The sequence below is a fragment of the Nyctereutes procyonoides genome, unplaced genomic scaffold, assembly GCF_905146905.1.
Source record: "Nyctereutes procyonoides isolate TBG_1078 unplaced genomic scaffold, NYPRO_anot_genome, whole genome shotgun sequence".
Taxonomy (NCBI): domain Eukaryota; kingdom Metazoa; phylum Chordata; class Mammalia; order Carnivora; family Canidae; genus Nyctereutes; species Nyctereutes procyonoides.
Window position 1 is genome coordinate 45,294,427 of NW_026575131.1, and position 243,793 is coordinate 45,538,219.

General features: G+C 52.1%; 11 protein-coding genes and 1 non-coding gene across 14 annotated transcripts in view; 6 read left to right on the top strand and 6 right to left on the bottom strand.

The window, feature by feature from the left end:
* MAP1S (microtubule associated protein 1S) overlaps positions 1-5,794 on the bottom strand; it is a 14,985-nt gene extending 9,191 nt beyond the window's left edge. The window contains exons 1-5 of the mRNA XM_055344719.1: positions 5,666-5,794; positions 4,248-4,349; positions 2,708-2,790; positions 1,755-1,895; positions 1-1,079 (exon numbers count right to left, since the gene is read on the bottom strand). The exon at positions 1-1,079 is cut by the window's left edge and continues 1,256 nt beyond it. Coding sequence (XP_055200694.1) covers positions 1-1,079; positions 1,755-1,895; positions 2,708-2,790; positions 4,248-4,349; positions 5,666-5,789 — 1,529 coding nt within the window. The 5' untranslated portion in view covers positions 5,790-5,794. The remainder of the gene's footprint in view (positions 1,080-1,754; positions 1,896-2,707; positions 2,791-4,247; positions 4,350-5,665) is intronic.
* A 17,312-nt stretch (positions 5,795-23,106) lies between these two features.
* Positions 23,107-87,704, top strand: UNC13A (unc-13 homolog A). The gene is made up of 45 exons (XM_055344298.1): positions 23,107-23,128; positions 32,473-32,502; positions 33,152-33,251; positions 35,112-35,229; positions 36,728-36,851; positions 37,503-37,576; positions 38,566-38,620; positions 40,765-40,800; positions 43,713-43,920; positions 47,771-48,310; positions 48,546-48,654; positions 51,220-51,266; positions 54,105-54,183; positions 54,345-54,350; positions 54,799-54,870; positions 55,151-55,370; positions 55,871-56,098; positions 57,013-57,154; positions 57,286-57,455; positions 58,042-58,157; positions 59,229-59,392; positions 59,792-59,942; positions 60,539-60,607; positions 60,932-61,021; positions 61,238-61,372; positions 63,142-63,275; positions 64,575-64,660; positions 64,848-64,974; positions 65,740-65,836; positions 66,203-66,346; positions 67,116-67,199; positions 67,702-67,779; positions 68,002-68,090; positions 68,553-68,705; positions 69,826-69,949; positions 70,882-70,887; positions 72,663-72,701; positions 73,831-73,860; positions 75,252-75,308; positions 75,669-75,749; positions 76,543-76,690; positions 77,687-77,743; positions 80,463-80,555; positions 81,263-81,422; positions 82,879-87,704. The coding sequence occupies exons 1-45, from the start codon at positions 23,107-23,109 to the stop codon at positions 83,177-83,179; spliced, it is 5,193 nt and encodes a 1,730-aa protein (XP_055200273.1). The 3' UTR covers positions 83,180-87,704.
* A 6,166-nt stretch (positions 87,705-93,870) lies between these two features.
* LOC129522647 (U6 spliceosomal RNA) lies at positions 93,871-93,977 on the top strand. The gene has a single exon (XR_008666946.1). It is a non-coding gene; the product is annotated as a U6 spliceosomal RNA (small nuclear RNA).
* Positions 93,978-96,832: 2,855 nt separating this feature from the next.
* COLGALT1 (collagen beta(1-O)galactosyltransferase 1) lies at positions 96,833-118,578 on the bottom strand. The gene is made up of 12 exons (XM_055343934.1): positions 118,259-118,578; positions 116,796-116,906; positions 115,481-115,598; positions 110,855-110,989; positions 109,498-109,702; positions 107,449-107,568; positions 101,869-101,945; positions 101,684-101,790; positions 101,353-101,485; positions 100,036-100,163; positions 98,724-98,930; positions 96,833-98,515 (listed from the first exon to the last, which is right to left on the bottom strand). The coding sequence occupies exons 1-12, from the start codon at positions 118,519-118,521 to the stop codon at positions 98,248-98,250; spliced, it is 1,872 nt and encodes a 623-aa protein (XP_055199909.1). The 5' UTR covers positions 118,522-118,578; the 3' UTR covers positions 96,833-98,247.
* A 2,165-nt stretch (positions 118,579-120,743) lies between these two features.
* On the bottom strand, positions 120,744-136,643 carry NIBAN3 (niban apoptosis regulator 3). Its single transcript, XM_055344299.1, has 15 exons — positions 136,568-136,643; positions 134,854-134,984; positions 132,549-132,674; positions 131,884-131,998; positions 129,888-130,055; positions 129,190-129,305; positions 129,012-129,116; positions 128,636-128,798; positions 127,856-128,046; positions 126,617-126,775; positions 125,498-125,614; positions 125,302-125,409; positions 124,146-124,257; positions 122,643-122,758; positions 120,744-121,281 (listed from the first exon to the last, which is right to left on the bottom strand). The coding sequence occupies exons 1-15, from the start codon at positions 136,620-136,622 to the stop codon at positions 121,060-121,062; spliced, it is 2,004 nt and encodes a 667-aa protein (XP_055200274.1). The 5' UTR covers positions 136,623-136,643; the 3' UTR covers positions 120,744-121,059.
* A 3,205-nt stretch (positions 136,644-139,848) lies between these two features.
* Positions 139,849-147,560, bottom strand: PGLS (6-phosphogluconolactonase). Its single transcript, XM_055344925.1, has 5 exons — positions 147,032-147,560; positions 143,236-143,343; positions 142,686-142,787; positions 142,259-142,399; positions 139,849-140,209 (listed from the first exon to the last, which is right to left on the bottom strand). Exons 1-5 carry the CDS (start codon positions 147,317-147,319, stop codon positions 140,072-140,074), a joined length of 777 nt encoding a protein of 258 aa, XP_055200900.1. The 5' UTR covers positions 147,320-147,560; the 3' UTR covers positions 139,849-140,071.
* Positions 147,561-156,404: 8,844 nt separating this feature from the next.
* Positions 156,405-187,533, bottom strand: SLC27A1 (solute carrier family 27 member 1). 2 transcript variants are annotated; one of them, XM_055343668.1, is made up of 13 exons: positions 187,337-187,533; positions 185,747-185,914; positions 169,922-170,316; positions 169,601-169,762; positions 169,434-169,503; positions 168,588-168,679; positions 168,407-168,516; positions 161,804-162,013; positions 160,429-160,555; positions 160,203-160,340; positions 159,964-160,128; positions 159,423-159,569; positions 156,405-157,813 (listed from the first exon to the last, which is right to left on the bottom strand). In XM_055343668.1, the coding sequence occupies exons 2-13, from the start codon at positions 185,911-185,913 to the stop codon at positions 157,656-157,658; spliced, it is 1,941 nt and encodes a 646-aa protein (XP_055199643.1). In that variant the 5' UTR covers position 185,914; positions 187,337-187,533; the 3' UTR covers positions 156,405-157,655. The 2 variants fall into 2 exon arrangements, with proteins under 2 accessions (XP_055199643.1, XP_055199642.1); XM_055343667.1 differs by lacking the exon at positions 187,337-187,533 and adding an exon at positions 186,132-186,412.
* Positions 187,534-195,378: 7,845 nt separating this feature from the next.
* On the top strand, positions 195,379-197,944 carry NXNL1 (nucleoredoxin like 1). Its single transcript, XM_055344301.1, has 2 exons — positions 195,379-195,704; positions 197,614-197,944. The coding sequence occupies exons 1-2, from the start codon at positions 195,379-195,381 to the stop codon at positions 197,942-197,944; spliced, it is 657 nt and encodes a 218-aa protein (XP_055200276.1).
* A 1,606-nt stretch (positions 197,945-199,550) lies between these two features.
* On the top strand, positions 199,551-206,263 carry TMEM221 (transmembrane protein 221). The gene is made up of 3 exons (XM_055342679.1): positions 199,551-200,031; positions 202,193-202,278; positions 205,312-206,263. Exons 1-3 carry the CDS (start codon positions 199,712-199,714, stop codon positions 205,779-205,781), a joined length of 876 nt encoding a protein of 291 aa, XP_055198654.1. The 5' UTR covers positions 199,551-199,711; the 3' UTR covers positions 205,782-206,263.
* Positions 206,264-212,816: 6,553 nt separating this feature from the next.
* MVB12A (multivesicular body subunit 12A) lies at positions 212,817-217,449 on the bottom strand. The gene is made up of 9 exons (XM_055342620.1): positions 217,282-217,449; positions 217,095-217,193; positions 216,868-216,964; positions 214,863-214,989; positions 214,228-214,347; positions 214,047-214,153; positions 213,757-213,818; positions 213,388-213,444; positions 212,817-213,206 (listed from the first exon to the last, which is right to left on the bottom strand). The coding sequence occupies exons 1-9, from the start codon at positions 217,369-217,371 to the stop codon at positions 213,144-213,146; spliced, it is 822 nt and encodes a 273-aa protein (XP_055198595.1). The 5' UTR covers positions 217,372-217,449; the 3' UTR covers positions 212,817-213,143.
* Positions 217,450-231,357: 13,908 nt separating this feature from the next.
* On the top strand, positions 231,358-236,801 carry BST2 (bone marrow stromal cell antigen 2). Of its 2 annotated transcripts, XM_055342699.1 has the most exons (5): positions 231,358-231,686; positions 232,508-232,583; positions 232,879-232,939; positions 233,243-233,385; positions 234,388-236,801. In XM_055342699.1, exons 1-4 carry the CDS (start codon positions 231,384-231,386, stop codon positions 233,364-233,366), a joined length of 564 nt encoding a protein of 187 aa, XP_055198674.1. In that variant the 5' UTR covers positions 231,358-231,383; the 3' UTR covers positions 233,367-233,385; positions 234,388-236,801. The 2 variants fall into 2 exon arrangements, with proteins under 2 accessions (XP_055198674.1, XP_055198675.1); XM_055342700.1 differs by lacking the exon at positions 233,243-233,385.
* A 2,399-nt stretch (positions 236,802-239,200) lies between these two features.
* Positions 239,201-243,495, top strand: CCDC194 (coiled-coil domain containing 194). The gene is made up of 4 exons (XM_055344844.1): positions 239,201-239,524; positions 240,613-240,709; positions 241,097-241,229; positions 241,731-243,495. The coding sequence occupies exons 1-4, from the start codon at positions 239,201-239,203 to the stop codon at positions 241,879-241,881; spliced, it is 705 nt and encodes a 234-aa protein (XP_055200819.1). The 3' UTR covers positions 241,882-243,495.
* The last annotated feature ends 298 nt before the right edge of the window (positions 243,496-243,793 follow it).

Below are 243,793 nucleotides of genomic sequence, written 5' to 3' on the forward strand. Positions count from 1 at the left end.
TCAACTCGAGGCGGGTCCTTCCGGGCCACTCCAGGGCGCTCCTGGGAAGACCTGGTGAGTGCTGTTATCCGGCCTTCTCTTCTTAAGCTGTCCCGGGAGCCCACGCTTTCCTTGCTCTCAGCTCTTCGAGGCCCCGCCAAGTCCTGGGGAGTCACCACGGGCTCCCGCAAGAATCCCAAGTGCTGCAGGCGGACCAGGCCATCCAGGAGGCGGGCAGGTGGTGTGCAGCCAGGGAACAGCACGCGCACCACCTTCTCAGTGGGGCCTGCGGGGTGCCACACTAGCAGGGCGCACACGGAGGCCAGTGTGTGCTCAGCCCCAGCAGCAGGGGGGTGCAGTACATACATGTCGAGCCGACCCACGCCCATCTTCTGAAAGAGCACAGTGGGCTCAGCCGGGAGCGGCCCGCGGTTCAGAGTCAGGGGTGTGATGCCCAGCCGGGCCAGGAGGCTCAGGGCCAGCTCTGCCTCATCCTCACCGCTCACCAGACGGGAGGTGGCCACGCGGGCATTGAGGAACACAACCCCCAGGTTGGGGGAGATGAGCCTGCGCAGCCGGTCATCCCCGGAGCCCCCACCAGCCGCTGCCTCCTCACGCTCTGCCAGCTTGCGCCGCAGCAGACTGTTGAGGCCTGGGAGGCTGTCGGCGCCTGCATGGGTCACCAGCACAGCATCCACCCGGTCCAGGTGCCGCACCAGCTTCCAAAAGCTCGACTTGGGGTTGGAGCCACCGTTGACCAGCACTGTGAAGCCATTGACAGCGAAGAAGGCCGCATCGCCGAGGCCGCCAGGGAAGATGTAGCAGCAGGGCCGGGCGAGCCTGAGGAAGCCCACAGATGCCGGCGGCTCAAGCAGCTCAAAGGGAGATGGTGGCTCCAGGGACTCTGACACATACTCCAGGAACTCACGTAGGCCCTCGGATGCCGGCAGCTGCATGGGGGGGTTCCATTGCAGCTGGAGTGCGCTCTGGAGGCCAGGCACTTCAGGTGCCAGCTGGGCCCAGTCACCAAAGGTCGGGCAGGTGATAGTCAACTTGGGCAGGTCTGCAGGTGGGGGCGAGGATGCCAGGAGATCCCGGATCTGCAGGAGGTAATGATTATTAGCCCCTGGAACCAGGCAATACCCAGCCCCTTAAGAAAACTAGGCCAGGACACCCCCATCCTGCTGCCTCCTGGGGCGGACAATCCCTTGCCCAACCCTTGTCACCCTTAGGACAAAACCCAGCCCTCCCCCAGGTCCACAGAGACACATGGGCCTGCCTCACCATCTACTTCCCTCCCTACCCTTTCTCTTACTCTCCCTACCTCAGGGCCTTGCACTTCCTGTTCTCCTCCTACAGCACAGCTCCCTCCAGGGAGACCTTCCATGTCCCCTACCTCTCTCTGTATGCTGTTCCTATCTCACCATCATTTTGTCATTCTCTATAATGGGAAAAGATGGTTTACCAATTATTTTTCCTCATCTGCTCCACCCAGACTAAAGACTCTAGAAAGGACCCTACCCAACTGAGGCCTAGAGCCTGGGGTGCCACTGAAGGTCTCTGGGAGGTCTACTGATCTACAGGCCTAGCGTCAAACCATACACTGTGGTGGGTGAGGAAACTGAGCCCCCCAAACAGAAGGGACATGTATCACTGCTACCATTCTACAGAAGAAGAGATGTGATGCAGGGGAGGTATGTCCCTAGGGCCACACAGCCCAATGGGTAGGAGTCAGGATTCAGAGCCAGGGGAAGCAGGATGAGAAGGTGGCTTACCTCTTTGTCCCCTAGGACCTGGAGGAAGTGGCGGGGTGAGAAGCCCCCCGTCTGGAGCAGCAGCTCCCCTGTCTCTTCCAAGCAGGGCCCAGCCAGCACCAGCAGCTTGTGAGGGGCAGGGTCAAGCAGAAGATTCCGGAGCTGAGGACGGAGACTGTTAAAGCCCCTACTCTATGCGATGACAAAGCCTGTACACACACCCATGCCGGAATGGACCCCAACCCCAAATTTACATATAACCACCCCAGCCCAGCACTCAACTAGAAGCCAGAAGCATACCCTCTGGGTCTCCTGCTGAGCCCTGCTCCCCTCACCCCCCTACCCTGCGGCTCATCCTACAAAGCCATGCTCCAGTGCCTCCTCTTCTTAGAAGCCCACCATACCCTTTCTGGACTCCCTGTAGCCCACTTCTCTCTCTGGCCCAGCCTCAATGCCACAGGGAAGAGAGTATCTGTGTCTAGCTCTATCTCCTTCAGAACTCCTCAAGGACCATTTCTGATCAAAGGGATCAACCCGAACCAGGTTCTCTAGAGGGGTGTCCTGGGGCTCTAGCTTGTCCATCTTTCCCACGGATAACTGGAAGAAAGGCATAGTGTCCACAAGCTACAAGTATTAAGAAGTCAATCCACATAATTCCTGGGGCCCAGCCACGAGGGAGGCATAAGATGCAAAAGTCAAATCCTGACTTCCAGCCTCCAGACATTCCCCACTCTGTTCCTCTGTTCCTTCCTCCCAAACTCTAATCTTTCCTGACTTCACCTGCTCCCACCATCGCCCCTGAGGAGGGAATAAGCTGCATCTGGGTCCACCTGGGGAGGCTTCCTGGAGGGGGGTGATGCAACGGGGTGTCAAGAGGATTTCCAACAGCACAAAGTCAGGGAGGCAGGAAGTCAGGACTTGGGATGGCTCTGGTCCTGGCAGCCTACTCCCTACAAGAGACAACTATTTCATACCTCATCACATAGGGACTTGTCTGATGGATTTAGGAGGACCAGGGTCTCCAGGGTGTCTCCACGGTGGTGCAAACTCCGCTGGCCTGCGAGGAAACAGGGCACAGTAAGTCTGGGGCTGGGCCATGTGTACCGGGCCAGGCTGTCCCGGTGTTGAACCCTGACTCCCTGTGTGACTCCAGGCAGCCATAAACCCCTCCAGAACTCTGCTTCTCAGGGTCATCTGAGGGTCAACAGCACACGGTAGAGCTATAGGTCAGGATGAGGCAAGAACAGGAAATCTGCCTTGGCAGGCCTCAAACTGGAAACAGCAATGACAACATAGACTCTACTGCTTGCAGGCCCCAATTCACAGCAGTCAGCCCTATGGGGGATGCCACTGTCACCCCCATTTTATAGGCAAGAAGCCTGAACCCAGGGAGGAACAATGAGGGATACCAGGAAGAGGGGAGAACATGGGCAAAGGCTCTGAAGCAGGCCTGGGCTCCAAGTGTCTGAGGATCGCAAAGTGGCAGGTGAGGCTAGAATAGGGGAGCATGGGGGCAAGGGGGCCATGAAGAGGGGAGTAGGGATGATTCTGGAATCTGAACCTGGTCTGCCCCCAGAGCCCAATGTTTCAAAAATGGAGCACCAGGACTGAGGCTGGAGAGGTAAGGACCTTTTGGCACTGGTCAACTTTTTATCAATTTATCACATGCTTATTATCATGTACGGATATTGCCCCATTCCGGTGGGGAAACCAAGGCATAGAGAGAGGAAATGGCTGCCATGGTCACACAGAGCAGATAGGATTTCCAGCCCCCCCCATCTCATGAGGTGTCAGGAAGCCACCAGGAATGGTTAGGACAATGAGGCGAAGGACACTTCCTTCCTCTCCTGCAGCAGCCTGGAGCTGACTCAACGGGCTGGCTGAGGCAAGAGGGACTGCAGGACACACCTGGAACCCGCCCAGCTGCTGCTCTGTGCAGTGGGTCACCCTGCACGGTGCAGAGGTGGTCCAGGCATCCCGACCCCTTTCTCGATCTTGCTCCTTTCCCAGCTCCCCATCTACTGAGCACCTACTGTGCACCCAGTCCTGTACAGGGGTCACAGACACAAGCCAGACCCAGTCCCTGCCACACGGGGCCCACACTCCACCCTCCAGGGCCTCTCAAGCAGCCCCTCACTTTCCAAATATCTTCTCACCTCACCTAGGCCCCTCCCTCCACTTGACACACCAACCCCAGATGCCTTTCATCCAAAGAACCCACTTTTGGAGATCCCCCCCGGCCCCTCCCACTCAGTTGCCTCATCTGCAAAATGGGGAAAAAACAGGAGTTCCTGTCTTGTGTATAACTGATGTCCAAGGGAGTTAGCACTGGGTCAGGGCCCACCCCTGCTCTGCACTCTGTAGAGCTGAGCTGTATTACTGCTGTTTTTTACAAGTGTACCTGACCCCCTCCTTCCCCCCAATGCCTGTCACAGAGCTCACACTTGGAGAACATATGCCTGGTGAAGCATATGGAAGGGGAGCAGCTGAGGCATGCAGGGTCCCCAGTCTCACCTTTCACGATGCTGGAGAAGGTGGCAGAGTGCCGGGACACAAAAACCTTGAGCTGCTCGTCAAGGTTGCAAATGCTAGGGTCAATGTCCCAGGACCGGATGCCTGTCATGGGGGGAAAGGGAGAGCAGGAGAAGTGAGAGAGGGAATCAGCTGGGCTCCCCAGCTCCCCTGAAATCTCAGTACCTAGCATCTGGCAGGTGGGAGCAACCCCAGCCCCTCCCCTCAACCCGCCCCCACTATGCAACAGCCTGGAGTTTCACAACTACCCAAGGTGCCCCTGCACCCGCATCAAGGAACCCAAAGCGTAACTCAGCATTTCAGAGAAGAGTCACATCAGTACCAAAGCTCCCACCTCCTATTAAACAGTCATCTCCTCCCCTCCATCATCTCCCCGACCCCCGCCACTGGTCTCACAGCTCCTCCATCCTGCCAGACAGGCTCCTACCTCTTGGCTTTTGCACCAGCTGCTCCTGCTCTCAGGAGGCCCTTCCATCTGACTCTCTACCCTTCAGGTCCTCAGCCCCTTGCATCCTTCTGAGCAGTGCTGACAGCTTGTGAGCTTAAAACCTGTTCCACCTCCTCACCCATTTTGGGTCTATCTCCCTACCAGACTGTTGGCCCTGTGAGAGCAGAGCTGAACCTGCCTGTGGTCTCCACACTATCCCTGCGCATGGGCCAGTGGGGAGGGAAGGAGGAGGACTCGGGCGCAGACTGACGACATTCCGGAGCACCAGAACAGAAGTGCGCGCTGCCTTCCCATTTTACAGGCGCCAGACCGCAGGCCCTGCCCATCTGATTGGGGGGGATGAATGGCCTCCAAACACGGTGTGGGGTGCACCACGCCCGAGCCCGCCGGTTCCACCGTGCCAAGTGGCTGCAGGTGAACCTTGCAGGTGCACCCATGACTCACCTCCCCAGATGCCAAATCCCCCGGGCAGGCCGCGCCCGCCCACACCCCAATTAGCAAGCTCCCTGTGGAGCAACGGAATATGGGCCCCGCGGCTGCGGGCCCGGCCTCTCCACCCCTGCTCCGTCCACGACGTCTAGTCTGCTAAGACCAGGGGATTCGAGACGACCCCCCCTCCCCTCGGCCGGCTCGCTGGGCGGGAAGCGGAGCTATGGTCCGCGCTGCCCAATCACGCGGGTCCTAGAGCCCGGCTCGAGTCCCATCCCTGGGCTGCACCCGAGTCGGGGCGGGGCAGCCCAACAGGCCCGGGCGCCGCCCCCTCCGTGGGCACCCAAGGCCTCAGCCCGCGCCGTGCGCCTAACACGGTGAGGAGGCTCGAGCCTCCCGGCCTCTGGATCCCGCCGCCCCCCCTCCCCTCCTCCCCCGCCCCCAGCCCGGCCGCCCCACCCCCCAGCCCTCGGGCCCAGGCGCACGGCCGCGCCCGCCTCCCGCGCCCCCAGGCCGGCCCGACCTCGCTCGAGCTCCTCCAGCACGTAGGCAAGCAGCCCCGAGCACCCGCACTCGCCGCCCACCACGAGCAGCAGCGAGCTCGGCGCCAGGGCAGCCCCGGGACCCGCCGCCGCTGCCGCCGCCATCTTCGCGCCGCACTGACGCTCCGAGCGCCCACCCGCTGGCCCCGCCCCTTAAAGGGGCCGAACCGGAAGAACTGGAGACCCCGCCCGGAAGCCCCCTCGCCCCTCGCCTGCCCCCGGCCGCCCCCCTTCAGGTCTTGGCTGCTGGGGACGCGGGTACCTAAGTGGATCTCCACTTTGGCCACCCCGCCCCAACTGACCATTCCTTCGTCCATGCGTCCTTCATTCATTCAACAAGCTTTAACTGCATGCCTGCCACGTGCCCTCCGGGGGCTCATGATCGCAGGGGCCCCAATCGGAACCAGGCCCACATGCTCCTAGCTCCCTGGGTCAGGGCTTAACAGAGAAAAGAAAGGTATCTTATAGCTAGGGTTTTAAGGGATGTGTAGGAGTTTGACAGGTGTGAGTGGTGGGGCCAGAGCATCTGAAGCAGAAGTTAGAGCATGTGCAAAGTCTTAGAGGTAGGAAAGTACGTTTGTGTTTGGGGCATATTCCAGAGCACTCTGAGCCCTCGAACAGGGTGACACGTTTGCACCTATGTGCCAGGCATTTTACTGCATTAGCTCATTGAATAAATTTATGAGGTAGGTGATGTTATTATGCTCATTTCAGAGGAAAAGAAACCGAGGCTTGGAGAAATTAAGTCACCAGCCCCTTAAGTGGTAGAGCAGAGTTGAAGCCAAGTGAGTCTGGTTCTAGAACCAGCCTGTGGCAGGCACTGACTGCCTGTCTCACATGGGTACCCCTCCCTTCCCCAAACAATCTCATTCAGCCCTTGAAGCTATGGTGGCCACTACATAAAAATATTTTATTGCATCAAACTTTTCGATGGTTGTCTGTGCCCAGGGAGGGCTGAGCTGTCTCTCTTGGAAGTGAGGTCTCCATCTCTGGAGGTATACAAGACAAATCAAGACAGAAATGGAAAGGCCTGGGAAACAGGATTGGCCTCCTGCCGCCCTTCGTTATCTGGGGTTGTTTAGCCCAACTTCCTCTCTGGTCAGTGTGTAACAGTCACTGGCCACGTGCTGTCTAACGTTCCAGTACTCCACTTCCTCTCCCTTTTTGGCCCTGGCATTCTTCCTCTATCCCAGTCCCTCCTTCTTAGCTCCCTCCCCCGTGTCCTGGCTGCCTGTGATTTCTTACATTATTGCTCTGAGCAATAATAGGACTGGGAGTGTCTATATCAGGCTCTATCTCCCCTACCAGGCTGGGAGTTGGAGGCCAGGCTAGTTAGTGGCCTCTCTGAGCCCTGGCCTTTTGTAAGACAAGGCTGAGCATCCTGGAAATGCATGATAAAGGCTTGTGGAATGGAGATGAAAAGCCCATTAGTCTACCACTCATTTATTACTTATTCCTTCATGTATATTTACTGGTTAAGACTTGAACCCACACAACAACAACAACAACAAAGACTTGAACCCAGGACCTTCTGACTGAAGTCTATGGTCTTCCTCCTTCCTACGGCTGTGAGTTATGACTGTTGCTATCAATTCTAGTTTGTCTTAAAGGGCCCTGATGTGTGAGGATGTGTCTCCACCAGGGTGTCTGACTTGGGAGGAAAGGTCCTCCCTAAGGACTGTGGGGGCTGATGTTCTGAATGTTCTGGAGTCCTAAGGTTTTTCTGTCATCCAGGTTGATGATGCTTGTATGGGAAATGTGGGGAGCATTTCCCCAGGGATGAAGCATCTGTGTTATCATCTCTGAAATCCCAGGAAGCAGACTCCGGTTACTTCCTTCCTGCCTTTGTCTCCACCCAGCTCTATGCCTGTTTCAAGGTCATCTGTCCCTAGAGGGATCAGATGATACCATTTGTGGGGAAAAATGGAACTCTTAGCCTTCAGGACTGCTGGGCACTTTTGTTTTCTTACCCTGGTAATTCTTTTCTCTTTTTAACATTTTTCTTGAGGCTTAACATAAGGCATGGTCAAGTTCACAAGTGTCAAAAGTGGTGGTTGACGAGGGCAATGGCCCTCTGGTCAGGATCTAGGACATTCCCAGCTCCTGGCAGTTCCTTAGACTCTACAGTTGACACTCCCCTCTCTCAAGGCAACCACTGCCCCAACCTCTGTCATCATAGGTGAGTTTTACCTGGTTCTAAACTTCACATAAATGGGATCACAGAGGGTGGCCACTCTTGATTCTGGTTTCTCTTAGGTGAGGAGCACACATTGGTCCTTTTCATGGCTGTGTAGCATTCTTAGGGAATGCTTTTTTTTTTTAACTTGTGGTAAAATACATATAATATATAACTTCTTTTAATCATCTCAAAGTATATAATTCAAAGACAATACAATGTCATGCAACCTTCACTAATACTAGCTCCAAACAACTTGCATCCTCTTAAAAGGAAACCCTATTTCCATTCCATTCCCTCAGCCCCTGGCAACCACTATTCTACTTTCTGCCCCTACAGATTTATCTGTTCTGGACATTTCATACACTGTGTGGTCATTTCTATCTGGCTTCCTTCCCTCAGCATATTGTTTCAAGGTACATCCATGTTGTATCCATGTCTGACTACTTTATTCCTTTGTATGGTTTTACTACATCTTGTTTATCCATTCATACATTGGTGGATGCTGGAGTTGTTTCTGCCTTTTTGCTATTGTGACAAGTGCTGCTGTGAACATTCATGGATACGTTTTTGTTGAATACCAGCTCTCGGGATCCCTGGGTGGCGCAGCGGTTTGGCGCCTGCCTTTGGCCCAGGGTGCGATCCTGGAGACCCGGGATCGAATCCCACATCGGGCTCCCGGTGCATGGAGCCTGCTTCTGCCTGTGTCTCTGCCTCTCTCTCTCTCTCTCTGTGACTATCATAAATAAATAAAGAAAAAAATATTAAAAAAAATACCAGCTCTCCGTTCCCTTGTGTATAAGCCTGGGAGTGGAACTGCTGGGTCACATGGTAATTCTATGTTTAGTTTTTTTGAAGAACTGCCAGAGCATTTTCCACGGCGGCTGCACCATTTCACATTCCCGTCAGCAATATATGAGAGTTCCAATGCCTCTGTGTCCTTGCAAACACCTGGATTTTATCATCACAATCGTTACTATTATTGTTATTAAAACCTCTGGGTACCAGTTTTTCCCTGTTTGTCCATTTCCCCTGTCGGTGGACATTTGGGTTGTTTCCAATTTGGGGCTATCATGGATAAAACGGTTTTGAACCTTTTTTGTACATGTCTTTTAGTGACTATACCTCATTCTCTCCCAGTAAATGCCTAGGGGCAGGATGGCTGGGAGATGGGGTAAGAGATGGCCAGACTGTTTTCCCAAGGGGTTGGTGAGGAAGTCTGTGCTACATCCATCCTCACCAATATTTCAATTTCAGCCTCTTTAGTATTTGCCTTTCTTTCCTCCTCCTTTTTTTTTTTTTTTTATGATAGGCACACAGTGAGAGAGAGAGAGGCAGAAACACAGGCAGAGGGAGAAGCAGGCTCCATGCACCGGGAGCCCGACGTGGGATTTGATCCCGGGTCTCCAGGATCGCGCCCTGGGCCAAAGGCAGGCGCCAAACCGCTGCGCCACCCAGGGATCCCTCTTTCCTCCTTCTATCCCTCTCACCAGTGCTGTACATCTGTGGCATCCATTAAGCATGTGTGTTGAGAACCCTAGTTCTGGGTGCTGGGAAGGGGATCATAACTGTTGGTCCTAGGTGCACATCACTTCCAGTCTGGGCCTGAAGGGAGCCTGAAGTCCCTGGGACTGTATACTTTATGTGTTCATTTCACCCTTGCAACAATTTGTGTTTACTCTCTGAGTAAACATATTTAATAAATGGACAAGTGAGATTTGGAGAGGTCAAGGAACAGATTCAGTGTTCAGCACCCTGGCCGGGATGTGAAACCCAGGACCTCTGATGTCAGGCCCTGCAATATTCATTCATCATTCATTTGTTCATTCATCTTCTCTGCAAGCACTTTTTAACAACTTCCTGTGCCCCTGAGAGGTCTCAGTCCTGGTTCCCAAGGAGATCTCAGTATGCCAGAGGAAGAGCTATCCACAGATGTTCTCCCAGCCCTGGGGCGACAGGATTCGGCTGAAGGGTGGGTCCCAGAGCTGGAAGGGTTAGGAGTAGAGAAGTGAGGGCTTTGTCTGGGGAGACAGGGAAGGTATCCTTGAAAAAGGGACATTGGAGCGAGGCTTTTGAGGAGTGCACATAAGGCAGATGATATATTCATTAGTTCAACAAACACTTCAGCCTGAATCCTCTGGGCCAACCTCACCCCAGCCTGGTCCCAAGGAGTCCCCAGGCTGGAGGAGTCAGAACCAGACACAGACTCCCCAAAAGGTCATGGATGAGCTGCAAGGAGAGGTGGAGTATAGAGATGCCCTGGAGGGGAGGGACATGGGTGCTTTTCAGGGGCCAGCAGGTGTCTCCTGGATAGAAGCTGTGGCTCCAATTCGCTCTCCCAGAGCAGAAGCAGCCGGTACTCAATGTTTTTACTTTGGAATATATTGCTTGGGTTAAATGAGGCCAAGATGACATGATTCTGCCCAAAGAGATGCTTGGGCCTGTTCCAAACCACTTCCTTGCAGTGGAGCTTGTTTCCCCAGGTGAGATATGTGGGAGGAAAAACAACTTTCCCCACCCCCACTCCCATGGGCCTGGTGGAGTGGTGGTGATGGAGGACTGATTTGTTGCTTGTGGATAGAGGTCCATGCATGTGAGATATCTGAGACCTGTGAATAGAACAAGGAGGTCCCAACCAAACCTGGAGTCATCTAGGAGGACTTCCCAGGGGAAGCAACACTTGAGTCAGAACCTGATGGAGGAGGAATTGGGACAAGTATGGGACAGTGCAAGGAGCACCTGGAGGAGGAAGAGCATTTCCTGTGGAGGAAAACAGCATGTGCAAAGGCCCAGAGGCCAGAACAGACTGGGTGTGCAGGAAGACTAAGAAGACCACAGAGTGGCTGGATGGGGTAACTAGGAAATGCAAGAGGGTGTGGCCGGGGAGGCTTGTGGGGGTTGGGCCACACAGGGCCTCCGGGTCACAGGAAGGTGTGTGGATTTTAGTCTGAGGGCTCTGGGGACCCATGGACAGTGTGGGGGCAAAGGGGACGTAGAATGTGAACTGTAAAAACAATCATCAGCTGGTTCCAAGCATTTTATGAGATCAATGCGCATCACTACCCATTCCGTTGTACAGGTGAGGAAACAGGGCTAGACAGGGTAAGTGACGTGCCCAGCATCACACAGCACGTGGCATACCTAGGATTTGAATGCCCTCAGTTTTGGAGGCTGGCTGGGCTCTTGAACACTTAGCTGGGAGCAGCCCGGTCCAGATGGTGGCCCGCTTGCCATCAGTTCATCGTGCCAAATCGCCAGGGTGCGGCGGCGGGAGGCGGGGAATTGTGAGTGGGGGAGGCTGCATTTTGTTCGTTCCTAGCCCAGTCCTCCGCGAGGACCCTCAGCCCCACCCGCAACTCCCCCGATCCATGCAAAGGCGCCTCCAGAAATGGCGATTTCCTCCGCTCCGCTCCCACCTGCCCCGGGCGCGCCCTAACTCCGCCCCCAGGACGGATTGGACGAGGCCGCGCGGCGGGCGCCCAATGGTGGCTCAGGATACGAGTTCCCGCCCCTTCCTCTCCCTCAGGCCACGCCCCCAGCCCCGCCTCCGGGCCGGCCCTCGGTCGTGAGCGGGTGGAGGGAGGTGGCTGGTTGGACCTGGTTAGGTCCCTGGGGGCTGCAGAGGACCTTGGAGTGGTGCTCCGAGCCAATATTGAGCACGTCATCTCCAGAAATGACGTGTGTCCCTTCCCTCCTCCCACCCACGTGTGTGGAGCGCACCCTGCTTGCCAGACCCTGTCCCAGGCCAGCAGCGGCCCTGCCTTGAGGAGCTCCCAGCTCAGTGTTCTCAAGAGGCCCGAGGGCTCCCTAATTTTTAATACTAGATTCATTCATTCATGATTCCGCTTGACATGTATCAGGAGCACCTAAGCACGTACTAGACACCAGGCAAAGGGGAGACAGTATTTTCTGGGATCTCGTCCTGGCTTTTAAGGAGCTTGCTGACCTGATTGGGAGACAGACAAGAAAACTGGTATGAAGTGGAGAACACAGGGAGTTCTCCACCCAGCCTTGGGGGTCAAGGAAGATTTTCAGGAAGAGGGGGCATTTCAGCTGAGAGCAGGAAAGAAGGCAGCTCATCCAGGAGAAGAGAGAGGAAGGGGGTTCCTGGCGGTGGGAACAGCAGCGTGCAAAGGCCAGCAGGAGAGTTGTGTCGGAGGAATTAAAGACATCCAGGGAGGACAAGTCTGGAGGAGGATGCTAGAGAAGATGGGGAGGCCAAGGCAGAGGGGGCGAGGCGGGGCGGGAGAGGGGGGGCACAGAGCGACCAGAGCCTGGTGGGCGGGGGTGGGGGTGGGGGGGGGGAGAGGCAGAGACACAGGCAGAGGGAGAAGCAGGCTCCATGCAGGGAGCCTGATGTGGGACTCATCCCAGGTCTCCAGGATCACGCCCTAGGCTGAAGGCGGCGCTAAACCGCTGAGCCACCGGGGCTGCCCTTTTTTTTTTTTTTTTTTTTTTTGGTTTCTTAAGATTTTATTTATTTATTCATGAGAGACCCAGAGATAGAGGCAGAGACATAGGTAGAGGGAGAAGTAGGCTCCCTTTGGGGAGCCTATGCGGACTCAATGCCAGGACTCCAGGATCACCACCTGAGCCAAAAGCAGAGGCTCAACCACGGAGCCACCCAGTCGTCCCTGAATTTCATCTTTGAAGCCCCCCCGATCTGATCCAGAGCAGGAGGTGACCTGCCTGGGTGGCTTGCAGTCTTGGGAGCTGGTTAGAGGGGACAGAAATGGGTCCACCAGGCTTCCCACCCCAGGCAACACCATGTCCTTACATCCACACCCGAACCAAGTCAGACAGTCACCGTTGTACTCGCATCTCCCATCCCACTAATGACTGGACAGGAAACACAAGGCTGAGGACAACACGGAGGTCAAGGGTTCAGACCCCAAGCCTGGTGGGTTTCAAATCCCAGCTATGTCCCTCCCCAGCTTGTGACTGCTCCGTGCCTCAGTTTCCCCATCGTTTGAACCCCTATCGTAACCGCCTTCACCTAGGAGGGTCTCTGTGGAGATTAAATGATTTAAAACGTGCAGGATCCAGCCCAGCATGTGCTAAACTCTCACCTGGTTAGCTATCCTGTAATTTATTGTTTTCCTTTGGAAATCGACTGGCCACAAGTAGCTCTCTTCAGTAGACAGGTGGCAGTGACCCAGCTGGGGTCTTCCCAGCAAGACCACATCCCACCCCAGACCTGTTTTCTGATGCATCAACTTTAATCCCAATAAAGCTGACACCCTGTTCCTGAACATAATTAAACATTGATTCATTTGGACTTTGCAGTTTACCTTTTGCATCCCGAATCAGTGTGTATGAGTCTCAACATTTTCAGAGGACCCTAGAGTCCTTGGGAATTCTGGGTGAGAGGGGTTGACACAGCCCTGCCTGACAGTGCCTTCATGGTATTCCTAGAAGCACGAGAGCCCAAAGCCCTGAGTTCAAGTCCAGCTGTGCCTTATATTGCCTGTGTATCTTGGGCCAATACCTTGGTGTCTCTGATCTGCAGTTTTCCCATTTGTCAAAAGTGACAGCATCAAGGCCCCTAGTCGAATATTCTTAGCCCCTCATACCCCCCACCCCTCCACATCTGGGTACAAGTCCAGGTCATCTGTGGTGGGAAAACAAGATCCGAAGGGGTAGCATGAATGAGGGTGCAGCCCTGGTCTGGGGCATGGCAAGGGATTTATTTGGGAGCAGTGGTGGCTGTGGGGGTTTGGAGGCTGGAGAGGGCAGAGGCTCTAGGTTCCTACTGATCCCTCCCCTGAGCTGGACCCAGGGCCAACAGTGGACGAGCCTCACATACTCTTGACATTCTCACATTGGGCATAGGACCACCTTGGCTCCCAGAGTCCTTTCTTGGTGCTTCAGTTTTCCTCATCTGTAAAATGGAAATGATTGTACATAGCTGGGGGATGGCATGTAAGGTACACAGGAAGAGCTCAATAATTGTTGAAGGGAGTCCTTGTTTTGTTTTAAACTATCATTCTAGGAGGATTTGGGAGTATAGGGATTAAGGATCCCAGTGACCTGCCTAGATTTGAATCCCAACTCTGCCTCTCACCTGCTGTGTGACCTCGGGCACATGGCTTACATTTTTGCTCAGTTTCCCTCTCTGTAAAATCGGTTAAGGGGATTAAAGGAGTGAACACTGGTAGAGTTCTGCGCAGTCCCTGGCTCCCTTTGAGAGGGTCCCTGACTCCCCTTGAGAGGGTCCTTGCCTGCAAGTGGCCGGCATGCAGCCTTGCGACCGCCCTTCGGCCCAGTGCTGCCACCTGCTGGTACTCTGGAGGTTTGAGCTGAGCCCACCTCCCACTCCCTCTGGACCTATCGTATCTCTTGATCCAATCATCCTTTTATATTGTCCGCCCTCCTCAAGCCAGTCCAATTCCTTGCTTCTCTGAATGAGTCCCTTGCTAGAGCCTGGCAGTTCATGGCTGGGACCTTGCAAAGGGCCAGCACTGCCCTCGTCCCATTAGTTCTCTAGAAAATAATTACTGTTTTTAATCCCTGTTTTATGTGATAAACTGAGGTTGTCCTCATTGATTTCTCTTTGTGACCACTGGCCTGAGGGTCCCAAGTAGATCCAGCGAGAGGTCCAGCCTCAGAGCATTTGCATTCACAGTGACCTTTGCTGGGAATGCCTTTCCTCCAATTCCTATTGTCCTTAGCACGATGTCCTTGATGTCCTCGCTCTACAGCTTCCACTCTTCCAGCAATAGTTTCCCAACATCCCAAGCAGAGCCTCCTTCCCCCTAATCCCTCTCCCTTCCTTTGTCCATGCCCTGCCCTTAGAGATTGGGTTCTGTTGCCCCACATCCGCTTCCAGACTTCAGATGGTTTCCCAGACCCTGGGCATTACATGCACACGGGTATGGATCCAGGTTGTGTTCGTTGAATGAATGATTACACAAATAACTGTATTAAAGAAATGGCTTATTCTGAGAGTTGGTACAACTCATTTCACACCCTTCCAACCTCTCAGGAACTCGGTCTTCCTGTCTATAAAATGAACATGCTATTGCACCCACTTTATGTTTCAAAGGATTGGGGGAAATAGCATTTATCAGGCATTCAGCGCATTGCTAAGTGCACAGTAGGCTTTCTGGAACCATATGAGTACTGCCTTTCTTTCCACTCAGGAGAGCCTTGAATGCAGCATCACCTACTTCTATCTACTTCATCTCCCTCAGTACTCCTCCACCCCCACTCACTCCACCCCAGTACCCTAGGCCATTGACCACAGAAATGTGGAGAGAAGAAGATAAGAGGATATGGTAATCCCAAGGGCTCTGAATTCCATGTTCCCTGCTCTTACCATTGCCTGTTGCCCTGATATCAGGGACTACAGTTGGGTATGGACAAACATGTGGAAGTGGACCCTTCGGTTTGAAGACTTGGTTTTGGTCCTGGAGGCCAGGTGGCCCTTCATGCTCTGTCTACACTCTGGCCCCAAGTGGCCACACTCTGTCTCATGTTGCTTCCATCCCATTTATATCACCAGCCCAACCTATCCTCTGCGTATCAGACTCAAATATCCAACTGTACTGGGTATTCTCATTGGGCGCCTTGAAGGCATTTCCAGCTCAGCAAGTCCAAAGTACAGACCTGTTTTTCACCCCAAGATCTGCCACTTCTCCATCAATATGATGGATGGCTTCACCATCTCCCAGCCTCCCAGACCCCAAATCTGAACTCATTCTTGTCACTTCTCTTCCCTTATGCCTGCATGTACAGTTCATTGGCTGGTTCTTTAGGCTCAGATTCCAGAATGAACCTGAACCATCCCTCATTCTCATAGGCCCTGTCATCTGCCATCTGGATGCTGCCCTGGCCTCCTGTCACCCACACTCCTGTCCCAACCATCCCTGCTCCCTTGGCAGTCTCAGACGGATTTTTTTTTAATTCAATTAGCCAACATATAGCACATAATTAGTTTCGGATGTAGAGTTCAGTAATTCATCAGTTGCATATAATAGCCAGTGCTCATCACATCTCATGCCCCTCCTAATGCCCATCACTCAGTCACCCCAATCCCCCCCAACCTCCCCACCTCCCCACCTCCCCAGGGATTCTTTTTTTTTAAAGATTTTATTTATTTTTTCATAAGAGACACACAGAAAGAGAGGCAGAGACGTAGGCAGAGGGAGAAGCAGGCTCTATGTAGGAAGCCCGATGCAGGACTCGATCCCGGGACTCCAGGATCATGCCCTGGCTCAAAACCGCTGAGCCACTCAGGGATCCCCTGGAATCTTAAATCATAAATCAGATTGTGCTCCTTCTCTGCTCAAAGCTCTCTCATGGCTCCCATTGCCCTTTGAATAAAACCCACACTCTTCCCTGTGGCCAGGAGACCCCACATGATCTGTACCTCTGTATCCCTGCCCATCACCTCCTCCTTCCTTTCTCCCTCCCTCCCTCTGACAGACTAGCTCATTCACATTTATGAAATACCTACTGTGTGCTTAAACCATTCTTGGTACAGGGTGGTCGTCGCCCCCCCACCAGTGCAGGTGGGGCATTAGTAAGGAGTCCGGGGGTGGGGGAGACATGGGTGAGAATGAGGCTTCAGTGACAATAAGATGCCTATGGAGCCTCAGGTTCTGCTGGATTTATGTTCTTCCCTAAAGAGTAAAGGCCCAATCTCTCCCTCTCATTCATAGTCTCTCTCTCTCTTTATTTCTCTCTCTGTCTCTGCATCTTAGACCCTTACCCATACCCCAAGCCTCTCACTCATCTCCCTTTTCTCTCACTCTGTTCCAGCCACACCAGCTTCTTTGATATTCTTCTAGTACACCAAGCATAGTCCTACCTTAGAGCCTTTGCACCTGCTCTGCTGTCTTGAATGACCCTCCCCCATCTCTCCCCAGGCCTGGTCCTTCTCCTTTGGGCCTCAGCTCATGTGCTATCTCCTCCCCAAGGCAATTATCCCATCCTCCACCATTCCTTTCTATCAGGGGACCCTCCTCATATTCTTCATAATTTTCCTTGATTTCTTCTGTGTATGTTTATTTGTTTGTTTCCAACTTTTGTGCTAGAACCCATGTCACTCAGTGGAACCTGCTGATAAGAGTAATTCTCAGCATCCAGATGGTGCCAGCAAATGCTTGCTGAACAAATTGATTGACATCTGATTCATATCTTTCCCCTCTGTGGAGCTTTGTACAGTGCCAGAAACATCAGATATACCCAGTAAAGATTGGGAATTTATTCGATGACCAAGCATGGTTGCCCTGGGTTTGGGGCTCTAGAAGCAGCTCTGCTCATTCCCCATTAAAAAGTTGAGCTCGGGGGGCAGCCCCTGGGGCGCAGCGGTTTAGTGCCGCCTGCAGCCTGGGGTGTGGTCCTGGAGACCCGGGATGGAGTCCCACTTCGGGCTCCCTGCATGGAGCCTGCTTCTCCCTCTGCCTGTGTCTCTGCCTCTCTCTCTCTCTCTCTCTCTCTCTCTCTCTCTCTCGTGTGTGTCTCTATGAATAAATAAATAAAAATCTTTAATAAAAAAAAAAAGTTGAGCTCGGGGATCCCTGGGTGGCTCAGCCGTTTGGCGCCTGCCTTTGGCCCAGCGCCTGCCTTTGGCCCAGGGCGTAATCCTGGAGTCCCGGGATCGAGTCCCGCGTCGGGCTACCGGCATGGAGCCTGCTTCTCCCTCCTCCTGTGTCTCTGCCTCTCTCTCTTTATGTCTATCATAAATGAATGAATAAATAAATAAATCTTTAAAAAATAAAAATAAAAAAATAAAAAGTTGAGCTCAGTAGGTGCTGTGGGTGGGGCACTCTCTCATCTAAAGCTCTTGGCATAGGAAATGGACAAATTTGGGCTGTTGGGGATTGCCAGGAGCTCACTGGCTGGGAGGTGTGTGTGTGTGCGCGTGTGTATGTGCGCGCATGTGCACGTATGAGTTTCTCCCTTATGTGTGTGTGTGGTGTGGTGTGTGCATGGAGGGGAGGGAGGACTTGTATTTCTCACCAGTCTGTGTACTATCTGCCATTATATGTGTCTTTCAATGACTTTTCTCTGTGGATTCCATAAGATGGTAAAGAGAGTGAAACATCAGAAGCCAAGAGAAGAGAGATGGAAAGACAGAGAGTAGTATGAATTTGCAGAAGATCTGAGTGTAGATGCATAGTAAGAGGAGCCAGGGAAGGAGGGGGCTGCAGAGAAGAGAGTGCAAGAGAAAGATGGAGGCAGCATGGCATAATTAAATAGAGGGCTGAGATAGCTCAAATAAATAGCTTTGGAAGTAACAGAGCTGTCGGTGGGAGCAAAATGGGCCAGTGGGGTTTAAAAATTAATTGGATCCGAATGATCAATTTATCAGAGGCTTTGGCAGATAAAGGGAGATAACTTATGAGTAAAAGAGAGAACAGGAGAGATTAATGCATATCAAACATATTGAGAGAATATAATTCACATTAACAGATTAAAGAGGAAAAGTTATACAGGCAACCCAATTGATTCAGGAAATGTAATTGCTAAAATTTGCCACCCGTGTTTGATAAAAGCAAAAAATCTTAGCAAAATGGAAATAGAAGTGGACCTCTTTAACTCGATTTTCTATTAAAACCCCCCAGCAGGTATCACATTTAGCAGTGAATATTGAAATGTTCTCTTTAAGCTGGGCAGACAAGGCAAGGATGTCAGTTACCATGGTATCTGAGATTGTACTGAAGGCACTGGCCTGCATCCTAAGGCAGGAAAAAGAAACGAAAGTTCCAAGAACTGGTATAGAGGAAATAAAATTGTCTTTTATTTTCTTAACTGCAAAGGAAAAGATTAAGTTGAAGAATTTTATTTATTTACTTATTTATTTATTTATGATTATTTATTTGACAGAGAGAAAGCATGAGCAGGGGGAGGGGCAAAGGGAGAAGCAGACTCCCTACACAGCAGGGAGCCCAATATAGGGCTCAATGCCAGGACCCTGAGATCATGAGCTGAGCTAAAGGCAGATGCTTAACCGACTGTGCCACCAGGTGCTCCTAAACTGAAGAATTTTAAATTAAATCCATAGACACAGAAAGCAGATTGGTGGTTGCCAGGGCCTGGGAACAGGAGATGGGTAGAGACTGCCAATGGGGATATGGTTTCCTTTTGGGGTGATGGAAATGTTTTCTTACTAGGTAGAAGTAGTGGTTGCACAACACTATAACTGTAAAAAATTGTACACTTCAAAATGGTTAAAATGGTAAATTTTGTTATGTGTATTTTACAGCAATAAAAAAAAATTTTAAATTAAGTGCTTCCTAGATACTCCTGCTCCAGGAAATGGAGCATAATTCCTCACCATGAGGGTGGGCTGGGATTAGTGATTTGGTTATAAAGAGCAAAATAGGAAAAGATAAAAAGAATAACTTGACAGTGGATAAACTTGGCAGACAGCATGGGAGATGGTCTGCCCAGCTTGGCAAATGATCAAAGTTAACATCCCCTGTGATGTCATGTAGGCATCAGGGACCTTTGGTGACAATGAAGGAACCTGATCTCTGTGATCTTCCCCCTAAAGTCCATAACCCCAGTCTAATAATGAGAAAATATTAGATAAGCCCAAATCAAGGGGCTCTCTGCAAAATTCCTGACGAGTACTCTTTAAATACATTGAGGTCATAAATGATAAGGAAAGACTAAGAACTCACAGATAGGTGGAGACCAAGGAGATAGGATAATTAAATATAATGTAGGACCCTGGATTGGATGTTGGACTATGAAGAGAACATTAGTGGAATACTGTGAAACACAAAGTTTACAATTTAGTTAATAATAAGTGCTAATGTAAATGTTTTACTTTATTTTTAAATATTTTATTTATTTATTTATTTATTTATTTATTTATTTATTTGAGAGAGAGAGCACAAGCTGAAGGAGAGGCAGAGAAAAAAGCAGGCTCCCTGCAGCCCCCACAGTGTGGGACTCCATCCCAGGACCCTGGGATCATGACCTGAACCGATGGCAGATGCTTAACCACTGAACCACCCAGACATCTCTAAATTTTTCCTTTTGACATGTATCTCCTGTAACCACATGTTAGATGTCAACGTTAGGGCAAGCTAGGTGAAGAGTATACAAAAACACTCTCTCTATATATTTTTTAATTAAATATTTTATTTATTTATTCATGAGAGACACGGAGAGAGAGAGGCAAAGACACAGGCCTAGTGAGAAACAGGCTCCATACAGGAAGCCCGACGCGGGACCCGATCCCGGGTCCCCAGGATCACACCCTGGGCAGAAGGTGGCGGTAAACCACCGAGCCACCCGGGCTGCCCCAAAAACACCCTATACATTTTTACAACTCAATACCTCTACAACTTTTCTGTATATCTAAAATTTTTCCAAAATATAAAGTTTATTTTAAAAAATTAAGAGCTTTTGTTTAGAAAATGATACCAGAAATAGAATGAAAACAGGCCACAAAATTGGAATTTTTTTTAAAAAAGTACACATTAAACCAACAAAGGATTCATATCTTTTTTTAAATTTTATTTATTTATTTATTTATTTATTTATTTATTTATTTATTTATTTATGATAGTCACAGAGAGAGAGAGAGAGGCAGAGACATAGGCAGAGGGAGAAGCAGGCTCCATGCACCGGGAGCCCGATGTGGGATTCGATCCCGGGTCTCCAGGATCACACCCTGGGCTGAAGGCGGTGCTAAACTGCTGAGCCACTGGGGCTGCCCCAGTAGGAAATTATAATCACATTTCATTTATTTTTTAAAGATTTATTTATTTATTTATTTATTTATTTATTTATTTGAGAGAGAGTGAGAGAGCATACAAAGCAGGGAGGGGCAGAGGGAGAGGGAGAGAGAATCTTAAGCACACTACCCTGCTGAGCTGGGAGCCCAGTGATGCCGGGCTCGATCTCACAACCTTGAGATCATGGCCTGAGCTGAAATCAAGAGTCAGACGTCCAGCCTACTGAGTCACCCAGGTGCCCCAATAGTCGCATTTTTAAAAATGGATAAAAAGGGGCGTCTGGGTGACTTAGTTGGTTAAGACTCCGACTCTTGACTTTGGCTCAGGTCATGATCTCAGGATTGTGAGACTGAGCCCTGTGTCAGGCTCCATGCTCAGCATAGAGTCTGCTCCAGATTCTCTCTCTCTTTCTCCCTTTCCATCTACCCCTTCCCCACTCTGCTCACATGTACTCTCTCTTTCTCTAAAATAAATAAACAAATAAATAAATAAAATCTTTTTAAAAATGGATAAAAAACTTGAACAAGCATTTCACCCTAAGTAGAAATCAATAATCACGTGAAAAGGTCCCTCTCAAAAACAATAAGAAAGCAAATCAAAACCAAAATGAAGCACCAGTTCTCCCCCTCCATTTTGGCATGATCCAAAAACTGAGAGTATTCCAAGTGTTGATAAGCGTGTGGAGCAACTGAATGCTTATATGGTACGGGTGTGATAAAAATAGTTGGAGGCATGTCAAAAAACAATTTGATGTTATCTCGTGAAGCTGAGCGTGTGGGTGTCCTATGATCTAACTGTCTAATCCATGTGCACCAGCCTACATTTCTGAGAATGATTATAAAAGTTTTTTTCTAAATAAACTCAAAGTGGAAGCAATCTTAAGGTTCCCCAACTGGAAGATAGATAAATAATCAAAAGTATAGTAAATCCAGAGGATACTGTAAAGCAGTGAAAAATTCATGTATTACAGCCACATGCAGAAATGTGGATGAATATCAGCAAAATCATGTTGAACAAACAGAAAAGGTTAGTAAGATATGTAATAATTTTATTCTAGTTACATAAAGTCCAAAAACACACAAAACTAAACCACGTGTTGTTTGTTGATAAATATGTGGTAAAACTGTACAGAAAAATAGAACAAAAAACAAAATTTGGGATAGTTCTTTCTGAGAGGAGGGACAATGAGATAGAGGAGAGGCCATGGGGTCTTTGTGGTGATAATGTTCTTTATTCAAGCGTGTCATTGCTACCCCTTATTCCTTACCTAGAGATAATTGATACGTAATAGAAATTGAAAAAGCAGTGAGAGTAAACAATAAGTGACAATATACATTACTATTCCAAGTTCTTTCAGGTACTAGCTTACATAACATCTGTAATTCTGTGAGGCAAGTCCTTTTATTGTCCCCATTCTGTGGATAGGGAAAATGAGGCATAGAGTGGTCACATGACCACTTGCCCAAGATCATTTTAGGGATTAGAGTCAGAGTTGGGTTTTAAGTATAGGCCTCATTTGCAACTGACAAGTCGTATTCATTCTGTATTCATGAATTCATGAAGCTCCTTCACGGGTGCTGGGGGCAAAGGACTCCGTGGGGTTCAGCTTCTAGTGCCATTCTACATAATGAAGATGACACAGTGAACAGGTTTGTAGGACACTGGCACACATGGAACTGCCCAGGTAGATAAGTGGGGACAGGGCTAGAGAGCAGAGATGTGTGTGGGTCAGGGCTGAGCCAGGGGAAGAGTTGGGGGGCTGGGCGAGTCCAGAAGATAGGGGGGTCAGTGTGGGGGAGTCAGGGAAGGCTTCCGGAAGAGGGGGTGTTCAAACTGGGTATTGATGGATGAATAGGAGTTTGTTAGTTACACAAGGGAGTGAAGGATGGAATCCAGTATGAGTGTGTGCAAAGATCCACAGGCTGAGTGGCTTAAAGAGTGAAAGATACTCAGAAGGAGACCTAGACAGGGAGTGGCAGAGACAGAGACTGGATAGAGAGAGGCTCAGAGGGAGACACAGGACCAAAAGAGACGAGGAGACAAAAAGAGTAACAGAGAGACACAGGGAGAGAAAGAGAGAGAGAAACAGGCAACAAGACAGCCACAGAGTTAGAGACAGAGGAAAAGAGGGAAAGCCAAGAGACAGCAAAAGACTCAAGAGAGAGCCGGAGAACCCACAGGGAGACTCCAGGAGAGATGTTGCCATCTGCCAACACGCAGAGCCAGTAGGGAGGCTGAGTGGGGCCGTTCTCTGCCCTTTCGGTCCCGGAGCCCTGGGGGCGGGGAGCCCCCACCCGGCGCCGGCCCTTTAAAGCTCCCCCAAGCCTGCAGCGCCCCCGCCCCATCAGGCGTCCCCGGCTCCGCCCGCCGGCCCCACAGCGGCACCACGTCAGGAGCTGTCCGCACCCCCGGTGCTGAACCAAGATGGCCGGCGGCGGAGGCCGGGCCCCGGCGTGAGCTGAGCGCGGGCGGCAGCCCCGGCCATGCCCCAGCCCTGGGGCTGCTGAGCTCTACCTGACAGAGCCGGCCCGCCGGCGACCCCGGAGAGATGTCTCTACTTTGCGTAGGAGGTAGGAGGCGAGGCCGTGGGGCTGGGAACCCGGACTGGGCTCGGGGTCCGTGTGGATGCGGCTGGGCTCCGGAGGGGATGACCCGAGTCCACGCGGCTGGACTTTTGAGAGGGGCGCTAACCCTTGTAGACGCGTCAGGGCGCCGGAGGGGGTGATCCGTGCAGATGTAGCTGCATTTTCAGGGGGTCCTGGTGGGGGTCGCTGGGGGTCCTACGGACGTGGCTGAACGCGGAGGCCCCTGTGGACGCCAGCAGGCACCTGAGCCTCTATCCGGATCCCTAGTCTAGACTGGGGAGTCTGTGTAGACCAGGTGTGGAAGAGCTGGGTTGGGTAGTTCGAATGGGTCCTGTAGGGTACTTGGAAGGAGTCCTGTGCGGTGAGCTGGGCTGTGGGTTCTCAGCGACGTGGACTGGGCTCCGAATTCGAATCCGAAGAGGAGTGCGGAGGGAGGGGTCTCCAAGCCCTGAGCACGTAAGATTGGGTAAGGAGACTCGACCATCAGGACCTCGGGGAGCTCTAGGAATCTTCCAGCCTTGGGTGTGAGGAGTCCTGGGGAGGGGCTGGGGAAGACCCCTCCGTCCTGAGAGGGTTGTGATTGGGGTCTGGGGGCGCTTTTCCCATTAACTCTTTGGACTCCCGAGTGGGGGCTGGGGAAATCGCCTGAGGGCCTCCCCACTGCCCGCCCCCTCCAGCACTCCGGGAGCGCGTACCGGGCGGGCCTTCGTCGTCGGGAGCCGACCCCTCCAGGGTGCAGTGCCCGTCTGCGCCCCTCCCGGCATGCTCACCTCACCCACTTTGCGCCGAAGGGAGGGAGGGAGGGAGGGAGGGAGAGGTGGGGTGGAGCTATTTTGGGGCCTGAACGCCATCTGCACCGAGGCCCACGCCCAGGCCCACACTCTGCGTTGGGGTTGGGGGGAGGAGAACGACACCGGAGGGGGGCATGATCCCTGCCCCTCACTTCTGAGGCTGCAGTGGCAGTGAAGTCAGCCCACCGGTCAGGCGTTCCGGGCATTCCTGCTGAGAACTCAGGCTCTGGGAGACCTTAGGCGGCGGCGGCGGTGGCAAACAGGGGCTCAAAGCTTATAGAGGTCTCAACCTTGGGTTTCGAGGACTGGGGTCCATCCCCCCTCATTCACACCTACTCCCCCCAAGAAGGCTGAGGTCGGGAAAGAAGTGTGATGGTCAGGCCTGAGATGTCAGGCTTTGGGGGATCTTAGGCAGCGGGGACTGGGTTGAGACAGAGAGAAAGAGAGAGAGAGGCAGAGCTGAACCCCGGTTTCCGCCTGGACCCCAGGGAACAGGCCCAGAGCTGGGAACCGCCCCCGCCGCCCCTCCTCCTTCCTCCCCTCCCCCTCTGTCGCTCCATTCACAAACCCGGCCCCGCCCGCCGGCTCCCTGCCGCGGCGACTTCCAGAGGGCTGCCGCGCGGGGCTGGGCAGGCGTGGACGCGGGTGTTCTTAAAGGGACAGGGACCTGCTTTCCCTGAGCTCATTCCTGACCGTGGCTGATGGCGACAGAAGGGCCCATAGATTGAAAGCAAACTACCCCCTGACCTATGGAGTTAAGGGAATGGGGAGGCGGAGAGGACCCCCTGGAACCGCCACGGGCTAGGCCTAAGAGAAGGCCGAGGTGAACGTCCAAACCGTGTTTTGGCCTCTTCCCCTCCTCTAAGTCGTCTAGCAGGGAGGGCGGGGCGGGGCGAGGGGCTGGCCCCGGAGGAGGGGGCCCACGTGAGTGTTCCTGGCTGATTCTCTCCTCTGCTCCTCCCACCCCACCCCATCCTGCCTCACACCCTCCAAGTTGGGTTCCTCTGGAAGGTTTGCCTAGTTGTGTGTGTGTGAGGGAGGGTGAATCTCACCCTTCACTCTGACGCAAACTGGAGGCTGGACTGCGGGGGTGGTGCGAAGGGAGGGGGGAAATAAGAAGAGTGAGGCTTCCAGAAATGGAGGCCTGGGGGAAGAATTGTGTTGGATGATTCTGTGGAACTTACAGGAAGGGAATCACCAGCAGAGTGGAGGGGTGTTGCTGGGAGGGGCAAGGCCATGGATGGGGTGGGAAGTAAAGCCCTGAGATACATGAGGGATGGAATAACGCTGGGAGAAGCAGAAGGGGAGATCAGAGAAATGGAGAGAGGGTGAAATACAGGGAGGGATGGTGCCCAGAGTGGAGAGGCCAGGGGGCTGAAGGGGTGAATGGGAAGGGAGAGGGGGTAGGGGAGCAGTGGAGCTGGGCTGAGAGGGCTTTCCATGGATCTGAGCTTATTCTTGGGGATGGGGAAATACCTACATCCCCAACCAGAGGCCCAATTACGTTTGCCCATATCTATATACACATGCACTGAAACATTCATACACACACTTATTCCATGTGGACAGAAGTGCCCAGGATCCACTAAGGCTCCAGGAAGACCACATGCCTGTGAATGCAAGCTCATGGACACATGTACACATTCATATGTGAACACACACATCTATACAGGACACAGCCATTCTCCCACACAGACATGGTCCCCAAAATATATGCATGTGTGTCCACATGCATGTTTGAGGACATGGATGTATCCAAACATGCTTGATCTACTCATGCCCTGACATACAAGCATGTAAACCCGTTAGGGCCCCCAATCCCAAGAAATACACATGTGTACACACAAGCACATGCCAAGGCCACATGTATATATGCATGATGACACTTGCCTGAACATTCAAAGCAGCCCCTTTGAGCAGGTGAACGATGATGTATACACACAAGTAAATAAATACACTTTCGATACAAGTGTATAACACAAACATATACACACACCACGACATATGTTTCTAATTAACATATCACCTGCAAGCCCTCACATACCTAAACTCATGCATACTAGCATGAGTCCCACATACTGTCCCAAATACCACACCCCCTGACACATGTACAGATCATCACCTGCATTCAGAAGGTATAGGTAAGGTTATGACCTTATACACACACACACATGTACACATACACATGCCGGCCCTGGTAACACTAGAAAATACACACAAATGCAAACTCTTGCATACATACCTGACACCAACACATAGGAGACCACATTTTACAGGTCTTGCAGGTCTGTCCCCTCTCATTTGTCTACTTGGAGTCCCATTGCCTCCTCCTCCCACCATCCACTTGCTAGGGCTTGGCAGAGTCCTGAGGCTGCAAATACCAAGTGTCCCTGGTTCCTCCACGAATTCATTCATATATTTACTCAGCAAGCATTAGTTGAGCACCTACTCTATCCTAGGCACTGTTTCTGGAGACCCAGTGCTATTCCTGGCCTCATGCTGGAAGGGTCAGAGTGGGAGGGACAGGGACAGGCTGAGGGAACCAGGGAAGGTGGTGTCCAGGGTTCTGTTCCTTTGGGAAACCTCCTTTTACCCACTCCACCCCCACCCAACACTTGCCTGTGTTTCAGAAGATGAGGGGAAGCTAAGCAGAAGGGACATGGTGCTCTAGGTGGAGGGAATGGCACACACGAAATCACAGTGGTGGGAATGTAGGTCTAGAGCTTCCTATGTGCCTTACAGCATTTTGCCGGGCCACTCAACGTTTTTAAAGGCTCCATAAATATTTGATGAATGAATATTGCATATAATTAGCAGATGCATGTGAGGGTGAGTTTGCCTCAAAACTAATAATATCAACAACAAGCCCCATTTATCCAACAGTCTACAAGTATGGTGTTGACGACTTTAATCCCCATTGCCTTCTTTAATCCTCACAGACACCCGTTTTATAGATGAGGAAAACTGAGGCTCAGGGAGGTTCAACAACTTGCTTAGTGCCACAGAGCCAGAGAGGTGCTTACTGGGAGTTGGGGGTGAAGGTTGAGCTTCTTCTTGGAAGAGGGAAGCCAAGTAAGTCCGTTTCATGGGGTAAGAATCTGTCCTGGAATCACCTTCCTTCACCCACTCAATAAAGAGACGTGTCATTTCTCCCCATTCACTGTGGCTTTTCCTCTCTCCTCTCCCGGGAAGCCTTCACAAATCCCTCTGTCCCTGGCTGCCCTGTTTATGATACCACCTAGCCAGGGGAGTGTGTATCTGGGTCTTTGCTCTCACTATACTCATAGGATAGTGTCCAGGGTTGGCTCTGATTCATCTTCAGGGCTGCAATCTTAGCCCCTTCCCTAACCTGTACCTCGCTTTCCTCCCACATATAATGGGCTTTCTCTGTGAGGTGCCAACCAGTATATCCCTGATCCAGAAGGCCTGGGTTTGAATCCCTAAAATCACCACTTCCTGGCAAGTCCTGTATCCTCTTCTTGCTCAGTGTGCCCATCTGTAGATTGGACACACTAATAACACCCACTGCCTAGGTTTGCTAGAACTCTCCAGTGAGATGAGGCACACAGAGCCCTTGGCCCAGTGCCTGGCCTGTGGAAAGGTTCCGCAAGTGTGAGCCAATGACAGGAAAAATCAATGATGGTATTTTTATTAATGGGGACTAAAAGCTTTCTGGAAGGAGGTCCGTGGGCGTAGGACATTTCCTGAGAGCTCACTGCGTTCTCAGGCCTGAGGAGAGCTCAGTAGTATACAGGAGATAAAAAGGCGTGCCAAGTTCATTGGAGGTAAGCGGGCGGGGCCGGGGGTTCAGCACCGTGGACAGAGCAGGGACAGCGTGTGCTGCACCGTGGACAGCGCCCGCCCCGCCCGTGCAGAGGGGTCAGACCTCAGGACAGGGCCGCTGGAGGAGGAAATCACGTCATTATTTCACTGAACGCTATTTAATGAGCACCTACTATAGGTCAGGCTTAGTTCTAAGTGGCGGCAGCTGGTAAACAACACAGAAAGAAATCCCTGTCAAGGGTCTTGGTGCATTTGTGTTTTACACTGAAGTCTTCTGTCGGGCTCTGGCTTATTTCTGTCAATGGAGGGTAAGAGTCCTTGCTCTCACATGAAAGCCAGTAGGGCCAGTGTCCTTATCACGAAGCTCATGTAGGCCATTGACATCACATATAAAACGCCTCAACATCTTAAAATCAATTTCTAAATTCTTTTTTTTTTTAAGATTTTATTTATTTATTCATGAGAAACAGAGGGAGAAAGGCAGAGACACAGGCAGAGGGAGAAGCAGGCTCCATGCAGGGAGCCCGACGTGGGACTCTGGGACTTGATCCCTGGTCTCCAGGATCACGCCCTGGGCTGAAGGCGGTGCTAAACCGCTGAGCCACCCGGGCTGCCCAATTTCTAAATTCTTGATGTTTCCCTTCCCTCCTCCCCAGTCTTGTGTCTTCCGACACCCCATAAGCACATCACGAAGGGGGGCTTTCAGATGCTTCCCTCGACGGTTGGAATCTACTCTTCACCCGCCCCCATCCCAGACCTGGCAGGTCATCGAGGAGGTGCCCAAAGACCGGAATTCACCTCAGTTAGAATCCAGTGTCATCCAGACCCGGGGCACAACCAAATAATACAAATAGTAATGATCCTGGTAATGGTAATGGTAATTGTAAATATAGTGTCATGAGAGTATGTATAATAATGCCGGTTCTAATAATGATGAAAAATAGAAAGGGGAGCAGGAAGAGGAGAGAATAAGAGGGGAGGAGGTAGGGATGAAGGCTCTGCTTTGCTCCATTTCCCAGATGCAGAAACTGAGGCCCAGAGCCTAGCAGAGCCTGTGGGAATCCCGGAGCCTGATCCCCTGCTCCCACCTTTCACCAATTCTGCCCTGGCCAGCAACTGCCTGTGTAACCACGTTAATCAGTCCTAATCAGTCCGCGCGCGGCTGCTAATGGGCCCCCCAGGGCCGTGCAGGCAGTGGGCACCTCCCCCACCCGCCACTCCCAGCTGTCGCGTCGCCCACGCCCTCTGTGCCCACTTTATAAATAGCCCTGTGCGTGTGACCAGGAGCTCGCGGGGGGGAGGGGTGGTGCTTCCGCCCGGTGACCCCGATACTGCAGCTCCGTGCCAGCAGCGCCACGAGAGCGAGCAGGGGGAAAGTGGTAGGGCAGAGATGTGACGACTATGGTGGTGAAGGCGACAGTGACTCCTTTGCTGACAAGGAAGACAGAAGGAGAGAGACTTGGTTCCTTCTCGGAGCCCCACCAGCCCTTCCCTGAGCCCCCTCCTTCCTTTAAACCCCCTCCTCCTCTGAGCCCCTCCCGGGATGACACCCGCTCCTCTGCCTTCCTCCACCAAGACCTTCCTCCAGCTCCGGAGCTTCCTTCCCTAGTCCTCTGCCCTCCACCCCTTGCTCCATACCCCACACCCCCTCTGCATCCTCCTCCCCATGCTGCTGAGCCCCTTCCTCAATTCCCCATTTCTCTCTGAGGTCCTCTCTCTCACCCTGAGTCTCCCCCTCCTCCCTCTGAGCTCCCAGTGATGAACATACACTGATGTCCTCATCCTGGACTCACTGAAGCAGCCTGGGAGCTAGAGCCTGGCCTCAGCTGTCAGAGCTAGAGCCCCCCCGCAATCACTCCACTGCTGGTGGGCCCCCGTGGAGCTCATTACCCTCTGGTCCACTGAGGCTTAAGGAGGAGGAAAGTGGGTAATCTGAGGGAGTGAGGACAAGACAGAGACCGAGACAGATGGGGGAGAAGGGGAGGAAGAGAAACAGAACCAGGAGGAGGGAGACAGAGAGAGACACTCCATCCCCCACCAGGAGGAGATGGAGGACAGACCTTGAATGACTGACCTCCGCTTTGAGCTCTATCCCTGGTCTGTAAAAAGGGACACAGAGCAGGAGCTGCAGGCCAGGGCCCAGGCCAGGCCAGGCTAGACACCAACCAGCCCCTCATCTCTCCCTCCAGCCCTTGTCTCCCAACTCTGCCTTTCCTTTTTGCTGGCCCTCCCTAGTGGACATCTCAGTGTCTCTCTCTTTCTTTTCTTTCTTTCTTTCTTTCTTTCTTTCTTTCTTTCTTTCTTTCTTTCTTTCTTTCTTTCTTTCTTTCTTTTTCTCTATTTCTGGTTCTCATGACTTGTCTACCCCCTCCTTCTCCTCCCTCTTTTTATTTCTTTCTGCATGTTGATCCTTCCATGTGTTTGTGTCTTCCTCCCTGCCTGACCCCTGCCTCTGCACCACCATCACTTCCACTTTCACAGTCACCAGGTGTTATAAGTGGGAGCTCCCCGAGAAGGGAGGTCTGTAGTTCCTGCTGGGTACAGTCCTAAGGGTCCCTGAGCTTCATGCAGCCCCAGGGGTGAGAGGCTGGGTGCTTGAGCACCCTATGGGCTGAGTGGGGCTGAGGGTGTGAGGGGAGGCCAGTGGGATAGGAGCTGAGCGTGCCTTCAAGAGAGGAGCCTTTGCACTTGCAGCTATGTACCTTGAATGAGAAGGTGAGGAAGACAGCACATGGTGACTGATTTTCAGATGCGAGAGAAAGGGAGACAGAGACACAGATATAAAATACAGTGGGAGATAGAGAGGTAGAGGGAAAGCTAGATCTAGAAAAACAGAGAGAGATGGAGTGAGAGAGAGATGGAGGCCCATAAAGGAGGATTCACTTGCCTAGGTTCACACAGCACTATAAGTAGAACCTGGCTTCACCTGATTCCATGCTGAACCCACGCTCATCTCTCCCAATGTCCAGCCAAGGGCTCCCTCTGCACGCTAACCTCCCAAACCCAAATCTGGATGTGAGAATATGATGTACAACCCATTTGCATTTCAAGTTTAGGTCTTCTTGGGAGGAGTGTTGGCATTGACATAGAAAGGTGATCGTTCTCTTTCCTCTGCAACACTGGGGAGCTCACTTGGTGCTTCTGGAGGCCAATCCCCCCCCACCCCACCAGACACACACACCATCTGTCCCGCAACAGGAACAAACAGTATTTACTGAAAAGTATTTAGAACTACTCTATGTCCCCCACCCTTGATGGGAATTCTCTCTTCACCGGTTTCACTCGGGTGCTTTTCAAGACAGAAATTCAAGCAACGAGGACAGACAAATGAACTCAAGATGGGAAGCCATGGCATTTGCCCAGAAAAGTGCTGAACTTGACTCTCAAAAGAAAAGAAAGAATGGAAACACAATTTTGCTTCCAGGATTTTATCCTTCAACTTACTTGCACGTACTCTTCAAGACACACCAAAAAACAGAACGTTTCCACAAAGCGTGTAGAATACTGTCATTTGTGTAGGAAATTACGCACACATGCATATGCGCTTGCTGAATCAGAAACTGTCTATCTCTAGCACTACGAGGAGCTGGTAATGCTGATTGCACAAGGTGGGATCTTGAGGGTTGGGGTAGAAAGAGCCTTATTCTCATCGTATGCCGATCTCGTTTGCCTTGGCTTTTGTGAAATGGGCGTGTATCGCCTCCCCAAACAAAAATGTTCATTGAAAAGGAGAAAGGGAGATGAATTGTGGAAAGCAGGAGAAAGAGCTCGGTTTGGGAGCAGATACAGAGTGAGGGGTGGAAAAAGATGCTGGGGGCAGCTGCAGGGTGCAAGAAATGTTGAAAGTTTAATATCCTGTGAGAAAAGCCAGTAAAGAGTGGAATTGCTTTAAATCACTTGGGACTGTGGGATTATGTGAACAAGACTGGACCACGTGGAACCCTGACATATATTTGGATTTTGCCTTTCATAAGCAAGTTGGGCTGGGCAGGCTCTAACAACCTTCCAGCCAGGGCTGGGATGTCTCTGTGTGTGCTATGGAGCCACCTCTCTGGGCTGCTCTGTTCCACCTCGCCCAGTCCCCTATGAATATTAGACCTCAAACTCCTGGAGCATTTGGTAGGACAAACTGAGCTGGATAATTGGGGGAGAAGTCTCACTGGCCTGACAGGGGGAGGGGGTCACTGGAGACTGTCTTTCTCCTCTCTCTCTCCACCTCTTTCCCTCCCCAGCTGTTCTTTCTCTCTGATGCAATCCTGGAGGACTTCCTGTGGGAGGCCTCTCCTGTCCCCTACCCAGCTCCTTCTTTTGAATCCTGTTCACTTGTGGGTAAAGACACAGCTGGAGGTGGGGGAGCTTTGGAGGAGTTTGATGGGGAGGAAGGAAGGGCAGAAATTACTCTCAGGGCCCAAATTTCCTTCAACCCCTAGGTCTGCCTGTGCTCATCTATCTGATGATTTCTTTTTCTCCCTCTCATCCCTGCCTGTCTCTTCTCCTTCCTGTTTCTCCTCCTCTTCTTGTCTCTTTGTCTCTGTCTCTGATCTCATCTCTCTATCTTGCTTTTGTTTTTGTTTTCTGTTTGGTCTCTTGATCTGTCCCTTTACTCTCTATCTTTGCCTTTCCTCTTTGTCTCTTTGTTTCTATGTCTCTCTCCTTCTGTCTCTCTTGTTATATTTCTATTTTGGTGTGTCTCTGTCTCTCTCTTCTCCCTACTCTCTCCCCATCTCCCTTCCCTATCTCTATCTCTCTCCACAGTCAAAAAAGCCAAGTTTGATGGTGCCCAAGGTAAGTGGCCTCCATTCCTGCTCTGTCCTGTGTTGTCTGTCTGTCTGTCTGTCTGGGTCTTAGAGAGATAGGGGAGGAGGTCTGAGCCAGTGACAGGGGACTTGGGCTACATGTCTTCTGAGCATCACAGAGTGTCAGACTTGGCCTATGATCCCAAAGTCTCCCCAGCCATCTCCTGGAGAATCCAGCGGAGTGGTGCTCACCCTGAGTCAATGGCTCTTCCCAGGATCCTAAGGGACAGAGTGGGGGCTCTTAGATCAGGCTACAGGTGGGAAAACTGAGGCTCAGAGAAGTGAGGGGAGTTTCTCACAGTCAATTTTCTTCCACTACCTGGGGCCTGTCTTCCCAGCTAAAAACCAAGGTCATTGTACATAGTCATTTCTAAGCAGCAAGATTAGGCATCCCAAGAGTCCACATCTTCCTGAACTGAGGCCCTTCCCTTGTGCTCTGAGGGACTGATGGGGAGGGACTTGGGGAGCTGGCCTGGGGTATAGGCATAGAAACAGCTCAGTATATTGGATCTGGTTATTGGACTGTGGTCCCAAGCACTCAGAGATCCTGAGGGATCATAGCAGGGTCATCTAGAGCTTAGGAAGGGGCATGGGGGGTCCCTGAGCTACTGTACTGACTCCTGTTCTCACCACCACAGAGAAATTCAACACGTACGTGACCCTGAAGGTGCAAAATGTCAAGAGCACGACCATCGCCGTGCGGGGCAGCCAGCCCAGCTGGGAGCAGGATTTCATGTTGTGAGTCTGCAGTGACCAGGCTAGCATGGCCTGGCACCTCGATGGTCCCACAGAGCAGAGCTGGACACCTGCATGTCGTCTGGGACTCCACTTCCTCCTCCCTCAGTCCCATGTCCAGCCATCAGCTTTGCCTCCAAAGCACTTCCTAAAGCCAGTTGCTTCCCTTTATCTCCCTGGCCACCAGCCAGGTCCCCGCTGCCCGCCAGCCTCCGCCCCTGGCCTCCTGCTGCTGCCTGCCTCCTGCCTCCTAGCAATCTGTTCTCCTCCAGGCAGTCAGGGGGATATTTTTAAAACTGCAAATCACATCCTGTCACTCTCTAAACTGGCTCATGGCTCATGGCTTGTGAACCTCAGAACAAAACCCACACTCCTCTCCACGACACCCTCTTTCTAGGCCTGGCCCCTGTGACGTGCCAGTACCTCTCTCCATCTCTCCTGGCTCACCTGCTCCAGCCACCTCCACCTCTGGACCATTCCTCCTACATGTCCAGCTTGTGTCGGTCCCAGGGCCTTTGCACTTGCTCTTCTCACCTCACCCCCTCCCAGCAGGCTCCTTTTCATCCTTCAGGTCTCAGCTGTGTCCCCTCCTCAGGGAAGCCCTCCCTGACCACCATCCCCAAAGTGCAATTAGAGAGTAATTTCAGCCCTAGTCACCAATTATTATTTTAGTCATCTGTGTAATTTCTTGACACATTTCTGGCCTGTAGCCATGGACTGTGAGCTCTAGGAGGCTAGGGTCCAGTTGGTCTCTGTCTCCACTGTGAGTCCCGCTCCACATGCCAAGGACAAGGCCTGGCACACAGTAGGTGGTTCAATAAATATTTGCCTGATAACTAAATGAATTCATGACCTGGACCCTCCCCCCAGCCTGGAGCCACTCACGGCCTTGTATTACATCCCATCTTCTCTGATGATGACCAGCAACCTGTGCCATGTCTTCTTCTAAGGCTTTAATTAAATCAAACTTTCCCACAGCCCTGGGAGGGAGGATGCTATTCTGATCCTCATTTTAAGGAAGAGGACACAGAGGGCCAGAGAGGCAAAGCCAACTGCTCAGTGTCACACAGCCTATACTTGGCAGAGCTGAGATTTGGACCAGGCATCCCTCAAATCCATCCCTGAGCAGAGTTTACCTGGGCACTAGCAGTGGTGGAGGCCATGAGACAACTCAGTTGGAATCTTAGAGCAAATTGGGGAAAGAGGGGAGGAGTTGGCCCTACAATTTTAGGGAAGATGTGAAGGGAGAGAGGCAATGTGGTCCCAACTCCCTGAAAGCCAGTTACTGAATGATCAGGTCATAGGTATATGCAAGGAGAATATTCCTTAAGGTAAATCTTTGGTAAATTGGTGAATTCAGTGAACTGGACGTTCACCAAGGATTTCTCCCAAATCTGCATATTTCCAGGGTGTGGAAAGTGCTTAGAGGTGGTATCATTCATGTTCTCAGGAATGTCCCATGTGATTGGATAGAGATGAGCCTGGGAAGGTTGGAGGCATCCTGAATGCCCTTATCCTGGGGTGACAGGGAGCCACAGGGGGTGTTTGAGCCTCTTCCTCACTGAGGGCTCAAGGAAGGGCCAAGGGGAGGTGGGGGTGCAGGAGATGTGTGATATCTTCCCCCACTCCTTCCTCCCAGCTTGTAGTCCTGTTCTGCTGTGATACCCTGAGCATGTAACTTAACCCTTTGGCCTCAGTTTCCCTCTATAAAACAAGAACCACTGTGTTACCTTCCTGATAGGACTCACCCAGGCCTGGGTTTGAATTCCAGTTGGCTGTGTGTGCTAAGGCAGGTGAACTGACCTTTCTGAGACTTCACCCCTTCACTCCTACCTCTTCATGCTCCTCCCCGTCTCTCCACAGTGAGATTAACCGCCTGGATTTGGGGCTGACGGTGGAGGTGTGGAACAAGGGTCTCATCTGGGACACAATGGTGGGCACCGTGTGGATTCCCCTGCGGACCATCCGCCAGTCCAATGAAGTGAGTGGTGGACCAAGGGTTGGGGAGGAGTGACTTGGAGGAGCCCAGAGGCCAGTGGCCTACACAACACGAATGTGTATCTCTATCCTCCAACAACATTTGTGATGGTGGCTCTAAAGTCACCAGGGCCTGAACTCCTTCCATCTTGTTGCTCTGCCTTTCTCCCTGGGCAGCTCAGGATGACTGCTGGAGGATCCCCATGACATCTGCATTGCTGTCGAGGGAAGAAAAGGTGGCGGGGGCCGGGGGCGGGCACACTCTTGGTTAAGGACCTAACCTGGAAGCTGCTCACGGCACTTCACTCACATCCTATTGGCTAGAACTTAGTCATGTGGACACTTAGCAGCAAGGGAGTCTGGGAAATGTAGTCTTAAGCTACACAGCCCTGGGTCCAGCTAAAAATGTATTTCTATGTAAGGGAAGAGAAGGGATATTGTGGGTAATTAACACTTTGTGCAGGGGGAAGGCTACAACAGACTGAAGGTAGTAGACAATGACCTTGGCCTCCTCTCTGGCCTCCTGGCCTTTCGTTTCACCCCTTCCACTCAGCCCCTTCATGCTGAGCTCAGCAGGATCTTACCACTCTAGGACCTTTCCTTGCTGTCCCTGTTCATCTCCTTTGGGAGGCCTTCTTGATGGCACTCGCCTGCTTTGCCAGCCTCTCTCCACTCCCCACCCAACATTCAACCTTTGTAGGCCCCAAAGATGGCCTCTGAACCTTCACATGTGCTGTTCCCTGGGCTTTAAGTATCCCTTCCATCATCCCCTGAGCCCAGCTCCCGTGCTTTCTCTTCCAAGAAACCTTCCTTCATTTCCCTCTGAATACCCCAATCCCCTTCCTCCCTCTGGTTCTGTCCTGACCTCTCCAGGCTGGAGGTATCTATATCATGCTCTGTCTCCTGTGACTGCAGGACTGGTTTGTTCACTTGGAGTGGGGGGTTCTCCCCTGGATGGAGATCAAGGATTTTATTTGAAGCCAGGGTCTCGGGATCCCTGGGTGGCGCAGCGGTTTGGCGCCTGCCTTTGGCCCAGGGCGCGATCCTGGAGACCTGGGATCGAATCCCACATCAGGCTCCCGGTGCATGGAGCCTGCTTCTCCCTCTGCCTGTGTCTCTGCCTCTCTCTCTCTCTCTCTCTCTCTCTCTCTGTGACTATCATAAATAAATTAAAAAAAAATTGAAGCCAAGGTCTCATATGTCCATGAGAGATGAGGAATGGCTGTGTAAGCTTGGGACTACCCCTTTATGGCCCCACAGGGCCTTCTCTCTGGGTCCTTGCCTCTGAGTTCCTTGGATTCACCATGTGGTCCTGGACTGGAACCTTCTCTCTGAGTCTCAGTTTCTTTGTCTGTAAAGTGTGAGCATGACCCTGCCTCTTGGGGTGTGGGTGAGATGAGGGGAAAGGCATCTTCTGTGAGAGTAGGGGCCCTGTCAGCATGCAGCAGATCCCTGCTCCCCCCGGATCACTTTGGACCCTGTCACCCCACCCCAACTCCCAGGAAGGCCCTGGAGAATGGCTAACATTGGACTCTCAAGTCATCATGGCAGACAGTGAGATCTGCGGCACCAAGGACCCCACCTTCCACCGCATCCTCCTTGACACCCGCTTCGAGCTGCCTTTAGGTGAGTGTGGGGCGCACAGGACCCTCACTAGACCCAGGAGCATGGCCAGGCCTGAATGGGTTCAGATTGACCTGCATTCTGAGGACAAAGTTTCTTGTCCCCAGAGGAGAGAGTTTCCCAGCTGCAGTGAGTCAGCGGGTCATGAGCCTGCCATGTGCAGAGTACACTCCAGCCACCCCCCTCTGTCACCAACAGGCAGCAAATGCTTCTTAACCCTTGGGGCTTAGGTCTGAGCAGCCCTGGGCTGATCTTTGGTGAGGTCTTAGGCTGCGGGGTCAGCTGGGGGTAGGACAAGAGGCAAACAGGGACAAAGAGACGTGTAGAAATAAACAGAGGCAGAGACATAGAGAGGCCTATGGAAGCAGCTCAGTTCTCTCCACAGCATCTTTCCAAGAACCCATGGCTTCCCCGCCCTTGTAATGCTAGGATCTGGCTCCTCTCTCATCCTCTCTCATCCTCCATGCATTCCCAAGGCAGCTCTGGTGGGGCGGTGGGAGAGGGGGGGTGAGGGGGGGGAGTGGGACACCACGCTGTCCTCCCTTCCTCTTCCTCCACCCCCTTGAGACCAGCCCAGAGGCCCGCAGGATGCACTGGATGAAGGCTGAGGGGCAGGGAGGGGTTCCGGACTCACAGCCAGGGCTCTGCTTCCAGACATTCCTGAGGAGGAGGCGCGCTACTGGGCCAAGAAGCTGGAGCAGCTGAATGCCATGAGGGACCAGGATGAGGTGAGCATTGGAGGGGGGAACGCTTTTCTTCTTGTGCTTATCTCTCTGTCTCCCCATGTCCTCTACTCTCTGTATCTGCTTCGCTCTCCACTTGTTGCCCTCTGTCTGTGTCTCTAACTGGACTAAATCAGGGTCCCATCTCAAAGCAATGATGGCGTCAGAGAACATACAGTCCACCACGGACAAACTATTTCAATCGGCTCAAGTCCTGCCCTTCCCAGGTACCCTCATGGAGACACAGGGGCCCCACACCCCTCAACTCCTTGAATTTCACTTTCAGATTTTTTAAAGATTTTATTTATTCATGAGAGACACACACAGACAAGCAGACACATAGGCAGAGGGAGAAGCAGGCTCCCTGCAGGGAGTCTGATGCAGGATTCAATCCCCAGACCCGGGATCATGCCTTCAGCCAAAGGCAGAAGCTCAACCCCTGAGAGACCCAGGCGTCCCCCACTTTCAGACTTTTTAAACTTCTCCCCCACCAGCCCTGGCCTCTGTACCTGTTCTTCCACGACATTTCCCTTCTTCTCCTTGGCTCTGGATCATCACAGGGCAAAGACCCAGTGGGGCCAGAAGGCAAAGGCCAGGAAGAAAGAAAGGCAAGACCAGAGCTCTCTTTAGTGGGAGTTGGAGTGTCAAAAGGCAACACTCACATGATAACAGAGCAATTTTTGTCTAACCTCATTTCTGACCTTCTTCTTTATGCTGCTCCCTGCCTCGTTTACCCCGCTGCCCTCTCTTTCTCCTACTTCTATTTGTTTCTTTCCTTCGTCCGTGTTTCTCACTGTGGTGTGTGTGTGTGCGTGTGTGTGTGTGTGTGTGTGTGTGTGTGTCTTTCTCTGTGGACATCTGTATCCCTTCTCCTGCAGACAGAGCGGATTTGGGAGGCAGGGGGTAGTCAGGATGGAACAGAGCAGAGGACCATCTTGGTCCCCTGCACTCTGGCCCCTCCTGAGAGGAACCCTCCCTCCTTCCCTCCCTCTCAGTATTCATTCCAAGATGAACAAGACAAGCCTCTCCCTGTCCCCAGCAACCAGTGTTGTAAGTACCTCTTGATTCCTCCCTGGGCATCAACCGAAACCTCCTCCCTCCCCCACCCACGAGGGTCCTATGTAACAGGCCACTCCCCTCCAGAGGAACAGGTCCTAGGATTGCACAGCATCTGCTCACCGTGCAGTGGAAAGAAAAGATCTGGGGCTTGAATGTGAGTCCTGCCTTGCTCTGTGGTCACAGCCATGCCAGTGTCCCGCTCTGATCCGTAGGGTCCCCACTCTGAGAGCTGTTGAAAGGAGTCCTTCTAGATGTTTGAAAAAAACTTTGCAGACTCTTTAATTCCATTCATCAGATCCTGGATGAGGACCTGTAACTCATTCAACAAGCTTTCATGGGGGTCCGCACAGACTCCCCCAAGCAGCCCACAGTCAGATGGTGCAGACAATCCTGCTAACACAGGTACAATAGGCACACCATCCTGGTGTGCAGTGGATGAAGGCTGTTTCATTTGCCTGTTTTCTTAGATAGAGAAACTGAGGCCCAAGAGGAGAAGCGACTTGCCCAAGGTCACACACCCAGTAGGAGGCAGAGCTAGGATTTGAACTCAGGTCTGAAGGACTCCAACTGTGCTTCTCTTTCCACTGCTCTGCATCTATTGATAATGATGATGATGATGATGTTCCTCTGACTGTCCCTCCATCGAGGCTAAAGTTTTCAGGAGTGTTTATCTTCCTTGGCCTTGTGGATACTCCAACGCACCTAGACCAGTTCTACATGGGCCAAGGAGATGTCTGTCCTCCGAGTCCTCCGGAGTGGGAAGGAAGTGTCAAACCAAACAGTCTCAGGGCAGAGCCCCCACTCCCAGACATTTTGACCCCACCCCACCTTTCGACCTCTTTCTCCTCTTCCATTTGCTTCCCCATCCCCCTTTCATCCCCCTTCACAGTCTCCCCTGTATCCATTGTCAACCCCCCCACATGCCCAGGATGGTAATGATGGAGCCTGGTGGGTGGAGGAGCTGGGGGACTGCAGTTGAGGGGCCCCGTTTCTACCTTAATATGGGGGTACTATTGAGAAAGTCCTCTGACTTCTCTACCGGGGAAGGAGTCCTCACTGCCCTGAGTAATTACTAATCCCCTCCCTGGTGAGTGGAGTCACTGAAGGATTGGGGTGGAGACAGTAAGAAAGTGGAGGCAGGAGCAGATGACAAAGAACAAACACCTGGAGAGGTGGACTGAAGTGAGTGGTGGGCTCAATTTGAGAATGGAGACCTCCTCCCAGCATTTACCTCTGAGTTCTTTCAAGAATGTTTCGTCACCTCCATTTCTATTTTTTTTAAAGATTTTTATTTATTCATGAGGCACACACACAGAGAGGCAGAGACATAGGCAGAGGGAGAAGCAGGCTCTTCACAAGGAGCCCGATGCGGGACTCGATCCCGGATCCCGGGATCAGGACCTGAGCCGAAGGCAGATGCTCAACCGCGGAGCCACCCAGGCGTCCCTCGTCACCTCCATTTCTTGGAGGGGGCAGCCAAGCAGCAGAGGAGATAGGATTCCAGTCCAAGGCATTTTTTTCCCCCAAGATGCCAGGTTCTGAGGATGAACAGACGGGGGAAGATGTGGTCCTCTCCCTGGCCCTGATGCTTGAAGGCTGTGTGACTTTAGGCTGCTCACTCTACCTCTCTGGGCCCTGTTTCTTCACCTGCAAAAGGAGCAGAATGATTACAACCCACTCATCATGGGTGTTTCCAAGTTTTTTTTGTTTTGTTTTTTGTTTGTTTGTTTGTTTGTTTGTTGTTTTTTTTGTTTCCAAGTTTAGATCACCAGTTCAGTGTTTCTTTCCTTGTATTCCAGAAAGGGCAGGGAAAGAGTAGGGCCTGCTGACTCCAGAGTTCAGAGTTGGAAAACCCTGCACCCAAGTGCCCCCTTTATTACTTTCTGGCTGAGCTTGCAGCCTCTGTGCAAAATGAGGCTATTCTGACTCCCTCCCAAGGTGATGATTGAAGGTGTCACAAATGTCAGGAGTTGAGGTGATATTCTGAGAAGATACTCAGGGCAGGAGGGGATCGGGGTCCTGGGGTTTGAGGAGGAGATGGGGAAAATGAGGAGGATGGGGGAGTACCCCTCCCCATTCCCCCCCCCCCCCCGCTTCCTGCTCCCTTTTATTATCTCTGCCCCTTCTCTTTGTAGGCAACTGGAATTATTTTGGCTGGGGTGAGCAGCAGAGTAAGTACTCAGTTTGATGTTCTGGGAGGCCGTGGGGAAGTGGGTGCCTTGGCAAACCTGAGGCCCCCGTCCCGCCACCGGGGAAGCAGGGAGTCTATGGTGTGCACACCAGGGCCTGACGACTGGCAAGGCCCCTCCCGTGCCTGCCTGTCCCCTGACCATTAATGTCTGTCCTGAGGGTCCTGCTTTGTTTGGTGGGGAGTGGGCACTATTACTGGGGTGGAGGGATTCAGCTGGGAGGAGTGGGCATTTAGACCAGAGACCTGCCTGTCTCCAGCTGGGCGCTGTGACCCCTTCTCCCACTCCCACCCGCGTTCCCCATGTATAATGTCATCTCCTCTCCTGTGACTCCTTCCTCTTTTTGTCTCCCTGTCTTCCTCCTCCACCTGGAAATGAGCTCCAGTGTCACTCAGAGGGTGGTAGATAGGGAGTGAGAGGGTCTCAGAAGGAGCAGCCGGGCAGGGACCAGCAGGCACATAGCATTCCAGAGACCTCAGCTCCCAAACCACCCCCACCCCATCTTCCTCCAATTTAACCCCAGAGGAAGGAGACAAGACACCCCCTACCCCACAACTGGAGGCTCATTTACCTCCCTGAGGAATCGCTCCCTTTTATCCATGTCCTGCTCTTCCCAGAGAAATCCAGTCTTCTAGCCTGAGCATGAATCTTCCTCCTTCCCTCTACCCCACCAGCTGGGAGCTCCTCCACCCGGTGCCCCCTCCCCCATATCCTGATGGACAACCTCCACTATGCCCTCCCTCCAGGACCAGGGAAACTGTTCACAAATACTTTGATACAAAACAATTTGTCAAAAACCGATTTAGCCAAAATAGGCATTTGGTAAACAAGAGGGCTTGGTAACAAACAGTTTGCCACCAACAAATAGTACAGTTAAAAACGAAGACAATTTTGGCTGAAACCAGTTTGGCGAAAGCTGATAAATTGGATCAGGAAGAACAAAGACAATTGGGTCAAAACAAGAGTGGTTGAAAATACCTATTGGGAAGCAGACAATTTGGCAAAAAGCTATTTGGTAAAAGAAGCAGAGTCTGGGTAGAAGCAGAAAGAATCCAATAGGAAGCAATTTGCCCCCAAAACAAGACAGCTTGTCAGGAAAAAATTAATAATTCGGTGAACACACCCACAGCCTCATGCAATTTGGTTGGAAATGTCTTGGCCCAGTCAACAACAGTTTGGTAGGAAGAATGCCCATTTGCCTAAAGACTATACACCCAGGCAATTGGATAGAAAACCAGTTGGTCAAGGGAACAATTTGGTGACACTGACAAATTGTCCAGACTTCCAGGGGGTACTGTCTGGGTTTCAGATCCCCCACTTCAGGCTTTTATGGCCTCACAGTTCCACCCCAATGCCTGCGGGTCTGAGCCATGGAGATTCACATCTGCTTCTGCCTAAAATGCCAGCACTGATGATGGCACAGAGCGCATCAATCAGATGCTGGCCACGTATGACAGGGACAGGATAAAAAGCTTGTAGGTCACAGTGGTCCAAGTCAGATGAGAAACCAGGAAGCCAGAATCACCTTGGTAAGGCCAGCTTCACTAGCTGAAAATGAATGTAAGGTTTCTCAGAATGCTAAATAAATAAATAAATAAATAAATAAATAAATAAATAAATAAATTTGATGTGGTAAACATAAAAAAAAAAGGATCTACTTGTCAAATATATAGAAACAGACACGACTAGCTGGAAAAAATTTAGAAGGTTAAAATAATAAGGCAATAAAAGCACACAAACATCTGGGAAATGAGCCAAAAAAACTTAACAGGCATAAAAAGGGGCAAGCAGCCCTCTTGGTATTTAATATCACCAGTAAATTGATGCCATTGCTGAGAGTACCATAGACCACCCAGTCAGGGGTTTAATTTAATTTTTTTTTGCAGCCCATTTATTTTCAAGTATTGCTTTCTATTTTTTTTTTTAAGAGAGAGCATGCACACGCACACGTGCCCAGGGTGGTGGTGGTGGGGGGGTTGGTGCAAGGAGGAGCAGAGGGAAAGAATCTCAAGCAGACTCCCCACTGAGCCAGACACAGGGTTTGACCTCACAACCCTAAGATCATGACCTGATCCAAAATCAAGAGTGGGGTATTTCATGACTGAGCCACCCAGGTGCCCCTCAAGTGTCACTTTCTAAATAAATGGAGTCTCTCCCGTCCCACTACAATCTAACATCCTTCCACACTGTTCTCTTCTTATCAAGGAAAATAAACCAAACTAAAATGTCCCTTAATTCTCATAAAACACTTGAAGTTCAGCAATTCCACCCTTTTCCATTTTAGTGATAGATTCTGAGTGTGTGGCGGTCTTGCTAACTAAGAATGCAATCCTTTTTGAGGACTATAGTATCTGTCGGAGCCCCTTCTTTCTTCCCACACGTGTGAGTTCAGACCTAAGATCCACACCCTTGGATATCAGGAAATCTCTGAGAGTTAAAGGAAATTTATACTCCACCTTGTCCTCCTGACTTCCCTCTAAACTTTTCCCTGAGTGTGTGACTCCTGTTATGGGAAGCTCACCGTCTGATGGAAAAACTCCTCTTGTTTTCAGAGAGCTTGGACTTTAGCAAAGTCCGTGCTCACATTTGAGCTGAAGGACACACTCCAATTTGTCCTTCTCCTTCTCACATTGTAGGACCTACTTTGGACCCCAAACTCTGAGTCCAGTCCGACTGGCAAAGCAGAGTTTTCCCCTCCCTTATCCTAAAGCCTCTACTTCTATTAACAGGACCCAAGGTCTTTTATTCATTCTGGCCAAGATTCCCCTGCTTGGGTTAGCAGCCACTGAAGATTTCCCTAGTCTGAGGAGTCTGAGAGATTGGGATTGGCTTTCATTGTGTGTTCTCTCTCCCTCCCCTCCTCGCTCTCTCCCCTCCCCTCCTCTCTGTTCTAGATGATGACCCTGACAGTGCAGTGGATGATCGTGACAGTGACTATCGCAGCGAGACAAGCAATAGCATCCCGCCACCCTATTACACTACATCCCAGCCCAATGCCTCAGTCCACCAGTACTCTGTCCGCCCGCCACCCCTGGGTTCCCGGGAATCCTACAGTGACTCCATGCACAGTTATGAGGAGTTCTCCGAGCCACGGGCCCTCAGGTAAACACCGCGGAGAAGGGGATCGATGCGTGTGCATGTGCGTGTACCTGGCTCTGGGCCCCAGAGTGGAGAGAGGGGTAGGGGACTCAGGGAAGCTGGAGATGGAGGTAAGTGGGTTTAGGAAAGCAGCATTCATACTTTCTGGTGGGTAATAGAGCCTTTCTTTCTTTCTTTCTTTCTTTCTTCTTTCTTTCTTTCTTTCTTCTTTCTTTCTTTCTTTCTTCTTTCTTTCTTTCTTTCTTTCTTTCTTTCTTTCTTTCTTTCTGTTTTAAAGATTTTATTTATTTATTCATGAGAGACACAGAGAGATAGGCAGAGACACAGGCAGAAGGAAAAGCAGGCTCTCTGAGGGGAGCCTGATACGGGACTCGATCCCCGGACCACAGGATCACGACCTGAGCCAAAGGCAGACGCTCAACCATTGAGCCACCCCGGTGCCCTAATAGAGCCCTTTCTTTACTCTTGATCTTGTAAGAAAATCTCATACACTTGGTAAAAGACGATCCGTTTTGGCTGAAGAAAGAGGGCTAAGTCAGAAGGCCCCTGAGAGCTGCCCCTGAAAATGGGGGTGCCGTGGCGCTCCCTTTAAGGGCACTGGTTTCTGTGTGCTCTCTGACTGGGCAGGGGAGGGGCGGGTGGAGGAAGAGACAAGCATTCGTGGAGGGTGGTGAAGCATAGTGATGTTGGAAGGACGCCCAGCAAGCAGCCAGCTGGTGGTCCTGGCATGGTCCTGCCCAGCCCTCCCTAATGGCCCGACTCTGGGTTTCTGAATGGGAGCCATGGGCACGGTGACTTGGAGCTGCCCCTGTTCAGTCTAGCCATCATCACTAGTCCCTTGAAAGTAGGCTGTCCTTAGATCTGTTCAGTAGGTGAGTCCCCTGGTGCTCATGGACCATGGCACATCTCAGTGCAGGTGCTGGTCCTCAAGCCTGAGAGGCTGACTCTTGTGTGGGCCCTCCTTCCTCGCTGACCTGATCACCCCAGCCCTGGTTTCCAAACTGAATGATGACAAACATGATATCAAGCAGTTTGAATATTTGTAAATATTCCACTTAGGGTGGTGTCTGAAAGTGCTACACAGTGACCGTTAGGTACACAGCACAAATAATGGAGTTTGGAGCTAACCATGTGCCCAGTGCTGGACCAACGCACCTTCCCTTTGTCATCTCGCTTAATTCTCTGAGTGGGAATACTATTAGTCCTATTTGGCAGATGGAGAATCAAGGCACAAGGTTAAGTCCTTTGTTTGAGGTCACAACAGCTGGTAAGTCATAAGGACCAGTGTTTATTTTTTTTAAAGATTTTATTTATTTATTCATGAGACACACAGAGAGAGGCAGAGACATAGACAGAGGGAGAAGCCTCTCCTGTGGGGAGCCCAATGTGGCACTGGATTCTGGACCCCAGGATCACACTCTGAGCAGAAAACAGATGCTCAACCACTGAGCCACCAAGGTGTCCCAGGACTAGTATTTAGGGTGAACCTACTGGGTACCAAGTAATGGCCTGGTGTGATTTTGGGTTGTGGGTCTTTTTCCAAAATATTTGTTCCCCGAAGAATACATTTCCTTCACTAAAAGCATCACTCGCATTCATTTGCATACTCGAGCTGGCTTCGACATAAGCAATTATGGGAACAAAGTTTCAACGTGTTGGAAATAGCTAAGAGTAAGATATCAAATATTAATAAACTATTAACTTTTTAGAAGAAGGAAAAGTCTTGTTTTGGAGAAAAAGCGCTGGAGAATGACCCTAGCAGCAGACCCAGAGAAAGTGCCAGGAAGTGATTGGTTGGAGGAGTCTGTCTACTGTGGGCATTCCTAGGATGGAATGGAGGGGTGAGGTTGGGGAAAGAGAAGTCCCCTCCTCTTGTGCTGTGGTCAGGCCACACAGGGATGAGGGAGACATTTCAGAAGGAGAGGATGCAGAGGCGGAAATAGCCTGCGTTCCCTTGAGAGTGACTCAAGCTGCACTCCCCAGGCATCCTGGCTGTGCTGCCTGGTGCTGGGTGATCTGAGAGGCTGGGGACACAGGGCCAGACACAAATATCCCAACCCACAGGTCAGGCTTGGCTGGAAGGAGGGACAGGAATGGACACTATAGCAGTGGGCAACGGTAGGGAGGGCTTCCTGGAGGAAGGTGCCTGGGAGATGGTCCTTGAAGGATGAATGAGAAGTCTGATGAAGGGAATTTCAGGCAGAGGAAACCTCTCAGTCACAGACTGGAGAGATTCGAGGTGCCAGATCATGCAGAAGATTCGAGTGCCAGATCATGCAGAAGGCCCTTGGGTGGCTAACTCAGGGGCATGGGAGCCAGGGGAAACATCCGAGTGGGGTGAGAGCTGTGTTGGGACTCAGTATGTCAGAGCCAGACTGCGAGGATGAACCCAAAGCCACGCCTGGGGCAATTTCTGTGGTGCCTAGGGTTGCAGGTGGACCTCAGGGGTATTCATCAGCAGAGAGAGCTTGGAGTCCTTTCCAGCAAGGAAATACCTGATGATCCCCCACCTGTCTCCTGCCATCTACAAGGATGGGCACTAAGAAGCAATCAACTAAACTCATAAATTAGCAAACAATAGCTAGAGGGAGAAACCCCCTTTTGATTCCACAGCATCCCTGGAACTGGGAAAGAGGTCCCAGTCACTGAGAGTGGAGGAAGTATTTAAGACAAGGAATGATGCCTGTTGAGTGACTGAATGAATGATTAGATGGATGCATGATGGCCCATGTGTCACGCTGCCACCCTCAGGCAGAGATAGATGTTTCTTCTAGTCATGTCCCCACGATCCAGGGGGCATATTAGGACCTGACTTGGCCAGAGGGTGGGGGAAACTCTCTCAAAGAAGTGACATTTCGATGGGCACCAAAGGATTTTGCCAGATAAAGCAGGTGAGGAGAGGGGTTCCTGGCAGAGGGCACAGCCAGGGCAAAGGCCTAGAGAGGGCCATGAGTGTAGGGTTTTGGAGGAACAGTGAGAAAGCCGATGTGGCTGGAGCAGAGGGGAGGGCAGGCAGCACTGAGAGAGATGATGTGGGGAGGCTGGAGGGTTTGGGCCACACTGGGTGTGGGGCACGGCACAGATTTTATTCCCAGGGCTCTAAGGAGCTACAGTGGGGTTTGGGGCAGGGAGGTATGCGATTGCGCTTGTGATTCCAAGAAGCTCCTCTGTGGTTCCATGGGAAGCAGGTCCTGTTGGGGGCAGGAGTGGACGTTGGGGCTGCATCTGGTGGAAATGGCAGAGCCTGGACTAGGGTGGGGCCCAGGGCGCCAGACAGTGGCTGCATTTTGCAAATGTTTTTGAGGTGGAGCGGAGGAGCTAGACTGCAGGGTGGGCTGTGAGTGGAGGTGGAGGCAAGGAGTAGAGGCAGGGAGGCATGGGTCCCTGGTGAATGGAGGAGGCTTGGTGGTAGGAGGACCGGGTTGAGGTTTGGGGACATCAGGAGCCAGGCGTGGCATGTTGAATTTTCATCAGGAGCACGAAGCCTCCAAAGACTGGAGGTGAGGGTGCTGAGTGGGGTCCCCAGCATGTGAGAGGAGCATTTGCAGCCTCCACAGTGCGTGGACAGGAGTGAGGCACCGTGGGTCATCAGTGATCACTGATGTCATCCTTACAGTTTACTGCCTGTACCTCCAGAGGGGGAAATGCCAGGAGTTTTTGTTTCTTTTGTTCATGGCTGTGTCCGTGTCCCCCCACCCCCACCTCCCAGTGCCTAGGGCACAACCTGGTGCACAGAAGGTACTTAACCGATGCTGAGTGGATGCCTGGGTGACGGAACCTCAGGGTGTTCCCTGGGGCTGGGTCAGGAGGTGGCTCCGTGCCTCCGCCGCTGAGCCCTGGCTCGTCCCCACAGCCCCACCGGCAGTAGCCGCTATGCCTCCTCGGGAGAACTGAGCCAGGGCAGCTCACAGCTGAGCGAGGACTTCGACCCCGACGAGCAGAGTCTGCAGGGCTCCGAGCTGGAGGACGAGCGGGACCGGGACTCGTACCACTCCTGCCACAGCTCGGTCAGCTACCACAAGGACTCGCCGCGCTGGGACCAGGACGAGGAGGAGCTGGACGAAGAACTGGACGAAGAGCTGGACGAGGATCTGGAGGACTTCCTGGAGGAGGAGGAGGAGCTGCCTGAGGATGAGGAGGAGCTGGAGGAGGAGGAGGAGGTGCCTGATGACATAGGTAGCTACACCCAGCGTGAAGAGGTGGCCGTGGCTGAGCCCAAGGACTTCAAGCGTGTCAGCCTCCCGCCGGCGGCATCTGAGAAGGCGGAGAAGGCTCCAGCTGTACCTGCTGAGGCCCACGACGTGCCCAAGGCGGCCCCTGAACCAGCGGCACCGGAGGAGGTGCCCACAACTGAGCGGGCACCTGAGCCGGAACCCCCCAAGTCCGAGGAGAGGTAGTGAGAGGGGACCGAGGGGCTGTCGCGGGGTCAGCGGTGCTGCGATGGGGTCAGCATGGACCTGGGGAGTGGAGGGGAGTTTGTCACGGGGTCATGGGTTGGGGAGCGGAAGGGGTACTGAGGCCCATCACAGGGGAAGGGCCAGAGAGGCCACGGAGGGCCTGATGTCACTCGGAGGGCGGAAGGTCAAGGGAGGGCCGTTCCCGGAGCCTCACGACGCCCCTTGCCCCAGTTTCAGGCGACGAGAGGATGAGGAAGGCCAGGAGGGTCAGGACTCCATGTCCAGGGCCAAGGCCAACTGGCTTCGAGCCTTCAACAAAGTGCGGCTGCAGCTGCAGGAGGTGAGTGAAAGCAGCCGCCTGCGGGGTGGGGCCCATGCCCGCCCACACCCGTGCGGGGTCGGGGTGGGGGGTGGGGGGGTGAGGTGGGAGGTGGGGGGGTGAGGCTGGGGGTAGGGGATCAGTGCTCCCACTTCTCCACCACGCCCATCATCTCCGCCCCCCCTCCTTTCCCAGGCGCCGCCCACACGAGCCATGACACGCCCACGGAGGGCTTGGCCACGCCCACTCCCGCGCCCCACTCTGGGCTTTCTATGGCTCCACCCATGCCCACCTGGCCCCATCCACACCTGTCCTAGTCGTCCCCCCATTCCTGGCCCAGCCCCTGTCCGATCGGACCCCTCCCTGGCCCTAGCTACACCTTGGCTTCGTCTGTTCTCACCCAAGCCTGCCGGTCCTCTTCCCCAACTGCCCCCACCAAGGCCCAGCCCAGCCTCCCCCATGCCATGCTGGAATTCTGAGTGGGGAAGAAGAGTTGAGCTGGAACCTGGAGCCAGGTCATAGTTATGCCATTCAGAGGTCCAGTTCATGGATAGGGGTAGAAGTTAGGGATAGGAATAGAGGTCAGAGTTAGGGCAGCTGTTCGAGATCAGAGGTCAGGGTTAAAATTGGTGTTAGGGGGAGGAATCCATGCCTGAGGTCACATTGGGTACCAGTGTCAGGGTTGGGGAAAGGTCTGCGGTCTGGTCAGAGAAGAAATTAAGTGAAAGATTAGCGTTAGAGTCAGGGTGACTGCTCAGATGGGCAGGAAGATTGAGGCCATTCATATATCTCTTCAGTTGCTCAAGCCACCCTGGGTTGGCGCCAGATCAGTGCCCTTATGCAAGGGGACCTTCCAAACTAGGGTGGGGGTGGCAATAGGAGGTTCTAAATAAACTCCCAAAGTCCTAGACCATCAAACATCAAAGCTACATGGGATCCCTGGGTGGCGCAGCGGTTTAGCGCCTGCCTTTGGCCCAGGGCACGATCCTGGAGACCCGGGATCGAGTCCCACATCGGGCTCCTGGTACATGGAGGCTGCTTCTCCCTCTGCCTGTGTCTCTGCCTCTCTCTCTCTCTCTGTGACTATCATAAAAAAAAAAGATTATTAAAAAAAAACATCAAAGCCACAGAAATTTCAAGTCAAATTTCTTACTTTTTTAAAGATTTTATTTATTAATTTGAGGGAGAGACAGAGATAGCGACAGAGATAGTGACAGCATGAGCAGGGAACAGAGGGAGAAGCAGGCTCTCTGCTAAGCAGGGATCCATCCCAGGATCCATCTCAGGATCCCGGGATCATGATCTGAGCCAAAGGCAGACGCTTAACCCACTGAGCCATTCAGGTGCCCCAAATTTCTTATGTTTTTTCTTAATTTATGTTTTAAAACTGAATTTTAGGGGTACCTGGGTGGCTCAGTCAATTAAGTATCTGTCTTTGGCTCAGGTTATGACCCCAGGGTACTGGGATCGAGTCCTGCATCAGGCTCCCTGCTCAGCGGGGAGCCTGCTTCTCTTTCTCCCTCTGCCATTCCTCCTGCCTGTGCTCTCTGGCTCTCTCTATCTCTCTGTCAAATAAATAAAAATATCTTTTTTAAAAAACCCAGAATTTTATTTTTTAACTAAATAATAGGTTCACATGATTCTAAATGCAAAGGGGAGAAAAGAATACACAGCATAAAGTCTGTTGAATAACTTTCATTAAGTCAGCAAATTAAGTGAAAAAACAGCAGCTACCCTTGTAATGAAATCAGTAATATGACAATAAATAAATAAATAAACATGGGCAGCCTTCTGGGTTTCACAGAAGGGGTGTAAAGCTATTCCAAGGCAATCAGGAAAACTTCCTGGAGGAGGTGATACCCAAAATACTTCAATGATACTTCAGAAGAGAGAGCTGGACCCTTCCCACTCTTCCATCACCCTGCCACCCTTTAGTTACATAGGAGGTGGGGAAGTCAGCCCTGGGTCTACACTGAGATACGAATGATAAATGGAAGCTGGTCAAGTGCAGTAGGTGGGAGGGCATATAAAGAGCTAGCACAGGGACACCTGGGTGGCGCAGCGGTTGAGCATCTGCCTTTGGCTCAGGGCATGATCCTGGGGTCCTGGGGTCAAGTCCTGCATCGGCTCCCCGCAGGGAGCCTACTTCTCCCTCTGCCTATGTCTCTGCCTCTCTCTTGAATAAATAAATAAATCTTAAAAAAAAAAAAAGAGCTAGCACAGTTCAGGCAAAGGCCCTGGGGTCTGAGATCAGATGAGCAGGTGAAGCTGGAAGAATGACAGACTCTTATGAGTACTTGAGCCAGCCCCGGAGAATCCCAGGAATAGAGAGCAGGAGCTCTTGTTGGAGTTGATACCAACACATCCCCGTTCTGATAGACAAGGAGACCGAATTCTACTGAGATTGGTGATAAAGAGGTGCTCTTCTCTCCCCATTTTACAGATGGACAAACTGAGGTCCAGAGAAAACTTAAAAACACACAATGAGGACTAGGACCCAGCCCAAAGGGGAGACAAAAGTGGGTGGGGAGCCTAGCCTGGCCTGAGGAGAGGCTGCCACACTGACCATATCTGTCTGTCCCACAGGCCCGAGGAGAAGGAGAAATGTCTAAATCGCTGTGGTTCAAAGGCGGGTGAGTAACGGAATTGTGGGGGTAGAAGAAACTTTTGAACCTAGAGCTTGAGACTGCTTTACCTCATAGCCTCTGCCCCATGAGGGCAGCAAGGGGTTCCATTTAGACAGGGGACAGACCAAGTGACAGGTCAGGTGAAATAATGTGCCTCTATCCTAAGACATTCACTATAGACAGAAGCCAAAGACAGTGACACATTAAATCCTCATAACACACCCACGGGAGGCCGGCTACTCCTATTTTACAGGTGGGGAAACTGAGTCCAAAGAGGTACATGCCTCACCCCAGCCGCTTGTATTACTCAAGACCATTCTCCCCTAGAAATAAATATAAGATAAAGGAGGAGCCTATTTCCGGCGGCAATACCTCTGTAATCCTGGAGTGCATTTTTTGCTTTGATTCCGGTTTTTAAATATCCCAGATCATCGCTGTGGTTGCTGGGTCTTTAATGAGAACCATTTGGGCTTCCATGGAGCATTTTGTCATATCTGACTTCTTAAGTTTCTAATTTTCGGGGCTTTCTTTTCTTTCAGCATCTGAGTGGTGAGGTTAGAAGATGTAAAAGATATTTTTAAATTCCACTAATGTTTTAAAATTAGCAGCAGGAGGGTGACCGCCTTCCCTTGTACATCCTCTGCACACAGAGGCGCGGAGACACAAGCTGTGACTTCCAGATGAGCAGGTGTGCTGGGTGGGGAGCCCCGGAAGCAGGGACCGACACGGGGATACACACATGATTTATGGAGGAAGCACCCTCAAGAGAAATGTGTGAGGCAGGCAGGGGGAGGCAGGAGGAGCAGCCAAGCACGGATGTCATGTCGTTCAGGAGTCACCGTGCCTCTGCCTGATTCTGCAGGGAGCTCTGGCACGTGAGTAGTACCCCAGGGCTTGTCCAGAGTCATTGGCTGCCAGGCACCTCTCTCACCGGCCCATGGGAAGCTTCTGGAGAGGAGCCACCCCTGAAACTTCTTTGGGATGAGAGCACCTCTCAGTAAAGTGAATTTGTACAGGCCACAGTGGCCTCCGCCGCAGGGCTCATTCAGATCCACCAGCTACGCCAACACTGCCAAGAGGCAACAGCGCACATTTCCAGCTCCCTTGTTCCCATCAGCTTTGAAGTCACTCCTTCCAGAATAGATTTTAAAATTTCATTTATTTATCTGAGAGAGAGAAGGAGAGAGCGAGCATGAGGGGTGGGGGAGAGAGACAAGCAGACTCTCCGCTGAGCAGGGAGCCCGACGTCTGGGGATCATGACCTGAGCCGAAGGCAAATGCTTAATCGACTGAGCCACCCAGGCGTCCCGTTCCAGAATAGATTTTATTTATTATTTATTTATATATATTTTAAAGATTTTGTTTATTTACTCATGAGAGACACACAGAGAGAGGCGGAGACACAGGCAGAGGGAGAAGCAGGCTCCATCCAGGGAGCCCGATGTGGGACTTGATCCTGGGACTTCAGGATCATGCCCTGGGCCGAAGGCAGATGCTCAACCACTGAGCTACCCAGGCGTCCCTATTTATATATATTTTTAAAGCTTTATTTATTCATGAGAGACAGAGAGAGAGAGAGAGAGAGGCAGAGAGAGAAGCAGGCTCCCCGCAGGGAGCCGGATGTGGGACTTGATCCCGGATCCTGTTATCATGCCCTGAGCCAAAGTCAGATGCTCAACCGCTGAGCCACCCAGGTGTCCCCCAGGAGATTGTAAATCTACATACCTATTTCCAATTTTGAGCAGAGGGAAAGACTTCATGAATATTTTAGTATATTATTTAGATTTGCTTTAATTCAAATTTTCATTAAACTTGGGCAACTGGGGCACCTGAGTAGCTCAGTGGTTGAGCGTGTCTGCTTTTGGCTCAGGTCGTGATCCCGGGGTCCTGGGATCGAGTCGCGCATCAGGCTTCCAGCAGGGAGCTGCTTCTCCCTCTGTCTATGTTTCTACTTCTCTCTCTGTGTCTCTCGTGAACAAATTTTTTTTTTCGTGAACACATTTTTTAACAAATTAAAAAAACAAAACGTGGGCAACTGCATCATCTCCCATTTCCCAGATGAGGAAGCTGGTGTCCAGTGTCTTCATCTCCTAGGGCCACTAGGACAAACTATCACAAATGAATAGCTTAAAACAACAGAAATAGGGACGCCTGGGTGGCTCAGCAGTTGAGCGTCTGCCTTTGGCTCAGGGTGTGATTCCGGAGTCCCAGATCGAGTCCCACATCGGGCTCTCTGCGTGGAGCCTGCATCTCCCTCTGCCTGTGTCTCTGCCTCTCTCAATCTGTGTCTCTCATGAATAAATAAAATAAAATAAAATAAAATAAAATAAAATAAAATAAAATAAAATAAAATAAAATAAAATAAAATAAAATAAAATAAAATAAAAAGAAATAGATTCTCTTATAGTTCTGGAGATCAGAATTCCAAAGTCAGTTGTTGGCTGGCCCACACTCCCTCTGACACCTGTAGGGGAGAACCCGTCTTTGCCTTGCTAGCTGCTGGTAACTGCTGGCAATCCTCAGGGTTCCTTGGTTTGTAAATGTGTCACTCTAATCTCTGTCTCTTGTCACATTGCCATCTCCCTTTTTATAAAGACACCAGTTATACTGGATAAGGGGCCCACCTACTCTAGGATGACCTCATCTTAACTAATTATATCTGCGATGACCCCACTTCCAAATAAGTCCACATTGTGAGGTTAGTGGGGGGGGGCTAGGACTTAAATGGATCTTTTCCGGAAATACGATTAATCCTGGGGGAGATCAAGTAATGTCCGGGCCTCAAGTGATGTCTATTGGAGGAAGAGGGAAGCCTGGGTTCTTGACATCCTGTGTGTGTTGCAGCCCTGGAGGTGGCCTCATCATCATTGACAGCATGCCAGACATCCGCAAGAGGAAGCCCATTCCACTCGTGAGCGACCTGGTGAGCCCCTGGCCCTCTCCTCCCCCAGCAGAGGAGGACTGCCATAGCAGTACTCAACCTATACAACTGCCCATGGCAGTCCTGGGACTGGGAGCTGGCAAAGTGTTCTCTGGAACTAATGTAATCTGATTTCTACCCTATCTGCTGCACGGACACCTTAGGCCATGGTGAGTGATGGTAACCTGGGCTTCCAATCTCCATCTCTTCCCCAGACCATCCACCCTGCCACTAGGATCTTTCAACTGGCCCCAACCCATGGGTTTTGGGGAGAAGGACCCTCCATATCCTAAAGTTTATGGGTGGGGGAGAGAGCAGGTGATCCCTGACTTTAGTTCATGGGGTGGCTGGTAGTTTTGTTCTGTGGCTGGCAATCACGCCAAGTGCAGCTCTTGAGTCTGGTGGGGGATGGGTGAGTCAGGGGTGTGAGGCTGCACACTTCTAACCCAGAACCTGTAAAACTTTCCAATTCTTTCCTGGTTCTGCTCCTGCTGCTGTGACCTGTTTTTCCTATTCGCGGCTGTGGCCCCAAACTATGGCTGTGGATTCTGCTTGTGGTGACAACCCCTTGGGTGTGAATCCACCCCTGTGACTCCCTGGATGATCTCCCTGCCCCAGTCCCTGGTCCAGTCCAGAAAAGCAGGCATCACCTCAGCCTTGGCCTCCAGCACTTTGAACAACGAAGAGTTGGTGCGTGGGGGGCCTCCCCTTCCACTGGTTGAGGGCTGGGCTGGGCTGGGGGCTCCTGGAGGAGGAGGAGGAGGAGGAGGAGGGTGTGGCAGAGACGCGCATTCCTCGCTCTCCAGAGTCTGGTTTCCAGAATTGGGTTGTGCAACATCTTGCCAACTCGATCTGTGCAGGGAGCCGTGGTCGCACAGGCAGGGGGAGGGACTGAGAGTTGACTATACTCAGCAAGGGGATGAGCGTGAGGCAGGACAGAGCCCCACGCCTCCCCCCTCCCTCCCCTCAGAAAAACCACGTTTACAAGAAGACCCTGCAAGCCTTAATCTATCCCATCTCCTGCACGACGCCGCACAACTTCGAGGTGTGGACGGCCACCACGCCCACCTACTGCTACGAGTGCGAGGGGCTGCTGTGGGGCATCGCGCGGCAGGGCATGCGCTGCACTGAGTGCGGGGTCAAGTGCCACGAGAAGTGCCAGGACCTACTCAACGCAGATTGCCTGCAGCGTGAGCGCGGGGCTGGAGGGGCGGGGCCCCGCGGAGGTGGGGGCGGGGCTTCCTGACTGCAGGATTGGGGGGCGGGGCCTCCTGGCTGCAGGATTGGGGGTGGGGGAAGGTTTGTGACAGGGTCAGAGAGGGATGGGGCGGGACCCAGGAGCTAGCTAACCTGCAAGGGATGGCCTTACTGAGAGTCAGCGGTTCCCCTGGAGAAAATCGGGTTAGGGTTAGGGTTGGCTCGCGAGGAAGGGGGTTCAGAGTGTGGGGGGGAGTCACAGAAGGGGTGGGGTCTTGGCAGGGGGGACTGAAGGGTGGAGGGGTAGAGAATTCAGAGAGCAAGTAGAAAGCTCTAGAAGCTCCAGCTTTGGAGTGAGGGTGAGTCACCTGAGCCCCCATGGATTAAAGCACCCTTCGCCGCTGCCGCCCGAGGAAGCTCTGGAATGGGAGTTGGGGTTCTGGCTCCCGAGAGGGAGCGCGCTCTGGACGGTGAGTGCTGTGTGCGTCCGCAGGGGCTGCAGAAAAGAGCTCCAAGCACGGGGCGGAGGACCGCACGCAGAACATCATCATGGTGCTCAAGGACCGCATGAAGATCCGGGAGCGCAACAAACCTGAGATCTTTGAGCTCATCCAGGAGATCTTCGCTGTGACCAAGACCGCGCATACACAGCAGATGAAGGCGGTCAAGCAGAGCGTGCTGGACGGCACATCCAAGTGGTCGGCCAAGATCAGCATCACTGGTGAGGCCGCGGGGGCTGGGGTGGCCACAGGCTCCCTTCTTCTCAGTCCCCTGTGCGTCCTCCTATGGCTCCTTTGCTGAGTGTACTCGAATGTGTCCGTGTCTTTTCCCATGTCCATATGTGTGAGTGTTTGTGCTCACAGCGTGGGTGGGCATGAATGCCTCCAAATGTGAGTGCATGACACTCTGGATGAGTCTTGGTTGGTGCCTTCCCAGAATCAGACCCCGAAAAGAGGAATTGAGGGCACATTGTTAATTTGGGGTAATGCCATGGGAGTTGAGAAGTGAGCCTGGGAGGGAAGGAGACGAGACCCACACAGGGTGCCAATGATCAGGCAATGCTGTGGAGGATTGGGGCTCAGTTCCCCCGGGGACCACTGGGTGACAGTGTGGAGCTCACACAGCGGAGTGGTCCTACCCAGGGGTGGGAGTCTTACCCCATGCCCATGCCCAACCTTATTCAAATTTCCCTGAAAGCAGACCTCGAGATGAGGATTTCAGGGCAGATGGATATCCAGGAGGTGGCCCCAGGAAGCCGCAGTGCTAGTGGAGACATGAGTCTGGGAGCAGGAAGGGAAGGAGCCCTGCAGGGGACACCAGTAAACAGGTGACTCCATGAGCAACTGTAAGCTCAGTCCTGCTGGAGATTTCAGGACAATGTATAGAATGTCCTACCCCGGAGTGATCCTGGGGCACCTTCGCATTCTGCATCAGCTGAGGGTTCCCTGAGTGTTAACTCTCTACCATGCCCTTCACGTCTTGTGGGTGTCCCTAAGGACTCCTTTGATCAGAACAAAGCCCTCAAGCCATGTCACAGGTGTCCCCAGTAAGCAGCCTGAAGCCCATGGCAGTGACTGTTCTCAGCATGTGTCACTCCTTGAGCTGATATTTGTATTTGTCCTTTGTGTCTTACAGTGGTCTGTGCCCAGGGCTTGCAGGCAAAGGACAAGACAGGATCCAGCGACCCCTATGTCACTGTCCAGGTTGGGAAGACCAAGAAACGGACAAAAACTATCTATGGGAACCTGAACCCTGTATGGGAGGAGAACTTCCACTTGTAAGTGCCTGGTTAAACCCCTGGCCCCCTCAGCGGAGCTCTCTGCTGGGGCAGCTGCAGGGGGCTCCAAGAGCAGCGTATGCCGTATGCCGGCCACCTGACTCCAGCCTCTGCCTCCCCCCACCCTGCAGTGAATGTCACAACTCCTCAGACCGAATCAAGGTGCGGGTCTGGGATGAGGATGATGACATCAAATCCCGTGTGAAGCAGCGGTTTAAGAGGGAATCTGATGACTTCCTGGGACAGACGATCATCGAGGTGCGGACACTCAGCGGCGAGATGGACGTGTGGTACAACCTGGGTGAGCATGGGTGGTGTTCTGCAAGGGACAGGGAGGGTGTCCCAGAGAGCCAAAGAGGGAAACCAGGGTCAGGAGGAGTTAGTTTAGGAGCCCAGTCTGAAGAGGGAGGCAGGGTCTATGAATCCCAATCTGATGTGGGTGGCAAGGACTGTGAGGCCCAGTCTGATGGAGGAGGCAGGGTCTGTGAACCCAATCTGATGGGGCAGAAAGCAAGACCTGAGGATCCTAGTCTGAGGAGAGAGGCTCCAGCCCAGGAACCCTGTCTAAGATGAGTGGACTCTGCAGATCTTGATCTAATGGGAGAGTCAGGGCCTGAGAGCCCAGTCTGGGGGGGAGAAGCAGGGTCTAGGGCTCCTGGTTAAAGAGGAAGATGAGGACTCAGGAATTTAACCTGAGCAAGGAAGAAAGATCTGGAGTCCTAGTTGAAGGAAGAGACAGGGCCTAGTGAATTCTGGGCTAATGGGAGAGGCACAAGCCTAGAAAGCCAATCTGAGAAGTTACCCAGGTCTTAATCTCATGCATACATTAAAATATCCTAGGCCCAGATTGGAAAGTTCTGATGCAGCCATTCCTTTCTGTTCTACAGACAAGCGGACTGACAAATCCGCTGTATCGGGTGCCATCCGGCTACACATCAGTGTGGAGATCAAAGGGGAGGAAAAGGTGGCCCCCTACCATGTCCAGTACACTTGTCTGCACGAGGTGAGGCCCACCGCTCCTCCCTGCCTTCAAAGTTCACTAGAATCTCCCACATTGCTCCCACTTGCCATTTCTGCCTGCCCTAGCCCCACTTTCCTCTTCCAGCCACACCATCTACACTCCCTGGGCCTCCAAGACTGTCCCCCATGCCATTCCTTCTGCCTGGAAAACTCACCCCCATCCATCTAGTTTCAGGGCTGCCTCCTCTGGGTAGCCTTCCCTGACCTCTAGGCAGACTCTCACTACCCAGCTCCAGGCCTTCCATCTGTCCCAGACCCGAACAGGGGGCCTCTGGAGAGAACTCAGTTTGTTGAATGAATAAATGATTAAATGGACAAATAGATGATGAGTGGTTAAAAGGATAAGTGGATGGATAGATGTGTGGTTGAACTATTGGAAGTATAGATGGATGGATGAGTAAATTTGGGGGTGGTTGGATTGGTAGTTGGGTGGAAAGATAGATGTCAGATGAATGGATGGAGGGATGGATGGATGGATGGATGGATAAATTGATGGGTAGATAAGTAGGTGATGGATAGTTGGATGGATTGATCGCTGAATGGACAGATTAAGTTGTGGATAGATATATGGAATGGATGGATGGTGGTTGGATAATTAGAAGGGAGGATTAGTGCATGGATGAAGTTTTGGGTAGATGAATGGTGGGTGGGTGGATGAATGGATGAATGGGCAGGCAGACAGATGGAAGTTTAAATAGATGGGTGGGTGGATGGATGGATAAAAGGATGGTTGGATGAAAGGATAGAGGAGTGGACAGGTGGATTTGGGGGTAGCTGGATCAATGGGTGAATGAGTAGATGGATAGATAGATGGATAGGTGGGTAGGTGGGTGGACAGACGGATGGTTATATGGTTAAAGTGTTACAAGGAGTGAGTGGATGGGTGAAATTTTTGGTAGTTGAATGAATTGGTGGGTGGTGGATAGATGAAAGAGTAGATGAATAAATTAATGAATAAGTGTATGGGTGATGTAAGCTGCCCTGGACCTGGGATCTTTCTAACCCCTTGTGCCTCAATGCACTCTCCATGATGCCTTCTCCCTCTTGGTGGCAGAACCTGTTCCACTTCGTGACAGACGTGCAGAACAATGGGGTTGTGAAGATCCCAGATGCCAAGGGTGACGACGCCTGGAAAGTTTACTATGATGAGACAGCGCAGGAGATTGTGGATGAATTTGCCATGCGCTATGGCGTCGAGTCCATCTACCAAGCCATGACGTGAGGCTGCAGGCTGGGGTGGACATGAGGGCCAGGTGCAGGAAACTGGGGTGAGGGGGTCACCAAGTAAACATTGGCAGATCTAGTGGTGGAAGGGTTCTTGGGAGAAGGATCCAAAGAGGGTGTGGGTGTGGTGGGCATTCTGTAATCCCTTGGAGGTTAGGAAAGTACCATTTCTGGGAGTTGAAATAACAGTGTGAGAATCAGAGTTAGAGGCAGAGATAGGGCAACTCATAGAGGAGACAGAGAAACTTGGAAAACAATCGGCCAGAAAGAATGGTTTGGAGGTTAGAGGGGGCCCCTCACAGATGCTGTCTTGGAGGTATTCTGGGGGGAGGGGGGATCACTGCCTGTCCTGGCTGGATGCCAGGCCTAATTTCTCCCATTCCCTCCCACCAGCCACTTTGCCTGCCTCTCCTCCAAGTACATGTGTCCTGGGGTGCCCGCCGTCATGAGCACTCTGCTTGCCAACATCAATGCCTACTATGCGCACACCACCGCTTCCACCAACGTGTCCGCCTCTGACCGCTTTGCTGCCTCCAACTTCGGGGTCAGTCCCAGAGACCAGGGCTGCAGGAGGAGGGAGAGCCCAACGCTGTGCTGGTCATACCCTGTGTGACTCCCTGGTCTCCAATCTGGACCTGACTTTTTGTGTGACTTTGCACCAGCCACTTGTCCCTTCCTTCCTTCCTTCCTTCCTTCCTTCCTTCCTTCCTTCCTTCCTTTCTTTCTTTCTTTCTTTCTTTCTTTCTTTCTTTCTTTCTTTCTTTCTTTCTTTCTTTTCTTCTTTCTGTATTCATGAGAGACACAGACAGAGAGAGAGAGGCAGAGGCACAGGCAGAGGGAGAAGCAGGCTCCATGCGGGGAGCCCGATGTGGGACTCGATCCCGTGACTTCAGGATCATGCCCTTGGCCAAACGCAGGCGCTAAACCACTGAGCCACCCAGGGGTCCCTCACTTGTCTTATCTAAGCCTCAATTTACCCCTCTGTAGAATGGAAATGAATATTACAGGGGTTCAGTTCTATGGTGGTTGGGGGGCACTTAGTATATAGTAAGTACTCACCCAATAGGGCAGCCACTTTTAGCTGCTACACTTGACCCCCATGTCCCTGCTTCCATCCGTCTTTCTCCTCTCCTTCCTCAGAAAGAGCGCTTTGTCAAGCTCCTGGACCAGCTGCACAACTCCCTGCGGATTGACCTCTCCATGTATCGGGTAAGAAGTGCATGCATGATGACTTTCTTATTCTTACACACATGTGTGTGCCCACTGGGGAGAGCTCCCATCAGGTGTGTACATGGGAGGACCCATATTAATATGTGGAATGTGTTCCTTTGACATTTGTACACATATGTGGGCAGCATCTGCCCAACATGCTAGATACATCCAACCAGACTCCCCCAGTTGCTTCAAGATGTTCTCATGGACCTTCACATATTTCCTGAAACTTGGTGGGGGGGGCTCTTGTGTTTCCCCTAAAACACTGCTACCCCACCCAGCCTTCTTCCATAATCTTACCCCTCTTCTCCCTTCCAACAGAATAACTTCCCAGCCAGCAGCCCAGAGAGACTCCAGGACCTCAAATCCACTGTGGACCTTCTCACCAGCATCACCTTCTTTCGGATGAAGGTAAGAAGAAGACCCAGTCCTATTAGCCCCCTGAGGGGCATTTTCTAGCACTCCTAGCTCCTAATCAAGCAACATTTCACCTGGAGAGTAGTGCCCTTTTTCAATGACCCTCTGCTTTCATGCTGCTACCTTTCCTTAAACTCATAACCACTTGTAGCCACTTCCTGGGTCCTCCTGTCCCAGATGGGCCAACTTGTACCTGTTTCCCTCCTCTAGGTGCAAGAACTCCAGAGCCCACCCCGAGCCAGCCAGGTGGTGAAAGACTGTGTGAAAGCCTGCCTCAACTCTACTTATGAATACATCTTCAACAACTGTCATGAACTCTACAGTCGGGAGTACCAGACAGACCCGGTAAGGACTCCAGATAAAGCAGAAAGGAATAGGGGTTACCAACCAGACCCCAGCCCAAATCCCAGGTCTGCCCCTTCTTAAGTGATTTAACTGAGCCTCAGTATCTCCCTCTGTAAAATGAGGTCATGAATCCATATCTCTGGATTGAGGAGAAAATTCAAAGATGCTATCTTTAGATAAAATGAAGGTAAGTGCTTAGCACCTGATAGACAACAGATGCGCAATAAATTCAGTTTTAAACTCAGTTGAGTTTGGCATACAGTGTGCTCCCATAGAATCACTAATGGAATCACTATTCAATAAATGTTGAATTTAATTTCTTGAGTAGAGGTCAGTTTTCGTCATTTCAACTCAATTTATTTGAAATCTTTTTTTTAAGATTATTTATTCATAAGAGACAGAGAGAGAAGAGGAGACATAGGCAGAGGGAGAAGCAGGTGCCTCATAGGGACCCCAGTGTGGGACTCGATCCCAGGACTGGGATCACACCCTGAGCCTAAGGCAGTTGCTCAACCACTGAGCCACCCAGGAGTCCCTATATGAGATCTTTCAACATGTGTTTATCTACACATATAATTCCAGGATTGTCAATAAGGTTTTGAGGAGCTTATACCCTTTTAGAAGGAAAAGATAAATAGATTGAAACTCAACCCAGGGTGATTAGCCCTGGATGGAGGAATTGCAGGAGACTGTGGGAGCTAAGGTGGCCCCTTCCTCACCTTGGGTTTCTGATAGGAGATAACACATTAGCTCAATTTAGTGAGATTTTATTTCATTCTGTTCATTTACACTCAGGTTGACTTCAAGTTGAAGTCAACCTGAGTTTAAATCAAGTCACTTTTAACTGAATTGGGTTGAGGTGCAGTGAATTAAATTGGGTTGGGTTTAGTTCAACTATAAAGAGTTGAGTCCCATTTATTTCTATTCAGGTGACTCAACATTGCTCTTGGCTAATTACTGAGCAGAACTGAGTTGGATTAGCAGGGTTTAATTGAATAAAAATCCATTTATTTCTATTCAGTTGACTTGAAGTTATTCTTGACTGGGTTGAGTGGGCTTGAGTTAGGATGAGATGGGTTGTTAGGTTAGGCATAGTTGAGTTCAAATTAATTAGTTTGAGTTGGACTCATTTCAGTTGAATTAGCTACATTCATTTTCACTGATTGGTTAAAGTTGCATTGAACTGGCCTGAGTATGTTAGATTTGGTTGAGTAGATAGCATTGGATTGGATTGATTCAGTTGAGTTGAATTAGATTGTTAGGTTGGGTTGAGTTCAAGTCGATTTATTTCTATTATTCTGACTTAGGATGATGTTGATCTTGGATGAGTTGATTAGGTTCAATCCAATTGAATTCATTTGAGTTTAATTCAATCCAGTTAAGTTTAATTCCACTCCATTCAGTATAATTGGCCCAAGTTCAGTTTCATTGAATTAATTCTGAGAACCTCCATCTGTTAAGCTAAATGGGCCTGATTGGCATTCATTTCAGCCCCATTTGGTTTAGTGGGCTTCAGTTTTTTCCAACTAAATTCAGTTCTATTCACTTTTATGAGTTGAGTCTAATAAAGCTTTGTTGAGCTGCATGGACATGACCTCTGTTTGGGCCAGTTTACATGAACTCAGTTCCTTTTCATACAGCTCTCCTACCTGAACCACACATGTGTTAATGGGATCCCTTCCTCACTAACCTCCTGTCTCACAATAATGAACTAACCAAGGCACCTATCCCTGAGCCCCTTTGGCCAATGTCTACACTGCCCCTTCTAGGCCAAGAAGGGAGAAGTTCCCCCAGAGGAACAGGGACCCAGCATCAAGAACCTTGACTTTTGGTCCAAGCTGATCACTCTCATAGTGTCCATCATTGAGGAAGACAAGAATTCCTACACTCCCTGCCTCAACCAGTGAGTTGTGTTATCTGTGCAGTTAATTTTCCGGAGGTCATTATGTGCGTATGTGTGTGTGCACAATTTTGTGTCTTATGTGTAAAGATGATCATGTCTAATTACACATAATATGATGTCTATCTAAAAGCAACTGTAGGTATGGTTGTGCCTGAATGAAATATGGCATAGTTTACAAACATATACATGAAACTGCGTGTATGTATACAATTGCTGGTGTAATCAGGCATATATTTTGTATGTATTGATTTGTGTGAATAACAATGTGTACATATGTATATAATTTTGAATGTGTGTGTAGGTTCATAAGTAACAATAGACATGTTGCTCAAGTATTTACTATATGCTAGATACTCTACTAAATGTTTTACATTTAAATTGCATTATATCTTGTGTGTAGATGTAATTCATTGTATATTGTAGCCTATGGGTTTAATTGTATATATGCATACAATTGTGGAATGCACTTCAATATACAATATTGTATATTGTGTAATTGTGTGTATGTACATAGTTTAGGTTTGTAGATTTATACGTTTGTAGAGTTTTCATCTGTGTTAGCTAAATTAACTGCTGTGTCTTATTTCTCTCTGAGTGCTAGAGGGGCTCCTAACTCTGGTGTGCCAATATCTCTTGGTTAGTTAGATATTCAGTTAAGATCAGGGATTTGGAATGGATGGGCTAAGGGTGGATGCATGTATGGGCAGATGGATGGAGATATGATTGAATGGAGAGATGAACAGATGGGTGGGTAGATGGTTGGATGAATAGGTGGATGGATGGATGGATGGACTGGTTGATGGAAGGATGAATGAGTACATAAAGGAATGGATGGATAGCTGATTGGATGGAGAAATGGATGGATAGATGGATGGATGGATGGATGGATGGATGGATAGATGGGTGAGTGGGTGAATAGGTGGATGAATGGATAGATTGGTGGAAGGATGAAAGGGTAGATAAAAGAATGGATGGCTGATTAGATGGAGAAATGGACTGATGGATGGATGGATGGATGGATGGATGAGTGGATAGACAGATGAGTGAGAGAATGGATAGGTAGAAAGGTGGATGACTGGGTGAATGAATGGATGAAGGGATGGAGAGATAGATGGGTGGAGGCTCATGGAGAAGCACAGCTTCAGTTCAGAGTCACTCAGCAAGTCAGTGGCTTTGAGGGAGCTTGAACCCAGATCCCCCTGTCTATCCTGCACTACTCTCTGGGATGGGAAGGCCAAAGCAGCCTGTGCCATCTTGCTTCCATCTGGCAAGGTTTCATTATTCTACGACCTTCACCAGGTTTCCCCAGGAGCTGAACGTGGGTAAAATCAGTGCCGAAGTGATGTGGAACCTGTTTGCCCAGGACATGAAGTATGCCATGGAGGGTGAGTACTCTCATCCCCATGTCTGCCAGCCTGGCTATAAAGGTAGTTGTGCTTCAGTAGTATCCCCTCTGAGGCTGTGAGCACCCTCAGGCTTGAGGTTGGACACCTGTGATGGCCAGAGTAGGTGCTGCCAAGACAGAGGGTGGAGACCCTCCTGACTGAGCCACTTCCATTCTCACCCTACCAGAGCATGACAAGCATCGCCTATGCAAGAGCGCTGACTACATGAACCTACACTTCAAGGTTAAGTGGCTGTACAATGAGTATGTGGCAGAGCTTCCTGCCTTCAAGGACCGCGTGCCTGAGTACCCTGCGTAAGTCCCTTGCCCCAAGCCAGAACTATAGCACTGACCGATAGACTGAGGCCCAGGGATGAGAGCTGACCTACTCAGGGTTCCCTGGGCATCAAGGGTATAGTGGGGTTCAAACCTAGTAGTCTCTATTTTCAGCCATTGGACTATGGATTCCTATAGCCCTGACAATTAATATTTATAAGTATCAGAAACTGCACTGAGCGGTCCTATGTGCCTTTTCTCATTTAATCCTTTTGACAATTCTATAAGATGGGAGCATTATAATTCCCATTTTGGGGATGAGAAAATGGAGAGTTTAATGCTGAAGGACTTGCCCAAGGTGACATCCAATAAGTGACGGAGCCAGGATTTGAACTCTGGATGTCTGACTCACGGGCTGTGTTGGAGAGCAGGATGGTGGTCACCATTTACCGAGGACCTACTATGTGTTGTGTCATTCACTGCTCACAGCAGCACTGTGGGATAGATACTCTTCTGTTGTACAGGTAATGGGATCCCACAGAGGGAATCCACTTGCCCATGGGTAGTTTATCTGAACCATGAACCCTGCGAGTATGAGCCTTGCCCTGACAGTGGCCACGAGGTCCATTTTGTGGCTGAAGTAACCGAGGCCTGGTGGGTTAGGGAAGCAGGGGGGTACCCACCCAAGGCCACAGGATGAATTCAAGGGAGAGAAGGACCTGCCCAAGTACCGTTAAGGACCAGGCAAAGGAGAGGGTCAGGGGATGAGAGGTGGCAAGACCCCACCCCTGCTCTCCATTCCAGGTGGTTTGAGCCCTTTGTCATCCAATGGCTGGACGAGAATGAGGAGGTGTCCCGGGATTTCCTACATGGGGCCCTGGAGCGAGACAAGAAGGATGGGGTGAGGATACTGGCCCATGATCAAGGCCCTAGTGTGCCCACAGTGGTCTCCCTCTGAGGCCCATTGGGATCCAATATGAGGTCAAAAATTGCCCTTGGGATGAAGCCAGTCTGAAAGATGGTCACCATTTTCGTCTTGTTCATAGTGTTGAAAGTGTTCATTCAACAAATGATTGAAAATTCATCAAGCTGGAAGCCCCACACTCCCCATAGCCTCTGTGTCCACATCTAAGTCACCCTTGCAGACTATTCATCTCACTCCAGGGCAGTTGGTCTCTGACTTTCCCCATGGAAAGCAGGGGGGTTGGATGCTGGGACTGTCTGGTTCTGACCCCTCTCTTCCTTTCTGGCCTGCCTCCCACTACAGTTCCAGCAGACGTCAGAGCATGCCCTATTCTCCTGCTCTGTGGTGGATGTCTTCTCCCAGCTCAACCAGAGCTTTGAGATTATCAAGAAACTCGAGTGTCCTGACCCCCAGATTGTGGGGCACTATATGAGGCGCTTTGCCAAGGTACGGGAGTGCAAGTGGGATTAGGGATGGAGTCCAGATGAGGAATTGGGATAGGGTCAAGGTTGAGGTTGCAGTTGAAATTGCTATTGGGATCAAGGTCAAGACTGGGGTTAAGGTTGGGATTGAGGTCAAAGCTGGGGTTGGTGATATCAGTGAGATAGAGGTTGAGGTTGAGATCAATGTTGGAGTTGTGATTGGGAACAGCATTTAGGTTGAGTTTGGAGTTGATGTCAGGGCCGTGGTTAAAGTTGGAATTGAATTTGGAGATGGGGTCAGGGTTGAGGATGGGATTGAGCTTGGGTTTGGGTTTAGGGTTACTATTAGTATAGAAATTCAATTTGGCATTGAGGTTGGAGTGAGTGTTGGGATTAATGTAGAATTATGGCGGGCCTTGGGGTGAGGTTGGAGGTCGGGACCATCTAACTGGCATTGAGGGTTCCAGCTAATTGGCTTTAGGCTGAGTTGAACTTGAGGACTGTAAGTAGGAATTGGGATTCTGTCTGGGATCCAGTCATGCTTGTTCTTGGAGCTGGGTTAATATGATGGTTGATTGCTCTGTGAAAGAGCTGACTCTACATAAAATAGTCATCCTTACTTGGTGGTGTCTCCTCTTGGTTGTGAGGGTCATCTTGGGTAGAGAATTCACCCATTCAAATGGTCCATCTTAAGTTCTCTTAGGGGTTTGGGCTCATCCCTGATCTCACTAGTGACTCTTGATGGGCCTGCCCAGCCCCAGCCCCCATTCTCACTCCATCTGTGTCCTCCCCAGACCATCAGTAATGTGCTCCTCCAGTACGCAGACATCATCTCCAAGGACTTCGCCTCCTACTGCTCCAAGGAGAAGGAGAAAGTGGTGACCTGTGGGGGACCCTATCCTGTCCCTTCTCAGCCCCATTCTGTACCCCCAAGGCTCCATCCTTCCCTGGGCTCTGTGTCTATGTGTGTCCAGCTGTGTGTCCGTGTACCTGACTGTGTGTGTCTGGGGGGATCTGGAGGTGAGGGCACATGCCTTCAGTGTGTCATTGTTGTGAATGAAGCTTTCAGGGTGTATGGGTGTAAGTGTGCAAAGCTTTGAGCCCATGTGGGAGAATATGGGTGTGTGACAGGAACTCTCCCCCTTCCTGCTACTCCCAGAAGCCTAGCCCACCCTAGGGAAGTTACTTAGCCCTGTTTCCCTCTGCCAGTCTCGAGACACCCCCTTCCCCAACATTCCCAGAAATCTGGTCCCAAATGCTGTCTTTCATTCTTCCTCCGGACTCAGACCCTGAAACCATCCTGGGGTCCCTGGCAGTGGATGGGGGAGGCTCTGGGGAAGGGTACTGAGCCCTGACTCCCTGCTCTTTTTGCATCCCTAGCCCTGCATCCTCATGAACAACACTCAGCAGCTCCGAGTGCAGCTAGAGAAGATGTTCGAAGCCATGGGAGGGAAGGAGGTGAGGTGAAGCCCAGGCAGGGTCATCACATACCCTGCATCCCTGTAGGCCCTTGATGAATTCCCGCTCAGCTACTCCCTCTAACCCAAGCAAGCAGCTTCACCATCTGTACCTGTTTCCTCCCCAGCCCCTTGGGATCTCTTTCCCTGTGTTGGATGGGTGAATACCCCATTTATGTGGATGCTCTATAAACCTGACCTGCTCTCCTTTTTCCCTCCTCAGCTGGATGCCGAGGCCAGTGACATCTTGAAGGAGCTCCAGGTGAAGCTCAACAATGTCTTGGACGAACTCAGCCGGGTGTTTGCTACCAGGTGGGGACATCTCCAGGGCTGGGAGCAGACAGGAGGGGGTAGCCCCCACACCTCTAAACCTGGGGCATCCAGAGACTCAGCAGATGTAGTGGTGAGGACTTCAGGCTCGGAGTTAGAGCTGAGTTCAATCCTGGCTTCACCACTTACTAGCTATGTAGCCTTGGGTGAGTCATTTAGATTCTCTGAACCTTAGTTTACTCATCTATAAAATGAGGATGATGATAGTAATAGTACCTGGGTAGGACTGTGCAGTGAGATAAATAGCACAAGTGAATGTCTCAGCCCAGTGCCCAATTCTGCTATTACACACCACGTCATCCCCTGCTCAGTTATATGCCATGGCTCCTTGATGCTCAGGATAAAAACATAAAGGTCCGCGGGTCAGCTTTTAAGACCTCATTTGGCCCTTTCTCTGGGAGGCCTGAAGAGTGTGGTCTGAGCTCCTGCCTTCTATGCCCCCAGCTTCCAGCCACACATCGAGGAGTGCGTAAAGCAGATGGGTGACATCCTCAGCCAAGTGAAGGGCACAGGCAATGTGCCAGCCAGTGCCTGCAGCAGTGTGGCCCAGGATGCTGACAATGTGCTGCAACCCATCATGGACCTGCTGGACAGCAAGTAAGCCAGGCTGGGTAGACTAAGATGGCCAGGAAGAGTTCAAGGATGGGGCCTCAGAGACCTAGGGCTGGCCTGGAGAGGACATTCAGGGCATGTTTGCTGGGCAGTGGTTGTATGGTTTGGATGGGTGGGTGGGTGGAGGTATGAAGGTATAGAAATATGGGTGAGTAAATGGTTGGAAGGACTGTGAGTAAATATTTGTATGGGTGAATGGACAGTGGTTGGATGGATAGATGACATGAGAAATGAGTGTGCTGATTGATGGGTAGATTAAAAGATAAATGCTTGGAAGGCTAGATGGAGGGTAGATGGATAAAAGGAGGGATGGATGGGTAAATGAATAGTTAGGTAAGTATTTGGATGGATGGATGAATGGATCAATAGATTGAAATAAGGAAAAATGGATGGAAGTGTAGATGAGAGGATGGATGAATGGGTGGAAGGGAGGGAGGGAAGGAAAGAGGGGATGGAGGATGGATAGAAAGTTGGCTGGGAAGGAGGGAGCAAGGGAGGAGGGGAGAAGAAAAAAGATGGAGGGGTCATTAAATTTGGGGGAGGGATAGTTTGGAGGATGGGTGTGTCAGTTGTTGGATGGATCATGGTGGATTGATTACTCAGTCTCCTCGAACCCTCATATATCCAGTCTCGACTTCTTGTTTTCCCTCTCAAGTTTGCCCTCTTCCTATACCATCCCTTCCCCTCTGCCTGAACATGGTTCCAGCCCACTCACAGTCCCTAGTCTCCAGCCTTCCTCTTCCAGCTTACCCTCCATGCTTCTTTGGAACAGAAAAGTCTGACTATGTATCTCATGAACACTCCATGGTTCCTCACTGCCCTCATGCTGAGGCCCAGGCTTTCCTCCCAGGTGTTGAGTCCCCTTCCAGCCTGGTCCCTGCTGACCTGTCCAGTCACCATTTACTCCTCATGTGTGTCATGCTTCATAGCCCCATCCCCATCAGATCATTCTGGTCAATGGGATCCATCACGCCCCATTCAGGGGTCCCTGTACAGGCTCTGTGCCCTCTGGAGCATTTTCCCACCTTGCCCATTGGTTGAGGAAAGGGGGCTCTGCAGGTTAGAGCCAGCTGGGCCATCTCTCAGACCTGCCTTTCATCTCCAGCCTGACTCTCTTTGCCAAAATCTGTGAGAAGACGGTGCTGAAGCGGGTGCTAAAGGAGTTGTGGAAGCTGGTCATGAACACCATGGAGAAGACCATCGTTCTGCCGCCCCTCACTGACCAGACGGTGAGGCCCACAGGGGGCCAGAGGGGATTCCTGGGCAACCTCCCCTGTGGGAGCCCAGAGAACTTGATGCCAAAGGCAATGGGGCTCAGAGGTCAGTGGGGCCATTCAAAGATTAGAGAGGGCAAAAGTCACCAAAGAGTCAAATAGGTCATTCATGGGTCAGATATATAAATGTCAAAGAGGTCACGTAGAGTTGAGATGTCTAAGGGACACAGAAGTCATATGTGGATCAATAGGGCATACAAAGGTCGGAGATCACACAGAAAATAAAGAGGTCAACTTGGGGATCATGGCATCCATGGATCACAGAGGTCATATGGGTCAGTGGGTTCATCAGAGGGCTCTTTGGGGTCAATCACGAGACAAGGAGGGGAGATACCATGGACTTGGAAGGTCAGAGACCAATAGAACACAGGGCTCCCAGAGGTCAGCCAGAGGTTACAGAGAGCATCCAAGGTCAGAGAGGTCAAGCAGAGGTCACCATTCATCTACAGACCAGGACCATGCCTCTAGAACTCTTTGGGAAAACCCCAGAGACCGTGATCCCCAGGGATCAGGTTTCCAGGTGGGATTGGGTGAACCACATCTGCGGAGGGGTGTGGCTGGGTGTGGGTTCCTCCAGGGAGGTGTGCGGGCCTGAGGACGGCAATGGCACATGGGTTGATGGCACAGTACAGAGTGAGAGGACGTTCCTGGGTGGTCGGGGGAGGCTCGGAGAGGGTGGGCAGGGCCGCCAAGAGGCACTGATGGTGGGGGATGGTGGGGGAGGCTTTAGACCTCCCATCACCTGTCACCTGCCTGTCTCCTCTGGGCTGGGCAGGGGCACGGTCCGCCCCTCGGTGCCGTCTCCGCCCCCTCCCTGGCCTTCCTGGGAGACTCATGGTGACTTATTCCCCCCTCCCCCACCGCCCCTCCCCCATCTCGGCTGACAGATGATCGTAAGTAGAGGCCCTTCTGTCCGTCTGTCTGTCCGTCCGTCCTCTCTGTGTCTGGACTCGGCCCACCGCGTGGCTGTACCCACCCCACCCAGTGCCCCCTCCTCACCCACCGGCCTCCCACCCACTGTCCCACTTCCCGCCTAGATGTGCCTGTGTCTGTTTGGGGCGGGGCATGGGGAGGGGCGGGGCCTGGAGGGAGGGAGGCCACGCCCGCCCACCCCGCCCATTGTTAAGTACCCAGGAGGTGCCTTTGGGCTCCCAAACCCGGAAGCCTAAGGCCAGCATCTTCACATCTGACTTCATCCCTTACTTGGGATTCACCCTCACCCCCATGCTCAGACTCCAGCAGGATACTGGTCCCTCTCTGAAGCTAGAAGGAGGCTAAAAGTCAACGGAGTTCTCGAACGTCCTCACTGGGCTCTCAACTGTTAACAGCCACACAAAATACAGGCCCCCACCCCCCGAGTCCCTACTCAGCTGTTAGGCACAGACCCCCAACCCCCACCACCACCACCACCCCTGCCTTCCCACTCCACCGCAGGATCACATGAATCCCAGACACACACCCAGGCACCCAGGTGGGAGACAGCATTTGTGACTTTGGTGGCAGGCAGACCTGGCGTCAAATCCCAGCCCAGCCACTCGTGACCTTGGGAAGTCACTTCACCTCCCAACCTCCGGTTCCTAGTCTGGAAAAAGAGGTTACCTGTAGTAACTCTCGGAGGGTTGTTGTGAGAACCAAACGGGATGATGCATTAAAGTCTCATCTCTGTGACTACCTGAGGCAGTGCTCACTAAATTAGAGCTGATATTGTTGGTGATGGTAGTAATATGTAGACACACAGGAGGGCAGAGATCAATAAAACCACTTCAGAGTCCCCCCCCCCTTTGTGGACAAGACAATTATAAGATTTCACCTGTCAAAAGTTCACGAGCGTTCATCTCACTTCTTGGTGGCTGCAGTCTGGGTCTTTGGCTGTAACCATCTGGTGGCAGGATACCCAACAACAGTGTGTTTATGGGCAAGGAGCTAAAGGGATTCACATTTATTGATGATTCTTTGTGGGTTTTTTGTGTTTTTTTTTTTCTTTAAGATCTTATTTTTGTTTATTCACGAGAGACAGAGAGGCAGAGACATAGGCAGAGGGAGAGAGGCACAGGGAGCCTGATGTGGGACTCGATCCAGGGACCCCGGGATCACTCCCTGAGCCAAAGGCAGACGCTCAACCACTGAGCCACCCAGGCGTCCCTATTGATGATTCTTTGTATTCTCGACCTCGTAGCTGCTGTACAGCCTACATTCATGACAACCCTTTGAGTGAGGTGGATATTATTATTCCCATTTCGCAGAAGAGGAAAGCTGAGGCTCAGAGAGGAGGAGTCACTTGCTCAAGGCCACATAGTAAACATGCCAGAGTCAGGTTCCAAATTCAGACCTACCTGAATTTGGAGCCTATTTGATCACCTGTTGACCCAAGAAACAAGATCCTCATATATACAGTAAACATAAACGGATCATACTTTGGCAGTGACTTCTTTCTCTCTGGCTCTGTATTTCTATTTCTCCTCTTTCTCTTTCCTATCTCTCTGACTCATAGCTTTTAAGAGTTGGTCATTAAGGTACACACACATTCCTCCATGCAACCCAGCCATCAGCGCCCTGTGCGGTATAGATGCCCCTTACCTCCTGTCCCCGTGAGTACATGTGTGATCACCCTGGGTTCCCACCCCACATGGCTTGCCAGGTTGATCACCCTGTGACGTTGTCTCTGCAGGGCACCCTCTTGAGAAAACATGGCAAGGGATTAGAAAAGGTAATGAGGGCCTCATCTGTGCTGAGGTCCTGAGCTCTGGTGTCTGGGTGTGTGTGTGCATGTGTGTGTCCGTGTACATGGGTAGGAAGGCCAGCTGGGATCACAGGTAAAGGCAGGTGTCCTAGCCAAGTCCCAGAAAACCAGAAGTTAGAGATGAGTTGATTCTCCAGGGTCATGGCTTGGAGTAGGTGTCCATGTGTGAACAAACATTGGCACAAACGGCTCCCACCCTCTTATAACAAAACCCAACGGGCTTATCTCAGCCCTGGGCTCAGCTGAAATTCTGTGGCTTTGAGTAGGGCCCGGACCCTGGACTACTGCCCTGGACTGAGACACCTGTTGTTTTTCACGTAGATTTTTTGTTGTTGTTGTTCTAATGGGTATTTGTTGTGAGGAGATGGGAGCTGTGGCAACACATGAACAGTTGCCCTTGCTGTGCATTCATGTAGGAACTATCATACCTGTGAGCACACAAGCTTCCCTACTCACTCATTTAGCCCTTTGAGGAGGGGCGCATATTCAATGTGCCAGGCACCATATACATGTAAGTGCATCCATGTAAGGGTGAGTGTGTGAGCTTATGTGTGTGACTGTGCACACATGTGGAAGTGTTTAGGGGTCCATGTGTGTATTTTAATGTGTGAGTTCTTCTGTGTGTATGTGTTTTTGTGTGCTGATCCAAGTGTGTATGCGCATGTGCGTGTAAACTTTCTGCACCTGTGTGGATGTGCTCGGGTGTGTGTCTCCACATTGAGGGAACTTGTGATACCTATAAGTACATTTCTTTTAGAAGCAGCCCTGTGGGAAAAAGTCTTGGGAGTTGGGGGAGGAGAGAAACCCAAGCCTTTCTCTTCTCTCCCCCTCTCCAAGGCACCCCATCCCTAGGCAGGCTGTCCCCAGGTGATGGGCTGGTTGTAGCCTCCTGGCAGTCAGGGAGTCCAGCCAGAGCCCCCAGTGGGAGACAAGGGAAGGTGCCTAGCTGGGGAGGGGGCCCAGTGTTAGACTCAGGACCTGGGGGGCAGCTTGTGGGCTGGGGAGCGGGACTGTGCTTTGAGTGGGCAGGGAAGCCCCAGTGAGCATCCTCCCAACAGCCACCCAAACTCTGACCTCCGCCTGATTCTCTCCACAGGGCAGGGTGAAATTGCCAAGCCACTCAGATGTAAGACCAGCCTCTCACTGTCTGTCTGGCTCCCACCCCCGTCCTCCTCCCCACCCCGTGCCTCCTTCCACCTCTGTGGTCCTTGCTGTCTGGGGGCGCACTGTGAACCCATCTGTGGTCTCTTCTTCCTTTGTCTGTCTGGTTTGCTCGTGAGGGTGGTGGGTGAGGGGAGGCAGGAGGGGAGGAGGGTGTGGCAAGGGAAACTGAGGACCAGATAGCTGGGCTCCTAAGTCGCTGTGCTTCAGGACAGCCTCAGGGAATCACAGACAAGGAATCAAAAAAGGGGCCACAGCCAGGACGATAGTAAGGATGTTAGTAGGGGCAGCTCCCACTGGCCAGCTGGTAGACCGTCAATGTGATTCCAATCATCTCAGTTGTAAATGGGCCTCCTTCCTGCCTAGCCCTGCTCAGGACCCCAGACCACCCCAGAGCCCAGTAAATGCAGGACCTCATCGATACTTAGGCCTACCCCAGCCCCCGAGCTAGTGTAGGTGCCCGTTAACCAGCGAAGGAAACTGAGACCCAGAAAAGTCTAAGGACATGCCTCAGGTCACCCAGTACAGTGATTGGAGGAGGCAGGACTGTGGCTTCCAGGCCGATCATTGCCCCCAGCACTGCTCATGACCTTGAGGCCAAATGATAATAACGACTGCGAACACTGAACAAAGACACATTTAGCCCCAGCTAAACCATGAAGTAGATATGATTTCCCCCAACTAGATGAGAAAGCTGAGGTTCAGAGAGGTTAAGTGACTTGCCCAGGGCCACATAGCAGAGCTGGGATTTGAACGCAGGCCCACCCAGGCTCATTGGAGCCATAACCGGGATGCCATCTTGCTGGTGTCTGTTTTGGGTGGGTGGAGGATGGGTACTGAGGTGTGTGTTGCTTGGGGAGGATTCTTCCTTTTACAAGGTCATACTAACAGCCACCCAGATTACTGGGGGGAAATTCTCCTACAGGAGCATGGGGCCCGGGGAGTGGTGGTGCTGGGGTCACTAGAACCCATCCCACAGTTTTCTTGAAACCCCCTGACTTTGGGCTGCCCAGCCTGTCCCATACTGACAAACACCATCTGGGGCTCCCTGCACCCATGGCTCCTCACTGCCTGCTCTCTTTCTTCTCTGTCCCACAAACCTGGGGTCCTGGTAGAGGTGAGAGGGTGGGTAGTGCCCCCAGACTGGGATTTGCAGGGACAAAGTCATCACCTCCTCCCCCTCAGCACTTCCTGAGGGGAAGCTCCAGATCTGTCTCTGGGACATAACCATTGCCCTGCCCAGAGCTTCTGGACAAGAACCAAGGTGGTGTCCGGGGCTAGGATGTCAGTAGGGCTGTGGGGATTGGTCTGGAGGACCGCCCCCCTCACCTTGGCTGTGACTGTTGTTACCTGCAGGGAACCCAGATGATCTTCAATGCAGCCAAAGAGCTGGGTCAGCTGTCTAAACTCAAGGTGAGGCCAAGGGTGGGGGCAGGAGGTTGGGGTGGGGACGTTTCCTGGGGAAGAGGTCCCAGAATGGTGACATGCTCAAGGGACAGAAGCCCCACTCGGACTAATTTAAGCACAATTTATTGGCTCCAGTGTGTTGGAAAGATGTGCAAAGTTCAGCTTCAGATATAGCTTGATCAAGGGTACAAATCGTTTATTTGACAAATATTGAGCACCTGCTGTGTGCCAGTCACAGGCAAGGCACCAGGCACACAGCAGACCCACTACCCTACTTGTCAGTTTTCCATGAGGCCCACCCCATACAGGCATATCCCTAAGGTGGGGTCTGCTCTGCCCACCTGGGCCCTCTCTCCATCCATCCAGGACCACATGGTACGAGAAGAAGCCAAGAGCTTGACCCCAAAGCAGTGTGCAGTCGTCGAACTGGCCCTGGACACCATCAAGGTGAGAGGTCCCACCCCTGTCCCTTCCCAGGTGGAACAGGCAGAGGGTGTGACTGGTGAGGACATGGACCTAGACTCCCAACCCACCTTACTTTATTCAATTTATAAACACTCCCTGATGACTCCTCTGTCAGTTCCAGGCTGGCTGATGCAGGGTCCCGTGGAGCCCTAGGTTCAGGGGGCCAGCCAGATAGACACCCCCAGCTCTGGGGTGTCAAGCTCTGGGTCTTGAGGAATGCATAGGATTTCCAAGCCAGAGCAAACAAAGCATTCTAGGTAGAGGGCCAGCCCATGCAAGAACCCGGGGGCGGGAGAGGGGGCATGAAAGGGGCCTTGGTCTCCAAGAAATGAAAAGCATGAAAACTACTCTGAAGGCAATTTTTTTGCTGAAATAATTATAGCAAAATAGGGTTGGCAACGTATTAAGGAGGGTGGTCAAGGAAAGCTCCTTGCGATCATAACCAACGCAGGGAGGACAGCGAGCCAGCCACGGCAAAATTAGGTGTTTGACTTTGGGAGGGAGGCTGTCCCATCAAGGAGCGCAGGAAGTGCAAAGACCCTGAGGCAGGTACCACAAGGGGCTGGAGGAGAGGCGAGAGGCGTGGGTGTTATTTTGAGAGTGCTGTAAGCCGCTGGCTTTGGGGGCAGGGCTGGAGGTGGGGGAGTAGCAGAGCCGACCAGTGTTCTGAGGCCCCGGGTCATCCAGCACGTCACCACTGGAGGGCAGCGGGGGTGGGGAGGGGGTACCGGGGCTGCCTAACTAGACTCACCTCTCCCCGCCCTGTCCTCCACAGCAATACTTCCACGCAGGTGGCGTGGGCCTCAAGAAGACCTTTCTGGAAAAGAGCCCGGATCTGCAGTCCCTGCGCTACGCCCTGTCCCTCTACACGCAGGCCACTGACCTGCTCATCAAGACCTTCGTGCAGACGCAGGCGGCCCAGGGTAAGCGGCGGCCTGCTAGCTGCGGCCACCCAGCCCCTAAGCCAGTGAGGCTGCCACCGACTCACCTCCTCTGTGACGTCACGGGCCGGGGCAATTGACAGCCCCCGGGAGCCCCAGAGCTCCGCGCTGGCTCGGGGCCAACGAGTGATCGCCTACTCGTGGGGGCGGGACCTCGACGTCACTGGGCCAGGAGGTGATTGAAAGCTGTGGGGCGGGACTCTTTGAAGGCCAGGCCCCGGGAGTGATTGAAAGCTCTTGGGGGCGGGACTTGGAAGGATGGGATCCAGGGAGTGGTTGACAGCTCGGGGGAGGCGGGGCATATGACGTCATGCGGCAAAGGAATGATTGACAGCCCCGGGGGATGGGAGGGACCCCCGACCGGGAGGAGCGGACCGAGAGGGAGTTTCCATTTCTCAAATTCTGTCTTTCTCTCTCTCTTCTCTTGCCTCTGTCTCCTGTCCCTCTCTGAGTTCACGCACAGCAGCTGGGGCTGGGGAGAGCAGGACTCTAGGGTCCTAGTTCCCCTCCCTGGGGACACCCCCCGCCCCCCCCATTCAAAACTGGCCCTAAGACGCGGGAGAGAAGTTTGGCCGCTGACCCAGGCGTAGTTCCGGCAGCGGGGTGGGAGGGAGAGCGGCCATCCGGCCAGAAGCTGGGGGGAGGGCAGCGCCCCCTACCCCCCACCCCCCACCCCGAGTCAGCCCAGGGCCTAGGGCCCTCCCTGGGCGCCGGGCTTCCGTGCTCAGCCTCGTGCCCAGTCCAAGCTGCTGCTTTTAGTGTCCCTGGTGTCCCCCCCGGAGCGGGAGGCTGTCCGTCCGTCCGTCTGCAGCTGACATTTCTCTCTCTCTTGTTTCTCCTCCCTCTCACTCGCCGCCCCCTCTCCGCGCCTCCCCTGCTCCCCGCCACGCACACTCGCCCTCCATCCTCGCCTCTCGCTCGCTCGTCTCTCCCCCCACCCCTCCCTCCCCTCCTTTCTCCACCTTCCCCCGTGATTAGTCCATGGTGGAAAAGGGACTAGGTTTACCCTTAGTGAAGACATTTATCCTGAGAAGGGTACGTGCCTCCGCCGCCCGCCCGCCCGCCCGCGCCCGGTGCCCGGTGCCTGCGCCCCTCCCGGCCCGGCTAGTAAAAGGCCCGTCCTTCCGCCTCCCGGCCGCGCCCGGGCCGACCGGCTCTGGGGGCCTAGTGGACGAGGGGGAAGGACGGCTTGCTGGTTCCACGGGGGGAAGGAGAAGCGATTCGAGTCAGAATCCGCTTCGCCCTAGGTGCACCTCTTAAGCAGGATCCCGGGAGCCCCGGACAGCGCCTGCACGGCTAAGAGTGGGCTCGGGTTCCAGTGGGCCCCTCCCCAGTGCTGCCTCTCTGGCGGCTGGGCGCCTGCGGGAGTAGCTCAGCTTTCCCATCTGTAAAATGGGAACAGTCAAGGGCCCTCATACATAAGGTTATTTTTAGGATTAGCTGAATTAAATTTAGAGCAGTTCCCGACCTGTAATACATGTGGTAGCTCCCAGGAAGTGTATTGTTGCTGTTACTTTATTATTATCACTAATGACTATTATTACTGACGTCATGCTTCCAAGCATAGAAAACGAATTGTTTTCAAGCTCTAACTCTGAGCCAGCGCTTGTGTCAAGAAACATTTCTCAGGGATTTTTTAGAAAAGATTTCTCCCAATTGCCCCACAGGGCAGTCCATCATTCCACAGATGAGGAAGCTGAGTCTCAAAGGAGATTAAGCCATTTGCCCAAGGAACCTTCCTTTATGAAGGGGCGGGGGGCAGGGACTCAGGGAGGGGTGGGATTGGGGTAAACAGAGAGGCCCGAGAAAGACCCTTCCCCTTGGAGCCAGCAAACCACGGGATGGGGGCGCCCAGCAATGCCCTCCTCCCCCTTCTTACTAGCTTTGGCCATGGTCTGACCCCTCACCCCACCCACCACTGTCCAACTCCCCACCTGGCAGCCTTAGTCTGGCCCGGATTGAGCTTGCTGTGAAGCATCAGCCTTGGGGTGGGGGGAGGTGAGGCTGAGCATGTGACTGGTTGGGGGGAGGGGGGAGCCGGAGCCTGAGATGACAAGGAAGGTGGCCTGGGGTGGGTAGTGAGGATTTGGGGGGGGTGCACGCCCCAGTAGTGGGGTGATGGGGGGGTCTCCAGGCCTCTCTGTCCCCTGAGCCTCAGTCACTTTCCACCCAGTGCCAGGTAACCCTGATTAACCTTGGATACCCACCCCTGACTCTCCCCCTTCTTCCCCCTATGCATGGGGTGCTCAAGATGTGGGGAGCTTTCTGAGGGGCAAGGGAGGGGCCTGGTGGGGGTGCTGGCGGTCACAGGTCCCCAGGCCCCACAGGATGCCCTTTCCAGAGCCACAGAAAGAGGGACAGGGACAAAGCTTTTAGGTTGCCCCTTCAATGACCCACCAGAACGAATCAGGGCATCGTGGTGGCCACAGAGACACACCTTACCCAGGCTCAAGCAGACTAGGGAATTTGTGGGCCTGGAACTGAAAGATTAAGGGCTGTGTTGACATCCCTAAAGCTGGATCTGCGGTATTGGGCAATGTCATTGGTCACTGATCTCTGTTAAGACATCTGTGACAAAGGCTTTCCCCTCGTTGGGCAGAGATGGACTTGCCAGCTTAGCACCAAAGACTCTGTCCTCAGAGTTATGGCCAAAGTCCCAGGGCTAACTCTGATTGGCCCAGCATGGGTCACATGACCACTCATGACCCAATCATTGCAACAGTGGGCAGGGCATGCCCTGACTGGGCAGCCGTGGTTCTTATTTCGCCATGTGTGCACGATGGAGCCGCTAGGCTTAAGATTCTTGCCACTTGAGATTCTCTATGGAAAGAGGAACAGCCTTGAGGCAGGGAAAATAAAGATATCCCTACAAGCTGTCGCTTCAGAAGAAGTGAGGACTCTGGGTCAGGTTCTCACAGTGTTTTGGAGAAGCAGTGAAGGAGCCTGTGTGGCTGGAGCAGAGTGAGCGAGGGTGAGCGTGGACAGAGGTGACGCGGGAGAGGTAATAGTGAGGATGCACTGGGAGGGACATGCAGGTCACCAAAAGGACTTTGATTATTTCAGAGGGATTTGGAAGCCACGGAAGTGTTTTGACCAGAGGAGGGAAGTGTGCTAACCTAATAGGATTTCTGTGGGTGGTGTATGGAGAGAAACTGAGAGGAGGATTTGGGGGACAGGGTATGGGCTACTGCAATAGTCCAGGCGTGAGATGATGGGGGATGGAACCAAGGAGGTGGGTCAGATTCTGGATGTATTTTGAAGATAGAGCCAGCAGGCTTTTCTAGTGTGTACTTAGAGAGGGAGTGAAGACCGAGAAGGGAGTCCGAACAGTTTGAGGATTGAAAGAGAAGGTGACAAAAGAGGGTGAGAAGGAGCGGCTAGTGTGTAGGAGGAGAACCTGAAGAGTGTGGCATTGGTGCAAGCAAGAGGAGAAATGAAGCCCCGGAAGCCAGGATATGTAAGATGAGGACTGAGTTTTGACAACGTGGCTGTCAGCAGAATGAGAAAAATGGGGGGGCAGGTGCATTAAGCTCAGAGAAGTTAAGAGATCATGCAGCAAGGTAGTGAAAGGCCAGACCCCAGCATTCTTGGCCTCCTAAGACCATTTGCCATCCCTGCCCTACCCTCAGTGCCACCCTGTCAGGGCTGATGACCTGGTGCCGCCAGCACATGGTGGGTGGGAGGCGGTCCAGGTCCCTTAGAGTGGGTGGGAAGAATGGAGCTCATGCCAAGCATCCTCCCCTTCCCCGCCCAGGCTCGGGTGTGGAAGACCCCGTGGGTGAAGTTTCAGTCCACGTTGAGCTCTTCACTCATCCAGGAACTGGGGAACACAAGGTCACTGTGAAAGGTGAGTAGTCTGAGTTGGAAGGGGGCATGGCTTCACCAGGATTCACTAGGTCCTGTGACAGAAACCAAACTCAAACTAGCTTAAGCAAGAAAAACATTTTTCATTTAAAAAAAAAAAGTTTTCATAAAACTGAAAATTCCAGAAATACATTACCTTCAGGCATGGCTGGATCCAGGGGCATGAACAGTGTTATGGGACTTAATTCCACCTTCCCTATCTTTCAGCTCTGCCTTCCTTTTATTGGCTTTTTTTTATTATTAGAACACAAATTGAGCTGTTTCATAAGCCCTAAAATAGCAATGGCTTAAACAAAATAAAATAGAATGAAATTTCCTCTGAGGTAACTCCAAGAACAGTCATCCCAGAGCTGACAGGGAGACTTCACAAATTTGGGGGCTCCTGTCATCTTATGTTGCACTTTCACCCCCAATATGCTTTCCTCCTCTATAGGGTACCAAAGAACTCAGTACCCACCAGCATCCCAGCCAGCAGCTGGGAAGGAGAAAGTTAAGGCCCATTCTCCCTGCCCTTTAAGCTACGATCTGAAAGTTGTACAGATCACTTCCTTTCACTGAAATTTCATTGGCTGGAACTTAGTCATATAACCACACTTAGCTATAGGAACATTCTAGGAAATGTATTATTTCAGACAGACTTCGAAAACCACAGCTTCGTAGACAGTCTTACCTTCTACTTCTCCTTCACAGTCGTGGCTGCCAATGACCTCAAGTGGCAGACTTCTGGCATTTTCCGGCCATTTATCGAGGTCAACATCATTGGGCCCCAGCTCAGCGACAAGAAACGCAAGTTTGCAACCAAATCCAAGAATAACAGCTGGGCCCCCAAGTACAACGAGAGCTTCCAGTTGTGAGTCTAAGGATGGTTTGGGGAGCATGGGGAGGGGACATCTGCTAGGTGACCTCAGGATCCACCGGAAGAGGGATGTCTGGTGGCCAGTGATACCTGGATGCAGGAATGAGAGGGGTCACATCCTAGGTGAGGGCACTGGGAAGGAAGGCATCTTAGTGCAGGAGTGACCTTGGTGAGGGGATGGGATGAGTGATCACTTTGGAAGACAAGCAGTGAATGTAATGTAACATGTTGATGAAGCTTGTGAAGAGGAGGGGAAGTCTGGGCAGAGGGGGCCTGTTGGGCACAGCCATTTCTGGGGCTGGAGACTCAGGTCTGGTTAAGGGCCATGAGTGGTCATGATGCGGCAAGGAAGGTGTGGGTGAGGTCTCGGGGGCGTGGGGGCGGGTCTCCTGGAGCCAGCACTGAGCCCTGTCAGGGCTGTCGGGGCAGGTCTGGAGGAGTCACCGGCAGGGGACAGGAGTGGTGTGGTCCAGGGCTAGGGATGCCTGTCCAGTGGGAGAGTGGGGTCACATCCATGTGGGACTTCCTGGTGAGCATAGTCGGAAGCATCAGGGCCCCAGAGGAGCAGATGACCTGGGAAGCACAAATACGTCTGATCAAGGTGTTACTTGGGGTGGGCAGATATTTGGATCAGGTGCAAACCTCACTGGGGCAGGTTATGTTGGGAGGTGTTCTCGGGGGACAGAAGAGCAGAGGGGTAGGGGGGCATGAGAGCTGGGAGAGGACAAGAAGAGGGCTCTTGGTTAGAGGATTTTGGAGAGGTAGGACAACTGATGCAATGCTTGGGAGCAGGGGCTTCCTCTAGTAGCAGCGCAGGTATCTCCTAGGGTGGGCGGAGTACAGCGGGAGCGGTGTGGGCGTGGCCCTCCAGGACAGGTCCCCTGGGGACAGAGGCCAGCACTGGGGACAGAACTTGGGGGCTGGGGAAGGCACACTGGAGTGTGTGTGTGGGGGGGAGTTCACTCGTGATGAGACATGAGGCAAGTCGTGTGGAGAGAGCACCTGAAGGGTAAGAGAGGTGGGCTAGGGAGTATAGGGGAGGGGCCACGTCAAGGAGAGAGCTTGGGTTCAAGGGGGAGCCCGGTAAAGGGGCTTCTGGGCGCGATATCTGGGTTAGGATGGTGGGAGCAGCAGCTCATCCGGCCAAAGGTGCGGGCGCCCATATCACGGGGCGGAAGCATGGTCTAGCCAGGGGGTCTCGGAGGTGTCACCTGGGTGGGGGCGTGGCTTGGCCTGGGGCTAGCAGTAGGACGGTGGGGGTGCTGTCGGCTAGAGATGGGGTGGGGGGCAGAGGGGAGGAAGGAGAGACAAGAGAGATATTCCCGAGGGGGGCAGAGGTGCGCATCCGGAAAGATGGGCGTGGCCCCGCTCTGGGCGCCCTGGGGGCGGGGGCGGGGCGGGGCCACCGGTGGCGGTGGGCGGGGCTGTCCTCACGCCCCGCCCCCCGCAGCACGCTGAGCGCCGACGCGGGCCCGGAGTGCTACGAGCTGCAGGTGTGCGTCAAGGACTACTGCTTCGCGCGCGAGGACCGCACGGTGGGGCTGGCCGTGCTGCAGCTGCGGGAGCTGGCCCAGCGCGGGAGCGCCGCCTGCTGGCTGCCACTGGGCCGCCGCATCCATATGGACGACACGGGCCTCACAGTGCTGCGCATCCTGTCGCAGCGCAGCAACGACGAGGTGGCCAAGGAGTTCGTCAAGCTCAAGTCGGACACGCGCTCCGCCGAGGAGGGCGGCGCCGCGCCTGCGCCCTAGCGTGGGGCGCGCGGGCGGGCAGCGTTGCGCCTGCGCACGGGGCGGGGCGACGTCTGCGCTGGGGCCTCCCAGAGGGCTCCGCGGAGGGCTGGCTGTGCCTGCGCCCTTGGCCTCGCTCCCCCGTCTAGGGAATTGTGAACGGACGACGCCCCGCCCCCTCGAGAGGCCACGCCCTCGGGCGCGATGAAGGAAGAAGCCACATCCCCTACTCGAAGCCAAGTCCCCAGCGCCTAGGGGACCTTTGGAGCTGGGATGGGAGGAAATCCCGCCCCCTGTGGAGGAGGCCAGGTCCTGGGGCTCTGGTACGGGGAGGCCCTGCCTCCTGTCCCCTGGAAAAGCCATAAGATGGGTCCCCAACCCCTGGGGCCCAAGACCAATTGCCAAGTATGGAACTCTCAGCTCCCTGGAGGGGCGGGCCCTGGGCGAGGGGCGGGGCTTCCTGGAGCGCCCCCTGGGGTGGTCTAGGGGTTGGAGGCACTAGGATGCAAGTTGGAGGGCCCAGGTTGGACCAGAGTGTCTTTTCGTGTTTGTGCAAAAAATAAACGGGGAGGGAGGGTAGGATGGGATTTCAAAAGCACATGCGCCCTCGGGCGCCCAAACCCTGGGGGCCAAGTGGATGGCTGTGAAGCACCCGCGCTGCCCCCACTTCCCTATGGGGGTTTGCCTCTCCTGTTCCCCCAATATACCCCATTCTCATATCATAGAGTTCATCCACCCATTTAACAGATGGCAAAACTGAGGCCCAGAGAGCTGCTTGAGACTTTGCCGAAGGTCCCAGTGCCATACCCTCTCCCCACTCCCTTTGGCCTGTGTGCCCCATTTAAAGGTGGGCTGAGATCGGATGACCGACACAGCTCCCCATTGCTGCTAACCCCTCCTCAGGGGACCTCCCCCAATCCTTACAAGGGATGGGGGTTCTGGGCCAATCCTCCACTGCCCCCCCCCCCACGTCTGGCTGCCAAGCAAAACCCCTGCCCTCAGCCCTTTCCTCCTGGGACCCTGTGGGGAGGTTCCCTGAGAACTCTTGACCTCCCACCAAAAAAAAAAAAAAAAAAAGAGGGAGGATTTGGGATTCCCTGGACACAGGCAGTCCCCGAACCTCTTCTCCGGGCAGGCAAGAAAGAGACCAGAAACTCGAGGTGTGTGTGTGTGTGTGTGTGTGTGTGTGTGTGTGTGTGTGTGTGTAAATACACAAACATGCTCGGAGCTTAGTCTCCAAAATCTCATTCATTCATTCAAACACCAAGCCACAGGATACCCCCGGTGGGGCCTCTACCTGCCAAAAGCTCTTCCTCCAGCAGGCAGTAGTGGGGCGATCTGGCCAGAGTCAAGTTTCCCCATTTTAGTTCATGCAGGCAGAACCTTTTGGGAAAGTTTGTCATGGCTTGACTTTGCCCAGAATCTGCTTTTCCATATTGGACAGGTGCTCGTGTGCCATTTTTTTTCCTGCCAGATTAGCAAGTACAGGATTCTCTTGTGCTAGGAAGAAACTAAAACAAGGGTGAGGTGAGGAGTAGCTGGGCTACTGGAGTGGTGGGGGCTGTGTCAGACGGGAAAGCAAGGGAGGGCTTTCTGAGGAGGTGAGAAATGAGAAGGAACCGCCCATTCGAGAGAAGAAAGCTCCAAGCAGAGGGAACAGTAGGGGCAAAGGCTGAGGTGGGCAGGCTTGAAGCACAGTGAGGTCCATGTGGCTGAAGAGGGGGACAACAGGGAGGAGGTGTTGATGTCGGGCAGACCTGCAGAGATATCAGACCAGGCAGGGCCCTCCGGAGTTTTTATTTTACGCTAAGAGACTTGGAGAGCTTCAGGAGATTTTAAAGCCGAGGAGAGTCTGGATTTCAGGTTTTAAAACCTCCATCTGGCCACCTTATGGAGAATGGACCAGTGCAGTTTGGGGGAGAGACAATGTGCTTTTGGGACACTGAAATTAATTCCTGGAGGGATTTTAGAAGATCTATTTTAAAAGAAAAAAATAAACCCACCCCTTAGATGAGCCCTGGGCCACTGGGTACAGTTGTCCCCGTTGTGCACTGCCCAAGGGTTTGACACTTCTAAGGAAGCCATGTGCAAATCCTAGGGATTGAGAGTTGTATTTTTATATTGATGGTTTCCTGGCACTATTTTGTAAGTTACCCAGAGGTGCTCTATGTCCTCTGGATTTAGGCAGGTTCAGGTACCTGGAGGTTCTGAACCAGAGATTAAGATGCAAGTTCTCCTACAGGTAGGTGGGGGAGGGGGCAGGGCCAGGGGCAGGTTGGGAGGTGGCAAGGAGGGAGCTTAGCATCTCTCTCACATGAACTGAGAGGCAGATTTTAAGTTCGGACCATCCATGGGCTAGGTAGGAGTGAGGTGGATAGAGGATTCAGGTTGAGAACACCAGCAACACCCAAAGGGGAGGTAATGTGACCTGCGGTGAGCCCTGAAAGATTTATGGATGACTAGTAGGAAAAGAGAAGAGGGAGCTGAGCTTTTGTCTGAGAGAGCAAACTTATTTCCCAAAAGAGTCCTTGGGAATCCCTGGTCAAGGCCTGCCAATGTGTGTGTGTGTGTGTGTGTGTGTGTGTGTGTGTGTGTGTGTGTGTGTTTAGAGTTCCCCAGCGCCAGCCCAGGCACATGGAGGGAGCTTCAGGGAGTATTTGTTGAAAGACTTTTTCTGACTCCCAGGCTAGAACTGTTTTTGGAAATTTCCTCCCTCTTCTTTCCCCCAGAGAACTCCTATTTATCCCTCAAAACCCATCACAAATATCCTCTCCCATAGAAAACCCTCCCTGCGCCTCCTCAGGACTTCCCCAGCCTCTGTCCCCGATGCCTGATGCCCAGGGGCTGGGGGTGTCTGCGATAGTCCCCGTTTCCCCCAGACTGGGGATGTGAGGCCTCTAGAGGGCCCTAAGTTCACCTAGCACAGACGGTACGGGAGGATGATAGGGAAGGTATGCCTAGTTGAATTACATCTTGGGGTCGGGGGTCCACATGTGTGTCTATCCGTGTCTGTTCCTAGCAACCTTCCCTTCCCACATAGACCTGGGCACACAGAAGGTGTTCTAGGCAGACTGGCTGAGTCACAGGACACGGCATGGAGAGAGGACGAGAGCAGACGAGGAGACAGGGAAGGAGTCTAAGGGGCTGGAAGCCTTTGAAACTAGGAAGTTCCTGTATTGGAACAAGGCTCAGAGAGGAGCAGGGTCTTCCACAAAGCCTCTCCCTGCCTCACCTGGGGTACCCCAAGCTCTGAGCCTTGGTGGGGTCTCAGGGTTGTATTTAGACCTCATTTCATGCCAGGAGCTGGCCCTAGATTTCCATGGTCAGAGAACGGAGGAGGTAGGGTTGGCCCATGGTGGGGCAGGGAGAGTGCGACATTTGAGGGGCGTCTTGGATAGAGTCGATCCCCTCTTCCTGCGCGCCCACCCCACAAGAGGCACAGTGTCCCAGAGTAAGGACACGAAGAGAGAAGAAGAGGGAAGGTTGGAGAGAGAGAGAAGGGGAGAAATCATGAGGGTGAGATCATCCCCAGGGAGACCTTGAGGTAGAGAGAGAGACTCAGAGATGGGGAGATGCAGGAACAGAGGGGAAACTGAAGCTGGGGATCTAGAAGGAAGAGGAACCCACCGTTCTCTCTGGCTCTCCCCGTCCATCCTGGAAGGATTTCTGTGAAAGGAGCAGGTGCCTGGCCGCGACCGCAATCCCTCTCAGGCTCCAGTCTGAAACCTCACCGTGCCCCCATCAGAGATGCAAAAAACTTAACACCCAACTAGAAATCTTTGGGACCTCAGAGACCTTTCTGTCCCCCACACCCTGCGCTGTTCATTTTGCAGATGGGGACACCGAAGGGTGGGGCAGAGCAGGGACAGCCCAGAGTCGCCCCAAACTCTGCTGCCCCTGTGGAGCGGGAGGGGAGCTCATTGGGGGTTTGGTTCGGATCACGACACCGTCTGCCCCCCCTGAACATCCTTTCCTAAGAATTGTCAAGGACCAAAGTCGTCTTCGCTGACACGTGTTGCTTTTCTCTTTGCCTTTTTTGTTTTTTTATTTTAAAGAGAGAAATCAAGTTGACGCTGTCGAGTAAGACCTCTCCCGATTGCCCGGCCCCCGCCTAACCATAGTGGCTCTCTTGAGGCACAGGTCACAGGCGGAGGTCCCCCCTCACTCTTCGCTCCCATGCATCCCAGGCCATGCAGCCAGGGGGACTCACACTTCACCCCTGGCCCCGGCCCCCTGGGAACCCCCCCCCCCCTAAAAAAAACCCGGCCACAGTCCAGGGAGGTTCTTCCTCCACACACCTTCTCTTAGCATGTGATTGCAAATGTGAAATCAAATGCTGTTTGTTTGTTTGTTTGTTTGTTTGTTTTAACTCCATCCCGTTGGCCTGGCATCTGCACAGATGCCCCCATTTCTCTGTAAATATGTGACTTGGAACAAATGTTTAAAACCAACGAGAAGTGGTCATGAATGCATGGTGTTGAGATGTTTTGCACTATTCCAACTTTTTGGTCTCTGTAAAAATATTTTATTAACAGCAGACATTAAAAAAAGAAAAAGCACACAGCCTCAGATGCGTGGTGGCTTCCTTGCATCCTCATATTGGCGAAGAAACTCACATTGCCCTTAATACCCGCAGACGCTGTTGGACGCACTTCCTACCCATGAACACAACTCATCCACAGGTAGCTTCGTAGAAGAAAAAGGGAGACCCAGAGAGGTGAGGTGGGGGGGGGGGCAGAGGGAGCCAGAATCTGAACCTAGGACTTTCTGCAGCTGTTGCTCAGCTCAAGCAAGTTGGGACACGCTCATAGTCAACCTACAGCCCCATGTGTGTCCGTTTTGTTTTGTTTTTGCTTTTCCCGGCTTAAGTATAAATTTATTGAGAATTCCTGGGCTGGTGGTTGTCACCTCCCAATGTGGAGGGAGGACTCAACACTAGGAAATTTTTTTTTAAATTTTTATTTATTTATGATAGTCACAGAGAGAGAGAGAGAGGCAGAGACACAGGCAGAGGGAGAAGCAGGCTCCATGCACCGGGAGCCCGATGTGGGACTTGATCCCGGGTCTCCAGGATCGCGCCCTGGGCCAAAGGCAGGCGCCAAACCGCTGCGCCACCCAGGGATCCCTCAACACTAGGAAATTACTCAGAAATCACACTGTCCCAACACTTCTGGCCAAATGGGAAGGAGCAAAATCGTTCCCCACCCCCCAAATCGGTCAGGCTTTTGTTCATCCAAGAAGGGGTGGGATGACAGATGCAGAAGGGACCATCACATGGATGGGGGTGTGCAGGACCCCAAGCCGGCTCCTCAAAACCCAGGGGAGGAACGCCTGGGTGGCTCAGTGGTGGAGCATATGCCTTTGGCTCAGGGCATGATCCCAGACCCTGGGGTCTTGGGATCGAGTCCCGCATCGGGCTCCCTGCATGGAGCCTGCTTCTCCCTCTGCCTGCGTCTCTGCCTCTCTCTATCTCTCATGAATAAATAAATAAAATATTTTTTAAAAAAGTCTTTTCTTAAAAAGAAATTGCATTCAGCTGCAGAAAAACTAAGTTTTATTCTTTGCATCTTTATTTTTTTTTAAGATTTATTTTTATTTATTTATTTATGATAGATATATATAGAGAGAGGCAGAGACGCAGGCAGAGGGAGAAGCAGGCTCCATGCCGGGAGCCTGACGTGGGACTCGATCCAAGGACTCCAGGATCGCGCCCTGGGCCAAAGGCAGGCGCGAAACCGCTGAGCCACCCAGGGATCCCCCTCTTTCCATCTTTAAAATTAAGAAATGAGATTCTCACCTGCGACATTAAAACAAACAAAAAACCAGGTGGGGACCAGGGTGGCACTAGGCTGGAGGTCTCTGAGCACAGTTTTGGACTAACAACCAGAGAAGAGCTAGAATAGTAAGGATGGGGCCAGGGGTTGAGACCTTTCACCCCAACCTGCTCACCTTGGAGGAGCCCTGAAGAACGCTGGCTATACCCAGGTGCGCAAGATCCACACAGGGAGCCTGATGTGGGACTCGATCCTGGGACTCCAGGGTCACGCCCTGGGCTGAAGGCGGCACTAAACCGCTGAGCCATCCAGGGCGCCCCAGATTTATTTATTTTAGAGAGAGAGAGGGAGAGCATACAAGCGGGAGGGGCAGAGGGAGAAAAAGAGAGAATCTCAAGCAGACTCTGCACAGAGCTGGACACGGGGCTCAACCCCACAACCCTGAGATCATGACCTGAGCCAAACCAAGAGCCAGCTGCTTAACCGAATGAGCCCCCCAGGCGCCCCTCGAGCTGAATTTAGTTTCTGTTTTGAGCCCCCATCCCTCCAGGGAGCAGAAACGGCATCTCACTCAGCTCAGCGTTCCCTCTTCCCTCGGGGGAGATTCAAGGATCCCCCGGCCCAAGATCTGGGACCAGGGGTTTTCCATTTGAGTGGCCAGGGCAGGGGCCATGAGATCCACCACCTGTGGGAGTGGCTTCACTGAGTGCTCTTAGCTACAAATAACAGCAGAAAAAAAATGACAAACAGGACTACAAGTGATTAAACCACGGGGGTGACCTATACTCAGAAATTCTCCTACGAGTACACCCTCCAGAGAGTCTTGCGCGTGGCTAAGGAGGCTGGAAGCAGCCTCCAGCTGTGGGGACAGATGAGCCGGGGCTGTGAGCAAGGTGGCAGAGACACAGCCCACCAGGGGCCCTCACGTCCTTGCTGACTGTGCCAGGGGGCAAAGTGGCGTGACTTCTCCTTCTCCTCCACCACCTCCTCCTCCTTTTCCTCTTCTTTTTAAGGATTTTATTTATTTATTCATGAGAGACACACAGAGAGAGGCAGAGGGAGAAGGAAGCTCCATGCTGGGAGCCCGATGTGGGACTCGATCCCAGGACCCCGGGATCACAACCTGAGCCAAAGGCAGCCGCTCAACCACTGAGCCCCCCAGGCGCTCCCTGACCCAGGGGACCCGGTTTGTTCCCCACTTGCTAGGAAAGGTGCTCCGCCCACTGGCCCACTGTGGGCTCCATCGTGTCCCTCTGGAGCCACTGAGTCTCCTGGTCAACACCACACCTGGGGGCGAGGGGCAGGCTGACCTCTGCCCTTCTGTCTGGAGGTAGGGAGGCTTTTCTCTGACAAAGGATGAGAATGAATGTTAGACGTTTGATGTTGACTGAAAAAAAGAAAGTCTTCTACATCTTCACAGAGCATGAGCCGTGTCGATCCAGCCCAACAACTAGCTGTATATATTTCCACACAGATATAGTTTCAGGATACATAGGTGTGAATAATAATAATAATAATAATAATAATAATAATAATAATAGGTGCCTGGGTGGCTCAGTGATTAAGTGTCTGCCTTCAGCTCAGGGCATGATCTCAGGGTCCTGGGATCGAGCCCCATGTTGGGCTCACAGCTCAGGGGGAGCCTGTTTCTCCCTTTCCCTCTGCTGTTCCCCCTGCTTGTGCTCTCATTCTCTGTGTCAAATAAATAAAATCTTAAAAAAAAGATAAGCACAAAATTAAGGATTAAAAAATTGAGAATTCTATCTCATACCATCAAGATGACTCCTATCAAAAAACCCAGAAGGCAGCACGTGTTGAGGATGTGAGGACATTGGAACCCTCGTGTCCCGCTGGTGAGAATGTAAGATGGTGCAGCCTCAGTGGAAAATGGGAGGGAGAGTCCTAAAAGGATTAAAAATAGAATTACCAAGTGACCCAGCAATTCCACTTCTGGGAATATCCTCTAAAGAATTGAAAGCAGGAAAAAAAAAAAAAAAGGAATTTAAAGCAGGGTCTCGAAGAGGTACTTGTTCACTCCTGTTCAGAGCTGCATTGTTTACAATAGCTGAAACATGGAAGCAAGCCAGTGTCCATCAACAGATGGATGGACAAGCAAAATGCATCTTGCCCACACACGAGAATATTCTTCAGCCTGAAACAGGAAGGAGATTATTTTTTTAAAGATTTTATTTATTTATTCATGAGGGACAGAGAGAGAGACAGAGACACAGGCAGAGGGAGAAGCAGGCTCCACACAAGGAGCCCGATGCAGGACTGGATCCCAGGATCCCAGGATCACAACCTGAGCCAAAGGCAGATGCTCAACCACTGAGCCACCCAGGTGCCCCCAAGAAGGAGATTCTGACCCAGACCACAGCATGGATGAACCTTCAGGACTCTATGCTGAGTGAAAGAAGCCCATCACCAAAGGACAAATACTATATGATCCCACTTGAAGGAGGTCGCTGGAGTAGCCATATCCATAGACGTCCGTAGGGGCCAAAAGTAGAACCGCGGGCGCCAGGGGCAGGAGGAGGGAGAGGGAGTTTGTGTTTAATGGGGACGGAGTTCCAATTTGGGAAGATGGAAAAGTTCTTGAAGTGGTTGGTGGTGACGGCCACACCACACTGAATATACTCAATGCCATGCGATTGTCCACATGCATACGGCTATGTTTACGTTATCTGAATTTCATCTCAATTTTATTTTATTTTATTTTTATTTATTTATTCATGAGAGACAGAAAGAGAGAGAGAGAGAGAGAGAGAGAGAGAGAGAGGCAGAGACACAGGCAGAGGGAGAAGCAGGCTCCATGCAGGGAGCCCGACGTGGGACTCGATCCCTGGTCCCCAGGATCACACCCTAGGCCAAAGGCGGCGCTAAACCGCTGAGCCACCTGGGCTGCCCTCAATTTTATTTTTTTGATTTTTAAAAAAGATTTATTTATTTATTTATTTATTTATTTATTTATTTATTTATTTATTTATTTATTTATGATAGACAGAGAGAGAGAGAAGCAGGATCCATGCCAGGAGCCCAACGCAGGACTCGATCCTGGGACTCCAGGATCACGCCCTGGGCCAAAGGCAGGCGCCAAACCACTGAGCCACCCAGGGATCCCCTCATCTCAATTTTAAACATTAAAAAGAAAAGCAGGTGACCAGAGGGTCTCAGGCCCCCGGGCCAGAGTTTGCCCACCTCTGACCTAACCCATTATTCAACTTGCCCTCTGGCTTCTCCTCACCTCTCCTAACTGGAGGCTAAACTCCAGCACCATCCTCATGCTCACCCCACCCTCCACTATCCCTGAACCCCTGGTCTCAACCTTACCCTCCCCCTGCTCTCGCCTTCTACCCAAATCCCACCCCTGTTTATGCACACCCCCTGCTACCCAGGATCACCCAGGGAACATAAACAAGATAAACAGTTTCCTGGAGGATATAACACAATTATGTGATTCATGATCTATGTAAGATTACATTTCATTACATAATTTATTATATCGCATGATAATTACAGTGTTCCTAATCCTGCAATTACATATAATAGGTTCCACGATTATGCATCCTACAATTACACAATCCCTCTTACCATCACCATAAAGTACAGTCATAAATGAGGAGGAAGTGGTGGGTTGACATCAGAACCCGCCCTGATCCAACCCCTTTCCAGGCAGAGGCTGCAAAGCTGCAGCCACGCTCACAGACTTTCTTGCAGCTGGGCACGGGCTCAGGCCCACCCGTGGACATGCCTGGGGAGTCTGGGAGGCACAAGAGACCACAGCTGTCTAGATTTTTGCTTCCCCTTCTCTCGGCCAGCAGCCAGGCATGGGAACACCTGCTGTTCTGGAATCTGTATTCCTTTGTCCAGTGAAAAGCTTGGTGGGCATTACAAAGCAGTTGTGGCAGACACAAAGGTGGCATTCTGTTTCTGAATCACAGCTACAGGGTGTATGCCCAAAGTCAGAGGTTTCAAAGACCTCCTGATTCCCTGCCTTGATTTTGGGGGAGCTTCCCCCCCCTCCCCTCCATTCTGCAGAGTCACTCCTGTAGGATCAGTCCTGGTCTCGCTCCTCTGCAGTAGGAGTGGCAAACTGCCCCCTGGACTCACCCAGCCCACTGCCTGTTTTTGTAAATAAAGGTTTTATTGGCACAAGGCCGTGCTCATTCATTCATTTATTCATTCAGCTCAGTCTGCGGTTGCTTTAATGCTACAGCAGCAGAGTTCAATCATGGTGAATTTCCTGTGTTACACTCTGTGTTAAAAGACCTCAAGTGGTTTTTTGGGGTGCCTGGCTGTCTTGGTCAGGAGAACGTGGCACTCTTGATCTCAGTGATGAGTTCAAGCCCTGCACTGGGCACACAGTTTACTTAAACAATAAAAAATGTAAAAGACTCCAAGTGGCTTGTTTCCCACTCCTTTTTTTTTATTTTTTTTATTTATTCATGATAGTCACACAGAGAGAGACAGAGACACAGGCAGAGGGAGAAGCAGGCTCCATGCAGGGAGCCTGACGTGGGATTCGACCCCGGGTCTTCAGGATCGCGCCCCAGGCCAAAGGCAGGCGCCAAACCGCTGCGCCACCCAGGGATCCCTTGTTTCCCACTCCTAAACCTGACTGCTATGCCACGTTATGATACATAATAAACTATGATACATCCATAGATCCAGCCTCAATAACAGCCTGCTAAAAGGATGAGTATGTTAGACTATATAATGCTTCCACCACAGATGTCCACATTCCATTGCCCAGAAACTATGAATGTTACTTTTTTAAGTAGGCTCCATGCCCAGCACCCAGTGTAGAGCTTGGAGCCCAACACAGGGCTTGACATCACAACCCAGAGATCAAGACCTGAGCTGAGATCAAGAGTCGGATGCTTAACTGACTGAGCCACCCGGGTGCCTCTGTGAACGTTGCTTTAAATGGCAAAATGGGTGCTCGCTTTGGCAGCACATATACTAAAATTGGAACGATACAGGGAAGCTTAGCATGGTCCCTGTGCAAGGATGCACATAAATGGCAAAAGGAACACTGTAGATATAATTAAGGATCTTGAGCTGATGGGAACATTATCCTGGATTATTCAAGTGGGCCCTAACTGTAATCCCAGGGATAAGAGGGATAGCAGAAGGTAGGATGAAGAAGTGGGAGATGTTATGACAGAAGCAAGGGGTGTGTGTGTGTGGGGGGGTTACAGGAAGTGGCTGTGAGTCAAGGAATGCTAGCAATCTCCAAAGTTAGAAAAAACAAGGACGTGAAAAAAAAAAAAAAGAACAAGGACGTGGATTCTCCCCTAGATTCTCTAGAAGGAACCAATCATGCTGACATCTTGATTATGTCCAAGTGAAACTGATTTCAGACTTCTGAATATATTTATACACACACACACATAGTCGTGGAAACATGGAACTATATATATCAAATGACGTGTGTGTGTGTGTGTGTGTGTGTGTATTCCAGAAGGAAGATATGACTCTTCTGGAGATTTTATTCAGAATAACATTGGGACTCCCAGGCACCACCCCTAAACTTCTAACCCCTTCAGTCTGGGGCAGAGCCTGAGAATCTGTTTTAATCAGAGGAATTTCATAGCACAGGAAGCTTTACTTCATGCCACTGAAAAGACCCTTCTAGAGACCCATGTCCTCAAAAGGCCCAATGAGATTGGTGCAAGATTCTCAACCACAGCCCTGTGGACTTTTGGGACCAAATCAGTCTTTGTCACAGTGCACTAAAGGACATGCAGTGACATCCCTGGCCTCTGCCCACCAGATGCCAATAGCACCACCCCCAGTCACAACAACCAGAAATGTCTCCAGACATCACCAAATGTTCCCGAGGAACAAAAATACCCCAGCTGAGATCCACTGGGTTAAAATAAGATTTAGAAACATCACACGTAACTGGAACAGATGAGAAATGACTGCGATGTTCTATGAGAGGTTAATAAGCTTGCGTCACCCACCTCCGTAAACATGGTGAGCAGTTGGAACTGAACCAGAAGAGTAAATACAGTAGCCGCATGAAATGAGACAGGCGCACACACGTTAATCCAGCAATTGCACCTGCGCTGACTCACCCAACTGCAAAAAGAGCTCAGTAGGAAGGATGTGTCACGTAACACGGCTGGCAGTCGCGCTGTGCCACTCTTGGGTCAGCAGGGCCCCGTGAATGGTGGTCCATCACCATCACCAAACACTGAACTTGACAACCCAAAAAGAACCGGTACACATCTGCACTGATTAGAACATCTACCATCTGTTGTTAAATCTAAAAAGAAAATTGCTGAGGTGCCTGGGTGGCTCTGTTGGTTAAGCGTCTGCCTTCGGCTCAGGTCATGATCTCAGGGTCCTGGGATGGACCCGGCATCGGGCTCCCTGCTCTGCTTCTCCCTCTCCCTCTGCAGTTCCCCCTGCTTGTGCTTTTGTGGGACCCAGGAAATCTAACAAAAATCCCCTACCCCTGGACAAGCAGAGCAGGACTAACTCCATTCTGTGCTACACCCGCCATCTCATGTAAACCCCCCCACACGACCTGCCTATTGTTTAAGGCACTCCCTCACCCTAGTTTAGCTATTAAGCACACCCTTATCAGAAACTAGCACACATAGGAATGCGGGACCTCTGACCTTTAACCGCCAAGGAGCGAAACCCCTCTTTTGCCTGCCAAACCTGCGCACCAATTCTAACCAGAAGAATAGGCTAGTTCAAATGGTCACTATAGGGTGAATCGTAATTCAATTGGCCACCTGCGTGTGGACCGACATGGCTGTGCAACTTTCTCCGTATGTTACAATCTCATTGGCCACGGACCCCTATAACACTGCTGTGCTTCTTAGTCTCGGGGTCCAAGTCCCTGCTCTGCTGCATGGAGTATACTTCGACCCAAGCTCGAGCTTGTAAAGAAACCCTCACGTACTTGCATCGGGGTTCGCTCCATGGTGGTTTCTCGGATTCACAATCTTGGGCACAACACTTTCTCTCTGTCAAATAAACACATAAAAACTTTTAAAAATAGTAAAATAAAGAAAATTGCTGAAAAACCGGCTGCCATGTGATTCCACGTTTATGGAATAAAAATGTGTTGCATTGGTAGGGGGTGGGGGTGGGAGGTTGCAACAGTTTATGGAACATGATCCTCTTTTAGAAAACGTGTATGTATTTGCACCATGCACATGGGCGAGACTGAAAGGTTTTTCACCAAAATGTTAATTGTTGTCTCTGAGGATAGAGGATTTAATTCTGCCTTAGCGGCATATTCTAATTCTCCCACAAGGATCACACACCACCTGTGCTCTCTTGTAAAAGGCTTGGGTTTGTACCCAAGCCTTCCAAGGCCTTAGAAATCTTGAAAACCTTTAAGTGTTGGACGAAGAACCAGGTGTGGATGAACACTTGACCCCCATCACCTGAGGTGGGACCATTCCGCGGCGCAAGCTCAGTGCTGTCCCCTGATGCCCCCAGCGGCCCAGCGTCAATTGCTCATTGGCGCCTCCCGCAGGGGCTCCGTCCCTGTCTCATGTCCCCACCCTCATGGGCGGGCTTCCTGGGGTCATCTCTTGGGACAATTCAAATCCTCATTTTGGAGTCAGTTTTCTGGAGATTCCAAAACGTAACAGCTTCTCATTCTGTCATCTAAGACCACCCTGCAGCTGACCCCCGCAGGAGACAGTGCGGTTGGCCATCTGTCCCTGGGCTATTTCAGGGAAGATTTATGGGGTGGGCCGGGTGGGACACGAGGGACTCTCACTACACACCCTCACCCCCACTCCCTCCAGGGTGGGCTCTCCTCCAGCACCTCATTTCCTCCCACATCTTGGTGGGCGGGGGATGGGGGGGGGGAGTGTGAGTGTGTAACCATGGTAAGCAGAGCAGTGGAGCAAGAAGAGAATACAGGTTTATGTGAAAATCAACCAGGAACCTTTAATAAAAAAATAAGCAGATTATCCAGGACCTGACCCAGTGAGCAGTTATCCCTAAGTGAGCAAAGCACCACTGACTGGCTCTGACATTCATTCCAGGTGGGAGGCACAGCAAGTCCTCCAGCCCCTGCAGGGGAACGTCCTGCCCAGGCCACGGGCTGTGCCCTGGTGCAGCTGAGCCCATGCAAGCCCCCCCCCCCCAACAAGAGTCCCACCAAAGGCTTGGCGGTAGGAACCCCACGGAGCAAGCAGAGCTCACACCTGAGACGCAGGCCAGGGAGGTCAAGCACACAGGGTGACAAGTCAACACGGGAGCAGGGGTGAGCACAGGAGACCCAGCCCCTGTCTTCATCCCTGGCCCCCACCAGGGGGGCAGGGTCCAGGGGAGCTTGCCTGTGGCCACATGGTCACTGGGCCCAGCTGCCCCTGGTGGGGGAAGAGCCACCCTCCCTCCTGGGTGGTGGGGGGATTTTGTCTGCACACAGCTTGGGTGACCAGGGGGCGGGGGAGTGGGGGCAGGCAGGGATCAAACTCAGCCAACCATTCTCATCCCACTGGGAGTCCATGAGGTCTGGTACACAGTAGGCGCTCAATAAACGCCTGCTGCATGGAGAAGTAAAAGACTCATCTTGGTGGCCAGCACTTAACACATGTCCCAGCACACACGTAGGTGATCCAATGCTGGCCGAGCAACTGCCATACTGCTTGGTATCACTAATGCCCGGCACACAGTAGGTGCTCTTTAGGTGTGTGGGGAAGAAACCAATTGAAGAGTGGAAAGCACCTTGCTTATCTTCACCCCCAGCACCAATCTCAGTTCCTAGCATATAGCAGGCACTCAACAAATGCTCTAAGTCAGTGAGAACTTATCTTTGTGTCACAAGTACCAGGCACATAGTGGGTGCTTCATAGGTGTTCGAAGGAATGAACGGGAAGTGTCTTGTTTATCTCAATATTCCCAGAGCCTAGAATGGTTGGTGCCCGACATACAGTAGGCATTCAATAAATACCAATGAATTAAAACAACGACTGTTTCACTAGTGCTGATTCTTGCAGGGTGGGAATCAACAAAAGCTTGATGGCTGAATCAATCCCTGACGGAGGGAGTAATTATGCATCACTCAGTGCCAAACATAGGAGCCTGGTACAGGGTGAGGACTTCAAGTGTTCGGAAGCCACTGACGGTGTCTGGGTCCCGCTGATCCCCCTGGTGCCAAGCCCTGTTCCCGGCATACAGTAGGCACTCCATGAAAGCTGCCTGCGTGCACGTGATTGCGGAGCAGAGCTGGCTGGACACCGCCTTGTGCGGACAGCCCAGGGTGGCCTGCCGGGGGTCTGCAGGATGGGGCGCGGGGGGCGCGGCAGGCCCCGGGGACACGGCCACTGGCCCTCAGAGCTCGTCACGGGCAGCGCTGTCCAGAGGGGACTGCAGCACGTCAGAGTTCTTGGCCTCACGGCTCAGCGCCTGCTGCTCCCGCATCTTCTGGGATTTGGCACGGTCCCAGTCGGTCTTGACGTGCTCATTGTTCCACACGACGGAGGTCTCCGTGTCGCTCACATACCCGTCGTCCCCAGTGTAGTGCGTGGGGTAGATGAGCAGGGGCTCCACCGAGAAGGCACGCAGGTCGCGGGGCGAGAAGTGGGCCTTGTACTCGGACCTGGGGGGAGGGAGGAGGGGCAGCGTGGGTGGGGAGGAAGAGGCAGATGGAGGGAGAAGTGGGCAGGGCAGGGGCGGGTGGAGGGGATGCATGGAGGAGGGAGGAGACAGGTAGACACATCCGTCCCCGGGGTCTGCCAGCCCCATGCTGGACAGGACAGACACACAGTGAGACCCCGGCCCGGGCGCCCACTGCAAGCCCCTCTCACACTGGGTGCTTGTCAAACATGACCGGCAGGAACTCGTCAACAGGAAGCATTTTGGAGAGAGGCTGGGCGGCCAGCAGCTTGCGGGCGCCCTGCAGGGAGATCACGTAGGCCAGCGTCCAGTAGGAGTAATCCGCCTCCACCAGGTTCCTCACACGGGGCACAGCCTTCTCCGGGTGCTCCACCTGCATCCGCTTCCGGCCCACGTAGCTGCGGGGGCAGAGTTTGGGCCCTGTCACCCTCGTCCCACCCGCTGGAGAATGCTGACTGAGCAAGTCGGAGATCGGAGATCGAGTGAGCCTCCATCAGGCCCTGGGGTGGGAGCGGGCTTGGCGGGTTTGGGGAGCAACGAGGAGGCTGGTATGGCTGCTGGACCAAGGAGGACCACAGGGGTCTGGGATGTGCAGGGAGGAGACCGAGTTTTTTCCAAGGGCACTAGGGAGCCATGGGAGAATTTGGAGCTGGGAATTTGGAGCTGGGAGAATTTGGACACTCTCTGAGGCCAGGAACGCGCTAGGAAGGAAGCTGCTCTGAATTCAGAAGACTGTGGGGCAGCTGGGCAAGGTGCAGGAATGGTGAGTAGGTAGGGATGAAGGGATATGGCTACTGTTCCTATTACTATCATGGTCCAGAGTCTGCAGCCTAGAACCTACATCAGGGCTCTGCAAATAGGAGGAGAGAGAGAGATGGTGGGAGGACAAACCAACTCACCTACAGGAGATTCCAAAAGGCTGTTCCAGAAATACGCTAGCCACATCCTACCTAGTGCTGGTCTAAGACCCAGGCTCCCTGGCAATGCCCCATACTCAGCCATGCCCCGGATCCTGGGCACACTCCCAAGCCCTGACCACACCTACCCCAGGCCACACCCCAAGATCTCCAGCCATGCACACAGGCTTCCAGGTCAAATCTCTGCCACACCCCATCTCCTACAGGACTTAGCAAGTCTCCAAGCCCTAACAAAGCCCCGTCCCCACAGGCCAGGTCCCTAGATTTCCCTGTCATCCTCACAGATTTCCCTGTCACATCCTCACTGTGGCCCTGCCCCCCAGGCCTTAAGTCAAGCCCTGACTGCTCTCAGATCCAGGGACCACAGGGCCCCTCACACAGGCCACACCCGAGTCCCCTTTAGCCACAACCCCAAGAGCTGACTAGCCTATTAACTTGCAAAGGTCCTCATGCCTACAGGCTCTGGGCCACACTTCTAAGCTCCAGGCTCCAGCTTCACCCTGCTCCAAACTGCACCCCTGAGCCCCGGCCCCACCCCAGCACCACCCAGGTGCAGATCACACTACCAGCCCTGCCCCAGACTCACATGAGGTCCCAGTCGAGACCCTCCCGCTCCACGTCCCGCATGAGGTTCAGCAGGCGTCTCTTGAAAAAGATCTCAAAGCGCAGGTCATCCTCGAAGACCAGTGACTTCTGCAGCCCGCGGTCCACGACCTGAGGGGGGTGCCCTGCCCACATCACATGGAGGCCAAGGCCAGACCTGACCCTGACATCAGCTCTGCTTAGGCCTGGGCAGCAGGAGAGAAGCAGACACAAGCCCTCCTCGCCACCTACTGGATCCACCTCTTGGCCATTGGCTCCTCTCACACGTGGCAACAGGTGCCCTGGCCTTGGCCTTGCCTGAGCTGCTCCTTCCCACCCCAGGGCCTGTGCCTGTGCTGACACAAAGCACCCCTTGTCATGGCAGCAGGCAAGCACCCAGCCTTCAGGCCTCAGCTCAGATGTCACCCTCCCCAACCACTGGCCAAAGCTGTCAGCTGAGGACAATTCATGGCCCTGCTGCGGGTGCATCACACTTGGTTTATTGTGGTTTGCCATCAGTCTCCCCACTTCCCTGGGCTGTGAGCCCCCTGCAGGGGTATGCATCTGTCTTAGGGGTTGTCACGTTTCCAGCACCAGCACTAGGCCAAATGCACAGTAGGTGCTTGGGTGCTCCCTGAATGCACTTGAGAGTCCTCAAGACTGAGGAGGGTGACTGTCATCTGCAACAACAGGGACCCTCCTTACAGAGCTTACCCCTCTACGAGGTAGGGCTGGACTTGACACCAAGTCCTGGCCCCCTGAACACAGTAACCTCTGCCCCACACCCTCTATGACGAATCTCACTCAGGGAAAGAACACCCGTCACCTCAAATGCCTAAATGCCCTATCTGGCCTCATGCTCCATGGTTCCAGGTTTGAATCTCAGTCCCCACCTATCACAGCCCTCCCTTCTGAGGGTGGCTGGCAAGCCCCTGGCATGGGGTTAGCATTGCTTACTGTCCCCATGGCCATTACTCCTAATGGTTGAGCACAGAGTCCGGGTTCCAAAGACATGTGACAGCAGTTGGGTGGGAAGAGGCCCTGCTTGGGAGTCCTGGGCCTGAGACCCCACCTTTTTCAGGAGTCAGGCTCATCCCACCCTCCCTCCCTAGTCTGCTTCCCCATCCGCATAATGAAAGGACAGCAGCTGCCCCAGCCAGGGTGCAGGTAACATGCAGGTGAAGCGTTCTCTAAAGACAGGCCCTGCGTCCTGCTGAAGTCTCAGGGTCCTGCAGGGGGCGCCCGTGAGTCCCTCCCTGAGTGGCCAGTGCGGGGACCGCCCAGTGCGGGGACCGGCCCTGCCCTCCCCTGCCAGACCTACCTCCTTCCAGATGTTATAGTGGCTGAGGAAGCAGCCCAGCTCGCCCTTGGTGAGCGGCCGCCCGTGGTAGGGGTCCCGGTAGCCGGGCAGCATCTGGATGCCCAGCGCCTCCACCTGGCTGGTGTTCATGGCTCTGGAGGTGGGGGAGGCAGGTCAGAGGAAGACCCAATGGGCTTGCTCTGCCACCATTAGTGCGCCCCTCTCTCTTCCACCGTTAGTACCTCTCCTGGACCCACAAGGCCGGGGCTGCCAGGGCATGGTCTACACCCCTGTACGGACCTGCTCCCCGCTGGCCCCCCATGCTTCAACCCGGGGAGAGGGGGAAACGTACTTGCCATCTACGGCCTCTACCAGCCGGCACTCGATCTCCTGCTCCTGCAGCGCCCGCAGCATGCGCTCCCGCCGATCCTGCCGCCGCTTCAGGTTGATCATGAAGACCTGCAGCCAGAAGCTCTGGTAGGACCCTCCGGACGCGTCCCCGCCCCGCCCCCACCCGCCAGGGAAGGCCCAGCTCACCTCGTCGAAGCCCATCTTATCAGGTGTCTTGGTGGGCACCGAGATGAACTTGGAGGGCTCCGCTGGTGGGTGCTTCACTGTGGGCCAGACAGTGCCAAGGGGTCAGTGGAGACACTGGGGGAGGAGGAGGAACAACGTCCCCTCCCCAACCTCTCCAGGAACCATTACCCTAAGCTCCTTGGCCTGGCATCGGAGACTGTGCCTGACACCGCTCCGCTCACAATGTTGGTGCTGGCCTCTTTACCCCCCACCTACTCACCCTGGCTGTTGACACTGCCCCAAATGCACCCCTTCCTACCTCAGGACCTTTGCACATGCTTGGCCTTGGCCCAAAACACCTTTCCTTTCTCCTCTCCTTTCCCTGACCTCCCAACTAAGATGCCCTCTTGAGTTGGAGCAGGGTACCTTATCCTAGCTCCCACAGCACCTGACCTTTGATCATCAAATCCCAATCCTGCAGCCCTACCTCCCTGGCTTCCTGTCTGTCTCCCATGAACCCCATAGGACAGACACCAGGTCTGCCCACTCATACTGAGTCCCCAGTGCCCAGTGCTTGGTACACAGCAGGCACTCAATAATTATTCATAGAATGAACAAAGGAATGGTGGCAAGCTGTGTGACCTTGACCTGTCGGGGCCTTGGCTTTCCTCGTCTATAAAATGGGACTCCTATTTTATTTTATTTTGTTTTGTTTTTCTATTTCATTTCATTACAGATTTATTTTATTTATTTAATTTTTTTAAGATTTTATTTTATTTATTCATAGATAGAGAGAGAAAGAGGCAGACACAGGCAGAGGGAGAAGCAGGCGCCACACAGAGAGCCTGATGTGGGACTCGATCCCGGGTCTCCAGGATCACGCCCTGGGCTGCAGGCGGCGCTAAACCGCTGCGCCACCGGGGCTGCCCTACAGATTAATTTCAGAGAAAGAGTCCACAAGCAGGAGGAGGGGCAGAGGGAGAGAGAATCTCAAGCAGACTCTGCAGCACTGAGCCTGACATGGGGCTCAATCTCAGGACCTTGAGATCAAGACCTGAACCAAAACCAAGAGTCAGATGTTCAACCGACTGAGGCACCCAGGCACCCCAGGGCTCCTAATTTTAAAAACCTCCTCCTCACAGAGGCTTCAGGAAAATATGTTGTAAAATGACACACATTATGGGTTGAACTGTGTCCTCCCCAGCATGTTAGCATCTCAACCCTCAGTACCTCAAGATGTGGCCTTATTTGGAAATAAGGTCTTTATAGAGATAATCAGATTAAAATAGTGACTGGGATCCTCATAAAAATGAGAAATTTGGATACAGCCATGCACACAGAGGGACGACCACAGAGACATACAAGGGAAAGGTGACCACGCGACTGGAGTGGCATGTCTACCAGCCAAGGAATGGCAAGAATCTCAGAGTGGTTATGATCACTGCCCTTCCAGCTGCTGTGAACAATGCTCAGACCAGACCACGTCCCCAGAGCCCCAACTTGGCACATCCCTGGTGGCCTCCCTCAGCATGACCAGATCCTTGGATGGATATGAGGCCGGGGTGGCTTCTGCATGCCCACCGCCTGACCCACAGGGGCCCAGCCTGACAGTGAGTATGGCATCTACCCCATCAAGAATAAAGGCCCTAGGGATCCCTGGGTGGCGCAGCGGTTTGGCGCCTGCCTTTGGCCCAGGGCGCGATCCTGGAGACCCGGGATCGAATCCCACGTCGGGCTCCCGGTGCATGGAGCCTGCTTCTCCCTCTGCCTGTGTCTCTGCCTCTCTCTCTCTCTCTCTCTGTGTGACTATCATAAAAAAAAAAAAAAAAAAAAAGAATAAAGGCCCTATATGAGCCTAAGGGACAGACAAAGCACCCCCCCCCCCCCCCGTCTGGGACAGGCCTAGGCAAGGCCCAAAGCCAACCTGGGCCCCCTAGGGACACTGCATCCCAGGCTTTCCTCCTGCCCAGGGCTCTTCACAGCTCTGGCTACTCCCCATCCTCTTTGGGGAGCCTGGAGACCAAGAGCCAGATGTTGGGATCTGAGGACCTGGGTCCAAACTCCAGGTGTTGTTTCCCTTTTCCCGAGGGCCTGCCCCTCCACTGGGGGGTGTGGAGGCAACAAGGCCTGCCTGTGGGATGGAGGGTCTCCTCACTCTTTGGCATCAGTTCTGTGAAAACGGAGCACACCAGACATCCAGAAGGAACAAAGCAATTTAGCCTTTCCAGAAAGTCACATCACAGTGGTTATAAAAACCTAACACCTCCAGGCCCATCATGGGGTGAATAACCAAACTTGCCCAAAGAAAAATCTGGCTTTGTCCCCCAGCTTCTGAGAGGTGGAAGTCCTCTGAACATCCTGCCTAATAAGACGATCTTTGTTTCCCTGAGGCCTGGAGTGGTCTATGCCAAAAGTGTGATTTAGGGCAGGAGGGTTGGATCACGTGGAATCAGCTCGCCCTCTGCAGGGGCTAGAGACGGAGGTCACCCATGTGGTAATCAGCCAGCTCCATGTGGGTGAGCCCCAGTAAAAACCATGGACACCAAGGTTCAGGGAGCATCTCCATATGGTAGTACACCCTGCATATTGTCACACAGCAGTGCTACAAGTGAAAGCTGTCCACACGACTCCACAGAGAGGGGACAACCGGAAGTTCCATGCTTGGAACTCTGCTGGGTACCACCCCAGATACCTCTTCCCTTTGCCGATTATCATCGGTGTCCTTTTGCTTGTAGTAAACAGTAACTGGGAGTGTAATGGCTTCCAGGGAGTCCTGTGTCCTTCTAGTGAATTATCAAACCCCTAGTCTGGTCTTGGGGGCCCCATGACCTTGCAGCTGTTGTAAGAAGTGAGAGCAATCCTGTGGATATTTCCTTACTTGGCACCCATGGATGCATGTCTGGAACTCCCTCACACGCATGCTTGGGAAACTCATAGCAACCCTGGGACAGTGGGAAACACCCTGTATCCCTCATGAGAAGACTTGTAAGTGACGTGTGATGCAGCCAAGACTGGATAAATCTGTGGTTAAACATCTACGTGTAACACTATGTGGCAAGGTGAGGAACAAGCCACAGCTGGCACTGGTGGGACACTGAGCAGAAGACATGGCACTTGAGAGAGGCATGCTGGGCGATTCCACTCATAGAAGAACAAGACAGCTACAACCCATCGGCCGATGAAACTGGGGTGGCGGGAGGGCCAGGGTGAAGTCCAGGGCCTGGCCTGGTGACAGGATATAAAAAAATCATCATACCACATGCACATCACCCATTCCCACGGTGTGTGCTAACACTCATCAATCAGGATTTATACCAAGCAAGGTATATGGGGCCGATAAGGAAAGATGTCCCACTGTGCATGAGCAGAGGGAAGGAAGCAGGCCGTAGGATTCCCCATTCACAGAAAACCTTACTGAGACTTTCTGCAGGCCTGAAATTTCATCGTAAGACAGACTTTTGAATGCATGAAAAAAATCACAGGCACAGACCAGGTCCAGGTATCCACATAATGGATGGAAAGAAAATGTCTCCACTCAAACCAGAAGGAAAGATTTACACAAATATCTGAATCTTCCAGACCCTCCTTCTGTATGTTCTATATACTTTGCTTGGGCCCTAGAGACACAGGAAAATATTCACCCCTCTGGTGACTTCAGTTTCTGACAATAGTGTGAATGGTTTCCTGACCAGAAACGCATGAGAAACTTTAAACTAGGAAAACTAGGGATGCCTGGGTGGCTCAGTCAGTTGAGTGTCTGATTCTTGATTTCGGTTCAGGTCATGTTCTCATGAGAGCTCCACGCTGGGCTCTGCTGGGTGTGGAGCCTGCTTAAGATTCTCTCTCCCTCTCCCTCTGCATTGCCTCTGTTCATATGCATGCTTTCTCTCTCTTGAAATATAAAAAATAATAAAAATTAAAATAATAAATAATATAATAAACTAGGAAAACTATGGCAGCCTCAGAGACATTTCTCAGGGGCCAGTTCCTGCTCGAGTTGGTAACAAGTAGAGACCTGCCTCTGTGACTGCAGCCTGGTGAGGCTGCTGGACCAGGTCTGGGCATCTGTGTGTGACAAACACTCGAGTATTGCAGGGGTCCATACCCTGGTGACCCTGCAGCCTCCAAGTATTACCTCAAAATACCCAAGTCTCTCAAAACAAAGAGGGCAGGTGCTGTTCCATCCTCAGCCACCAGGGGGTGCCATAAGCAGAACTTTCTAGAGCTAGGTTTAAGAGTGGGAAAGGAGCTCCAGGGCAGGGCTCCTCCCAGTCTGTGCAGTGGGAGGAATGGCCATGCTGCCTCAGGGGCCTTCTGGGGGATGTGTGTTGCCCGCACAGGGTGCGGCCCTCATGGAAGTAGGTATCATATCACTGGGTGGTTGCTCTGGAGCTCCCCAGCTGGGGCAGGAGTCCCCTCCTCAACCTTGATGGCAGCTCAGCCCTGTATGCTTGTCTGATCTCAGGTGCCCACTAGAGGGACAGCTAGTTTAACAGTTTATGGATTTATTTGTCTATATATTAAAAAGATATGAGCTTGCAACTACGGTAAAAATATCTAGTTTCCTTTTTTAAATAAATGTATTCAAGCGGGGGAGCCTGGGTGGCTCAGTAGGTTGAGCATCTGCCTTCGGCTTAGGTCATGGTCTCAGGGTCCTAGGATTGAGTCCTACACTGGGCTCCCTGCTCGGCATGGGGAATCTGCTTCTCCCTCTCCCTCTGCTCTCCCACTCCTCACTCACTCTCTCTCTCAAATAAATAAATAAAATCTTTTTTAAAAAATGTGTTCAAGAGGGATCCCTGGGTGGCGCAGCGGTTTGGCGCCTGCCTTTGGCCCAGGGTGCGATCCTGGAGACCCGGGATCGAATCCCACATCGGGCTTCCGGTGCATGGAGCCTGCTTCTCCCTCTGCCTGTGTCTCTGCCTCTCTCTCTCTCTCTGCGACTATCATAAATTAAAAAAAAAAAAATGTGTTCAAGATGAAAAAAAAAGTGTGCTTGAGATAAATATTAAATAATGGTGGGTCTGGGGTTTGGTAGAGGCATGGATGAAAAAAAGCCCAAAATAGGGAGGTGTCCCAGACATGCCATGCACATAAAGGTCCATCGGCGGAAACCTGCTGCCCCTCTGCTCCTGCACCCTCTGTGGCTCCCAACTGCCCTTGGGAAAAAGGCCTGTCTCTCAGCTTGGGTGTCCAAGGCCCCTGCGCTGGCCCTGCCTGCCAGCTCTGCCCCCTTTACCTCCTTTATTGTCTGCCCCTTTATTTCCCTGTTCTCTGAACTGTTCTCTGAGCTCACGTCCCCTCCAGCCTTTACATGTGCTGCTCCCTGCAGCTGTGATCCTCTTCCTGGCTAACTCCTCCCCCCTACTGCATCTTAATGTCACCTCTTCCCAGAAGGCCATCCTGACAGCTCTCAGGATGCTGTGCACAGCTGCTTGCAAGCTAGTAAGAGCTGGAACAACCATCCACCTTCTTCATGCCAGACTCCCAGTAAAGGGACTGGCATGCAGCAGACACCCAATCAGTGCTCAGGGGATGGATGAAAGGTAGTAGAGACAGGGAGGTGACTTAACCCTCCCAGATTGGCGCAGGTGGACTTACCCATGACCTCCAGCTGCACATGCATGAAGCTCTCAGCCTCATCCTGGAGGGTGCTGTGCGCCCGCAGTGGCACCGGCAGGAAGCCATACACCTCCTTGTTGCAGACGTACATCTGGACCTCTGGGGCCAAGGAAACAACAATCCAAAGTGAAAACGTTCCGAGGCAGCAGTGGCCCCCGTGACCAGCTGCACCGCCCAGCAGGGGGTTGGAACCTAAGCAGGTCCCCCTGTTCCCAGCAGGCAGCAGAGACTCCTCAGCTCTCCAGCTGGGACCGGGACCCAGTAGGGGTTCACACTGCCAGGCAAGCCCCGGGGGAAAGCTCCAGAGCTGTTAACGAGCGTCTTGCACGGCTTCTGTCTCCATCCCTATGGGGTTCTGTGACACAGCAAACCGCAAAACAGCGGGTGGGCCGCACAGATGCATAGTTAGGCCCAAACAGGAGAGGCAGCTGAACAAGACAGTAGTGTTGGTACCTCCATCTGCATTTGCTCTTTTCAGAGTGGTTTACATTTTTCTGTCTTTTTTTTTTTTTAAGTATAAAACCCAATGAAAATGATTTTCACTTGAACTGGTTAACTTTTTCTGCAGAAGACCAGATGGTCAATATTTACACTTGTGGGCCAGACGGTTCTGTCTCAATGACTCAGATTCTGCTGGAACACAGAAGCAGCCAGAAATGAGGCTTAAGTGAATGGGCGTGGCTGTGTGCCGATGAAACTTTATTTATAGGCACTGAAATTTGAATTTTATACAATCTTCATATCATAAAATATTATTCTTCATTTCTTTTCCCCATTCAGATGACCAAATATAGACTTCTTGAGTATATTTGGTCTTTGTCCACAGTTCCAGGCTCACAGTTTCTAAAACCCTTGGAATTTCCCAGAGAGCTTAAAGGTATCTCTTAGGTTAACACGTGACTTTTGGAAAGCACTTACAGGGGACCTCCCCACTACCAGCCACACACACATACCGGTTGCCAGGAAGATCAACCATGAATAGAGTGGCAGGGTGAGGAGCTAGAGGATGAATCACCAAAAACCAATGATTCAATCCATCATGTCTATATAATGAACCCTCCGTAAAAACCCAAAAGGATGGAGTTTAGAGGGCTTCCAGGTTGCTGAACAAGTGAAGATGTGGGGAGAGCAGCACACCTGGAGCGGGTGAGAAAGCTCTGTGCCCCTTCCCACATACCTCGCCCTCAGCATCTCTTCACCTGGCTGCTCCGGAGTTATATACTTTTATAACAGACCAGTCATCTAGTAAGTAAGTGCGTTTCCTGAATTCTGTGAGCTGCTCTAGCAAGTTAATGGAACCCAAGAGAGTGTTCTTGGGAGTCTCTGATTTGTAGCCAGGTGGCCAGAAGCACGGTGAGAACATGGATTTGTGGCCAGCAACTGAAGTTAGGCTGAGGGGCAGTCTGGTAGGATTGAGAACCTCAACCTATGGGATATGATATGATCTCTGCAAAGACAGGGTCAGAATTGAGTTGAATGGTAGGACACCCTGCTTGTCCTACAGACAATTGCTTGTTGGTGTGGTGGTATGGGGAAGTCCTCCCCCTCCCCTAAACACATGATAGAATTAGGTCCAGGAACCCAAAAGACATTTTTAGCTTGTGGCTAAAGGAAAACAGATGGTTGACTGGATTTGGTCCATGGGGCATAGTTTGCTGAACCATGGTTTAAAAAAACATGACAGGTCAGTTTTTGCTGGCTGTGTTCTCTTTCTCTTTAAGATATTTTTTCCCTAATTATACAATTAGGGAACAATTATGCTCAACTAGAAAGCACAGGAGAATATCGAGATGGAAATAATCTTCAATAAAGAGGTCTTAAAGATATGGGGAGTGAAGTGACCCAGTGAAGCCAGGGCTGGAGAGAAAGCGAGCCCTTGGGAACATCACCTGAGCACCTGGATAGAGCCACACCTGAAGCCATCCTGCACCCTGCAGTTCTTGTTCTGTGACCCTTCTGTGGGCTCCGACACTGGTCCCAGAGAACCAGACAGATGCCCCTGTGCTGGCAAAGTCCCTGTGGGCTCACCTGCTTGCTTGCAGGAGAAGGCAAAAACGATGATGTCATCAAAGGACCAGGTGTAGTCAGGGTGAGGAGGGTAGAATGCCAAGTTCCTGGATGCTGCCTTCCGCAGGTCAATCAGGAAGGTCGAGTGCACCATGGGGACTGCAAAGCAGCCCCGGCGGTCCCGCTTCCGAATGGGGATGTAGGCAGGTGTGCGCTTGTAGTAGCCCTGTGGGGAGGAGGGCAGAGTTCTATATGGGGGTCCCCAGAGATTAAAGCTGGAGGCCTGGGACAAGGGGAGGCATGGAATACCTGGAGAGCAAGACTCGGATGCCAGCCTCTGGCTGTGCCGAGCATTCCCTGAGTGCGGAGCTCTGGGTGCCATCAGGCATCTCCCTCCCCAGAGCCTTAGGTGGTGGGGCGGTGGGGCAGTCGGGGATGAGGGAGGGGAAGCAGTTGCGCACCTGCAGATCTAGCTCAACACCTCAGATCAGAAAGGCAGCACTTGGAGGAGGAAATCAGGAAGCTGAGAAAGGGACTGGATATGTGTGATCCCTTGATTTATACGAGATTAAACATCAGAGGTATGACTTCAAGGAACTTAGGAGGAATCTTTTAGAAAATAAGTTGTAACCATCTGAAGTTGGGCTCTCTCTTCACCATATCTTTACAAACTGGAATTATTAGAGAATAACATTTAGAACTCTATGACATATTTTTAAAAATAGAAACCACTGAGCTGTTCACTTTAAAATGGTGAGTTTTATGTTATGTGAATTGCACATCAATTAGAGAGACAGGGCGGGGTCCTGGCTCTGGCATGGCCCCTACTCCAGACCTACCCCTTTCACTCTCCCTGGTGCTGCCAGCAACCCCAGCCTGAACCCTGGGGTGGGACTTGTGGCCCAGGCTTGGCCAATCAGAACCCGACTTATTTTCTTGGCTTCAGGAATTGGCTCAGCTTTAAGATGAGACTGGACAAGGCCCAAAGTAGACTTTGGCCGAATGGTGCTGGGATCATGCCCCAGGAGTCTGAAAATGAAGCCACCCCATGGATGGAGGAAGATACAACTGTTATTTTAACACATGGATCAAGCTGTGCCTGAAGTTCTACCTGGCACCACACTTCCTAGCTGTGTGAGCTTAGGCATGTCGATTCCTTTCTCCCTGTGTTCCTGTTTCTGCCTCAGTGACTGGGAAGGGGGTGTGGAGAAGAAGGCCCAGTCACGGACTCTCCGTCAAGGAGCTATTCAAGGATTACCATGATGGTCTTGTAAAGTGCTCACCATGAGGTGGTATGATAAATTAGATTCCAGCCACACTCCCCACTTGCTGGCGCCTACCATCCCCAGGTCCCACCCTACCCCAGCAGCCCCCTGACCTGGGAAGTCATCCCACACCAGAAGTTGGAGTATGCAGCCCTCGAATCCAGCATGGGGGCCACCACCGTCTTGTTCTCAGCGATGAGGAGGCTTAGTGTGTTAGGGTTGAGGATCAGGTTGTCTGCATCCACGAACTGCAAAACACCCAATGCAGCATCAGCATAGGCCATAAGACTGACCTGGCCTGGGCCACAGCTCTGAACAGCTGGCGTGGAGGCCAGAGTCCTGGAGGGGAGAGGAGGGAGGTCTGGGGGTCTGGAGTAGTAGCTGTGGCCCTGGAAGTCACCCGGTTCCTCAACCATCCAGTTCTGCCCCTAGTGACAGACCAAGTGACGCTCCTAAAAGGAAACACACTCCATAGCAAGAGAAAGGACGGATCACCCAGCACAAAGAGACACAAATGCAGCCCAGACGTGGCACTGGCGGGATGTCGAGCATGACAGCGAGTATATCATGTGGCTCCACTTATGGAAACTTTTAAAACAGGCAATGCGGGGCACCCAGGTGGCTCAGTGGCTGAGCGTCTGGCTTTGGCTCAGGTCGTGATCCCAGGATCCTGGAATCGAGCACCATATTGGGTCGCCTGCAAGGAGCCTGCTTCTCCCTCTGCCTGTGTCTCTGCCTCTCTCATGAATAAAATATTTTAATAATAAAACAGGCAGCGCTGGTTGATGAGGACAGTTGGAGCAGAGGCCAACTCCGTGGGGAGTGGCTGGGAGGAATTCATGTTAGTTTGTCTGACATGAATTACATGCTGATAAAGAGTGTGTAAAAATCAGATCTTTATGTAAGCCTTTTGTTTTCCTTTAACGCCTTAAATGTAGAGATAATAAGATTGTGACTTGCTTGTTGCAGCATGGAATGGAATCCACCAACCCAGGAATAGGGTCGCCTTTGGGGTGGCGGAGGGGAACCTGCTGGTCCCCCCCACCCCTCAAAACTATGTGTCACCAACATTCTCCATAGAGGCCTCACCAGGATGCTCACTGTGGTGCTGTTTATCACACAGACTGGGGAACAACCCAGGAGTCCAGCAGTGGCAAACTGGCTAGAGAAATTCCGGCCACATCCCACCGCAGAGTGAGCCCAGACAGCTAGGAATCACGTCCCAGAAAATGATCGGGTAAGGGTGTTCCTGTACACTAGGGTATGAAGATACGCAGGTCACGACGCATTACAGAACTCTTAGGAGGATCTCCCAGGATGGTTTTTTTTTTTTTTAAGATTTTATTTATTTATTTACGAGAGACACACAGAGAGAGAGAGAGAGGCAGAGACACAGGCAGAGGGAGAAGCAGGCTCCCTGCAGGGAGCCTGACATGGGACTTGATTCCGGGTCTCCAGGATCACGCCCTGGGCTGAAGGCGGCGCTAAACAGCTGGGCCACTGGGGCTGCCCTCCAGGATATATTTATTTATTTTTAAATGCATCTGATCCACAGATATGCTTTGTCACCCACTCTGGCTTTTTAAAACCTTTAAATCACCTGCCACAAACAACAGCAAAAACTAGAATTCCAGCCTTCTCTGGCAGCTCCAGAATGGAATTCCCACATGGCAACCCCCGCTGCAGACTGAGGGTGGCTTGCCCCTTGGGTTAAGCCGCAGGGGTTGTTCCAGGCCCAGCCCCTGGATGGGTGGATTTTTGAATTTGCGACCTTTGAATTTATACACAATAAAAACAGCCAGAACGGTCTGGTAGTTCCTCAAAGAGTTAGACATAGAGCTACATATGACTCAGCGATTCCACTCCTAGGTATGCACCAAGATAGCTGGAAACAGGGATGCAGACCTTTGCACACCCACGTCCACACTGGCATTGGCCACAATAGCCAAATGGTGGAAGTAAAACCAAGTATGCATCAGTGGAAGAATGGATAGACAAAATGTGGTCCATCCACACAATGGAACATCACTCAGCCATAAAAAGGAACAAAGCCCTGACACATGCCACAACATGGATGAACCTCGAGGATATCATGCTGAGAGAAGCCAGACACAAAGGCCACATAGGGTATGATTCATTTATATGAAATGTCCAGAAGAGGCGCCATCTGTGTAGACACAGGAAGAAGCCTGGTGGCTGCCAGGGGCAGGGGGAGGGGGAGAAGGAGTAGATTGTTCATGGGGATGAGGTATCCTTTTGGGGTGATGGAAACGTTCTGGAACTAGATCGAGGTTGTGGTTGCACAACATAATGAATGTACTAAATGCCACTGAGTGGTTCACTTTGAAACAGTTAATTTTATGTTATGTGAATTGCACCTCAATTAGAAAACACAGAAAACCAGCCAGAAAGTGAGTCTCTCTGGGAGGTAAGATTATAAGGTTTGCTTGTTTTTTTTTTTCCCTAAGCTTCTTACTTTTTCTTGTATATTTTCTTACAAGTAACACCCACAGTGTTAGTAAAAAGAGGTCTTTTTTTTTTTTAAGAGGTCTTTTTAATAACAATTTTAAAACACTGGACAAATGACTTCACATCTCAATATGGATTTCCTGAGTCCCCAGTTACAAAAAGATACTGGTATGTCAAAAGCTGCTTTGAGTTTTGAACCAACACAAGGAATTCCACCCAAGTTTGCTGAGGGAAAAGAGTGAAAACCAGCCAGCCTCAAACCATGAAAGCAACATCCAGGGTAGCAGACAAGGAGGCCCTGTGCTAGATGGTTCCAGAAGGTCCCACCTCTACGCCTCCCTGGTTCTGAGACTCCACCAACAAGCACGCTGTCACCTCCCTCTCTAAGCCTCCACTTTCCCATCTGTAAAATGGTCTGATTAAGGCATCAGCCTACAGGGCTTTGAGGAAGAGCTTGCTCCATTCTTTCTCCTCTCTGCAGGGCTCAGGCCAGGGTCATGGGGTCTCCTAGCACCCTCACATCCAGTCCCTGAGCAGGGCCTATCCCTTCAGCCTAAGAGAAGGTATCTTCATTCTATTTGTCTTTCTCCACAGCCCTGCTCCATACTGGCCTCTACCCTGGCCTCCTGTTGTCCCCACTCCTGCCCCAACAGGTCTTGCTCCCCATGGCAGCCACAGGGCTTCTGAAAATCCTAAATCAGAACACAGTCCTCTCCTGCTCGTATACCCTCCATGGCTCCCCATTACCCTCAAAACCAAACCTCTCCCTTGGTTTGCATAGTTTGGCCGCCACCCACCACTTCAGTACCACCTCCATCATCCCTCCAGCCACACTGGCTTCCTCACTGCCCCAAGTCAATGCCTGACTGCCCCAAGCTTGCACCCTACTCTATTTCCTCTGCCTCAGACACTGGCCCTCAGCTTCCCCCGAGGGTGGCTTCCTTGTTCCTTCAGGACACTGCTAGGGTCCCCTCCTAAGACAGCCCCCCAACCTTGCTCATTCAGCACTACACTCTGATTGTGCCATCTGCTGTAGATTGAATGGTGGCCCCAAAAAAGATATGTTGAAGTCTAGATCCCTGGTACCCTGTGATGGTAATCTTAATTGGAAATAGGATCTTTGCAGATGTAACTAGGACATAGGTTAAGATGAGGTCAGACTGGAGTAAGACGGGCCCTAAAGACCTAAAGAGGAGAAGAAATAGAGACAAGTCCACGTGACCACTGAGGCAGACAAGGCCACAGGCCAAGGAATACATGGGGCCCCAGAAGCTGAAAAAAGTGAGGAAGGATCCTCCCTCAAGCCTGTGGAGGGAGCAGGGCCCAGCTGACATCTTGACTTCAGACCTCTGTCCTCCAGAACTGGGAGAAAATAAACTTCCATTGTTTGCAGCCCCCCTACCCACATCCCCAAGTGTGTGGTCCTTTGTCACAACAGCCCCAGGACACAGATCCACCACCAGATGCCCTTCCACAATCACAGTACTGGCTGCGTCTGGGTACTTCCTCACCCAGTTTCCTTTTCTGGTCACGGCCACCCTTCCTGGGACACTAGGAAGGCAGGACTCAGGCTGCACTGACTCTTCCTGCATCCTCAGGTTCTGGCATGTGGGGGGCAGGGGAGGGGCTTGTGGAGGTCTGCTAACCAAATAAGAAGATGCAGACCATGGCTCAGGGCCCAGTGCCTAGATGGAAAGGCTCTGATAGGCTATCATCGAATTCAACCTTCCTGGGGAGCTGGACCCAGCGGGAGGAGATCACGTCCAGCTCCAGGGGATGGGCTGAAGGAGCTCGCACAGGCCCATGGGCAGGTACCTTAACATGACTACACTCCAGCCTGAACCATCCCTTCCTCCAGGGGCAATGGCCAGTCCAGGAGAAGGAAGTGAAAGTCAAGCCTCAGCAGCCCAGCATTTCAGCGCACCCCCAACCCCCACTGATCCCGTCCTCTGGCTTCTCAGGAGTCACCCAGAGGATGTCATCATAGGGGAGCACAGAGGTGACAATAAAGTGACAACCCAAGTGTCCAACCATACGGAATGGCTGGGGACACAACCTGATGATTAAGAACCCCCGCAGCCCTGGATTGAACTCCAGCTCCTCTGCCAACCAGCCGAGTCGCCTCTGACAACTCACTCCACTTTTCAGAGCCTATTCTCCTCTGTAAAGGAGTTTAGGGACGGTCTCTACATCCCATTGATCCTCCTTCCCTCGGCGGCCACCCAGTCCTCCCCCACGACCTCCTCAGGGTAGCTGGCCAAGAAACTCACCAGGATGTAATCAGCCCACATGTCCCGGGCAGATTTCAAGGCTGCCTGGCGCAACTTCATGACGTGCTCATAGCGCGAGTCGGACCAGTGCTTGGGGCCCTCTTCATCCGGGTAGGACCTGCAGAGAGGCAGCTGTGATGTGGAAAGGATGGGACACTATGGCAACCCAAAGGGCTGTGGTCAGAGAGGGCTTCCTGGAGGAAGAGATATGTAGGTTGATCTGAAGGGGGGCAGAAGAGGAGAAAACTGGAGGAGGGAATTTGTGTCCTCAGTAGAGGTCATAGCATGTACAAAGGTCCAGAGCAGAGAAAGCCCAAGTCAGGGGGCAGCCCAGGTGGCTTAGTGGTTTACCATCGCCTTCAGCCCACGGCCTGATTCTGGAGACCCGGTATCAAGTCTCATGTCAGGCTCCCTGTATGGAGCCTGCTTCTCCCTCTGCTTGTGTGTGTGTGTGTGTGTGTGTGTGTGTGTGTGTGTCCACCCCCATGTCTCTCATGAATAAATAAATAAAATCTTAAAAAAGAAAAAAAGAAAAAAGCCCAGAGCACCTGCAGAATGGGAAGAAGGCTCTGGAGATGGGGCTAGGAGCCTCTTTGCTTCGCAGGGTCATTCCTGAGAGTAAGGGGAGCTGTTGGGACAGAACACACAGAAGAAAGAAGAAAACTTGGGGCCTGTCCTCCCAGACTCAGAATTTGGTCCGGACAGCAGATAGGTAAAGAAAGAAACCCTGAGAGGCATCTCGGTGGCTCAGCCAGTTAAGTGTCTGCCTTCAGCTCAGGTCATAATCCGATGGTTCTGGAATCGAGGCCCCTATCAGGCTCCCTGCTCAGCGGGGAGCTTGCTTCTCCCTCGCCCTTGTGCTCTCTCTCTCTCAAATAAATAAATAAAACCTTTTTTAAAAAAAGTCATTTACTAGAAAGAAAGACAGACAGACAGGCAGGCAGGCAGCTAGGAGCCAGGGGCCTGCATTGCCCAGAGGCTCCCGGGAAGCGAAGCAACAGAGCACTGGGGCACAGAATGAGACTGGAAACAAAGCAGAAGGCGGCCACCAGGAGGACAAGAGAGTGAGGGAACTCTAGGTGGAGGGAACTGCTGGGGCAAAGGTCCAACTGGAGGATTATGGTCCATTAAAGCTGAGGGCGGGTCTGAGAAGCCAAGGCCAGCCCTTAAGGCTGCAGAGTTGGGCTGGAGAGTCAGAGGCTGAGGGGCTGAGGTTCCGTCTCAAGACAATGAGGCGTCACAGGAGGTGTGTGAATAGGGGCGCAGCCCAGTCTTACTGGGAAGGTGGGCAGTCAGGGCAGATCCAGGAGCTCACCTGGGCTCCTCTGCCGGCCGCCACTCCACAGAATGGTACAAACTCTTTACAGCCACCAGCCATTCCCGCAGCACAGCCGATGTATTGTCCGAGTTGTGGTCTGTGGCCACCCTGCAAGTCGAGCAGGACAGTCAGTGTGAGGCGGGGGAGACTGAGGCAGGATGGGGCAGCAGTGAAGCAACATGCGCTCCACACTCTAAACTGGCCATGCCACCAGCTGATGGCCCTGGAAGATGCCTCCCCCACTCCAAGCCTGTTTCCTCATCTGTGTTCCAGATGAAGACAGGACCCACAAGCTAATTTTGGAAAAATTAACACACTAGACACTGTTAGTACCACTGAGCATCTAGGATCTTATAACCATGTTAGGTACTAAATATTGCGGTTTAATTTAAAAATGCATATATTGGGGATCCCTGAGTGGCTCAGCGGTTTAGTGCCTGCCTTTGGCCCTGAGCGTGATCCTGGAGTCCCGGGATCGAGTCTCTTGTCGGGCTCCCTGCATGGAGCCTGCTTCTCCCTCTGCCTGTGTCTCTGCCTCTCTCTCTCATGAATAAATAAATAAAATCTTTAAAATAAATAAATAAATAATAAAATGCATATATCGGATACCCCCACCCCACCTTCCTCAAGTCTGTTCTGTGAGCAACACCACCTTAATAGGGGCCTGTGGTTACTCGTTAATTCAACGAACATTTCTGAAGCACCCACTGTGTGCCTGCATCACCCAGGCTGGCCAACCTGGGATGGAGGGCGAGGGAAACTACCGAGTCCACAGGCAGATGAGAGCTGTCCCCTCAAATGAGCTGTTACTAAGTTAACAACAACAGTATCATTGATGACTAGTAATGACAACCTACTAGCAGCCGCAGCTCTGGGCACTGAGCACCAAGCCAGAGACGCCAGGCACAAGGGCTTCACGTGCATTACATTAAACGGTTAAGCTTCAGAGACCAATGCAACCGGAGTTCTACTAATGCTGCCATTTTCCAGATGAGGAAACTGAGGCAGGAGGGGGAAGTCACCAGGCAGGTGTCCCGGCTCTGCCTGCCGCGTTGCCCTACCCGTGGCCACCTGGCCCCCTAACCCACCCACGCACCCACCCGCGCTGGCCAGAGCGCAGGGAATCCGGCTCAGGCTCGGTTCAGGATCCACTGCAGCAGAAGCTGGAAAGCCAGCCCCCGCCCCCCGTTAGTGGAAGCGCAATGCGGGCCGCGGGGGCTCCGGGCTCCCCTGCTTGGGAGCTGTGGGCGCCCCAAGGGCGCTGTGAGGGTCGGTCCCAGGCGGCGGGGCAGAGCCGGGAGGGAGGCACCGGGCCCGAGCAGAGGGCCCGCGCGTCCCGCCCGCCCCGCAGACGGAAGCGAGCCGGGGACACGCGTGGGGCCGCCCAGCCCGCCCCGCCCGGGGCCGGGGCAGCAGGCGGCGCGCGGCGTGGAGCCGCCCGGGCCGGACGCCGCGCTCACCACAGCGCCGTGCGCTCCCGCGGGTGCCGCAGCCGCTCGAGGGCGCCCAGCGTGGCGGGCAGCGCGTGGGCCGCGTTGCGCGCCACCAGCGCGATGAGGACTCGCGGCGCCTGCAGCGGCGACTCGGGGCTCCAGCGCTCCTCGGGGAAGTAGGCGGCGGCGCCCGGCGGGCCCCCCGGGGGCGGCAGCGCCAGCAGAAGCAGCAGCAGCAGCACCGGGCGTGGCCGCCAGCGCCGCCGGCACGCGCGTGGGGCCGCCGCCATCGCGCCACGCGTCGCCTTTAAGCCGCTTTTCTGACGGCGGACGCGGACCGCGCCTTGAGCGAGACACGGGGCCCCGCCCTGCCGCGCGCCTTAAAGGGGAGGAGAGTGTCTGGCGCGAATCCTCCGTTTGGGCCCCGCTCTCCAGGCCCCGCCCCGGGAGGGCCTTAAAGGCTCCCAGCGCGGCTCGCCCTCCGCCCGCCGCGTCCGCAGGCGGGCCCGCCCCGAGGCCCCGCCCCCGCTCCCGCCTTAAAGGCACAGAGCGCTCCTAGTGTTCCCGGCGGACGTGATCATGGCCGTAGAGGTGTCAGAGCTTAGAAATGCCCTTCTTCCCGACACCTCCCGCCGCCTGGACCTTCGCCTCACACCGTACCGCTCCCATCTGTATAAGGCCCAGTCTGTGCCCCCAGGCGGACCTGGTTTCACAGGGATGTCCACAAGGGCTGTTGGGTATTAAGCGCGGGTGGGTCCCTGGCGTCCTGGGTTCAAATTCAACCCCCCACCGTGGGCTCGCAGTGTGAGCCTCAGTTTCTCCGTCTGTAAAACAGCGTCTTACCGACCCCGCAGGGTTGATGTTAGATGGAGCCGGATGATACTTGCAAGTGATACTTGCAAGTGCTGAGCACGCGCTCCGGAGGCAGCGTGGGGGTTTTCTTAGAAATGCTACCCGGGGGGATCCCTGGGTGGCGCAGCGGTTTGGCGCCTGCCTTTGGCCCAGGGCGCGATCCTGGAGACCCGGAATCGAGTCCCACGTCGGGCTCCCGGTGCATGGAGCCTGCTTCTCCCTCTGCCTGTGTCTTTGCCTCTCTCTCTCTCTCTGTGACTATCATAAGTAAATAAAAATTTAAAAAAAAATTAAAAAAAAAAAAAAAAGAAAGAAATGCTACCCAGGGATTGCTTCCCAAGACTCTGGCGTACTTTCCAATTGCTTGGGTTTGTGTCATTCTTAAAAATTACGTTTTAAGAAGGATGCTCGGATGTACATTTATTAATATGGTGGTCGGGAGGAGAAGAGTCAATGTTGTTCAGTAAAATTCAGGGCACGGGTAGTGTGTCCTTGAGCTCAAAGGACAGTAGGGTCTGAACCTAAGGAAAAGCTGGGCTTGACCCCAAAAGCTCCAAATCTTCCAGCTTGGCTAACAGATGGCATACTTGCCCTTCCTCCTCCCCATGCCCTTCTCCTTGTTCGTTTCATTTCTCTCCTTTGCTTCTGTTCTCCATTTTTTCTACAACAACCATTTTGCACAAGTTCAGTTTTTTTGCTGAGTATTTTGGAAACACACCTCAAATGTACTGGTTATATGACTGACTAAGGAGGTGAGGGAAGGATGTAGAGGAAAGGAATCAGGCCACCCTTGGTCACTGCGGAATCTAAGTGGGGGCACACAGGGGGCTCTGATTTTGGGGTATGTTTGAAACTTTCTGGAATAAAATGGCAAAAACAATTTTGCACTCTATGGATCTGACAAGGAAAGATCATTCATATTAAGTCAGAAAAACAGAGTGACAAGACACATCCCGTACCCTAATTAATTGACAAATGACTGGAAGATTTTAGAACCAAAAGCTAATAGTGATTTTCTCAAAGGTGGCCGGATGACAAGTTGTTGTTGCTTCAATTTTACAGTTAACATCATATCTTGGGTTAAAAAATTTAAAAAACAAACAAACAAACAAAAAAAAAAACAGCTGTATGGGGGCCATGAAGCACAAATATATCTCAGAGGTTTGAGTTGGAGGGTAAAGTCAGGAAAAGTGAAGAGAATCTTTCTATTGGGGAGGCTGAAAACTCCAGTGTGGAATGGAAGGAAACCAACTCCACAGAGTGTGCACATCCCCCTCTGAAAGCTGAACCGAGAAAGACCCTGGGGAAATCCCTCCGGAACCTACTCCGGAAGCAGCTGGAAGGCTTGTGATACAGAGAAGCTGCCAAACCCCGGGTAGACAGATGACTTTTCTGGCAAGCAGAGGGAAGTCAGCAAATCCTTCGCTCCCAGCTGGGAAACTTGAAACTGAGTTAAGATTTGGAGCAAATAAACAAACCCAAAAGGTCCACAGCATGCTAAGAATAAAAATACCAGTAACCTGTATAGCAAAGCATTAATATCTTTAATATACAAAGAGTTATTAGAGATCAATAAGAGAAAGATAAAATCTCCTGAAGAGAAAAGTAGGTAAAAACCATGAACAGGCAATTCACTTAAAAAAAAAAATAAAAGCACAAACATAAAAATGGCCAATAAACACATGTTTAGATTCAGTGTAATCATTAAGGAAATTCAAAATAAAACAATGAAATGTGTGTGTCTTTCAAATTGACTTTTGCTCTGTTATGAAAATTTCTAGTGTTTGGAAAGGGTATGGAGAATATGCACAAATGCTGCTGATGGGAGTGTAAAAAGACCAGCTTTTTCGGAGAGGAATGAGGTGGAGGTATGAGGGTTATAAAAGGCTTGAAATGGTGCATATGCTTTGACTCTTAAATTCCACTAGCACACACTTATCCACTGCGAACGAATGAGGACAGAGGTGGCTGAAAACTCAGCTGCGGAATGTGCTCGGAGGAGGCAGCAGGCAGAAAGGCTGGACCTCAGCACCAGAGCCTGGCTGCCCCTTTCTGAGCCTCAGCTCCCTCATCTGCAAAATACAAAGCGTCATAAGGATGCCAAAACACATCAAATGCCTGGCACATAATAAATGCTCAGTAAATGCAAGCCCAGCAAAAGAAACTGAACAGAAAATTACAAGTGCCCAGAAGATAAGTGGGCCAAGGAGAGGAATAAAGTTTCAGAGAAAAGAAGCTAAAAACAGTTCCTGAACACACGAAAAGATGCTAATCTCATCTCCCAAAAAAGATGCTCACAATAATGATGCCAAGACACCGTTTTTCACTCAGAAGATCTGAGAAATCCTGAGTCAGCTGGTAGCCTGTGCAGCCTGGGGGGAAAATGGGCCACTGGCACACAGGTGAGGGGTACCAGGTGGAACCACCCTGGTGGAGAGTGCTCTGGAGACTGCTGTTGAAACGCCAAACACAAATGCTTGAGACCCTGAGATTTCATACTGGGGGATTTACCCTTAGGGACCTGTACTTGCCAGGACAGTAGGTACCAGGTCATTCTCTACAGCAGTAACAGTTAGTTCAAAAGACTAGAAGCAAAATGGCCATCACTGGTTAGATTCTAGTCAAATAGATTACGGGGCCCCATTTGTGATCCCTCATCCTCAATTGTGATTCCCCAGATATTCTGACATCCAGAAGTCTTTCTAAAGCAGTTTAATCTCCATTTATCCCAGTACATGTGAATACCCTTCAGTTTATATACAGTGATCGACTACAGGATTTATCCCAGATCAGCAGCATGTTAGTTAGCTACTGCTGTGTAACAAATAACTCTAAAAGTTAGCTCACATTATCTCAGAATTTCTGTGGGTGATATGGAAGCCACTTAGTTGGGTGGCTTCACAAGGCTCTCAGAATAGTAATTCTCAAGGGGATTGAGCTGTGAGCTGTTCCAGAATCCTTACACCTTGCACCTTGCACCTTGCACCTGCCCTGGGTTCTGAATATCCAGATCATAGCCGTCCTGCCCACCGGTCTGCTTCTAGTTGGACCAGTTGTTTTCTGCCCCATTTCAGGGAAGTCCCCATGATGCATTTCCATCTTACAGCTGGAGCTGAGGATCCCTGCACCAGCAGCAATGTCAGCCCCAGCCCAACATGCATTTACTGCTCCAACAAAGAGTTCACTGTAGGATCCTGTAGTAGGAGGGCAGGCTGCCCTGGCCCTGAGCATGGCTCCCTGTACCCATCTCCCAGAGCAGCCCTCACTTGTGGTAGACCCAAGGCCCCCATCACCAGAATCTCCCCCTTGCAGTGTTGGGAACTGGTAGCTGCTGGGAGAGACTCCATGGAGTCCTGGCAAGATGAAATGGGACACCAATTGATGTCCATGTCAGAGGGTACCTCTGTGGCTCAGACTTGCTCCCCATTGCCCTTGTTTACCATAGCTTGGCCAACCCGCTGGGTCAGGATGTAAGGTATACGCTGTTCCACCCAGGAATCCACGCTTAGAACCATCCCTTACACCCCATAGGAGGTCCCCTTTCCCCCCAACAATTTACCAGAATGGCCCAAGAGCTTATGAGGTGCTTACCTACTCTTGTCTGGTCCCATGGGGCCTCTGAGGAACCATCCAAAGTGCAGGACACATCACTGACACCGAGGGCCTTTTTCAATTCTAAAGCAAAAGATAAACCCTTGGACCCACCAAGGAATCCATGCATTCTCTCAGAGAGGCCACAGGAGGGCAAAGGATGGGAGGAAATGTCTCAACCAGGAACCCAAAATGAGTGATTCAAATAAGTCTCTTTCCATACTGTGCCCATGGCAGACATCGCTAGCTGATCCCCACACCTTCACTGTGCTGCGTACCAGCCCCACTTGCCAACACAGCACTCTGAGCAGACATTACAAGTCAATTAAGGTTGGAGTGACACTAAGGACATGTAAAATCTCTAAGAACAGAAGCTCTCTAAGGTTTTGTTTTTTTTTTCTCCAATTAGAGAATAGTTTTTTGTTGTTGTTGTTGTTTTTTCTACTTAAGATGCCCCTTTTTAAGGGAACTTAGTTCTTTTTGTTTGGAAGCCCAAAGACCAAGGACATCTGCACCCTTACTTCCTGGCTCCCCAAATCCTACCGTCTTTGGCTTTCTCCTATCATCTCCAACTGCTCCGTCTGTGTCCCTTCTTCCTCTTGTGTCCTTCAAATACAGGCTTTTCAGGACCCCACTTATTCCTGTATACACTGTCCCCAGTGTTGTGGCCCCACTTGTACACTCAGTGATGCCCAGCCCAACCACCTCAGACTCCCACCTCAGCCTCATACCTGGGCTCTATACCCTTGTTTGCTGCCCCTGAGTCCATCCTTTGTCTCCAGAACTGTGCTCTCAGCTTCCTGCCTGGCTTCCAGTCTGGTCACTATTGCCCTCTGTTCACACACCCTTCATGGCTCCCCAGTGCCCGCTCAATAAAGCTTAACCTCCTCTGCCTGCTATTCCAGGCCCTGCACACCTGCCCTGGCAGCCTCCAGCTTCCTCTCTTTCCATTCTCCTCCATGTTCTCTGCATCAGCCACATGGAGGCCCTGACAGTCCCTCAATCTCACATGGCTCATCCCAGCACACATCTCTGCAGTCTCAGGCATTGGGTCATGAGCAACTAATGAAGTGAGAAGGAGAAGAGATGGTTCAAGAGCTACTCCCCAGCCTGGAAGATTCAAGAATCCTTGGGGCTTTAATGCCAGCACAGAAAAAAAAAAAAAAAAGAGTGGTTGCTGAATGAATAAATATGCATGTCCACCCCCAGTTTCTGAATTTTGCCTCCTTTCTTTCATCCTAAGAACTCCTACACACCCCTCACAATCTTGTTCCAATGCTCCCTCCTTTAGGAACTTCCATCACTGCCCCTCAAAGACTCACTCACCCCAGTCCCCATCTGTCCCAGTCCTACCCTCAGCCAAAGGGCTAATGTTGACCAGAAGTAAGAGGCGATGGGGAGCCTGGCAGAACATGGTATACACAGCCAGGGGTCACCAGGCTTCCTTGAGCCATAGAGGAATGGGGCTCACCTCCATTGATCCTCTGCAGCAGGACCCCCTGGACAATGTCTTCATAGATGCCTTCGAGGGTCAGGGCCGGGCTACCCACAGCAAGGACATCTCCTTCGAACTCAAGCAGATCCTGGAAGAGAGGCAGCTGAGGGGCTGGGCTGGACAGGAGGGCTGCAACGTTGACCCTGATTAGCTGGCAGGGGGCGGGGGGCGCCTTGGGACTAAATGTCCTCATCTATAACATGGCCTCTGTGATCCATCCTCCCTCAGGGTGTTGTGGGGACTGATGAAACCCAGCCCATCATATCTCAAAGGGAATAGTGTAGTATCTCTGCTAGTCCTCCCATCCAACTTCTTCTCCGAGAGGATCTCATCAGCACCTGCCCGATGCCTCTGTGTGACCAGGCCCCTGTGACCTTCTCTCTCACCCTCTCCCCATGCCCTCACTCACTGAGTTCCAGCCATACTTGCCTCCTCACTATTCCTCCCCCACACAAGCATGGTCCTACCTCAGGGCCTTTGCACATGCTGTGCCTTCTACCTGGACCACCCTTCCCCGGGACATGGCTCATGCCCTCGGTTCACTGCTTCTTAGGGAGAGCCTCCTGGACCACCCGGAAAACCCCCCAACATACATACCTTCCCTCTTTCCCTCCTCCCTTCTCTGAAGCCTGTGTCACCCACTGATATGCGTTGCATGGGCCCCCACCCTGGCTCTCAAATAACAGATGCCAAGGACTCTCTTGGGAGAAGCAGAGGGCATTGAGGAAGCCCAGAAGAGTCATCCAACCCGGCCATAGGGCTCAGGGCACAATAGTCTCTTATCATCACAGTGGCTCTGAAGGAGTGAGCACTCTGTCCACTGTATAGAAAGACACAGACAGGGACGCCTGGGTGGCTCAGTGGTTGAGCATCTGCCTTTGACTCAGGATGTGATCCTGGGGTCCGGGATCGAGTTCCACATCGGGGTCCCTGCATGGAGCCTGCTTCTCCCTCTGCCTGTGTCTCTGCCTCTCTCTCTCTCTCTCTGTCTCTCATGAATGAATAAATAAAGTCTTAAAAAAAAGAGAAAGAAAGAAAGAAAGAAAGAAAGAAAGAAAGAAAGAAAGAAAGAAAGAAAGAACAGACACTTGGTTGTCCTCTAGGATGTGCCCATGCGTGCCCCATTACTCACCACTTTGCAGCTCCACTCCCGCTGGCTCAACACAAAGGGCAAGAAGATGCAGAGCAGCCACCCGCGGATGAACTCCCTCTGTGCCGAGCTGCTGTCGGATTGGAACTTCTGCAGGACACACACGTGGCTGGTCCAGCGGCCATCTGAGCATCCAGGCCCACTGCCGTGCGCCCCCCCCCGCCCCAGCGGACCTCACCTTCAGCACACGGCCCCTGACTTTCTCCAGCTGCTGGGCAGCCTGGGTGCAGTCGAGGGCTGTGGTCAGACACTCGTCCGCCAGCTGGAGGAAGGTGGCCACAGAGTCAGCCATAAGCTGCAGGAAGAGTAACTGATAAAACCCCTGGGAATGCAGGCTCTGGCCTTCTGGGCCCCGCACCTGACTGACTAACCCTTCTCAGCATCCAGACTGACCCGACCAGCCCCTTTGCCCCAACCTCCTTTTTGTCTCAAGAAACAGCATCCCCCTCCACTCAGGACCTGGGAGTCATGCAATCAGTGGGAACCTATATATAACCTAGCAGAAAGTGCCCCCCCCCCCGGAGGATGGTGCCAGGGTGCTCAGTCTGGGGAGCAGAGAGCTGGTCAGAGTTCAGCCTCCTTGGCTGAGTGCTCTTGTGCAGTGTACAAATTGAACAACTGTACCGGGCAGCACTCAGTATTTGCAGTCCCTGTCTCCTTCACTCACCGTGTCAATTAGCAGGTCCTATTCTCTTGGCCTTCAAACACACCCCACTTCTGTCTACTGACAGCACCCGTTCTGGTTCAGGTCTCCTTCCTGACTACTCTACTCCTGTACCCAAGAACTCCCCTTCCCCACAGCATGTAGGACTTCCTAAATCTTGAATCTGGTCATGCCCCTCCCCTGCTCACACATCTGTTATGGCTTCCCATTGCCCTCAGGGCAGTGCTTGGCCCTTAGCCCCACATTCAAGTCCCTGACCCATCTGTCCACCGGCCTTGCTGGCATATCTCCCACCTTTCTGCCCTTGCTTGAAACCTACAACCCAATGTTTATCAATGGCTTCACTTCCCCAAATGCAGACAAATTCCCTCACTTCCCAGAGCTGATCCACACTGCTCCCTCTACCCAGGACATACCCCACCTCCTTTTTCCCCCTGTTGCCTCAGTTTGAAAGTCCTCTCCTCCTGGAGGTTCTCCTAACTCTGCGTGTTCCCATCACAGCCCACATGTGATCCCAGTGAGGGAGGCCAGGTCTATTGCCCTCATGGTCTCCCCAGCACATCCTTGGCACCTTTTCAGTGGGGGCTGCTCCCCTTGCCTTGCCTCCTTGCAGCCTCCCACTCCCCCCCTCACCTGCTGTGCAAGATCCTGAGCCCCAAACATGAGGCTTCGTGTTCCAGAGAAGCCAAATGGCACCACCAGCTGACCCAGGCGGCCCTGGCTTCGCTCAGCCTCACGGTAGCAGGTCTGCATCAGCTCTGGGTCCCAGGGCATCTCCCCAAATGAGTAAACCTGGGCTCCAGTGGCAGGCAGGTGAGAAAAACACCATCAGTTGATGGAAAAGCAGGGCCAAGGATCTCACAGCCAATTCATAGTAGGAGATATGCAAATGGAAACACATCCCACCTCAGTCATTACCCCCAAAAATGCATAATAAAAGTAACAGGTATGGTGTGATGGACATAAAACGGTGAAACCTGAAAAAAAAAAAGGCTAACATGCAGTTCTGGCATGACTGAGAGGAAATAAGCAATAGCCTTTGTCACATCTACACCCACCACCTGATGCTCCGTCTATGCTGGGGGGCTCTGCCGCTGCAGAAATGGAGTAATTCAATATGGTCTTTGCCCTCAAGGAGCTCACAGAAAAGTTGGACATAAACTACAAACCACTAGAGAGGTATGTAAACACCTCTATGAGGAAGGAAGCACAGGTAGTTGTGGATGCAGAGAGGGAGCAGAGAGATTCCTGGAGGAGGTGATTATGAAGTGAAAGTTTAATGAATTGAGGTTTTCCTGGCACTCGGTAAGTGATCATTTAATATCAAAAGAACTGAGGTGGCCTGCAGGGAGGAGAGTTCACTGGCTTAGGGGATGGGGTGGACTCTGACAACAAAGGAATGGGAACAGGAGGAATTTGAGGGTAGGTGACTCCAGACCCATGTTGCTAAAATGCTACTCTTGTCACTTTACTCCTCCCCCCAACCATATTTTAAACTGTGCCCCCAATGGCCATAGCATGGTGGTCTACAATAAGTAAAAAGCCTAGAACAAAATTCAGAAAAGGTTTTTTCTTTTTTTTTTAATTTATTTATTTATGATAGTCACAGAGAGAGAGAGAGAGAGAGGCAGAGACACAGGCAGAGGGAGAAGCAGGCTCCATGCACCGGGAGCCCGATGTGGGATTCGATCCTGGGTCTCCAGGATCGCGCCCTGAGCCACAGGCAGGCGCCAAACCGCTGCGCCACCCAGGGATCCCCAGAAAAGGTTTTCGAGAGAGGTTTTTCAATTGGAAAGATGAAACCATTCACACGACGCTTCTGTAAAGCTAGCACACTGCCTGTTCATCCCCCACCCCCAAACTGGAGCTCACCTCCTTGCGCAGCCATGTGCCAGAGGAGCTCCCACGCAGGTGGCGGGACAGGCGGTCCATGGCCTGAGCTAGGAGGGTCCGCACTGCTGAGAGAACGGCTTCCATGGTGCTCAGCAGCTTTTGAGTGACCAGGGACAGCTGTGTGTCCACCTTCCGGCGCAGGCACGACTCTAGGGGGCCCTGGACCTGGACTGGGAGTGGAAGATACTGGCCTGGATCTCCTCCACAAGGTGCTCGCGGGTAGAGGCACCCATGGGCCAACACGAGGAGGAGGACAGGAGCTCAGACTCTGGGCACCCTCGTCTACCTTGTTACACAGGAGAAAACTGAGGCTTTGAGTCCGGCAGCATCCAGCTCAAAGTCGCACACGCCAGAGGCAGAGTCTGGATTACGAGCAGAGTGGGAGCCTCTGCCATCTGCCGGGGTATCCCGGGTCAGGTCGGCCACTGCCTGTGCCCCCACTCGTTTCCCGACTGGGTGTCCCTGTCTCCATCCCTAGCCTAACGCCCTACCTCGCCGGGACTTCCCTCTGGACGCTGCCCCTGTCTCGCAGGCCACGCCCAGACTCCCACTGACCCCGGGTCTCTCGTGCCCTTCCTTTCTCCCCCCACCCCGCCTGCCCTGTGTGTCTCAGGTCGGGGATTCTCCGCCCGACCCCTTATACCCACCCGGTTCCGCTTCTACCTGTCAGGCTCCCGGCCCCGCCCCTCCCTGCCGAGGCCCCGCCCCTGTCTGCTCAGGCCCCGCCCCCATGTGCCAGGCCCTGCCCCCAGGCCTCACCCCGCAGCCTCCCCTCCAGGCGCTCCCGCTGCCGCAGTATCTGGTCCATGTCGGGGCGGATGGTTTTCTCCAGGACCGTGAGCAGCTCGTCTTTTTCCGGCTGGAAGGCGCGGAGTCCGGCGGAGGCCCCGGCCAGGACGGCGGCGTGCACCGCGTCTAGGAGCTGTCCGGCCCGGCCGAGGGGACCCCACGGGCCAGTGGCGTGGGAGGGAGCGGAGATGGGGCGCGGGTGCGGGGACAGAGAGATGGAGACGCGGAGAGACGGGGAGAGAGTTTAGGGGCCAGTCGCGAGGAGGGGGAAGGTGGGCCCCCGGGTCGGTCCCGCATGGGCCTCTGCGACCCCCGCGAGTCCCGACCTCCGCGACCCCGCGCGTACCTCGATCCAGGCCCAGGCACGGTGGCGGCCCGCGCCTCGCAGGCCGGGCAGCGTCTGCGCTCGCAGCGCCGGCAGCAGCTCCCGCATCAGCACCCCGGTCAGCACCTGCGGGAGAGGGGACCGTGGGCGCCCCGGCGGGTCTAGAGGGGTCCCGGGGGCGGCCTTGCGCGGCACTGACCTCGGCGTCCGAGCCCAGGGTCACGTCGTCGCCGCCAAAGTGGCCTTGGTGCTGCCGATAGAGTCTTACGGCGTCCAGGAAGGCGCGGGCGGCGGGGGCCTTACTGCGCTGCAGGACTGCGGGGGCAGCTCCTCAGTGCCAGCCCACTCCTTCCCTGCTCGCACCTCCGCCTGGCTCCCCACGACCCGGGGAGGAAGCCCTCCGCCTCCTCACCCAATCCCGGAGCACCCGAGGCTCACCCATCTCCAGACCCTTGCACAAGCAGTGCCCTCTGCAGGGAACACGGTGCCCGAGGACATCACCAGCCCGTAAGGCACCTTTATAATATGATTTAGGAAAAAGCATCCTCTGTGTAGACAGTCACAGCCGCTCCACCTAAGTACATTTGTGCACTCAACAACCTGCTCAACATGTGTGGGTCCTGTTCCCCTTCTTCACCTGGCTGGCCCCTTATCCTTGTCAGACGCCCGGCTGGACATCCTGCCTCCGAGTAGCCCTCTCTGACCTCCCAGGCTAAGCTCCCACAGGGCTGCGTCCCCATCGCAGCCCTGGTCACTAATAACTGCCTATGGTTGCTTCTGTCTCCCACCACCCCAATCCATTTCATAAATAAGAAAACTAGAAATTGGAGACGACTCCATAGCCAGCAGGGGCAGGACTCCAAGACCCACGGCTGCCTGAGCTTTCCCAGGGCCCACCTGTGCCACGAAGCCGGATGCCGCCCTGCAGGGCTAGCCTCCAGGCGCGCTGCGCTTCCCTCGAGGCTGCAGAGAAACAGAGGTGCCAGCGGAAGGGGTGCTGCAGGAACAGGGGGAAGGTCACCGGCGTTTCCAGGAGGGGGTCAGGCTCTTCCTGTGTATGATCTCCTGCAAGCAGACAGCGGAGATTGTGTCTTCATTCACTCACTCACTCCACAATCATTCGTTCACTAAAAGAAAACACCCACGAAATGCTTAGAGAAGCCCCCGGCATAGGCAGTTGCTTGAAAAGCACGAGCCGTGCTATCATAACTGTGCTATCCTTGTTTGAGCTCAGATCCAGAGGGAGGTGAGCCCAGGGCAGACACCGACCAACCATCCCAACAGTTTCCGAACTTCAGCATCCTCCTTAACACAGAGGCCTGGGCAGCCACTGCCAATCTAGCTGAGTTGGAGAGTGATCTGAACCCTGCTTACACCCGCCCCCCCCCCAGGGCGGGTTGGGGGAGAGGGGTTAGCCAGGTTCAGATTAAAACCCTGCCAAATCATTTGTTAGCTCTATACATAGGTGCAGTTTTTTATCTGAACCTTGGGTGTCCTGCCTGTGAAATGGGCTTCAAAGTGTTACCATGACCTGCTGAGGGGACAAAATGAGTGAATTTCTTTTCGGTTAATTTATTTGGGGTTGTCCTAAATCCTCAGTGCTCAGTCCTGATTTCCAGAGCAGTACCTGGGATATGCAGTAAAATGCAGTCATCCAGAAAGTAGAAATCCCTGATCACCCTGGTCCTTCAGCTGCAGCGCCCAGAGGTAATAATAGCCTTTTAATACTTTGGGGGACATTACTCCAGATCTTAAAATCCACACAGTGTGTGAGGCGGGCTTTTGTGACAAGATGGAGTTTTTTGCTCTTGCATATGTCTGGGGCACCTTCAGCTGCTTACACTGCTATCCTTTCTAAGGGTTGGACCATCGTTTATTTAATCAACCCCTGAAGGATGGGTATCTGGATGGATTTTGATATTTTCAACAGCATCATCATTTCTGCGAACTGTCTTTATTGCTACATCTTTGCATCACTTGGGGGCAGGATAGCTTCACCGTGAAGCAGAAGTGCAATTCTGGTCCTGACAGTCCTCAGCCTCGGTGTCCTCGGCTGTGAAATGGGGTAGTTAGTGATGGGGCCGGCTGTTGGTCAGACTCAGTGAGGTAACAGAAGCCCCGTGCTGAGCACTCGTCATACATATGCCACCAGTACAATAATGCAGTTCCTTTCCCTATTCCTGCACAGTGTTGTGATAATGAAAGAGGGGGGCTGGAGGGAGAGAAAGGAGGAGGGGAGGGAGGGAAACCCTCCTGGAAATGCTGGGTTGAACAATACAACCTGCAGCAAATCTGTGTGATTTTCCCACCCACCAGTGCCCATATCCGCACATGCTCGCTGACACCAGGTTTTATTGTTTTTAGCCTTGCTACTTTGATTCTGGTCCAATGTTCTTTTTTTTTTAAAGATTTATTTATTTATTTATGATAGACATAGAGAGAGAGAGAGAGGTAGAGACAAAGGAGGAGGGAGAAGCAGGCTCCATGCTGGGAGCCTGACACGGGACTCGATCCCGGGACTCCAGGATCGCGCTCTGGGCCAAAGGCAGGCGCCAAACCGCTGAGCCACCCAGGGATCCCCTGGTCCAATGTTCTAATTCTCCTTCTCTCTCTGGTGAGAGTGGATATTTCTCTTGCTAGAGCTGGGGTGCACACCAAAGGCAATGCTACCCCCTGGGGACACTTGGCAATGTCTGGAGATATTTTTGATTGTCACCCTTCGCATAGGGGGTTGCTCCTGGCATCACGTGGGTGGAGGCCAGGGATGCTGCTCAACATCCTGTAATGCACAGGGTGCCCCCCTTCCCTGCAAAGAATGATTTGGCCCCAACTGTCAACAATTCTAAGGTTAAAAAAAAAAAAAAACCTGCTCTTGAGGTCCCAGGGACCTTACCTGAGGAGACTGGACAGAGAGTGTCCAACAGGTGTAGATATTCACGCTGGGAAGTCAGGACAGTATACCCTGTCAAGGTCATGGAGCCCAGGGGATGGCCCCCATTTTCATATTCCTATGAAAGGCATCCAGAGAACCAGCTTGCGACAGGTCTAAACTGTGGCTTCTATGTCCTAACTGGATCAGGGGAAGGTTTAGGGTTGGCTAGGGAAGTCCCCCTGTTCCTCTCATGTAGTCAAGCACCCAGCACTCACTATGTGCTAGGCTAATCCTAAATATTGTATGAGGATTATCTCATTGAATCCTCACAACCCCTTGTGGCCTGGGCCACCGTCATCCCATTTTACAGAGGTGGAAACTGAGTCCCAAGGGCACAAATGACCTGCCCGAATTCCCCAGCCAGATGGGATGCACAAACGTCCTCCCAGTTTCAACCTCAGCTCTGCTGATGACCATGAGAAAATCCCCACTCTTGGACCTCAGTTTACCTACCCAGCCCAGCAGGACCCAGTCACCCACCCCAAGCCAATCTCATAAGGATCCTCAATTCATATTAGGTAAATGAAGAAAAGAGAGAGGATCACATTGGAAGCTGGACCCCAAACCCATGCTGACGGGAGTGGGATGGTGAGGCCAGAAGGAAGGGACAAGGGCCACTTACTTACCTCCCTGAGGCTGAACCACTCCAGGCGGCCATCCCCACGCAGGACACAGAAAATGGGCTGCCACCGGGGCGGGTGGCCCCCAAGCTGGGTCAGATGCCCTCGGTGTTCACGGACTCGGGGAAGCTTCTGCAGGAGGAGGGACCAGTGGATGTCGGGGGCAAAGACTGGTGTCCCCATGTCCAGACCACCTGGAAAGCACCCCCCACCCCATCTCAGGTTCCACCAAGTACAGGGAGCTCGGGGCTGCTGACATGGCACTGCTATCCTTTCTCACATGCTAACAGCATACACTTGTTTGGGACACTTCCAAATACAAACTGACATAATGCCCCCTACAGTCCTGGGAGGCTGACAATTTGTCACTTGGAAGCAGGGAGTTCCCCACTTGAGCCTCCAATGAGACCCCAGCCCTGGTCAGCATCTTGATTGCAGCCTGTGAGAGACCCCAAAAGAAAGAACTCAGGAGGTTGTGTCTCGACTCCTGACCCACAGCAACTGTAAGATAACACAAGTGTGTTGTTTCCAGCCACTGGTGGTGCGATGTGTCATTACACAACGTTAGCTAATACAAGTGGGATTGCTCGGTCAGGGAGCAGGTGCAGTTCACTTTCATGCGAAGCAGCTGGTCCTCTGTCCACAGACCCCTCCCTGGGGCAGGGTGGGACATCACGTTGTTTTATTATCTTTGTTGCTCCTCTCACTACCTGGCCATCTGAATTGTGCACGTTTTGTTTCATCACTGGGTCCCAGAGCGAGGCCCAGTGCACAGATGGCACTCGATAAATATTGAATGAATAAATTAACCGTATTTGTGATCTTTTCATCCTCTGATGGGGCAGTAGAAACTCAGGGGTTTGTTGAATGATTCTCCAGATTTTTCCTGAGGCCTGAGATTTTTCAGAATAATATTGTTAAAGCATTATTATCGAAATTATACATAAAAAAAGAATTTTCTAAAATGTTCAAACTGAAGCAAGGGGAAATCCCACCCCCTCCACCATGGCTCAGACCCCAAAGTCAACTGTGCCCAAGATACAGGTGGCAAGAACCTACAGGTGACAGAAGGTGCAGGTGGGGACCACACCTGGGGTCCCATGATGCCCCAAGTGGGACAGGGAGAGCCCAGGTGAGTTGTGTCCACAGTGCAGGGAGCCTCCAGCCCAGGACCAGGCACAGCTGGGAAAAGAGGCATCTGAGAGAAGTTGAAGAAGCTCAGAGTCGACTGGGGCAGGGACCCAGTGTCAGTAACCAGCACGGACTCTAGGTTCAAATCATGCTTTGCCTCTTGCTGGCAGAGTGACCTCAGGCAGGTCACCCTATCTCTCTGTGCCTCGGTTTCCTCACTGGTTGAAGACTCATTTCCCAGGCTGATGAGGGCTGGGTGAGTTGTTTAGAGCACATGGAGCCATTTGTTGGCTCAGGAGACATCTGGAGCCAGGCCAGGCAGCTCCACCCTCTTTTTTTTTTTTTTTAGATTTTATTTATTTATTCATGAGAGACATACACAGAGAGGGAGGCAGAGACATAGGCAGACAGAGAAGCAGAGAGAGAAGCAGGCTCCATGCAGGGAGCCCAATGTGGGACCCAATCCTGGGACTCCAAGATCATGCCCTGGGTCAAAGGCAGGCGCTCAACCACCGAGCCACCCAGGCGTCCCAGCTCCACCCTCTTACGTTCCATCAACAAACCCTCGTGGAGCTTCTACTATGTGCAGGCACCACATAAGCACAAGGGGTCTGGGGGAGTGAGTGGACAAGGCTGGCATAGGGCACCACATGTCCAAAGGTGTGAGGGTCCAATGGGCATGCCTCTTGCCCAATAGACAAGGCAAGGGTTCTCCAACTCCAGAGCTTTTGCATTGGCTGCGCCCTCTGCCTAGAATTCCCTTCCCACTCTGGGTTCCAGATCTGGTCCCTTCTCATCCTTTACATCTCAGCTCAGAGCGCCTTCCCTGAACCCCAACTCCCCGACCTCCCAACACTGCCTTTCATCTTGTCTCCATAGCAACCTATGGGAAGTTATGCATCATGATATGCATCATGATATGTTAATGTGTTTGGTCATTTCTCCCCGCGTCAGACCATGACCCTGGGTGAGGGGAGAGGGGGCAGTGCGGTGTCCCCAGTGTCTAGCCTGGGACATGGTTTGCAGTAGGTACCCAGTGAATGTTCAAAGAATGAATCTTAATGGTCTCCCCAGGTCTTGGCGCCAGCTAGGGTCAAGGTGTAAGGAGGGCCCCTGACTGAACCAAAGCTCCCCACCCCAGCCTCCCTCACTCAGCACCCTCTTCCTTTGCGGCACCCACTTTACTGCGCATCAGCTGGCATCCGGCGGGCTCCCGGGGCTCCAGCTCACGGGAGATCTGTCGCAGGACAGAGGCTGCCAGTTGCCCGCGGTAGCAGGGCAGGAAGTTCCTCAGCAGGGCGTCCACCTGGCCTGCAGGGGCAAGGAGATGGTAAGGTAAGGCGTCCACCAGGCCCTGCAGGGGTCAGAACAGGCAAGGGAGGCCCCGTGTGAGCTCCCACCATCGCCCCAAAGCTGCCCAACAAGACATGCTCCAAATTCCACTCACCCTCCACAGGCTGTTTCTATCCACGTGGGGGCCAGGTGGGGGGTTAGGGACTCAGGCTTAATTTATAACTGATGCAGAATAAACTTTACAATCTGATGATGCACTTTGACACCTTTACGCACCCAAGAAATCATCACCACAATCAAGATAATGAACCCCCAAGTTTCCTCTTGCCCCTTCCCTGGGGAGAGTTTTGAAATCTTTTAAAAGCCTCACCCTAGCACAAGGGAACTTTCTGCATTATGATCTAGGAAGTGATCACACAAGTTTCAAAGTCCTTCAAACTGTTCCCCAAAGATGTGTGCACTTGGCTAAATGTAAAACGTAAATCCAAACTGCTGTGTGGAATGTGGACCCAATGGCTGGAGCTTCAGCAGTTATTGTGCACCATGAGGTGGGTTTGGGCACGGAAGCCACATGTGGCAGGAGGAATTCAGGTGTCTAACTTTTATCAGCCTGCCCACCACTGTACCTCTCTATAGGCAAGAGAAATAAATCTTTATCTTGTTTAAGCCACTATAGACAAAAATACATGGCATAAAGTAACTTACTGAATCCTTACAGTGGTTCCACAACTAGACATTGTTGCTATCCCTGTTTTACAGGTGAGAGAATGAGACCTAGACAGCTGACGTCATTTGCCCAAGGCCACCCAGCGAGTGAGGGCAGGGCCATGGTGTGAACTTGGATGGTCGGTCTCAAGTGTTTGCAAGACACACCACATGCCTGTACACATGCTGTTCCCTCTATCTGGGATGCTCTCCCCACATCTCCTACCCACCAACTCCATCACAATCCTCCCGCCCTGGCTTGACCATCATCTCCATGGTGGGCAGTTACCTGCCTCTTCTTCCCTTGACTTGAGGAACCTATGGGGTTCCACTGCATTCATCCATCACCTGCCATTCCTGTAATGATAACTTGATCTTCTTTCCTGGTCCAGGTTATAAGCCCAGGAGAGTGGAACATTCTCAACCCCACTGTGTCCCCAGTACCCAGCATACAGTAGGTGCTCAACTATGTGAGGGCACCAGCCCCTCTCAGTCTCGAATCAGAAACTGAACCTGTTTCCCCAGGGTCCCCATGCAGAGGGCCCTGCTGGAACCTTCTCATCGAGGAAAATCAGCCCAGGAGATCTGGCTGGGCCTGGGACACCTCCCACCTGGTCTCTCGCCCTCCTCCTGAACCCATGCCCCAAATAGGGTTACCAGATTTACCAAATAAAAATACATGACACCAATTAAATTTGAATTTCAGAGAAATTAGGAACCATTTTTTAGTCTAAGTATGTACCCATGCAAAATTTGGGACATACTTATACAAGAGTATTCACTACTTATCTGGAATTCCCATTAGTAGGTATCCTACTACTCTCAGACACTGTGTCTGACAACCTTAGCCCCAAACTCCACTTGCCCCACTCCCACCTCACCCCATGCTGGCTCACCCCTCAGGTGCTGCTGCTGCCGCTTGTCCAGGGGGCTCGAGGGCCGCCCACCCATCCTGCTGCCGTCTCTAGGGGCTCCCTTGAGAGCAAAGCAGACGCCACCTCCCCTCCCACAGCCCCGAGGTTTCTGGGTTCAGGGGCACCCCAGGAGCAGGGCAGTCGATGAGGGGCTTGGATGCTGCTGAGACCAGCTGCCTGGGCTCTGAAGCCAGAGCATGGCCCCTGTGTGAATGCATGTGTCGGAGTGGGAGGGGGAAGGAGCGAGGGAATGCCCGCCCCACCCCTGCCCTGCCCCACCCCACACTGCACCTGCGTCCTCCTGGTTCCCCTGGGGCCAAGGCCTTCAGAGCTGCTGGTTTCTGCAGCGGCCCCTGGGGCAGCCCCAGGGGTGGTTGGGAGTATGGAAGACTAGAATCCTAGCTTTGAGGGAGGGAGGCAGGGCCAACACCTGGCAGGACCAGCAGCAGTTGTTGGTGTGTGGGACAGGGGAGGGGGATGGGCAAAGACGGGGTGTCTAAACACCCGCTCCCCGCTTCCACTGTGCCTACCGCCTGCTGGGTGCTGCTGAGTACTGAGAGGATCCAGCACTGACCCAGCCGCCAGCAACCCCCAGACCGGAGAGGCAGAGCTGGACAGACACCCCCAGTTCCTGGGGCCAGTGCTGGGGCAGGGGGATAGGGTGTGTGTGGGGGGTTGGTGTGCCACAGATTGGTGGGACGTGCCCCCCTTGTGTTTGTTTTGTCAGCCTGTCCTCCATCAGTGCAAATAGCACTGGACTTCATCAGGTTAGCTGGATCTTCCTACACCTTCACCTGTTTTTCCAGTGCCTGGCAGAGAGCAGCCCTCAGTTTGATGAAGGAAGAGAGGAAGGGTAGGAGCAGAGTCTGCTCCAGGCTGAAATATCATCAAATGTGAGTCTCACAGGCTGTCAGACGAAGGGGGTGTTGAGTTCCAGGGGCCGGAATGTGGATGTGATGACTGGAGCATGTGCAGCCCACCTTGGACCATAAGGTGAAACCCACATAATGACAATGACCCAACTATGATGTGGGAACCAGGGGTCCCGGAAGAGTTCATGACATTGCTCCATCAACCTTGGGTGGCATCCCTTCAGAAAAAAAGCTAACTCTCCATTTTGTTTAAACCACCAGGAACATCTGACTGTAATCCTCACCAATGCCCCAGGTTCATGTCTTCTCTTGACAACCATCACTCGTTGCCAGACTGACTATCATCCTTGAATGATGTGCCAGGGATGCAGAAGTGGGCAAAACAGACCATGGTCAGTCCCCATGGACCATCAGTTGGCACAGCAACAAAACGGTCAGATAATGTTAAAGGTAAGGAAGAAAAATGGAATGGGAAGAGGGAGAAAGTACCAGGGGTGGAGCATGATCAGGGAGGTGATGTGCCTCAACCTAAAGCAAGTGAGGGCCCAAGTCATGCAAAAAGCTGGAGAAAAAAAGAATACTGGGTAGTGCACATGCAAAGGCCCTGAGGTGGGGATTGACAGGTCTGGCACAGCACGAGGTGGGGAGGCTGAGGGGAGGTGAGTGAGGGGCAGACACAAGCAGGTCTGAGCAGGGGCGGGGGTGCTCCTACAGGAGAGGGGCAGAAAGGGGACCTGTCCCAGAGGCCCCCCACATGGGGTCCCCATGCCTATCTCATCACTTCCCTCTGCTTCTTGGCACCCCTGTCCTGGCTTCTGCCTGAAGCACCTGGGTCATGGCCACCTGCTGTTGCCCAAGCCCATGGCTGGGTTGCTTTCTCTGCTTCTCTTCACGTTTCCGCCCTGGCCCTGACCCACTTCCTCACTCTCACATCTGAGTGATTGACCCAGACAAGATGTTAAAGGAAACTTCACTTTCTGTGGTTTTTGGCTTCGGAGTTTCAATCCCCACAGCCTGACCAGGTGCCTCTGTGGGACGTGCCCAGCCCCCAAACTTGGCATAGCTCAAGCATGGCTGGGGGCCCCCCCGTGCCCACCAGCCTCCCCCGCTGCAAGCCCTGGTGCCATGAAGCTGACAGGTGGGGTCATGCAGTCACACTGTGGGAAAATGCTACAGCCTGGAACATCACAGACTGAGGCGTCCTGGCACATTCAAGGCTCTGAGAAGGCCCGCAGCATAGTAGGACAGAGGCTGCCACTGGCCCTATGTGTGCAGGGAGAGCTCAGTCAAGTGTATCTGGGGTGAATGGTATACCCCAAAAGGATATGTCCACAGGCTACTATAAAAAAAGAACAAAACACGTGTTGATAAGGATGTGAAGACATTGGAACACTTGGGCACTGCTGGCAGGAATATAAAATGGTGCAGCCACTGTAGGAACCAGTATGGAGGTTCCTCAAAATTTAACCATAGCATCACCAAATGAATCAGCAAGTCCACTGCTAGAAATATCTCCAAAGAACTGAAAGCCGGGTCTTGAGCTATTTATATAACTGTGTTCACAGCAGCACTATCACAATAAACAAAGTGTGGAAGCAACCCAAGTGTCTACTGACAGATGAATGGAAAAATGTGTGGCACATACATACAATGGAACATTCTTCGGCCATAAAGAGGAAGGAGATCCTGACCCCGGCTACATGAATGAACCTTGAGGACATGAGACTGAATTAGGGTAATGGACAGTGATGATAGCTGCACAATGGTGTGAACATACTTAATACCCCTGAACTGGACTCTTAAAAATGGCTACGATGGTTAAATTTTGTTATGTGTTTTTTAACACAGACACACACACACACACACACACACACACACACACACACACACACAGAGGATATGTCCCCTGGAGCCTCAGATTGTGACCTTATTTGCAACTATAATTCTTAAGGATCTTGAGAAGAGTTCACCCCGGATCTAGGGTTGTCCTATAGCCAATGACAGATGTTCTCACTAGACCGGTAGAGAACACAGAGAGACACTGAGGGAGAAGGACACAGGACACGAGAGGCAGAGACTGGAATGATGTGTCCACAAGTCAAGGCCTGTGAAGAGTGCCAGCAGTCACCAAAACCCAGAAGAGAGGCACAGGACAGATTCTCCCTCAGAGCCTCCAGAAGGGAGGACCTATGGACACCTTGACTTCAGACCTCTGACCTCCTGAACTGGGCAACCATAAATTTTGTGGTACTTTGCTCCGGCAGCCCCGGGAAACTCCCCCAGGGTGCCCATCCCTGACTTCCATGCACTGGGACACGGGCTTCAGGTCACACGGTCAGCCTGGGCATCCCTGGTCCCGCTGCCCTCCAAGGACCACGAGACAGTGGAGACTTCAAGCAAATGCTCCATTTAATATCTGGTCACCCCGAGCCACGGCTGGTGGGCTGAGCACCCCAGGGCAGGGCTGACGGCTGGATCCTGTGACCTTCCAGCAGCACCACGTAGCTTTCTGAAAATGAAGCCTGAAGTGGTGATGGCAGCGGGATCCCGCCCAGGAAGGTCCCTGCCCACAAGGGCTTTTTGTGGTCCCCGCTGCGGTGTCCCTTGGGGCCAGCTACAACGTGGAATGCTTCTCAAAGGGCACAGTCAGGAGTCGGGCAGCTGCCTCGTCCAGGAACCAGCAAAGTTTCCCTGTGTGGGGCTGGACCAGGGCGGCGGGGAGGGGGTTCTCCTCCTTGTCCTCCAAAATCCGCTGCATAGAAAGGGCAGTAGCATGAAAGCATGAGGCCCACCAGCACCCCCAGCACCCCTCAGAGCTCCCATGACCCCCCCACCCCCACAGACAAGACTCTCCTACTCTCAACATGTGATGTTGCCTTGCCAGCTGTCCTAGCTTTAACCAACCAGCAGGTCCTTTCCTTTTCTACCTATCACCTGTGACTGCTCAATATGAGGGTCAGCTCCCCTTCCCTGCACAGGCTAGAGTCACACTTTTGCTCTGCAGATCACACACTGTCTCAGTCACAACTACTCTGCTCTGCTGTTACACAGTAAAAGGTGTTAGTAGATGACACATCGACAAACGGGCACAGCCTATTCCTGTAAAGCTTTATTTATGGACATTGCGATCCAAATTCCATAGAATTTTCACGTGTCAGAGAATACTGATTTTGCTTTTTTTTCCTGTTTGCTTTAGAATCCTTCTTAGCTGGTGGGATTTGGTCCTTCGGGCCATGGTGTGCTGATCCCCTGATGTGACCTCACGATGAGTAGGAATTATAAATACCACTTTCTAATAGCCAGGCCTATCTCATGCACTCATTTACTCTGCCCACAGCCCTATGAGGTCACCTCTGTTCCCACCCCCATTTTATAGTTGGGGAAGCTGTGGCTTGGGTGGCCTCATGTGAGCTAAAATCGCCTGGACTGACCATCAGGAGGTCCATGGGGAGGGGCCCTCCCAACCCACCTTGCAGATGGGAAAGTAGAGGCTTGGGGCGGGGGTAAAGTGGCTGCCCAAGGCCTTGCTGGGCATCGCCGGTAGGGATGCTGGTCTGCTGGATTCTTTACAGTCTGCACCCTTAACCCCAACACCAAGCACCCTGTGAGGACATCTGGGCTCAACAGTTTGGGAGGACGAATTATTATTTGTTAATTTTTAAAAACATTTCCCCTTTATTCCATAGTTGGCCTTTTCAGTGACAGTGATTAAAATATATTTTTATTATCTTATTAATAGCTTATCTATTCTATATTTTCCTAAAATGCTATGCATATAATTTTTTCTTATTCCTCCATTTTTTTTACCTATTCCTACTACATAATTCTTCCCCCTGATTAGTTTTGTCAGACGTCTATCTTTGGGAATCTATCACCATTAAGCTTTTAAGAATATTAACCAATTCATCAATTTCTTTTTTTTTTTTTAATATTGTATTTATTTATTTCAGACAGAGAGAGAGCAAACGAACAGGGGAAGAAGCAGATGGAGAGGGAGAAAGATTCCAAAGCAGACTCCGTGATGAGCACAGAGCCAGACATGGGGCTCAAGCTCACGACCATGAGATCACTACCCAGCCAAAACCAAGAGTCAGACACTTAACCCACTGAGTCACCCAGGCACCCCTTAACTAATTCATTAATTTCTGATTTTATTTTATTTTTTTAAAAGATTTATTTATTTATTCATGAGAGAGAGAGGCAGGCAGAGACATAAGCTCTACTTAGGGAGCCCGATGTGGGATCTGATCCCTGGACCTGGGATCACGCCCTGAGACAAAGGCAGATGCTCAACCACTGAGCCACCCAGGCGTCCCTAATTTCTGACTTTAATGTCAGTTATTCCTTCCACTGACTTTCTCTAATTTATGTTATCATTCTTTTTCCTAAATCTAAAGTGCTCAATTTAACTTTTTTTTTAATTTAATATTTTTTTTTTAAGATTCTGTTTTTAAGTAATTTCTACACCCAATATGGGCCTTGAACTTACACCCTAGAGATCAAGAGTCACATGCTCTACCGACTGAGTCAGCCAGGTGCCCCTATTTAACAATTTTTAAAACTGCCTTTTTTACACTATGAATTTACCTCTGAGTACAGCTCTAGCTTCATCCCATCAATTTGATTTCATAACAGTTTGTTCTTAACTAACCTTTAATTAGTTTCCATCTCCTCTTCAACCCAAGAATTACTAAAGTACTCTGAGACCTGGTACTTCCAGTACAATAATGTCTGGGGCTCTATTCTATCCCCGGGCCCATATGCCTGTGACCTTCTTAGGAATGAGGCCCTCAGTCATTACCTTCAGGACAGCAGCCTTGCCTTCTCCAGTTGCCACAAAGATGACAGTTCGGGCCGCATTCAGCACAGGAAGTGTGAGGGTCACGCGCTGTGGTGGTGGCTTTGGGGAATCACTGATGGGGGCAACAATCTTCTCCCGTTCCTAGGGGAGGGAGGCCCAGAGTGGAGATAGAAGGACAATGACACTTCAACTTCTTGTGAGCTCATACACACTTAGCATGGTCCATCCATCATTCCATCCCCTCCTACTAATCCTGTGGTGCTTGATCTAAACCTTCACTTTAAGATGGGTGAACTGAGGCTCAAAAGAGTTAAGCCCAGCCAACTGGCAAAGGCTGCCTCAAATCCCGCTGTGGGTACCCAGCCACCCAAAAGTGGCCCTCCCTCTGGAAGTCCTGGTCAGCAGAGGCCCATATGGGTGTGCTTACCTGCAGGAGGGGGTGGTCTGGGAAGAGTGAGCAGGTGTGGCCATCAGGACCCACCCCGAGAATTAGCAGGTCAAAAACTGGAATAGAGTCCCCTTGGAAGGCCTGGGTGGGAAAAAAGACAGTCCTGACAGGTTGTGGGGGATACTCCAAGGGCACAAACAAACAGTAGTCAGAAAAAGAATCCCAAGTGGTTATAACACAGGGTGCAAGACTCAGCCTCACCTGCATGAAAGGGACTCTATGAGGTTCCATATTTCACCTATCTGACTGGCCAAGAGTCTGGGGACACAACTGTCCCCAAGATGTGAGAACCCAGGCCCGCTCCCAGAGTGTCAGAAGCTAGGCTTCCCTCAGGGATCCAAAGGTGGGGCTGTGGCCTCTCAGAAGGGAGATCCTCAAAGGCATCTGTCCAGGGTGGAACCGCATTTGCCAACTGTCCTTGTAGAGGGGGGTAGATTTTGCTGGTGACAATCACGCAGTGCCGCCTGCAGGGCTGCTCCATCACCACTGTATGGATGAGGCCTCCCTGGGGCCACACTCTGGGACTCACCTGTCTCAGCTTCTTGGCATAGTCCTCGGCTGCCTCCTCCACAGGTAGCTGGGGGTTAATGGTGATCACCTGGCTGTCAGGAATGGGCAGCCTGGAGAGCAAGTGGGTCTGCAGGAGATGGAGGGACAAAGTCACCAACAGCAACACATGGTTCCCAGAGGCATGAGGATGCCTCCAGGACAGGACTGCCATTACACCCACCTCCTGTGGGAGTCAGGAACGCAATGGCATTCCACCAGGAGTCTTTCTCAAGTCCAGCAGGATTGGGGGCCTCCTGGCCCCAGCCTGCACCTGAGTAGCCACACCACAGCCCTGTTTCCAAGCCCCCAGGGTTCCCTGCACCTCAGGATCAAACCCAGCCCCTCTCTGCCCTCCATGAGGTCCTGCTGACCTTGCCACCCCAACCCACACGTAAGCCACTGCTCCTGCCTGGGAAACTGGCAGTCCAGCAGGATTGGGGGCCTCCTGGCCCCAGCCTGCACCCGAGTAGCCACACCACAGCCCTGTTTCCAAGCCCCCAGGGTTCCCTGCACCTCAGGATCAAACCCAGCCCCTCTCTGCCCTCCATGAGGTCCTGCTGACCTTGCCACCCCAACCCACACGTAAGCCACTGCTCCTGCCTGGGAAACATCCTTCAGACCACCTTTACCGAGCATCCACCCGTTTGTCCCCTCATTGTGGCCTGGAGGCGCCACAACTTTGATAAGCATTGACTTCTCTTCCAAGCTGCCACTACAGGGTGCCCATGCCCAGCATATAGCACACATCATAGCCTCTGAAAGATGGATTTAATTTCTGTGGAAGCACCTGGAGTCAGGCCTCCTACAAGGTGGAGGGCTCCAGCCCTTTCCCTCATCTCCCCAGATGAGCCTTTGATCTGCTCTGGGACAGACACTGCTGACCCCTACCTTGGTACCTCCCTTCACACAGGATCTTGGCAGCCTTTGCCACAGAGATAATGCCAAGCTGAGCCACACAGAAAAAGAAGGAAGCAGAAAAAAATATTGCCTTTAGAGGGGGCGACAGGGACACGGAGTAAACATGCCATACCACATAGGGCTGACTGCCCTGAACAGTGGCCTGAGGAGTAAGAGCTCTGTATTGAGAATAACGGGGAGCCAAGGACGGTATGTAAGCCAAGGAGGGACGGGGTCAGATCTGTTGTTGGAAAGACCTCTCTGCTTTGTCCAAGGTCCCCATCTATACACATTCTCAGGGATTACGCTGAGCAAAGCCAAGCCAACGGGGAATTTCAGTCCCGTGATCCTCTCCTTAGCTGCACTTTGCCTACAGGCTCGGAGCCATTCCCTCCTCCTCTGGCTGGGCTCCTACCAGGGAATCAGCGGCTGGAGTGTCAGGCAGGCAGGTTCCTGGAAGTGGAACTGCTGGTTGATCGGACTGTTTCTCTCTTAACATTCTGCAGGCATTGAGGAACCATTCCCAGGAAGGAGGCAGCCCCAGCTAATCTTCCCAGCCCAGATGAAGCCCAGACCTCAGCAGTAGAAACCCATAGAGCATACAAGGTGAACAGGAGACCATCCACACCTAGAGAGCCCGAAGGGACACGGGATCCGTCCTTGAGGATAGAAGCAATCCTGCATTCCTATACTGGGTTGACTCATGGCCCCCCAAATTCATGTCCACCCAGAACCTCAGAATGTGAGCTTCTTTGGAAGAGAAGATGTCATTAGATGTCATTAGCTTTACAGATGTCATTAGCTGACTTCATAGATTAGTGTGGGCCCTAAATCTAATGACTGGTATACTTCTAAGGACAGGACACAGAGAGAATCAGAGAAGGCCATGAACAGACAGACGCAGAGACTGAAGGCCAAGAAACACGTGGAGCCCTCAGAGGCTGGAAGAGGCCAGGGATCCTCCCCTTGAGCCTCCAGAGGAAGTAAGGCCTTGCCAACACCTGGATTCCAGGTTCTGGCCTCCAGAACTGAGAAAATAAATTCTTGTTGTTTTAAGCCACCTAGTTTGTGGTCCTTTGTTATGGCAGCCCCAGGGAATCACATGACTCCTCTCACCAGGGAACTGGCAAAAGCAGCAAATCCTTGCCCCACATCTGTTCTCACAGCATAGTGTTTGCCTTCGCCATACCCCTTCTGCCCCAGCTCTGCGCACGGCCAGGTCCTCACACCTCCAGGCCTCAGCTCAACAAACATCATCCCTCAAAGCACCCCTGCCCCACCGTCCCCACTGAAGGATCTCCCCGGGCTCTTCCTATCTTACACTATTACTTTTGTCTACACTGCATTATGTGAATGCTCTGAGTGTATTTCCCTTGTTTATTGCCCTGTGCGTAGGTGGCCAATGCCTCACTATGAGTCCCATGAGGGAACTGCCCAGCACCCTGCTGTGTCCCCAGTGCTGGATACAGGGACACAAACAAACATCCCTGGAATTTTTTTTTTTTTTAACTGTTTTGTTAGAATTTTGTTACATGAGCAAGTACAATTTTCCTAATTAAAAAAAAAAAGCAAAAGTTCTTCAAATTCATTCAAAGTAGAAAGAAACACGAGGGGACAGCTGGGAAGCTCAGCGGTTGAGCGTGTCTGCCTTTGGCTCAGGTCATGATCCTGGGTTCCCGGGATCAAGTCCCACTTCGGGCTCCGTGCAGGGAGTCTGCTTCTCCCTCTGCCTGTATCTCTGCCTCTCTCTGTGTGTTTGGAAGGAAAGGAAGGAAAGGAAGGAAAGGAAAGGAAGGAGGAAGGAAGGAAGGAAGGAAGGAAGGAAGGAAGGAAGGAAGGAAGGAAGGAAGGAAGGAAGGAAGGAAGGAAGGAAGGAAGGAAGGAAGGAAGGAAGGAAGGAAAGATCAAGCCCACTTTTTAATGAAGCTCTTGAGGAAGACAAGGCCCTGCCCCTGAGATATGTCCCAGGTGGTGTCTGAGGGGTCCAGTTCAAACCCTGGCTCCCCCACTGGTCATTAAGTGATCCTGGCACACAAGCTTTCCTCTTCTGGCCCGTTTCTCCATCTATGAAACGGAGGAACTAACAGTCTCCACCTCACAGGTTATTGCGAAATTTCATGAGATGGTGTGGATAAAGTGCTTCGCAATCAGTAGACCTTCCTTCTTATGACAAAACAAAGAACCCCAGAAAATCAGCTCAAGCTTCTATGCAAAGAGACAGCAACACACCCAGGACCCAGTGACCTGAAGCCTCTGGCCACGACCGCCCCTGCCACACCTCCCTGGGCGCATTTTTCCACGTCTAGGGCGGGAGGGGTTGCCTCAGATGCAGGCGGAGAACCCCAAGGCGGACCACGCCTCCTCCAGGCCTCAGTTTCCCTGATTCTATAGGACCTGAGCCCACGAGCCAAAGATCACCAGCCTGGGAGGCGACCAGCGCCGAAAAGCTGCGTGCAGATCACCACAAAGGCGTCCAGGTTGGAGATGAGAGAGCTGACACCTCCTGCCTGGCCGCTCCCTAAGTCAGCCCTTGCAAGCTACCAGGCCGGGCGCCTGGGCCTCTCTATCTCTAGGTCACTGTTTCACCTCCACGCCCTCGCCCCGGCGCTTCCCTCTACCTGGCCACCGGGTAAAGCACAACGGGACTTCAAGGCCCCCGCCGGCCCCCAAGGGTGGCAGTGGGTGGGAGTTCAGGGCTCCCAGCCGACCATTCCCAGATGGCGGCAGAGGGCGTCGTGTGACCCTAAGCGACCCCCGTGACGGGGTTCAGGAGGTGGGCGCGGCCTTCTTGAAATGACCCCCAGCGGCCCCCGTAGTCGGGCGCGGACAGTGGGCGCGGCCCTCTCGGCGTGACCCCCGGCGGCCCCCGTAGCTCTCACCCGGTAGAGACCGTACGTGCTCTCGGCGTGCTCGAAGGGCACGAGGCGCTCGTCGCAGAAGCCCACGGTCCAGCGTGCGAGGCCGGCGGGGCCGGCGGGGGCGGCGGCGGCGGGCAGCTCACGAGCCAGCATGGAGACTAGGCTGCCGCCCGACAGGCCGAGCGCGAAGCGGGCGCGAGCCCCCGCCAGGCAGCACGCCGCCCGCTGCGCCACCAGTTGTGCTAGCGACGCGCCCAGCTCCTGCGGGCTCGAGAAGACCGAGATGAGGCCCGGGGCCGGCGCGGCCATGGCGACGGCGGCGGCGGGGAGGCGGAAGCGCTCCGGGCAGCCTCCAGTGCGCCTGCGCGGAAGCCGGCCCCGCCGCTCGGCTGTCAGGACCTTCGGGCGGCCGCCTATGGCGCATGCGCAGTCCCACGAGTGAGGGCGCGGAGGGGAACCGCCGTAGACCCGAAGGGGCTTATTGATTCTCTGCACGCAGTGCCCGAGCTCCTTCCTGGGCTGGGGCAGGCGGAACCGATGCGGTTGCCCTCGGCCTCGTGGTGTCAGGGCGGGGCCGGAGAGAGGACCCTAGAGCTGGGGTCCCCAAGAGGGGACTGAGGGGTGGGATGGATGGAGGAGATGGGAGACTTCCTGGAGAAAGGCACATTTTGATGGACTTTGTCATAACATTTATCTTGTTGCTTTTTGTTGTCTCCCTCTTTTAATTAAAATACAAGCGACATGAGGGCAGGGTTTGTTTTGTTCACTGATGCCTCGAAGCCTCCTAAACCGTCATGCCTGGTGCAGTGGTGGGCCTGAAAACATAATTGTTGAATTGCTTCTGCAAATGCTACCTGGGGATCTCTGTGTCTCCATGAGGACCCAGAGAGGTCTGCACACTGGCTTGTCTCCCCTAGAATGGGGCAGATGGGTCTTGGCTGATGAGAAAGGGTATTCCAGGGAACAGCGTGGGCAGAGATGGCTGAAAAGGGGAGAAGGCCTGGCGGGCCTGGGTAACTGAGCCACTTATTGGGGTTGGAGGGGATAATTCAGTACCCTATAGTAAGTGCAAGGAGACATGTATATAGGTAGTGCATCTTTAAAATCAGTAACAAGTGAAGAAAACAGTCCATTTACAATAACGACAAAAAGAATGAGATACTTAATAATGAATTGCAAAACTTGTGCACTGGAAACTATAAAGCTCTGCTGAAAAAAAATAAAGGTGATCTAAATGGGAAGACACCTTATATTTGTGAATTGGAAGATTTATTATTTTTTTTGAATTGGAAGATTTAATATTAAGGTAGCAGTACTCCCCAAATTGGTCTACAGATTTAATGCAATTGCTATCAAAGTTTGGACTTCCTTTCTCATAGAAATTGACAAGCGGATCCCAAAATTCAATATGGAATTGCAAGAGGCCCCAAGTAGCCGAAACAATTTTGAAAAAGAACAAAGTTGGAAGACTCACACTTCCTGATTTCAAACTTACTATAAAGCTGCAGTAATCCAGACAGTGTGGTATTGGCATAAGGAGAGACATCAATGATGAGAATTGAGAATGCAGAAGTATGTATCTGGTCAGTGACTTTTTTTTTAAAGATTTATTCATTTGAGAGAGTGTGTTGCACACGAGTAGAGGGAGGGGCAGAAGGGGAGGAAGAGGGAAAGAATCTCAAGCAGACTCTGCGCTGAGCACAAAACCAAACGTGGGACTCAATCTCAACCCCAAGATCATGACCTGAGCACCCAGGCACCTGAGTGTGGTTGATGAATCTTTAACAAGGGTGCCAGGATCATTCCATGAGAAAAAAAAAAGGGGGTATTTTCAACAAATAGAACAGGATAGTCACATGTAAAAGAATGAAATTAGACCCTGTAGTTGGAGAATTGCAGACCCTCCCCCAATCGCCAAATGTATGTACACACAATCCTCAGAATATGTAGATCTGTTGGGATACTTGGCAAGGAGAAATAAAAGTTGCAGATGGAATTAGACTGCTAATCAGCTGTCCTTAAAATAGGTTACCTAGATGGGCCCCATGTAATCAGAGTCCCTATAAATGGAATAAAGAAGCAGAGGAGAAAGAACCAGAGGAATGACAGCATGAGAAAGACTCACCCACTGTTGTCTTAGAAAATGGAAGAAGGGGCAATGAGCCAAGGAATGTGGGTGGCATCTAAAAGCCAAAAAAGGCAAAGGAAATTGGTTCTCTTAACCTCTAGAAGGAATGCAGCCATGCCAATGCCTTGATTTTAATCAAGTGAGATCCATTTCTGACTTCTGAACTTCCAAACTATAAGAAAATAAATTGGTGTTATTTTAAGCCAGTAAGTCTGTGGTATTTGTTACATCAGCAATGGAAAAATAATACAGAGCCCCATCTCACACCATAATATAAGAACTAAAATGGAGTGGGGCACCTGGCTGGCTCAGTCAGAACATGCGACTTTTCAATCGGAGAAGGACAAACAGTGTATGTTCTCATTCATTTGGGGAATATGAATAATAGTGAAGGGGAATATAAGGGAAGGGAGAAGAAATGTGTGGGAGATATCAGAAAGGGAGACAGAACATAGAGACTCCTAACTCTGGGAAACGAACTAGGGGTGGTGGAAGGGGAGGAGGGCGGGGGGTGGGGGTGAATGGGTGACGGGCACGGAGGGGGACACTTGACGGGATGAGCACTGGGTGTTATTCTGTATGTTGGTAAATTGAACACCAATAAAAATTAATTTATTAAAAAAAAAAGAACATGCGACTTTTGATCTCAGGGTTGTGAGTTCGAGCCCCGTGTTGGGTGTGGAGATTACTTAAAATCTTAAAAATTAAAATGGATTGAAGACCTAAATGTTAGAGTTAACTAAACTCTCTTAGAAGAAAACAAAGGCATAAATCTTTCTAACCTTGGTCTAGACAATGACACCAAAGAACAGGCAACAAAACCAAATAGATGAACTGGACTTCATCAAAATGAAAAACATATTTCAACTGACACCAGCAAGAAAGTGAAAAGAACTCACAGATTGGGAATAATTTGCAAATTATATATGATAAGGATCTAGTGTACTGAATGCATTAAGAACTCTTACAATTCAAATTTTTTTAAAAGACTTTATCCATTTACTCATGAGAGAGAGAGAGAGAGAGGCAGAGACACAGAGGGAGAAGCAGGCTCCATGCAGGGAGCCCAACATGGGACTCAATCCTGGGTCTCCAGGATCATGCCCTGGACTGAAGGCAGCGCTAGACCACTGAGCCACCTGGGCTGCCCACAACTCAATTTTTTAAAACCCAATTTAGAAAAGGGTAAAGGGGGCACCTGGGTGGCTCACTCCATTAAGCAATTGTTTTCAGCTCAAGTCATGATCTCAGGGTCCTGGGATCAAGCCCCATATCGGGCTCCCTGCTCAGTGGGGAGCTCCCTGCTCCCTCCGCTCTTCCCCCCACTCATGCTCACGCTCTCTCTCATATAAATAAAAATCTTAAAAAAATAAAAATGAAAATGGGCAAAGGTCCCAAATAGACATTTCTCCAAAGAAGATACAGAAATCACCAATAACCACATGCAGAGATGTCCTCTTCATTAGCTGCCAGGGAAATGCAAATCAAACTATGAGATACCACTTCACAGACCCAGAATGGTGACTATGATACAAAAGAACAGATGGGATGCCTGGGTGGCTCAGTTAAGTGTTCAACTTTTGGTTCTGGCTCAGGTCATGATCTCATGGGTCATGAGCCCTGAGTGGGCTCTGTGCTTAGCAGGCAGTCTGCTTGAGATTCTCTCCCCCTGCGCCTCCCCCTATTCACCCTCTCTCTCTCTCTTTCAAATAAAGAAATCTTTAAAAAGACAGATAAATATACCCACAAGCACACACACATGCATGCGCATATACACACATCCTCTTTTATTTCTAAGGTATCTAATTGCTTGTGTAAAATGGCCCCACCCCTTTAATCCTGAAAAATTACAAAAAGCAGCTCAGGTTCAAGACACACTTGGAGAAAAGAACTGCTTTTATTTGCTAGAAACCTAAGCAATACAGAGCATAGGTCAAATCTCAGTATTACTCATTAGACTGACTGCTATGACTCCATTTGCTGGAAATAATCTTAACTGTCTGCATGCAGGAGCTGGAGAGTGAAAAGTAGGGGCTGCATCCAGTCTGGGGAGGGGAGACATAATCGCATTCCTGTCCAAGATGTTGAAAACATTTTGTCTTTCAAGCTGCTAGGTGATTTTGGTTCTCTGCGCTTAAGGGGTAGTCTTGGAGCAGAGGGTAGAAGGTTGGGATATCAGATTGGAAAAGGAAGGCAAGAAAGAAAAGCATAAACGCCACCATCACAAGTAGGCATACTTATTGTAGAAAGTGTGGTTATGTGGACGCTGTGTCGGCAGGATCCTGGTGGGGAGCACGGGGCCCTCTTAAATGCCACAGATGGGGAAAGTGAATGAAGGTGCTGTAGACAAAGGTGTGGTCAGGTTTGAGGATGGTGAGCAGCCTGGAGCTAGAGCATCAGCTAGAGGATGTTTCCACCAGTCGGTAAATGGGACAGGAAGAGGAAATGGTTTATGGGGACCTCAAGGAGGGTGGCTGCTGGAGGAGAGGGTGGCAGACAAGAGCCATGGCCCTCAGTAGAAGAACGTAACCCCGATCACACCAAGGTCTACCACGGAATAAGTACTGTGACCTCTTTCCTCCTCTGATCTGTTGATGTCACCCAAAGACTGAATCCATTGTGCCCAGAGGGCAAGGGAGCCAACTGAGGCAGCCCACAGTGACGGCTTCCGAGGAAGGGTGGAAGGTGGCTTGTTATCCACAAAGTGTTGTTCAGACGAGTTTTAATACTGAGCACACTTCGCTTCAGCAGAAGTCAGGACCAGAGGCTTTGCTCTGATGTCCTGGTTATCACAATGCTGAGACTCTACACCTATAAGGAGCTGTCCTGCTCACCAGGGCTCCACACGTCCTCACTCACCATCACAATACACCTGAGCCTTCACTCAGATGCTCCCATTTCACACCTGGGGAAACTGAGACTCAGGGGACCTAATGGTTTCTTCACGTACTCATTTAGAAAACCACTTATCAAGCTCCTCCTGTGCCCAATGCTGTTCTTCATCTGATGGAGCCCCTGGGTGCAGTCCCTACCCTCTCCTAGCTTACACCATCCTGGAGAAGTCAGACAATTAAAGATGAGCCACAAACACAAGAAAAAAGCAGTGCAGTAATGGAGATACCATAGGTGACGGGAGAAGTGACTCGGGGCTGTAGAGATTGGGAGGTGAACGAGATGCCATTTACATGGAAGCCTGGTTGTGTATTTAGAGGAAGAGTGAGGCTCCAGCAGGAGTATAAAGATGCAAAAGCCCCAAGGCAGGAACACGAAGGCAGGCAGTGTGATTAGAGACTGACCACCCAGCCCAGACCAGAAAGGCTGGTCTTGGGGGAACCTCTGGAAGGCTTTGAATAGGGGAGAGCCTAGGGAATGTTTTTAAAAAATCACTTTGGCTCCTAGGTGAAGGGATTGTGAGGGGTGGGGTGGAAGCATGGAGGTCAGCTAGGAGCCATTTTAGGGGGTTAGAGAGATCTAGTGTTGGCTGGGTTCGGTGGGTTCAGGATCTGCTTTGAGGCAGGGCTCCTGGTCCTTTCTAATGGATGGGCTGTGGAGCATGAGAAAAAGAGGAATCAGGACTGAGTTCCTGAACGTCTAGCTTACTTAATTGGATGCATGTGGAGCTTAAACTCACTGAGAGAAGCAGGCTGGGGAGAAACCCCAGGTCCGTGTGTTGGCCATGTCTTGCCTGAGATAGATATATTTCCCCAAGAGTGCTGGCAAGAATGTGGGAAGCTGAAACTCTGAGACACTGTTGCTGGCGGGACCATAAAATGGTGCAGTCGCCTTGAAAAAAACCTGGCAGTTCCTCAAAATATTAAACAGTTACCATATGGCCTAGTATTTCCATGCCTTGGTTTAGACCTGAAATAATTAAAAACATACATTCACACAAAGACTTGTGGATGTTCACCGCATTACTCACAATAGCCAAACACTGTAAATACCTTAATGTCCATCAACTGACGAATGGTCAACCCAACGTGGTCCGACCATACAATGGAATATTATTTGGCCACAAAAAGGAATGAACCCAGATGAACCTTAAAAACACAATGCTGAGTGAAAGAAGCCAGACACCAAAGACCACATGTTGTATGATTTCATTTACATGAAACGTCTGGAACAGTCAAATCCAGAGTCAGCAAGCCAGTTAGTGGCTGCCAGGGGCTGGGGGAGAGACTTCTAATGGTATGAAATTTCCTTTTGGGTGACTGAAAATGTTCTAGAACCAGAGAGAGGTGACCGGTTGCCCAACTTTGAACACTAAATGCCACTAGATTGTACAACTTCCAAGGGCTGATATTATGGTATGTGAGTGACACCTCAATTAAAAACAAATCAGTAGGGACACCTGGTTGGCTCAGTGGTGTGATCCTGGGGTCCTGGGATCAAGTCCTGCACTGGGCTCGCCATGGGAACCTGCTTCTCCCTCTGCCTATGTTTCTGCCTCTCTGTATCTCTCATGAAGAAATAAATAACATCTTTAAAAAACAACAACAACAACAACAACAACACAGATCAGTAGGAGTTGGCCAGGCATGCAGTGTGGGAACAATGGTCTAGGCATAAGAGACAGCAGGAGGAAAGGCATGGAAGCCAGACACAGGCTGGAAATGACCAATCACGGTGGAAGGAGAAGAGCCTTCAGGGTGGCGGTGCCAGCCAGGGAGCCTGGGCTCTTCTCCAGGGTGAGGGAGGCCCTTGAAAGGTTTGAGGCAAGGTCTCAGCCTGCAGCCACCTCTCCTTAGAGAGGCTCTCCCTCTTCCACATGCCCTCTAGGCTTCTCCCACCTCGTCCCTCACACACCACTCACCCAACCCCTGCTGCTCCTGGCCCACGTGCTGATGCCAGGCTGGGTTTTTCTCTTCCCACATCACAGGGACAGACATCCCCTCTGTACACATCTGTCCAGGAGCCCTCTGTAAAGGAGAGGCTTGGGGCGGAGTGCCTTCTGATCCTGGCTCTCCTCCAGACTTTTTTTTTTTATTTTTATTTATTTATGATAGTCACACAGAGAGAGAGAGAGGCAGAGACACAGGCAGAGGGAGAAGCAGGCTCCATGCACCGGGAGCCCGATGTGGGATTCGATCCCGGGTCTCCAGGATCGTGCCCTGGGCCAAAGGCAGGCGCCAAACCGCTGCGCCACCCAGGGATCCCTCTCCTCCAGACTTAACAAGTCTTGTCCCTGGGGGCAAGTCACAGAACTTCTCATTACACACACACACACACACACACACACACACACATGCACACAACCAAAAAACAAAGCTCTTGGGGCGCCTGGGTGGTGCAGTTGGTACAACCATCTGACTCTTGGTCATGATCTCAGGGTCCTGGGATCAAGCCCCACATCAGGCTCCACACTCAGCATGGAGTCTGCTTGAAATTCTCTCGCTCTCTCTCCCTCTCCCTCTGCCCCTCCCACTCCTGCTGTGTCTCTAAAATAAATAAAATATTTAAAAAATAGATAATATCTCAAGCCATCTAAAGGCATGGGTTTTTTTTTTTAAGATTTTATTTATGCATGAGAGACATAGAGAGAGAGAGGCAGAGACACAGGCAGAGGGAGAAGCAAGCTCCATGCAGGGAGCCCGACATAGGACTCGATCCTGGTCTCCAGGATCCCACCCCAGGCTGAAGGCGGCGCTAAACCGCTAAGCCACCAGGGCTGCCCTAAAGGCATGGATCTTAAAGGCATCTTGCTAAGTGAAAGAAGCTGGTTTGAAAAGGCTGTACAGGGATCCCTGGGTGGCGCAGGGGTTTAGCGCCTGCCTTTGGTCCGGGGCGCGATCCTGGAGACCCGGGATTGATTCCCACGTCGGGCTCCCGGTGCATGGAGCCTGCTTCTCCCTCTGCCTGTGTCTCTGCCTCTCTCTCTCTCTCTCTCTCACTGTGTGCCTATCATAAATAAATAAAATTTAAAAAAAATTTTAAAAAGGCTGTACATCGTGGGATTTTAGGTGTGTGACCTGGAAAAAGCAAGACTATGGGGACCATAAAAGATCCATGGTTGCCAGGCGTTGGGATAGGAGGGATGAAAAGATGAAGCATAGGGGATTTTTAGGGCAGAGAAACTGTGATACTATCACAGGGGACACATGTCAACACACACAGAATGTACAATGCAGAGTGAATGTGAATGGAAACTGTGGACTGTAAATAATGATAAAGCATGAACACAGACTCATCAATCATAACAAACGCAGTGTAGTAAGGCAAGATGTAAACAGTAAGAGAAACAGGGTGAGAGAGTATACGGGAAGTCTGCACTTTCCACTAGTTTTTTTTATAGACCTGTAATTGCTGTAGTAAATAACGTTTGTTGTTATTTAATTAAAAAGACAAACACAGAGCCTGTTGCTGGGAGTCACCAGGATTATTTTCCTGCCAGCTCAGAGGGAGTTTCTGACTCTGCTGAGAGTCCCCGGCTTTGGAACAAGAAAGGTCCCTCTGGGCTGCTTTCTTGCCAGGAGCCGCTGGCGTTAACTTCATGCCTCTTCTCATGCCTCCGTTCTCTTATCTGTACAATGGGGACCATGGTGGTTGTGAGGTCTGATGGGATGTTACTTTATCAGCACACCAAGGGCGCTCCATCCCGGTGGCAGCAGGTCCTTCTCCTGCCTCCCTCACCTTGGGGACCACGGGCATCCAAGGACCAGCCCCACCCACGGATGAACCAGGGCCATCCCAATGAACCAGGTTTATCCATGGATGAACCATCCCAACCAGGACCACGTCCATCCCCTGCCCCCCCCCCATCCCCAGGGCTGCCCCCTCAGTGTCTCCTCCCAGAAAATGCTCAATCATCACAAACCTTTGCTCCTCTGTTCCTTGAAGTGGAGACAAGATGAGACAGATATTGTAATACTAGAGGAGGAACAGCAGAAGTCGGGATTAAGTATATAAACTCTGGAGTTGCATGTCCTGGATTGGAATGCCAGCTCCAAAAGCCACCTTTGCAGCCCTCACCGAGAGCTCTGGCCACTCTGGGGCACCTTTCAGAACCCACAGCAGATCAGTCCCTCCCTGGGACTGAGCCCCCAGAGGCTGCAAGGAGGCAGCAAGGACCCTAACTACTAATGGGCAGGCAACCTGTGCTCCAGCCCCAGAGGCCTTGCAGCTGGGCTTCCAGGCCACAGAGGGCAGTGAGAAAAGGTCACGTCTTGCTCTTATCACATGATCACGAGTTCTCTGGCAAAAAGTCCTGCCTTCTGAAACTCAGAAAGGGTTTTGTGCCATGTGGAGACAGACAGTAAATAACCAGGATTTAGGCATGGACACACTACAGGTTTATTTCTTGAATTCAACTAGGAAACAAAACCTTGGTGCGTGTAAAGGCCCCTGTACGACAGCCCTGGCCTCAGTGTTTGAGGGGCTGGATGCCGCTGCAGCAGGAGGGAGGGACGGACAGTCTGGGCGGCCAGTCCTAACAACAGGAGTCCAGGATGTGCCACCAGCAAGGCCGATCGGGAGGTCTGAGCCATCCTGGCTGGTTGTCCAGGAGGTCACCACCAACACAGTGTCTGAACTGTCACCAACAGGATAGTGTGGCTATTCAACGGGCTGGGACCCCCCAGAGCCCAGAAGTCCATCTCGGACACCACCCCCTAAGCAGGAGACCTCCCCCTACACCACTGCTGCCACTCCTATGGGTCCCACCAGCAGCCATGCCAGATGGGGACACCCAAGAGGCCTCTGCCAGGGTGAGCGTCTAAAAGGTAAGCCGAACAGCCACCGAATCCAGTCTTCAAGGCTCCTATAGCCAGGGCTCCGTGAGGCACCTAAAAGGAGACATCTGGGCAGGGGCAATGTCCAAGTGGTAACAGTCGATTCTGGAAGCTTCTGGGCTTCAGGAAGGGCAGACAGGGTGTGGGAGACCCACCAAAGATGGTTAAGTGCAAAAGGCAACTGGCTCAGCCTGGGAGATTTTGGCTGGCGGGGAGGTCTCTTGATGATGCCTTCTTACACCCAGGTGGGCGGGGCAGACCACCCGAGGCTCCTCCTTCAGGAGGGAGGATGGAGGGTCACCGGAGCTCCTACGGGGCTATGATGCCCTGGAGCCCAGCAGCCTGGGGAGGTTTGGACTGAGGCTCCTTAAGGCACAGCAGAGAGAGAGGCCGGGAGGCTCCACTCTGGGTCCATGACCCAGCAAGGATGACCCACCGAGGCCCCATGGGCAACTGGCCCTGCACACCTGCAGATCCCAGGAGAAAGCAGCAGAGGAGAAAGACAGAAGAGGTGAGGGCAGATGGGGCCCAGGGGAGGCTGAGAAGCAGGGAGGAGAGACACACACACAAACCCAGGAGCCGGAATTCAGGCAGGAGAGAGCCCATAGGAGGAAAGAGGAGCGCGAAAGGTAGCAGAGCCATAGGCTCCTGCTGGGGTCCAGTTGTCTGGCACCAGGAAGGCCCCACCTGGTGCATCTGGGCCAGCCCCTCCCCGGGCAGGGCTGTCTGGCTCAAGCCTGGCTTACTGGCAGGGCCTGGCTGGGAGTCTCTAGCAGGCAGAAGAGTGGTGTCAGAGGGCAAAGGCACCCGAGCAGATGCGGGTATAGACACTCTGGTCCAGGGGCAGGTAGTGGCCCTGCTTCAGGTCCAGGAAGAAGAGCCGGTCCGAGGTCTGGCGTGGGTCAAAACCCTCATGCTGCAGTCGAGTCTTCTGGATCTTGAAGGTGCCTGTTGGGGCAGAGATGGTGGTATTCAGCAGGGGGAGTTTCTAGGAACCCCAAACTCACCATCCTGTCCTCCACCTCCAGGCTTTGGCAGAGGCCATGCCCTTGGCTGGAAACATTCTTCCCCATTGTGCCTGCCTGATTCTCCCTTGTCCTTCAGATCCTGACGTCATGCCTCCTCCTCCAGGGAGCCCTCCCTGACCATTACCCCATCACAGACCCATACACTATGTACTCCCTGCCTGGGCACGTGTCCACTGCCCACAAGACCAAGGCAGGGCTGAGTCTGTCACATCGTAGGTCAAGGATCAGCAGCTTGTAGCTAAGGGCCAAATTTGGCCCATCATCTGTTTTATAAACAAGTTTTATTGGCATGAAGCTACACTCACTTGTGTACACAACATCTATGGCAGCTTTTGCACAACAGAGGCAGAGGTAAGTTGTTGGGACAGAGACAGCATGGCCCAAAAAACTGAAAATATTTACTATCTGGTCCTTTAAGAAACAGTTTGCAGGACGCCTGGGTGGCTCAGTGGTTGAGCGTCTGCCTTTGGTTCAGGGCATGATCCCGGGTTCTGGGATCAAGTCCTGCATCGGGTTCCCCGCAGGGAGCCTGCTTCTTCCTCTGCCTATGTCTCTGCCTCTCTCTGTGTGTCTCTCATGAATAAATAACTAAAATCTTAAAAAAAGAAAAAAAAGAAATACTTTGCATTCCTTGCAGTGGACAATTAAAGAAACCCTTCATGTAAGATAAGGCTAAAGGGAAGGGGGAGTAGGAAAAAACCAAGGCAGGACACCTGTGTGCTTTAGAATTAGGAAGGTTTCTCATTTTAAAGAAAACTTCAAAAGCACAAACCATAAGATTTTTTTCTTTAAAGGGTAACTTTGTATCAAAATTAAGGACTTGGGGATCCTTGGGTGGCTCAGCGGTTTAGCGCCTGCCATTGGCTCAGGGCGTGATCCAGGGGTCCTGGGATCAAGTCCCACATCGGGCTCCCTGCATGGAGCCTGCTTCTCCTTCTGCTTGGGTCTCTGCCTCAATCTCTCTCTCTCTCTCTCTCTCTAATAAATAAATAAATAAATAAATAAATAAATAAATAAATAAATAAAATCTTAAAAAAAAATTAAGGACTTCTTTTCAAAAAAGAAGATTAACAGACTCCCAAAGACCCATAAACAAGATTAACAGACTCCCAAAGAGAAGATTCCTGATGTCTGAAATCACTAAGGAATTAACATCAGAAATATTGGGAGAAACTCTCATAAATCAAAAAGGAAAAGAGAACAAGGCTATACAAAGATGGGCAAAAGACACAAACAGGTGATTTACAGGAGTGGGAACCTCACAGGTAGCAGCAGATGATTGGCTCAAATTTCCTAGTCATCAGAAAAAGGCAGGAAATGGAAGAAATGCACCAAACACCGCAGAACACCTAGTGGGGCTGGGATGGAGGAATGGGAATACATAATGATGCAAATAAAAAAAGGCCCTGGACGAGCTGGCCACAAGCCACTGTAATCAGACTTGGCACGGGGGCCTGAACTGGGATAAATAAGCAGATAGTTGCTGAACCGACAGACAGATGGACGGACAGAGAGGCGAGAGGCCACACCTGTGGTGTCCACTTGGGGCAGGAGGCGGAGGAAGATGGGCCGGGCATAGGGTGCGAGCACCTTCTGCAGCTCTTGGTACAGCGCATTGGGGCTCAGCTGGCCGTGGGGGTCCGCGATGGCCGCCATGCCTGCTTTGCCCTCCACTCCTAAGGGACAGAGGTTTGGCTGAGAACACCCCACCTTTTGTCCCACCACAGGACTGGATACACCCTCAAACAGAGGCTCCTGGCCTCTGATCTCCAGTCCCTTCCATCTGAAATAACATTTGCTAAAGCAGTAACCATTTTATTGAGTGCTTGCTGCACTCTCTGCAACCCTGAGACAGTTGCTTTCATGATCCCATTTTCTGGATAAAGAAACTGAGGTTGATTATCATGCATGAGGGGTGATTCCAGATCCAGTGCTCCCATTCAGGCTGCCATGTGCAGTTACCCAGGTTGAGCACTGTGCAAGGGCTCCTGTACCTCCAAGCTTGTGCAGGTTGAGCTCCTCTGGGGCTGCCATACCCTAGGACCACCCAACCCCACAACCCCAGCTTGCCTGGCACAGCCACCCCATACACAGCCACGTCTGTCTGGCCCAGCAGGCGGCTCAGCACGCCCTCCACCTCTGTAGTGGAGACATTTTCCCCACGCCAGCGGAAGGTGTCCCCGCTGCGGTCCCTGAAGTACATGTAGCCCAGCTCATCCATCACCAGCACGTCACCTGGCAGAGGGGAGAAGGTGGGATGAGATGGTGGCCCACCATCCCCACAGCCAGCCCTCCCAGGGTCTTCGCACCTGAGATGTAGGCACTGTCTCCCTTGCGGAAGACACTGTGAGCAATCTTCTTGCTGGTGGCACTCTCACTGATGTAGCCATCGAAACGACGCAGTGGGTCCTGCTGGTTGATCTGGCCCACAAGGAGGCCGGGCTCCCCTGGGGAGGAGGCCACCCTCAGGCTGCGCTGGGTGGGCAGGGGGTGGGGGCCCCAGTTCCCCAGGGGACTGGGCAGGGCCTGGCTCACCAGCCTGGCATGGGATACAGAGGCCCTGGGCATCCCGGAGTAGTTCCATGGTGTCCTCATTGACCTTCACCAGCCGGATGGGGTACACGTGGGGCAAGATACGGCTGTTAAAGCCACAGGAGCCAACCTGGGATGGAATAAGCTGAGTCGTTGAGGAGCCCCAGGGTGGCACAGTGTCCTCCCCACTGACACCTTGCCTCTCCTGCCCCAGGGCCTGAAATGAGCACCTACATGTTTCCTGAACTCTGTGACCTCAGGTGATCTGAAAAAGAGGGTATTAAGGGCCGTGCCTCCTTCCCAGGACCCACGCCCCCTCCTTCCACCTTCCCAGCCCCCTTCGAAATCATACAAGGAAACCCGCTGACTGGTCACCACTTCCTCATCCATAAAGCCCTCTATGCTGGCAGGAAGTAAACGCCTAGAGTGACCCTGGAGCCTGCTACCTGCTGCATGTCACCTTGCCTGGCTCAGTCCTATACGTAGAAATGTCTGTCTCATGGAGTTTGTGCTGCTGTATGCTGTTGGGTATGTTTGTTACAGCAATTTCTGTGGCCGGCCAGAGTACCTTCTGGGGCTGTCTGTTCAACAGATTTGCACGGGGCAGTGCCTTGTTCTCAGGTACTGGGGCCCCAAAACTGAGACAGAGACAAAAGACTCACTGCCCCCAGGCACTTGCTTTATTACTATTCTCCTGATCTGTGCCTGATTTGGTAAGACTTGATAAGAGAGGAGCATCCTAGGGCACCTGGGTGACTCAGTGGTTGAGGTCTGCCTGTGGCTAGTGGTGTGGACCCAGGGTCCTGGGATCGAGTCCCACATTGGGCTCCCCTGTGGGGAGCCTGCTTTTCCCTCTGCCTATGTCTCTGCCTCTCTGTGTGTGTCTCTCATGAATAAATAAGTAAAATCTTTAAAAGAAAGAGAGAGAGAGAGAGAAGGGTCCTACTCAGGTGAACGGAGACAGTGATTGCTAATCATAAAAGCATCTGCAGGCAGCCTGCTACCTGGGGGTGCTGTGCTGTGCTCATGATCTGTTGGGTGATTCAAACAAACCCAGTGAGCTGTCATCCTTGTTTACAGAGGACAAAACCAAAGCCCAAGGAGTCCAGGTGACTCACCCAGCAGGAGGGGGTGAGCACCCCAACCCTAGCCCTGGATGCCCCAGAGCCCTGCTCTCCCCTGCCTCCTCCGCGGGTGGGAACTGAGGCTCAGAAAGGCCGAGGCCCTCGCCCACGGTACGCAGCAGCGCCGGGGACTCGGCCTCAGGGCCCAGCCCGGGCTAACGGAGCGTGCGCCGCCCTGCCCTGTGGAAGGCAGCGGCGGGGAGGCGGAGGCCGCAGCGCCCCGGGCCCCTTGCGCCCGCCCGCCCGCCGCGCACCTTGCCGTCCATGTTGGCGATGCTGCAGTTGCACTCGGTGGCCCCGTAGAACTCGCCGATCTGGCGCACGCCGAAGCGCTCGGTGAACTCCTCCCAGATGGCGGGCCGCAGCCCGTTGCCCACCGCCAGGCGCACGCGGTGCCGCCCCTCGGCCTCGCGCACCGGCTGCTTCAGCAGGTAGCGGCAGATCTCCCCGATGTACTGGACCACCTGGCGGAGAGGCGGGGAAGCGAGCGGTGGGCGGCCGCGAGGGGCCCGAGGGGCGTCGGCCCCCCAGCCTGGGCGCTCCAGGAACAGATCGGCCTTAGGGGGGGCCGCTAACAGAACCTCGGGGGGGGGGAGGAGCCGGTTAGCCCCCCCTTGCTGCATCCTCGCTAGGGGCCGGGCGAGGGGATGCCCTCAGCGTCCCCCACGCCCCCTCTGCGGCCCTCTCGGTCCCCCCAACCCCTCGCCGCTTCAGGGACCCCCGTGTGTGCCGCAGGCAGTGCAGGCAGGCGGCCCGCACCGCTGACACCCCACAGGGGAGCCCTCAATCCAGAGCCGGCGGACGCTGCCCCCCCAGAGCCCCGGCTCGCTCGGGGTGCGTCTCCACGCTGCCTCCCGGAGCCCCAGGTGCCCGCAGGGTCACCTGCTCCTCGGGGCCCCTCTGCTGAGCTCCTTCCCTGACTCCAGGTGCCTTCCAGTCCTCATCTCTGGGTTGACTTCGGAGTCATTACACAACCCCCCAACCTCATTTTACTGAGAGTCACAAACTGTTAAGTGACTGGACCAAACCTGTTAAGTGGTCGAGGTTGATTTGACTCTGGGCAGCCTGGCTCCCCATGAATGAAACAGTTACACGCTGGGGATTAACTGCTAAATTGAGCATCACCACTTCAAAGTGCTAGCAGCTTCCCTTCACACACAGGATAAAGTCCAAATTTCTGCCAGTGGCTAATTCCCTCTGGCTCCACGGCCCTCACTGCCTCCTCAGGGCCTTTGCACATGCTGTGCCCTCTGCCTGGAGGGTTCTTCTCCCAGATGGAGATGGGCCTTCCACTTTTGGGTCAAAGATCCACTGCCACAGAGAGGCATTCCCTGGACAGTGCTTGCTAAATCTCTGATGAATAAACAATGTGCTAAGTATTCTATTCGCCAAGCACAGAGCTCACCCATTTAATTCTCCCCACACTCCACGTTGGACATGAAGGCACTGAGATTCACAGAGGGAAAGAGCCTGCCCAAGATCATCAGCTGCTGACCAGGAGGCAAGCCCAGGGTGGGGCAAGGTGGTGCTCACTCTGTCAGTTGGCCCCTAAGTTAAGGTCTGTGCTTTGCCTGTGGCCCAGCCCAGCCCATCTCCAGGGGAAGGTAAAATACGCCCAGCCAATCACCCCAGTCCATCGCCAGCTACTAGTTGGTTCAAGGAAGACCACCTGATCAGAGTTAGGCCAATGAGAATCAGCCCCGGGACTTCTGATAAATTGGGAGGAGGAGAGAGGCTCTTTTTCTCCTGAAGCTGCTTGGAACCTTCCTGGAGAAGCAGGGCTGGGAAGGAAGCTGCGCACTGAGGAAGGAGAAACACAAGAAATGGAGACAGAGGGGATCCCTGGATGGTTCAGCGGTTTAGCACCTGCCTTCGGTCCAGGGCATGATCCTGGAGTCCCAGGATTGAGTCCCGCATGAGGCTCCCTTCATGGAGCCTGCTTCTCCCTCTGCCTGTATCTCTGCCTCTCTCTCTCTCTCTCTCTCTCTCTCTCTCTCTGCACCTCTCATGAATAAATAAAATCTTAAAAAAAAAAAAGAAAAGAAAAAAGAAATGGAGAGAGACAGAGGCCCTCCTGGATCAGGCTGTGCCTGAAGCTATCCCCATATGGCCTCCTCAGGTCCATGAGCTAATAAATCCCCTTCTTCGGGAAGCCAGGGTTTAGGTTAGGGTTTTGGCTCCTGTCAAATAACATGAAGTCCTGCCCAAGTGCCCTCGAAACCGTCACAAGGTAGTCCCAGCCATGCCCTGAGCAGCTCTCAGCTGTCTTGTCCAGGCCAGGGGAGGAACAAGCCAGCCACGATTGAGGGGACAATGAGCTGAGGGGACAATGACCCCCTCCTCATGGCTCTGAGGCTGTGTCCATGCACTTAGAGCAAACAATTGATCTTTACCTCTGGCCTAGACCCTCAGACAGAACCGAGGGACTGAAAAAAAAAAAAAAAAAGAACCGAGGGGCTGAAGGGAAGGCAACTCGGGTCAGTTCAGAGAGGCAGACACCAGACGCCCTATACCAAGACCTCCAGACCACAGGGTGGCAACAGGATAGAAAATGGAAGTGGGGGGCACCTGGCTGGCTCAGTCTGTTAAGCATCATCTGCCTTTGGCTCAGGTCATGATCCTAGGGTCCTGGGATTGAGCCCCACATCAGGCTCCCTGCTCAGCGGGGAGTCTGCTTCTCCCTCTGGCTCTCCCCATTGCTTGTGCACCCATGTGCTCGCTCACTCTCTCTCTTGCAAATAAAATCTTTCCTTTAAAAAAAAAAAAGGGAGGTGGGAGTGGGGTAAATGGATGATGGACATTAAGGAGGGCACGTGATATAATGAGCACTGGGTGTGACTGATAAATCACTGAACTCTACCTCTGAAATGAATCATACACTATATGTTAATTAATTGAATTTAAATTTTTTAAAAAGATTGGATGAATAAAAGAAAAAACTGGGAGGTCATCATCCAGGGACCCTACTACAACTCCCACGTCAGGTGACCTTGTACACCAAGTACCACACCCCGGTGGGTATGGAAAGATAAAGACGCCACTTACTCAGTCCCCCAGGGATGGGGAGGGGTCCAGTCACCTGTTTCCTGCCTGTCTGTTGCTATGTAGCTAAGAAAGTGGGTTCTAAACAGCCGCTGTTGCCTCCCTTGTGGTTTGGGTCTGCTCCAGATATAGCAGCAGCCACGCAGTTTCCCCATCCAACAGCCAGGGGATGGGATTTCTGAACCCAAATGCATGCGCTTGTTTTATCGACATCCTTGTTTAACTTTGACCTTTGAGGATTCTGTCTTCTATTCCTTAAAGAGCCCCTCAGTGTCTACTGGGTACCTTCGCTTGACACAGAAACTCCCCTTCCTAGAAACAGAACAGGGGGCACCTGTGTGGCTCAGTTGGTTAAGTGTCTGCCTTCCGTGCAGGTTGTGATCTTGGAGTCCTGGGATGGAGCCCCACATCAGGCTCCCTGTTCAGAGGGGAGCTTGCTTCTCCCTCTCCCCTGCTCATGCTCTATTTCTCTCTCTCAAATAAAATCTGAAAGAAAAAGAAAGGAGAAAGAAAGAAAGAAAGAAAGAAAGAAAGAAAGAAAGAAAGAAAGAAAGAAAGAAAGAAAGAAAGAAAGAAAGAAAGAAAGAAAGAAGAAAGAAAGAAAGAAAGAAAGAAAGAAAGAAAGAAAGAAAGAAAGAAGAAAAGACAACACTATCAAGGGTCTGGAGACAAGAACAGTGTCCAATAGAGTGGCACGTCAAGGACAAAGAGAGGGACCATCAGACACCATGAACCTCCCAGAAAAAAAAAAGCTGAACTTGAAGGCGATCAAATATCTAGACCAGGGGTTCTTAACTCTGTCCCGCCGCCCCCCATAACACCTGGCAATACCTGGAAACATTTCTAATGGTCACAACGGGAGAGGTAGGGGAGGTGATACCGGCATCTAATGATTCGGGTCAGGAGTGCTGCTGAATATCCTACAGTGCACAGAATGCCCACCCGCACCCCAGAGAATGATCCAGCCCCAAATATCCTTAGCATTATGGTTGGAAAATGCTGTGCTGGACCCAACAACTCTCAATGGACAGGAAATACCAGGGACAGAGGAACATGTTAAGGGACACCCCAGCAACATCCAGACAGGGAAAATACTACAGGACACACAACCCTTCAGTAAATGCCTTACAAAATGGAAAAAAGGAGAGACAAGGGGCTCCTACAGATGAAGAGATTCTCATGAGACACATCAACTGGTCAAAATGTGTGGGTCTTATCTAAAAAGGAATTTTTTTTCAAATTATAGAAATGGGGAAAACCAAATTTTGACACAGTGAGACATGGGGGTTGAGCCGCTGCCCGGATTTCTGATGATGCTGAGAGCTCACTGTCACTTTTTAGCTGTGATGATGGTGCTGAGCTTATAGGGTTTTAGGGTTTTTTCCCCTTTTTTTGTTGCTGTTATGTTCACGTGTACGGAACATAAAATTTACCATCTTAAGCACTTTTAAGTGTACCATTCAGTACTATACTTTCTTAAGATTTTATTTATTTATTCATGAGAGACACAGAGAGAGAGAGAGAGAGGCAGAGACATAGGCAGAGGGAGAAGCAGGCTCCCTGTTGGGAACCCAATGCAGGACTCGATCCCAGGACCCCAGGATCATGACTTGAGCCAAAGGCAGACGTTCAACCACTGAGCCACCCAGGTACCCCCCCCTTTTTAAAGATTTTTCGGTTCAGTAGTTTAAGGACACTCACACTGTTCTGCAGCCACCACCATCCATCAGAACGCCTTTCATCTTGTAGAACTGAGATTCTGTCCCCACTAACCGCTGACTCCCCGCCCCCCTCCCCCAGCCCCAGGTGTTTGCCATCCTCCTTCTTTATGACTGACTGTGTCGACTCTAAGCCCCTCATCAAAGTGGAATCATACAGCACTCGTCTTTTGGTGACCAGCTTCTTTCACTCAGCACGATGTCCTCAAAGTCTATCCATGTTGCAGAATGTGCAAGAATTCCTTCCTCTTTAAGGCTAAATAATATTCCATCATATGAATACACCACATGGTGCTTGTCTATCCACTTGCTGATGGACACTGGCTTGCTGCCACTTTTTCGCCATTGTGAATAATGCTGCTTGCTGTGAATGTGGCTATATGAAAGACTCTGCTTTCCATTCTTTTGTTTTAAAAACCGTCCTTACCAGACACAAAAGGCTACACAGTGTGATTCCCATTTACAAGAAACATCTGAAACAGGCAAACCCATAGAGAGAAAAGGTAGATGAGGGGTTGCCCAGGGGCTGGGGGATGAGGGGACAGGGATGAGGGGTGAGTGCTAATGCAGACGGGTTTTCCCTTTGGGGGATGCAAATGTTCTGGAATTAGAGGTGATGGTTACGCAGCACTGTGCATATATATACTAAACACTACTGAGCTGTCCACTTTAAAAATGGTTTATTTTATACGAATTTTGCCTCAAAAACAAAATAGTTCTCATCTTCCAGAGGTTTTCCTCAAACATCTATGACGGAAACACACTGCTCTCTGGGGCGTGCTTCGCAGTGATGCAGAAGGAGGAAAGTGGGTGGGGCTGGCCAGGGGCAGGATGGGGTGTTCGAAGGCCCCTGGGGCCAGTGACAGATGCCTGGCCTATACTTTCTGTTCATGTTCGTGAGTACAGGCTTTGCCCACTACCCCCAAAGCAGAGTGTTCCTAGGAAAGCTTTCACAAGTTGAAATGGCATAAAGCAAAGCATATCCCTTGCTTTCCAAAAGTCTGAAATACACCACTTCACTTTTATGAAAGATCTACATTAGTACTGGAATGGATGTTCTCGTAAAAAAGAAAAATCTTCTTCGGATTTCTTTTGGTTTAGTGAACTCAGGTATTGATGTAGGTCTTTCCCCAAAGTGAAGCAATGCAACTGGAGCTTTCAGAAAGTAAGGGATATGTACATTCACAACTCTCAATTATCAAGTTAATACAAAAACAGACTGCTTTGCCTTTCAAGACTTGATTTAACAATGTACCTCAAGAACTCCCCACAAGCAAAATGGAAAATCCTCAAAAATGAGCAGATCACAGTCATTGCCCCAAAGGGTCCCCAGGATGCCAGCCCAGAGCCTCCACCCTGCCCAGCTGTGTGACCTGAGCAGCCGGTCTGATCTCTCTGGGCCCCATCTGTCCAAGGTGAGGTGGTCACCTGCCAATTTGCCAGTCCCTGGCCACACCCCATTCTCTCCTCTCCTCACCCCTTCTTCCTGGAAGAAGGTGCTGGCACCTGTATTCCTACCCGCAACAGGGCCCTGAAATCCTCAGCCTGGTTTCCTTTCACTGTGGAGGGGCTAAGAGAGGAAAGGATGGGTCCCAGCCCCCTTCTCTCCCTGATCCAGGACTGTGGATGTCCTCCACCTCTACTCATGCTTACGCCTCTGGAAGCCCCACACCTTGTGGCCCTAGCCAGCCCAGGGTGGTGGCTGTACCCACTGGTTTTATTTCCTGATTTCCTGCAGCCACCAGCAGGGAAGACTCCTGGGGCACAGGGTGTATTCCTTAGAGAACTCAGGCAGCCTGGGACCAATCCCAGTTGCAGGACAGGCCTGTTTCCCCACCTGCAAAATGGTCTTCGTGATGCCTTATGCCCACTCCCACATAGTCGTAAAGATCCACTGAGTTTACAGGTGGAAGGTTTAGTCTGGGGCTGGGCACAGAGCTCGTGCTCAGGAAACCCCCGGCTACCCTCCTGTTCCCCTCCAAAGCAGCCATTGCGGGGGGGGGGGGGGGGTCTGGAGGAGGGCTGGGAGAGTGGCTGCGCCACAGTGGTGGCCCAGCAGGTGGAAGGCGGGGCGGCGCAGGAGGGGCGGGGCCTGACCGTGCAGTTGTACTTGACGCAGTCATCCCAGAAGCGGCTGGCTGAGAACTTCTTGCGGAGGACCACCGTCAGCCCGTAGATAAGACACTGCCCCACGCCCATGATGTTCCCTGCAGAGGGCGGGCTCGGTGAGGAGTCCCCAGTCCCTGGCCCCCACCCCGCCCCCACCTGCCCGCAGTACCTGCCGTGTGGTACAGGGGTAGGCAGTCATAGAGCACGTCTGCCACCTGCATGCTGTAGGCGTGGTGGCCAAAGGCTGCGATGCGGTAGTACCTGCGGGAGGCGCGGAGTGCAGGGGCTGGGACTTACATCCTCCAGGGTGTGGGAGTGGGGGAGGCGGTACGGGGAGGCGGACACAGCAGGGACCCAGGCAGAGCCAGGCCAGCTCACCAGGGTGCAGGAGAGGAACTTGCAGCTAAAAACTGTTGATGGTGCTAGGGGCCATGAGGAATACCAGAGAGCAGAGAAACAGCGAGGGGCTGAAGGTGACACAGCCTGAGGGATTAGGGGATTCTGTGGGGCAATGGCAGAGGGAGAGGGGGGTGACATATGAGCTGAGACCTGGTGAGAAGGAGCCATGGAGGTGAGCTGGAGAAGAGCATCCAGGTGGAGGGCACAGCATGTGCAAAGGCAAGGCCAGAAGGACCATGGCCCATCTAAGGAAGTATAAGGGACTGAAAGGACATGAGCGAGGCGAGAAGAGGAAGAAGAGGACAGCAGAGAATTGTCAGGGGTTGCACAACACGAGTCTGGATTTTTCTCCAAGGGCCAAGGCAGGTACAAGCAAGTCTGGCACAGGGGAGGTCTGATTTAAGATTTTAAACCCTCCTGTGGCCCCTGAGGGAGGCAGGGCCATTAGGGGCAGGGGCGAGAGCAGTGCTGTCCCGGGATGGGCCATGGGTTTTATCTGATTAAGATAGAAATGTCCCTAAGATTCCCAGCAAGAGCAGAGGGAAGGGGTCTTCCCCACCCCGGAAGACGACCTGGAGTCACTCCCCAAAGCTGGAGTAATGCGGGGGTCCCTTACCTGCTGTGCACTACAATGGCAGCCTTGGGCAGCCCCGTGGTCCCCGAAGTATAGATGTAGAAGAGTCGATCTGCAGGAGATGCACGTGTTGGAGACCGAGCACTCGGTGGGTGGGCGGGGGACAGGGTGGGCGTCGGCAGAAGAAGGGCGTCCCACCCTAGCCTCACCATCCATGCCCTTGTCCGGGGGCTGTGCCAGGGGTGCTGTGGAGGCCTCCTTCAGCAACGGGTCCAGGAGCTGGGTGTCTGGCAAGATGCCCTCGGGCCCCAACTCTCCAGAACAGAACTTGAGCAGGCTCTTCCCCAGCTGTCCGCTCACCTCGGCCACCGCTGCGGCCCAAAATGCATGTCACAGTCAAGGATAGCCAGGGCCCCTCCCAAGGCCTGGGGTGCACCGCACCATCTCCCCGACCCAGAAAGCCCCAGGCCCGCTCAGGCGGGCCCCGCTCCCAGGGCCCCGCTCAGGGCGATCCCTGCACCCAGCCTCACCTGCCGCCAGCTCCCCTCCGAAGATGAGGGCCTTGGCACCAGAAGTGCCCAGGCAGAAGGCCAGGGGCTCCCGCCGCAGGTTAACATTGAGCAGCGCGGCTTCCACGCCCACCTTGGCCAGGCCCAGCCACAGCCCCACGAACTCCGGCCGGCCCTCCAGGAAGATGGCCACCACGTCACCTGGTGTGAAGCCCAGCTGGCAGAAGAGGTTGGCCACAGCATTGGAGTAGGCATCCAGCTGCGCGAAGGTCCAACACACGTCGCTGCCCGCGTCCACCAGTGCCAGGCGGTCGGGCTGCTGCTGTGCCACCACCTGGAAGATCCGCGGGATGGTGTGGCGGGCGCGCTGGTGGTGCCGCAGCTCCAGACGGACGCGGATCAGCACCAAGAGGCCGCTGGTAGGGGCGATGGAGGGGATGGTGTCACTGGGTGCCCTGCCTGGCCTCCAGAAGACTGCTCCGAGCCTCAGCATCTCCATCTGGAGAAAGCGGAGGAAGAGGTCTCTGCGCCCCCAAGGATGCCAAACATTCAACACGGACCTTTTGGTTGCTGGGTCTCTTGGGGTACCAAGGGCATAGAGAGGGCTATTTACCAACCAACCCAGAAGTATCTAGATTGTCAAAGCTGGCCATGCCATGCCATGCAAATCAGAGTCAGTCAGTCCTTCTCCACCAGCTAGCTCAGTGACCCCGAGGGAGCCAGGGTGCAGTCCTGTCCTTGTTTCTCTCTCCTGGGACGTCCAGAGCCTCCCATGGCTCTCACCATCACCTTCAGCCTGGATTCCTCATGCTGCACCCACCCTAACCTGGTGTCCTCATCACCTCCTCCAGGAAGACTTCCAGGGCTCGGCCCCTGTCCTGTGCCCACTGCTCCTCCATCAAGGCATACAGTCCCCCCCGTGGGGCGAGACTGGGGCAGGAAATGCTCTCTTGTCCACCTTGGGAGCTCTCCTTATCCCCTATATTCCATCAAAGCCCCTGTGCAGAGCCACTTGGTAAGGGGTCTGTTCCCCACCATCCCTGGATTGTGAGCACCCAGAAGTCACACCTGCACTGGCTGAGAACCCAGGCACATACTAGGTGCTGAATAAACAGACCGGACTGTGCTCATATCCCCAAATCTGGACCTCAGTGTGCCCTCCATCCCTAGAGGTAGCAGCCAGCACGGTGGCAGACTTTTTCCACTTCCTGCCAAATGATGAGCACTTACTGTGTGCCAGGCCCATGATAGGCAAGACCCAGTGGTGACCTGGACATAACCTTTCTCCCCCTCCAACTTTCTCCCACTCCACCTCACTCACCCCTGCCACATCCCCCTTGCTCACTAACTCCCACCACAGGGTCTTCTTGCTGTTCCTTGAACACACCCAGCAAGCTCCTACCTCAGGGCCTTTGCACAGGCTGTGCCCTCTGCCTGGACCACTCTTCTGCCAACATCCACATGGCTCCTCCCCCACTTCCATCAGGTCTGGGCTCAAATGCCACCCTCTCAGGTGGCCGTTTCAGGATGCCCATCTATTAATGTACCACCCCCCCCTCCCTTCTCTGCTCCCTGGTTTGTTTTGTTTTGTTTTGTTTCAACACAGCACTTACACTGTCAAATTTCATATGCAACTTTCTGATTTACCATCTTGCCCCTGGGCTATTTCTCCCTGCTGTGAATGACAGGGACTCATGTCTACCTTGTTCTAGGCCCTGGAGAGGCAGCAGTGGAGATAGATGGAGGCCCCATTCTCCTGAAGCTCAGCGAGCCTGCCACAGGTAATCCCATAGGACAGTGTTGGAGGGAGGGAGAGAGGCCTCTGGAGCTCCCAGGCCAGGCCTGAACCCCACAGCCCAAAACTAGCAGCCACATCTTTGCGGCTGGCCAGATCTCTGGTGAGAGGAGGGGCAGCCACACATGAGCAAGGTCTCAGAGCAGGCATGGGGACAGCTTTGAGGAGCATAAACAAAGAGTCTTGGGCAGGTTGCTGCCCACCAACTCCCTCTGGATGCCTGCCCTGTTACTCTCAGGGTGGTTGACAACCTCCCAGAAACAAACCCTGCTGGGGCACCTGGATGGCTCAGTGGTTGAGTGTCTGCCTTCGGCTCAGGTTATGATCCCGGGCTCCCCATAGGGAGCCTGCTTCTCCCTTCGCCTATGTCTCTGCCTCTCTGTTTGTCACAAATAAATAAATAAAATCTTTTATTTTTTTATTTTTAAAATTTTAAAAAAGATTTTAGTTCTTTATTCATGAAGACACACAGAGAGAGAGAGAGAGAGAGGCAGAGACACAGGCAGAGGGAGAAGCAGGCTCCACGCAGGGAGCCTGACATGGGACTCGATCCCGGGTCTCCAGGATCAGGCCCTGGGCTGAAAGCAGGTGCTAAACTGCTGAGCCACCTGGGCTGCCCAAATAAAATATTTTTAAAAAAGAAAAAGAAATGAACCCCGTTAACCAGAGAGCTCTGCTCCTAGAAGCCCCTGTTTGCAGTGACCAGGGGATGTGACACCTGCGCCTGACAGGAGCCTGGCACATAGTAGGTGCTCAGTAAGTAGAGGCTGAACAACTATATTCAAGCCCCTAAACCTGGAGCCCCATGTCCCACCCCTCCCTGGTGACCAGTCCTTCACTAACACCCCAGACAGCGAGCACCCACTTTGCACAGGCGAAGCTGAAGCTGATCAGCTGGGAGAAGCAGATCAGTGGGGGCATGGGGCTGGGGCCGGGTCGGAGGCAGGGTGGATGGTGGGGATACGATGGCAAAGGGGCAGGAGTCTTGTGGGGCAATAGGAATGTTCTGTATCTTGATGGTGGTGATTACTTGGGTGTGGACCTTGGTCAAAACCCACAATGTTTTGGTAATCAAATAACCAATCTAGGTAATAAAATAACCTAGAATGGGTTATTTTATTATATGTAAATGATACCTCAAAAACAACCTATGAGAACAGAGCACATTGGTGGTTGCTAGGGACTGGGGGGAAGGGGGAATGACTGCTCATGGGAACGGGGTTTCCTTTTAGGGTGATGGAAATGTTCTGGAACCAGACAGAAGTGGTGGTTATGTAACAGAATGTGCTCCATGTCACTAACATAAATTTTTAAAAAAGAGTTTATGTATTTATTCATGAGAAACATAGAGAAGGAGGCAGAGACACAAGCAGAGGGAGAAGCAGGCTCCCTGTGGGGAGCCCAATGCAGGACTCGATCCCAGAACCCTGGGATCACAACCTGAGCCAAAGGTAGATGCTCAACCACTGAGCCACCAGGCGTCCCACTAATGGAAATTTTATAAGTGCTTTATTTGCTACAAGAAAACCGAACAAGATAATTCACAAAGACTATCTTGCAGCAAGGTTAAAAAGGGAGAGTCCTTGCCTTCCAGAGACAGATTCTAGAAAACTAACAGGTGAAAGGATGCACCAGTGGGACTCAGACAGCGGAGGAAGAGCATGTGAAGGTTATGGATGCTGGAGGATGGGCCTATGGACTCATTACACTATTCCCTCCACTTCGGTAGGCACAAAATCTACCATAATAAAATCTTTTATTTATTTTTTATTTTGGGGAAAGAGAGGAAGAGGAGAGGGAGAGAAATAATCTTTTTTTTTTTTTGAGAGAAATAATCTTAAGCAGGCTCCATGCTCAGCACGGAGCCTGCAGTGAGGCTGGATCTCATGACCCCGAGATATGACCTGAGCTGAAAAGAGGAGTCAGATGCTTAACCAACTGAGCCACCGGACACCCTCCCCACCGAAAAGTTTTAACCTTCCACAAAGGGCCTGTGAGGCCCCGCCTGCCCCAGCCCCATCCGTCTACCCACTTCATCACTCTATTCCTCTAGCTTGGTCTCACCTCCTTCTCTGATTTTCAGTACAGCAAAAGTTCCTGCCCCAGGGCCTTTGCCCATGTGGTTCCCACTCCTGGAATATTCTGCCCCAGACCTCACATCAGGGTTCCTTCACATCCTCTGCTTGTGTCTCTGCCTCTCTCTCTCTGCATCTCTCTATGTCTCTCATGGATAAATAAAATAATAAAATAAAATATTAAAAAATAAAATAAAATAAATAAAATTTGGGCAGCCCGGGTGACTCAGCCGTATAGTACTGCCTTCAGCCCAGGGCGTGATCCTGGAGACCCGGGATCGAGTCCCACGTTGGGCTCCCTGCATGGAGCCTGCTTCTCCCTCTGCCTGTGTCTCTGCCTCTTTCTCTGTGTGTGTCTCTCATGAATAAATAAATAAAATCTTTTTTAAAAAATTAAATTTAAAAAAAGGAAGGTCCCATTTCCCCACCCCTCGGGAAGGGGCAGACTTATGGACTCACGCCTAAGGAAGAGAACACGGCAGTAGTGATGCTGTGTGACTTCTGAGACTGGGGCACAAAGACGGCACCCCTTCCTCCAGGCCTGCAGATGTTCTCACACTCTCTGGGGACAGTGGCCCTGGGAACCCAGCACTGAATTGCAAGGAAGCCCAGGCCACATGGAGAAGCCACGTGTAGGTGTTCTAGTGACACGTGAGAGTGAACAAAACTTCAGGGGATTCTGGCCTCAGATTTTGAGTCTTCCGGCTGAGGCCCCAGACGTGGCAGAGCAGGTAAGATGGTGACATCTGAATTCCTGACCCACAGAAGCCACAGGAAATCACACTGAGCATTGTTTTAAGCCCCTGGGCTCTGGGGTAATTTGTTACACAGCCACGGAACTGATGGGTAACTGATACACTCCCAGCACTCCCAGCCTGTTTTATTCCTTCAGAGTGATCGTCACAATCTAAAACTACCATACCCCTTTATTGGTTTCCTGGATTTTTTTGTCAATTTCTATGAGAGCAAGCATGCAGTCTGTCTGTCTGTTGTGTCCAGGGATACAGTACCGGCACTAACCACAGGGTCTGGAATGTAAGGACCATGCTGATGTCCAGACTCAAATGCAGCCCTGCCTCCTCTGCCTGCACACAACTGTAGTTGTTGAAGAGCATCCCTGAAAATTCATGTCCATCCAAAACCTCAGACTGTGACCTCAATTGGAAGGAGGGTCTTTGGGGCACCCAGGTGGCTCAGATGGTTGAGCGTCTGCCTTTGGCTCAGGACATGATCCCAGGGTCCTGGGATTGAGCCCCACATCAGGCTCTCTGCTCAGCAGGGAGTCTGCTTCTTCTCTGACTCTCCCCATCTCATGCTCTCTCTCACTCTCAAATAAATAAACAAAATCTTTTTTTAAAAAAAAAGGAAATAGTATCTTTATAGATATAACTAGAGTAAGTTTGAGATGAGGTCATCCTGATTCCCCCAGCAGGATCTAAATCTAACGACAGGTGTCTTCTTTTTTTTTTTTTTTTTTTAAGATTTTTTTATTTTTATTTATTTATTCATAGAGATGCAGAGAGAGAGAGGCAGAGACACAGGCAGAGGGAGAAGCAGGCTACGTGCAGAGAGCCCGACGTGGGACTCGATCCAGAGTCTCCAGGATCACGCCCCGGGCTGCAGGCGGCGCTAAGCTGCTGCGCCACCGGGGCTGCCCGACAGGTGTCTTCTTAAGAAGAGAGAACACAGGGCTGGGGGAATGGGGTAGCTGGGTGATGGGCATTAAGGAAGACATGTGATGTGATGAGCACTGGGTGTGATACGCAACTGATGAACTGTTGAACACTACATCTGAAACTAATGATGTACCATATGTTGGCTAACTGAATTTAAATTGGAAAAAAAAAGAAGAGAGAAGACAGAAACACAGGGGAGGAGACTGGAGCCACAAGCCTTGCGACACTTAGAGGCCTCAGAAGCTGGAAGAGGCAAGAGAGGATTTCCCCCTACAGCCACTCAAGGGAGCATGCCCTGCCAACACCTCGATTGCAGGATTCTGGTCACTAGAACTTTTGAGAAGACAAATTCCTGTGGTTTTAAGCCACCAAGTTTTGTTTTTGTTTTTGTTTTTTTTTAACATTTTATTTATTTATTCATGGGAGACACAGAGAGAGGCAGAGACATAGGCAGGGGGAGAAGCAGGCTCTCTGCCGGAAGCCTGATGTGAGACTCAATCCCAGGACCCCGGGATCATGACCTGAGCCAAAGGCAGATGCTCAACCACTGAGCCACCCAGGTATCTCTAAGTCACCAAGTTTGTGGTCATTTGTTACAGCAGCCCCAGGACACTCATACAGTGGCCATGGGCAGGTGCGTCCCTCTCTAGGCCTCATGGTAAATGGGGATGATAAGATCCTACACCTCCTAGGTCGTGGTAGGGATAAAAGAGGTAGATGTAGATCTCTGAAGACGGGACCTAGCCTGTCCTATAGTCTCAATAAACTCTGTTGCTATCCTTTCCCCACAGAATGAAGCACCTGTCAGTAAGGAATCAGAAGTAAATTAGCACTTTATCTACCCAGCAACTTCATTCATATCCACACTGCAAGGAAGAGAGAGGAAAGAGCAAGTTATAAGAGCAGGGGCCAGCCCAGGAAGCCCTCAGGGGTAAGGGTCAAGGAGGAGGCAGGACTGCTTCCTCAAGTATCAGCCCAGGAGCTCTGAGCCCCAGCACAGCCCAGATGGGAAAGGTGGCCTGGAGTTCACGGCTTTAGTTCCAATCCTGCTCCACTACCCACCAGTCTGGGGCCTGGGCAGATCCGGCCCTCTCTATATAGGCCTGTTTCCTTACTTGGAATGCCAGAAGCCTGAGCCTAATGACCTCCACGGTGTCCTCCAGCTCAGCACAGCGTAGGTCCTACCATTGCCCTATTTACAAATAGAAGTAGGGCCCAGAGCAGCGACCCAAACAATGCAATTCTCAGCCTAATACCTGTCAAGTGTGTTAAGTGCCCTGCCAAGAAGAGGGGTTGAAGAAGAGGGGTCCGTTGTTACTCTGCCCAGCAGGATCCTGACTCCGGGCTTTGCACCTGCTCTTCCCTCAGTCTGCAACTCTCTCTCTCCCCACGTCTTTGCAAGGCTGGCTCCTCTCACCTGTCTAATTGTGCAGGAGGGCTCTGCACTCACCGCCCTGGCTGAAGTAGCCACTAGCTCACCCCAACATGTTCGATCCTTCTCGTCACTTTTCCTGATGGTTTTTTTTTTTAATTTATTTATTTATTTATTTATGATAGTCACAGAGAGAGAGAGAGGCAGAGACACAGGCAGAGGGAGAAGCAGGCTCCATGCACCGGGAGCCCGACGTGGGATTCGATCCCGGGTCTCCAGGATCGCGCCCTGGGCCAAAGGCAGGCGCCAAACCACTGCGCCACCCAGGGATCCCTTCCTGATGTTTTCTTATTTCCTCATTGCCTTCTCGGTTATTCTTCTCCCTCACTAGGCCATGGGCTCCACAGGACAGGAAAAGTACCTGCCACCTTCACAGCCTGTCACATTGACCATTGCATCCCCCAAGCCCAGACAGGAGTCCTCAGGGGGTGGGTAGAACAAATGACTTTCTCCGATGCAGACTAGCCCAAATCTGACCATCTCAGCAGCACAGCCTGGCCCCCACTATCACACCACGGAACCAGTGCTGTAGTCAGCTCGCTCTGGTCTCCTGGGTCCGCCCTGGGCCAGGCCCCACTCCCTGCACAATGGGATGAATGCTGGTCCCCAAAATAAAAGCTCTAAAATATCCAAAGTATCTTTTTTTCTTTTTTTTTTGATTTTTATTTATTTATGATAGTCACACACACACAGAGAGAGAGAGAGAGAGAGGCAGAGACACAGGCAGAGGGAGAAGCAGGCTCCATGCACCGGGAGCCTGACGTGGGATTCGATCCCGGGTCTCCAGGATCGCGCCCCGGGCCAAAGGCAGGCGCCAAACCGCTGCGCCACCCAGGGATCCCCCTAAAGTATCTTGACAGCCCCCAAAGACCACTGAGTCACCACTATGGACCCGTTAGGGACCTACCAGAATCCTTGAAGAGCCCCTAGGGGCCTCTCACGGGCACCAAGTCCCCATAGAGACCCCCAAATACCCACAGCCTCCCGATCGCCCCAGCTCTCTGAACCCCCCTAAAACTGACAATAATAATTTAAAAAGAAGTCTTGGGGGGCAGCCCGGGTGGCTCAGCAGTTTAGCGCCACCTTCAGCCCAGGGTATGATCCTGGAGACCCAAGATTGAGTCCCAGGTCAGGCTCCCTGCATGGGGTCTGCTTCTGCCTGTGTCCGTGCCTCTGTGCGTGTGTGTGTGTGTATGTATGTCTCATGAATAAATAAATAAAATATTTTAAAATAATAATAATAATAATAATAATATAAATGAATGAATGAATGAATGAATGAATGAATGAATAAATAAATAATGTCTTGGGCACCTGGGTGACTCAGTTGGTTGAGCATCCAACTCTTGACTTTGGCTCAAGTTATGATCTCAGGTCATGGGATCGGGCCTCACATCAGGCTCCACATTCAGCGGGGAGTCTCCTTGAGAGTCTCCCTGCCCCTCCCGCCTCTTGCATATATTCACACTCTCTCTCTCTCAAATAAATCTTTTTTAAAAAATGAAGTCTATAAAAAATTAAAAATAAAATCTATTAATTTAAACAAGTAACAATCACATTAAGGAATTTCAGGGACACCTGGGTGGCTCAGTGGTTGAGTGTCAGCCTTCGGCTCAGGGCGTGATTCCAGGATCCGGGATTGAGTCCCACTTCAGTCTTCCTGCGAGGAGCCTGCTTCTCCCTCTGCCTATGTCTCTGCTTCTCTCTCTGTCTCTCATAAATAAATAAATAAATAAATAAATAAATAAATAAATAAATATTTTAAAAAAGAAATTTCAAATGTGAGGGCATAAGTCAAGCATGAATAGAAAAGTTAGAAGGTATATTTGAAGAAATATCATAGAAAGTAGGATAAAAAGGTAAGATGGAAAATAAAAAAGAAAAGGTAATTAAAGAACCAGTCCAGAAAATCCAACACTACATTTATTCAACAAATAGTTATTAAGCCAAGCACTGTTCTAGGTATTGAATAACGGGACTAAGAAGAACAAAGGACATAAAGGTAAGTAAATCATCAATACATTCAAGAAAATTTCGTTGAGGGATCCCTGGGTGGCGCAGAGGTTTAGCGCCTGCCTTTGGCCCAGGGCGCGATCCTGGAGACCCGGGATCGAATCCCACGTCGGGCTCCCGGTGCATGGAGCCGGCTTCTCCCTCTGCCTATGTCTCTGCCTCTCTCTCTCTCTCTCTCTCTCTCTCTCTATCTATCTATCTGTGACTATCATAAGTAAATAAAAAAAAAGGAAAAGAAAAGAAAATTTCGTTGACCTGAAACCAACCAACAGACCATACAATGGATGGAAGTAGCCCACCATCTTGAAAAGATCCAACAAGCTTCCAGAAAGAAAAAAACAGATCAGGAATTAGGAGAGTTTCAGACTTCTCAACAATAATCATGTGAGAAGAAATGTCTTCAGTTTTGAAGGAAAATAATTTCCAACCTAGACGTCTATACCCACACCATCAGTCAAGTGTGAGGGTGGAAATAAAAATGTTTTCATACATGAAGGGTCTCAAAAAATTAATTTCTCATCACAATTTCTCCAAAAGCCAATAAGGGTGTGCTGCAACAAATCAAAAGAGTAAACTAAAGAAGAAAACCACCAGGGATCCATGAAACAGGGTGTCTAACCCAAGACAGAAGTAATGCCAATCCTCAGGAAAGTAGCTATGATCAGGCCTGGAGTTATGGTTATGCACCAGGTGCAGAGGGCAACTAGCCTACCCTGGACAATTTGAAGGCTAAAAGAGAGGCTTCTCCCAAAAGGTGAAACTGAAATCCAATCTAATGCTATAGAAGTCATGAGAGAAGAAAGAGACAACTGTTGTTTGGGCTTAAAGTAAAGATAAATACAAAGAAAACTAATAAATATAAAGGCAATCAATAATCCCAAAGAAAATGCATAAAGGTTGTTAATGAAATAAAAAATGGTCATAGTATACTAGATGGCTGAACTGAGAATACTGTTAGCATCAAAACAATTTAAATACTGACATGTGACCTGACCAAATTATGATAATTGATAATAGTCGATCCTTATTATTCACAGATTTCTTCATTACAAATTTGCCTGCTCACTAAAATTTATTTGTAACCCCCAAATCAACATTCACCTTACTTTCACAACCATTGGAGGACACACATAGAGTGGCAAAAAAAATTGCATTATCAATGTGCACATTCCCAGGTTAGGTCAAACTAAGGCAACACTCTGTCTTCTTGTTTCAGCTCATATTGTAAACAAGCATCCTATTGGTAATCTATTTAGTGCCACATTTTTTTGCATTATTGTCCTTTCTGCTGGTGATTTTGCTGTTTAAAATGGCCCCTGGGTATAAAGCTATCTAGTGTTCCCAAATACAAGAAGGCTGAAATGTGCCTTACTTAGGAAGTTTTGTTCAGGCATGAGTTAAAATGCTGTTGGCCATGAGTTCACTGGTAATGAGTCAAGAATCTATGTATTTTTTCAAAAGGATATAGGCGTGCTTGGCTGGTTCAGTCAGTAGAGAATGTAACTCTAAATCTTGGGATCATGAGGTCAAGCCCCACACCAAGCACAGAACTTATCTTAAAAAAAAAAAAAAGCAGAATATATATAAAATAGAGTGTCTTTAAGTAGAACAAACATAAAACAAGATTATGTATTGCTTGCTTGATAAAAATGTTGTAACCAGAGGTTTGCAACAACCTAACCCTGTATTTTCTCTGGGAATGATGGCTCAGTATTTGTTAATTCAATGTTTGCAGTATACTTTTGTTCTTTACTTTTTTAAAGATTTCATTCATGAGAGACACAGAGAGAGAGAGAGGAGAGAGAGAGAGAGAGGCAGAGACACAAGCAGAGGGAGAAGCAGGCTCCACGCAGGGAGCCCAACGCAGGACTCGATCCCAGGACTCCAGGATCACGCCCCAGGCTGAAGGCAGGCCCCAAACCGCTGAGCCACCCAGGTGTCCTACTTTTGTTCTTTTATAGAACAAAATTATTGCAAATAATGACAATCAACTATAATAATACTGGGACAATGAAGATATGGGAAAATGTGTCTGTTGGAAGGAGGGCATACAGGCAATGTAGAGGGATAGGAAGAGAGTTAGGGCAAGGAGGGTAGAAAGATGCCACATCCTCTTCTTCCATGGAAGGAGATGACAAATCAAGTCCCCAATTGAAAAAATTCAGGTATTGTCCCATAAACCACTTAGAGATAGGGAGTTAAAGTCCAAAAGATTCAGACAAGAGGTAAGAGTCATTCCAGGTAGACAAGGAAAAATGTGGGTGTGGGTGAAAGGAGCATGTAGCTGCCACTAGAGGTAGGAGACTTGAGTCTTTCATCTCAAAGCTTGTATGACTTTAGTAAAAGTAATATATAAAAATGGACAGAAAGTACCAGGTGAGAAATTTGATGGAGAATGTGCAGCCATCTGTAGGCATGGAGAATAGGAAAGTCTGTGCATATTCCTGTAACTATATCTTGGGAAAGACATCGAAGAGGCCTCTGAGGAAGGAAACTGCAGGGCTGGGAGCAGCAAAGAAGATGACATTCACTGTAAACCTCTCTGTAACATTTGCATTTTGTACCATGTGGTATATGCTGATTATTCCACAAAAGAAGTAAAAACAAAATATTAAAAGATAGCTGTCTACACATCCACCTCCATGGTCAGATTCTGATATCGGATCCATTCAGTAGTAAATAGAGTAGCTACGATGACCAGCTATGGCATTTCCTGAGCACCTACTATGTGCCAGGCACTGAGCTAACATGGCCACCCTCCAAAGTAGGGCCCTAAGATTCCCATGTGACAGGTGACAGAAAGAGGTTGGTGCTCAGAGGGGTGAATTAACATGCCCAAGGTCACACAGCAAGTCAGGGCAGAACAGCCCAGAACCAGGCCCCCAGCAGGGTCCCTCTGCTCCTCCTCAGGCTTGCCACAAAGCATTAATAGTCACCATGTACCATGTGGTGAGCCAAGTGCCCATGTTGTACACAGGAGATATTCAATTCATGCTTCTTGAAAAGGAAGGACTGCATAAGGACTATTTTCACAGATGAAGGAACTGGGACTCAGAGGGTAATGCTCCTTGGGCCAGCATGTGGCAGGGCTGGGGTTCACAGCTAGACACGCTGGCTCCGGCCCTCCAGCTCCCAACTGTCCAGCCACCAAGGCCCCCACCACCAGCTGATGGCAATCAGCACCAACTCATCCGAGTACCTACTGTGGACATAGCTCTCTTCTAAGAGCTTCCCATGAGTAAACTTGACAGAGCACCCCAAGAACCCCGTGAGCTGGCGTTATTTTTATAGCAGTGGGGAAAGGACCATCAGCAAGGCTGGGAACAATAGGAAGCAGCCCCCTTACAAAGAGGCCCCCCCATCCATAGAAGACACAGCAAAAACAGGAACTGAGATTGTAGCTTATCATGATCAGGTTACAAGAGCATTCATGATGGGGCCCAGCTCACACAGCCTATCCCATCCTGCCCTCGCCCCCATTTTCTCTGGAGTACACCCACGTGGGCAGGCAGTGGACTCCAGTGCTCAGCTCCAGCCACATGCCTGGGCTGCCCCACCGGGCAGCAGCCCAAGCCACCCCCGCCCTGGGACAAAGAAGCCACTGTCTGCCTCTGGGCCCTTCCTGAGACCTTTTCTCATCCTTCTATTCCTTCTGCCCCCTCATGTTTTCACGCTGAGCTTCAGAGCACCATGGCAGAAAGAAACCAACAAGGATAAATAAATGTGATCAAATTTCATGCCACAAATACAGGAGACGGAATGAGGTGGGGAACTGTAGGCGAGTGCTTAAATATTTTCTGAACCATGGGCTTAAATGCAGCCCCCACCACCACCCCCAGCACAGCACAGCGGCTCAGAACATAGAATGCAGGGATCCCTGGGTGGCGCAGCGGTTTGGCGCCTGCCTTTGGCCCAGGGCGCGATCCTGGAGACCCGGGATCGAATCCCACGTCGGGCTCCCGGTGCATGGAGCCTGCTTCTCCCTCTGCCTATGTCTCTGCGCCTCTCTCTCTCTCTCTCTCTGTGTGTGTGTGACTATCATAAATAAATAAAAATTTAAAAAAAAGAACATAGAATGCAGTGCCCTCATCCGTCCTTGGCTGTGCAATCCTTGGTAAATGACCTCATCTCTGTGCTTTGGTTCATCAGCCTGTAAAACAACGCTGGTAGGCATTCCTTCTTCACAGGACTGTAGAACGCTACAAAGCCTGGTCCACGGAGAGGGCTCTATAAGCTGCATTAGTTAGCTACTGCTGTGTAACAAATTACCTCCAACATTACCAGCTAGATACATTTATTATCTCACAGTTTCTGAGGGTTAGGAAAGCAGGAGTGGCTTAGCTGTGTGGTTCTGGCTGGGGGTGTCTTGTGCAGCTGCAATCAATGTGTTGACCGGGGCTGTGGTCATTTCAAGGTTTCACTGGGAGAGAATTCACTCCCAAGTTCACGGGTCTTTTTTATTACTAATCTTAGATACAATCTCCCATTCCTTTTGCTGTATTCTATTCATTGGAAGTGAGTCACCACATCCAGCACACATTCAAAGCAGAGGGGATCATATGAGTGTGAATACCAGGAAGTTGGGCCATCTTCGAGGCTGCCTCCTATAGAAAAGTGTGTTAAGCCCTCTGTCAGGAAGTTGGAGTAGTCCTAGCTCCCGCCCCATCCCCAGGGGAGACAGCCAGGAACAGGCACTCCAGCTCAATGAGGCAGAGCCGAGGCCTGGGCAAACCTAAGGAAGCTAGGGAAGGCCTGCCAGCCAACAAACATATCCCGTGTTCCTGCCATGTGCCACCCTTCATGGAGGCCAGGGCTATGAAGACCAACAAAGCCTCCACTGTGCCCCCACAAGGCCCACAGCCTAATAGAGGGAAAGAGACTTAAATAATTACAAATGACAAATGCTGCTAGTGGTTACAAGTCAAGCTTTGGAGCCACACCCCCTGGGTTCAAATCTTGTCCCTACTACTTACCTGCTTTGTGACCCTGGGCAAGTGACCAAACTATGCTATACCTTAGTTTGCTCATCTGTAAGATGGGGACAAGAGAGTACCCACATCACAGGGTTGTTGGGAGGGCTTAAAGAAGTCATGTTTAGCCTGCTGCCTGGCATAGAGGGAGCATTCTGTAAATGTTGGCCATTCTGCCAAAGAGCAACAAGGTGAGAGGACATACAGGGACGCGGTGTCAGGAGAGGGCTCTCTGGGGTGACATTCAAGCCATGGCATGATGAAAATGAAGAGCAAAGAAAGAGTAATCCAGGCAGAGGGAGCAGCATACTTGCTGCCCAAAGTCCCTAGGGCTGGGCATGCTCCCTAGGGCTGAGCATGTTTAGGAACAGCAAAAAGGCCAGTGTAGGTGGAAGAGTGGCAAAAGAAAGGAGAAGAGATTGGGGACGTGGTCGGGAACCTCGTGTGGTCTAAATTCTAAGGGCAACAAGGAACCATGGGAGGGTGCTGAGTAGGAAAATTCAGCAAAGGGTCCCCTGAGGGAGGCAACATCATAAGGCATCAGCAGACAAAAGGAGGTCCAGTATGTTCCAGACAGAAGGAACATCCTGAGTCTGACAAGGCAAGTTGATATGAGGGTCAGGTGAACCCACGGAGGTGGGGAGTGGCAAGTGGGAAGATCCCAGCATAGGTCACGGCCCCTAGTGTCCAGCTGGAGGTTGAGTCTTCCTCCTGCAGAGGACGGGGTTTGTGGAGGGTGTGTGAACAGAGTGCATGGTGAAATCTGCATATCAGAAAGACCAAGGGCAGAGGCAGGGGTCAAGGCATGGAGAGAAAAGGATGAGCTCTAGAAGGTTCAGAACCAGTCAACTGGCAGTGGAACTTTCCCCAGCTCCACACCATCCCTGCTGCTCACAGAGCCTGTTTCTTTACCCTTACAATAGGTGAGTTCCTGCATCTTGCATCTCCCCTGAGAGGATCAGCCTGGCAAACCCACAGCAGGTGCTCAGCCATTTCCATGTGGGGTTTGTTACTAAGATTTGCTCCGATGGGAATCCCCAGTAACACCTATTTCATGCCAGGAGGACCCCCAACAGCTTCTTCAAGGAAGCCCCTAGGCAACACCCTAAAGATCTTCTTCCAAGAATACCTGCATATGAGAACACCAAAATCCCCTCCTGAGAAATCACAGTCTCTAGAGATCCCCAAGCAATCGGAGTACAGAGCACCCCCCACACAAATCCTGAACCTCCCAAATCTTGCACAGATCCCAAACTCTCAAAGAGCGCGCTGGCCACAGAGAAACCAGTAAATGACCCTGAGGAGACAAACACCCTTCAGAAACCCTAAAAGTCCCTTACAGATCCCCCAAGAAGCCCCCTCATCCCTCGCCCTCCGAGAAAGCTCTAAAATACCCAAAGTATCTTGACAGCCCCCAAAGACCACTGAGTCACCACTATGGACCCGTTAGGGACCTACCAGAATCCTTGAAGAGCCCCTAGGGGCCTCTCACGGGCACCAAGTCCCCATAGAGACCCCCAAATACCCACAGCCTCCCGATCGCCCCAGCTCTCTGGAACCCCCCTACCAGCTGCCCAAAGATCCCCAAGTTACCTTCCAGCTCCCTAAGGTCTCCCAAACAGCCTCTAGAATCTCGAAACCTATTCATCTCCCTCCAGAGACCCTCAAGCTGTCCCCTGCGGTTCCCCTTATAGACCCCCAACCTGTCACTCTTTCGGGCCCCGGCCCCGCTCCCAGCCCCAATCTCACCTAAGCCTCGCCCCCAGTCTCCAAAACCTGTCTCCCCAAGCCCTCAGGACCCCCCAGTTCCACCGCTGCAACACCCCCCTCTGACCACCCCCAAGTCGCGCAGCCGGCCGGGGGCCCAGGCGCCGACTGCACTCACAAGAGGTCCCGCCTTGCTGTCTTGCAGACGATGCGCAGGAAACGCCAGCCGCCACCGCCCACGTACACGCCGAGTGCCGCCGCCGCGCTCCAGCTCCACGGAAGCCCCAGCAGCCACAGCAGGACGAGCGAGACCACGGAGGCCGAGCCTGCACCGGGAGCCCGCATCCTGGGGAGGCGGAGAGCGCTGAGGCCGCGGGCCGCTGGGCCCCGCCCCCACGGTCAGCTGGCTCCGCCCCCAGAGTGAGCTCCGCCTCCAGGCTCAGGCCCCGCCCCCGCGCCTGGAATTGGCCGGGTCCAGGACAGACCCCGCCCCCGGACCAGGGCCCCGCCCCGTCCTATGTTGGGCACAGGCCTTGTTCTTAGCCGGGCTCAGGCTTCTTTACCAAGTATTAGTCCAGGCCATGCCCTCAGACGCAGCTCTTCGACCCCGTCAGTCCCGGTCAAGCCCTACCCCGTGTCTTGACCTAGCGGCAGGACTCTGAACCCAAGTGGGCCCTACCCATGGGCTCCACACAGACACAGGTCCTTCCCAGCCACCTGACCAGCCCTTGCCTTGACCTAGCCTCCGTCCTCGGTTACAGGATCCACCCCCGTCCCCAAGCCTCTCCGCAGGTCCCGCTTTCCTCCAGGTCTCGCTTCTACCCTCACTCTGCCACTCACTGGGCCCCGCCCCCAGGTTGCCTTTGGTCCCGCCCACAGCCGCAAGCCCCGCCCAGTCCCAACTAGGCCCCTCCCCTAGTCCCGGGCCTGGCCCGCCCCCAATCCCAGGCCCAGGTTCCACCCCTGGCCACTTGGCCCCGCCCTCAGGCTTGGGCCCAATCGTCACCCTCCGGGCCTCACTCGGGCGCTCCTCGAGCCCCAGGCCCCTCCCCATCGGCCAGTCCAGGCCCGCCCCAAGGCCCTCCTCCGACCTGTCTAGCTCAAAGCGCCTCAGCCGCTTAGCCGAGGTCCCCCTTTCCGGAGGCCACGACCATAGAGAGGGGCCCCGGGCCAGAGAGACGACGGCCAACGAGACCCAGGGGCTAGAACGGCCCGGGGAGCGCGGCCGCGGTCTTCGGGACACCCAAGCCGCTCCCCCCGCGCGCCCCCGCGCGCCGTTCCGAAAGCACGTGCGCCCGCGGCCGGGGGCGTGGCTCCAGCCTGAGCCCCAGATAGCTGAAGGATTCCTAGCCCGCGGGGCCGGAAGGTCCCGGTTCACACCCAGGGCCTGTCTGTCCTGGATTCCTGCCCCGTTTGTTCTAAATCCAGGCACCAGTGCCCCTTGGGTCTTGAATAGGCACGCAGGAACCCGGGGAGCCCTAAACTCACAGCCTAGGGGCCCCAGAAGGTGCTAAATCCAACCCCCATCTGTTTTATTAATGATAACATTTCAAGGACCCAACCAATCCCAAATCCATACCGCAAAATCTTGTCGGTTAATCTTGTCCTGGGGTAACCTCCCAGGAGCCCAGGGAGGGCAAAATCCACACATACCAGGTCCCCACCCTCCCACACCCTCGTCCCAAATGCCCGCCCGAGACCCAGAAGCCCTTCTAATCAGGCACGGGCCAGTCCGGCCTGGCTGCCCACCACCTGGTCCCTGACTGACCTGGAGCGAGCGGCTCACAGACCCTCAGTCTTGGGCTGCTTGCTCACGGGTTCCCAGAAGCTCAGGCAGGGACGGTGAGGCCAAGACGCAGGATTCCAAACCTAGCCTGAGACGTGGGCCCTCCAGAACCGCTCTCCCTGCAGACGCCTGCGCCCTGCTCTGCCGGTGCTGTGCCCATGCAGGCCACTGCCTTGGATCCCTCCCTCCGAGCTCCCCCTCCTTTGCCCCCCTGCCCACCCCACCCCAACTTGTTTTCTGCCTTGCTTTGGCCGACCTTCTCTGCGCTCTCCTTGGGAGGCGGCCAGGGCCTGCTTCCAGCACCATTTAGAGGACAGGGCTGGGCAGGCTCCCACCCCTCCCACATGCTACCATTGGTCCTTGCAGTTAACCAAGAGTGGGTGGACTGGGGGGCAAGGAGGCAGATCAGGAGGACCGGCCCAGAGCCAGCCACTGGTCTGCTACTTTCTTGGCAGTGGATCAGCAGAGTCAGCAAGGACCAGTAACTCCAGCTGCACTCTTATCCTGCCAGGTAGCACTGTTGAGCTCACCCCATTTTACAGGTAAAGGAACTGAGGACTGGAGCTGTCACACTAGCTGGAGTTGAGATTCACTCATTCACAAATGTGGGCTGGAGGCTTGCTGTCCCACCTTCCAGTCCTCCTCCCCTTTTCTTCTTCCCTAAGCTTCTTCTCCCCCTCCTCCCTCTGCCCTGACTCCCCCCTTCTTCCCCACTTCCTGCCCTCCCCCTCTCCTCCACTCTCCCAAGTCTTTGCTCCTTCTCAGCCTACTTCCTTCTCCTCTTCTGCTCTCACTTCCTCCCCACCCCTCCTCCTGCCCTCTCCCCTGCCCTCCTGCTTTCCCTCCTCCTCTCCTTCATCCCCTTGCTGTTTCTTCTTCTGCTCCCTTCCTTCTCCTCCTCCCCTCCCCCTTTCTTTCCTCTCTTCTCCATCTTAACAAGTTTACTGGCACCTCACTGTTGGTGCCTCCCGATCCCCCTTGGGCTGATGGGATCACTCCAGGGGAACACTCACTAAATAGTGCCCGTGGCAGGGACACCTTGGATGGCTCAGTGGTTGAGCATCTGCCTTCGGCTCAGGTCGTGATCCTGGGATCCTGGGATCCTGGGATCCTGGATCGAGTCCCGTATCAGGCTCCAGGCGTGGATCCTGCTTGTCCCTTTGCCTGTGTCTCTGCCTCTCTCTGTGTCTCTCATGAATAAATAAATGAAATCTTTAAAAAAATAGTAGTGCCTGTGACAATAAATCTCTTCCAGCTCTATCCACAGCTCCTGGAGGTCCTCAATCTGAATTCCCAAATTCAAAGGCTCTGGAAATCCAACTTTTTTTCTTCAGGTGGTGCCAGAACGCCAGGTATAGGTGTAGACAGGGTGAGGGGTTCCTGAAAAAAGAAAGACAAGATATTGCTTTCTTAATGTAAGAGAAGTCATCTTAGGTTCCCAACTACTTTGTGATCTATACTTGATGGGCACTAAATACCCAAGAACATTTCTTGCAGAACTTCCTGAGACTTGTTAAAATTGCAGAAAAAGTAGACTTCAGTAGTTAACGGTTTTAAAGAAACAAAAGAGGGCATGTGAGTGGCTCAGTGGGATAAGTGTTTGCCTTCAGCTCGCGTCCTGATCTCACGGTCCTGGGATCAAGTCCTGCGTCAGGCTCCCTGCTCAGCAGCAAGTTGGCTTCACCCTCTGCCCCACTGGTGCACGTGCATGCTCTTGCTCTCTCTCTCTCTCAAATAAATAAATAAAAATCTTTAAAAGATAAAATAAAGAAGCAAAAGAATGTGAAAACTGACAGCCACTACCAGGCCAGGGGAGAGCCTAACCATATCAGAGACAAGGCATTGGGGGTAAAGCTCCCAGTGCTGTTTCAGAAGTAAAGGTCGACAGCACACACAGTCTTGAGTCTTTGCAGGATTTAAACCCCTTTGAGCACTCAAACCCTAATGACTTTTGCTCCAGTTCTTTACTGATCTCTCCTTTGCCAAGTCCCTTCATGGGGAAGTTTTGTGCCTGCACCCCTAGTGTAAAACTTCTCCAATTTTGTTGTATGGGGGAGGGAGGGGACACTATTTTGGAAAATATCCTCAGTGGTCTCCCTACTTGTTGCAAGTAAAACCCTTCCTTTTCCCCCTTCTTTGGCTTGATTGTCTTCTGGCTGGATACTCACCAATAGGAGAACCCAGGTTTGGGTGACAGAGGAACCACCTTCCCCTGCGCTGACCCAGTCTGCTTTCAGGGGTCAATTATCTCTTTGTATCCTTGTTTATCCCTTATTTATGCTTTGCTTAAGGGCTGTCCCTAGACTCCCAGGGGCATCACACGGTGTATAGCATCTTTCACCCTCAGTTACTTTCTTAAGAAACAAAAAACTCCCAATTCTGAAATACAACTTTCCCCTGGTTTTCCAAATGAAGTACTGTCTTATGCCCATTTCACAGAAATGAAAACGGAGGCCCAGACACGGGGGAGAGAGAGCAGACTGAGGTTCTACCTTCCAGCTGGTGGCTTCAGGCTGGCTGCCTCCCACATCTGTGCTTTGGTTGCCCTCTGGGTGATACTGCCCGCCTCCTGGAGCACTGTGCATCAAATATTTCTTGATCACCACTGCACCACAGTTGACAAGGGGCTTTGCATCTGCAGAATGAATGGGCCAGGCACACACTAGGTGTAGAGGCACAGCCAGACGTGCATCTCCCCTGACCCAGGGTGACCACAGGGGCCTGCAGGCCACAGCAAAGCGAGTTCTTAGGACTTCCCAAAAGGAGGGGATCCCTGGGTGGCGCAGCGGTTTGGGGCCTGCCTTTGGCCCAGGGCGCGATCCTGGAGACCCGGGATCGAATCCCACGTCGGGCTCCTGGTGCATGGAGCCTGCTTCTCCCTCTGCCTGTGTCTCTGCCTCTCTCTCTGTGTGTGACTATCATAAATAAATAAAAAAAAAAATTAAAAAAAAAAAGGACTTCCCAAAAGGAGAAAAATGAAGCATACTTTAAAAGTAAAATACTGGGAATGCTTCGGTGGCTCAATGGTTGAGCGTCTGCCTTTGGCTCAGGGCATGATCCAGGGTCCTGGGCTTGAGTCCTGAGTCAGGCTTCCTGCATGGAGCCTGCTTCTCCCTCTTCCTATGTCTCTGCCTCTCTTTCTATGTCTCTCATTAACAAATAAATAAATAAAATCTTTAAAAAAATACTGAAAGATCACAGCTTGGGGGTTTCACTATAAATAGGACATGAGCACCAAGTGGGAGTGAACAGTTTCTCTCTGCCAAGTTCATGTGCCCACCACAAGTAGGAGATGAGTTTCTTGTGGCTGCTATAACAGTACCATAAACCACGTGGCTTAAAACAACAGAAATTTATTGTCTCACAGTTCTGGAGGCCAGAAGTCCAAAATCAAAGTGTCAGCAGCTACATTCCCTCTGGAAATTCTAGGGGAAGATCCACATTCTCCTTGGCTGTGACCACATCACTCCAACCTATACCTCCATGTCCATCCACATGGTGTTCTCCCTGTATGTGTCTCCTCTTCTGTCTCTTATAAGGTCACTTGTCATTGTATGTAAGGCCTGCCTAGGTAATCCAGGATGATCTCATCTTGAGATTCTTAATTACATCTGCAAACACCCTTTTTCCAAATAAGGTCAGAGTCACAGGTTCTGGGTTTAGGGCTTGGACATATCTCTCTGGGGGCCACCACTCAACCCACTACAACAGAATAAGGGATTAAAGCAGTAGTGTTGTTTTTTTTTTTTTTAAGATTTATTCATGTATTCATGAGAGACACACAGAGAGAGAGAGGGAGAGACAGACAGAGGGAGAAGTAGGGTCCTTGCAGGAGCATGACACAGGACCCAATCCCGGGATCACAACCTGAGCAGAAGGAAGCTTCCCAACCGCTGAACCACCCAGGCGTCCCTAAAGCAGTTTTCAACTGCCCCCTGGGGATACCGGGCAATGGGCAATGTCTGGAGGCATTTTTATTTGTCACAACTGGAAGAGGGGTGCTACTGGCATCTAGTGGATCAAGGCCCCGGATTGCTGCTAAACATCCTACACCACAGGATAGCCCCCACCACAAGCAATGAGCTAGCCTTATATGTCAAAGGTGCTGCAATTTGGAAATGCTGAGATAAAAAAAAGCCCCAGTCAAGTTGGACTTGGCTCCAAAGCCCCACACACGTCATTCGCTGGGCTGTGAAAATCAGTTTTCTTGAGACTCTATGCTTCACCTATAAAATGGAATAAAAATGCATAAACCTAATAAGGCTGTTCTGAGAACAGGAGCCTGGCACCTCATAAAGATTAGAGAAGAGTTCTCAATTATTGAGATCATTTTGCTCTTCTTGCATCTTGCTATTCACAAGACGACAGGACTTCCTGGGGTTCTGGTAGAGTGAGGAAAATCTGACCGGAAAATTGTTCCTAAACAGAATGTAATGAGGACACATTAGGAATGAGCACATTCACAAAGCCTTGACAACATGAATCAAATCTTGAGAATAGGGCAGCCCCGATGGCTCAGCAGTTTAGCACTGCCTTCAGCCTGGGATATGATCCTGGAGACCTGGGATCAAGTCCCACGTCGGGCTCCCTGCATGGGTCCTGTTTCTCCCTCTGCCTGTGTCTCTGCTTCTCTCTCTGTGTGTGTGTCTTGAATAAATAAATAAAATCTTAAAAAAAAATCTTGAGAATAAGGATTTTGCAATGTTCCTCTATTTGCTTATTTATTTATTTATTTATTTATTTATCTATTTATTTATTGAGAGATAGAGAGAGAGAGAGAGAGAGAGAGAGAACATGTATGCACGACCAGGAGGGGCAGAAAGAGAGAGAGAACCCCAAGAGGAAGAGAGAGGGAGAATCCTCAACGTGGGACTCAATCTCACAAGACTGAGATCCTGAACCAAAATCAAGAGTTGGAGGCCTAACTGACTGAGCCACCTGGGCACTCTGTCCCTTTTTATTGTTTAAAGCCATACTAACCCATACTAAGCCATACCAAGTTTCTTTCAGAGTCTCTCATGTTTCCTAGGCCTTGAAAAATCCTCTAGACCTGGCGTACTAGCTAGCTATTGCTGTGTAATAAATCACCCCAAACTGGAGTGGCTTCATACCATAGGGATCGACTATTTCTTGAGACCCCCTCAGTTGCCTGGGCAGTCCCTCTGCTGGACTCAGTTGGCTCAGCCAATCTGCTACAATCTGCCAGCACCTAGACTAAAAAATCACATATGTACCAATTGGTGCTGGCTATCCACTGAGCGTCTAGTTCATCTCTGAAAATTAATAAAGGGAAACCTCACTGAAATGCAGTTGGAGGCCAGAAGGAGGAGCTCTCATGCCAGTCCCATCTCACTTCAATTACAGGAAAAAATGTCAATTACAGACCCTAAACAGAAGAACCAACAGGAAGGAATTATGGTTCATAGGCCCCAAGAGGAAACCCTGGACATTACATCTCCTATAAGAAACTGACTACCCAGGAAGCCTGGGTGGCTCAGCGGTTGAGCATCTGCCTTCTGCCCAGGGCATGATCCTGGAGTCCTGGGATCAGGTCCCACATGGGGCTCCCTGCATGGAGCCTGCTTCTCCCTCTGCCTGTCTCTGCCTCTCTCAAATAAATAAATGAAATCTGAAAGGAAAGAAAGGAACAAAGAAAGAAAGAAAGAAAGAAAGAAAGAAAGAAAGAAAGAAAGAAAGAAAGAAAGAAAGAAAGAAAAACTGACTGCCCAAGCAACTCGGCCAATGAGAAACCATCATCAGCCTGAACTCCTGCTTTTCTCCAATGGACTTCCCTTCAAAACAACCCTTCCCAACTTCCTCTTTCTCCATAAAATCCTATCCTTTGTTTATTGGACATTCCTATGGTTTTTGCCATAGTTTGCTTGTCCCAAATTGCAATTCTCTGCTATTCCTGAACAAGCCCATTTTTGTTGGTAAAATAATTGACTGTTTTAAGGTGAACACCTCTGCGTGGCCTCTCATCCAATAGGCTAAAACAGGAGTCTGCAAGCCACAACTCACAGGCCAAATCTGGCTATCCACAAGCTGAGAATAGTTTTTATATATTTTATTTTTATTTTATTTATTTATTTATTTATTTATTTATTTATTTATTTATTTTTATATATTTTATATAGTTTTTATATTCCAATAGTTTTGGAATAGTCAAGGAAAATCGAAAGACTAATATTTCATGACAAGTAAAAACTCTATGAAATTCAAACTTCAGCATCTGTAAATAGAGTTTTATTGGAACCCAGACACGTAAATTCATTTGCATATTGTCTAGAGGCGCTTTTGCACAACAGTAGCAGAATTTGAAACTGCAACAGAGACCCTATGGCCCACAAAGCCAAAAGTATTAACTACCTAGCCCTTTATAGAAAAGCTTTGTCAAGCCCTAAGTTGATCAGCTTTCTTACATGGGGTATCTGGAGGCAGCCTTCCAAGAGAATGAAAATAGGAAGCAAGGATAAGACTCATCTTCCAAACCTCCCACCACATTTTGTTGGTCAAAGCAAGTCATGAAGCCAACCCAGATTCAAGGAGAGGGGAACTAGTTTCCGTCTCTTGATGGGAGGGGGCCATGATTTTCAACCTTACACACCAAGAGATTTTTTTTTTTAGATTTTATTTATTTATCTGAGAGGGAGAGAGAGAATGAGCAGGAGAAGGGCAGAAGGAGAGGGAGAAGCAGGCTCTACATGGAGCAGGGAGCCTGATGCAGGGCTTGATTCCAGGACCCTGGGGTCCTGACCTGAGCTGGAGGCAGACACTTAACTGACTGAGCCACCCAGGCACCCCCACCAAGGGATCTTAAGGTGAGCTGTCCCAACTTAATTCAAGAGGGTGAAGGGGAAAAAAACCACGTATTTCTTTTCATTAACTTCTATTGACCTTAAAAATAAAGTAAGTTTACTAGCAAAAATGGGATCATTTGGAAATAATAGAGAATTGTGATTCGGGAGAAGCAAAGTATATAAAAAGTCAGAGGCTATTTCAACAAATAAGATAAACATTATTTTATGGAAAAGAAGGGAGGAAGCTGGGAGGGGTTGTTTTGAAGGAAAGTCCATTGGAGAAAGCAGGAGTTCAGGGTGATGACAGTTAATTGGCTGAGTTGCAGGGGTCGTTGACTTATTGTAGGAGATGCAATCTTCATCTTTTCCTGTTGGGAACTGTAATTGATCATTCTTTCCTGTAGATTCTTCTATTTTTCAAAGATCTGAAATTGACCTGCCTTCCTGTCATTGACATGGAGTGCTTTGGTGAGAGCTCCCCCTCCTGGCCTCCCCCTCCATATGAACAGGTTTCCCATCATTAATTTTTAGGCTTCTAACTGGAATGTGGCATATCTTTTCATGTCCTGTCATAGCAGCCAGCCCTGTCTCCCGTGGAAATCAAAGATAATTCCATATCACATCCTGGCCATTGCAGGTAGACACCTCAAAACATCATTTATAACAATAGAAATCACGATAATTTGCAGAGCTCTGGTGAATCGGATTACTTAATGTGCTCAATTCGTGGAGAAGCACGTATATTTGGCGTTACAACTTAAAATATTTTCACACCCATATGTCAGGATGACTGTTTTCCTTTACAGTCCTATGCATTTTCTTTTTTTTTCTTTTCTTTTTCAAGATTTTATTTATTTATTCATGAGAGAGGCAGAGAGAGGGGCAGAGACACAGGCAGAGGGAGAAGCAGGCTCCCTGTAGGGAGCCCGATGGGGGACTCAATCCCAGGATCCCGGGATCACGACCAGACGCTCAACCACTGAGCCACCCAGGGTCCCCCTGTGCGTTTTCTTAATGGATTTCTAGCTCTCTCCAGAGAAGGACCCACAGGTGGCCTGCCCCTGCCCTCGGAGGCAACACAGAATCAGGTCAAGGTTTAGGCAGATTAGTGAGGTGCTAAATTGACCTCCTAAAGATACCTAATCCTGGACCAGCAGCCAGCCAGCAGGCTCAGGACCACGCAAAATCCCTCTGCCGTGTCCCCAGCTCCTAGCCAGGGCTGCCATGGCCTCCTTGTTCTCCGGCCGCGTCCTGATTCGCAACAACAGTGACCAGGACGAGCTGGACACAGAGGCCGAGCTCAGCCGCAAGCTGGAGAACCGGCTGGTGCTGCTGTTCTTTGGCGCCGGGTCGTGCCCACAGTGCCAAGCCTTCGCACCTATCCTCAGGGATTTCTTCGTGAGGCTCACAGATGAGTTCTATGTGCTGCGGGCAGCCCAGCTGGCTCTGGTGTACGTGTCCCAGGACCCCACAGAGGAGCAGCAGGATCTGTTCCTCAGGGACATGCCGAAGAAGTGGCTCTTCCTGCCCTTTGAGGATGACCTGAGGAGGTGAGGTGGGAGAAGAGGTCAGGGAGGGCTTCCTGGAGGAGGAGCTATTTCTGCAGAAAGTGAAGTATGTGTTTATTGTTGCCTCTGTTCCACCTGGAATTGATGAGCACATTCTGTGTGCCAGTGTGCACGGAGTCGGAGTGGGAAGGGGGCCACGGGGCGGGGGGGGGGCTGTGCCCATTTCTGTTTAGCTCCCAAGGAGCTTGCAACCTAGCTGAGGAGACAGACATGACACAAAGACTCAAATAAATACATAATAACAAACTGTAGTTATGTTCCAAAGGACAAAGGGAGGATGCCATATGGGAATATAATGGGGAGACCTTGCTGAGGTTTGGGGTCAGGGGATGCTTCCCTGAGAAAGTGGCTTTAAAGAGAGACCCCAAGTCCAGGGAGGATAGGAAAGAGTAAGGAGAGGGAGGGGTTTCCAGGCAGGAGGCCCAGCCCAGATAAAGGCTGGGAGGCCATCAGAGAAATAACAGCCAGTTCAGGGAACTGTAAGTAATAACAGATGTGAGAGGTCTGCAGCCATCATGTGGAGCAGTGCCACAAACTCCATGCTAACTGGGGTGGATGTGATCCTCAGAGTCGCTGGGAGCCAGGGAAGGCCTTGGAGCTGAGAGCGGTGGGTGGATTCATGCTTTGCACTCAGCTGCCCAATAAACAATGCTACAGTTTGTGGCTATCTTAGAACCTTCCCCTTTCTGCAATAAGGCTTCCCTTCTTTTTATTTATTTTTTAAAGTAATCTCTACACCCAACGTGGGACTCAAACCCACAACCCTGAGATACACACGCTCCTCCGAGTGAGCCAGCCAGGCAAACCCAGCTTTCCTTCTTTATAAACTCCAACTTTTCACTATGAAAAAATTCAAAGACACCAAAATTTGGAAGAAGCATATAATGAAACCCACAGCAATCGTTAACATTTTGCCATATTTGCTTTATCTCCACACACGTGGAGTCTGCACTGAGCCATAGACTTTCTGACACTTCACTGATTTCATTAATTTTGCTCCACAAGTTGGAAGTTTCTAGAGACTTTCATTCTCCACCCAACATTATCATCGTTTGGGCATTATTGGCTCACTCCTACTGCCTTCTCTGAGGCTGAGGGGGAATCTTTCCTGTAAACTGGCAACATTTCCCTTCCCAGGGCAGAAATGGCAGCTGTGAGGGCATCACAGCCAAACTCAGACCTGCTGACCTCGTTTGTGGCAGGGTCCTCTCAACAAAGCATTCACTAGGGCTAGGAGTCTGGACAGTGATCGAATCCCCACCCCCTCCACTGCCCTCCCCCACCAGTGTTCCCAAATAAAATACAGGATGCCCAGTTAACGTTTTTTAAGATTTATTTTATTCCTGAGAGAGAGAGAGAGAGAGGAGAGAGAGAGAGAGAGAGAGAGAGAGAGAGAGAGAGAAACAGGCAGAGGGAAAAGCAGGTTCCCTGCAAGAAGAATGGGGGACTCGATCCCGGATCCCAGGATCACGCCCTGAGCCAAATGCAGACGCTCAACCACTGAGCCACCCAGGCGTCCCAGGATGCCCAGTTCAAAACAAATTTCCAATGAACAATGAATAATTTTTCAGTATACGTTTTTAGTATAAGTATGTCCCATATAGTGCATGTTGTGAGAATAGAATAGAATAGATAATAGAATAGAATAGAATAGAATAGAATAGAATAGAATAGAATAGAATAGAATAGAATAGAAGTGCGGTAGCCGCGTGTCTGAGGTATTGGAGACAGTGCAGAGGCCACCGCGTCCTGGCCTGGCCTGGTCCCTGGGCGCCCCCAGCGTACACGGGGCACGCAGAAGGCGCTCAGTGAGTACTGGGAGGAGGGATGTGCGGCTCCCCAGCTCGGGATCAGGGACGGGCTTCCCCGGACTGACCCGCCCGCCCCGCAGGGACCTCGGGCGCCGGTTCTCGGTGGAGCGCCTGCCGGCCGTCGTGGTGCTCAAGCCGGGCGGGGACGTGCTCAGCCGCGACGCCACCGACGAGATCCGGCGCCTGGGCCCCGCCTGCTTCGCCAACTGGCAGGAGGCGGCCGAGGTGCTGGACCGCAACTTCCTGCAGCCCGAGGACCTGGACGACCCCGCGCCGCGGAGCCTCACCGAGCCGCTGCGCCGCTGCAAGTACCGCGTGGACCGGGAGGCCCGGAGCAAACGCGGCCCGGGGGGCGGGAGCCAGCCCGAGGGGGAGCGCGGGGCGGAGGGCGGCGCCGGGGAGCTGTTCTGACCCCCGCGGCGAGGACGCGCGTGGGGATGCCGTGCCGAAGCCTCTGTGCTGAAGAGCGCCGCCCAGACGCTAAGGGGACACAGCGGTGGACACTTGAGGCAGACATCCCGGCGCCCCGGAGCACACCCACTCCCGGCGGGGTGGGGGGACCTCGGACTGTAGAGAAACCAGCGGGCAGGGCTTCAGGAGATGCAAAGTGCTGGGGGGCGGGGAGGAGCAGGGAGGGACAGGTACGCAGAAGACAGGCAACCAACTCAAAAATAAGCAAAGGACCTGAACAAGCATTTCTCCAAAGAAGATACACAAATGACCAACAAGCACATGAAAAGATGCTCAGCATCATTAGCCATTCGGGAAATGCAAATCAAAAGCACGGTGAGATACCACTTCGCACCCAGTAAGTTGGCTGTAACCAAAAAACCAGCACACGGCAAGTGTTGGCAGGGAAATGAAAAAATTGGAACCCTGGGGCACTGCTGGTGGGAAGGTAGAAGGGTCCAGTTGCTGTGAAAAGCAGTCTGGGGTTCCTCAGGAAGTTAAGTGTATGGTTACCAGCAATTCCACTACTAGGTGTAAACGCAAAAGAAATGAAAACAGGGACTCAAAGAAATAATTGTGCGTGCGTGTTCACACCAGCACTATTCACAACAGCTAAAAGGTGGGGGGAAAACCCACATGCCCCTCAACAAACAAATGGCTAAACTAAATGCGGTCCATCCACACAGTGGGGTGCTATTCAACCATTATGTGCAATGAAGAACTGCTACACGGTACCACGTGGATGAACCTCAAAAAATTATTTTGCTCAGTGAAAGAAGCTGGACACAAAAAAATCACATACTGCCTGGCTCCATGTATGTAAAATGTCCAGAACAGGCAAATCTAGAGACAGAGAGCAGATCAGTGGCGGCCAAGGCTGGGGGAGGAGGAGTGGGGAGTGATTGCTAATGGGTGGGGGATGAGAGGCTCCTTTTGGGGTGATGAAAATATTCCAGAACTAGACGGACATGTTGTTTGCACAACATCATGCATGTACTAAATGCCACTGGATTGTTCACTTCAGAGTGGTTTCTTTTATGTCATGTAAATTTCACCTCAATTTTAAAAATGAAAAATAAATTATAATAACCAAAAACGTGTCACGGGAAGAACAAAGCCCAGCAGCAAAGGACAGGGGTGTCAGCTCAAGCGGGAGGCCCCAAAGAGCCTCACCCAGAAGGCGACATTTCTGAAAGAAGATTGAGCGGAGGGGAAATCACAGCCAATTGCAAGGTCCGCAGATAAGAGACTGAATATCAAAGGGAATTATTTAAAAATTCGTTCAAATTTCCTTTTTTAAAGAACAATGAAACAGGTGCTTAGGGCAGTGGGTGGTGTGGGACTCGCTTTAATGAGTTTGGGGGCTTGTGGGGTTCCCTGGCTCCGGCCTCCCAGCCCTGGCAGCTCCCGGGGCCACCTCCGTCCCATCTTCGCCCCGCCCCGCGCCGGCCCCGCCCGCCCAGGACGTGGACGCCGGGAGGGGGCGCCCGCAGGGTCCCCAGAGGGAGGAGAAAAGACTTGGTCCCAAGTTTTCGCGGCACTTTCTCATCCCCACCGCGGTCGGCACGCCAATCCCCCGACGGCCCCCCAACTTTGAGATACCCCGTGCAGTCCCGCCCCCCTCGGAACTCCTGGGGGCCCTTGGACGCCCGCCCGACTCACCTGCCCGGTTAAAATCTCTTATTCCTTGACCGCCCCCACCCCCACCCCGACCGGCAGACCCCAGCCATGGCCCGGTCGTACGGCGGCCGGGTGCTGGCCGCGATGACCCTGCTGGGCATCCCGGCGGCCGTGCTGGCGGCGCTGGGAGCGCAGCTGCTGTTCCAGCTGCAGGCGGGCCGCGCGGAGCTTCGGGGGCTGCGCGCCGACGGGCTGGGCCCCGAGCTGGGCGGCGGCCCCGGGCTGCCCGAGGACGCGGCCGGGGCGCTGCTGCCGCTGGCCGCCGCGCTCGCCGCGCTCGCCCTGGTGCTGGGCCTCACCTGCCTTCTGCTCGCCGCGCTCTGCGGCCATCTGGGCGCCGAGCTGGCGCGGGGGCCTGGCCCCGGCAGGTAGGACAGTCCCCTCCTCCCCGAGGCCCGGCTGGGGGCCCGGAGAGCCCGGGGGAGCCGCTGCCCCTCTCAGGGGCCTCAGGTTAGGGGAGAGCTTTCCCTCTCCCCTTTCCCTTCCCCTTTCTTCCATCCCGACCTCCCTTTCTCCCCTCTTTCCATCTCCCACTCCCTCTACCATCTCTCCCTCCCTTCATCCTACAGTAGTTGAAAATTTACAGCAGGTGCACCGACTACAGTGACCCCCATTTTACAGAGGTGAAAACTGCAGTCAGAGAAGACCCAGGGTAGGCTGGCCCCAGTGTTGATGTTCACTTAGGGAACCCTAAGCTCCGTGCTTCTCGTGTTCTGTGGACTAACCCAGCGAAGGCCCCCGGTCCCTGGGCTGCTGGTGTTGCTACCTCCCTTTGTAACTGAGCCTCACACAGGGGAGACTGATCTCTCTAGGCTGCCCTTTTTGGAAGCAGGTGGACTAGATGTGAACATGCTCCTGGTAGAGCCAGATCCTGTGCTCTGGCCCCTCGTGGGGTTCCTTACTCAGGCACCTGGAACATGGGCAGGGGGCGGGGGAGGCAGGGGGCAGGGGGCAGGGAATGAAGAGTGAGGAACTTACCCTGAGTCAAGAACTCACTGCTGCCCCACCTCCCAGTGTTTTCCTCCAGGATGCTGGGGCAGGGGAGCCAGAATCAGGGGCCAGGATTCCATGGATTTCAGCAGATGGGAACTTCCCCGCTGGAGTTGATCCCACCTAAAGTGTGCAGTATCCATTCCACAGCTCAAGCGGTGCTGAAATGCACTCATCTGTTAGTCGACAAATTTGTATTGGGTGCCTGCAGGGGGCTGAGCCCAACATAGCTTGTAGAGGACACACTGCATGAACCAGAGGGATCCAGATCTGCCCTCTTGGGGTAGACAATAGAGACTAGACAATAATGTCAATCCCAGGATAAATGCTGGGAAAGGAAGAAAATGGGTGATGCAGTAGAAGAGGATAGGGTGGTTGAGATGGGTCGTTGAGATGGGACCATCAGTGGAGGCTTGGGCAGAGACTTAACTGAAGGAGGAAAGGAGGCAGAAGATCTGGAGGTCTGTGATCCAGGCAGGGGGAACAGCACGTGCAGAGGCCCTGGGGCAGGAATGACCTTGGGGTGTTAGAGGGTAGTGGTTGGTGTGGCTGGAGGGAGACATGAAGGAGATAAGAACAGGGAAATCCGGAACTGGAGCATGTAGGGGCTTCCTGTGCTATGGTGAAGACTTTGGGGTTTACGCTGCCCGAGAGTTGTGAGCAAGGAGGGACATGATCTGACTTCGGTTTGAAATAACACCCTCCAGCTGCCACACAAGAAAACAGGGGCCGGGAGGGGAGGTGGTGGGGAGACCAGGGAAGAAGCCATTTCCACTGTACCAGCGGGAGGTGAGTGATAATGGAAGCTCTCAGAGCCTCCATTTCCTAAACCTCCAGGAGTAGAGAAGGGAGGGTGCACACAACAGAAGTGCTTAGCACAGTACCAGGCTCAAAACTAAGTCCTCAATCAGTCTCAGCTCTTGGGAATCTCTGTTTCTATCATGTCTGATGACAAGTTACCCTGGTTTCTTCATTTCCCAAATAAGCTTATGGTCCATAAAATAATGAGAAGTCAGGTCCCTAGCAAGTGTCTGTGCATAATAGCTGCCTCATGAATGTTGGATATTTGAATGGACTGATGTATATGGATGAGTCATAGGAGAGAGGGGATGGATGAGTGGTGAATGAGGGGTGGATGAATGGACAGATGGATAGTTGGTTGGATCAATGGATGGTGAGTGGGAGATGGATGATGGATGGATGGGGTAGATGGGTGGTGAATCACAAATGGAAGGACGGAGGGATGGATGGTTGCTATTTAAATAAGTGGATGGATGGATTAATAGGGCCTGGCCAAGTGGATGATGGCTGTGTGGTTGAATATCAATGGGGATGGGTGGATGGTAAGTAGTAGTGGACATTTACCTGGAAGAACAAATGAATAGGTAGGTGGAGAGAGATGGATGGATGGATGGTTGAGTCCTCCCATAGATCTCAAGTCCCCCAAAGCTGGGCCACTCTCCCTGCCTCTCCTCCCTGGCCTTCCCCCACCAGTTCCACCCCCTGAGCTCGTTCTCTTCCTGCGCCCCTCCTTCTCAGGTCTGACTGGTTTCTCTATGACTGCCGTCTCCTCAGACACGTGGCCCTTGGTGTTTTCTGCTGTGGGGTCTCCGTCTACTTAGCAGGTGCGTGCTGGGGGATAGAAGGTGGGGTGTAGAGCCCCAGGCTGGGGTGGCCAGGGGTAGTGGTCCCATAACTGAAGTCAGCTCCAGAGCCAATCTGCCTGTGTTAGACTCTCAGCTCTGACACTTTCTTGCTCTGGGACTTTGGGCAGATTTCCTTTGTGTCCCAGTTCCCTCATCGGTACAGCAGGGATGCATACTTCCCTGCCTTCTAGAATTGCTGAGGGGATTCTGGGTTAATTCCGATGAAAGCCCATGAACAACATCTGACCCCAGTTATTGGAACCCAGTGCGGGTTCCGTAAGTGGTAGCTGTCTCCAGAATATTTTTGATTCTTCAGTTTCTCACATTTGGTTTGAACAAAAGCTTTTAAGTCCTTGGTGGTTTTCTGGGGATAGTGTTTCACAGGTTGGTCTTAGTAAAAACTGTTTGGTTACAAATGTTGAAACTTCCAGCTCGAATAGCTTAGGAAAACAGAAACAAAACAAACAAAAACCAAACACCGCCCCCTCAAAAAAAAAAATATATATATATGTACATGTACATGTGTATATATGTTTTATAAACCAGAAATGTAGTTATAAATCCCAAAACATGAAGCAGAAGAAAAACTAATAATGTGGGTGACAGAAGGACACACGGCACTGTCTTTCCTTCCCTAAATTGTAATAACTTTTCTTAAATCCACCATCTCTCACCCACACTTACCAAAAAGGAACCAAATCATCAAGATTCCTTAAAGAGACACCTGACATCTTATATTTTTTCTAATCCTGAAAAATGTATTGATGGTACTGCAGATTCAGTGCTGAATCATACGTAGGCCACTGGCACTCCTATAAACAACCTGTTTTACTGGAAGAAAAAAATATTCAGCTGAATGAAAAACAAGAGATTTGCTGTTACTGTCTTTTTCTTATTCCTGCAACAGAGAAATAGAAGTTTAGAAACATATTTAAATTATTTATTTGTGAGACGTGAGCCTATATTCCATTATGGGAACATAAGGGAATATGTGGGTGTATAATGTACAGGAAACTCTGAATAACTTTTGATGTTCGACTTAATAAAATGCTTCATTGTGAGTTTTTTAAAAGGAGAGTGGATGGGATGATTCATGTATCTTTAAAGATCAGGGGTAGTTGTCCTCAGGTGGAGCTGGATCTAGGTGCTCAAACAATGTAATCAGAAATTCCTCTCACTTCGCCTCTTCCCCTGGTATCTCCAGAGAAAGATGCTGTATCTGTAAGTGCTTTCAACACAATGCCTACAATCTTGAGCCTTTTCACAGCCTGGCAAAAAAAAAAAAAAAGTGTTGGAGACTTGTAGAATAAGACATCCTCATTCTAATCTACAAGAAAAACTCACAAAGAGGGGAAAAGAGATAAGTGTGTCAGCCTTGTTAAGTGTTAAATTAAGAATTTGTTCAGCTCCCATTTAGATTCTTTTTGAGGTTAGGTGACCTCACTCAGCAAGAATTCCCGAGCACATCAAGCCAATCATCCAATCATCCATTCGTTGCTAGCCAGAGCCAAAAGAATAATTAAAAAAACCTTTTCAAAAATGTTTAGAGAAAAAAAAAAAAGTCCTTGGCCTCACTTTAATATGTCAAATATGATGCAGTGTGGCATCTTAAAAGCAAGAATATAGCCACCCAGGTGGGTGGCTCAGAGGTTGAGCATCTTCCTTTGGCTCAGGGCATGATCCTGGGGTCTGGGGATCCAGTCCTGCATGGGACTCCCTGCAGGGATCCTGCTTCTCCCTCTGGCTCTCTCTCTCCGAGTGTCTCATGAATAAATAAATAAAATATTAAAAAAAAAAAAAAGGCAAGAATACAGAGCCAGAGAAAGCATAAAAACAACCAGCCAAGTGCCAAGAAGGCTTCCATCCACTCTGGGTTTCTCTTCTGCCAATTCCTTGGCTGCTGCGGTAAGAAAGTTCCTCCCTACCGACAGCCCAGTTGAAAGTCCCAAGGATGGCTCTGATTGGCTGGGCTTGGGTCATGTGATAGCCCTGCGCCAATCGCTACAACCAAGGGAAGCAATGCTCTGATTGGCCAAGCCTAGTACCATGCATATTACTGATGCCAGAGCTGTGGGTCCGTGCTCCTACCTTAGTGCTCAGGGTGACGGTAGGGACTGGACAATGGTTCTCAAGGGGAATTGATTCTGCTGACTTGGGGGACATTTGGCAATATCTAGAGACTTTTTAAAAAATATTTTATTTATTTATTCATGAGAGAAACAGAGAGAGGCAGAGACATAAGTAGGAGGAGAAGTAGGCTCCCCCAGGACCCTGGGATCATGATCTGAGCCAAAGGCAGACACTCAACCACTGAGCCCCTCTGGCGACACTTTTGCTTGTCTTGACAGGGAAGGGAGAGAATGCTACTGTATCTAGTGGGTAGAAGCTGCTAAATGTCCTACAAGGTGCAGGCCAGTCCTCATCAAAAAGAATGGTATCGGGATCCCTGGGTGGTGCAGCGGTTTGGCGCCTGCCTTTGACCCAGGGCACGATCCTGGAGACCCGGGATCGAATCCCACGTCGGGTTCCCGGTGCGTGGAGCCTGCTTCTCCCTCTGCCTGTGTCTCTGCCCCTCTCTCTCTCTCTCTCTGTGTGTGTGACTATCATAAATAAATAAATAATTAAAAAAAAAAAAGAATGGTATCAACTGGGCGCTTGATACGTCAGCGGAAAACTAGTACAGATCAGACCTCAAGGTCAGGTCACCAACTGTCTTGTTCAAACCAGCAGACTAAGGCCGGAGAGGGGCTGTGGTTCCCTGAAAGTTAATCACGGGCTTCAGGAAGCCTGAGATTCGGGTTGCTTTAGTTGTGGTCAAGTACGCATAACATAAAATTTACCATTTTTGGGTAAAATGGATGTGACGACAATGTGAGAGGATTAGATAGTTAAGCTATGCGCCTGTCATGCTGTATGGGTTTCTGTGACTGCCCTGTGTTTGGGGGAGCTCTCTCGGGGCTTGGGGAGCAAACGCTTGGTGACTAAGTAAATGAGAGCCCTTTCTTTCCCCAGCACTGTCCATCTATGCCTTGCTGCTCTTTGAGATCGAGACAGGTGCGGCCGCCGCCTCCATCCTCGGAGTGGGTGCTCTGGTGCTGGTGGTGGCCCTCACCCACACTCTGCTCCGGGCTGCCCGGGCCACCCGCCGTAGCCTCCATGAACTGTCTCCACCGCACTTTGAAGACGACCCTGTCCACCCTGCTGAAGTCTCCAAGGCCAGCCCCAGGGCTCAGCCCCAGCAGGGTACCCACCACCGGACCCCCTACTCATCCTTCCCAGAATCTGGGGACCCCTTCAGACCCACGGGCACTGCTGTAGCACCTGCAGCCCTGGGGGGAGGCCGGGAGAGCAGCCTGCCTTTACCCCGCATGCACCGGACTCTGTCTGCTGGCAGGCGGCACTGGGAAGTGGTCACCCACGAGATGCGCAGCATGCTGGGCCACCGGCCAGGGGCCTCGGGGAAGGACTCCACACTAGTGTGAACCCAAGGATCAGAGATAGCGACCTGGTGTCAGGCCTGCTGCCTGACAGATAGGTCCAGACTCAACCACAGTAATATGACTTGATTTCTCAGTTCACAGCATCCCTGGCTTGTGTCCTCAAGGCTGCTTCATGGCACAAAGTGGCTGCCAGGGCTCTAGCCTTCACCTCCTCCCTCAGAGGGAAAGGCAGAGGCCAAGGGGTGGGGGGCTCAGCATCTTCTAGAAATCTTTCTAGGAGGCCTTGGGACCCTCCTGCTTATACCTCACTGGCAAGAACAGAGTCACATGGCCACATCTCCAGGCAGGAAAGGCTGGGAAATGTAGCTGTCAGATGTTAGAGGCAGGAGGGGAGTGTTGGGTTTAAATAGTGATTCTCTAAATGTCTCCATCCGTTTTACAGATGAGGAAACCGAGGTCCAGAGAGGGGCAGTGACTCACCAGGAGTCCCATGGCCAGTACTGAGAATCAGAGTCAGGATTCGAACCCGGTTCTCTAACCCCCATGCTGCTGACAGTGCAAGTCTCAGACTCTGCGACTTCTTCCGGGCTGTGAGCATTTGAAATCTGTGTGTGCTGAGCTCAGAGCAGCCCAGGGCCACAGGGGCCCCTGGAGGGCTGGACCCCCTTCTGGCTGTGGGCCCCTGGCCGAGGGCTTTGCTGCTCTATGTCTCAGTTTCCTTGTCTATAAAATGGGGACAGAAGCAGTTCCTCCACCTAGGGCTCCTGTGAGACTCAATATAAACCATTCCAAGTGCCTGTGCACAGTAGGTCCTCAATGCATGCCAACATCTGCTGTCATCATTCAGGGCCCCTGATGGCAGGAAAAGGGGGGTTGATGGCCACTTTCTGGGGCTCATGAAACTGACAAGGCTTAGACTGGATAACTCAGAGCCCCAGAGGGGACACCTGGGTGGCTCAGAGGTTGAGCATCTGTCTTCAGTTCAGGGCATGATCCCAGGGCCCAGGATCGAGTCCCACATCGGGCTCCCCGCAGGGAGCCTACTTCTCCCTCTGCCTATGTCTCTGCCTCTCTCTCTGTGTCTCTCATGAATAAACAAATAAAATCTTAAAAAAAAAAACCACACACACAAACAAACAAACTCGGAGCCCTAGGGATCTCCAGAGGCCCTGGTCCCACTCCCATCCCACATGACCTGCACGACCCTCAAATAAACTCCAACCTTCACTATCACCTTTGTCACTTGAGCCACATCCGAACATGCTGTGTGGTCAAGCCCAGGCCCAGTATGATGGGTGGAGTCACAGGAGTAGGATGTGGAGGCTGAAGTGGGGTACAAGAGTGTACTCTTTATAGATAGACCCCAGTCGGGGCCCATGTCCTACAAATCTTCATGCATATAAATTTCACTAGGGGTGGGAATGCCTGGCCTCCACCCTCACCCCAAATGGACAGATGTCCCCAGAATTCTCCCAGTGCGTCCCTTCCTGGGCCATACAGGCATTCTGAGGCCCAGGGAGAGGAGCAGCTCAGCCACAAAGTGGCTTAAACTCCACCCCCCGCCCCGGGGCCTTTTCCAATGGAGAGAGAGGTAACAGTGCCCAGTGTGTGGGGGGGGGGCTCCTCTCCTAATTCTGACCCTGGCAGGGACCCTGCTGATCCAATACACCCAGACCCTAGTGGCCCACTGACCCCAACTCCAGCTGCGTCCTCCCAGAGCCACCGGGAAGCTGCAGAGACCTCTTTGCTGTGGAGTGAAGTGGAGAGATAATACACATGAACATCCCACGTGGCGCCCGACATGTGGGGCACCTAGTAAGCATGGATTCTCGGGGAGCATAATAAATATCAATGAAAAATATAAAATAAGAATAAATTTCGGGGCAGCCCTGGTGGTCCAGTGGTTTAGTGACCACCTTTGGCCCAGGGCATGATCCTGGAGACCCGGGATCGAGTCCCGCGTCAGGCTCCCTGCATGGAGCCTGCTTCTCCCTCTGCCTGTGTCTCTGCCTTCCTCTCTCTCTGTGTCTCTCATGAATAAATAGATAAATACAATCTTTTTAAAAAATAAGAATAAGGGATCCCTGGGTGGTGCAGCGGTTTGGCGCCTGCCTTTGGCCCAGGGCGCGATCCTGGAGACCTGGGATCGAATCCCACGTCGGGCTCCCGGTGCATGGAGCCTGCTTCTCCCTCTGCCTGTGTCTCTGCCTCTCTCTCTCTGTGTGTGTGACTATCATAAATAAATAAATTTAAAAAAAATAAGAATAAATTTCGGGGCACCTGGATGGCTCAGTTGGTACAGCATGCAAGTCTTGATCTTGGAGTCATGAGTTCAAGCTCCACGTTGGGTACAGAACTTGCTTTAAAGGAATAAGAAATGTCACATCTTTATCACACGCCTGGTTCTGCAGGCACATACCATTCACTTTCCTGGCCTCAGTTAATCTTCAGGATAACCCTATTTACAGATGGGGAAACTGAGGCCCAGGAACTGAGACCATATGGTGGTGATGGCTGGAATCTGGTTACCCCTTCACAAAGAGCTCCAGGACAGAGCAGGTGCCCAAGAAACATTGGAAATTACAGTTTCTGAGAATCCACTGGAATGGGGCAGGTGATCAAGCCATGTAATGGAATATTACTCAGGCATGAAAAGGGACAAAAACCACTGATATGGTACACATGGATGGAGCTTGAAAACCCAAGTGTAAAAAGTCAGACACAGGGATCCCTGGGTGGCGCAGTGGTTTAGCACCTGCCTTTGGCCCAGGGCGCGATCCTGGAGACCCGGGATCGAATCCCACATCAGGCTCCCGGTGCATGGAGCCTGCTTCTCCCTCTGCCTATGTCCCTGCCTCTCTCTCTCTCTCTGTGTGTGTGTGTGACTACCATAAATAAATAAAAATTTAAAAAAAAGTCAGACACAAAAGGCCACATAGTGTGTGATTCACATATGAATGTCCAGAACAGACAAATCCACAGAGACAGCAGGTAAATGGCTGCCAGCAGCTGGGGAACAAGGATAAAGACTGACTGCTCACGAGGATGCGGTTTCCCTCCTGAGTGATATAAATGTTCTGGAACTAGACAGTGGTGATGTTTACACAACATTCTCAGTGCACTAAATGCTACTGAACTGTATACTTTAAAATGGAGAATTCATGTGAATTTTACTTTAATTAAAAAATTTAAGGAGGCACTGCAGGTGGAGATGGGCTCCTGAACTAAGAGCTCCTTAAATGTTGCACCCTGTGAGCTCACTAGCCTCATCCCCGTCTGACCCCTGCTCATCCTCCTGGGACCCAGAATAGGAGCCCTAGAAACGAAGCCGGGAGCGGGCTGCCCATTGCCCGGCCGAAACCAACCCCACCCCCACTGGCTCTGCTTTGGAAGGGGTGCCAAGCATCCTCATATCTGAGCCAGAATCAGGTGAGAGGGGACGAGGCTGGGCCTCGGCCAGGAGCCAAATGCTGAGGTCGTCGCTGTGTGTCCTGGCTACCTGATAAGGGTTTGGTGCTCCAGGACCTGGGACAGACCTGGCTCGGGGAACAGTCATGTGACCTGCCACTTTAGTGTCCTTTATAAAATAAAGTAACCTCCTCCACTCCACCAAACACAGCTGCGAGGACCAGATCAGAAAGGGGATTGATGTCTCCATTAATTCCACAGGCCACGCAAAAACAAGCAGCTGTTGGCACCCTGGTGTGATCAGAGAGTGAATAACATCTCCCAAAGACATTGCCTTGGGTTGGGATCATCAGAACCAGACCATGAGATGAGGAGGAGGGTGTGGTTTGTTTACAGGGGAGGTTACCCCAGGAAGTCCCAGAGACACCAAATCTTCAGGGACACCAATAAGCAGACAGTACCATGACTGCCTGGGTTCCATCCTGCTGGGGATCTCTGGGAGACAGCAAAGAGCACACACAGCAGAGTGACCCCAACACAGGGGCTCAAGGCCTGGGTGTTTATCCTCTGACCCTAGATAAACGTCACAGAAATAATATTGAACAGAATTAGCCAGACTCAGAAGAGAACTCATTAGGGAATCACACTTACATCAAGCTCAATAGTAGGCAGAATAAACGGTGAAGTCGGAGGCAGTAGCATTAAGGGGGCTTCAAGGGGGGTGGCAAGCGGATGTTTGAATCTGGCATAGGTGGGTGCTCTGATCTGGGGGTGGAAAGAGCAGCAGGGGCCACAGCTGGGCTCAGAAGCATTAGAATACAAGTGTGGAGTTTGCGATAGCAGAGGCCACCAGGGCTGCACCCCCCCATGCACCTGCTTAGACTTTACGCTGTAGAAACTGTTGAGCTGGGAAGTGTTTCTGCAAGTCGGTAGAGCAGTATGCGTGCATCTCCCTCGGAGCGGCTCTGAGGTAAGCACCATGGAGAGTCCCATTGTAAAGATGGAGAAACTGAGGTATAGAGAGGTTAAGCCACTGCTCAAGGGTCACCGGCTAGTGAGCAGGGGAGCTGGGACCTCATCTCACCTGAGGTGACACCTGTCTCAGCACCTGGGAGAAGCCAGAGGCAGGAACGATAAAGCTTTGGCTCTCTCCTTGTAGCCCAAGATGGTGTAGGCTCAGCCATGGCAGTCGGGATGGATGTGGCCCGAGTTGGGAGTGGGTGGGTGGGTGGGCTCCATGGTGACTCTCCCGCACCTTCCTGAGGGTGTCCTTAGGTCCCACGGGGCTCAGAGGGATCTTTCAGGGTCATTGGCCACCAAGTCCAGTCAGAGCTGAGACCAGGACGGCTCACCTGGGGGCCCCTGGTCACTCGCGGGTGTCCTGGAAAGTGATCCAGAGCTGGTGTCAGGGTGGCCGAGAAGGGAGAACAAACGGCCTTTGCTTCCCGGCGGGATCAGATTCCGTGGCCGGCGCCAGGGCAGCCTGGGCGGGACCCGGCAGGGCCCAGGGAGGGGAGATGTGGGAAGATGTCTCAGCACCCAAGGCCTAGTTTTCCCAAGGCAGCTGAAGCACATGGGGGACGGGCACATTTTGCACAGTCTCTTCCCTCGCCCAGCATTCCGGGACAGCATGCAGTCTCTGCCCTCAGACTCCCAGCACAAGGCCATCCTGCTTCCCTCAGACCCCAGAGCAGGACAGATCTCTGCCCTCAGCTCCCCGGGACAATGCTGTTAGATACAAGTACCTGGGTGGGGGGTGCACCCCTTCCGGGGGCCCAGGGGGGTGCCTTCTGGCCAGTGATCTCCGAGCAGAACTTTGACGAGGCCCTTCCAGGCCAGGGCATTTCACTGACAGGATAAGAGCTTTCTGAGCCTGCCTCCACTGTCATGGTGAGATGGTGGCAGCCCCTTCAGGCAGGTCTCAGAGGCTGTGACCAGCAGAGTCCGTTGCTGCTCTGCCAAGGGCATGTGGTATGAATGAGGAAGAAGCCTAGTGGGGCACCTGGTGGCTCAGTTCACTAAACACCTGCCTTCAGGTCAGATCATGATCCCAGGGTCCTGCTTCTCCCTCTGCCTGCCGCTCCCCCTGTTTGTGCTCTATGTCAAATAAACAAAATCTTAAAAAAATAAAAAAAAAAAATAGAAGAAGCCTTCATCTTTCTAAGCCACAAAGATTGGAGGATGTTCCTGACTGCTGCGGACTAGGTTACCTTGATGCTACAGCCCCCCCCACACGTGTGAGTTCCACCCACTAAGCTTTATTTGCAACCCCCAAACCAATACTTGCAGCACTTTGTAGCCATTCAGGGACATGCTCAGAGCGGGGGGGGGGGGGGGGGGGTGTTTGTATCACTGAGGCACAGGGTCCCCATTGAGGTGGAATGTGGTGACACCCTGCCATCTTCCTTCAGCTCTGATAGTAAACAGGTGGCCTTTTTATGGTCTATCTAGTAGCACATTTTGTACATTTTTTTTTTTTGGCAATTTTTCTACTTAAAAAGGCCTCTAAGTATAGTACTTGGTGCTGTCTTACTGTCTCTGAATGCAAGAAGGCTGGATGTGTCCCCTGGAGAAAATGTGTTAGATGAGCTTTGTTTCAGGCATGAGTTATAGTGCTGTTGGCTGAAAGTCAGTGTGAGCCAATCAGCAAGGTGTATTTTAAAAGCTGCCTTTGGGGATCCCTGGGTGGCTCAGCGGTTTAGTGCCTGCCTTCGGCTCAGGTGTGACCCTGGAGTCCGGGGATCGAGTCCCACGTCGGGCTCCTTGCATGGAGCCTGCTTCTCCTTCTGCCTGTGTCTCTGCCTCTCTCTCTGTGTGTGTCTCTCATGGATAAATAAAATCTTTAAAAAATAAATAAATAAAAGGTGTCTTAAAACACACAGAGAACAAGGTCATGTATCGATTGCCTGACAAAAATGTGACCAAAGGCTTGCAGGAAGGTACCTGGGTATTTGCTGTGGAATCCAGTACTCTGTTTTCACTACAACATTATAGAATGCTTTGGACAGAATGTATCCATCACACAGTAGAGAAAAAAAAGACACATAGAACAGCTTTGAGATTAAGAGAGCAGGCTCTGGGTTCAAATCTCAGCTGTGGGGGACGCCTGGGTGGCTCAGTTGGTTAAGCATCCGACTTTGGCTCAGGTCATGATCTCAGGGTCCTGGAATCCAGCGCTGCCTCAGCTCTGTGCTCAGCGGGGAGTCTGCTTCTCCCTCTGCCCCTTCCCCTTCTCGTGCTTGCTCGCTCCCTCTCTCTCTCTCAAATAAATAAAATCTTTAAAAAAAAAAAATCAGTTGTGACCTTAGCTTCCCCTACCTCAGTTTCCCTATATGTAAGACACACAAAACTGGGGCTTCCCACCGGGGTGTGGGGGGATTAAATGAGATACTGTGGAGGTGTTGAGGATGTGATCCCCACCATATAAACGCAACAGAAACTATCATTCCTGCTATGTGCAGTGATGGAGGGGCCGACCGGGTCTTCTGTGTTCTACAGTCTCGCTCACTCACTGAGCCTGTTTATCCCTCTGCAGAATATTCTGGGAGTGGCAGCAGCTTTGCCTCCCGTCCACAATTTTGCTAACTGGGTGGATATCTGCTCCCTGGCTGTGCGTGGCACAGACCACGAGCCACAGAGGACCCTCGGCGGGGATCAGCACTCCAGACGGTGGGCACAGGGCAATGTTTATTGCCGGGAGGATGCCCGAGTGGCCTCCGGGCACCGGAACGTTTTGACACAAATGACTTGAAGGCACTGATTTCCATCCAGCCCCCACCTCTGCCTTGTAGGGCCCGGGGGCGGGGCAGGCCAGAGACCCCATCACCAAGCAGACAGGTCTTGCTCCTTCTCCAGGGCTGTGGTTCCACTGGGTGGCTTAGTCTAGAAAGCCCTGCACCACCAAGGTTCCCAAGATGCTGCAGGGCGGGGTGGCTGCCAGTCTTGGGGTGTGTCAGGGGTGCTGGGCAGCGGGCTTTCCCTGGGGCTGACGAAGAGCTACGAGACACTGGGGGGCAGGCGTGCAGCTGCAGTCTTCTCCACCACGAAGCCATAGTTATACTGGGGGGAGCAGGGGTGGGTAAGGAGAACACAGTGAGTGAGGGGCCATAGTAGTATCTGAGGAATGGTGAGGAGGGGAGACAATTAGGGGACTTAGCAAGAGATGGGGTGTGGCTGGGGGAGACTGGGGTGGCAAGAAAGTGGGGGTTCCCCCAGCACCCCATCCTGGCCCTGCACCCACCTCCTCCTCAATATCCGCCAGTGACTTGATGGTCAGATCGGCAAAAGCAGAGAAGGCCTGGTAGGCAGAGGCAGGTCAGTCTTGGGCAGGGACCCTACCCTGGAACCCCATTCCCCCGTCCTCAGGGAGGGGCCCCCCCAATATTTGCCTGAGCATCCCCTCACCCTTCCCACCATGGTCTCTTGCTACCAGCATCCAGTTGTCCCTCCTGATTTGCCATTCTGGGACTAAGACCCACCCCACCAGCTTCCAGCCTCCTCTAACCCAGGAATGCGGGCCTCTGCGCTGGGGGACTGGATCCACAGATGAACCTCTCTGCATCCTGACCCTTAGGAAGACAGACCTAGGCTCCCCACAGCAGAGACTCACCAGGGGGCCACAGCTCTTGCCCTCGAACCGGGGGTGCAGTGTGAAGGGAACACCATCCATGGCTGAGGAAAGCAGGTAAGGGTAGGGGCTGAGATACAGGGATCTTGAGGCCTGCCTGCGGTCCACCCTAGCCAAAGAGGGTGGTAGCCCCAAACTCCTGGCTCTTCCCAGTCTTTGGAAAACTGGGGATCCCAGGACTGGTTCCAACCCCAGCCCCACACCTTCCTAGCTATAAAACCATGAGCCAGTCTTGCCCCAACCAGTGCCTCAGTTTCTTGCTTGGCACTCACCTGAGATGCCATAGAGGTTGGAGGCCTCATAGATGGAGTCACTCCTCCTCAGAGTAGATGCCCGAGAGCCTAACCTGGACAGGGTCCGCTCTGGAAAGTCATCCTTGCTGGTAGAGGCAGGACAGTGTGAGTCAGGCCTAATTCCCCCCATGGCCACCCTACTCCCAAGCCTGGGACTCACCTGGGTTGAGCAGGTGGGTCCAGGGAGAGGCCCCGCATGTCCCGACTGAGAGCCCGGGGCTTGGGCACCGGCTTTGGGGCCTTGGCCTTCTTGCACCAAATGGCAAAGCCCCCCATGTCTCTAGAAGGAGAGAGAAGTAGAAAGGGGTCCTGGCCCAAAAGGATGACCCCAGTCCTTTGGGTGGTTTGCATTTTTTCTTAGCCCACACCCTGAGCAACATCCGAATTAATATTGCTGGGTCTGGTCACTGTACTGTGCACTTCAGACATATCAACTCACTCCTTGCAAGAACCTTACAGGACTGATACAATTACTCCTGGTTTGGGGCACCTGGTGGCTCAGTGGTTGAGCATCTGCCTTTGGCTCAGTCGTGATCCCAGGGTCTGGCAATCAAGTCCCACATAGGCTCCCATGGGAGCCTGCTTCTCCCTCTGCCTATGTCTCTGCCTCTCTCTGTGTCTCATAAATAAATAAATAAAATCTTAAAAAAAAAATTGCCCCGGTTTAACCTGTGGAAGTCAAGGCACAGTGAAGTGACTGAAGGCACTGGAGGCCTCAGGAGAGTCCCTGAGGGTCAGCAGGGCAAACATGGGAGCTGGGAGGCAAAGGAGGCCAGAAGCTGGGGGTGGCCCTACCCTACTCGCAGGTATCCAGGCACCGTCTTGGTCTTCCCACTCAGCCGCACATCGAACACAGCCATGTCTGCAGCCCCCAGTGGCACCAGCTTCACACACATGCGTTTCTTCTTGGACACAGAGGCCTCTGGGAGTGGGGGGAGTGCAAGGGAGTAAGAAGAGGGAAAAAGCAGCGAAGGGACCCAAAGATGGCTTCAGGATGATACTCGCCAGGGCACTGTTTAAGGCAGCTACCCAGGGCAGCCTGGGTGTTTCAGCAGTTTAGCACCGCCTTCAGTCCAGAACGTGATCCTGGAAGTCCTGGGATCCAGTCCCATATCGGGCTCCCTGCATGGAGCCTGCTTCTCCCTCTGCCTGTGTCTCTGCCTCTCTCTCTCTCTCTCTCTCTGTCTCTGTCTCTCATGAATAAATAAAATCTTTCAAAAAAAAAAAAAAAAAAAGGCAGGGCAGCCCCGGTGGCGCAGCGGTTTAGCGCCACCTGCAGTCCAGGGTGTGATCCTGGGGACTGGGGATCGAGTCCCACATCAGGCTCCCTGTATGGAGCCTGCTTCTCTCTCTGCCTGTGTCTCTGCCTCTCTCTCTGTCTCTCACGAATAAATAAATAAAGTCTAAAAAAAAAAAAAAAGGCAGCTACCTGGATAGCTTTAGGTCAGTAGTTAAATCATGAATGGTACAGCCATAGGAGGGAACTCCATGTAGCCCTTAGGAGCCATTGAGGCAGACCTGGGGGGTCTGGGGGGCTCAGTCAGTTAAGCATCTGCCTTTGGCTCAGTTCATGATCTCATGGTCCTGGGATCAAGCCCCACATCAGGCTCCCTGCTCAGCAGGGAGTCTGCTTCTTCCTCTGCCCCTGCCCCTGCTTGTACTCTCTCTCTCTCTCTCAGATAAATAAATAAAATCTTTAAAGGAAAAAAAAAAGAGCCATTGGGGCAGGCTTATCTTTGGTGACATGGAGAAGCCTCATGGGGTGAGCATGGGCACCTTCGGCAAGGGTGGGCAGGTGTGGAATCAGACAGAACTGACTGCCCATCCTGGCTGGCCCTGCAAACATCACATGTCCTTAGTCTTCTAATCCAGGGGGCAGCAGACTCTGGCCCACAAGCCAAAAGACGTCCAAGATCCACTTTGCAGGGCTCATGAGCTAAGAATGGTTTTCACATTTTAAAATGATGACTGGGGGATCCCTGGGTGGCGCAGCGGTTTGGCGCCTGCCTTTGGCCCAGGGCGCGATCCTGGAGACCCGGGATCGAATCCCACGTCGGGCTCCCGGTGCATGGAGCCTGCTTCTCCCTCTGCCTGTGTCTCTGCGCCTCTCTCTGTCTCTCTCTCTCTGTGTGTGACTATCATAAATGAATAAAAAATTAAAATAAATAAATAAATAAAATGATGATGGGGGGCGGGGCACAGATACTATCTGGCCTGCAAAGCCTAAAATATTAACTATCTGGACCTGTACAGAAAAAGTTTGCCAACCTCAATTATCAATAGATATCACCCTGAGAGTTAAATTCACAGGACAAAACGCAGTGAGAAGCAAGGAGAGCCAGGCGGTTGGAAAGCAGAGGGTCAGGGCTGGGACGGAGCCAGAAGACAGGGTGGGGAGGGCTAAGCAGAGACCCGCGGGAGAACCAAGTATAGCTAGCCGGCAGTCTCCGCGGGGCGCTCCAGGCAGAGGGAACCGTGTATGCAAAAGCCTGGAATTGAAAAGGCTCGGAAATGGCTCGTGGTTCGGTGGAAGATGTAGCAGGAAGAGTAATAAAACAGGTCACAACTCTTGCTCGAGGTCAATGGCTCATTTTTGCTCAGGGCAGGGCATCTGGTCCCGCCCCAGATCAGGGCTCGACTCCTCAGCCAACCCTGTCATCACCCAGCGCATCGAGTGGGCAGTCGAGGCTCGAAGAACAAGCACCTGTCGTCCCTCCACCCTCCCTGGTCCTGCCCACAGGGACCCGAACGCGGCCCCCCGCCCCTCGCCCCCACCCCCAGCCTCGGACGCGGGCCTCACTGGAGTCCAGGGGGTCGCAGACCGGGGAAAAGCCCGGTGGGAGGGGGCTCTTGTCCACCAGGACCTGGATATCGGCCACCACATTCTCCTGCGGATTCTGAGGGGGAGGAAGGGGAGGACACAGCGACAGTCACGCTGCGGCGGGGACAGCGCGCCTGGCGGAGGGTCCCGCAAACGGACCGGGGAGTGGGCGGACCCCAGGAACGCCGAAGGGGGGCGCTCCTTACCTCCAGGCTGCCCAAAGAACTGAGGCACAGAAAGTAGCCAGACTTCTGCGCGAAGCTCTTGCCGAAGCTGGCGGGCGCCCCTTCCACGGTGCAGGAGATCTACGGCGCGGACCCGGGTCAGAGCCAGGCTGCTACCCCGACGCGGCCGCCTCTCCCCCACTCAGCCCCGGCCCCCGGCGTCGCTCACCGCACTGAATCCCCGCGGCGGAGGCGCCGACGCCGACGACCAGACCAGGCCAGTCAGCGGCGCCGTGTCGGTCCCCGGTCCTGGATCCATCCTCCCAGCGGAGAGCCGAAGGCAGGGACGGCCTCGGAACTGCGAGCCGCCGACCAGAGGTCGAGTTCGGATACGAGTCTGAACTACAACTCCCAGAGGACCGTGCGAAGGCCGGGAGGGAGGGGCCAAAAGGGCCATCTGCGCGTGCCCGGTAGACAGCTGGCCAATCGCGTGGGGAAGTGAAGCCGCGCCTCGCGTATCGCGCAGGCGCGCCCGTGAGCGACGTTTGCGGAAAGATGCGCGGCTCCTTTCTCGCCCAGCAATTTCCGCCAGTGATACCCCAGCACTCGCTCGCTCCAAGCCAGAACTACGCTCCCCACAATCCCTTGCGGTATCAGCCTCTCCGGAGACGCGCAGGGACGTTTAGGGGAGAAGTTTGAAACCGCAGTTCCAGTTCTAGGAAGTCGTCCCAAAGGGAACTTTCACGGGTTATGCAGCGGTTAGTTCAAGTAACCAAAAACAGGGGCCACCGTGAGCCACGAGATCTTGTGTGACGTGAGGACTTGTTCGCGTTACCGGCGGGAGACTGACAGTGCGTTGTGTGGATGGAGGTCTCGGCTCTCGGATTCCCCCCCAGATATTTACCTGGGGATCCGCGCTGGAGTAAGGACAGCCGGAAGGAAGGTAGCAAGCACAAGGCAGTCGATTAAGGACGGCACACTCTGGAGGTGGGAGAGCGGGCAGGCCCAGAGGGGATGACAGCTGACCTGAGGCTAGAGGTGTCTTTTTTTTTTTTTTTTAATGTTTTTTGCGCTTAGCTAGGATGTTCTGCTACTGAGGTTTCTAGTCATCTAAGGGACTCCTCCTACCGGTCGGGAGGGAGAGGTTTTGGCCCTACAAGGTTCTTTTTTTTTTTTTTTTTTTTTTTAATTTTTATTTATTATTTATGATAGTCAGAGAGAGAGAGAGAGAGAGAGAGAGAGAGAGAGAGAGAGAGGCAGAGACACAGGCAGAGGGAGAAGCAGGCTCCATGCACCGGGAGCCCGACGTGGGATTCGATCCCGGGTCTCCAGGATCGCGCCCCGGGCCAAAGGCAGGCACCAAACCGCTGCGCCACCCAGGGATCCCGGCCCTACAAGGTTCTTACGGGGAGTGTCAGGACTATCTTCCCCCACAGGGGGGTAGGGGACGGGTCAAAACCACAATGCAAATATATTATAACGAACCCAGGCAGTCACCCGACAGCAGGGGAGACCGTAGGTTCTGCACCTGTGCTCTTGATCTGCCAGCCTGCTGCCGCAAAGCCACAAACAAGGCCCCCAGGCTTCTAGTGTGTGACCTACTTATCCCGGCTTAGGTCTAACTAACTGCCTGCTCCATCATTCTTAGGCAGTTTTTTTCGGATGAGATCTGAAGTATTTAATGTGGTAACATGCTTTTACACCCCTCAGGGAAAAGTATGAAAACTTAGGGAACAGAGTATCATCTACTTTTCTACATTTTTCAGTTGTCTGCAATATCATGGCTTGGCCCACTGTCTGGCTTTTATGGGACCTGTGAGCTAAAAATGGTATTTATATGTGTAAATGATTGAAGGAGGAAATAAAATGAAAAGGGTATTTAGTGACATGTGAAAAGCATATGACATTCAAATGTCAGTGCCCATAAGAAACAAATGTCCTGGGCACCTGGGTGGCTCAGTTGTTTAAGCACCTGCCTTCTGCTGGGGTTATGATCCTAGGGTCCTGGGATTGAGTCAGTTGGAGCCTCCCTGCTGCAGGGGGAGCCTGCTTCTCCCTCTTGCCTTGCTCCTCCCCCCTGCTCATGCTCTCTCTGTGTCAAAAAAGAAAAAAAAGAACCCACAAATATCCTGGAAAAGATGACCCAATAATGCGTTACAGGAGTGAACTAACCTTGGGTTCCCCTTGAAGTACCCCCTTATTCCCAGTGCTTAGGAGGAACGTGCATTCATAACCTCCATCTTACACTTCCCATTCTTCCGCAGAATGCCCTGCGTGGTTAGCATGAAGATGGCTTGCTTGGTGGCTGTCTGTATTGGAGGCAGTTACCACAGCAGCAATCTAAGCAGATGCAAGACAAAGCACAGACTGAGAAAATGACTCCCAAAATAAGCAACTTGTTTTTTTCCACCAGGACTCCCATGATCCAAACTACTCATTTATTAAGTCCCTTACGCTGGGGGTGGGATCACTCAGGGCATTCATTCACTTGTGTCCTCGTGTGCATTAATAAAGATGATACGTTAGCAGACTCATCACGTATGAACACACAACATTCTGCTTGGATAATGGCATAGGTGCCTCCTTGCAAGGTGACAGTAATGTCCAAGCCCATCGTAATCTGGAGGACAGCTTTTCTCATGAGAGACATTTCAGTGTTCAGTAGGACAGGCTTTGTTGGCTATCATTTTTTTTTTTTAGGATTTTATTTATTTATTCATGAGAGACACAGGCAGAGGGAGAAGCAGGCTCCTTTCTGGGAGCCTGATTCGGGACTTGATCCAGAACCCTGGGATCACCCCCTGAGCCAAAGGCATACACTCAACCACTGAGCCAGCTAGGCGCCCCTGTTGGCTATCATTTAAGGCTTTACTAGGAACTTAGTAAGGGCATGTGTACTTACTATAACTTCCTCCAGGCCAATGGAGGGAACAAACATGGTGGACAAGTGATCATACCAGTGGAAAACATCGTGCCCACCTGGCCTTGAAGGGAGGGAGATTGGCAGCTTGTGTTACCATGGGGCAGATTTCTGGGAGAACTCAGGATTTAGCAGCCCAATCACCTAGGTGGAAGCCAAGCCAAAGATTTGTGCCACACAACCACTGGGTCTCATTTGGATTTACCCAGTAAATACCTGGAAGATGTGACAGTGCAAAACCTGTCATGATCCTTTAAAATGATCAAATGAGGGGATCCCTGGGTGGCTCAGTGGTTTGGCGCCTGCCTTTGGCCTGGGGCGTAATCCTGGAGACCCGGGATCGAGTCCCACATCAGGCTCCTTGCATGGAGCCTGCTTCTCCCTCTGCCAGTGTCTCTGCCTCTCTCTCTCTCTCTCTCTCTCTCATGAATAAATAAGATCTAAAAAAATAATAATAATAATAAAATAAAATAAAATGATCAAATGAGGGACGCCTGGGTGGCTCAGTGGTTAAAGTGCCTGCCTTCAGCTCAGGGTGTGATCCTGGAGTCCTGGGATCGAGTCCCGCATTGGGCTCCCTGCATGGAGCCTGCTTCTCTCTCTGCCTGTGTCTCTGCCTCTCTCTGTGTGTCTCTCGTGAATAAATAAATAAAATCTTTAAAATGACAGAATGACTACACGGTTATGGTGACATCCATCCCATATCCCTGGTGTACTTGGGACGGTTCTATTTAGAGTGCTTTTTTTTTTTCCTGCTCCCTACATTGGAGTACATGAGTGCTCAACGTGGGGTAAACCACATGAACCCATCCCAAATCTGAGTGAAGCCACCTATGGCTCTGATAGTGGTATTTTTAGGACCTTTTGGATGGGCTGCCTGTTTTACTCAATCAACAGGAAAAGAATACCCAATGCCCAATGTTACTGAGCATGTGTGCCACAGGCTAGGTTTCTGAATCAATATCGGTAATATCAGCTGAATTAAGAGCCCCTCTCCTAGCTTGTGCTTCCTTAACATACTGCTTAAGTGCCTTCTGATCCCCTCCCTGGAGGAGTGATAGCCACCAAAGGAATCCTGACAAGCTAAAGAGGGGTGGCTGCCCGCATACCCAACAGTGTGGATTGAGTCCTTTGCCAGGCACACAAGTGGGCCTTCTGTAGAAAGATATTTCTCTCAGGTGTCCATCCCATGACTGGACACCCAAGGGGCAGCAGAAGTCTAAGGCCAAAGAAGACAGATATTTAGTAGAAACTTGTATTGGGAAGTCTTCTTATTAATGCAACTGCAGCTTTAGGAACCTGGCCAGGTTTTGCATAACGTACCTGTTGGCCGGGGGACACACAGGGGAGGCAGCGCTATCAGGAGTGAGGAAATGGGACTAGGGGCAGGATGTGTTCAGAATCCCTGTCTTCTCCCCTCTTTCTGTGGCGTGTGTTCCATTCCAGGTATAGTTTTCAACAGATCTGGCTTACAGCAGGACAACAGGATCCCAGTGGAGTTTGAGTCGTTCCCCCTCACCCAAGGAGTGAAGTGACTCACCCTTCTGCAAGGGATGTCCCATTGTAAATTCCAGTACATAATGCCTCTCCCACACCTGATGGGACTTGGTATCCTCCGCAGGGCAGTGTGTTGATCCACAGTGAGCATCAGGGCAATAGCTGTCTCTGGAGACTCCACACCTTTACAAAATTGGGTGCTTTGGCAGGGGTTCCCAGTCTGGCATATAGGGTCGTGGGTTCAAATGCATTCAAATGCATTCCTCCACACAGCCAAGGTGGCTTTACCTGTTAATGATTTAACCTGCTGCTTTAATATCCCATTCTTTAAAAAAATAAATAATAATAATAATAATAATATCCCATTCTTCCTTTCTCCCAACCTGGCTGCCTGTGGCATAGAGGGGAGATGGAGCCTCCATTCACTATTCTTCTGCCCAATCTTGCACACCATGGCCCCTAAAATGTGACCCCAATCTGGTGCCTGGGTGGCTCAGTGGTTAAGCATCCGCCTTTGGCTCAGGTCATGATCTCGGGGTCCTGGGATCAAGTCCTGCATCAGGCTCCCCACAAGAAGCCTGCTTCTCCCTCTGCCTATGTCTCTGCCTCTCTCTCTCTGTGTGTCTCTCATGAATAAATAAATAAAGTCTTTAAAAAAAAAGTTACCCCAATCACTGTCTATTTGATGAGGGTTTCCATACATCATACCCAGTTTCTCTAATCCCCTAATGGTGGCAGTCTGCTTTGCATGGTGACAGGGGAAAGCTTGGGTTAGGCCAGACACAATGACCTCACAAACCAAGCCATAGTTAGAACCCTCACTCAGGGGCACCTGGCTGGTTCAGTCCCTAGAGCATATAACTCTTGATCTCAGGGTCATGAGTTTGAGCCCCATGCTGGGTGTGGAGATTACTTAATAACACAAAAAAGAACCCTCCCTCAGAGGGAAAGGACCAATGTAATCAATTTGCCAATGCCTTACCAGTTGGGAACTCCAATGGATGGCCCCAGACATTTCCTTTGGCAGGTGCCACAGTAGCCACTCTTCCTATGCACCCAATCTGCTGTATCAACTGAAAGGTTGGTGGCCAAGGCTCCTACCTGGACTGGAGCATCAGCTTTCTGAATGCCGGGGTGGGGTTCAGGCCTTGTGAGCCTGGATGTGGAAGACAGTGAGGATGCCTCAGTCTCCTGCAGATGAACCTAGATGTCTTTCCACATACCCTGACCCCATAAAGCCTAATTCATGATCATCCATCTCTCAGCTTTTCATTGTCCAAGTCATAGGGTTGGTCCTTTTAAAACAGCCCAACTATCGGTGCAAAGGGTTAACAGGGCTTCTGAGTGATCCATCACCAGCCAGATCACCAGCCAAACTGGCTGCTGTGGTTGGTTCTGTTTCCATCGAGATGGTGTCAGCATGGAGCTGACTAGTGATGATAGCTCTCATGGATAGGCTGCCCAGACTAGAACCTTCTGTACACTAGACATCAGCAGAAATACCCCCCCTTGCACCCTACAGACCACAGGAGTAGGGACGGGGGCATTTGAAGGATCTAGATCCCCTACAGGGCTTGGTAACACCCTCTCGCAAGAGGTGGTGGGCTGGTAGATGGTGTCCTCCTATGCTGCAAACAGACATGCCTTAGTCAAAGTGGGAGTTTGAACCATGGCAGAGGTGAGTCAATGGGACATGTTCTCAACCCACCCTTTGAGAAGCAGAAAAGTTCTTCCCGTGATATCCTGTCATTTCATGAGAGGCTCAACCTGAATGGCAGTGCCATTGAGTTTCCTGCAGGTTCACCACATATCCTCCCACTCACATGTTCCAGCAAAGTCTGCAGAGTGTCCCGCAGCAGAGGCAGGTCTTTACATGTCAGCATTAGATCATCAGTGTAATGCATTTTATGGATGTGGGGAAGGAGAACAGTGACAAGTCTTGGGCTACCATCCTGTGACATACGGTGGGGCTGGCAGGTAGCTTTGGGAAGCAGTTGAAAGGTCCATTGCCATCCCTCCCACATGAAGGCAAATTGAGGTTGTGTCTAGTGGCCAGGGATATACTGAAAAAGGCGTTTGCCAGGTCCCATCCAATATGAGATGTTCCTAGGACTGGCCAAGGTATCTACAACGGTGACGTTGGGCACAGCTACATGGATTGGGGGACAACATCTTGTTTAATTCTCAATCATCCACCATGAGCCATCTGTTTTTCCTACTGGCCACACTGTGCTGTTAAAGCTAAGGGCAGGTTGTACGATACCAACCTGATGCAGTTCTTGGTTAGTCTCTCCTACTTCTCTATTGCCCCTCAGACACCTATAGCACTTGGCAGTACCACTCTTTCATGGGGATGGCTGGCTTACTCGTTCCCGGTGGGCATTTCCCCTCAGCACTGGTTTGATCACCCTAACTCAGAGGCAGAGTTCACTGTTAGAAGTTTGGAGACTTTGACCTTGTAGGATGTCAGTGCCCAACATGTTCTCTGGTACTAGAGAAATAAAAACCTCCTATTCTCGGGGGCTTAGGGGGTTAAGCATTTGACTTTGACTCAGGGCATGATCTCAGGGTCCTGGGATACCCGCTCAAAGAAGAGTTTGCTTCTCTCTCTCCCTCTACCTCACCCCCCGTCCTGCTCTCATGCTCTAGCTTACACAGCTCACTTGCATGTGATTTCTCTCTCTCTCTCTTTCTCTTAAATAAATAAAATCTTTAAAAAACAAAAAAACCAATCTCGTATTCTCATGGGAAAGAACTCTCAATTTGCAGTGTCAAAGAGACCTTCCTGACCATAACCGTTTACCTTCCATAATCATTGATGGCACTGAGGGATTCAGAAGACATCCAAGGGGTACCATGTCAGAATACATTCAGCTCCAGCATCCACCAAAGATGTTACCTTTTGTTTATTTCTGGGGACCAGTAAATAATGAGCTCCACATGGGGCCTCCAGCTGCCCCCGTCAGTCCTCACCCAGAGGCAATCTTAGCCCACATCCTATTGCCAGGGTGTGGGAGGCACCCACCCTGAATAGGACAGTATCCCTGAAGCCTCTCCTGGCACAGAGGAGCATCGGGGATGGTGGGGGCAGGTGGGGCAGTCCTGACCTTTTGTTCAGGTTTGAAGGCTCTCCGCGAGTTAACCAGCACAGTGTTGGGGACCAGTCTATCTTCAGCAATGAGGTCAAGCCATATTTGCTTCTAGGTGACGTTTATTATACCCTTTACACTCTCTCTCTCTCTCTCTTTTTTTTAAGATTTTATTTATTCATGAGAGACAGGGAGAGAGAGGCAGAGACACAGGCAGAGGGAGAAGCAGGCTCCATGCAGGGAGCCCGACATGGGACTCGATCCCAGGTCTTCTCCAGGATCACACCCTGGGCTGAAGGCAGCACTAAACCACTGAGCCACCCGGGCTGCTCTCTCTCTCTCTCTCTCTCTCTCTCTCTCTCTCTCTCTCTCTCTCTTTAATGCCCTTTACCTTCTCAATCAAGATAGTCTTTTGGCTTCCTGATCTCCTTCTCTCTCTCGGGTCTTTCCCACAGCCCGTACCCATTGTCATGATTTGTCAGTTTCCCCAGATGAGCAATGGATTCACCAATGTCATAAATCTCTCATCCCACAACTGGGCTCAGCATGGACATCAGTGTGTCCCATAGCAGGTTCTGGGAGTGGGCTGGAGAATCTTAGTTTTCAGTGACTGCAGTGACTGTGGCCTGATCAGGGCCGTCAAAGAAAGGAGTGTAAATGGCCTGTTTCATTCCTGACTCCCTAAGAATTTGCCATACCTCTTCTATAGATTTCCAGGGCCCCATGCCCAGGGAGGTCCCCCTCATTGGGTCAAGCCTTCCTGCAGTCTAAAATAATCTAATCTCTAAGGGAATGAGTACCTTGAGCTCTCCCTGAGCACCACACAGGTGCTATCAGGAGGCAGGGTGAATGGTGGTGCTGCTCATTTTCTCAGCCTCCTGTGCTGTAAGAGAAACTCCATCACCCCCTGGATCCCATAGGTGCACTACCCATGCCTGGATACTTTTCTGGGCCTTTTGCTGGGATTTGGCAGCCATGTCCATAAGTTCAGGGGGAGTATATTCTCTTATCTTGTACATTTCCCGATTGGGGAGCTGCCCCACTGACTGCCCCACCTTCCTCGCTTTGCAGAACAGCATGCAGGGACACCTGGGTTGCTCAGTGGTTGGGCGCCTGCCTTCGGCTCAGGTCGTGATCCTGGGATCCGGGATGGATTCCGTATTGGGCTCTCTGCAGGGAGCCTGCGTCTCCCTCTGCCTATGTCTCTGCCTCTCTCTCTCAGTCTGTGTCTCTCTTGAATAAATAAATAAATCTTAAAAAAAAAAAAAAAAAAGCATGCAACGGCGTCCAGCTTACAATCCTGCTCTCTACTTCATCTGCCAGCCCTGAAGCCAGCAGAGTAGAGGACACCACATATCCTCCTCTAACCTCAGCTCTCCTTCCAACTTTAAAATCCAGCTTTAGGGGTAGCCTGGGTGGCTCAGCGGTTTAGCGCCGCCTTCAGCCCAGGGTGTGATCTGGGAGATCTGGGATCAAGTCCCACGTCAGGCTTTCTGCATGGAGCCTGCTTCTCCCTCTGCCTGTGTCTCTGCCTCTCTCTCTCTCTCTCTCTCTCTCTCTCTCTCTCTCTCTCATAAATAAATAAAATATTTTTTAATAAAATAAAATCTGGCTTCAGCCTCTCCTTGGGCATCGATGGCCAGCCACCCTTCCCTTCTCTGCCCCAGTACGTTGTGTGCATTAGACCACCCAGAGTGTTCGGGATGTCTCCAGACTCACATGGCCATCCACAGGCCTCTGACATAGGAGCCACCCTTCCCCCAACCAGGTCGATGGCCAACTTGGCATTATCTCTGCAGGTGCCTCTTTCCCAAGGCCCGTTTTCTGGCCTCCCAGCGGTCTGACACCATTGTTGGCTCCCAACCTCCAGACATCCCCGAGTCAGATCTGAAATTGGCTGCATTCATAGAGGGCAAGGAGAGACGATAGAAAAAGGCAGACTGCTCCAGATCAGGTAGGTGGCAGGCTTAATAAGGAGGGGAGCTTACTTATGAGATTTGTCTTGAGTGGGAAGATGGGGAGATCTCTTCACCCACCCACTAGAATCTTAAGAGTCTCTGCAAAGACCTCAGCGGGGTTCACCCACATATACAGCCCAGATAGTCTCAACAACACCTTGCTTTCTCACAAGGTTATGTCCTTGAAGTGGCTCCTCGTGTAGGAAAAATAAGCAGAAGGTACCCTCCAAGGACAGGGGATGGGGAGGGGGTGAGGAGCCTCAGAACAACTGGGTCCAGCTCATTGGTCAACCAACCCACACATCTTCTCGATGACCTTCTCCAATAAGAAACATGCTTTGATCGCCAACATTCAGCCCTGAGCCCGGGTGAGAAGCTGGCACTGATTGAACTATGGACCCAGGGAAATGGCCGCAGTGGGTGGAGGTCACCCTGAAGCCAGCCAGTCCTACCCGGTGCTGCTGGAACAGGAACAGGAAGGAGCTAGAAGGAAACGGGATGTCTGATATGAGGAGAGAGGAACATCCACTCCCTGCAGGGGCAGGAACAGACTAAATTCTAGATTGTTCTTTAGGGAAAGTGAGAGTCCGAGGACCCGGTAACTCCACTCCTGGGAATTCAGTCTAAGGAAAGATCACATCGATCCACAACTTATCAAAGGATGACACAGGTGGATGACCTGGTAGGCAGTGGGGAGGAGCTGAACACTGAGCTAAGCGCCTGTCGGGTCCTCGGAGCAGCTGGGGCAGCCGCTGTCACAGCCAACCTACAAGCAAGCAGGCTTGGCAGGTGGAGGAGCCTAGGGCTGAGCGGACCGAGCCCAGCTGACTCCAAATCTGACTCCTGGCATCATTCTCCACCTCAGGGCTGTCCTGGGTGCTGTGGGGTGCTGAACAGCATCCCTCACCTCCCCCCACCAGATGCCAGTAGTGCCCTTCCCTTCAACCCCAATATGAAGTTCCTGACCATCGAAGCTATCTCCAGGGGCACCTGGGTGGTGTGGTAGGTTAAGCGTCTGTCTCTTGGTTTCCACTCAGGTCGTGATCTCAGTCAGGGTCCTGGGACCCAGCCCCATGTCAGGCTCCATGCTTAGTGTGAGTCTACTTGAGATTCTCTCTCCTTCCCCCTCCCCCTCCCATTCATTCATTCATTCATTCATCTCTCTCTCTCTCTCTCTCTCTCTCTCAAATAAATAGATCAAGAAAGAAAGGCTGAAAGAAAGAAAGAAAGAAAGAAAGAAAGAAAGAAAGAAAGAAGAAAAGAAAGAAAGAGAAAGAAAACTATCTCCCGATGTCCCCTGGAGACAGAATCACCCCTGAGTGAGAACCCTTGGGCCGGTGTCTTCCTACAAGCCTGGAGATGACCTCTGTCACCCACTCAGGGCCATGCACAACTGAAACATCTCAAGAGCAAGGCATTATACAACTAGGCCAACACAATGAAATATGTGTGTAATTTAACAAACAAAAAGAGACAAAAGAGCTGAGTGAGGGGAGCAGGATTGTGGATGACCTTTTTGTCCTTCAAGAAGTTTGTTTCGCTGTTTCGCTTGTATTCTCTCAAGATTAACCACAAAAGAAAAAGCCCTGTGTGTGTACCCTTCCTTCCTGCCCCAGATGTGGGTTTAGATGAGAGATGCCCACACTAACTTCCTTCCACAGGGCACAGCACCAACCGGGGAAAGGAAGTAACTTAGCAGTGGAGACACCTGACAGAGGCCACCTCAACCAGGCCATCTAGGTCAACATCTCAGTGAAAAGTCAAGCTGATGGCATGTGCCCTGGATGTAGTGTGACAAGAAGGGAACTTCACCTCTGCCGTCCACCCCACAACCTGTCACCCCAGGCCAAGCTTGAAAAAACAGCAGACAAATCACAACTGGGTAGCATCCTACAAAACACCTCACCGGTTCTGCTCAAAACTGTCAAGGTCATCAAAAACAAGAAAGTCTGAAACTACCTTTTTTTTTTTTTTAAGATTTTATTTATTCATGAGAGACACACAGAGAGAGGCAGAGACATAGGCAGAGGGAGAAGCAGGCTCCCTGCAGGGAGCCCAGTGAGGGACTCGATCCCAGGACCCTGGGATCACACCCTGAGCCCAAGGCAGATGCTCAACCACTGAGCCATCCAGGTGTCCCAGTCTGAGACTGTCTCAGCCCAGAAGGGCCTAAGGAGATGTGACAACTAAATGTAACATGGAGTCCTGGATCATAGAAAAGGCATTAAAAAAACTCTGTTTTGGCTCAGGTCACTATTTCAGGGTTATGGGATCAAGCGCCGAGTCAGGCTCCACACTCAGTATGGAGTCTGCTTGAGATTCTCTTTCCCTCTCCCTCTGCCCCTACACAGTGTTCTCTCTCTCTCTCTCTCTCTCTCTCTCTCTCTCTCTAAGAAAGAAGCCAGGACCAGAACCTGGGATCAAGCCCCACCTTGGGCTCCCTACTCTGTGGGGAGCCTGCTTTTCCCTCTCCCTCTGCAGCTGTTCCTGCTTGTGCCCGTGCTCTCTCTCTCGCTCTCTCTCTTGCTCTCTCTCTCTCTGTCAAATAAATAAAATCTTTAATAATAAAAATAAAACAGATGCACCATACCACTGTAAAATATTAGAAGTCTGAGGAACTGGAAGTGGGGGCATACGGAACATTTTTGTATGTCTTCACCATTTTTCTGCAAATTCAAAACTATTTTAAGACAAAATAATCCTTAAAAAAAAAAAAGTAACGAAGCTAAAGTCAGAAAAACAGCAGCCTGTTCCCCTTGGAATTTTAGAGGGAAAACTTCATGTCAGCAGAGCTGGGGCTAGAGCGAGATGAGTAAGGCACTTGCCTCAGTTGCAAAATGTAAGGGCCCACTGAAAGGCTTCGTTTGTATCATCCCCATTTTACAGCTACAGAAACCGAAGCTGAGAGGAAGTTGCATGTTCAGGTCCTACAAGAAGCAGGGCTGTTCACACACAGCCTTGGCCTCTGACCTGGAATTTTAGTCTCAAGGTGACCCCAAAGGTTTGAAGGCCAGGACAGCCCGAAGCCAGCTTTGCCAACGGTCTTATGTTTGCACCTGGGGGTCCTGGCTAGGGAGGGAGGGCCCTTTTCAAGCTCCCCCTGGGCCTCTTCAGCAAGACCATTGCTTATCCTCTGCTATTTGGCTGCTGAGTGGCTTTCATGGGGGCTTCTAGGCAGAGCATGTCTCATGGGGGCCTAGAGATACGTTTCCAGGCCTTCTAGGAGGCCTGGGACCCTGGCTGTGGCCCTGATCGCCTTCTGGCCCAGCTCATCACACGCACTGGAAATGGCTGACCCAACCTGGGTTGGGATCCGGGTCATGGTCTGGCTGTAGCTGAAGAAGCCACAGGAAAAGCACCCAACTACCTTCCAGCTGCCACGGCCAGCAGGTGGGAGCCTCTCAGGAGGCTGATTTCCAGCAGGAAGCTCTGGCTTCCCCAGCCATGCGGAGTGGAGGGCAGTGTAGCTTCCCTCCAGGGTCCAGCCCCCTTCTGAGGCCTCTCCCTGGACACTCCCCGAGAGCACTTTGGGTCCAGCATGTCCCCAGATGGACTGAATTGTCTTTCCTCAAAATGTGCTTCTCCCTCCATGGGCATATTTCTGTGTCACTCACCTTTCCTCCTGCCCTGTCCCACACATTCATTGAGTGCCTCCTGGATGCCAAGGCACTTTACTAGAAACTCCTCACTGACCACTCCTGATGAGGCTGCTCCTGTTATCGCCCCCTCCCCCCTTTTACAGATGGGAAAACTGAGGTCCAGAGGGTTTTCTTGGTGTCCTGGGATGGCAGAGGCAGATTCTAGAGGTAGGAGCCTATTCCCTGCAGGAGCCAAGATGTAATCTGGGTGACCCTATTCGTTGGCTGGGGCGTCCCTGGGGGCCAAATGAGGGAACTGCATGCAGCCTGAGTCCAGGGGGTCCCCATCCAGAGCAGCCTTAGGTCCCTCCTCAGACACCCTCCCTCCACGGATCCCTGTGGTCCCCTCAGTGGGCTGGACGCAGGGATGCAAGAACCCCTGCTGGGTCACCACCACAGAGACCCCCTCTTGAGTCAGAGCCAAGCCCTGCCCCCAGTCTACCACACACTTCTTGGCCTCAGTTTCCTCAGCTTGGAGCTGAACCAATGGCAGCTTCTGTTTCTTCAGGTCCTGGGACACATGAACACAAGGCTGACATGCATGAGATGCTCAGTAACTGCAGTTGTCACCCCCAGCCGCATGCGGGTGTCCAGGCAGATCCCTCCCTCAGGATCTCACGGCAACCCCCACACCCACCCTCACCAAACCAGAAAAAAAATCAAGGTTTCTTTTTTTTTTTTTTTTTTTAAGATTTCATTTATTTGGGACACCTGAGTAGCTCTGCAGTTAGGCGTCTGCCTTCAGCCTGGGGTATGGTCCTGGAGTTCAATAAAATTAAATAAATAATTTTATTTTAAAATAAAACTTTTATTTATTTATTCATGAGAGACACACACAGAGAGAGGCAGAGAGACACAGGCAGAGGGAGAAGCAGGCTTCTCGCGGGGAGCCCCATGCTGGACTCAATCCTGGGACCCCTGGATCACAGCCTGAGCCAAAGGCAGACCATCAATCACTGACTGAGCCACCCAGACGTCCCAAATCTCAAGGTTTCAATTCAGCACAAGCAACCCACATTTTCCTCTGGGAAATCGAAACTGAAAGCCTAAACTGTTTTTCTGCCGGCAGATGCCCCCCTCAGAGCCTCCAGGTCAGAGGTCTCTCTGGGTCCTTATTATTGGTCAGGATGGCTCCTATGCTAATCAGGGGGTAGCCCCAGCCAGTCAAAGGTTTCCAGCGTCCTCCCCTAACTCCCGCCCAAACTCACTACATTCATGAGCAGATCTACATGGCACCTACTCTTTACCACAACTGGCCCGTGCCCATAACTGACAAGTCAGAGTCAATGTCGTCAAGTCAGAAGCTGAAGTGCCTGGAGTGGCTGGGCATCTTGTTGATCCCAGTGGTGCTGGCTCTGTTTGTGGCTCTGATCATCTTTGTTGTCAAGGCCAACAGCAAAGCCTGCCAGGATGGCCTCCGAGTAGAGCAGGAGTGTCACAATGTCACCAGCCTCCTGGAGCGCCAACTAACCCAAACCTGGCAAGCGTTACAGGGGACCATGGACCAGGCTACCACCTGCAACAAGACTGTGGTAAGAGATGGCAACTCTCGGAGAGGGCCCCGTGCCTGCGTGGCCCCCCAGGTCTAGATGGAGACAGAGACGGAGACGGAGATGGAGACGGAGATGGAGATGGAGATGGAAATAGAAGCTGAAACTGCCCCCAGAGCCCCGCATCGGGAGTTGAGTTTCCCCACTAGGGCTTGGGGGATCTCTAAACCTTCTCAGCAGTGCTGGTGTGGGGCAGGCCCTTCAAACTGCCCAGAGCACCCAAATCCCCACTAGGATGTGGGAAGAATCTCCAACCTGGTACAGGAGAGCTAGAAACTCCTCTCTGCCCCAGTCTTGGGCAGCAGAAATCCCAGCTAGGGCTTGGTATGGGGACCTCATCACACCGTAAAGAAGGGTGGGACTCTCCATACATCTACTCCATCTGGGAGAGACTTTGAAACTTTCAAGTGGGTCCTGACCTGGGGGACCTTGAAACTCTCACCAATATCCAGCTTGGCCTTGGAAATCCCCCTGTGTTCTGGGTTTGGGGGGGGGCGGTGTTCTAAATCTTGGGCAATAGCCCACAGGGTCTAGGAGTTTCTCCTAGGGTTTGGGCATGGGGAGGCCTCCAAATTCTCATGTAGGGGAGCCTCCCCTCTTTCGAGGATAGAATCCTGAGGTGCCCTGGGAGAGAGGGAGGTTGTGGTCATTCTTGAAGGTCGGAGACTGGGGTGCAGGGAGGGCTGGAGGGAAACCTGAAAGAGGTTTGGCCCCAGGCCCTTCTGACCCCCTTCTGGGGCCCAGAGCAGCAGCCGCCAGAACCCCAGTCTCTGATACCCCCCCAACCCCACCCCCGCATCCAGGTGACCCTGTCAGCTTCCCTGGAGAAGGAGAAGGCCTGGGGTCAGGAGCAGCTCACCCGAGAAGAGAAACTTCAGGGTGAGAAAGAACAAAGCCAGGGTTCCATGGAGGGGGATTGGGAGGGGTGGGTCAGGCAGTGAAGGGGAGGGGAGAGGGAGGGTCCCAGGGTTGGGGTCCCCAGGGAGTGGCTGGAATCCAGTGGAGGAGGGGAAAGGAGTGGCCCAGAATTCCAAGGTGGGGTGGCACAACGGTGGGGCCGGAGGACGTGTCAGGTCCCAGGGTAGAGCCAGATGAAGGATGTGGCCACTTGTCACACCTTGTCCAGGCCACTGCCACTGTGCTGACATGGCCCCCTGATCCTGTCCCACCTTAGGAGAGATCGAGACATTGAAGCAGCAGCTGCAGGGCGCTTTGGAGGAGGTGAAGCAGCTAAGGTCTGAGCCCCGGCCCTGACCATGCCCCTCTCCCTCGCATTTGTCTTACCACCACCACCACCACCACCCCCTCCCCGCCACCAAGACCCAGGCCTCCCTTTGCTTGGGAAATCCCCATTGCTCAGGACGCAAAGTTTGAACCCCAGCCTGGTGCCTCTGGTCCCACGAGCCTTGAGTGACTGCTGCCCACTCTCCTTCCCACTGACTTGGTCGGGGAGGAGGGGGAGACTCTGAGGGGTGACCAGCCCAGACCTGGTAGAACCAGGCCCGGCAGCTGCTTCAGTTCTCCCACATTTTCCCCAGAAAAGGGAAGGAGGCCTCAAGCAAGGAAAGGGAAACCAGTTCCGTCAGCTCCTTGAAAGCACCCCCCGGCTCCGTGGTGGTCCCCATGTACCTGCTCCTAGGCCTTAGGGCTCTACTGGCCTGAGGTCCCAGGAGGCCTGCCGGTAAGAAGGCGGGTGGCCTGGGGTAGAGAAAGCTGGGGACAGAAGGGGGGAGGGAGTCCGGGATGGGCCGGGGTCTGGGGAGGTGGCCTGCCGACAGGGTAGTGGACAGGACACAGAGAAGGGTCTCTAGGAGGGGGAGGGCACAGAGTAGGGGGCTGGCCTGGAGGGGGCAGGGCTGGCCGCCTTCTGTCCCCCTCGCCCTCAGCCCTGAGTCCCTGTAATGGTGTCTCTTAGCCCACAGCCAGGGCTGGTTCCTGCTCTGTTTTCCCCTTCAAGGCTTCCCTGACCAGACCAGTTCTGAGGGGGCCACATGGCAGTATGGTTACGGGGAGGTGGGCGAGGTAGCAGGGGCAGGGGATGGGGGACAAGGAGCAGGCTGGGGGATGGACAAGCAGGGGGGTTGGCCCAGGGTTGCCTCCCCCCACCGACCCCACCTCCCCCCAGAGCTGGGCAGGGCATGGGGTGGGGGGAGTACCTATTTCTCAATGTCATGGTTTCCAGAAGTTCACTGTCTTCTGAAGTCTTAGAACTCCAAAAAGTAAACACCTCTATGGGGGGGAAAAGACCTTACCCTGAAGTTTCTGGAGTGTTTATGTCACTCTCATGCATCTGGGGCCTGTCCTGCAGGTGAGGGTCCACACCCAAGCTTCCCTGCTCCAGAACGTTCCCAGGAACCCTTAGGGTTCCGGCAGGCACCATCCCCCTGCCTCCCTGGAGCTCTTCACTGGGATCAGCTTACAGGACTCTACACCCTCATCAGCACTCCCTGTATGCCGGGCATCCTAGTCATCAACTCTCATCTCCCCTCTTTTCCTCACTGGATCTTCCCCTGATGCCTATTCCAATGGGGAAACCAAGGCTATGGCAGGGGGACATCTTGTCGTAGTGCCCAATCCCATCCCACAGAAAATTCGGGGCCAGGATTCAAGCCTGGATCTGCAGACACACACAGCCCAGGCCTTTGTGACAGGGCCCTACTCCAAACTCTTATTCCTCCTGCAGTGTCCAGCGCTGGGAACCCCTCCTCCAGAGAGTCTCTCTGCTTCTTCAAAATTGAGAGCAGCTGTCTCCATAGACTCTTGATCTACTTTCATGGATCCTCCCAGGCTCCCTCAGCCCTTCCTCCTCTGTTATCTCCCTTTCTCCAAGTCCTTCTGGAATCCCAACTATTGTCCAGGCGACTTCCTGCCGGTGGCACCGGAGCCAGGCCCTTTGGGTCTGTCAGCACTGCTGGGTTGTGCTCTGTCTGCCGTGGGGGCCGCCCTGGGTGCTGTAGGATCAACAGAAAATGCCTTCAGACATTGCCAAGCACCCCCACCGGGGGGGGGGGGTGCAGATTCACTTCCTGTGAGAAACTGCTCTAGAGACGGTTCTCCTCTTCCTCACTTCTGTGTCCCTAGCTTGCTTGAGGTCGCTTTAGGATGACGGAGTCATTTCACCCCCCAGTTAACCGCCCCATCTAACAAACAGGGAAACTGAAATCCAGAAAAATTCCTGGACTTCCTCAGAGCTTCTGAGCTGCTGGGGGGAGTGGGGAAATTGAAACCTCTGATACCTCTGATTCCCAGAAGTGAGTCCTTCTCACGTGACCCCCCCCCTGCCCCCGCTCAAAACTGTTACAGAAGCCAGAAAGGCCAATATTCCAGAGATGGGTCCTGACTGGAAAGGTACAGGAGCTTTATTCAGGAGGCTGGCCACCTGGCCACCTGGGGAGAAGGACTCAGAGCCCAAAAGCCACTCAGAAGTTTCTGCCTGGCCCAGAGATTTTTAAAGGGACTTCGGGGCAGTTAATCGGCTAAGGGAGTGCTGCAGCCTGTGATCTAGATTATGTGCAGTCTTGCCTGTGCCAGCTACAGATGTTATTGTGGTGCTCACAGGTTGGGCAAGGGATTCCGGTTCCTTGGTTCTGGGGGGCCGGGGGTGCAGGAGAGCCTGGTGACAGAGTGTAGAAGTGCTCTGCTCTAAGAAAGAATGCAGGACCTATAAATCTACAAAGAAAGGTTTGGTTAATCAGTCACTCGAGCTATGGGTGCTTGCTAAGATTTAGTGACTACTAGACGGGCGGGAGGGGCTGAGTTGGCTTCACATCCCACCATCCTCCGCCCTCCCACCCCCATGCCTGGGCTGTTTTGTTTCCATGGTGCCCAAGAACAGTTTTGTCCAATATGATGGATTCAAGTCAATCAGTCTCTTCTCCCAAACCCTCATACATGGCTGAGTACAAACCTCTCCTGGGGACGCCTGGGTGGCTCAGCGGTTGAGCGTCTGCCTTTGGCTCACAGCGTGATCGCGGGTCCGGGGATGGAGTCCCGCATCGGGCTCCCTGTGAGGAGCCTGCTTCTCCCTCTGCCTGTGTCTCTGCCTCTCTGTGTCTCTCATGAATAAATAAACAAATCTTTAAAAAAAAAAAAAAACAACTCTCCTTCCTAAAATGCCTTGTAGGGGCCAAGGGCAGACTGCCCCCAAATGGGCCGCTTTGGCATGAAGAAGACTACTTTGAGTCAAAAAAGCAGGGATCCCTGGGTGGCACAGCGGTTTGGCGCCTGACTTTGGCCCAGGGCTCCAATCCTGGAGACCCGGGATCGAGTCCCATGTTGGGCTCCTGGTGCATGGAGTCTGTCTCTGCCTCTCTTTCTCTCTGTGTGTGACTATCATAAATAAATAAAAATTTTAAAAAATAAGTAAATAAAAAAGCAATCAAGGGGTGCCCAGCTGGCTCAGTCTGTAGAGCCTGCGACTCTTGATCTCAGGGTTGTGAGTTTGAGCTCCACAAACTTGGGTGTAGAGCCGACTTAAAAAATAAAATAAAATGTTCTGCGGATGGCTGGGTTGTTCAGGGGTTGACCATCTACCATTGACTCAGGGCGAGATCCCAGAATCCTTGGATCCAGTCCCGCATTGGGCTTGCTGCATGGAGCCCGCAAGCACTCCCTCTACCTATGTCTCTGCCTCTCTCTCTCTGTGTGTCTCTCATGAATAAATAAATAAAATCTTAAATAAAATAAATAAAACAAAATAAAATATTCTGATTAAAAAAATATTCTGATTAAAAAAATAAAATAACAAAAAGCAATCAAAACCCAGCATATTCAGCAAAAGCTCTCTCCTCCCCCATGATTGCCTAAAAAGAATTTAAACAGAGGAGCTGCCCCAGGAAGAGAGTTCTCACCAATAGATAACTACATCATACTGTGAATTGGATATGGTAGACAGGGAGAAACCTCACAAGGCCTATTTGATCAAAATCCTGTGTGTCCCATTCTCTCTGAGTGGCCTAGAATACATTTGTTTACTAGACATCTTCCTGTGAATTGTATTCCTTCCCTCTGAAGTCCCAGACCCTTACTTCCTCCTCTCTGTAGTTTAGAATGATGTATAAACCTGATTTTGCCTGCCTTTGGAAGTTTCCGTGTCTGTTTCCCTGTCCATATGAAATTAAATTTGATTTTTTCTTGTTAACCTGTCTCATGTCAATTTGATTCTTAGTCCAGCTAGAAGGATCTAGAAGGGGACAGGAAATTCTTACTCCCCAACACCCCTTTTCCCTCGCTGGCTGTGACCCAGTGGAGGGTTGACAAGTCAGGTCAGAGGGGTCCTGCAGGTCTGTGGGGGCTCCAGCTCCAGAGGGAATCCGGTAGTGACCAGAGGCTGCTGTGTGACCCTGCCCTGTGACTTGGCCTCTCTGGGCTCTGGTTTCTTCATGTGGAAGAGGGGCACAGGGATGGGGAGGACACGGCTCACATTTACTGCCTGACGAATGTGCGGGCAGCTGGGACTCAAACTTGTAAAGGATAAAATTGCAGAAGAGCTCAGAGAGTTAGTCAAAAGGGGCCTGAGTTAGTAGGGGAGGGGAGGGGTTCTAGAGGATGAGAAACACCAGTCAGGGGTAGGAGTGGGGGGAGCTTGTAAGGAGAGGCTGGGCAAAGAGAGAGGACAGGGTGCTCAGACAGAGCAAAGAGCCAATGCAAAGGCCCTGGGATGCCAACGTGTTTGCCAGAAGAGGAGGTCTGAAGAGCGTCCACAAGGAGCAAATAAAGACATAGGGGACTTGAAGGTGAAAGGGTACTATTCAAAGCCCTCTCCTTGGGCCACCTGGGTTGCTCAGTGGTTGGGCATCTGTCTTCGGCTCAGGTCATGATCCCAGGGTCCTGGGATTGAGTCCCATGTCCGGCTCCCTGCAGGGAGCCTGCTTCTCTGTCTGTGTCTCTGCCTCTCTGTGTGTCTCTCATAAATAAATCAATACAATCTTTAAAAAGAAACAAACAGGGATCCCTGGGTGGCTCAGCGGTTTAGCACGTGCCTTTGGCCCAGGACATGATCCTGGAGTCCCAGGATCGAGTCCCGCATTGGGCTCCCTGCATGGAGCCTGCTTCTCTCTCTGCCTGTGTCTCTGCCTCTCTCTGTATCTCTCATGAATAAATAAAATCTTAAAAAAAGAAAAAGAAACAAACAAAGCCACCTATCAAGCCCACAGACAAAACTCACAGGTGTCTGTACTTGACCCTGACTCTTGGTTTTTCCAGGTAATGGTCCCCTAATTCCCAGAAAATAGACCACAGCTACACAACATCGTCTTCTCTAGCCCAACCACAACCACATCCCAGACAAGCCCAGACAGAGCCCGCCACCCTACCTCCGCCCCAAGAAGCATGTCACCTCCTGCTCTACCAGGCCAAGTGTCAACCCCTCCTCACAACCCCCCCCGCCCACCGGGTGCAGCTGCCACCTTCTGACACCCTTAAAACCCCTTAAAAGGCCCAGAGTAGCAGAAACTCCCCATCTCTCCTGATGTCTGGCCCCTCTCCTCCCCTGGAGAGTGAATAAATTCTCTGCTGCTTGTTGCTCTACTCTTGGTGCAATTCTTTGAGCAGGGCTGGCTGGGAGTCACCCTAGCACAGGGGAAAGAGGAAGAGGAGGGGGAAGGGCAGAAGGAAGTGGAGGAGGGGCCAGAGATGAAAAGAGAAGGAGGAGGAAGGAGGGAGAAGAGGGAGAGGAGGAGGAGGAGGAAGGGAGGAGGGGGAAGAAGGGAGGAGGAGGGAGGAGGAGAGGGAGGAGGAGGAGGAGGAAGGAGAGAGGAGGGGGAGGATGGGGAGGAGGAGGAGGGGGAGGAGGAGAGGAGGGGGAGGAGGGAGAGAGAGAAGAAGAGGAGGGGGAGGACGGGGAGGAGGGGGAGGAGGAGGAAGGGAGGAGAGGAGGAAGGAAGGAGGAGGGGGAAGAAGGGAGGAGGAGGGGCAGGGGAGCTGGGGGAGGAAGGTGAAGCAGAAGAGGAGGGGAAGTTGGGGAGGAGGCTCCTAGACTGGCCTGGATCTGATTCGCGGTGTAAGGTCGCCCCCTGGCGGCCCGATGGGACCGGGCGTGAGGGGGGGGGTCCCCCGTGGGTCTACCCCTGACCCTCAAGCCAGGCACCGAGGGCGTGGAGCCAGGCGGTAGCCTCCCTCTTGTAGCCTCAGTGTTTCCATGAATGGAATGGGGATCCTTACCGAGTACCCCCAATGCAGATGGGTGCTAGGCACAGGTGCCCTCATGGTACCCACTGGGCCCCGGGGGGCAAGAGCTACGGCCGCTCCCACTTCACGGCGGGGCAGACTCTGAGGCTCAGAGGACACATGGGGTGCAGAGGCGGGACTGGAACCCGGGACCCCCAATCCCGCCCTGGGCTCGGGGAGCCCAGGCTGGCCCCTGGCGGGGGTCCAGCCCCCTCCCTGCGGACTCGGGAAGCCACGGCCGGGAGGGGCGGAACCGTGGGTGTCCCTGGCGCCCCAAGGTGCCAATTAGCTGCTCGAGGCTGTCTGGGGCCAGAGCTGCGGACGGCGGCATGGCCGAGCTGGGGCCCGAGCCGGGCCGCGCCTGGCGGGTGCTGGCCCTGTGCGGGGCCGCGGTGTTCCTGGCGGCCGCGGCGGCCGGGGCGGCCCTGCTGGCCTGGAACCTGGCCTCGGCGGCCTCCCGGGGGCCTCGCTGCCCGGAGCCAGGGGCCAACGCCACGGCGCCCCCCAGGGACCTGGCGCCCGAGGTCGAGGAACTACAGCGGCGGCTGGCCGAGGCTACCCAGCGTGAGGATGCCCTGGCCAGACGGCTGGACCAGGCCAACCGCGCCCGCGGGGAGCTGGAGGAGGCGCTACGGGCCTGCCAGGGCCGCCAGGTAGGTGCGCAGGGTGCTGGGCCAGGGTATCCGGGAAACAGGGGAGAGGGCGCGCACACACAGCCCCCGGGCTGCCCCCCTGTGCAGTAGTTTCCCTAATTCTTCAAATGAGGGAGGCAGATGAGAAGAGCACCATCGTCCCTTCCAGATCCTACAATACCAGTTCCCCCTGGTGCCTACCTCTGACCAAGGAAGCCCCCAGTTCTCTGCTATCTGCCTAAGAGCTGGTGGTGGCTAGGGAAGCCCCAGACCCTGAGCCCACCTGGGGAGGCCCTGTGCTAACCCTCCCCCTGGGTGCCCACTCAACCTCCCCCAGCCAGTGTCCCGAAGCCCTATTTCGAGAGAGGGACATTCATGTCACCTGTAATTAGGAGGCTAAAGTTGGCCTCTTGGGGGAGGTACTGGCCAGGTCCTTCCTTTTCCTCTGGCTACCCCTTCAAACTCTTTCTTAACCCTTCTCAGCCCTGGGCCTTGCAAAAGAACCATCCTCAAGGTCCCGATCTTTCATTTACTGACCGCCCTGTGTCTCTGGCCCAGCAGGAGTTGAGCAGTGTGTGAATTCTAGAAATCAAAACAGACCTCTGTCCTTTACCTGCCTGCCTCAGGGAAGGGCCTGAGGCCACTGAGGTTAAGAGCAGCTGCTCTAGGTTCAAATTCTGACTCTGCCCCTCAGTGGGAGATGTGTTGAGGAGGCGGGGCAGGCCAGTTGTTTTGAAGAACGTCTCCCAGAGCTGAAGAAGCATCCTCCAGAAACCCAAACATTGTCAACCACCAAACTGGCTTGTGTTGGGCTGAAACCCCCAGTCAGTGAATCTAGAAGTGGGTAGAATTGAAGAACCCGAGTGTGACCGCAGACCTAAACCGTTTCCACATCTGGTGGCTTGGGGTAGGGGGTTGGGCAACCTGGACAGAGCAGCTGTCACACTTCTGGGTTTTACAACCACAGGACTCCCAAAGGACATCCCAAATAAAGCTCAGGGAACACGGTGACCAGAGTCAGTTCAGTCGCCCCCAGAAAGAGGGGAGACTTCACTTCTCTCCGACACCCCCCACCCCCCTACTCTCCTCACTTCCCCTCCACTCCTCAGAGCCGGCTTCAGACGCAACTGATGACCCTGAAGACTGAGATTGACGAGGCCAAGGCACAGGGGACCCAGATGGGGGCTGAGAACGGGGCGCTCACAGGTGTGCTGGGGGCACAAGGGGTGGGGTGGGAGGAGCCTAAAGACTCCTGGTTACGCAAAAGCATGCACAGGTGCAAACGTAATTTAAACGACACGCAAACGCGAATGAAAAGTTAGAAAGAAATGCACACAACACTCAAAGGCCACGCAAATGTCACAAAAACAACGCAAATGCAACAAAATATGCAAACGCCACGTGCACGACTCCCAAAAGCAATACAAACCATGAAAAGCCCTGCAGGTGACACGCCAAGGTCACGCAAACAGCACACAAATTTAATTCGCACGAGGCAAGGCTGCAAATAGTAGGCAGACCGTAAACTCAAGGGCCGGGGTCGGCCCGGCGGGAGCGAGGGCTCGGACCTAAACCCACTCCCTGCGCCCGCAGAAGCCCTGGCGCGCTGGGAGGCGGCGGCCACGGAGTCTACGCGGCGGTTGGACGAGGCACAGCAGCGCGCACGCGCGGCCGAGGCCGAAGCCGAAGCTTGCGCGGCCCGGGAGGCGGTGCTGCGCGAACGCGCGTGAGTGAGGGGCGGGGCCCGGGGCGGTGGATGGGCGCGGTGCGCGGCCAATAGCTGCGCAAGACTTCGTGCTTTCGACCAATCAGCACATGGAGCGCCCCCGGGGATGGAGAAGGGGCGTGGCCGCGTGGGAGGGGCTTCGGGGAGTAGAGTGATGGGAGGGTCCGAGGCGGGTCCTAGAGTCGGAGCCTAGGTAGGGGTGGTGAAGGACGTGGGCTCTGTGCCGGCGAGAATCCCCAGGTTGGGCCGGCATTCTGGGGGCGGGAGTCCCTGGAGGGCCCTGGGGAAGGGCGAGGAGCGGAAGAGAAGGAGGCGAGGAGAGAGAGGACGGGGGATCTGAAGGTGGAGCTCCTGGAAAAGGAGCTGGGAGTCCCTGGGGAGGAGCCCCGGAAACGGCTGGGGGTGGAGAAGGATTAGCGGATGCTGGGGAGTGAGGTTCTCTGGAAGGTCTCGGGGAACGGGGGTCCAGGTGCTGATGGGCCCCTCCCCACTTCCTGTCAGTAAAGCCCTGGAAGCCGAGCTGGGCCCCCAGCGCAGAGTGCCGCGCCCCCGATCCCGACCCCGACCCCGACCCCGACCCAGCCCCCGCTCGCGCTCTCGCCCGGGACCCTCGGGGGGCTGCCGGCGGCCGGCGCGGCGCGCTCGAGGGTGAGTCGGCGCCCCGCAGGATGAGGGCTCCAGGCAGGAGGGCACACACTGCGCGGCCCTGCGGGAACCTGTGTGCAGGTGCCCACGCTGGAGGAGATGGCCGGTCGACACCCGTCAACGCTCAGCTTTACGCCCACTGAATGGACGCTACGGAAAGGAAGCTCGACCCTCTCTCCCCAACCATCTTCTGCTTATTTTACAGACAGGGAAACTGAGGCCCGTTTGATAACACAAAGAGATAGTGTTTGGGGGCTTAAGTCCCTTCTAACGACAGTGTTGCTTCATCCCACAGACAAGAAGACTGAGGGTCCAGCCCTGGCTCAGGAGTGACCTGGAAGGGTCACTTCTCCTCTCTGGGCCTCAGTTTACCTTGTCTGTAAATGGAATGTTGGAACCACGTTTAGCGAGCCACCCTACCCTTGACAACAAAAACTAACTGAGATGGCACAATGGGAAAACCACAGACCCCTCTTACTATGCGAAGGGTACGAAACTTCAAAATGGAATATTAGAAAAAAAAAACTAAGTAACGTTTTTAAATACATCACAACAAAGGGGACTTATCCCTGAGATGCAGGGATGGCTCAATATTCGCAAGTCTGCTAATAAAATTCACCATACTAATGGATCAAATGAGGAAAGTTCTGAAAAGGCCATCAAAATAAGGGGCAAGGTGAGGATGACCACTGTCAAGTATTTAACATTGTTCTGGAAGTACTAGCAAATGCACTTAGCCAAGGGAAAAAAAGAAGCAGTTCGAATATCAGGAAAGCAGTAGGGCGTTTATAGTTTGGATCATATGTAAGCACTGTTTATATAGGAAAAAAAATAGAAATACCAACAATTTCATGTGGCTCAATTATGTCTTTTACCTTATATTTGACATAACTTCAGATTTACAGAAAAGTTGGAAGATTAGTACAAAGAATTCTTAGATACTCTTCCACCACATTCCACAAATGTTACCACCTTTGTTTTCTTCTTTCTTTCTTTCTTTCTTTCTTTCTTTCTTTCTCTCTCTCTCTCTCTCTCTCTCTGAACTTTTTATGAAAAACTTGCAGAAATGATGTCTCATTACCCATAACACTTCGGTATGCATTTCCTAAAAACAAGGACATTCTCCCACATAATCACAGTACAATTACAAACATCAGGAAGTGGACATTGATAAAACACCATTATCTAATCTACAGACTTTAATCAGACTTTGCCAACTGTTCTCATAATGTCTTTTATAACAAAAGAATATCCTGGCTCACACATTGTATTTGTGAAGTCTTTCATCTCTTTCAATCTGGAACATTTCTCAATCTGTCTTTGCCTCTCATAAGACTGGCATTTTTTTTAAAGACCTGGGTCAGTCACTTTTTGGAGTTCAGTTATTGGAGTCTGTGTTACTTCCGTAAGATTAGTTTCAGGTTGGCATTTTAGGCAGGAAAGCCTCAGAAGCAATTCAACCTAATATTATTATCTGCTGGTGATATGATCTTATATATAGAAAACCCAAAGAATTAACCAAAACTTTCCTAGATCTATTTCATATAGTTATTTATACCCAGGAATAAATTAATTTCCTTATTACATAAAGAACTCTTATAAATTAATTTTTCAAAAAACAGCTCAGTAGAAAAATGGACAAAGAATATAAACAGTCAAAATAATTTTTATTATTTATTTATTCATAAGAGACACCGAGAGAAGGCAGAGACATAGGCAGAGGGAGAAGCAGGCTCCATGCAGGGAGCCCCATGTGGAACTCGATCCTGGAACTCTGGGATCATGCCCTGAGCCAAAGGCAGATGCTCAATCGCTGAGATACCCAGGCGTCCCCATTGCAATAAAAAAAAAAAAATGTTTTTAAAGTACCCAACCTCACTTCTGGAAAAGAAATGCAAAATGAAACAATGTGGTACCAC

Excerpts from the sequence above, each read along its gene's own strand:
- UNC13A (XM_055344298.1), top strand. The coding sequence starts at position 23,107 with ATGTCTCTACTTTGCGTAGGAG. Across the intron at positions 68,091-68,552 it reads AGCCGGGTGTTTGCTACCAG|CTTCCAGCCACACATCGAGG; the intron begins GTGGGGACATCT and ends CTATGCCCCCAG. Across the intron at positions 72,702-73,830 it reads ATGGCAAGGGATTAGAAAAG|GGCAGGGTGAAATTGCCAAG; the intron begins GTAATGAGGGCC and ends TTCTCTCCACAG.
- COLGALT1 (XM_055343934.1), bottom strand. The coding sequence starts at position 118,521 with ATGGCGGCGGCCCCACGCGCGTGCCGGCGGCGCTGGCGGCCACGCCCG. Across the intron at positions 109,703-110,854 it reads GGTGTGGGATGACTTCCCAG|GGCTACTACAAGCGCACACC; the intron begins GTCAGGGGGCTG and ends TCCTCCCCACAG. Across the intron at positions 98,931-100,035 it reads GGTCTCGACTGGGACCTCAT|CTACGTGGGCCGGAAGCGGA; the intron begins GTGAGTCTGGGG and ends CTGCCCCCGCAG.
- NIBAN3 (XM_055344299.1), bottom strand. The coding sequence starts at position 136,622 with ATGGGTGGGCGGCCCTCGAGCCCCCTGGACAAGCGGCAGCAGCAGCAC. Across the intron at positions 129,306-129,887 it reads CATCCGGCTTCGTGGCACAG|TCCTGCAGCGCAGTAAGGCC; the intron begins GTGGGCCCTGGG and ends CTGCCCCCGCAG. Across the intron at positions 124,258-125,301 it reads GGGAGTGGAGCTGCAAAGTG|GATCTGCTTGAGTTCGAAGG; the intron begins GTGAGTAATGGG and ends CCTCTCTTCCAG.
- PGLS (XM_055344925.1), bottom strand. The coding sequence starts at position 147,319 with ATGGCCGCGCCGGCCCCGGGCCTCATCTCGGTCTTCTCGAGCCCGCAG. Across the intron at positions 143,344-147,031 it reads GCACGTACGGTCTCTACCGG|ACCCACTTGCTCTCCAGGCT; the intron begins GTGAGAGCTACG and ends CATCTCCTGCAG. Across the intron at positions 140,210-142,258 it reads GCAAGGCTGCTGTCCTGAAG|CGGATTTTGGAGGACAAGGA; the intron begins GTAATGACTGAG and ends CTTTCTATGCAG.
- SLC27A1 (XM_055343667.1), bottom strand. The coding sequence starts at position 186,151 with ATGGCCTGGACTAATACTTG. Across the intron at positions 168,517-168,587 it reads ACCCCTGTACCACACGGCAG|GGAACATCATGGGCGTGGGG; the intron begins GTACTGCGGGCA and ends CGCCCTCTGCAG. Across the intron at positions 160,129-160,202 it reads AGACAGTGCCTACATCTCAG|GTGACGTGCTGGTGATGGAT; the intron begins GTGCGAAGACCC and ends CCCCTCTGCCAG.
- NXNL1 (XM_055344301.1), top strand. The coding sequence starts at position 195,379 with ATGGCCTCCTTGTTCTCCGGCCGCGTCCTGATTCGCAACAACAGTGAC. Across the intron at positions 195,705-197,613 it reads TTTGAGGATGACCTGAGGAG|GGACCTCGGGCGCCGGTTCT; the intron begins GTGAGGTGGGAG and ends CCCGCCCCGCAG.
- TMEM221 (XM_055342679.1), top strand. The coding sequence starts at position 199,712 with ATGGCCCGGTCGTACGGCGGCCGGGTGCTGGCCGCGATGACCCTGCTG. Across the intron at positions 200,032-202,192 it reads CGGGGGCCTGGCCCCGGCAG|GTCTGACTGGTTTCTCTATG; the intron begins GTAGGACAGTCC and ends CCTCCTTCTCAG. Across the intron at positions 202,279-205,311 it reads GGTCTCCGTCTACTTAGCAG|CACTGTCCATCTATGCCTTG; the intron begins GTGCGTGCTGGG and ends TTCTTTCCCCAG.
- MVB12A (XM_055342620.1), bottom strand. The coding sequence starts at position 217,371 with ATGGATCCAGGACCGGGGACCGACACGGCGCCGCTGACTGGCCTGGTC. Across the intron at positions 213,819-214,046 it reads CAACCTCTATGGCATCTCAG|CCATGGATGGTGTTCCCTTC; the intron begins GTGAGTGCCAAG and ends TGCTTTCCTCAG. Across the intron at positions 213,445-213,756 it reads GCAAGAGCTGTGGCCCCCTG|GCCTTCTCTGCTTTTGCCGA; the intron begins GTGAGTCTCTGC and ends TCTGCCTACCAG.
- BST2 (XM_055342699.1), top strand. The coding sequence starts at position 231,384 with ATGGCACCTACTCTTTACCACAACTGGCCCGTGCCCATAACTGACAAG. Across the intron at positions 231,687-232,507 it reads CCACCTGCAACAAGACTGTG|GTGACCCTGTCAGCTTCCCT; the intron begins GTAAGAGATGGC and ends CCCCGCATCCAG. Across the intron at positions 232,940-233,242 it reads GAGGAGGTGAAGCAGCTAAG|AAAAGGGAAGGAGGCCTCAA; the intron begins GTCTGAGCCCCG and ends CATTTTCCCCAG.
- CCDC194 (XM_055344844.1), top strand. The coding sequence starts at position 239,201 with ATGGCCGAGCTGGGGCCCGAGCCGGGCCGCGCCTGGCGGGTGCTGGCC. Across the intron at positions 240,710-241,096 it reads TGAGAACGGGGCGCTCACAG|AAGCCCTGGCGCGCTGGGAG; the intron begins GTGTGCTGGGGG and ends CTGCGCCCGCAG. Across the intron at positions 241,230-241,730 it reads GCGGTGCTGCGCGAACGCGC|TAAAGCCCTGGAAGCCGAGC; the intron begins GTGAGTGAGGGG and ends ACTTCCTGTCAG.